At 39.7% G+C, this 288,358-nt stretch overlaps 5 protein-coding genes and 1 non-coding gene across 15 annotated transcripts; 4 read left to right on the plus strand and 2 right to left on the minus strand.

Annotated features, from left to right (window-relative positions):
* The first annotated feature begins 11,615 nt into the window (after positions 1–11,615).
* On the plus strand, positions 11,616–15,836 carry PSMG3 (proteasome assembly chaperone 3). Of its 2 annotated transcripts, none has more exons than XM_031941262.1 (3): positions 11,616–11,693; positions 13,091–13,328; positions 13,970–15,836. In XM_031941262.1, the coding sequence occupies exons 1-3, from the start codon at positions 11,686–11,688 to the stop codon at positions 14,120–14,122; spliced, it is 399 nt and encodes a 132-aa protein (XP_031797122.1). In that variant the 5' UTR covers positions 11,616–11,685; the 3' UTR covers positions 14,123–15,836. The 2 variants fall into 2 exon arrangements, with proteins under 2 accessions (XP_031797122.1, XP_031797123.1); XM_031941263.1 differs by lacking the exon at positions 11,616–11,693 and adding an exon at positions 11,948–12,086.
* A 2,472-nt stretch (positions 15,837–18,308) lies between these two features.
* TMEM184A (transmembrane protein 184A) lies at positions 18,309–79,117 on the plus strand. Of its 2 annotated transcripts, none has more exons than XM_031941271.1 (9): positions 18,309–18,541; positions 49,226–49,489; positions 62,002–62,167; positions 68,027–68,117; positions 69,041–69,116; positions 69,213–69,304; positions 71,136–71,305; positions 73,040–73,237; positions 75,295–79,117. In XM_031941271.1, the coding sequence occupies exons 2-9, from the start codon at positions 49,226–49,228 to the stop codon at positions 75,534–75,536; spliced, it is 1,299 nt and encodes a 432-aa protein (XP_031797131.1). In that variant the 5' UTR covers positions 18,309–18,541; the 3' UTR covers positions 75,537–79,117. The 2 variants fall into 2 exon arrangements, with proteins under 2 accessions (XP_031797131.1, XP_031797125.1); XM_031941265.1 differs by lacking the exon at positions 18,309–18,541 and adding an exon at positions 45,745–45,818.
* A 5,165-nt stretch (positions 79,118–84,282) lies between these two features.
* Positions 84,283–100,810, minus strand: MAFK (MAF bZIP transcription factor K). Of its 5 annotated transcripts, none has more exons than XM_031941319.1 (4): positions 100,585–100,808; positions 89,393–89,509; positions 88,464–88,543; positions 84,283–87,248 (listed from the first exon to the last, which is right to left on the minus strand). In XM_031941319.1, the coding sequence occupies exons 3-4, from the start codon at positions 88,497–88,499 to the stop codon at positions 86,814–86,816; spliced, it is 471 nt and encodes a 156-aa protein (XP_031797179.1). In that variant the 5' UTR covers positions 88,500–88,543; positions 89,393–89,509; positions 100,585–100,808; the 3' UTR covers positions 84,283–86,813. The 5 variants fall into 5 exon arrangements, with proteins under 5 accessions (XP_031797179.1, XP_031797171.1, XP_031797162.1 ...); XM_031941311.1 differs by having other exon boundaries at positions 89,393–89,552; XM_031941302.1 differs by having other exon boundaries at positions 89,393–89,580.
* LOC100933026 (lysosomal alpha-glucosidase) lies at positions 98,238–166,808 on the plus strand. The gene is made up of 21 exons (XM_012542814.3): positions 98,238–98,318; positions 114,014–114,067; positions 116,048–116,602; positions 117,523–117,668; positions 120,340–120,505; positions 121,752–121,848; positions 126,455–126,574; positions 129,835–129,953; positions 144,928–145,059; positions 150,575–150,685; positions 151,359–151,472; positions 152,282–152,366; positions 152,530–152,647; positions 155,378–155,511; positions 156,027–156,178; positions 159,960–160,108; positions 160,385–160,526; positions 163,063–163,161; positions 163,958–164,122; positions 164,989–165,135; positions 165,918–166,808. The coding sequence occupies exons 3-21, from the start codon at positions 116,072–116,074 to the stop codon at positions 165,978–165,980; spliced, it is 2,790 nt and encodes a 929-aa protein (XP_012398268.2). The 5' UTR covers positions 98,238–98,318; positions 114,014–114,067; positions 116,048–116,071; the 3' UTR covers positions 165,981–166,808.
* LOC111719334 lies at positions 127,295–127,401 on the minus strand. The gene has a single exon (XR_002769514.1). It is a non-coding gene; the product is annotated as a U6 spliceosomal RNA (small nuclear RNA).
* A 5,624-nt stretch (positions 166,809–172,432) lies between the features above and the next one.
* Positions 172,433–217,837, plus strand: INTS1 (integrator complex subunit 1). Of its 4 annotated transcripts, none has more exons than XM_031941330.1 (48): positions 172,434–172,710; positions 173,069–173,164; positions 174,225–174,515; positions 176,525–176,721; positions 176,956–177,093; positions 179,236–179,395; positions 180,194–180,299; positions 180,463–180,649; positions 180,790–180,935; positions 181,038–181,179; positions 181,761–181,937; positions 182,351–182,459; positions 184,028–184,148; positions 185,179–185,256; positions 185,692–185,849; positions 186,198–186,294; positions 187,926–188,017; positions 188,315–188,375; positions 188,971–189,168; positions 189,605–189,734; positions 190,311–190,490; positions 190,578–190,727; positions 191,321–191,500; positions 191,669–191,773; positions 193,343–193,510; positions 193,627–193,738; positions 195,287–195,448; positions 197,625–197,771; positions 198,398–198,496; positions 199,009–199,133; positions 200,192–200,446; positions 202,950–203,109; positions 203,575–203,715; positions 207,291–207,471; positions 207,557–207,683; positions 208,292–208,422; positions 209,197–209,284; positions 209,435–209,661; positions 210,082–210,205; positions 210,995–211,128; positions 211,326–211,518; positions 211,735–211,862; positions 212,418–212,530; positions 213,549–213,662; positions 214,690–214,760; positions 215,140–215,231; positions 215,910–216,019; positions 216,522–217,837. In XM_031941330.1, exons 1-48 carry the CDS (start codon positions 172,512–172,514, stop codon positions 216,635–216,637), a joined length of 6,816 nt encoding a protein of 2,271 aa, XP_031797190.1. In that variant the 5' UTR covers positions 172,434–172,511; the 3' UTR covers positions 216,638–217,837. The 4 variants fall into 4 exon arrangements, with proteins under 4 accessions (XP_031797209.1, XP_031797190.1, XP_031797197.1 ...); XM_031941337.1 differs by having other exon boundaries at positions 172,669–172,730; XM_031941342.1 differs by lacking the exon at positions 172,434–172,710 and adding an exon at positions 172,712–172,734.
* The last annotated feature ends 70,521 nt before the right edge of the window (positions 217,838–288,358 follow it).

Below are 288,358 nucleotides of genomic sequence, written 5' to 3' on the forward strand. Positions count from 1 at the left end.
TTTCTCTTTTGTTTTAGGGAGAAAACAAGACAATTCTTAAAATTGAAATAGAACAGATTTTCAAATTGACTTATCTTTAGTTAATGAGATTCCCTAAATCCCTAAATTAAATGTTCTAAATGAGCTGAATTGTCATTTGGTTATTATCCAATTCAAACAGTTTCTCTTTCATGAGCTAGGAAAGGGTTAAAGTGCCAATTTTTAATGATAGGGCTGACTCCACCTAACTCAAAAGAAGGGTGTGTGTGTGGCCAGAGTTTTTAAAGTAATAGCAAAATGCTTTTCTGTTTCCCTAAAGTTCCCAAACTCTTAAATCTTCTGTTAACACTATTAGTGCAAATAGATTACAATTTACATATCTTTTAGTGGGCTCTAATTAGAACTCCTTTAAAACTGCTTTTATTGTTATATCTCAAATGACAAATTTTACTGAGTTGAATATATTTTCTTTCACTTCCTCTCACCCCTTCATCCATGTATCCTTGCTGCAGCCAGGGAAGGAGGGAAAAGGAAAGAAAAAGAGACTCTCTTTCCTCTGTGCATTATCCTCTTAGTCTTGGGGAAGTCTTAATTTAGTTGAATTTGCTTCCAAATTACTTTATATGAACATAGAAATCATTTATCTGAACATTGATTTTGTATATTGGTCACATCTAAAAACCCATATAAAATTATCAAATATGAAGCAATTATAAACAATAAAGCAATGAACATTCATATAGCATTTATTTACACTAAGCACTTTTGCAATCGTGATCTTCACAACAACAATCATTATTTCTCTTTACAAATCAGAAAACTGGGTAGAGATAAAATAATTTGCCACCAATTACCTAGCTAATCATATGTGCAACTGAAACAGAATGGTGGGCTTAGCAAATGCAAAGGCTGACTGGCTTTCTCACCTCACACTGCCATGCTGGGAGGTGCCAGGGGCACCTAGATTCTTCCCAGGCAGTTGCCGGACAGAACTTGTTAAAGGCTGGGGTGATTGGTGCCAGGATTTCTCTTTGATGGTATTTTCAGGTGCCAGGACTCAGGGAATGTTGACCATGGGGGTCTGACCCATCCCCACTCCCATAAGCTGGATTGGGGAGGTGTTTGGGCAAGGTTTTGGGGGGTGCCCACAGCTGTTGCTGCTTCCCCCGTTTCTACAGATGAGGCAGAATTGAGGTTTTTGTTTAGTTCTTTAGCATTCTCTTAATCTGATCTGAGATGAGAGGGGCTAGTTAACAGAGAGACTTGGGCTATATTGATCTTGTAAGCAATCCCCACAACTGAGAGACACTCAGGACTCAGGGGAATAGAATGGAGAGGTTTCCTTAAAACCTTCTGGGGTGCTTTCCCAAAAGAAAAGAAGGGGACTCCAGACAAGATAGGAGTCATGGAAGAGTTAGCAAAACATTGCTATTTACCTAGTTTAATTTTTTCTTTTTCTTTTTTTTCAGAATGGGGTACATTTCTGGAATTATCCCCAATGTTTCAGGAATTTTTCTTGCAATTTTAAAATGACTAATTGCCAAACTTCCTAAACATTGCTTTCAAAACTTTAAGAATCTGCTAAGATGCTAGTTTAATTTTAATTAGCTAACTTTATTTCTGTAGCCCCCAGCTTGGCCAGAGCTGAGGTCCACAGGAAAAATTTAGCCTTTTTCCCTTTTGAAGGTGGGAGTCAAGGATGTTAAGAAACTTTCCCAGCTGGGAAAAGAAATGCTTCTACAGCATTGAAGGCTTTTTTTGTTGTTGTTGCTGGTTGCATTTTAAATCTTTCCAGGTAACAGAATCTAGCTCACACAACAAACATAACACAAGACATTCTGCACAGAGACACAGATACTGATAAAAATGGCATGAAAGAGAACTGTCCCATCTTTGGCAAAAGCCATTCTATAGCACCTCTTTCCTCTGGTATCTCAGAGAAGGTAGAAAGGTGGCAAAGGTTTCCTAGGAACTTTGTCGAAAATTGCAAGAATTTACAAGTCTGGGCATCCATAGTCAAGGAAAATTTGGTGAATGTGGAACTCAGACCGACCCAGACAAGCTTTCTCCCAGTTTCTTGGAGTGTCCCAGCTATAGGATTGAGGGAGAAAAAAATTGGGGGACTTACCTTGACAAGGAGGGGATTAAGCCGGAGAGGTCAAATTCTCCTTGTATGAGCCACCAAATGTTGAGGCTCAGAAGGGATCCCAAAAGGTTGGGGGTCACAGAGCAGTGTTGTAGTATCTCAAAAGAATTTGAAAGCTTGAACTCATCTCCAAGTCAAGGGGCAAAGTTTATTGTAATTGTAACATCAATTGAAGTGGGCTAAATTCCAAAAGAATTTAGCAAAGAACCAAGAGAAAGGAGATAAATTTATCCAGTTCTTCATGTCATTGATATGCTAATTTATGACCTAGAGGTACAACTGAGGACTGGTCTCAGGAATTTGGTTATTTATGCATCTGACAGTCATCAATGTTTGCAAGATATTCTAAGGCCAGAAGACTTTAGAATCATTGATAGACAGATTGTCAGAACAATAGCACTCTAAAGTCAGAGGGTTTCAGGATCCCTAATATGTCTTCCCTAAAGTCTAAGGGAAGAAATATTATTATACTCTTAGGCCAGAAGACTTTTACAATCATTGACAGACAGATTATTAAAACAATAGCATTCTAAGGTGGAGGGGGGAGGATCTTGGAATCAGGGGATTTTAAAATTATTGCTATATTTCCCCTTGAAGCTGTACTCTATCAATCTGCTATAAGTTAAACATGTTAACATAAAATTTTTAACCAACCTTGATTAACTGCGATACTGTTACTTTTGATAACCTTGCTTCTAATTTACCTAAGCAATTAATTCTGTTATAAAAGGCTTTGAAAATTCTACTTGAGCCTTTCCAAAAGACATTCCTAATTCCTGAGGACCTTTCCACCTCTACTCCCAACCCTCACTTTTTGATTACTTTTCAGCATTCTTTCTAGTTGTCCACTTTTTCCCCTTCGAAATCTTCCAAGATACTATAGTATTCACAAACAACACTAACAAACTAAGCAAAGATTTTTCTGAGCATTTTACAGATGTAAAAATACAGACTATGTGATAACACAGAAAAGGTAATGGTGCACAATATTCTAAAACTTGTAGTAAGTGACAGTCCCTTTTTCAAACCAGATTTTAGTTTAAAGTGCCAGACTGAAGCCAAAATAGGTTTTAAATGGACTATCTTGCAGTTTTAAACTAAATTTCACATAATTCAATGGCTTTCCCTGCCAGCTTGTCAATCACAGACCAATATGGTCATTTGTGATACAAAATACACTCTTCTCCAACCTAAGTGGAAGTTAACCTCTTCCCCCAAAGGGACTTCCTAGGAAACACCTGTTCCAACAATGTTGGGATTTACCTTGGAAGGATTTGAAATTGAGGCAAAGTCTAACCTCATCAAACTGATTTAACTTGTCAATAATTACAGCAGGTGAAATCTAAAATATCTGAGGAGAAAAAAGGGTTTGAACTTCTGAGCATATTATTAATCATTATTAATCAAATGCATGTCAGTTGTATAACAAATCAGAACCAGGACTCCTCACTTGATATTGGATCCCATATACAGGGGAGGCAGATTTTTATGCATTTAAAAGAAAATAATTAATAGGATATAAACCAGGATACAAATTTAGTTTATCTAATTTCTAATTAGAGAAAAGATTAGGTATTTTAGCAGTTGGGAAGAGGTTGACTGAACAGTTGAGAGTGGGATGAGCAAGCAGGTATACTTGCCCAGATGTGAAACAGGATGTCACTCAATTCCCAGGATTAGCAAACTGGTAGAAGTTACAGGAATATGAAACTTAAAGTCTCAAAATGGAGTTAGTTTTATAGGATGGAAATCAATTTGGTTCACACAGTTCTTTCAGTTCTCTCACAACCAAAAATAATTTGCCCTAAAAGGCTGAGTATAATCCTAAAGGAATAGAGGGTGGGGAATAGATTTTTAATGGAAAAAAAGGATTTCCAAGCATTTCTGATGAAAATATTAGACCTAAGTAGGAGCATTGAATTCAGAGAAACCTAGAAAGATAATTTTATTTAAGCAAGTGGAAGGAGCTCATATATTGCTGAAATTCTATAGTAATAACTAAGAGAGTCACTGAAACTTTTTTTTTAATTCACAAAAGGAATAAGAGAAGAAAGCACAGATAATGTGATAGTTTTGAGAATAATGTATGGGATTATATCGTTTAAAAAAAGTTTCATGAAATGGAGAATCATAATTTTTCATTGTTGTTTTTTAATCTTTTTTGTGTCTTGATGTATGTATTGAAATGCTCTTTCTTTTTGATATTCAAGTTCAAAATAAAAACAAAACAAAATTTAAAAGAAGCTTTTGAGTGCTAATCCTTGCAAACTGATTTCATCTTTGTAGGTCTTGCATAATCTCACCATGTGTTGCTATGCTCTTAGCTCGAACACCACCCTTGCCCCTTCCAAATTCTGGAATTATGATGAAATTAGCTACCATTGTTCCTGGAAGGGGAGTGTCAATCTGTTCCTTATGCCTCCACCTACTAACCCTGTAACTACCTAGATCAACTTGCTTTTTCCTTCCTAAGTCTCCTAAATACCTTGGATATGTTTTTGTACAAGCACCTTGAAGGCAGACTGGTTTTGCTTTTTGTATTCATATCCATGGAGCTTAGCATAAGACTTGGCACATAATTAGCATTTGTGGGTTAATTTAATTATCAATCAACTAAACAAACCAATAAGATTTGATAATTAATTAGTAATTTATTTATTAGCATTTAATAAACACTTTTTTACTCATATTTAATTATTAATATTTGCAATCTACAGTGACAAATTGCGTTTTCCACCCTTTTCTTGCAAAATCTACACCTATCTATAAGTTTAGTTTCAATAAAGATTTTTCTTCAATTTCTAATACCAACAAACTGATTTTGTATCAGTATCCTAAATTATTACATTTCTTTAAACAAAACCACATGACTCAGCTTTGTATTTAACACTTCTTTGCCCATGTATCATTAGCTGGATTCATGTGGATGATGCCGATGGAGATCTTTAACTTCTACACTTGGAACTATTCAATAAGCTCCATTTTAGAATTACCGACAACACTTTTGGAGACATTTGAGAAATCCAGTGACATCTATCTTTGGTGAATCTTTTTTGTAAAATTATATTTCTCTGAAAAATAATATTTGTTCCAAAAATGTTTCTTTAAGTTTTTTATCTATTTATCATGTGCTTTAAGAGCAATGTATTAATGCTTTTCCTCCTCCTTTTTGGCAGAAAAGGATTCATCTTTATTACTATTTCTATATGGTACATAGCTTCCTCTTTCCATGGTTACCTTCTCAACTTGGAACTCAAAGTTTGAAAATTAGGTCCCCAGAGATTCATAATACTGTGAATCTGTACTAACATCCATGAGCCCCTACTAGTGTGTTTACTTTTTAATAATAGACACTATTAGCACAAAGCAAAGGCATATACTAAGAAGGCATACTAACACAGGAGTCATAAACAATTCCCCCATGAACCTAGAACACATTCTTTTATATATTTATATAGCATCATTGGAAAGAGTGGGTACATACATACAGTATACTGGTAGTGAGGCACACATGTAGGGAGCAGATGTGGTCATGTTATACCTCTTGTATAAGATAAATCCTCCTATATTGCAGACTTCTAGGATCCTTTCCTTTTGCTTTGACTATATATATATATATATATATATATATATATATATATATATATATATATATGATTTTAATTTCAATTACATATAAAAATAATTTTTACATTCCTTTTTTAAAAATTCTGAATTCCAAATTTCCTCTCCCTCCCTATAGTTTTCCCTAAAGAGATAAGTATTTTGATATAGGCTATACATGTGCAATCATATAAAATACATTTCCAGATTCATTATGTTGTGAAAGAAAACAAGAAAAATAAGGTGTTTTTTTTTTTCTTTTAAGTATATTTTGATCTGCATTCAGACTCTCTCCTTTTTTCCCCCTGGAGATAGATAGCATTTTTCATTATAAGTCCTTTGAAAAAGTCTAGGATCAAGCAAGATGATTTCAGAAAGGTCTGGAGAGACTCACATGAACTGATGGTAAGTGAAGTGAATAGAACCAAAAGAACATTGTACACAGAGGAAGATTATGTGATAATCAATTCTGATGGATGTGGCTCTTTTCCACAATGAGATGATTCAGGCCAATTCCAAAATTCTTGTGATGGAGAGAGCCATATGCATCCAGAGAGAGGATTAGGGGGTGGATCACAACACAGTATTTTCACCTTTTTTGTTGTTGTTTGCTTGCTTTTTATTTTCTTTCTCATTTTTTTTTTCTTTTTGTTCTGATTTTTGTTGTGCAGCATAATTGTGGAAATATGTAAAGAAGAATTGCACATGATTACCACATATTGGATTACTTGCTGTCTAAGGGAGGGGGTAGAGGGAAAGGAAGGAGGAAACAAGGTTTTGCAAGGATGAATGTTGAAAATTATGCATATATTTTGAAAATAAAAAGCTAAAAAAAAAAACCTCTTAGATCATTGTATTACTAAAACATAGTTAAATCATCTACAATTGATCATTGTACAATATTATTAGTGTGTATAATGTTTTCTTGGTTATGCTCACCTCATTTTGCATCAGTTCATGTAAGTTTTCCCAGGTTTTTCTGAAACCTGGTAATTTTTATAGCTGGTCATTTCCTATAGCACATTTTCCATTACAATCATTTACCACGTGTTTTTTAGTCATTCCTCATTTGATGGGCATTCCCTTAATTTCCCATTCTTTGCCACCACAAAAGAGCTCCCCTCCCTCCCTTTTTTAATCTCCTTGGGATTCAGACCTACTAGTAATATTGCTGCACCAAACGATTGTCGTTCATCTTTCAAATTCGAGAGGATCAAAATGATATCACCATATCACTGGATCTATATATAATGCATCAAAACTGTGGTTAATGGGACCAACATAAGTTCAGAAGGTTCTCCCACAGGTTGGGCATAAGTAGTCCATTTTAATATTTGGGATAGAGCTGTCTCTAGATGTACATCTCATGTTTCCTTTGGACTACTGCAATTCTGCTTTGCTCATGCAGAAAAACACCTTCTTTTGGTTTGGGTACACCATGGCGAAGGCTCCTATGCAGCATCCCTCATGTCTCACAACTGATACTAAAGTTCTCCAGAGAGTCCTTGTAATGTTTTTCTAGCCTCATGTGAATGTTTACCTTGAGGAAGTTCTCTTTACAATATTCTTTTAGGTAAAAGAACATTTGGCATTTCAACACGGACAGCCCATTGGAGTTCTACCCTCTGCAGTAGAGTTTGAATACTTGGCAGTTCAGCTTAAGAAACAACCTCGGTGTCTGGGACCTTAATCTTTAGAATCTTTCTAGGATAATATAAACGAAAATGGTTCAATTTTACAGCATGGTGCCGGTAGACTATCCACGTTTCACAAGCATGCCAAAATGAAGTCAGTGCAATGGCTCTGTAGACCTCTTCAGTTCGGTAGGCAGCTTAATAAACCTCTTCCCTCCCATACTTTTTTTTTTTTTTTTTTTGGAATATCCCAGACAATGAGCAATGCAGGTGTCCATCTGATTAACTATGTGAACATTCCTGCAAAGGATACTGCCAGTGTCAATCAAAAAAGTGTGCACGGTTTTGAAGCCTTTGGGGCATAGTTCCACCACACCCCCCATTTGACAGTGCAAAGCGCTTTCATACCTGCCTGTAATATTAAAATCTAGATGAAGAAGTGTTTATGTGTGTATGTATATATATATATATATATATATATATATATATATATACACAAACACATGTATACATAAATATAATCTATATACAAATAAGTTGTATTGTATATATACATATATACACATATATACATATATATACACACACTGCATATATAAATATAATCTATATGCAAATAAGTTGTATATATATACACATATATACACACATGTATACATAAATATAATCTATATGCAAATAAGTTGTATGTGTATATATATACACATATATACACACATATATATACACATGTATACATAAATATAATCTATATACAAATAAGTTGTATGTATATATACATATATATACGCACACATATATACACATGCATACATAAATATAATCTATATGGAAATAAGTTGTATGATATAACAATATTAACAAATATACACATTATACAAAAAAAATCTATATGAAATAAGTTGTTTTATATAAATAAATTAATAAAAAAAAAAAACATATATATATTTACATGTATATAAATATAATCTATATCAAATAAGTTGTTGTATATATATATATATAAAACACATATATACAAACATATATATAACAGATACAAAAATAATCTATATCAAATAAGTTGTTATATTAATATATATCCACATATATACATGTATACATAAATATAATCTATATGGGAAATGTTGTTTATATAAATATACATAAATGCACACAACAAAACACAACCACATTATAAATATAATGTATAATAAATATAACAATCAAATGGTTTTGTATATATACATATTCTCAACATATATACATGCATAATAAATATAAAATTTATATGGAAATAAGTTGTATCTATACACACCAAATAAACCCGTATACAAAACATAATCTTATCAAATAAGTTGGTTTAATTATACATATATCCAATATACATGTTCTAAAATAATCTAATAAATGTTGGTTTTATATATACACACATATACACCCTTATACAAACTAATCTAATCAAATAAGTTGTTTATATAAAACATATATCAAATATACATGTAAAAAATTAATCTATATGGAAATAAGTTGACAATATACAATATTTAAACACAAAATAATTATAAAACATAATCTAATCAAAAAGTTGCATTATATATACATATTACCAAACACATGTATACAAAACATAATCTATATGCAAATAAGTTGCATCTATATATACATATATACGCACATATACACACATGTATACAAAACATAATCTATATGCAAATAAGTTGCATCTATATATACATATATACGCACATATACACACATGTATACAAAACATAATCTATATGCAAATAAGTTGCATCTATATATACATATATACGCACATATACACACATGTATACAAAACATAATCTATATACAAATAAGTTGTATCTATATATACATATATACGCACATATACACACATGTATACAAAACATAATCTATATGCAAATAAGTTGCATCTATATATACATATATACGCACATATACACACATGTATACAAAACATAATCTATATGCAAATAAGTTGCATCTATATATACATATATACGCACATATACACACATGTATACAAAACATAATCTATATGCAAATAAGTTGCATCTATATATACATATATACGCACATATACACACATGTATACAAAACATAATCTATATGCAAATAAGTTGCATCTATATATACATATATACGCACATATACACACATGTATACAAAACATAATCTATATGCAAATAAGTTGCATCTATATATACATATATACGCACATATACACACATGTATACAAAACATAATCTATATGCAAATAAGTTGCATCTATATATACATATATACGCACATATACACACATGTATACAAAACATAATCTATATGCAAATAAGTTGCATCTATATATACATATATACGCACATATACACACATGTATACAAAACATAATCTATATACAAATAAGTTGTATCTATATATACATATATACGCACATATACACACATGTATACAAAACATAATCTATATACAAATAAGTTGTATCTATATATACATATATACGCACATATACACACATGTATACAAAACATAATCTATATGCAAATAAGTTGCATCTATATATACATATATATCCACATATACACATGTATACAAAACATAATCTATATGCAAATAAGTTGTATGTATATATATATATACGCACATATACACACATGTATACAAAACATAATCTATATGCAAATAAGTTGTATCTATATATACATATATACGCACATATACACACATGTATACAAAACATAATCTATATGCAAATAAGTTGTATGTATATATACATATATACGCACATATATACACATGTATACATAAATATAATCTATATGCAAATAAGTTGTATGTATATATACACATATATATATATACACATGTATACAAAACATAATCTATATGCAAATAAGTTGTATCTATATATACATATATATGCACATATACACACATGTATACAAAACATAATCTATATGCAAATAAGTTGTGTGTATATACATATATACATATATATCCACATATACACATGTATACAAAACATAATCTATATGCAAATAAGTTGCATCTATATATACATATATACGCACATATACACACATGTATACAAAACATAATCTATATGCAAATAAGTTGTATCTATATATACATATATACGCACATATACACACATGTATACAAAACATAATCTATATGCAAATAAGTTGCATCTATATATACATATATACGCACATATACACACATGTATACAAAACATAATCTATATGCAAATAAGTTGCATCTATATATACATATATACGCACATATACACACATGTATACAAAACATAATCTATATGCAAATAAGTTGCATCTATATATACATATATACGCACATATACACACATGTATACAAAACATAATCTATATGCAAATAAGTTGTATCTATATATACATATATACGCACATATACACACATGTATACAAAACATAATCTATATGCAAATAAGTTGCATCTATATATACATATATACGCACATATACACACATGTATACAAAACATAATCTATATGCAAATAAGTTGCATCTATATATACATATATACGCACATATACACACATGTATACAAAACATAATCTATATACAAATAAGTTGTATCTATATATACATATATACACACATATATACACATGCATACATAAATATAATCTATATGCAAATAAGTTGTATGTATATATATGTATGGACCTCAATCCAAATCTACGTTCAGATTCGGCCTCAGACACTCAATAGTGCGCATTGTGTGAGTGGGCAAATGGCTTCATCCTGCCTGCCTCAGTTTCCTCCCTTGAAAAACGAGCTGGAGACGGAAATGGAAAAACCGCTCCAGCATCTCTGCCAAGAAAATCCCGGAAGGGAGCATGGGCATGATTGAGACACCACTGAACAACAATACTCACTAGCGTTAAGGAACGAAGTTAACTCTGACCACCATATCAAAGGGACCGTTTTCCTTGAAATCTCTGCCCAGAGCGCACATCCGCGCGGGGAGGGAGCCGCTATCAGGATGTCCATTTCGCGGACGGGGGAAGGAAGAACGTGCCTAGGGATAACGACGCTAGCAAAGGTCTGGGGCGGGATTTGAGCCCGGCCCTTTCGGACTTGCAGCCCGGAGTTCTCCTGGATGTCCTAGAGATGCTCCCCGGCGCACCCCTCCCCGCCCCGCGGGATGCAGGCCCTGGGCCCCCGCGCCCGGCCCCCGCGCCCTTCCGCCCCCCGCTGGCCGCAGGCGGCCCCGCCCCCAGCGCCCGGCGCGCGCCCAGGAACGCGGCCGGCGCTCTGCTCCGCACGCGGGCGCGCTATGGAGAGGTAAGGCCCGGGCTCGGGGAGGGAAGCGCGCCTGCCCCCCCCCCCCCCCCCGCGGCCCTCCCGCCGGCCGCGGGGCAGAGGCCGGGCCGGGCTCGGCTGTCCGATTGCCGGGAGGGGAGAAGCCGGGGCCGCAGGCCCGAAGCCCCGGCCTCGCGTAGCGCGGCCGCCCGCCGCGGTTTCGGGATGAGCGGCCGCTAAGGCGTCTCTGTTTCCCCCCCGGCGGGCGGTGCCTCTCCCGGGCTTCCCCTTTTGGCCCGCGCGCTCCTTTCCTTACGTGTCCCCACCTCCTTGCCCCGGCCCTTTTCCTCGGTGCCCGCGCCCCCCCTCCGTGCTCCCTGTGCCCCGGTGCGCCCTTCCCTCCGTGTGCCGGGAGCCCTCCGTCTCTGGCCGCAGGTCTGACCCTCGCGCCCCCACTTCCTCAGCGCCCCGTCCCTCCCTCTTCCCCTAGGCACACAGGCTTCCCCCCTTTCTGTGCGCGCGACCCGTCTGTCCCCCTCCGCCCCGATCTCCCCCCACAGCCCCTTTCTGCCCCTCCCCCTCCGCTGCGCCCCCACCCCGCCAGCACCCACGCCCCGGGCGAGCCCCCTCCCTCCCCGCTGCCCTCGCGCTCTCTCCTCCTGCGCCCTTGCACTCCCCAGGCAGCCGCGTGTTTTTCACACCCTTTCATCCCTTTGGGCTTGGGTGCAGCGCTTCTGTGCCGGCTCCTCCGTGCGGCGATCCCTCGATGCCCCCCGCCTACCCCCCCAAAAACCCAAAGCACACTTTGAGGGCAGGCTCTGGCACACAGTAGGCACTTACATTGGGTAGTTCAGTAGGTATTAGGCATTCTAAAACATTAGTCCCGCTGCTTTGGGAAAAAATTTGAAAACTTTAATCGGTAAACTGTAATTTCTGTCCTAGGGTAAAAAACAGGTTTTATTTACGTCCTGGCTGTTAAGCGGAAGTATCAGGGGTGTTTTCACTCAAAACAAATAGCCCTTAAATGACTAAAGACCTCCCAAGATTTAAATGAGGATAATTAAGATCTGTAGGAAACGGCAAATTTCATCAGCTGAATTTTCAGAGCGGTGGGAACACGGCGGGCCCTTGCCACTCTTGTTGCTGACATCCTCTAATGATGCAAATCATCTTTCTACGTTTTGCTTTCTTTGCATTGTATGCTCTGTCTATATAATATGTGCCCAATTAAGTTGGTCCCTTTGAAAAGTTTACAGGGTGAAAAGTTCTTTTTCTAGTGTCGGCTTTTAAATGGACCTATTTGTGTCTCTTCCCTTATTGTGTATTTCATGGTAATCACCAAATAATGTTCATTTTTCAGTTCTTTTGGGTATGCAGCGACATTATATTAGACCTCAGTGCTTATGCGTTGATGTGTTCTTCTCCTTTATTTATTTTAGCTGCGACTTAAATGATCCTGTCATGGAAGACAGACCAATTGTGACCTCAAAGCAGAAGATTGAAGTGGTTTGTGGTGTCCCGACCCAGGTGGTCTGCACAGCTTTCAGCAGTCACATCTTTGTGGTGGTGACCCAGTATGGAAAAATGGGTACCCTGGTCTCCCTGGAGCCCAGTACTGTAGCCAATGATATCTGCAAGCCTGCAATCACTACTAGAGTGCTCCTCGGGCAAGATGAGGTAAAGTAGTCAAGGGGGATCTCAGAGATGGAGGAAAAATCACTTAGTAGGTTTTTAGATGTCTTTAGGGCTGCTGGATGTCTGAAATATTTATGCATCACTACTGTGATAACATGAGTGTTTTTATTGCCAATGTGTCCTTTGTTCTAAGTAAATTTTGCTTTTGTCACTCATTGGGCCTCCTGTTTGACAGAAGAATAAATCTATTGACTTTGTGACTTGTGTCTTTTCTTTCCCTTAGTCTGACCTTTTCTAGTAGTGTGACTTAAGGAATATAATTAATTGGGCTTGTTCCAGTCTGGAAAGATCTAATGAAGGTCCCTTTGCAAGCCTGCCTTTACCTTAACCTTCCCAGACTAAAGATAAGCAAGAAAGACCTGGGACTTGGACATCATGAAGAAAATATACTTTATGATGCTGCTTTATCAGTTTGTTTGTAACTGGTTGGTCTGAGTATATGGTTGTTGATGCTGAATCATGGCTACATCAGATTTAATATATGGTAATTTAATGGTGTTGCAGGAAACCTGTCTTTCTTTCTAAATAAGGGATACTTAATAAAGGTATTTTTAAAAAAAGGCACAACTTCTCACCACTAAAGTGACTCTCACGTGATTTTTTTCCTTTATTTGCCTCTCCAGCCCCTTATCCACGTCTTTGCAAAGAACCTAGTGACATTCGTGTCTCAAGAAGCAGGGAACAAGCCTATTCTCCTGGCTTTGGCCTTGAAGGACAAAAGTGTAGAAGGGGTGAGAGCCCTGAAGGAGGTGATCCGGAGCTGCCAGGTGTGGTGAAACAAGGCCCTGCCTGCCAGCTGGATATTCCAGGGGAAAGCTCTTGAATCAAGAAACCATACCCTGTCCTCCAAAGGAACTTTTCATTTTCTTATGGCTTCTAGCCCACGAGGCTAAGAAAGAACTGTTTTCACATCTCAGGACAAACTCAGTTTGGTTTTGATACTATTATTGGGGGAAGGGGGGGGGTCTGTTTCTTTGGAAATTTGTAGATGATTTTGCATTGACTTCCACAGAGTTGCATGCATTTGAGAATTGTTATAATGAGTCATCCTGCTGGATGGGATTCCCTATGTTCTGTGTATAGCACCATTGGAAGGAGGAATTTGCAAAGAGAAAACAAAGCCAACTAGTAGTCAATGCTCATTTTACTTATTTTATCACTTTTTTTTTTCTGATATAGTAAAAATCTCAATTGCATAAGCCTCTTTTGGCTCTTATATTCCATAATTATGAATGTAATTAAAAGTACCCTAGTGTATGAAAACTTGTTTGATAAGGAATAATAGTTATGTGACTTACATGGTTCAAATAAATATTAGGAATTAATCCTAGAATTACACAAAAATGATTATTTTTAGGTTCCTTTTTTTTTTTTTTTCTTTTCTCTCCATTTATCTAAGGCTTTTCTTTTTGAAGCCTCTGAAGTACTGTTAAAAAGAATATCCACAATTAAGTATTGTGACTAAGAATGGCAATTCTGTGCGTCAAACTTCAAACAGGATCCTATGATCAGAGATCCAGAAGGAATTTCAGAGACCATTGGTGCAGACTCCCTTATTTTTGTGATAAAGTGACCCTCCCATGTTTTCACAGGTAATAAATATCAGAGGTAGGATCTGAAGCCAAGTCTTATCAAATCCAGAGCCAGCACCCTTTCTACTGGACTTAACTACCTCTGGTCTTCCATTGTCCTTTAATCCATTACCTCACTGAACTTTACAGCAACCTAAAACTCCCAGATTCTTTCTTTATTGGTAGAGAAAGTAGTGAAACAGAATGGTTGGGCCCAAGAGCAAGAAATTGAAAATTGGTAAATTGCGTCTTCATGCAAACTGAAAGGCCTTTTATAAGAAAATAGGTAATGTAGGATGTGAGTGACAGCTTGCTTTTCAGTCAAAACCCAGGCTTGATGCAAACAGGAAATAAATGTGCTTAGATGGACTTCAAACCACTGTCTTCTCTTCATAGGAAATAAAACTTAAGATTATGTTCCTTGAAATGTACTGATAAGAGGCTTGACTTCAGAGAACTGGGAATATGTACCTCTCACCTTTCATTGCAGAGATAGGGAGCTAGAGGTGGAGGATGTTGCATATAGTGTCAGCTGCAATGGATGTTTTGGTCTTGCTGAACTGTTTTCTTCTCTTGAAATGGTTGCTACAAGAGCAGGGTTCACAGAGGAGGTAGGAAGGAATATATAAATGAATGTGATAAATAGAAGGTATCAATCTTTTTTTTTTTTTTTTTTTTTTAAACAATACTGGTTAGAAGAATTTGACCCCAACTCCTTCATAAGGTCATAAAGCAATTCTTGAAAAATAATTTTCTCTCATGCTAAAGATTTCTAAAATTCTCCTAGGATTGTCTTTGTTTTATGAACTGTTCTATGATGTAATAGGGATGAGCACATTAAACCATTTGTCCAGGGGAGAAATAATGGCAAATTTGCAGCAGATGAGAACCAAATAAAACTATCTTTCTTGTTAACATTGAAGTTATGAAATTTGGTTTGTTGTTTTGCTTCTTTTACCTTCACCATAGAACCTTGATTTCTTTGTAACAAATAAAAGAGACTGAAATGTCACATGGAATGCGTATAAGAGAGAAATATTAGACAAGGTTTGCCATCTTTGATTTTCTAGGTTCTTGATTGGTACCTGCAATGAAAGTTCCTAAGCCTTTGTCCTTTTTAGATTTTAAAGCTGTGACAGTGAATCAAGGAAACTGCTTTTAAATAAGAACTATTGATAGAGAATTGTACTTCCATAATTTTGACCCTTATCATGAATGTGGATCTAAAACTGGGGGGCCTTTACCTCCTGTTAGCCACATTAATTTACAGCCTCTCAGAGTTAGATGGTCCCTACTAAAAATGAAAACAAAACCTGATACTAAATATTTGCCTCAGTCTGTTAAGCCAATGCAATTTTGCTTGACTGTGCATTATAAATCAACACATGTGACTGATGTGCAAAAAGTACTTGGCCCCTGACTTCCATCCGTGCTCAGCTCACAACTGCCATAATTCAGAAGGTGAGATACATGCACCAATAAAGAGCTCTATAAACCTGGCAGGTTCCACAGGAAGGAGTTGTCTGCTTTTTAGAAATCATTATTCCTTTAGCAGGAAAGGCTGCATATGGTGCTTATCCAGTGATCAAATTGTAATTACAATTTTTAACAGGTTTATGGCCAAGAGTAAATAATGAGAATTTGGCTAATTTTCTGTCCATATAGCACTGCTGGTAGATTCAGGTTGACTTTTTTCTAGGTAATGCCCTTGGACAAACAGGATGTGATTTGTCAATTGCTATTTTATGCTGAACTGCTAACCAGAACTCCTATTAGGCAGACCCAGCTGCTCAAATTTACCTTTTTTTTTTTTTTAATAACTTTGGGGATAGGGATTCAGGAATTAACTCTTGGTGGTCTAGGGGCTCACAAAGGAAAAAAATAAAAAAACATTTTCACTTGTAGCCTGTGATTTGCTTTCAAGCATATTTCTCAGAGTGTTTAGAAAAATCTTAGGAAGACCTGAACAAATTATAACAAATAACCCATGGTATAAAATAGAATACATAGGGAGGTAGGCTGAGAGTAGGTTAGCTTTTGTTATTTGTTTGGAATATCACAGTGAAATTGGAAATCAGAAGAACAGTGACCAGATAAGTGACGAGAATGATGAACTGGATCGATGGGAATGAAATGAAAAAAAAAAAAAAACTGATGTGGAAGATGACTACAGAAAGGGTTTCTGTCATCTTGGTTTTATAGTTTGGCATCACAGTAAGAAAAATAGAGGACAAAACCCGTCTGTGTGTGGATGAAGGATAGTTTCGGTCTAAAATGAGGATTCATAAATTCTAGAGAGACTGAAAAGGTAGAGGGCATTCAGTGAATTGGAGAAATATGAGGATTTTTCAGAAAGCAATATAATCTTTTAATTTTTTTATGAGGATTTTGCTATTTTGTGTTATCAGGACTGGGATGGAAATGAGTGAAACTGAACTATGGCCCCCTTTGAATTATTACAATGAATAGCAAGAAAAAGGTATATGTGGGGGGAGGGGAGTGACTGAGGCAGAATGAAATATTAGCTCAGTGAGTCAGGAAGACCTGCATCTTATCCTGTCTCAGACACTTCCTAGTTGGGTGACCTTGGATGAGCCATTTACCCCCTGATCGCCTCAGTCTCCTGAGCTGAAAAAATAGAGTAATAGCATCTACCTCCTAGTGTTGCTGTGAGGATCAAGGAGATGACAATTGGTTTAGCAGAGTGCTTGGCACTTTGATCTTAGCTTCAAAAGGCAAAGGTGTCTCACTGCATCCTCACACCTGGCTGTAGACCATGAGGCAGGTGACCTTGTCCGGCATCCCTCGCTTAAATCCAGTTCCCTCATATATGGCATCACCTCCCTGATGTCATGGTCCTTTTGGAGAATGAAACAACAAACAAAACAAAAGTTGTGTTGTGCAAGGAGAGAAGTGCAATGTTTTGGAAAGAGGGAAATTGGATTGGGGGGAGAGTGGAGGAGCATATAGAAAGAAAAAAGGGCTCCAAGAGAAAAGATTTGGACTAACAAAGGCCCCTGGTAGAAAACAGGGAGTCATGCCCATGTGGGAGGGCACAGGACATGTTTGTAGCATTGGCAAAGAAATAAAACACCTCCCTTGCCCTCCACGAATCAGACACGGGCTCCATCTTTTGTTGTTTTTTAAAAGGCAACCTGTTAAAGATAAGCGATCTCCAAATAGCTTGAGCAAGGAGGGAAAATTTATATAGGAGAGAGTGAAGTGGGCTCTGACAAGAGGGCATAGGGACAGGGGCTGGGAAGTGAGGGAAGGAAGAAGGCTCAGAGGAGCATGGAAGAGGGAGGAGGGACTCGGGGCAGGGTGGAGCTGGATGTACCTGTAAGCTCCACAGGTCCCAGAATGGGAGGAGTTTGGTGCTCAGGAAAAAGCCGATGCACTGTTGGGAGTCCTGTAGGGAGCAGAAGCTTTGGAGAGGGACTTGGGCTGTCCTGTGGGAGAAATCCAAGACCGAAGATAACTTGAATGGGAATCTGCCACTCCAGGCGGAGGCTGGGTGAATCTGATTAGGATTTCCTCCCCTGAACCCCTTCAGCACTACTGTGGGGTTTGACATTAACTCTCCAGGAGCTGGGAGAGCAATCTAGCTGGAGACTAACCAGTAAGGTGAGTTACCACCGGGGAAGGAAGGGTCTGCTTGCCGCCTCACTACTACTACTCCCTGAATCTTGGACCCTAGCACTTGATAGGTGTTTATATAACATTAGATTGGGTGGTAGGGAGGAAGATAGGGAGTTCCTGGGAGAATCTCTCTCCAACTGGGAGCCGAGACAAATCACAGCTCCATGATTCATGGGCCAGCTGGGTCTACATGCCAGTTCTTCCTCACCGTGCCCCAAGCCAGCCTTCATTCCCTCCCTGTTTACAAAGAAATTTCCCCAAACTGTTGTCCCAGCTGTCCCAGCTTTCTTGGACAGGTCAGAAAGGCACTTCTTCCCACTCCCTGTCTTCTACACCCAGAGCAAAATTTGTATATGACATACAAGTAAGAACAAGTCCTGGGGCAGCCACCTTCTTGAAAACTGGCTACAGGTTCCTGGAGCAAAGCTGTCCCACAGGCTTTTAGGAACAAAGGTGTGACTTGGAGAATGCCTTTTATGAATGACAGCTGAGGACTGAGAGGGAAAGAGTGCACTCCGGAGAGAGAAATAGAAAGGAAGACTATAAAATAAATAGAGACAAAAAGGAAGAGGGTAGAAAAAGAGCAAAAGAAAAGATGTATGCTAACAAAGGGGAGCGAGATGTCCCTGCAACAGGGAGGCACATTGGTCACTATTCCTTTGTTCCCCAGTCTAAGTGGGTGCTGAGAGAACAGCACATTGAGGTCTAGTTATACGGAAACTGAGCACAGCTGGAAGGCCAGAGGTTTGCTTGTAATATGTAGGAATGGAAATAACTGGAGTTTTTCCTTGGAAAGCCCCAAAAGCTGTTTGCTCCAAGCCCAGGAAGATCTGGAGACTTGATTCTCCAGCCCTGGGGCTATCCTAGTTCTATGTGCTAGTAATGAGTCCTTTTCCTGTTGCCTCAGATGAGACCTCAGATGTCCACAAACATATTCAAATGGTTTTTCAATTCAGTTCGATGATTTAGCTATATTGGGGACATCTATGGAAGTAGGAGTTCTGAGACAAGTAATACATGACAAAATCAGAATTTGAATCGAAGTCCTCTAACTCCAAGCTTAGCGCTGTTTCCATCAGCCAAAGCTTAGAACTAAATAGTTTGGCCCGTAGCCTTGAGCAAGAGAACGCTGGTCCCCAAATCAGGTAAATAATCTAACTTAAATTATTGCCTAGGTAACCTCAGACAGGCCAGTGTCTTTGGGACTCAGTTTCCTTATTGGTAAAATTAGGAGATCAGGCTAAATGACTTATAAAGTTCCTGCCAGTTCTAACTTGATAATCCTTGGAAATACTATGGGAATCCATCAACTTATGCTAAGGGGATAAAAATAGATCCCAGTCATAATCAGGTTGATCAATCAACAGGTAGTTATTGATTGTCTAATATTAACCTAAATATTTCCTAGGACAGGGCTGAGTGCTAAGGAAGTGGAAGACAAGATCTCTTTAGACAAGCTCCTTGAAAGAAGGGATTGATTTTGATCTTTCTTCACTTAGCTCAGGACCTGGCAGTCATTCAATCAATATTAATTTACTTAATATCTATTATTTGCCTGGTCACTGTGCTAAGAAATAGGAATAACCAGGGAGACTTAAAAAAAAAAGTCTCTTCTCTCCAGAGCTCCCGTTGTAAAGGGATGTAGAAGGAATTAACTTGATTTGAGACCCCATTTGACTCAGCTTTGGTGTTCTGAAGATCCTGATAGCTAGGGAAAGATGGGATAGTGTGAGTTCATCTTCATTCCTTTTATATTTCTAGTCTCTTGTCCCAAGCTTCACACCCTGACCTGAGCTCCACAGATGTCTCACTCTGGGATTGAAAAGTTAATGGCTCAGTGACAAAGTCCCAGAACAGGAAACAATCTTTGGGGCTGCCCAGGAAAGCATCTCTGGAGTGCTTGGGCCTACTCCAAGAGTGGCAGGAAGCTGGAGGGTGTTTGTGTTTGCTTTGTTTTTTTTCAAGAGAGAAAATAACAGTATCTTATCAGTGGAGTCCTTTCATCTGGGCAATTAACCATAGTTAGAGCAGTCAAAATGGCAACAAGGACTGAGAAAACTGGAGGCCAGAAGCCAATTTTCAAAAGTAGCCAAAAGGACATTTTGCTGAATTCTTGTTGGACAAGTACAGAGGTTTAAAGTGCATTTGGACAAGGTGATAAAAATACAATTGGAATAGTTAAAAGTCAGTGTTGCTGGGTCAGCCAGTGAAATGTGCAATTAGGAGAGGTCAAGGTAGATACTGCTGGGCCCTTTGGAAAGGGGCTGGACAATGTCATGAACACCGCAGGGCCCGGTGAGCCAAAAAGCTCTCCTGGGCATTGGTTGATCAGGGGTCAGGAAAAAACATGGAATGATTGTCAAAGTGTCCACACTGGCCACAATCTCCTGGGAGACTGGTTGGAAGGACCTTAAGGTAGACTGGCGGCGTTTCTGAATAGAGGGGGCTGATCCTTTGTCCCTCTGATGGAGGAGGGGCTTTGTTAGATCACAGGGTCCAATTTAGATGCAATCTGACCAAAGGCGCCCTTGCCCATAAAGGGGTGTGGGACCCATCTCAAGCCTTCATCTGTACCCGCTCTCTGTGACTTTCAGAAAGTTTCCAGACAGTCCTTTTGCAAGGAAGTGTCTAGGGTTTCATTCTTTCTGTGGTGCTCTCTGAATGCTTAGGCCCTCACCGGCTCTCTCCCCAGGGGCACTATTTTCCAGTCCCCTCACTCTCCCAAATCTAGTTTGCTTTGTTCATTGTCAGTGATTCCTGGCACAGCCTCCACCCTTTTCCACTCTCCTTGTGGCTGCAATCTCCAAACTGGGAAGTTGGACCGGAGGCAGAGAAAGGAGAAGTGTCCTGTCGCATGGGGCCTCTCTGCTCGACACGCCAGGCCCAGCTCTGATAGCTGGATAATTATTCCAAATTGGGGGTCAGATCCCTTGGGGGAGAGCGTGACAGGGAATGATTCACTTCTCAGGGAGAGAGCATTTTACCTGACTTAGGCTCCAAAGAAGAATTTAATTTATCTGTGGTTAGAGCTGGTCCAGGGATAAAGTAGGCTGGTCAGTCTGCCCTTGATCCCCATATCTGGAGAAACCCTCCATTGCTGTCAGACCCAGGCCACTGAATTGGCAAAGTGTCTCAGACAAGTGACAGATAATAACAATGATATTTTAAATTATTATTATTAAATAAAAATAAAATAATAACATTTGTGTCCTAGGTCCTTAACCCTGTTTGTGTCATGGACATTGCTGACTATCTGGTAAAGTTTATGGATCTCTTCTTAGAATGAAATATTTAACATCCATACATAGGATTACAAAGAAAACCAATCATATTGAAATACAATTATTCATTTTTTTTAAATCTCATAGACTTCAAGTAAAAAATCTCCGATTTAGAGGTGATTCAGAACAATCCCAATAAATTTGTGATGGAGAGAGAGCCATCCATATCCATAAAGAGCATCGTGGGGATTGAATGTGGATCATAACATCAGTTTCACCTTTTTGTTGTTTTTCTCATTTTTTCCTTTTTGATCTGATTTTTCTTATACAGCATGTTAATGTGGAAATATGTATAGAAGAATTGCACATATTTATCATGTATTGGATTACTTAATATCTAAGGGAGGGGATGGGAGAAGGGAGGGAGAAAAATTTGGAACACAAGGTTTCGCCAGGGTGAAACTATCTTTGCATATATATATATATATATATATATATATATATATTTTTTTTTTTTACTTTATCTCTCTATTTTCAACTTAATCTTTTTTTGTTAAAGCTTTTTATTTTCAAAACATATGCATGGATAATTTTTCAACATTGAGCCCTGCAAAACCTTGTGTTCCAATCCCCTCCCCCCCTTTTCTCTACCTCCTCTCCTAGATGGCAAGTAATCCAATACATATTAAACATGATAAAAAAAAATGTTAAATCCAAAATATGCATACATATTTATACAATTATCTTGCTGCACAAGAAAAGTCAGATCAAAAAGGAAAAAATTTTTGCATATATTTTGAAAATAAAAAGCTATTACTAAAAAAGAATCCCTGATTTACATAATATTTTAAGGTTTATATTATCTTATAATTAACATTATAAGGTATATATATTACATGGCATTATTACATTTGAACCTCACAACAACCTGTAAAGATGAGTATGATTCCCATTTTATAGATGAGGAAACTGAGACCCGAAGAAGTTAATAAAAAGATAAGTCTTTCCAGGTAATTAATCCCAAACAGGTTTAGAGTGGTAATGGTTATATATGAGTCTTAGTTAATTGTCTTGTTTAAAGCACTACCATCTCACCTAACTAGAAAAAAAAGTGGTAGTGCTTTAAACAAGACAATTAATTAAGGTTCACATATAACCATTACTACTTTAGTCATGTTTGGGATTGATTACCTGAAAAGAATATCATCTTCTTGTTACATATATCTCAACTCTGTCACTTAAAAAAAAAAAACAAAAACAAACCTACGTGATCTTGAACAAGTGACTGCTTCTTCATCTTTAAAATGACATTGGGCTGGGTAACCTCTAAGGTCCCTGCTATCTTTAAATCAATGATCCTGTGTTTTTCTCCTTGACTGCTGCTTTTCTCTGATATTCTCTTAGTTCTGACTCATGACTATTTTTCTGATTACTCTCTGACTTCCGTGATCAAAGCTGCCTGTGATTTTCATTTGTAACCACATTTCACCCACCAAAAAATGTCAACAGTGGCTAGGGAATTTCTCCATTTAATTCCATTGGCTCCAAGCTCTGGGACCCAAGTGGGTCCCACTCCACAGCTCCTCATCAGACCAGTAAATGGACTGAACTTCCAATCAGGAAGGACCTGGATTTGAATTCAGTCTCAAAACTAGCTGTGTGAATCTGGGAAATTGAATCTCCTTCCCTATAAAACGAGACCATTGTGCTTGACCTCAAAGGTCCCTTTTAGTTCTAAATCTCTGATCTTGGGGAAGCCGTCCCTGCTACTGTTTTAGGCTAACTCAGTAAAGAAGGGGACATCAACTGCGTTTTTGGCAATGAACTGGAGGTGGAGGGAGGACAGAGATTTGAGAGCGTGCTTTTAAACCTTTCTCCAGCTCTCTCATTTGTATCTGTGGCTTGAGACCTGGACTCCTGGATGTGTGGACTAGGTAATTGTGATAACTGGAAGGATAAAAGAAATCCCCTCTGTCCAAATAGTTCTTGAGCTGTCTTAAGCGCATCCACAATTCATTTCTTTTGGGCTAAGAATCTCCCCCTCTCCACAGTCATCTTTTAAAAATACAAATACTGCCAGGAAAGAGGTGATGATATTGAGTTCCTAATATGGATGTGTAAATACATTTATCAGATGACTTTGTTCTTTAGCAGGAAAAAGCAACATAGTTTTGAAACCTGGATTGGGATAGGCAAAGGGATAGGTGAAGAGAAGGAGAAAAGAATTCTACTAGGAGTCTAAAGGGCACCATATGCCACTTTGCCCAGAACTAGCCTTGGGCATAATTAATTTCACTTGAATGGGCACTAGGTGCTAGAGTGGATAGATTATAGAATTTAGTGTTCTTTAAACAGGTGTTGGAGAAGACCTGAGTTCAAATTCTGCCACAGATATTTACTATGTGATCCAAGGAAAGTAATTTAATCTTGGGTTTTCTCATCTGCAGGATGAGGGCACCGTACTAGATGGCTATCGATGTCCCTTTCAGCTTAGGGTGTTAAAATTCTAAGACGATATTCCCTCCTGAGGTGCTAAATTTGAGCAGAATATGTGAACTCTCCCAGGACATAGATTTTCATTTTATTGTTGTAGCCCTACTGTGTGGTGTATAGTTTCAATTGGCATATATTATTTCAACTGAGACTCCTAAAAACCCAGAGAAATGAGAGCTATTATTATCATTTTCATTTTACAGTTAAGAAAACTGAGGTAAACAAAGGTTAAGTGTCCAGAATCATCTAACTAGTAAGTGTCAGTCAAAATTTAAAAGTAAGTCTTCCTGATTACCATGTCACCAAGCTAGGGAAAAAGATGGTAGGGAGTAAAATCAGTAGTAAGAACTTAAAGTGTCTCTAGCCAAGCAATCTAAATTTTCTATCCCTAAATAAAGCTACAAATCTATTGAAATACTCAAACTCTGTTAGACTGAAAAAAAAAAACCTCATATATAAAAATAATAGCATTTCTGTAATGGTTTAAGGGTTGCAAGCCTATTTACATGTTATTTCATACCTGTTGAAGACTTTAGCTTAAAAATTTGACCAAGGTCTCCCACTGCATCCAGGGCCATCTCCAGCCATCCTGATCTATGTCTGGCCATTGGACCCAGATGGCTCTGGAGGAGAAATGGGACAGGTGACCTTGTCCAGCCCTCCCTCACTTCAATTCAACTCATTTGCATGTCATGGCATCCACTCCCTGACATCATGGCCCTCACAGAGAACAAAGCACAAAAACAACAATCTCTGATCCTCACAACCCTATGACGTGTTATCCTCATTTTATAAGCGAAGAAACTGATTCTGAAAGTATTTAAGGGATTTCTCCAAAGTCACACAGATAATAAGTATCCTAGACAGATTTTGAACCCAGGTCCTCTGACCCTCGATCCAATGTTTTTTTCAGTGTTCCATGAAGAATAAATTCCAAAGGTAACTTAGAATCTTTTTTCAGGACAGCTCCCAACATTTGGTCCATATTACGGCAGCTGACCAGAGCTATGCTGTGGGATGAGTCTGCCTGCTGCCCAGCCCAGTATTGCCTGCGCTGTGGGCTACAGCCCCTCTGACTGCCCCAATGCTTCCCTGATGTCATGGTCATGTTCTAGATTGCAAGCAAATGGGTCATTAGCTGCCCTAAACAGATCAGCCTTCTGACACAGCTGGCTTCTGATTATGTGGCAAAGGCAGGGATTCTGGCTCCGCCAGGCCCAGAGGTTTTGTTTTTTAATTAGAGTTGTTATAAACTGCTAATTAAGTTTTACAGCAGCTGTTGTTCTCTTTTGGAATGGAAGTCCTCAGTGGCTGGAGTTGTTCAGCTGTGTGCTGCCCTCACCAGCTTCATTCTGGGATGACACATCGTTGAGAGGCTTTTCTCTCTATTTAAAAAGTCCCTTACAGAACTGACCATCTATTCTGTCTGCAGCCACTCAGATCTAAAGAATATGTAAGAAAGCTGGGAACTTGTGCCCACGATCTGGGGTTTTGTTGGACCCAACCAGAAGATAATGAATAAAAGAAACATGGCCTTTCTGCTGGCTGGGATTGCTTCCATTCATGCTGGTTAATAAAATTATAGAATGTAGAAAACAACCGTGGATATCCTGGGTGAATGATGAATCCCTTCACCCAGTGATCTCTGCTTGAAGATCAGATAAGGGATACATTGGGAGTCAGAGAACCTAGCTCCTATCTGTTTACTATTTGGTCTCACCTTGAGCAAATCTGGGCTTTAGTTTCCGTGTTTGCAAAATGGATAGGTTGATGTTAGATGACCTCTAAGAGTCTCTTCTGGCTCTCTATGTAAGATCATATGGCCTAAGTGAGCAAATGTATATTTTTAAACAGCAGCTTGCCCTCAACAGTATACAGCTTATGAAGCTTGTCAAAGGGACTTGAATGAAACAATTAGATAAAAATATAAGGAAGCATATGGTTAGTATAATAGTTCAGAAAAGAGAGAGTATTGGGGTGGAGGGGAAAAATGAGGGCAGATGGACAAAAATAATAAAGGGCCCTGTCAAGGGCCTAGAATCTCAAAAACAGAACAAATGACACAATAGAAAGTGTGATCTTAGAGTTAAGAAAACCCTGAGTTCAAATCTTTCCTCATATACTTACTTCTTGGAGTGATCCTGGGAAAGGCTTTTAGAGGAACAACTACTTTCATGATAGACATTGTGACTCTCTTAAGGAAGATTATAATCTGTCTGCCTCAGTTTTCTCATTATTATCTGCATTACAATGCAGATAATAAATAATAGTGCCTACCTTCTAGCTTCCTGGATTGTTTTGTGAATCAAATTGAAAAAGTACCAGGTTATGGGAGAGCAGGTTCGGAATGTGGAGAATTCACAACAGGCACTATAATATTCACTCACAAAGGATGCCCTTTATTGACATGAAAAGGGGGCAAAATAAAAAATTATTTTAGCAATGGGCTGAGAATAAAGTGGGCTTTTTAAGGTTGAAGGGAAGAGGGGAAGAGAATTAAGGATGGAATGAGGGAGTCAGGAAAGAGTTAGGAAGGGTCTTAGTTGAGAAAAAACTTGCATGTGCCTTATGTCTACATGAGTAACTGCATGATGAAACTAGAGGAATTGAATATATCTTTATAGATAAGCTAACAAGACAGTCTCAGGAATTCAGCCTTGGGCTGAAAAATTCTTTATTAAAGTTCCTGCTCCACATCAAAATGAGATCACATTTGTAAGGTGCTATGTAAATGCTAACTATTATTTTTATTATTATTAATTACATAAAGAAAAAACATATGAAAAAAGACGCACATAAAAATGTCCACTTATAGCTGTCCAGAGTTAGATTTCTTAGATATCCTCATTCTAGGTCCTATTCTTACCTAGGACCTCAGAGTTGAAAGTGATCTCAAAGAGTAGTATATGATCTACTGGTCATCCTGCCATCTGGGGGAGGGAGTGGGGGTTAAGAGGTGAAAAATTGGAACAAGAGGTTTGGCAATTGTTAATGCTGTAAAGTTACCCATGTATATAACCTGTAAATAAAAGGCTATTAAATTAAAAAAAAAAGAATATTATAATTGATGACCAAAAAGAAAATATCTGAGGGCCATCAGGACTGTGTCAGTTAAAACCACTGTCTGTTTTAGCTTATCTTCAGTGGATTAGGATTAAGACAATATGTAAAAAGAGAAAAGAAAAACAACCAAGTGCTAGATTTCCTGATTCAGCCACTTATTGGTTGAGTAACTTTGCCTAATCTAGAAAATGAGTGGTTTGGATTAATTGCCCTAAGGATGCTTCCAGTTCTAAATTTATGATCTTGCTTCTATTAAATAAATCCCCCAAAAATTGGGGATGGGGAGAAGAAAAAAAAAAAAAAGAGTAGTATATGGTTCAAATCATACTTAACACTTATTCCCCTTGTAGCATCCTGGACAAATAAGCTTGAAGCCTCTGCTTGAAATACCTGAATAGGAAAGAAGCCCATCTATCTATCACCATTCTACTCTGAGATTGTTCTCATTGTGAGAGAATTTTTCTTGATATGGAGCAGAAACCTGCTTCTCTGTCTTTTCTATCCACTATTCCTCTTCATACCCTCTTGGGCCAGTTAAAACAAGTCTAATCTCTTTCATAAGATAGTCCTTCAAATATTAGAAAGCAGCCTTTATGTTCCCTCTAAGACTTTTCTTCTGGATAAATATGTATAATTTCTTCCACAAAGTTTCCTGTGCTCTGGGTGGGGATAAGGGTAGGGTAGAGGAAAGATAATAAGCATTTATATAATATCCACTGTGTTCTAGACCTTGTGCTAAGCACTTTACAAATATTACCTCATTTGATCCCCACAATAATCCTCAGAGGTAGCGTTATTACTGTTGAGAAAACTGGGATACATACAGGTTAAATGACTTACTCAGGGTCACCTAGCTAGTGTCTATGGCTGATTTTCAACTTTAACACTTTATCCACTGTGCCATAAAGCTCTAAGCTCCTAACTATACTGATTGACCTTTTCAAACATTGTCTAGTTTAAAAGGAATTATTTTATTGGTTCAATCCTCCAAAGCAAGACTTCTCAAAACTTTTTCTCTCCTTGACACTTTTTCATCCCAGAGACTTTTACATGGTCCTAGGTAAACAAATAAAAGTAAAGGTAAACAAATCAAATATTTATGGGTAATAAATCATAATTTCACAACCTCCATATTCAATTATGAGATTCCCCCCCACAGTTTAAGAAGCTGGTCTCTAAAGAAGGAAGAAGGAAAACTTGAATGCAACTTGTGTCATTACTACTTGCTATCTGAGATCCTGGGTAAGCCAGTCACAACTTCACAAGGTCTCTCAGTCATTCCTCCTCATGATATAGGTTATTGATCAGTCTATAGATTATTGATATGTATCATGAGAGGGCATTTCCCTGTAATGATGAAATCACTGACCTGGATAACTCCTAACTCCCTCAAAAGTCTACCAGTGTCCTTCCTAAAAATGCATCTAGAACTGGGGACAGTATTTCAGGTGTGATTTGAATGGGACAAAGTTTAAATTTTAAACTTTAGATGGAAAACAACCTCCTTCCTGTTATAGACAGACACTGGGCCTCTCTGATGGAGTTTAAACTCCTATTAACTTCCATCTACTACACTACTTTGTCTCTAATTTGAAAGGGAGTCATTAATGACTTACTTCTTGAATTTAGTGATTCAAACCATTCTGAGTCATTCTAGCTGTAATCATCTACCCCATATCGATCCATCTTGTCCACAAAGAGAGCATGAGAGCTCTTGTGAAATGCTTTGCCTGAAGTCTTAGGAAACCCAATCAGCCACATTTCCCTGATCTACCAGTCTAGTGACCCCATTTTTAAAAGGTAATGAGGTTAGTCTGGTGTGACCTGTTTTTGATGAAGTCATCTTAGTGATCCCCACTTCCCTTTCTGGATCTTCACAAGCCATTCATTCACTACGATCTTTTATTCCTAAAAACAAAATAAAATAACAAGTGTCATCTGCATCCAGTCAGAGAACTATGGAGATTGAATATGGATCAAAGCATAGTATTTTCACCTTTTTGTTGTGATTGTTTGCTTGGTTTTTTCCCTTTCTTGATTTTTTTCCCTTTTGATCTGATTTCCCTTATGCAATATGACAATTATGGACATTTTAAAAGAATTGAACCCATTTAACACATATCTGATTGCTTGCTGTCTAGGGGTGGGAGATGATGGGGAGAGAGGGAGAAAAATTTAGAACACAAGGTTTTACAAAGGTGATTGTTGAAAACTGTATGTATTTGGAAAAATAAAATAATACTATTAAAAAATAAATAAAGTAATATCTCAAATTCCTAGAACTTATCTATTGAAAATTTCCCACACAGATGACATTTTAGATCTTTGAGGATGAATTGGAGCCAGGACTCAGGTAGTGTGGCCGAAGGACATTATGCTGTTTAACATTTTTTAAAAAACTATCAATGGAGATATTTTTGGCACGCTAATCAAGTTTGAAGATAATAGTTGAATTCTGAAATGTAGCTAGACAGAAATGACAAGCCAAATCTAGGAAAATGAAGTTTAATCATGACAGGAATATTGTTAGTATCAAATTAATATTCTCTTCTCTGTCAAGAAGTATCTCAATAGATATAAAAGTCCCACAGCACATTGCCCTGGGAAATCTTGTGTTCAGTTCAGTGAAGGAGTGGAGAGGGAGGGAGTAAGATTGGGACATTTTAGGAGAAACATTGATAGATATATTGGAGTGTCCAGCGGAGGGCGACCAAGATATGATATTGGAGACCATTTCACATGAGACAGGTTAAAAGAAATGGAGATCTTTAGCTTTAGAGATTTAGGGAGGAAGGATATGACAGCTATCTTAAAAATATCTGAAGAACTGTTGGACATGCTGGAAAGAAAGTGAATTTGTTCTCCTTGTCCTCAGAGGGCAGAAGTAGAAATTCTGTGGATGAGTTGCAAAGAGGCATCTTTGTGCCTGAAGTAAGAAAAAAGCTTGCCAACAATTAGAGATTTCAAAAAAGTGTACTGAGACGTCTACCTTAAGAAATTATATAAAATCTTCAGGCAAAGGCTGGATACCCACTTGTTGGGAATGTTTGTAGACAGAGAAAAATTCATTTCAGATGTGAGTCTCCGAGGACCCATTTAGTGCTAAGATCTTTGGAAAATTGCAAAATTAATTCATCATTCTTGTGTTTGAGATGGGATTTTTTTTCCTGGAGGTCTAATCATCCAACCAGACAGCCAAGCATTACAGTGGATAGTATTGAACATAAGTCAGGAAGACCTGAATTCAAATTCTGCCTTAGATAGAAGCTGTGTGACCTGGATAAATCGTTTATCCTCTCTCAATCCCAGTTTCTTCAATAAAAAGGGGATAGGAGTAACACCTACCTCACTAGGCCATTGTGGGAAATCAGTCAGATGAACTTTGTAAGCTTTAAAGCACTATAAACATGCTTGTTCTTAGCTCCACCTAATTGTGCTTATCATATACCCATTCAGCAGGAGGGACTTTTTCTAATGCTTTATTGAGATCCAGGTATTGCCATAGGTATGGCATTATCTGATTTTTTAAAAAAGCTGACATTTACACTGGCGGGTTTCCAGAGTACTTTGCCTCTTTTATTACTCACCGCAAGCCCATAAGGCATGTGCTTCAGGCAGGGGTGTTCTGAGGTTCAAATGAAATAATGGATATAATAATAATTAATAATAATAACTAAGATTTATATGACACTAACTGTGGGTCTGACACCATGCTAATAAGCACTTTACAAATACCTCATTTGATCCTCACAACAACCCTGGTTAGTGGGTACTACCATTATTTCCTTTTTACACAGTGGAAATCGAGGTAAACTAAGATTGGAATAACAAAGCTTGGGCCATGTCTGAATAAAACTGCTGCAGAAATGTTAGTTATTCTTATTTGTATTAAACGAATTCCTAGACTTCCTTCCCGAGGCTGCTACTGCTCCCCACTTCCAGCAAAGTTTATAGAACAATTGAGGGGTAGTGGGGGGTGGTTAAGAACCAGTCCAAGGGATGGGGGAGAAAAGGGACTGGAGACAATGTAGTCAAACAAGCTTTTAAGTTTAATCTGCATTATTAATACTGTCTGGGCCTTTGCCACAAAACGATCAAACCAGTCTCCCTTTATCTATGGCGAGTGCCGATTTCTAAGTGTGTGTAAATGCTGGCTCTCTAAACAAGTCACAGGCCCCTGGACACTCTTTGCCACAAGTAGTCTCTCTATTTTAAAGGGAAGGTTAAGGAGCTGGCTCATGATGGCGTGGATGTAGATGTCAGAGCCTGGGATCTCCTGGTTCTGGACCCAGTGTTTGCCATTTATGATTTGGCCTCTCTCATCTGATCTCTCAGTAATGTGGTCTACCAAAAAAGGGGCTGAAGTTGCACATGTTTAACATATATTGGATCCCTCTTCACTGGGGAAAGGGAGGGAGAGGAGGGAAAAAATTAGAACATAGGGTTTTGTAGGGGTGAATGTCGAAAGTTATCCATGCGTATATTTTGAGAATAAAAAGCTATAATTAAAAAAAAAAGGGGGGGGGCTGAAGATAGTCTGGCATGCCCAGTTTTTGATGATACCATGTTGGTTGTTAGTGATTACTACTTCCATTTCTAAATGTTAAAAAAAAAATCCCTTTAATAATAATGATAATATGGTCTCAAATTTTGCCAGGACTTGAAATCAAGTTCAACAACTTGAAAATCCAGGCATTTTTCTTTTTTTTTCTTTTCTTTCCCTTTTTCTTCTCTCTCTTTTTTTTTTTTTTTTTTTTTTTTTTTTTACCCGAGGCAGCTGGCAGCTCAGTGGGCTATAAAATCAGTAAACCCTGAGTTCAAATCCAATTATCAGCTGTTTGACTAGGGTCAGCCACTTAACTTCTATCTCATTTTTCTCAACTATAAATTAGGGATAAAAATAGCAATTCCCTCCCAGGATTGTGGATTAACCAGTACATTCATATAGCACTTGGTAGTGTAGTGCCTGGTATCTCCTTAATAAAGGCACTACACTGGTATCTCCTTGGTGCTTAATAATAAATGCTTGTTCCCTTCCCCCACTTTTCTGTTCTTTTTTTCTGTTTTGTTTTGTTTTACTATAAATTTACCATGAACATTTCAATAAACAAAAAACAGAAATTTCCCCTATAACTCTGTCCCTGGCTCACACCATCTTTGCTCAATTGCTCTTGGAGATATAGCTCACTACAGCACTCTTCCTTGTGTTGTCTTCCCCTTTACTTCCCCCCCATACCACCAAATGTCTCTCCTTTTATCCCCCCACCATGCCTCATGAAGTCTTTCTCTTATAACTAACTCTATGCTCTCCCAACTCCATTTCATATTTACCATTGTCTATTGTGTCTCCATTTTTTCTATAACCTCTTCTCCTAAATGAGCCTATCTTTCACCAAAGAGAATGGCCATTGTGCATTCTTCACATGAACCCCAACATTTGGTGCTCTCCTAAACCACATCCTTTGGCACTTACTACTACATTTTAAAACAATAGTAACAAAACTTTCCTGGTTATTTGCGTTCCTTTCTGAATTTCCTTCTGTTCACCTGTGCTTTTTTTAATGCTTCATGATATAATCTTTTCTTCTTTTTTTTTTTTTTTTTTTTTTGCACTATTCCCCTTACCCATAGCTCCAAACCCCCATGAGACATGGGGTACACTCCCATAAACCCAGCTACCAAGAAGATGAAGGCTGGGAGATCACTTGAGCTCAAGAGTTAGGAGATGTAGTGGGTTCTACCAATCTTTCTTCTGCACTAAATTTAGCATTTATATGTATATCACTGAGTTTCCAAAAGGAGGAGTAAACCAGCCAAGTTAGGAAGCAACAGGTCAAAGCTTCTCTGCTCATCAGTAGTGGGACAGGGCCCCTGCATTTATAGCCTAGACAAGAGAGGGAGAGCCAGTATTTAAAGGAAAAAAAAGAAAGAGAAATTCTTCCTACAAAGTAAAAATTTCCCTTGAACCAACTATTGATTATAACTAATAATATTAAAATGTTTAAAATAATGCATATTAACTATTAATTGTAACCACTTATTATAATAAACCAAAGCTGTGATGACCGCGTATTTTAAAATCATCCAGAGTCAGGAATTCAGGTTAGGGGAAAGTCGTCAATCTTTATTCTCAGTGAAGAAAGATCAGAGGTGGAAGAGAATCGGCCGATAGCAATGTGTGCAGCTGAGTCAAGAAACTAGCTAGACCAGAAGCCACTCGACCAGCAGCTACCAGAGTAGAACCCAGGCAGCAATCTCTATCAGCCTCTCTTCCTGTCTCTCTGCCTCCACCCACCAAAATCGTCATTTCCTATACAACACATCAGGACTTGCACAGAGAGTGGGTGGGGGCCATTCTTTCTCCAAGCATATATATTAATAGAGTATAGTCCAATTACTATTTAGCCTCACGTGCTTGGGACCTCAGTGCATCAACTCAAGCCTCAGCCCATTACACAAAGCAAAGAAACACATTGGCTATGTGTGTAAATGGAAACATGCTTCATCATTTGTGTTTTGAAACCATTGAATGGATCATATCTCTTAAATCTTTCAAATGAAAACAATAGCTGTCATTTGTGTAGCACTGCAAGGTTTGCAAAACTCTTACATGTTATCTCATTTGATCCTCACAACTTTATGACATAGGTGCCTTTATTAACCCCTTTCTATAGACATGTAAACTGAGGCTGGGACAGCTAGGTTCTGTCTTACTAATTTCTTATTTCTCCTGGGTACAGCAACAATGAAGGAGCAGGGTCCAGGATTGAACAGAGAAAGAGAATGATTGAATTGCCTATGGGAAACTTTGATTATTTTAATGATAGCCAAACTCCAGAAGTCTGTCTTTTTAGTCCCAATATTTTTCCAAGAATGTTTTATGACCTGAATCACTGAATTAATAGTCTCTCTAAAAGACCCAAAGTTAAGGAGGCAACAGAGAAGAGAATTGTTCAGGGGGACAATATGAAGAATGTATGAGAAGAGATGTTTTAGACTCAGTGGTTCTCAAAATATGGCCTAAAGAATCCTGGGCATCTCTGAAACCCTTTTAGAGGGTCTACAAATTCAAAAATAGTTTTTATTTCCAATATGGTAAATGTCTATAAATATAACCCAGATAAACAAAAACGCTTTGGAGAGATCCTCAATAATTTTTAATTAGGATAAAGATACTGAAAACAAAAGTTTGAGAACCACTGTTTTAGATTGTGTACAAGAGTGAAAGGTAACAGATGGACAACCACATACTCTACTGGTATCAGTGTCAAGATACATGCAGTAGCTCTCCATACCTGAAATATTGGGTAGGTCTCCTGTGGCAGATTTAGGGGAGAATGGAGACAAGAATGTCAGACAAGGAGGAGTAAGCATGAACAAGCACGGATAATTTGTAGTGTGCAATTTGGAGGAAATACCCATGTGGATCAAATCGCAGGTCTATCAGGTATAAAAGAAGTTTAAAATTCCTATTTGACATTTTTTCCTTTCCAAAACTCATCATCCCCTCTACCCTGAGCTAGGAAGGTAGTGGGGCAGTGGATAGAGTGCAAGTCTGGAATCAGGAAGATCCAAGTTCTAGTTGTGTGACAGAGGGAAAATCATCTGCTTCGGTTTCTTCAACCACAATAAAGAGATAATACCTCACAGAATCCTTGTGAGGAAGAAGTGAAATATCATTTATAAAGCTTTTAGCACAGTGTCTGGCAGATAGCAGACACCTGATTAATGTTTATCCAATTCACTTGCATGTCATGGCACTACCTCCCTGATATCATAGTCCTCTTCCAGAATGAAGGACAAACAAAACAATAATTCCCTTTGCTCTCAGAGCATAGGTCCCATTCCATCTTTTTTCCTCTTAGCTTCCCTCAGTAATCTCAGCTCATTTTGAGCATTAGTGCTTTGTTTTTCTTTTTTTTAATTTTCTTTTTTTGTTGTTATATATATACATTAATTTTTTTTAATATACATGAATCATGTCAGGACAGAAGCAAAACAAAAGAGAAAAATTACAAGAGGAAAAAATTAATATAACGTGTGTTGATTTACAATCAATCTCCATAGTTTTCTTTCGGGATGCAGATGGCATTCTCTATCCAAAGTTTATTGCCTTGAATCACCAATGAGAAGAACCGTCTTTCACAACTGATCATCACAGCATTAGTGCTTTGGACACTGTTTTTACATGACTATAACACACTTTGGTATTCATCATCTGTTACCTGCCCTTGTCACCATCTTCTCTACATATCTTTCTCTAACTCTAAGGTTGTTGATGAGTCAATTATGCATCCACATTGATCATTTAGACATTTCTCCTTTTTCCACCCCTTCATTTACCTTGAATTTCAGTTCCCTGTCAATTGTTTTTGTTCTGTCCTGCTCAATTCAAGGACCATTTCACCTGGTAAAGAAAATATCCTCTGTCATCATTATTCAAGCTACCTTGAGCATCAGACCCATTTCTTCCTTCAGGGATGTTCCTTTTGACCTCAGCAGAGCTTTATTAAAAGCTCTTTTTGTTGACTCTAGCTTCCTTCACCAGCTTCAGCTCAGTCTCATCTTTAGGACTTCTGACACTATTCTGAAAGGACCACGCCACAGTTCAGCATTCATCTTCCATTACCTACCCATCTTCTCCACGTGCTGGTCCTATTAAAATTTAAGTCAGTCAGTGAGTTTCTTGTGTATCCACATTGGTCACTTTAGACAGCTCATTTTAAAAAAATTTTCCCATTGAAATCATTTGTATTTATATTGTTAACTTAATATAAATACAAATGATTTTAATCAGAATTCAATTAGAAATTTGGGTCAACTTGGGCTGATCTGATAACTTTCCTCTGGGATCTTTGAAATTTGGTATGTACTGGACAATGAACACCTGGGTTTCTTCTCCCTCTCTATCACAGATTCTAAGATGGAATGACCACTTCTTCCCATTTCTTTGGCAACTCCCACTCCTGATATTTGCAAACAGCAAAATACTCCAAATCAGTCAATTGACACTGAATGATACAGAGAACCTGAGGTCAAAACCTGACTCTACACTCCTTGGGTAAACTTGGGCAAGTCGTTTCATGTTTCTAGGCTGCAGTGACTTTTTGGGTAAGATTAGGGATTTGAACTAGATGACCTCTGAGGTTCCTTCCACATCTATGATCTTAAATGATGCATGGAGTTGCCATTCAATGATAAACCAAGCAAGTATTTATTAAGTACCTATTATGTGCTAGGTCCTGTAACTAACAGGTGGAGGAACAAAGAGAGTGAATGAAATAAGCCTTACTCACAAAGAGCCTGAATTATAATGAAGGCAAAATGACAAGTTCATAATAAATATAGAGAGAATAAAGTTGTCCAATACAAAGTAGGTTGAGAGGTAGAGTTGTAGTCAATGAAAAGACCAGGAAAAGCTTCTTTAAAGGTAATCCCTGCACTGGGTCTTTAAGGAAGAGAGGCAATCTCTGAGGAGAGAGCATGTTCCAGGCATGGGGAATGGCTGGTGCAAAGGCAGGGAGGAGTGTTATTATGAGGATCAGGGAGAAGACCAGTTTGGCTGGATGATAGAGAAGAAGAAAGGAAGAGTTTCCAGTGAGGCTGGAAAGACAGGCTGGACTTTAAAAACCAAATAGGAAAGCTAGCCACCAGAGGTGTTGGATAGGTAAGTGCCATGGTTTCATCTGAGCTCAAGGGAAATTACTGAGGTCGCAGTGTGTAGGATGGACAGGAGTAGGGGAGACAGCGCAAGAAGTGGTGGAGGCGAGAACTACGGCAGCAGCTGTGAGGGAAGAGTAAGGGTTGTGACCAGTGTCGAGAAGGTCCACATGGCAAGCTCCAGCAACTGATTTGTAGATGAGGGGCAGGGAGGGTGAAGAGTGGGATAGAATGCCAAGGTTACATGCTGGAAGATGAGAAGGATGGGGGAAAGTGAAGAAAGAGGGGGGAGGAAGGGAGAAAGGAGGAGGAATGGAAAAGGAGGGGGAGATGACCAAAAACTGAACTTTGGTGAATGAATACCTACAGTTGTTGTTTGTTCTTCATCATCAAAGGGGACCATGAAGTCAGGGAGGGGACACCAAGACTTGAAAGTGATTTGAATTTAAGTGAGGGAGGCTGTGCAAAGTCACCTGCCTCACTTTCTCCTCCAGACCCTTCTAGGACCAGTGGTCAGATATGGATTGGATCAGAATACAGATCCTGAGGACCCTGGTTGCAGGGGGAGACTTTGGCCCTTTTAGAATGCCAGAAAAGCAGAAATGATTAGAGAGGCTTAAAAAAAGAGTCAAATTAATTTTACTCATTTCAATTTTTTAAAAAAAGGGATCCTCCCTCTCTCTCTCTCCCTCTCTCTGTATCTGTCTCTATCTGTCTCTCTCTTTCTGCCTCCCTCCCTTCCTCCCCTTCTCTTTCTCCCCCCTCTCTCCTTCTCTCTGTCTCCCCCTTTCTCTTTGTCTCCCTCTCTCTCTCTACTTCTCTCTCTCTGTCTCCCCCCTTTCCCTCTCTGTCTCTCCGTCTCTCTCTGTCTCTTTCTCTGTCTCTCTCCCCTTCTCTCTCTCTCTCTCCTTTCCTCTCTCTCTCTTTCCTTCTCTCTCTGTCTCCCCCCTCTTCCTCTCTTTCTCCCCACCTCTTTCTCTCTGTCTCCCTCCGTGTGTGTGTGTGTGTGTGTGTGTGTGTGTGTGTGTGTGTGTGTGTGTCTGTCTCTGTCTCTCTCAGGAATGTTATGAAATCAAGGAAATTATTATAAAGTAAAAGACCAGCTCACTGACTAAAGTGTGCTGGAGATGCTGGCATAAATAGTGACTGGAATCTTCTGGGGCTAGTAAGGGAAGATTTCATGGAGAAGGGACCCAGAATAGAACAGAGTTCTTGGACATTAGTAATGACAGATGACCCAAAGAAGGAAAAGCCCGAAGTCTAGGCTCCTCCTCCCAACCCTCAAACTTGATCTCTTCCCTACAGAGGAAGAAAGGAGGAAAGAAGTGTCATTGAACCTGAATAGGATGGAAGTGATGGACTCAGTATATAGAATAAAACACATTTTTGAACATGATTTCCTGTGGGAATTTGTTTTTACTTTGATATATATATATATATGTCACAGAGTTTTGCCTTGTTCTTTTTTCTTTCTCAATGGGGAGGTAGTAAAAAGGGAGAGGAGATAAATGTTTACTAATTGAAAAAATAATTAAAACATTACAGAAGGGGATTCATTTAAAACCTTGGATGACCCAGGTCATCCTACTATTCTCCTTAGGTGTTCAGGATTAATGATCCCTTGGCTTCACCTGGTAACATAACCCAGTGCCTGACATCTCTTATTGTTGGGAAGTTCTAACTAATTTCTAATCCAAATACTTTCTACCATAGCTCCAGTCATCAGTGAATAGGAACTGAACAATATAATTCACTGGGTGGAATAAAAAGTGAGTAAGACTCAAAGACTCCACCCTTTAAGTACTGCCTACTAGTTAAAGAAGTAATAACAGTAATATTATTAACAACAACAATAAAATGCCATCTTCTATGTAAAGATGACACAGTCTACATCTGTACAGCACATACTTGGAGTAGTTTTTCCTGTAATGGGGATGAATTTGGACTGAGTCATCTACACTCCTTGGATTTCCCTTGTGGGAACAAAACATCAAGCCTTTGTGAGACAGCTGTTTGGGATCTGGGGTACAAACTGAGACTATAGAACAAACAAAGCTAATTGGTCTATGTGGAAATCAAACATCTTACCTTGGCTTAATTGACAGTGTACTCTAATCCACCAGACTACCAGACCAATACACTTAAGACCACAAGGAGCCATATATGTAAAGATGTCCCTGAGGTACCTGAATACAGAAGGGGCAGAAAGGGAGTACTGGAAGATTAGTTAGATAGCTCACATTTGTAAATTAGGCGGTTATCCACAAAGATTGCTAACTGGAACTTTGAGACTGGATGAATTTTTGAGGAAAAATGCATAGAGAAAAAAGCTCATGGTAGAAGACTGAGATGAGAAATGTTCACAAACAAGGCAGAAGATCTGATAGAGTAAACAAAAAACAGAAATCAGTGAAGTAAGAAGAGAACCAGAACAAGCTTATTATTGTTATTATCACCATCATCATGGGTTCTAAGGAAGGAAAGAATTTCAAGAAAGAGGAGGAAGTATCCCTGATTCTACTTTCTCTCTTCTCCAGCCAGTTTTCTACTCAAAAAACCCTAAGATGCTATAGACTGAAGTAGCATTTAAAGTTAAAATTTCAAATCCTCAGGAACACTAAGGTCCTCAATAACCTGGAAAGATCATTAAAAATCAGAGAGGAAAGAATACTCAGAACTAGCAGGTGACCAACTATGTCAAAAGGTACTTAGAAGGATGAAGACTGAGAAATAACCATTATATTTAGCAAGACATAGCTGGAGGTGTGGAGTCTGATCAGTAGTCAAGGCTGCCTTCTTATCCTGGAGAAAGTTGGGAGATGGAGGAGTCAGTAGAAAAGCTGGAGGGATTATTGTCTTCAGAGGGCAGCCCAAATCTGGAGGTGTTCCTGGGATGGGGTCACACTAAATCAGCCTGGGTAGTGACTCCCAGTAAGTGATGGTAGGGATGGCCTAGGATCCTGGCAAGTGCCCTAACAGGTAGGAGCTTTGACAACTCTAGAAATCCTGGTACCATAGGAATTCCTGTGGCCTGCTTTCTGGAGATGACCCCTGGGGCTGAATATTTTGTGGGGTTCCCCCTCCAATTCATTTGACCTAGACTGGGTTCTTAGATCACAAAATATATAGTGTTATCCCAGACTGAGAAATGCTGCCTTTTCAGCTTAGCGGGTTAAATTCTGTTGGATGACCCATAGTCCTCCCCAGGGATCTAGCACTGGTTGCTCTGCCCCAGTACTGTCATTTCAAAGCTCAGAACTTTTCCCTCCCTTAGTCACACAGATTGGAAGACTTTTTTTCCCCCATCTAAGTAAAAAGTGTTTCTGGATTTCCCACAGCTGTTACACCCTAATGAGTTGGGAGGAGGAGTGGTAAAATAGGAAACCTCCAATATTTGCCTGGCTGGCTCTGTGGATTAAGAAAAACAGTGGATTTTCTGAATATCCATTTACATCACTGGGTTATAGGATGGGGACATAAATCAAACGGTACCATTTTATTCCTATTTCCCTTCTACTACCACCACCATCACTCTTTTTCTTCCTCACAATATGTGAACCCAACCACAAAATAACAATTCCCAAATGAGAACTTACATTTTACATTTCAAAAAACACTTTTTTGCATAAGAATCCTGGGATGCAGGTGATGTACAATTTCCATTTAACAGATTGAGAAACTGAGCCCCACAAAGATGAACATGATTTGTTGACTCACAGATAAGCCAGCAAAGAAACAATAGGACAGAAACGGGATTCAAACCAAGTTTTCTGACTAAACATAGCATATTTTGTAATATATGTAATAGTTCAGGAGCCAAATCTATGTTAGAAAAGGTAAGAGTGTCACTAAATTCATTTGAGGAGAGGGAAATGTAGCAATATGGGCTGCTGGTATATATCAGGGGTTTGGTACTTTGACCAGTGATTTCCCTATTAAGGATATATTATCCATAGGATATATCCTATAAGAGAGGATATATATTATAGAACTAAAAATATAGGATTTTGATGGTGATCACCTAGTCCAGAGCTTCTTAAACTGAGTCACAACCCCATATGGGATTGCAACCCAAATGTGGGGAGGTCACAAAATTATCATTTATTATCAGTAAATGCTTGATTCGTACACCTTTTTTATATACATACATAGATACATATATATATGTGTGTGTTATGTATATATATGTATATATATATATATATATATATATATATATAAAATACATATCTATGTTTATGTGTGTGTGTGTGTGTATATATATATATACTCCTGGAGTTTTGTAAAAATTTCTTTGGTGAAAAGAGGTCACAAGTAGAAAAAGTTTAAGAAGTTATGAGAAGTTTATAAAAGTTTAATATATATATTATATATATATGTATATATATATAAGAAATCTAATATATATATAGTACAAAAGGCAAAATAAGAGTCACTAATCTTAAGGAATTTATAAATTGCAAATTTTTGCTGGGTTAAATAAGCACATGAGATCTAGGTGATCTGTCTCCCATTCATGCAGCCATCTTGGCTAACTTTTAAGGAAAGTTTAGCGATGTTTTTAAAAGAAGTTTTATTCCCCTGAATTTGAATTTCTTTTAATCATGATTTATATATATATATATATATATATATATATATATATATAATTTCTTATATATTTATATATAAGGTATCAATTATATATAATACATACAACATATATAATTTAAAACACATATATATGAAGAAAATGAGACATGGATATTAAGTGTTTTCTAGGGCTATACATTATAGCTTTAATAGTTTATTTATACAAACTATCAGAGGTAAAGAGAAACCTCAGCTTCCTTAAGCAACATTAAGATTAAGCAATGCTAGTGGAAGGGGAGAAAAGAGTAGGAAAAATGTATAGGAAAAGTAAGAAACAAGAAAAGCAGAAAAAGAAAGTGGGGTATAGTTACCAAATTTGCCCTAGTTACTATTCAGTACCAATTGTGTCCTTGGTTTTTTGTTTTTTGGACTAGACAGATTGGGTATGAAAGCTAAAGCTTCTTCATAATTTCATAACATATGGAATCTGTAACTACCAATAGATTTCTTATGATAAAGTAATTATATTTTTGATGTATATATGTGTGTTTTGAACTTTATTGAAATGCCAAATATTTCAGTGCTTAGGGGAAGAATTAATAACTATTAGTAAAGGCTGTTAGAAGTAACTGCATAAAATGGATAATTTCCAATTCATAAAACTAAAAGTGAGCAGTTGAATAGGGAAAAGAATCTTAGCAGCAAATACTTGTAAATAAAAGTGTGGTAAAGGTCTGATATCAAAGGAGAATGATGCAGATTTATTAATACAAGGAATTTTTTTTTATTCTGAATTTAACCAACACAAAATACATGAAGCTACAAATCTGTATTATGAACACCTCACTTTTCTCTTTAAACAGATAATAAATTCAGCATGTCATCTCTAAAATTGTTCTATTGTTTCCTATTTTGTCTGTTTCCTATTGGCTTTTATTCTGTTGCTACTATACCTTTCTTAAAATGTTCTGACTAGAATTTTATCTTACTTTTCTTTGTTTCTTTTTCATTTTGATGACCTTATCAATAGTTCTTCCCTCTCCCTAAATGAAAGAAAAATAAGACCCTTGTATCAGGTATGAGTAGCGAAATAATACATCCCCACTTCAAATGTGTTCAAAAATAGATATTGCTTTCTGCATCTTGAATTCATTACCTTTCTGTTTCATTGGGTAGTATATGTCATAACTAGCCAGACCTTTGAAATTGTTATTGATTATTGTATTATTCAAAGCCAAAAAGGCCAGTCTCCCACTGCATCCAGGGCCATTTCCATTTAGTCTTGATCTATACCTGACCCTGGGCCCTGAGGCTGTGATTTGCACAGCCTTCCCTCACTTAAGTTCAATTCATTTACAAGTCACCTTCTTAATCCTTTGGTCCACTTCAAGAATAAAGAAGGGACTATAACAGTGGGAGAATTTGAATCCAGGGCCACTATCTCCAAATCTAGCACTCTACACTATACCAAAAAAGCTTTCAACGTATTTATTTGAATGCTGTTTCCCCTGTTAGATCATAAGCTCTTTGAGGGTAGAGAATGTTTTTTGCCTGCTTTTGTATCCCAGCAATCAGCACAGTTCCTTACACATAGTAGTTGCTTAATAAATGTATATTAAAATGAGTTGAGTTGGTGTTGGTGGGGAACCTGGTAAAGGGGGAGGAGGGCTAGGGAAGTTGCAAGAGAAAGCAAATAAACAGAGCCACAGCAAACTGGAGATCCTGAGAGCCCTTCCGGGGCCTCTTGGGAGTTTGTTTGAGGCTGGTTTAGATGGCTAAACAGCATCCGCCGGGGATGACTTTGGGCACACTGCCCCATTAGTAAACACTGGGTCCTTGCTTCGTGTCCTAGCATGCCGAAGAACTGGGTTGTGCTTTGCTAAGGGGTGGGGTCCCTTCAATGGGGCAAAGGGAACAGATCTCTCTCCTTTGATTAATATTTAGTCTTATCTCTAAAAATGGTATCAACACATCTCTGGGCTATTTTCCTCCATCAGCAACCTAGACAGACCAGTTTAACTTAAGCAGGGGGGCCTCCACGCTGAGAACACACAGATTTCTAAAAGGAGGGCACAGTTGGGAGGAAGCGCTGGATTCTTTTTTCTCTTTGTCTACTCCATCAGAGGGTGGCCCTCCATCAGAAGCCAAAAGACCTGTTGTGCAAGCCCCACAGGGCTTCTGTGCCTGGGGTTCCCCACTTGGAAAATGAAATAGATGTAGCGAGGTCCCTCCCAGGGGTGTTGGGGGATGAGCTCATACCTGCAGAGTGCTTTAGCTTCAAGGCACTAGAGAGATGTGAAGTTTATTGTGAACAGGATGAATTAGATTTGCAAAAGTAAAAATCAGTTCCCCCAGCAAACCTTCTCTAGTCCCCACATTTCCCCGTTTTTCAAATCCTGCACTATCCCAGGGGAAGCCTGGGACACAAATAGGCAGAAGCAGGACCCTTGATTTCAAGGCTAGATCTCTCCCAACCTAAGCTAGTAGGACTGGGTTAGGAATATGTCTTTTCTTGTTGCCTTCAGGTAGTTAAGAACCCTGCTCCAGGATTGGGAGCATTTAAGGTTGGCAGAGACAAAAGACTGGGAATCAGAGAACCTGAGCTTGAATAATGGTTTGCTGCTTACTACTTAGAAGCAGTGACTTATAATGAAAAAAATGGTCTGGATTTCTAATCTAGATGTGGACAGGACATTCAACCTGCATTTCTTGAGTAAAATAGAAATGCTTCTTTTTTCCTTCTCTTTCCCTCTCCCCATTGTGGAGAAAATCAGGAGATAAAAGTGTAAAACATGTCACCAAGTCAATATCCATGTGACTTTGGACAAGTGGCTTAATTTTTGTTCTCTAATCTGTAAAATGAGGGGATTGGGTGAGATGGCCTCTGAAGTCCCTTCTCTGAAAGCCCATTCTTTTAACTTAATATCAGTGATAGTAGGAAGGGAATTCAGGAAAGGACAATTGTGTCCCAGAGGGATTATGTAACTTGTCCAAGTCAGGTAGGTAGTCAGCATCAAAGGTGAGATTTGAACATTCAGGAGCCAATGGCTCTTTCCACAGCGCCATATATTGTCTTCCTTAAAAAAGATCTCTGCCCTTGTGATCGAAAATGAAAGAAATAGGGAGTCTGAATGCAGATCCCCGCTTATTATTTTCATTTTTAAAAATTTTTTTCTTTCTATCAGTTTTTCCCTTTCGTTCTTCTTTCATGACAAGACAAACGTGGAAATCTGTGTAACATGACTGTACATGTATAGCCTGTATCCGATTGCTTGTTGTCTTGGGAAAGGAGGAGGGAGAGAAAAAATTTGGGACTCTAAGTCTTACCAAAAAAAGAATGATGAAAAATCACCGAACATTTATGTTTAGATTTCCAAGACTCCACACTTCCTGTATTTTGCCATCATAATGGAAGGTTGAATGTAACTGTCATTTTTGTCATTCATAATACTTCTGGGGCGGGATCCAAAGTTACCGTATAAAGGAGATAGAAATGGGAGGACTGCAAGGATGAGGCTGTGAAATAAACCAAAAGAGAGAGTTTTTAAAAGGAATGTTGGAAACTATACGTAATTAGGAGAGAAATACTATTAAGTGCAAATTTTTTTAGACGTTGCCATCATGGTAACCTTTGGTACAGACTCTCTCCATCTTTCTCTTTTCTCTCCCTCTCCGCCTCTCTTCTCTTTGGCTGTTTCTCCCGTTTCTGCCTTGCTCTCTTTTCCGTCTTCGTCGTCGTCGTTGTTGTTCCCCTCTGACTTGCAACGTGGGTCTGTGACGCCGTCCAGTGCCCCTGCACACCCCCACCTCCTCCACGCCTTCCACCGGGGCCGGCTCCCCCGAGGAGGGGGCAGGGGCTGGGGGGATCCTCGGACATCCGCCCGGGGAGCAGCCGCCGTCTGCAGGCCGAAAGGGAGAGCCCCTCGCGGGGCAGGCTCCCGGCAGCGGCGGCGGCCGAGCAGCCTGGCCCGGGGTCCGGCGGCAAAGGGACGAAAGGGGCCGGGGGCTGGCCGGGCGGGGAGGTGGGGCCGTGACGTCCGGGTAACTCTGCCTCCGGACGGCTCTGCCCCCCCCCTCCCTCCCTCCCTCCTAGGCGCGGCCGCCCGGGAGGCGCAGGTGCGCTCTCACCCGGGCCGCCCCCGCTCCCTGCACGGGCACCGAGCTGCCCCCGCCGCGCCCCCGAGATGCGAGCGCTCCCCGAGCGGGCCGCCGCGGGGCCGAGGTGAGGCCGTCCGAGCTGCGCAGGGATCCAGGTAAGGTCTGGGTCGGGGTAGCCGCCGCAGGGCTCCCTGCGAGGGGAGGGCAGCGACTGGCTTAACTCCCAGGCAGACTCGGAGTTGGGGGAGCGGGGCCTGTCTGACGCCCGCCCCTTTCTCACACGCCCCTCCGCCCGCGCCTTGCACCCCGCACCTGCCGCGGCCGCGATCTCCTCGGGCCAGGGCGCGGGAGGGTGAGAAAGCGGCCTCGCCGCGGCGCGGGGTGCAGAGTCCCCGGGGCCCCAGCGGCTGCTCCGGGCCCGGCCCTGAGTCCCCGAGCCGCGGCTCGCGCCCGCCGCCCCCCCGGGGCTGCGGGGCTCGCCCGCCCGGCACCTGCGCCCGGGAGAGGGAGGCGGCCGCGACCGGCGCGGGGCGGGGGCTGAGCGCTCCCTTCCTGGAAGGCGCGACCGCGGCCAGCGGCTGGAGCGCGCATCTGGGGCGCCCGACGCTCGGTGACCCTCCTGAGCCGCTCGGAAGGGAGACGCCTTCTCCCGGCTGCCGGGCAGAGCCAGGTGTGCCCGCACCCTGCGCCGGTAGGGCGCGCAAACGTACGTTCCGTGTTAAGTCTTCCTCCCATGTATAGCGAACATGCACACGTGTGTACGTGTGGGGGGGAGAGGATCAAGAAGAGACAGAGAACAAGAAATACAAAGAGACGAGACAGAGAACAGGGGCAGAGACACAGAGACAGGGCGGAGAAACGAGATCAGGACAGAGAACACAAAGGAGACAGAACGAGACAAAAACGAATACAGAGACAGAAAACGAAGATACGACAGAATAAACAGAGAACAGAACAGAGAGATAGAGACAGAGAAACGAACACACACAGAGACAGAGAGAGAGACAGAAACAGAGAGAGACACACACAGAGACAGAGAGAGAGACAGAGAGAGAGAGACAGACAGAGAAACAGAGATACAGAGAGAGAGAAACAGAAATAGAGACAGACAGACAGTAACAGAGAGAGACAGAGACACAGACAGAAACAGAGATACAGACAGAGACACAGAGAGAGAAACAGAAATAGAGACAGACAGAAACAGAGAGAGACACAGACAGAGACAGACCGACAGAGAAACAGAGAGATACAGAGACAGAGACAGAGAGAAAAACAGAGATACAGACAGAGACAGAGACAGAGAGACAGACAGAGAGAGAATGTTATAAAAATTTTAAGAAATAATAACTGGACTCGTGATCTCATCAGGGAAAAAAACATCCAATGCGGAAATAAGTTGACACCGGGCCTCCCACTTACAGTTTTAAAGGTTGCCTGGGGCACTAGGAAATTAATTTATTTCCCATGGATCATATAGCCAGTGTATAGAAGTAGGATTTAAAGACTAGAATTTATAGCCATCTCTTTGCCCACTATTGTTCTTTGTAGAGTTTAAAGTACTATTAAAAAAAAAAAAAAAGTCAGCCATCATTATTATGTTATGGACAACGGTCTAAACTTGACAGCAGACCCTGAAATGACTTTTTTCAATTTGAGGAGCAATCTGTTAAGCGCCTACTGTGTGCATAGGGCCCTGGAGGTCCTGGAGAGATACCAACACCCTTTCCATTTCTGTAGAGATGGTCTTATTATTTTGTGTACTATCTCCCCACCCCCATCTCCCTCTTCTTCTCTTCAATTCTGGTGAGTCCTGTTCTTCAAGGAGTTTTTAACTAATAGAGAGTTGTGATATAGGGAGGAGGTGAAAAAAGAATGCGTGCTTGGAGGTCAGAAGATGAGAGTTTATGTTCTGTTTTTAATGCTTTTCTACCCTTGTAGCTTTTACCCCCTAAACCTCAATTTCCTCATTCATAAAGTATGGACAACTGGACAAGATCAAAGCATCTTAAACGTGGGTTGTGACCCCATATAGGATTGCATAACTGAATTTGGGGTCGAGAAAAATTTAGCAACAATAAAAGTTATCAAATATTCTCCCAATTTGTAATTATTTATGTAAAAATAAACAAGGGCATCTATTTCATTAGCATGCAAAATTGCTTTCAGCTTTAAAAAATGGTGAAATTATATGTATACCAAAGAATTATTTTAAAACAAATTTCTTTATGATTTATTATAGTAAATGTTTGATTTGTATACCTCTTTTATATATCTGTATATCCAAGATCATATAAAAATTTCTCAGGTGAAAAGGGGTGAATAGTTTAAGAAGCCCTGGACTAGATGGCCTTTGAAGTCTCTTCTAGCCATATGAGAGCCTAGAGAACCAGCTAATGCAATTCCTTCCTTTTATAGATGTCAGAAAACAGCCTAAGATCTCACATAAGTGGGATTTGAACACAGATCCTTTAACTGCAGGGCCAGTTCTCCTTCCATTACTCTGTCTTCAGCTTCTTTGTGCTAGCTGCATGAGAGAGGGGCCAGCAGAGTCTCCTTTAGGAAGCTAGCTTCTGTTTGGGGGTTTCCTGGAATTCTGAGATTAAAGGAACCCCCAGCTGGACAACCAACCTACTAAGTGTTTGTTTAAAACTGGACTTACAAATAGCATATGTAATAACTAATAATATTAGCTAGAATTTATGGATGGATTTACAATCTGCAAAACAATAATTATCCTGTTTTGGAGGAGCTATTGTTAATCCCATTTTAGAGATAAGGAAACTGAGGCAGCTACCTCCACAGTACCTGAGATAGGATTTGAATTCTGTTCTTCCTGACTCCCAGCTCCAGCACACTACCTATTAAGCCACCCTTCTTTTACCAATACATTGGGGCATTCTCTGCCGCTTTATAGTTGCTCATGTTTGACATTAAGAAGTTAAGTGACTTGCTCAGTCATACAATATATGTTAGAGAGGTATTTTGAGCCCAAGTCTTCTGGCTCCGAGATGAGCTTTCCATCTACTACATCCAACTTCCTCCTTAGGACAAGCTTTCCAGGATCTGAATTTCAGAGCCCAACTTGACATTTGGGGATTTGAACCAGGGTTTTGTATTGCAAACTCCAAGAGCCAATCAGTGGACACTGGGGAGTTTGGAGCCCTATAGTTTCTTAGAAGCATGCAAATTATAGCTCCTCTGGCAGCCCTGGCCAGCCTCTGGTTCATCCCGCTTTGGAAACTGGGAGTGGGAGAAAGTTGTTGTTTAAAAGACTTTTGCACTAAGCAGAATTCAAGTTCAAGGTCTAAACTGAAATTAAGAGAAGGGATAGTGCCGAAGGAGGCCTGAATTGGCTTAGATTTTCCCCCTCTCTTCCCTTTCCCTTCATTCTTTATTAATGGCCCTTGGCCCTCACTTTCTCTCGATCCTCCCACACTGGGCCCAAGTCCACTTCCCCCTTTGATCTCCAATCTGTGTTTAGTGCCCTTCCTTCTCCCTAACTCCTCCCTGCTTCCTGCTGCCGGACGCTTCCTTACTTTTGTCCCCTTTCCTTCCTCAATAGATGGACAACAACACTGGGCTACCTGTGGAAGAGAACTCTACCATTCCAAGTCCTATGCTAACCTCCCAAATGGCTGGGGGGTTGCTTAGGACCAGCATCCTCCCCTTTGTGAATCCAGGGCTCCCCACCGATGGGGATGGCTCTCATCTCAGCAGGGCCTGGAACAGCTCCCAGGACTCCAAACAGCTCTTCCTCACCACCCCCCTTGCCCGGGGCATCTCAGGATTCTTTGTGTGGTCCGCTCTGGTGCTGACCTGCCACCAGGTAAGGTTCTCCCCTGCCTTTCCAGATCTCCTTAGACCTGGAAAGCACTTTATTTGTCCTTCATATAAACATATCTTCCCTGTAAAATCCTTATTCTCCTGAGAATAACCAGCAGGAAAACTCAGCTCATTTTCTATAACCATATGCTCTCTACATTTCTCCCTTGAACTCCAAACTGAAACTTGGGCAGGGAAAGCAAATCCTGGATGGTGAATATCATCCTAGCACTGGTGGGGATTGTAAGGTAAATTAGTTTAGAGCTAGAAAGACTTTAGAAATTATCTAGACCAATCCCTTCATTTTACAGATGCAACTAAGAAGAAATGAAATGACTTGTCCAGACTCACATTGGTCTTTTGGTATTCTTACTCCAAATCCAGCATTTTTTCCCATTACATCACATACTGACAATAAATGTTTTTCATTCCCTTCTGTATGCAAGGCATGTTTTGTGTGTTGGGGATATACAATCCCTGCTTTCCAGGAACATATATTTTAGGAGAGGAGACAAAATATTGTTCAGTAAGTCAATCAGTGAACATTTATTTTTATAGCATTTCATTTTTCCAAATACATGCAAAAATAGTTTTCAACATTCACCTTTGTAAAACACTGTGTTCTGAATTTTTCTCCCTCTCTTTTGTTCTCCTTTCTTCCCAAGACAGCAAGCAATCCTATATAGATTAAACATGTGCATTTCTTCTAAACAGATTTATATTTTTGTCATGCTTCCCAAGAAAAATCAGATCAAAAAGGAAAAAAAAAAAAAAACATAAGACAGGGAAAAAAACAAGCAAACAAATAACAAAAAGGTGAAAATGATATGCTTTGATCCACATTCAGGTTCCCTAGTTCTCTCTCTGGATGCAGATGGCAACTTTCCATACAAATCTATTGAACTTGCCCTGCATCACAGCATTTTTGAAAAGAGCCAAATCTTGTCACAGTTGATCATCACATAATCTTGTTACTGTGTGCAATGTTCTCATGGTTTTACTTACTTCACTTAGGTTCAGTTCTTGTAAATCTTTCCAGGCTTTTTTGAAATCATCCTACTCATCATTTCTTATAGAATAATAATATGTTACATTCAGTGAATATTTATTAAGCGCTTTATTATATGCTGGGCACTATGCCAAGCTCTGGGAATACAAAAAAAGGCAGACCCTGCCCCCAAGGACCGTGCAATCTAGTGGGAGCAATGACAGCAAAAAATATATACAAAGCAAGCTATATACAGGTGAAATAGGAACTGATTAACAGAGAGAAAACCCTGGAATTAAGAGGAGTTGGAGAAGTTTTCCTATAGACAGTGGGATTTTAGTTGGGACATAAAGGAATCCAGGAATTTAAGTAGTGGAGTAGAGAAAAGAAAGTGTTTCAAGTAGAGATGGTAATTAAGTCCATGGGAGCTTGTGAGATCAGCAAGTGAAATAGTATAGAGGGAGAAGAAAAGAGGGCTTAGGATGGATCCCTAAGGGACACCTTGGTTAAAGGGCATCATCTGGATGAGGCTCCAGCAAAGGAAACTGAGAGTACGAGGATAGATAGGAGATGAACAGGAGAAAGCTTAGAGAGAAGAGAGTATAAAAGAGGAAAGAACTGAATATATTTAACCTATATCAGATTACTTGCTGTCTTTGGGAGGGTGGAGATAAAAGAAGGAAGGGAGAAAAAAATAGGAATACAAAGTCTTACAAAAAATGAGTGTTGAAAACTATCTTTACATTTATTTGGAAAAATAAAATACTATAATTTTATGGGCAAGTATTATAAAAGGCAAGTAGTACAAGCATTATTATTTAACAAATGAGGAAACTAGGGCACAGGCCTCAGTATCTTATCGGAGGTCATAAAGGAGGGGAAGTTTGAGGGATGAGTTTTTCTGACTGAACTAGAGAGAGTGATTAGCCGTGGTCAAGGCTGCAGAGGTCAAGAAGAATGAGGATTGAGAAAAGGCCACTGGATTTGGTACTGAGAGATGTTTAGTGACTTTGGAGAGAGTAGTTGTGGAATGAGAAAGTCAGAAGCCAGATTGTAGAGAATTAAGAAGAGAGTGAGAGGAGAGAAAGGATTTGCACCTAATGTAGAACCTTTTTCTAGTAGTTTAGATACAAAGAACGGAAGAGATATAGGACAATTGTGGGGATGGAAGGGTCAAGTGAGGGTTCTTTAAGGATAGGGGAGATAAGGGCATGTGTAAAGATAAGGGACTTTATAAGGTAATACATTCTAGTAACAAAGGAAGTCACTCTGGTCTAGGACAAAGAAGTGTTGTGTTTTAGTGACTAGAAAGTTGACCTTCGAGTCCAAAGATCTGGGTTCAAATGAAGCTTCAGACACTTATCAGCTATATGATTCTGGACAAGTCATTTAACTCTACCTCATTTTCCTCATCTGTAAAATGGGGATAACAATAGCATCTACTTCCCAGAGAGATGAGGATAAAATGAGATAATTGTAAGTGTCTGGCCTATAAGAAGCACTATCTAAATGTTAGTTATTATTCTTATTGGAACACTGTCCTAGGAGTCTTTGTCTTTGACATACCCTGTCTATGTGATGCTTAATTTCTCAGTGCTCTTGCTTTTTTTATTTTCCTTAAATGTTCAGTAGTATTTTATTTTTCCAAATACATGTAAAGATAGTTTTCAACATTCAATTTTGTAAGACTTTGTATTCCAGTTTTTTTCTTCCTTCCTTTCCTTACCTCCATTCTCCCCAAGACAAAAGTACTCTGATAAAAGTTAAATATGTGCACTTCTTTTAAATATATTTCCGTATTTGTCATATTGTACGAGAAAAATCAGGCCAAAAGGGAAAAAATATGAGAAAGAAAACAAACAAAAAGGTGAAAATACTGTGCTTCAATCTACATTCAGTTTCCATAGTTCTCTCTCTCTAGATGCAGATGGCACTTTCCATCACAAATCTATCAGAATTGCCTTGAACCCTCACATTGCTGAGAAGAGCCAAATTCATCACAGTTGATCGTCACACAATCTTGTTACTGTTGTCAATGTTCTCTTGGTTCTACTCAGCATCAGTTCATTTAAGTTTTTCTAAGCTTTTCTGAAATCAACTTACTCATCATTTCTTTTCTTTCTTTCTTCTAAACATATTTCCATATTGATTGTGCTGCACAAGAAAAATCAGATCAGTAAGGAAAAAATGAGAAAGAAAAAAAGCAATCAAACAAAAACAAAAAAAAAAAAGATGAAAATACTATGCTGTGATTCAGTTCCCACAGCCCTCTCTCTGGGTGCAGATGGCTCTCTCCATCACAAGTCCATTGGAACTGGCCTGAATCACCTCATTGTTGAAAAGAGCCATGTCCATCAGAACTGATCACTGAATAATCTTACTGTTGCCGTGTCCAATGATCTCCTGGTTCTGGTCACTTCACTTAGTATCAGTTCATGTAATTCTCTCCAGGCCTCTTTGAAATCATCCTGCTGGTCATTTCTTACCGAACAATAATATTCCATAACATTCATATACCATCACTTATTCAGCCATTCCCCAATTGATGGGCATCCCCTCAGTTTCCGGTTTCTGTCCATTACAAAAAGGGCTGCCAAAAACATTCGTGCACATGTGGATCTCTTTCCTTCTTTTATGATCTCTTTGCCATATAAGCCCAGTAGAAACACTGCTAGATCAAAGAGTATTAAGCAACTCTTTCGGCCTGTATCCTGCAGGGAAATTATCCTACTCTCTCAAGTAGGCAGTAGTTAAACTGAGACTTGAAGGCAGGGTATGATTCAGAAAAATGGTGAAGAGAGGGGAGATCATTCTAGGATGGAGGAATGAGAGAAGCAAAAGCACATGAGCAGAGAATAGAATGTAAGTTTCATGAGGACAAAAAATGTTTTTTTTTCCTTTGATTTTTGTATTCTTAAGAGCGCAGATCTGGCATGGTAAGCAAATAAGAAATGTTCTTATTTTATGATCTGTTCAGAGGATAATGAATTGACCAGTTTGATTCCAAAAGAAAATTGTGAGGGCTGTGTTTATTAAAAACAAAGACATTATTTTAATGCAGACAATAGAGAGAGCCAGGGAAAGTTTTTGAGTCTGGGGGCAGGGAGGAGTAGCACTGTGTATATCACAGTGAGAGAGAAAAGTATGTTTTAGGAAGTTAGATCTGGCTGTGGAGTGATGGATGTGGAGAAATTATAAACAGGAGACTACTGAAATAATCCAGGTGAGAGGTGATGAGAGCCTGGATTAATTAACAGGTAATAAAAGGAATAATAATAGCTGCTCATTTTTGTTTTATGGGCAAACATATAGGGCAGGTAGTGTAAGTAGTATTTTTTAACAAATAAGGAAAGACCCCAGTTACTTGCCTGGAATCACAAAGGAGGGCCCGTTGGAAGCACGAATTTTTCTGACTGAAGCACAAGAGGCAGAGACCCTGTGTTGTGTCAGGCCTTCAGTGCAGGTGGTGGTCAGCACCCGTGAAAGAGAGACAGCCAGCTTCTCTGTTCCTCTGCTTCCCACCTGCTTGGGAACTCTGAAACCCTGGGGTGGGAGCATGAGGGAAATGGGGCCAGCCCAACCCTGAGCACCTGCTGCTGGAGCTGAGCCCTGTTGGGGGAGGGAAGGTAGAAGGGATGGGGAAAGTTCCAACTGCCACTGCGTGATAGCACCAAGTAAAAAGGACTTTGCCCGAGCTCTGGGGAGGATGCCATCTGCCCCTCCTCCTTCACTTCCCCTCTCCCAGGCATAGGTGGATCAATCAGTTGTGCTGGGATGGAGAGTAGGAGATCAAGCTTTATGGAAAGTTTTTGTGATGATTTTAGTTCCTGGTTGGGATCCCCCCCAACCCTTCCCTCCCTATTATTTTTTAAAAGTTAATTTATTTAAAACTTAAATACAAAGCAGAAAAAGAAACATTGGCATGTACACTGAACATTAAAGAGAATTCACAATATGAATTTCCAACAAATTTCCAATTCAAAAAAGCCTAAATAATAAATACTACACATTGTGTTCAGAGCTATTTATCTTTTCTTTGTTTCCTTGCAGGTTTTCTTTTGTTCTCTGCTAAGAACACTTTACTTTATTCTTTTTTTCCCTTTTCTGACCCTCTACATCCCCTGAACAGACTACAGTTAAGCAGAGATATATTTATACATATATATATATATATATATATATATATATATACACATGTATCCATATATATCTTTTCTTTGTTTCCTTGCAGGTTTTTCTTTCTTTTATTCTCTGCTGGGCACATTTTACTTTATTCTTTTCCTTCCTTTTTTGATCCTTCACATCCTCTAAGCAAGTTACAGTTAAGCAGAGATATATTTATACATACATATGTATATACGCATGTATTTATATATACAGATATATATATATACACACATACACATACCTATGCATTCATATACATCTATATAGGGCCATACTATGCTTCTTTGTCCCCCATTTCCCTGAAGGGGATAATATCATCCTTCCTAAATCCATGCATTTCTATATTTTTCTAAATCTACCAACTCATCATTTCCTACACCACAATAGGATTCCAGCCTTTTACTATCCAGTTATTTTAAATAGTTTAAAATAATATTATTAATATAATTAGCATTTGGTATAGTTTTCTTATTTTTCTATTTTAATTAAAGCTTTTTAGCTTTAATTTTACCTGAGATCAATGATTACTAGCCCTGCTTTTTTTTTCTAATAATTTTACTCCTGATTATTATTATATTTCTCCCTATCCTTTCATGGGGCAAAAAGATGAATCTGACCATGCAGCATTCAGTAGCCTAGATTCTGAAAATAATAATAAGCCTTTGTATTTCTACAGTCTTCAGAAGCTCTGCAAAGTACTTTCACAATATCTCTACAAAATTAACAAGGCAGGAATTATTATGCCTACTTAACAGATATGACAGCTGAAGCCAGACCTGCTTAACATTTAAGTTCACCTAGGAAGTTAATGATAGAGCTGGGGTCATAACAGAATTCTAGATGTAGAGAATATTTTGAAACAATTTGACTTATATCCTCTCATAGGAGAAGTTGCAGAAATATTATTACCTTGGGGCAGCTAGATGGCTAGCTGGGTAAAGCATGGGAATCAAGAGGACCTGAATTGAAATCTAGCCTAAGACATTTACTAGTGATCCTGGGCAAGTCACTTAACCCTAATTGAGAAAGAAGAAGGAGGGAAAAGAAGAATAAAGAGGAGGAGGAAGAGGAGGAGGAGAAAGAAGGAAGGAAGAAAAAAGAAAAAGAAGGAAGGAAGGAAGGAAGGAAGGAAGGAAGGAAGGAAGGAAGGAAGGAAGGAAGGAAGGAAGGAAGGAAGGAAAGAAGGAAAGGAAGGAAGGAAAGAAGGAAAAGAAGGAAGGAAAGAAGGAAAGGAAGGAAGAAAGGAAGGAAAGAAGGAAAGGAAGGAAGAAAGGAAGGAAGGAAGGGAAGGAAGGAAGGGAAGGAAGAAAGGGAAGGAAGGAAGAGAGAAACTATTTTCCCCATTTTATAGATGAGGAATATTATCCCCATAGGGACCACAGCTACTTCAAACAGGAGCCAGATTAAGAACTCAGGTCTCCTTAATTCCAAGTTCTGTGTTAGTTTCCTTGTTTTGTTGGGATAAGCTTGAGAGTTTCATTTGCAGTTTTGGATCCCTAGCACCTAGGATAGTGCCTGGCTTGTGTAGGTCCTAGATAAGTTACTCTCTGGTGACTGATTGATTTAGCACCTGATCTTTTTTTTTTTTTTTTTAACTCATGCATCTATGAGGTTCCATGCATATAATGGGAAGCTAAATGTTGCAGTGAAGAAAGCACTCAGCCTGGAGTCAGGAAGATCTGACAGCCTCAGATATTAGCTGTGTGACTCTGGGCAAATCATTTAATGTCTGCTTGCCTCAGGTTACTCATTTATAAAATGGAGGTTGAGGATAAATAAGAAAATGATTTTGGAAAGCAGTTAGCACAATGCCTGGCTCACAGTAAGTGCCATATAAAGGTAGTTATTTTTATTAGAGATTATTATTAATAGTCAGTATTTGTTGATTAATTCATTTTTATTTTTTATGTACCTGTTTATACATTGTACATCCCCTGGTGATTAGGCTGAAGTCTTCTTATTGGCCCAATCTTGACTTAGGGAAAAATCAATAATTAGAATTGTAATGCATTTTTTTGATTATGTGTCAGTTACAGAATTTCAGAATTGGAAGGGACAGCGGTGTTCATTTAATCCATCTTATACCACCATCATCCCCACCATCCCCCAAAATCGTAGTAAAACGCACTCAAGTGGTCATCCATTCTTTGCTTGAAGACTTCTAGAAAGGGGGAACCCACTTATTTCCCAAGTTGCCCCATTCTACTTTTGGATAACATAATCATTATGAATTTTTTCCTTATAATAAATCAAACTTTCCCTCTTTGCAACTTCTGCCCCTGAGCTCTGATTCTACCCTCTTGGACCAAACAGAACAACTCTAATCTCTTTTCTACATGAGCTTTCATATTTTTGAGTCTTCTCCAGGTTGTAGTTCAGTAATGTCCCATTCAATTTGGGATTTTCATGGCAGAGATACTAGAGTGTTTTGCCATGTCCTTCTCCAGCCCATTTTACAGATGAGGAAACTGAGGCAAACAGGGCTAAGTGACTTGCCCAGGGTCGCACAGCTAGTAAGTGTCTGAGGCCAAATTTGACCTCAGAGAGATGAATTCTCCTGACTCCAGGCCCAGCTCTCTGTGCACTAAATGCCCCCTTCTCTCTCTCTCTCTCTTTCTCTCTCTCTCTCATAATAGCTTTTTATTTTTCAAAATACATGCAAAGATAGTTTTCAACATCCCTCCTTGCAAAACTTAGTGTTCCAAATTTTTCTCACTCCCCTAGACAGTGAGTAATCCAATATAAGTTAAACATGTGCAATTCTTCTACACATATTTCCACATTTATCATGCTGTGCAAGAAAAATCAGATCAAAAGGGGAAAAATATAGCTGTCTTCTTCTCCAGGCTAAACAACCCCAGATCTATCAACTACTCCTTCTATGGCACAGACTTTAGGCGATTCACTCTTCTGATTGTCTTTCTCTAGACATTTTTCTGCTTATCAGTATCTGGCCCAGAAAGTAGTGTCTCCATTTGAATACAATAAAATCATGTTATACTTCCATTTAATTTATTCAACATCTACCTTATAAGATTGTTGTAAGGATAAAATGAGAAAATAATTGTAAAAACTTAGCACATAGTAAGTGTTCATTATTATTATTAGCTAATTATTAATATTTAATATTGTTATGGGCCAGAACTCTGAATTTGCAACAAGGATTCTTACAAGGTGGTGCTAAGTTAGTGGAATTGATGAGACAATGGTTATCTACTTTAGCATGGTGATTAATAGTTCTCTAAGTTCAGTATGATTGATTGAATCTTACAACAAATAATGGTTTCCTAGTGATATAATGATTGGTTTACACTCAGTATAGAGCATATATAAGCTGGGAGGCAGAAACAGATTCATTCCATCGTCCACCTTTGTGGTGGCTGGAGGCTAAAGCACAAACCATTGGACTCAGATTCACTTTATCTCACACCACCATGGTGGCCTGTCCTCCTGCATTTTCTCCACTGAAACCAGGTCCCCTTTGAAGACCATGAGAAAGCTAACTGAGCACCAGGCGAAGGAGACAATGAAGAATTTAGACTTTAACACTTGGCTATTCTTGTGGTGATTAATCTGCTGAAAAGAAGGCTGCCCCAAGACCTCCAGAAAACCACCAAGAAAATTACATTAATATTAATAGGTTATTATTAATAGTCAATATTTGTGGATTAATTTTTATTTTCCATTCCTCTTTTCTTTTGTTACCTGTTAACATATTACATATCCTTTGGTGGTTAGGCTGAAGGCTTCTCTGGCCAATTAGGGAAGAGGGATAATTGCATTCACTAGAATGATGCTCCTTGGGCCAGTAGCTGTCAGTGCTGGGACAACTCTCTCCAGTGGGTTTGACTGGGTGGATGAAGTACACAAGTTCCAACCCCAGAATTCAGCCCTAGGTCTGGGGGCTTTCAACATTTCTCATCCCTTATCTTTTCTTTTTCAAAACCTTCTCCCCTAGGTCTGATCTCTGGGCATGTGCATACCCTTGACCACACTGAGGCTCTGCCATTTAACTCTGAGAAAGACAAGGCAGGAATCTTTATGATGGGGAAAAATGGCCCATCCTAATACTGGAGAACTGACTTATTACAGGGAGAGAGTCAGCCTCCTTCTTTCCATCCATCAGGCATGAAGGCCAGGGGACCTTTATGAAAGAATGTTCTCCTTATTTTGGCCCTTTGTTCTCCTCTTCCTCCTCCCTGGTGTGGTCCTTAGCTTTTGAGGTATAAAATTCTCCCTGTAAATTAAGTTCCATCATTGAATAAAAAATTTATCTCATTTTAAGCTAATTAAAAGTGACAAGACATAAAACTACTATTGCAAGACATGAACCATAACCATCAGGTTTATGTTTCAATAAAGGCTCTCAGCTTTTGTGCATTACTTAAATCTCCTAATGAATATGGACAATATTTTGATGATAAAGAGTGAAAACTGGCTTAATTTAAGAAACTTTTGAGGATAATTCCATATACAGCTTTTGCCACACTTTAGTCTTTAGAATCTAAGTTCATTATAACATACCGCCCCATTATGCTCTGGATATAATCTTACCAGCACAGAGTAGACTAAGACTCTAATCTTCTTTTTCTATTGGGCTACTAACATGACCCAAAATTTCATTAGCTTGTTTTTGGATGGCCACATCACAACATTGATATATTTCTAAGGTCACATCCACTTGAAACTTCAAATAGCTTTTGGACAAACTTGCTGTCCCTTGTCCTCAAGTCACCCCAATTTTGTACTTGTAAAGTCTATTTCTTGAGCCCAACTATGAGACTTTTCTTCTCTCACTATTCCATCTTATCAGTTCTAACTCCATATTGTAGCCTGTCGAGATCTTTTTTGTATGACCACTTTCTCATTCGGTGTATTAGTCATCCCCACGCTCAGTTCATAAGGATGCTGTCTGTGCTTTAATTCAAAACTGATTTTAAAAATGTTAAATAGCATAGATCCTTGAAGTGTGCCCCTGGAGATCTCCTCACAAATGGTCAGCAGTTAATGGCGTCTCTTTAAGTCTGGTCTTTCAAAACAGTCCTCAATCCAGTTAATTGGGCTATTATCTAATTGTGGATTTGTTCAGCCTCAGATCTCTTTTGTAGGAATAATTGGAAGCTTATTAGAGAAGTTGACATGTTCTGAGGGTCAGTGTCCTCTTGTTCTCTCCAGCCTTTCCCTTTTAAAAGTCAGCTCCCTGAAAGGAATAGATAAGTGAAAGGTGCAAAGTGACTGATAAGTCTTTGTGTATTTGCTCTTCCCAGAGATATTTACATCTTAAGGGTAGAAGGCAATTTTCATCTCATTCACTTATCAGACATTTATTAATAAGTTATTCAATCAGTAAATATTTATTAGATGCCTACTGTGTGTCAGGCACTCTGCCAGGTACTAGGAATACAAAAACCAAAATGAAACCTAGCAACTGTACTTTAGGAATTTTACATTCTAGCAGGAAAACACATAAGCTTGAAGTATATGCAAGGTCTGTTCAAGAAAAATACAAGGTGCTATTCTCAGCAATACAATGATCCAAGACTGCTCTGAAGGACTTAGGATGAAAAAATGCTATCCATACCCAGAGAAAGAACTGATTGTGTCTGAATATAAATTGAAGCATACCTTTTTGTTTTTGAATTTTATTTTTCTTGAGTTTTTTTGGGGGGTGGAAATCTATGTTTTTTTCCTCAACATGACTTTTATAGAAATGCTTTGCATAGCTTCACATGTGATTTCTCAATGGGGAGGAAAAAAGGGAGGGAATCTAGAACTCAATACTTTAAAAACAAATATGAAAAATAGTTTTACATATAACTAGAATAAATAAAATGTTAAAAAAACTGAAGAACACAAGGTAATTTTGGTGAGGAGGTACTATTAACTAGAGGCAACAAGAAAGCCCATATGTAGGATTTTGGTATAAAACAAAGATATTTTGTCCTTTATTATTTTTTTAATCCATAATATTTTATTTTCCAAATGCATGTAAAGATAGCTTTCAGCATTCCTTTTTGAAAGATTTTGTGTTCCACATTTTTCTCCCTCCTTCCATTACCTCCCTCCTTCCCCAAGATAGCAAGTCATCTGATATAAGTTAAATATGTGCAATTCTTTTAAATATATTTCCATATTTGTCATGTTGTACAAGAAAAATCAGTAGGTCCATTACTCTTAAGGAGTTTGTATTCAACTGGCTTCTGAGACAATATGGCCTGTCCCCAGATAAGCATGATACAAGGTAGGGTGTGATTACATTCAATTCATCTAGCACTTATTCAGCATCTATTATCTGCTGAGAAATGTGCTACTACTGGGGATATAAGGACAAAAAAAACCCTTTCCTTCTCCTCATGAAGAGAGAAAAGGACCCACATGTGCAAAAATGTTTGTAGTAGCTCTTTTTAGGGTGGCAAAGAATTAGAAAATGAGTAGATGCCCATCAATTGGGAAATGACTAAGTTATGGTATATGAAAGTAATGGAATATAATTGTCCTATAAAAAAATGAAGAATAAGCTGATTTTAGAAAGGCCTAGAGAGAGTCACATGAACTGATGCTAAGCAAAACAAGAAGAACCAGGAATACTGTGTACGTGATAACAGCGGGATTATGGGATGATCAATTATGACAAACTTAATTCTTCTCAGTGGTTTAGTGATCCAAGGCAATTCCAATAAACTTTGGATGGAAAATGCCATCCACATCAGAGAGAGAACTATAGAGACTGTCCTATCATTCACTTTTTTTCCTTTTTCTTCTGCTTTTTCTTTTCTTTTGTGGTTTTTCCCTTTTGTTCCGATTTTTTTCTCTCAACATGATTCATAAGGAGATATGTAAAAACAATATGAATGTAAATATATAAACAAAAATATTGTTTTTTACATGTAGTTGGGGAAAATAAAAATTAAAAAAGTAAAAAGAATATTCCTTAAAAAATTAGAAGTGAGCATTTGTTGTGGAGGCAAAGGAAAGATCAGAGCTCTAGAGGTCACTTGGTCTAATTTTCCCTCTCCCCTTCATTTATAATTGAAGAAACTGAGGCCCTGAGATGTTAAGTGATTTTCCCAGTGTCATATAGGTAGTAAGAATCCGAATGGAAATTTGCATCCAAGTCCTCTGTCCAGGGTTCTTTCCACTACAACAAGCTGCCTTTCAAATTCTCTTAAGATAATTTGAGGAAGGAGATAATACTTTCAGCTAAAGTGGAGTTGGAGGGGACTTACCTATACCCCTCACATTGTAGGTGGGGCCCCTTTACTGGGCACAAAACTGTTTCTAATATTAGGTATGCAGTAGGTACTCAAAGGGGGGAGGGGGCACATCTAGCCCTACCTGCCTTCCTCTTGCCCTCCCATCAGATCTACCTGCACCTGAGATTCTACACCGTGCCCAAAGAACAGCGCTACATTATCCGCCTCCTCTTCATTGTCCCCATCTATGCCTTTGACTCCTGGCTCAGCCTCCTCCTGCTCGGAAGCCATCAGTACTATGTCTATTTCAACTCAGTGCGGGACTGCTACGAAGGTGAGCCTCTGCCGGGATGCCGGGATGCTGGGAGAGATTTCCAGATGGGTCCTGGGGTGAATTAGGGAAACTGAGCCTTCAGAACTGAGAGGGATCTGAGAGATCCTATAGAACTGAGGGATCTGAGAGACTGCATAGAATGGTGAGGGATCTGAGAGATCACATAGAACTGAGAGGGATCTGAGAGATTACATAGAACCGTGAGGGATGTTAGAGATCGCATAGAACTGTGGGGGATCTGAGAGATTGCATATAACAACCTAGGGAGTACATACCCTCAAGAGTACAAGATGTTTGTTAAGTAGATTTCAGGGAATATTTGGTAAATAAATCTATATTGTCCTACTGAAATTAATTAACTGATTGCTTTATTTTATTTCTTATTTTATTACACACAGTAAATATCTTATACATCGTAAAACTCTATTTTTGTATGCAATGGTATAAGATAAATACCAGAATTTATTTCCTCTTACATCTGTCTCTTAATTTTCATATGTTCCTATATATAATTTATTTACTTTAATATTGAATAGGAAATAAGAAAAAGTTTAACAAAAACCAGGATATATCCTGATAAAAAAATCACATGACTCGGGAGTTCAGAGGTTAACTTTTATTGTTGTTGTTGTTTAGTTGTTTGTAGTTGTGTCTGACTTATGACCCCTTTTGAGGTTTTCTTGGCAGAGATACTGGAGTGGTTTGCCATTTCCTTCTCCAACTCATTTAATAGATGAAGAAACTGAGGCAAACAGGGTGAAGTGACTTGTCCAGCTCATACAGCTAATATATGAACTCAGGTTTTCCTGACTCTAGGTGTAGCATTCTACTTTGCACCTAGGCTACCATGTGAAAAAAGAGTATCCTTATAATTAATTTATTAATTAATCCTTACAATCCCCAAAAGGAAGCAATCAAACTTTCCCTTAAAGAAGGAAATAAGCACTTATTAAACACTTACTATGTACAAGGCACTGTGATATTTTTTAATAGATCATTATCTCCCTTTTGATCCTCAGAACAACCCTGAGTGGTAGGTGATGCTATTATACCCATTTTAGAGTTGAGAAAACTGAGGCAGGCAGCTGTTAAGTAACTTCCTCAGGGTCACAAAAGCAGTAACTGTCAAGAATCCAAATTTGAATTCAGGCCTTCCTGACCCAGCATTCTTTCCACTGAGCCATAGAGCTGCCTCTAGAAAAGATGCCCTCTAATGAAGAATACTATTGAAAGAGAACCTTCACTCCACTTTTGGATAAGTATTAAGAAAGGTCTTCTTCATGTCAAGCTCTCTTTGCATCTCTTCAATTTCTGATTATTGCTCCTATTCTACCCACTGGAAGGAAGTGCAACGAGTCCAGTCCCTCCTCCATAGAACAGCCCTTTTTTCAAGACAGAAGCAAAATCCCAACTAAATTTTCTATTCCTCAGGTTTAAACATTTCCAGTTCCTTTAGTCAATTTTCCTATGACATGATCTATGGGAGGAGGAGGGACTTTTATAATCATGGTCTTCTATACAATCTCCAGCTTTCATTCACATATGCATTCATCCATTCATGCATCTATTTATGACATTTGAAAATAATTTGGGGTTCCAAATTCTCTCTCTCGTTAGTGCCCCTCCCCACCTAATAAAGTATCAATCATATATGTGAAGTCATGCAAAACATTGATCAACAGCTTTTCATCCATTCATTTATACATTGGTTCATCCATTTATTTATTTATATTGAATTCCAAATTTTCCCTGTCTTCCCTGACTTTACCAACCCAGTATATCCATTATACATGTGAAGTCATACAAAACATTAATTTCTGGCTATAATTCACTTATTTATGACCTTCATTTTGTAAAAATTTTGACACATTCTCTCTTTCCTCCTTCTAAAATATCATTTTACATGTGAAATCATGAAAAGCACTGATCTCCAGCTTATCAGTGGCTCTTAGGAAATGTGCCAACAAGAGGTGATCATAGGACTTCAAATGTGGTTTTACCAAGGTAGAACTCAGTAGCATTATCACCTCCCTCAATCCTTTACAATGGGCATCTTGTACTACAACCTAAGATAGACTTTTTGGATGCTAGGTTGTTACGACATTACAGCAATTTGCAGTAAAACTGTCAAATTTATTTTTCTTTGTTCTCTAGCTAATCTCCCCCTTCTCCTGCCTTTACAAATCAGATTTATTTATTTCTTATTTTTTATTTTCTTTAAAAAAATTTTTTTCCTGAGGCAATTAGGGTTAAGTGACTTGGACAGAGCCATACGAAGTATTAAGTGCCAGAGGCTAGATTTGAACTTTCTCCTGACTCCAAGGCTTGTGCATTATCCATTGTGCTGTCTAGCTGTCCCTACCTTTTAAAAAATTATCCTTTTAGTAGATTTATTTTTAAAGTTTAAAGAGTAAGACTTTACATTTATCCCTATTGTATTTCATCTTGGATGCAGCACGAGCTCCTAGCCTAATAGTAAGATCATTTTAGATCCTAACTGCCTTATAGAACACTTTAACTATCCTTCCTCTGTTTATGTTATCTATAGGTTTGACAAGCATGTAACCCAAACCTTTGTCCAAATCACTGACAAAATGTTACATTAGGCCAGATCCCGAGAATGTACCACTGTAGACCACTTTCTAAAACTGACATCTAACTGCCAAAAAAAGATGATATTATGAGCCTTTTATTTTATTTTTAATAGAATTTTATTTTTCCAAATATATGTATAGTTTTCAATATTCATTTTTGTAAAACTCTTTGTTCCAAATTTTTCTCCCTCCTTCCCCTCTCCCTCCTCCCTTAATTAAGCATGTGCCATTTTAAAAAACATTTCCATATCTGTTGGGTTGTATAAGAAAACTCAGATCAAAAGGGTTTGAAAAAACCACAAGAAAGGAAAAAAAAAACAAGCAAACAAACTACAACAACAAAAAGATAAAAATACTATACTTTGGTTCACATTAGTCTCCATAGTTCTCTCTTTGTATGTGGATGGCATTTTCCATCTCAAGTTTATTGGAATTGCCTTGAATCACCTCATTGTTAAAAAGAACCAAGTCCATCACAGTTGATCATCACTAATCTTCTTGTTGCTGTGGACAATGTTCTCTTGAACCCTTCAATTTACAAAGAAAGATCTAAGAGGTCTGGAGAGCGGAAGTTATTTGGCCCGTGTCACATAGCTGAATGTCAAACCCATGTCCTCTGACTCTAAATTGACATTTTTCCACTGTAGAATACTGATTCCCTGCTATATGCAAGAGATATGGAATTGGGCCAGCTTGGACTTCCAGCAGCATCTCAGCAAATTGGTTTTGTTTCCATGGCCAGGATGCCTCTGGGACTTTGGTTTTGTTTTCGGTTGGATCTGTCAAGGGAGCCATCCTCCCCTCTCCTCCCTCTCCTTTTCCCTCTCCCTCTCCCTTTCCTTCTCCCTCTCTCTCTTTTTCTCCCTCTCCCTCTCTCTCACTCTCTCTCTCCCTTTTCTCTCTCTTTCTTCTCTTCTTCCTTCCCTTTTCCCCTCTTTCTGCCTTTTTCCTTCTTTCCCTTTTGGATGACTATACATACTTACTGTCTCTCTGTCTCTCTTTCTTCTCTTCTTCCTTCCCTTTTCCCCTCTTTCTGCCTCTTTCCTTCTTTCCCTTTTGGATGCCTTTACATACTTGCTCACTTTCTCTCTGTCTCTGTGTCCCTCTGTCTTTCTCTCTTTCTTTCTCTCTCTCTTTGTCCATCTGTCTGTCTCTCTCTCATACACAATTCTTAAACCAACATTGATAACATGTTTTTATTACAAAGGATCCAATTCAATTCAATAAACACTTTTTAAGAATTTATCCAGCCCTGGAACTAGGAGAACCTGAGTTCAAATTCAGTCTCAGAAACTTATTAGCTGTGTGATCCTGTGCAACTGATTTAACCATGATTGCTTTCCAAAAAAATGGGGCGGGATGGAAGAAGATGGGAATAGTAATATAGAGTCTCTACTTCCAAAAGGTTCTAATCTTATAATAGTAATGATATTTACATTAGAAAATATAATAGAAAACAGAGTGAGAAGTTATGAGTGGTAGAACAAAGCATTTTGAAAATTCATAAGAACTGAGCTTTATAATAACTTATAATGAACAAAAACGGTTTCCTCACAACTGTGAGAAGTAGGTAGTTTTAGTATTGTTCCCATTAGATAGATAGGGAAACTGAGGCTTAGAGAACTTAAATTACCTATTCTGAATCACATATACGTAGTAAATGGAAGAAGTTGGATCCAAACCCAGGACCCTTGATTTCCAAGTCTTGCACTCTTTCTTCTATATCATGCCATTTAAACAGGAAGAAAACAAGCATTTGTTAAGCACTCACTATGTACCAGGCACTGTCCAAACTATCTGGTTCTGACAGCAATCCTATGAGTTGGGTTAGGAGCTACCATTGTGCCCATTTTACAGATGGGGAAACTGAAGCAGACAATGGTAATATGACTTGTCCAGGATAACACAGCTAAAAAATATTTGAGGTTCCATTTGAAGTCAGATTTTCCTTACTTGAGGCCCAGAACTCTCTATCACCTGGACTACCTAGGGCTGAGATTGAGTTTGGAGGTACAAAGACACCTACTTCCCTACACTGATGAAACCATAGCTTCAAATTCCCCCAAAAGATACTTATCTCACAGATTTGTAAGGACTAAAAAGAGATAATATATTTAAAGTACTTTGCAAATTTAAAAATGCTGCAATAAATGTCATTTTTAAGGCATGGAGGAATGGAAGACATGAAGGGCCTGAAAATTAAATTTATTTTTTTTAAATCTTTGATAGTATTTTATTTTCCCAAATACATGCAAAGGTAGTTCTCAACATTCACCCTTGCAAAATCTTGTGTTCCAAATTTTTTTCCCTCCCCAAGATAGCAAGTAATTTAATATAGGTTAAACATGTGCAATTCTTCTAAATATATTTCCATATTTATAATGCTGCTCAAGAAAAATAAGATCAAAAGGGATAAAAATACTAGGAAAAAAAACAACAACAACAAAATGTGAAAATACTATACTTTGCTCCACATTCAGTCTCCACAGTTCTCCCTCTGGATGCGGATGGCATTTTCCATCCCAAGATTATTAGAATTACCTTGAATCACCTCATTGTTGAAAAGAGCCAAGTCTATCACAGTTGGTCGGGATAAAATTGTTTAAAACTATGTGCCCCTTTGAAGAAAAGGAGAGTTCAGAAAGCACGGGAGATTTAAGGGAAGAGATTTGGTGCTGGTTTTGGCGATCTGTCCTCGTGTAACTCCATATAGTTTATATTCTGAGAGTGATTTGTTCAGTCATGTCTGACTCTTTGTGACCTTGCGGGCCTTCCTATTGATGGGATTTTCTTGGCAAAGATACTGGAGTGGTTTGCTGTTTCCTTCTCCAGTGGATTAAGACAAACCTGGTTAAGTGTCCTGGTTATACAGCGAGTAGTGTCTGATTTGAGTTCAGGGCTCTCTGACTCCAGCACTCTATCCACTGAGCTTCCTTGCTGCCATCTGATAAAATAGTTTTCTATTTCAAATAGTCTGCTGAAATCTATTTGGTTAAAGAGAACCCATTGCAGAGAGGCATGGAAAAAAAGGAACAAAGGGGAGGGGTAGATGACCCTCAGAGTGTCATCCAAAATGGATAATTCTCATCCCATGTATTAAGAGGATCTAAAGAATCTCTTGTTTGGGGGTACATTGTGCCAGCTTCTCAAAGCTGAGCCTCCCCATGTATCTATGAAGTAGGTGGAATGTAAATACAGGATTTTGTCATTTCTCCTCCAACTGCTTCTCCGTTTGTCTTTCTTTCCATCTGTCTGTCCTTGCCAGCATTTGTCATTTACAGTTTCCTGAGCCTCTGCTTTGAGTACCTAGGAGGTGAGAGTGCCATCATGGCTGAGATCCGTGGGAAGCCTATCAGGTAAGTCATTAATCCAGGGATCCTCAAACTTTTTAAATAGGGGGCCAGTTCACTGTCCCTCAGACTGTTGGAGGCACAAAACTTTGTTTTGTGGGCCTTTAAATAAAGAAACTTAATAGCTTTGGATGAGGGGGATAATCGTCCTCAGCTGCTGCATCTGGCCCGCAGGCCATAGTGTGAAGACCTCTGCATTAATCAATCAGCAGCAACAAGTAAGAAGTATCACTGTGTTCTAAGCACTGGGTTACAAAGTTAAAAATGAAGCAGTCCCTATTCACAGACTGCTTTAGCATATACTCAAGTATCCTGGATCCTGAGAAAAGCAAGCAGACCATGAGCTGAATCCAAACTAAGAAACCTGAAATATGTCAAAAAATGTTGTTTCCAGGAAATTATTTTACTGTATCTTTTGTTTTTTAAATTACCTTCAGTGATGAATATTTCACTCTCTTTCCCTGCCCAATGAGCTGTGTCTGGTAGCAAAGAATGGGGAAAAAAAGGGCAAAATTTTAAGCAAAACCAATCAACATGTCAGTTATAGCTGATGGTGTATATAATATTCCATATGACCCCCTACTTCTGCAAAGGGAGCGATATCAGGCAAGAGATCTAAAAGAACTATCTTTCCCTTTTTTTGTAGTTGTATTTCTCTTAAGATTTCAAAGAATGAGAAGCTTGCAGAGGCCTCAGTTTCATTCATTCCAACAGTGGCCTGGGTATCAGATCTGAGACTAGGACCCAGTTCTTTTGATTCCCAATTCATTTATCTGAGGGAGCACAGAACCAGAATCTGGCCCCTTTGAATCTCCCAATCCCCCCTGCCTGCACACACCCTGCCTGATTTTTCCTTTTCCCGCTGTGGTCTCCTATGCAGCCCCTGTGCCCACTCCCATGGGTTGTATTTCTTTCTCTCTGGTTCCTAGGTCCAGCTGTTTTTATGGCACCTGCTGCCTGCAGGGGATGTCCTATTCCATCGGTTTTCTTCGGTTCTGTAAACAGGTGAGTGATGGGGACAGCCAGGCTTGGTCTGGGATAGGGGCCGGCCCTCCGGAGCACGGGCCTACCTTTAGCTATGTTCCTCTTCTCTTTTCACAGGCCACGCTGCAGTTTTGTATTGTGAAGCCCGTCATGGCCCTCATCACCATTATCCTGCAGGGGTTTGGCAAATACAACGATGGAGATTTTAAGTAAGAACATGATCAGTAGAAGCAAGGGGGTGGGAGAGGGCCATGAGTGACGAACTGAGGCTCCGTGGCTTGAGTTTGGGAGCCAGGAGTGGAGGCAGCCATCCATTTTAAACTGAGAACTCTTGGGGGCTGCCTAGGCTAGTAATGACATTTCATTCAATTAATGGTTGTTGCTGTTGAGTTATTTCAGTCCTGTGTGACTTTGGGGTTTTTTTTGGCAAAGATATAGGGAGTGGTTTGCCATATCCTTCTCCAGCCCAGTTTACAGAGGAGGAAACTGAGGCAATTTGAGTGAGTTGCCAGACTCACACAGCCACTTTTGATTTCGGTTCTTCCAGGCTGCAGGTCCAGTCTTCTATCCATTGTAGCACTCAGCTCTCATTCAGTTCATAGGGTTGTAGATTTAGAGCCATAAGAGGCCGTTGATCCAGGTCCCTCATTTTACACGGGAGGAAACAGAGGCATGGAGTGATTAAGTGACTTAGCAAGGCCTCCCAGGTAGTGTTGGAGGCAGGATTTGAACTGATATTAGCTCCTTAGGGTTTCAATCACCCCTTGCTTCCCCAGTCTAATTCAGTTCGCTTCAGTCCAACCCGCAGTACATGTCTAACCCTGGGCGCTAGATTTGGGGGAATACAAATCCAAAGTATAGGAGGGTACGGTTGCCCAGAGAAGACCCCAGGCGCAGGTATTGGGATCAACAAAGTACCGGCAGGGCACGTCACGGGAAGTTCAGCCAAGGCTTCCTGCAGAAGGCGGGACTCTAAGGGGCAGAGGCAAGGATCAGCACCTGTCCTGGCCACAGAGATAGCGAGTGAAAGTGGGGCGGTAGGAATGTGGGGTCCGAAGGCCGGCATCTTGGGACCTTCATGTGTGTGAGAGGGAGGAACGGGGAGTAAAACCAATAGGGGCAAGCAGGGAAGGCTCTGAATGCAGCAGTGAAGGTAAAACAATATAGGAGGGAAGCCCAAATAATCGGAAAAAGGGATCAGGAAAGACCCACTAAAGTGGGGGAGAAGGGCCGCTGAGCTGTGCTTTGAAAGAACAAAGGAGTTCTATAAGTCAGAATTAAGGAAGAAGAGTATAGCAGCAATGGGAGACTTTCTGCTCAAACTAATGGGGGCTGAGAAAATGGCAAAGGGGAAGCTAAATAGATAAAGCACTAGTGCTGGAGTCAGAAGGCCCTGGGTACCAATCCAGCTTCAGATACTTATTAGCTGTATGACCCTGGGCAAGTCACATAACCCTAAGTGCCTCAAAAAAGAGAGAGATAAATAGCATATAGGCCATTTTGATTTGAATATAGAATTTCTGAGGGGATAGAACCAAGCAGAAGAGATTAGTTGGAGCTAAATTTTGCTTTAAATGCCAGAGGGAATGATATTTTATTGTGGAGGCAATAGAGAGCCACTGAAACTTCTTGAGAAGAAGGTAACACAATCGCACCTAGGTTTTCCAAAAACTATTCTAAAAACTCTGGGAAAATATAAAAGGAAAAGATTTGGTCCCAACACTTAACCAATCAAGTATTAGCCAATGGATACCCACTGACTATTATACTGTAAACTAAATACCTTGTGGAGAGGAGATAGAAATTACACAGCTAGTAAGTGTTAAGTGTCTGAAGTCAGATTTGAACTCCGGTCCGCCAGGGCCTGTGTCCTATTCACTGAGCTATCTAGTTGCCCCAGAGAAGGGAAGAACCCTGAACTAGACATGAGCAGTAAATCCACGTTGGGAAATAAATAGGAGCTGGGGTTTGGGAAGATGGGGATCCCTGGGGACTTGCATGGCAGGAGGAGCTGTGATTGTTCTCTCTCTTGCCCCCTAGTCCCCGCACTGGTTATCTCTACGTCACCATTGTCTACAACTTCTCGGTGAGCCTGGCTCTCTATGCCCTCTTCCTTTTCTACTTTGCCACCAGTGACCTCCTCCAACCCTTCGAGCCCGTCCTCAAGTTTCTCACCATCAAGGCCGTCATCTTTCTCTCCTTCTGGCAAGGTGGGTAAGGACGGAGAAAGTGAGGGTGCTCACCTTTCTCTTCTGACTTCTACTATATAGGAAGGAAAAGAGAAACAGCAGAAAAAATGCCCTCTAGAGCTATTTCAGCCCAGCACTTAACTGTGCAATTAGGATGGGGGTAGTAGGAGAAGTTGGAAGGGGATTCCTTTTAGAAGGCAATGGAAACTCCAAAGGAAAACGAATGAAGTCTGAGTATAGACTTTATTTTTTCTGGATTTTGGTTTGTTGTTGTTGCTTTTTTTTTTTTTTTTTTTTTTTTTTTGCAACATAGCTAGCACAGAAATGTTTTACATGATTTTACATGTATAAATGATGAGTAGGGGACAGGTCAGAGTGAGGAAGCAAATTCAGAACTCAATTTAAAAAGTTATAAATAAATGATTTTTTAAAAATAAGGCAATGGACTATAGTGGAAAGAGCCCTAGTTTTATAGTTAGAGTCCTCAACTCTACTACTTTCAAGTTTTGTGATTTAGAGCAAGTGACTTCATTTTTCTGAGCCTTGGTTTCTCCATCTATAAAATGGACCATTAATAATGCTTACACTATCTGCTTCACAGGGAAAAAATGCATTACAAAGCACCATATAAAGATTTATTATGACATCTTCACCAATCTTCTCTATTTATGGGTAGAGAAACAAGTCCAGAGAAAAGAGCAGTGATTTAAATGCATAAAGCAACACAGCTTGAACCCATGTGACCCTATAAACAAAGACATTTTTTTGTTCTTTCCAAAATATTCTTAATTTTCTGCTTTTATCTTAATAGTGGGACTCACATCTCTCCAAAAAGAACCCATTTGTGCACGGCTCATTACTCTATGTGTCATCTGAGTTTCAGATATATTTACAGTATTGTGGGGGGGGGGCAATGGGGTAGGGCTCATGGTAAGGACAGGAGGTTGTTAGTGATGTAATGGATAGAGCCTGGGTTGTGGAGTCAGGAGAACCTGAATTCAGATTTGCCCTCAGGTACTTATTAGCTAGGTGAGCCTGGGCAAATCACTTAACCCCATTTGCTTCCCCACTAAAAAATATATATGAGTGATGTAAGTGATATAAGATATATGTTATAGAAAATGAAATACATATATATGATAGAGTGATAGAAGTGATATATATATATATATATATATATATATATATATATGTGATATAAAATATATGTTATAGAAAAGGAAATACATATATACATATATATGATAGAGTGATAGAAATGATATATATATATATGTGATAGAAGGTATATGAATGATGTGAAGAAGAGGTCATTTCTGACTGGACTAATTAAAGAAGGAATAAGAGAAGGTACGAGCACACCTGGACGGGGTGGTCCATGGGCAGATCTACAACTAGAGTGGTGAGAACAAAGATTGGTTCAGGGTGCTAAACTTTTGAGGGTGCCAGTTGACTCAGGAAACATTTCTTCTACCTAGCTACCTACCCTGCATCCCCAGCTGTGGGTAAGAAGTCCTCCATATCCTGGTGTTCCAAAATTAACTTTCTTCTACATCCCAGGAGAACTCGCCATACCCCCCACCCCCCCTTATCCCAGGTATAAAATTCCCAGTTAGAACTCTGTACTTTTTGCCGTGCCATAGGAAATGAATAGAGTTTGTTTTCTGTTTTGGGACACCTTACTTTTGTGCTGGTGGGGCCTGGGTAGCCGAGTCTCTCCCTCTCTCTCCACCTGGCTCGATGTTGCTCCCACAGGGATGCTGCTGGCCATCCTGGAGAAGTGTGGCGTGATCCCAGAGGTGCAGATCATCGACGGGAATGAGGTGGGGGCTGGGACAGTGGCTGCTGGCTACCAGAACTTCATCATCTGCATCGAGATGCTCTTTGCCTCTATTGCCTTACGCTACGCCTTCACGTGCCAGGTGTACTCCGAGAAGAAGGAAAACTCACCAGGTACCTGGCAGAAGGGGTGGCTGGTACAGGGACCTGGCAGCTCGTGGAGTGCCTGACTGCTGCCAGAGGATCCCGTAAAGCTCAGGAACTGGCAGGTCAAGCTCGGCCTTAGGAGGGACCAGACAAATTGGTGTTTTCTGAGGTTTTGCTTCCTTATCAGGAAAGCCTTGGCCAAATATCTAGGGCTGGACAGAGGTTGAACACCAGTGAATTCTACAGTTGGCTGGGTGACTAAAAATGGGGATCAGAGTAAGAAACTCATTTTTGCATAGATCTCGTCCTGGAAAGGACCTCTTGTTTAATCCCATTTTGCCGTTAAGCAATTACCAAAGCTCATGTAGAAGCAGAATTTGAGCTCAGTTCCCCTGATTCTTTGAGATCCTATGCCATAGGCAGTAGGAATGGGCTATGAGCCTGGAAGACCTGGGTTCAAGTGCCATTTCTGACACATCTTAGTACAGGAATCTGGACAAATCACTTAACTTTTCAGTGCTCTCATTCTCCGAGACTGGAAGTTGTGGAGAGGGTGCCCATTTGCCCTGATAATGGGAGTTTCCTCATCCAGGAATCCTGTATTGATTAAAATTAGAAGTTTATTTCCTATCCCTATCTTTTGGCACCAAATTCAATGGATTTTTATTTCTGCCACACCAAACTCTGATAGAGATTCAGACAAGGAACTTGGCTCAAAGGCTAAGCAGTCCCTGATGACCAGAATAAAGTAGAAACGGAGAGAAGATTGGTCCCAACTAGAATGGCCTCAAACAGGGATTTTGAATAGTAATTCTTGTGGCCCTTCTGTTAGTGGGTCATTTCTGTGGGCAGCAGCATGCTCCCAAATGGGCAGGAAAACAGTTATTGGAAAGGATAGGGTTGCTTGATTACACCCCAGCGAAGGGCTATTCTCTGTTTTTTTGAGGTTTTTTTTCCTATTAAAAATCCCAAGCAAATGATTGCTTTGGTTCAGCACCACAGGTATAGAAGCAGTCGTACTTTGAGCAGAGATATAAGTAAGAAACCAACTCACCAAATACCAGGGTAAGGGGTCCTCCTGGGTCACACTTCGAGAAATGCCTCTTCAGAAACAGTTCACTTAAGAAGTGATTAGATCCAAAGGACTGAGACTAGCTATTCTGGTCTCCCATAGGTACAGAACAAGAGGTAATGAACTCAAATTGCAGTCAGAGAGTTTTCAAGAAGTTATAAGCCACTTTTTGAATTATAAGGGTTGTTATTAAGCTACTGGACTCAGGGGGAAAAGTCATATTACTGTAGTTCTCCCAACAACTCTGTGAAATAGGTATGACAAATATTACTGTTTTCATTTGACAGATAATAATAGCTAGTTGTCTCTGATACTCACTATCTGTGGGATCATGGGAAAATCCCTCTGAGACTCAGTTTGCTTTTCTGTTAAAACCAGGATAATATCTGTAATATCTACCCCATTAGGTTGATTTGAGGCTCAAAGGAGATTATGTATGGCACTTGAGAAACTCTAGAGTTCTATACAAAAGCCACTTACATCTTTAAGAGTAAAATAGGCATCCAACCGTTTTGAGATGGCCTTAAGTGCAGGTTGGTTCAGAGACAGGGAGCTAGACCAGGAGACACAATTGGGTCTGTCCCCTTCCTCCTTTTCAGAACTAGAGACAGAAATAGAGAATGTATACAATGAGAGGAGATCTCAGCAGCCCCCATCCAACTTAACCCTGAAAAGAAATCACAGCGTAACATATTTGACCCTCCAATCTCTAATGGGATGGAACAACACAGAACCAGTACTGCCGTGGGAGTCAGAGGACTGGCCTGAAATGAATGCTTAATGTGTTATCTTCTTTTAACCCTGATGGGACTCAGGTTTCCTTATTTGAGAAACCAGAGGGATTAGACTGCCTCTGAGGTCAGCTTCAGCTCTGTGATCCTATTATCCCATCACCTCCCAAGGCAGCCTCTTCCACTTGGGGATAGTTCTAGTTTTCAGGAAGTTTTTTCAGCTCATAGGAAGGTACTTCAGCTCTCCCCTGAACCTCGGACTCATTCTTTTTTGCCCTCAGTGACGGTGGCTCCCATGCAGAGTATTTCCAGCGGGCTCAAGGAGACCATAAGTCCTCAGGACATTGTCCAGGATGCCATCCACAACTTCTCGCCTACTTACCAGCAGTACACTCAGCAATCTATGCAGGAGGTCAAAATACAGGGGAAAAATGGGAACACAACCCCTACTTCCCATCTTCCTGGGGGCAAGAAGAGCAAAAACATAGAGAAGAGGATGTTAATCCTTTCTGATGAGCTATAGGGGAGTCTCTAAGGGAGCAAGAACTTCAGACCAGGGAGAGCCTTCCAAGGAGTTAGCTTTTGCCTGAAGAGCTGTCCTTGAACAGTAGTCAACATACCCCACCAAGTACAAGCGGACTGTGGGGGAGGAGGTATTGCATTCTCCCTTCACCTTCCCTCTTAACATTCTACCAATCTACCCCCTATGTTCCAAGAACTGGTCCTGAGGAAAAACTGCTTCGGAGAGATCTTTTCCCAAGACCTTTCCTGCTGTGACCATGGAGTCTACAGTCCTGCTCTGTTTTCTTATCTGAAAGACCATCTCCATCCCCTCCACGCCCCAAACCCACAGCTCAAATTTTTTCAGTGACCAGTAATGTACTTCCTTTTTGACTGGAGTCAATGCCTTCATCAGAGCTCACCAGGAGAGAGCTCTCCTTTCCATAGCGAGTCAATCAAGAAACAATCCTTAGGTATCAAGTGTGTTCCGGGAACTGTGCTAGATGCTGGTCATATAAAGACAAGTTCCTACTGTCAGGGCCTGGTGAGGAGAGCTGTCCCAGGTACAGGGGCAGGGACGACCTCTGCAGACAGGTGGAGGAAGCATATGGGAGATGATGTGCAAAGTGAGGTCCAGGAAATCACAAAGATGCTCAGAAAGTTGAGGAGACTAATTCTTAAAACTGTTTCTGCTGAAGACCCAGAAAGATAAAGGATTATCTCCTGTACATCAAGATTCATTCAGGGAGGGTTAAAAACAAACAAACCTGAACCATGTTCTATTTTTCTTACTCTCCCCAAAGATAAAGAGACTATTCATTTTGAGAACTGGGGATACCTCCAAGCCGACCTGACTTCTATCTATATAGGAACAAGACTCCACTTCTGAGCCAGAGAATCTGATGGTCTCTTTGCTTAGCCACTTTCTTGGGAGTATTACAGGTGGCAGCAAAGGCTGTGGAGAATGTGTGGGGTACCACTGCTGGCATCTGATCAGCTTCCCCCTTGCCAGACAGTGTTGTTCCTCAGTTACCCAGAAGCCAGTAGACGTCTGACTGGATGACACTCTTCAAAGTTCTACCCGATTACAGCCAAGAACCAGGACGTCCCAAAGGGCTGCATTGGTCAAGCAGAGAGCTTTGCCCTGGAATCTGTCATAGGTGCCATCAAAGACCCTCCCTGTCTCCCTCCTCTTGACGCTGCATGCTCCATCTCCCCATCCTGAAGCAGACTGAAGCAGGGAGATGAGACAGCAGTGGAAGAGCTGTCCCACTAATCTGTAAGGTTTGTGTGGGTGAAAGGGATTCCCTCCCTCCGACGGGGGTCTGGCTGAAAACAGCTGCTGCTGAGTTAGGAACCTATTCCTTCCCTACAGGGCAGGCTGCAGGGAGCAAGGGGGAGAAAACTGGTGTGGGTCGGTCCAGTCCAGTGTCACCACAAGTATTTAGCTAAGTGCCTTTTATGTACCGAGCACTTAGGATTCAGAAACGGAAATGAAAAATAGTACCTGCCTTCAAAGAACTTATATTTTACTGAGGAATAAAAACAAATCAGCAGGTAAATAAATACAATTTGAGAAGGCAGGTTAGGGAAGAATAAGCAGCAACAACCGGGGGTGTGATGGCACATGAGCTGAGCCTTGAGAGAATCTAGGGATTCCAAGAAGGGGTGAGGAGAGGTGTCCCAGGTATGGGGGGAGAGAAGTAGAAGAAGTATGGGAGGTGGTGTGCAAAGTGAGATCCAGGAAGCCACAAATAGGTGGTCAGAAACTTGAACAGACTGGTTTTTAATTGTTTCTGCTGGAGATTATCCCCTGCACATAAAAGTAAATTCAGGGAGGATTAAAAACAAACACACACAGGAACCATGGTCAACTTCTCTCCCTCTCCCCAAAGACTGACAGTAGAATTCTCTTCAGTGTTAGTACTGGAGTGGACGGGGATTGGCAGGTGATGGGCTAAGTGGGAGTGGACAGACTTTGAAAGTTATGGCCAAAAGGCTGAGTAACCTTTAAACAAAGTAGCCCTCCTGAGTCTCACTTGTCAGGGACCAACTTGGGAATCCTGGAAGGAGGAGGGGGAGAGGGCTGTAACCCCCCTCCCCCAGTGCCCTCCCTTCCCAGCTGTGCCAAGGGTCAGAGGATCGTGAGACATACCACAATGTATCACAGACTTCCAAGCGGATGGCTTTTATTTATATATAAATGTTCTTTGGGGTTTTTTCCCTGTAATGATGTCTGGCTTCTATTTTTGTGTAGTCGATCCCTTGGCTTAGCTAAAAACTTCATGTGGGGACAGGCTGAAACCAGGCTGAAGGGTGTGGGGAGCAGCCCAGGAATTACCTCTGCTACTCCTGAGCTTCCCCCGCCATCCCGGGCCTTTGTGTTACCCGATTGTGTCTTCCAGCGGTGATCTTCATCCTTACAAGGCCATTCAGGGGGCAGAGGCTGTTATCCCTTTTTAATTGAAAAAAGAAATTTGAAAATGGAATTGAGAAAATTGAATACTCAGTACTTGCTAAATAACTGTGTGCAAGGTCACCCCGAGTGAGCTGTTATGGCTGGAAGAGGAGAGGAAATGATAGTGGGCAGAATGGGACTAGGCCTGAACCCCTGGGAGTCACCTTGAGACAAGCGAGTTGTTGGGGTTGCTTCTCAGGTTCCCCATGCCGGTGTCTGTTTCTAGGTCAGGAGTTAGAAGAAGGGAGAATGACAAAGTCTCAGGTGCTGAGAGCTCTGATTCCTGGGGTACCTTGGCTAGTTCCCAATCCCTGCCCCCACGTTTGGCCGTCCCTCGCATGCACCAAAGCCGGACTCTGAGATAAGATACCGCAGCGACTTTTGCAGTCCAGCCTCTGCCGAGCTGCCTGGGAAAGTCTTTCTCTTATCACCCCGTCTGCACTGCTGCTGGCAAACCTGGGGCTGCCTCCCCCCCAACTTGGTGGGACCACACCCATGTTTCTGCAAGTTTTTTTAGTAGAAGGGAGGCTCCCAGCCCGGGTCCAGCCCCAGATGGACTTAAGCCGGGACCCTACCACAAGCATGTCGTTTTAAGGGGCCGGAAGACAGCCGCAAAGTAAAAGTCTGAGATGTGCTGATCTGAATGGTGAAGAGGAAGGCCACAAACAAACCCCCTCGAAGTTATCCACCCCAGCTCCCTGGGGGCCTCAAGTTGAGGAGGTGGGACCTTGGGCCAGCAGCCTGGCTGAGCTGGATTGGAGGCTATGAATTCTGCTCTTCCTGTGGACGCGTCTTTGACTCACTCCATCCAACAGCCGATGGATCCACTTTCTGAAGGAGTAGGGAAGCCAGTCCCGGCTGCATTAGGCAAATGAAGCTTTGGCGAAGGCAACACTCCCATAAGGTGCTGTAGTACTCCTGTGAGATCCTCATGGTCAGGTGGGGGCACTGAATCAATGGAGAGAGCGCTGGACTTAAAGCCAGGAAGGCCCAGGTTTCAACCAGAAGCTTGCAGGCTTTTGACACCGGGCAAGTCCCTTACCCTATCAGCCACAGTTTCCTCACTTGTAAAATGAGGGTGATAGCACTTCCCCTACAGGGCTGTTGTGAGGGTCAAAAAAAATGTGCATAAATAAAACTTCAGAGCCATATATAAACATCCATTAGTATTATTTAGGGTAGTCAAAAATAGATCCAGACTAGTTCTGGGTCAGCACATCTGCAATAAACACATGCGTGTGTTGAATATCACAAGATCATCTCAAAAAGGAGTTAGCTTAGGATGGTCTCATTTCCTCAAATTAGCCTTATCTTGTTTTTGAAAGGGAAAGTAAGGTCCTTTTAAAAGTTTCATGTCCTCAAATTTATAACGGTTAAATAAATGTGCAGGTGATCTGAACCTTGTTACTGTGGAATAGTGGACTAAGTCAGGAGGCTTAAGTTTGTACATCTCTAAAAGGAGGGAGTTGGTCTTGTACCTTTAATATGATTCTATCCTGATATCCAGTCTTGCCACTAAAAGACATGGGATCTTGGATAAGTCATTAGCTGGATCCGTTTTTCTCTCCTTAAAGCTTGTTTTGGGTTATTAAACTGAACCAGAGGTGTCAAACACAGGGTCTGACCCATCTAGAGCCCACAATATTCCCAGATGTGGCCCAAACCAGATTCAGTGTAACTGCGGCATATTTTTTTTTGATTTTTAAAATTATTATAGCTTTTTATTTACAAGATAAATAAATGCATAGGTAATTTTTCAGCATTGACAGTTGCAAATCTTTTTCTTCCAACTTTTCCCCTCCTTTCCCCCATCCCCTCCCCCAGATGGCAGGTTGACCAATACATGTTAAATATGTCAAGTATAAATTAAATACAATATATGTATACATGTCCATAGTTATTTGCTGTATAAAAAGAGTTGGACTTTCAAACAGTGTACAGTTAATCTGTGAAGGAAATCAAAAATGCAGGTGGACAAAAATATAGGGATTGGGAATTCTATGTAGTGGTTCTTAGTCATCTCCCAGAGTTCTTTCTCTGGGTGTAGCTGGTTCAGTTCATTACTGCTCTATTGGAACTGATTTGATTCATCTCATTGTTGAAGAGGGCCACGAACTGGGACATATTTTAGAAAATAAATAAAATATGATAGAAACAGATAGGTGGTTTTCTGTCAATATGTGGCCCACAGGCACCCTCATGCACCATTTTGTGGCCCCTATTTCTGCTCGAGTTTGAGACTAGCATTAGATAACTTCCATGGTCCATTAGAGCTTGAATACCCTATCCTATGATTCTCTATCTGTAGCTTTCCCAGGCTGCTAAAGCCCTGTCTGTTTTCTGGTCTTGCCTTGTCACTCCTTAATGAAGCAACTCTCAAATTCACACTCTAAAGGTAAGGCAGAGAAGATAAGAATTTTAACTTAGAAACTCCCAACACTCTGTGGCCATGTCCACATGAAGGTTTGTTAAGGTTTGTCCTGTTTCTCAGCTAATAATTGTCTCTCTCTTCTAGTTTTGCTTTTCATCAAGGAGGACTTAGAGGAGCTAAAACTATTAAGTGGGGACATTTCCCAGGTATATACTAGCTCTCCTATATTATCTCAGTTCCCTAGATGTGATAATTCCTGTAACAATCATTTGCCAGGAGATAGTTGGGCTTCTGGCCAGAAGCTCAAGAAGAGACAGGCCCAGTTTTCTTCCAAAGCCACTAGAGAATCCTGGATAACAAAGTATTTTTTGCAGGCCTAACATCCTGACCCTAAAAGACTTAATATTCAAGATTTTGGAAGTAGGAAAGAAAACCCTATGTGGCTTTCACAAACCTACTTGGTTAATTCAATTCCCAGATAAATTAAACCATAACCTATCACTGAGGAGCTTGTTAGTCGCAACATTCATCATCTCTAACATTTATATATGGCTTACAATGTGCCAGCTACAAATACACAAATGGAAAACATTTCTGACCCTAAAAGATTTCTCATATTCAAATGGGGGAGGCCAATGAATCTGAATCATTACATTTTATCTTCAATAGAACAGGACTGGATTTCCCCTATATCCTCCCAATGTCAAAAGAACTTGGAAGACTTTTGGCATGTTGGGATAGATCCTTATGGCAAATTAATGGGAGAATATGAAACCCCTACATCAATGAGGTGATAGGTTCAATGGATTATTAGTCTTAAATCATAGAACCCAAAACTTGTCTAGTCGATCTCTCACTTTTAGATTAAGAAATATATATCTCTAATTAAGCCTTCGTCAAGTTAGGGCATCAATAAAAATCTGGACTAAGGACATGGTTAGAATTTGGTTCTAGGCTATGAGAAACTTCCATTGTAAAAAGGAATAGAATAACAGATTTCACCTGAGATACATGACTCGAGAGAGATAATAGGTATATCAGTCAAAATACTGGACTTGTGGTCAGTACAACAGGGTTGACATCCCACATCAGACACATAAAAAGATGTATCAATATGGACCATTCTTAACCACTTCTATCACCCCTCAATTCCAAATCTGTAAACATGGTAGAGAGGATTCTAGCCTAGGTTAGATGGCTTCTAAGGCCCTTTTCAGCTCTGAATCAGTGATTTTTTGATATAGATTGCTATATTTGTCTCCCCTTTTACAGACGGGCTGCAATTCCACTTCTTGCTAAGACAGGTCAATGCAATGCTGATTTTACAAATACAGACTTAGCTGTGCAGTCTGGAGAATGATTTTCGTAGACTAGATTGGCAAATTTTCAAATGTGGTATGCAAGTTTTGTCCTTGTTCTGATGGTGTTATGGGGCATTAGAATGAGTGAGTCACTTAAATCTCCAAGACTGTGTTTGCTCACCATGTAGGTAGCTGGGTGTTCCTGTAGATAGTGTTGGACTTGGGAGTCATAAAAACCAAAGCTTAAAGCCTGTCTCGGACACTTAGTAGCTGTGCCCTGGGCAAATCATTTAACCATTCTTGGCCTGCCTCCTCATCTGTGAAATGGAGATATTAAGAGCATCTATCATAAGGTTGTTATTAAGTACCAAATGCAACAACATGAAAAGTGCTTTACAAACCTGAAAACTGTAATGGTGGCTAATCTTGTCTACGAAAGGAGGGTCATTAACTAGATGTTTCCCTAAGGTCTGTTTTAGTGTTAAATCCATGCTATGCCCTATTTTCAATGTGTGTGTGGCTGGGGATGACAGTTTCTTACTGTCATAAGATGAGGGTGATGTGGCAGTGAAGCTGGCAGGTGTGCTAGAGGGTTGGGACATCTTTAACAGGATGACATGAAGCAGATGCAGCTCACAAGCTAGTTATCAATCCAAAGCACAAAAACAATGACTGCACACCAAAACAGGTCCAAAACCAGAAAAATGCTTTATTGGAAAGGTACAAAACCAGTCACAGCAGCTAAATGTACAGCAATAAATTACGTTGTGGCTGTCAGAAGAGAAAAGTGATGGACACAAACACTGGGCTATATGCCATACAAACAGGAATCCACATTACTTGGTATATTCTCAATAATTTATATTATAATAAAAAAGCAGCACAAAAATAAATATTGAAATGAAATTACTGAATAACCACATTGGACAGAATGAGCTGGTGCTAAAAAACTTAAAACAGACTGTCCCTATCATTGGGGGAGGAAGAGGGCCAGGGCGAAGGAAATAAGCAAAGGAATCACCTTCTATGGAAAGGTCCCAGAAGATTAAAGCACAAAAGAAAAAGGAAAACAAATCCACATTACACAAAGGTCATGGACTTTTTTTCTTAAATTAAAAAAGAAAACCAACCAAAATATTAAAATCGTGACAATGAAGTTTCAATGATTTGAAAGGGAGGGCAAGAGAGAGAGAAAAAAATGTTACCTCTGTTGCAGGCCAGCCTATGCCCATCACCACCTCCAGGGAATACCAAAGTCTCTTAGCATTATCCCGTGGCTCTCTACCCCTTCCCCCCAGGTGCCTTGTTTTCTCTTCTTCTACCAATAAATGCATTGCTCCTTACTTCGTCTACAGCTTTAGATTTCAGGCATTTGTCGGCTGTTGGTTTGCCCATACCTCCAAAGTTCCTTTAGGTGACCAGGCAAGCTCAGCTATTGATCTGTTATTCTTGGATATCCCTGCAGTCTGGGAAGGGGTTTACAAGTCAAGAATTCAATATGAAAGTTTACTTGCCCATGCGCAACACTGTCCCTCTCCCATTCTGAGGGCACATCAACTATGTGTCAAACAGGTGACAACAATGATACTAAAAACCCATTTTCTCTGTCTTTGCTGGGTATTACAAACAAGAAGAGCAGAAACACTCTAGCCTTGGACACCAGAACTTCAAAATGAAACCTACCCTGGAAAGTGGGGGTTGACAGGAAATCCTGTGGCTTGGGAAGGGGATCTGGGGGCAGATTGCAGGGTGGGGAAGAGGATTTGGCTGGAGCACCTGGGAGATGAAATGCCAAGGCATGACATCTGGGGGGAGGGGGAGGAAAATTATAGGGCTTCGTTGGGGTCATCCTCCAAGCCTAGGGCAGTGGTTCAGAGGAATGTCGTGCAGAATAGAGTTTAGAATGCATGGGCCTTAGAGCCAGAGCTCCTCTCAGAATGGAAGAGGGAAAACTGGGTGTGGGGAGCAGCCAACAGATCCCTCCTTCCACAGAGCCTGTGGTTATGACTCATTTGCAGAAGTTAGGGGTGAAGAAGGGAAGGCACTCCCATTCTCCACCTCCAGGTCAAATTGCCAGGTCAGAGATCCCTGACCTGACAATCATTTTTAATAAAGATTTACAGTATCAAACTTGGAAAAAAATTAATTTTGCTTACGAAAAATCTGTACGATAAAATGTGTATATAATTTTATATATTTATATATATATATATATATTTACTTTTTCTCTCTCTCTTTAAATATTTCCACGTGGTCCTTATTGATATCCAATATGGATTACCTACCATGGCTATGGTATCAACAGCTTTATTAACACTCAGGCCTCTTGTTTTGGAAGAATCCAAGTGCCTATTGGTAGAGACCTGGCTCTCAGCTTGGCCAAACCCTTTGGCACTCTTCCAGGAAATGGAAAACTATTCAGCCACATGGCAGTGCCACTGGAGAAGTTCAGATACTTCTTGTTTTATTCCAACAGCAGAGACACAGAACAAAGATTCAGCCCTTGGGGCCTGTGTCATTCCTATGATAGCCTCCCTATGTGGTTAAGGACCCTTAAAGTCCTCTGCAGCTTGTTTTGTTTAGGGTTGGGGCAGAGAGGAAGAGTATAGTAAGAGGGAAATAGGAGCAGGGAGCTGGAGAAAAGGGGTGGGGGAGAAAGAAAGGTTTCTTTCTGATGAACCCAGCAAAGCCAAGTGCAGGATTGATCTTGGGCTATGGTACATTTAAGCTTCCCCAAAGCCCATTGATAAGAGTCACATCCCACTCTTCCTCTTCCCCACCTCCCACTCCTACAGACAAACATACAGGTATCTACACGAATAGTAAAGAATCTAGACTGAACCTGGTAGACCAGAGCACTTAGCTGATGCAGAGAACTTTAAAGGATATGCTTCCTGACCAGCAAATGTGACCCTAACTCAGTTTCATTCCCCAACCTTAACAGTCAACACCAATCTATTAGCAGGGTAGGTGGGAGATATGGAAGTAGTAATGCTAAATAAACACCTTCCCAAATGTTTAATAAAAGTCATACAGAAAGTGTTCTGAGGTTACTTTTACTACTCTCCATGGAAAGGAGCCACAGGAAAATATTACTGTGAGATCTTTGATGGCTCAGTTGCTCAGGAAAGAAAAAGCAAGTTAAAGGCTTCAGACAATGTTTGAGCACCAAGGTTGCACAGATTCCCCTCATCTTTTATGCAGTGGTAGAAGAGCACAATTAGATTTTCAAGGATTCACCTGGTAAACCTCCTCAAGCTTTCAGTAATCAACTTCAAAACATACTTCCTCTCAAATCACAAATCACATTCTAGTCTCTTCTGTAACACTCATTTTTGATTTCTTCCAAGGACACAAGATAACCTTTCTCTTTGACCCCTTTCTCTCTCTAGACCCTATCCACTCTCCACCCCACTCTCTTGGCCCACACAAGGTTACTTTTTGTCTCATCTCAAACAGGAACCATACATCAAGTGTACATACTGGGCAGCATCTCTACTGGCACAAAACAGTGCCTTCCAGCTATCAAATACCAGTTCACATCATCAATGATCTGGCACCTCTGTTCCTATCTCTTTCCTCTCCTCCACAACACCCTTAATCCCTCTCACCTTCTTGCTGTAGAACCAAAGGTTTTGCTTATCTTCTTTAGGTTCTCACCTCAACAAAAACTCTTATTTTTGGTATTTCTTCTCTGGGTCCCTTAAAATCCCCGTGTTTCAAAGACTCAATGTTCTCACTGACATGGAGAAGAGCTGACCACATGCAGATCCTTAGAACACAAGACACTATTCACGTAGGCTAAAGGAAGGAGGCTGACATCAGTTCTGAAATGCCTACCTGAGGATCAGTTCTAAATCAACGAACAAGTACACTGGCTCCTCCTCTCTGCCAGTGTCCAATAACCTGTCTGCTGTTTTAGCAGCCGGTCCCATGGGGGAAGGCTTCCCCATGGAACAAGAGGAGGTTGTTTTTGCATCCTTGTGCTCTAACAATCACCCTGTTTGCATATGGGGGGGGGGGTATCTGGATGTCCTGTTTTCCCCAGCACACATGCTACTTCCTCCCTGCTGAAGTTCTCAAGCTGGCTATACTCTCGAGACCATCCTGAACATTTTGTTACTCCTTAAATAACACCTTTGTACTCAATCAGTCCTCTGTGGAACAGACATCCCCTTGCCACTGCTCAGTTTCTGCCCGTAATACTGCTATGATATCTCCCTTGGGGAATGCTGTGCACACGTGTGCATGAGCACACACACGAAACCCTACCTAATACTTTCCACACCTCCTTTACTGGAGCACCAGGGAATCCTAAGCTAACTGCTAAAACAGGGCTGTGAGTGCATTCTAAATGTGGAACACCTGGAAGAATTAAGCTGCACTACATGCCTTCTGTTCAGGTCTTGCTCAGGGAGGGTAGCCAGGCGTTTAGTCATGTCAGGAACCTGAAAATTTATTCCTCATGACTGGGGGACATAGCAGAAAAGGGAGAAGAGGGGAGAGGAGAAATTTAAAGGAGAGGAAGAAAGTTGAAAATATGAGCTAAAAAACTGAGAGCCTTCTATAACTGGTACATCTCAAATCATTCATGTTTACAGAGTCACCACTTCAGTTTCATTTTAAGCACAAAACAGATGTGATGCTGCCTCTTCAGGTGGGCAAGGAGATAGTGCAGAGGTCCCCTTGAACAATAGTTGCCATAGGCTGACACAGGAATCTTCTGGAGTAATTCTCCCTTTTATGGAGAATCTTGGGATTCCATATACATTTCCTGGCTGCCAAATGTCCAAGAGGCATCTCAAGAAATAAACTTTTCCTTGATAACAAGATTTGTTATAGTGACAAAGAGGTGGAAAGAAAAATCTGGGAGTAGGGAAGAAGGGTGAAATAGGAAAGGGGAGTTCAATGGGATTGTTCACCAAAAGGTTTTCCCCTTATCCTACACCCAAACTCAAATTCCTGTCATAAACCATCAAGGGCCACTATGAAAGAGCCATTGAGGGTACCTTTGCGGTGGTCTGCACCGTTTTTGAGGAGACACACCGACTCGACAGGACTGAGGAGACTGACCAAGGACAAGAGACATTTCCCATCCCCTTCTCAAAGGGCTGCCAGTCCCACCCACCCTCACCCTGCCCTCCCTCTAACTTGCAGCTGCCTGGAGCACTAGGATGCAGCTGAGAAGGGCACCGAGGTGGATGATATCTCAGCTGATTTGACGATGGTGATGACGCTGGTGGTGGCAACCTTGGTGGGAGCAATGGGTCCACGGGCCACGGTGCGGGCGAACGTCTGCAAAGCTTCGTATTTGGAGCGCAAGGCATCCAGCTCCAGCTTCATGCTGCTGTTCTCTCGGGCCAGCTTCTCCACCTCCTGCTGCAGCTCCACCCGCTGCCGCTCCAGCTCCTCCTTCTGGGTCACCCGCTTGATGCGGCAGCTGGCGGCATAACCTCGGTTTTTGAGTGTGCGCCGGCGCTGCTTCAGGCGAATCACCTCCTCCTTGGTGAGGCCCCGGAGGTGCTGGTTGAGCTCCCGAACAGACATGGACACCAGCTCATCATCGCTGAGCACCGGGGCGTTCTCTCCTGACTCCTTCTTTACCTGGTAAGAGACCAGAAGCCCAGGTTAACAGTTAGAAAATGGGTGACTTCATCCTGCTGGCTACTAGTGCAAAGAGGCGGCTGGCTGGGATTCCCAAAGTGGGCTGTACAGAGGAATCCAGAGCAATGCCTAGGGGACTCCACAAAGTTATACAAGGCAATGTGTAGACCTGTCCCCTATATTTCCTCAAAAGTAAAAACATGGCTGTACTTGTCAAAAGGTGTTTTGGAGGGATGGCACTGAGGAGCATTGTTCTCATGAACATATCAAAGAAACTACTAAATAAGAATGTGTATATAAGCTAGGCAAGCTAGGAACCTAGCCTGGCCAGTCAATTCCAAACATGTATATGACAGGCTGTTTTAGAATCCTCCACTAACACAAGAAGGCAATAAATTTTATTAGTCACACATCCCACATCAAAATAAAATACCTATTTCAACTTCTAGAAAAGAAGTCTATTATTAAATCCACACACTTTATTAGAAGGCCATACACTGAAAAAAGAAAAAAAAAAAGATACAAACAAATAAAAACCCCTCAAAGCCCAACCTAAACAAACCGACCAACCAATTAGATTACAGACATGGCAGACAAAAATCTTGTCTATACATCACTATCTACTCTCCTGCTTCTCTCTCCAGGTTTCTAATCATTACTGCTCCAGAGGAAAAGCTTCAGATGTTCCTTCCTAGTGCATCTGAGAGAATATCTATGCTCAAAGAACAGGATCAATGAAATATCTGCTAAGTATTATACAAAGACAGAATATGAAACAGTTCCTGCCTGCCCTTAAAGAGCAAAGTTCTCAGACTACTGATTTTTGGTTCAAAAAAGTAATCCTCAACCTTTCATTCTAAAGCATCCAGAAATCAGAACCTAAGAAACCTCAATATTCTACCACCAAGTGGAACTGAGCTGGCAAAGGATTAGGGTCTTCTCACATCTTGTAAACTGGGTGCCCCTAGATACTCTCATCATCTCTCCTTCACTTGATTTTCTGGGATGTCAATTCTAATCCAACGAAACCTGAACACAGGCCCTTATTAGGAAAGTAGGGTCAGCTACTAGTGCTCTGAACTCTGGAATAAAAGATACACACCACACAAGGTATTATTCCATACAAGTGACCTTTGGTAGAACCTGATTCTGTCCCAAATTTCTGGAAGTTTCTTGGGATCTACCTGAAACTACCTAAATGAAATTCCTTCTTACCTTTAATGCCTTGTTCGGTTTAGGATTAGTCGTCATAACCTGGGCACAGTCACCTGGACAGAACTGATTGGAAAATGCAACTGGAAAAAAAATAAACAAACAAGCAACACAGGTTAAGAAATGCCTAGGCTCAGAACACCAGAAAGATCTTCTGATATGCTACTCTCAGAGGGCTGATGTTTTCCCTTCCAGAGAGGCGCTAACTATAAACATTGCCCTAACCATGATGAACGAAGAGCCACGGTCCTAAGGCCAAAAGTTCTTATCTTCTTTAAAAGAAGGTCCAGAAAGGACACCACCCCAAAAGTGATGGTACAGTGTAACTTTCACAGCCACAGATACTTTGCTCTAGGTATTCAGGGGTCCTATGTGCAGTGGTTAACATATTGTTTTAAAACAAGTATTTAGCATTAGTAACCCCTCCCCCCCTTGCTGCAATATCCATTGGTTAGATTTTTAATATTCCTTAGTTCTGTACTACAGGAAAAGTGTCCTTCTTAGATGAAATACTACCCATGGACATTCCTCACTTCATGTTATTCCACCCCATGGAACAAGGAGCTACATTTTCAGCTGTAATGGAGATTGACAGCATGTTCTGAAAACCGAAGCAACAATTTACAGAATGGTAATGGGTGAAAACCTGAACCTCTTGCCTGAGTGGCAGCACTGCTCAATACTTTACAACACACCCACACTCCAAGAAACAGCATTTCCCACCTTCCTATAGGTCTATAGCCCAGAGACCTGACTGCAACCACAAAGGTAGTCCCTTCAGTGAGATGACATCCTTTGCTGTCACCTTGCTTTCTCATAATGAACTCTGGTTGTAACACTTGCAACCCAAACCTAGCCCCAGGTCCCTCCTCCTGGTACCCTGCCTCCAGAGCATCGATGCTGCCAGGTGAGCCCGCCCATCAAGTACCTACCGCGGAAAAGGGCACTGCAGTTGTGACATCACCACCTCCTCCTATGCTGCCCACAACATCCTGACCCCACGATTTGAAGAGCGTGGAAGGACTCCGGCTGAGACTACCCCGTGGTCCCTGATGAGGAGGGAGTCAATGAGCTGGATTTCGAAGCCTGTAGCTGGAGAGTGAGATGGGCAGCAGCAGCACTGGGTGTATGGAGGGAGCACACAGACTGTGTCTGGCGGGAGTTCTCCCCTCAGTCACCCACCAACCAGTCCCCTCCACCCTCCCTTCTCATTTTCACGTCTGCATTGTGTCACACATTCTAATCATTCATGAAAAACCCAGCCAAAGCATCCCAAGCATGATTCCCCTCTGATAGTTGCCATGGTGACCTTGGGAAAGTAGCCAACCCTGAGATGGTAGTCATGGAAACCGAGAAGCCCAAAAGGAATAATGACTTTGGGTCATGTCTGTGCAAAGACATCACGAGGTCGACAGACAGTAAACAAACTCATTCATATCCCCAAACAACTGGGGAAGGGGCTGAAAGGCCAAGGGGTCAAGAGGAACTAGGCTTGACAGCAAGCTGCTTTGCCTGAGCATGAACAACTAATATACAAGCTGCTACCTCCCTCCCTTAACCTTCCCAAATGCTAAGCAAGATGTGACAGAAGGAAGAGAATCAGAGAGACAGATCTAGAAAGGCAGAGTGTACATGGAGAAGATCCTTTGACTCCAAAGGATGAGGCCACATGAAAATCTCTATTTTTTGATATGGACTAGACAGGGTGGATAATTTTCCATTTCCCTCGCCTGCTTTGATCTCCCTTAGTCTGTCTCACTTTCATTCCTGCAGCATAGACTGCCAGGAGACAAGCTGTGATAAATGAGCTCTGGCACAGAATCCCTTGGCTGCAGCAGCACCTGGGACCCTCTGCCCTCTGAGCTTGCTTTCTACTCTTTCTCCATCTGTCCTTTCTGCACCTTGTCTTCAGAGGACCCTCTTTTCTGGAGTTATAAAGAAACAGGGAAAATGATGTAGTACAAGCAGATCTTCAAAAGAGAACCTACGAAAATAACCCCATTAGAATAGCCCTTAAGTAAAAACACGACCGAACTCTCAATGAGCATGCTAGTGACATATACCCACCAAAATAATGAATAGAATCATATTGGAATAAAGGTTCAGATAGGCATCTTAGGACAACTTTCAGATGGTCCAAAAAGAATGAACGCTTAAGTATAGTTGTATGCCTGTGTATGGATGGAATGGGAAAGGTTGTAGTGGAATGATCATCAACAAATGGAAAATACTTGTTCTGGGATTTCCAATCTTTTCTTATCAGTTTGGCATGACATAATTGTTTTTCTGAGACATTTTCCCTTCTAACTCGGTACCAGAAATCAAAATAACTTCACAGAAAATAGTTAGGAATCAGCACTACTCAAACTGTCCCAGTGACCGACCTGCTGGAGCCCGGCAGCTGGGAAAGTGATGAAAAACTTTTCCATGTCCAAAAGGAACAGGCGTCAGTATCTATTCCAACGTGTGTGCGGGTGCACGCACATGTACGCAGGCGCGCACACACATACAGAGCATCAGAGCACAAGGCCTTGCAGTCAGTCTGTGACATAGCTATGCCATGAGTCACCAGCTGTTTACAGAGTTTGAGAGCTCACATTCCCACAGAACCAGAAACTCCTCCCATCCCTACAAGGATACACATGCTGAGTCCCCACTGCTTGCATTTGGCAGAGGTAAACTGCAAAAGCAAAGTCAAAGTGGAGAAGGGGGAGAACCCAACTCAAATCCACTGACTGCACAAAAACGCATTTCACTCTTCATTGACTGGACTTTCGAGAAAAATGAAAAAGTAAAAACTTGAATAGCTACTTAGAAGCCTGAGAGAAACAGTCAATCTGCTAATATCTCCATGAATGATGAGTGTGTGGTCCAATAATACATTTAATTATAAGAATGGTTGCTACAAAGAGGAGAAATAATAAAGTAATATGGGGATAGGTTAGTCCACACTGAATTCTCTATCTACAAGTTGACTTGCTTTCCACAGGACTCTGTGGAGGCTATATATACAATATGAAAAAGATATCTTCCTTTTACCCTCATAACTAAGAACTCAAGTAAATCATTTAACCTCTCTGGACCTCAGTTTCCTGATCTGTAAAATGAGTAGGATGGAGTAGCTGGCTTCTGAGGTCACTCATAGTTATCTATGATCTTATGACAGGGCTACGGCCCTCCCCTTAGCCAAGCATTGGCCATTTTATGAGGGGCTTGCATTTATATTAACACTGAAGACACTGGAACTTTATCCTATCTTGCTCAGCCCAGACTGATTTCATTTAGTTAGAACAGTAATGGACAGAGAGATGAGCATATTCCAATATATATAACTGCTACTGTCATCCAGAATTGCAAAAATTGTGTTTGTTCCCCAACGTGTTGGTCATATCACAGAATGGTATTCTACTAAAATGTTTACTGCTTTTGCACATGGGGTAGTCAATTAGCTATTTAACATCAAAAGCTCTGAGGCTCAATTTGATAGGTTCTTACATATATAAATGGAATGAATAGACCTGTATTTACATACTACTTAGTATCCAAATCTTTTTTATAATGAGGCTGTCTGAACACAAAATAGAACAAAAAAAAAAAATTAGAATCCCAAAGTCCATAGACAAAATGAAGCTACAGCCTCAAAGTCATTCACTAGAGGCCCAGATAAAGCAAGCTGAGAATAGAGAAGGGCCATGGTAAATGAGTTAAGGAATCAAGAGTCTAAAACAGGGTCTCTTGGTTTGGTTTTGTTTTCTCCCTTTGGCCAATGGCACCTGAGGCAATAGGTGACTCTAGTGGACAGAACACTGGGCTTGAAGGTGCAAAGACCTGAATCTCTATCCAGCCTCAGACATCTCTTTAACTGTATCAATCTAGTCAAGTTGCTTAACCTCTGACTGCCTGACAAAAAGATGCACTAAAGATTAAAATGGCAAACCACACTCCAGTATCTTTGCCAATAAAATGCCAAGGACATTGGATCCATGGGGTCAAAAAGAGTCAGAGACAATTAATCAACTGAACAATAGCCGTGGACTCCCAAGGAGTCTGTGGATAGGTTTCAGGAGAGTCTGTAAATCTGAATGGAATTTTTTTTTTTTTTTTTTTTTTTTTTTTTTACATTTTTATGTTTGCTAGGTTCTAACTGAAATTGAGCGTTTCCTTCAATTATTTTAAAAAAAAATTGTTCCAGGAAGGGTTCCATAGATATCTCCAGACTGCTAAAGGGGTCCATGACACAAAAAATGGTTAAGGAATTCCTGAACTAAAGGAAAAACAACCGTCTCCTCAGCAAGCTTCTCTCTTCCTTTTGTTAAATTTTACTTTTAGAAACTAAGATAGGACACTGCCTCCTTGGACAGGGAAGGCCAACAATCACCAAACTGGAGTGCAGACTCTTCCTGCAAGGTTTTTAATGCTGCAATAGAATATATTTATTAGCTTTTCTAGCAATTAGACTCTTATTCACCCAGCTCAACAACCTGGCTTTTAAAGGAGAGATCTTGGTTAATGACTTAGGCTATCTTGATTAATAAATTGAGAATTTGAAAAGAAGCTGAATTATCACCTTTTATCTAGAATCATACTGTATCAGGTCAGAATAGCAAGTAGAAAAGGTGGTTTGCTTGACTTGTGAAAGTCAGGAGGGTTTGCCAATCTCAGATTCTCTCCAGGTGTTTTCTTCTACCTTATTTCAGTATCCAAACATACCATTTTTCAAATTCAACACAAAACTATTTTAAAAGTGTGATATAGTAAGATTCATACTGGGAAACAGACAGGATGGTATCATTTATTTTTAAGTATTAAATGTATACCATGGTAGCCTTTTTGCCCCCTACTTTATAGAATCAAATAATGATTCCCCATACTTGCCTTCCAGCTCTTCACTAAAGGATTTAAAGCATACTCTTTCTAATTATACTGCCTTAAATAAGTCCTGTATTGTTACTTCCTGTCACTTCCTGGATTGGGAGACCTTCCAAGTAGTTTCTAATCTTATTCTTCACCCCAGTTCACTAACATTTTGAAAAAATAGGTCTAAGCAGTTAGGAAGAGACTTCAATGGGAGGGGGAGGGAGGGGGAAGGGTTGTCTGACAAAAAAGCTCTGAGTCAGTTAAGGACCATCTTCTCTAAGGGCAGAGAGAGGAACATTATTACTAGGAGGCACACCACCAAGGGATGAAATTTTTCTGGTCACAGAAATTCACAGAGACTATGTGCAGTACAGAGGGTTGTCACTCCATCAGTAGGGAGAGCACTGCCAAAATGGCCAATCACTAAAGTATAACAATGGTACCCTGTTATTTGGTCTTATGGTACATATATCTAAAGATACACAAAATGGTCAAATTCTTATTGCTTAAAATACTAACAATAGAATATATTATCTATTTACAGAGGGAAGGCAAACAAAGAGATGTGTTTCACATATGTCATAGATAGTCATAAAAGTGCTGTTTGTGGAATTAATGAATGTAATTAAAAGAAAAAATATCCTTAAAATGGTACTTGGAAACCATTGACATTTGAGAAGTACCATAGCAATGGTCGCATGTCAGGAAAATACATACCAAGAGCATTAATCAGGACTCAAACCACAAGGGTTTTAGAAACTAGAATCAACATTTTCAAGAATTTAAACCAAGAATTGCAGGGTACTAAAATTTGCCAACACGCTTAAAACAAGTGTTTTCCTTTTTACCAATGGCTTAAAATAAGGGAGTACTGCATTAGCAACTGTTCACAGATACTGAAGCTCTCATTGGCAGTATCAATTTCCTATTATTGTGTCTGACTTAAAATGTACTAACAAAATTTTTAGCATGAATAGGCATAGTTATGTGTGGAAACATTTTTATATTTTAGTGATGTTGCCAGAGAATTTTAGTGAACTAATCACCATGTTGGGATTTGATATTAAGAATTCTAATTTGTGTTGCATTTAGCAAGTCATTTTCTCTCTTCTCTGCAGCTAATAACTATGAGTGTTTATTTACCCTCTGGTTCTGTAGAAGCATCCTTGTGAAGGTTTATACATTTACCACATGTCTGCTAGTCACTGGACAAGGATAATCTTTCAATATTGGTCTCAAAGGAGTGGTGACTTTTAACCTCAAATCAGAGACTGTACCTAAATGCCACTGTACATTCAATAAGTATTAACAGGACAATTAATTTGCTTTGAAAACAAAGGATCTCATAAATGTCTTTGATCTCCTAAATAATCTTGATGAAATCAATAAGCTGTAGTTATTATGTGATAAAAATTCAAATAAATGGAAGATCCAGGAGAAGGTCTCATGGTCTTTTTGGTCTTTTAGTAGAGTCTGAAGGAATTGGGAATCAGGACAGAAATAATAGAGGACAAAGCTGAAGATGAGAGTTATGTACAAAAAAAAAGGAAAATCATAGTAAAAATGGAATTTCTTTCCCTCAGAGATAAGATTTGAACAGACAACTCCTCTAGAGTAGTTTAGGTGCCCAATTTTGCCAGCCTAGAGATGACTACTATAGATGCTTTTCTGTGACTTTTTAGTCTTAGTTTTAGGGACATTCACAATGAAAAACTCTGTAGGCTATAAGCATCCCAATATAGTTCTATTCCTCTCTGTGATAACTGCCCTCACAGATAAGATTCTACTTTCGATGTTCAAAGAGAATTAGGATTTTTTCTTATAAAGAAAATCAAGGAACTGACCATATATTAATAGTACTTCAAGTTATGTAGTGTGACATGTTGAAGTCTCTTGAGAAAGAGTAAATTTCTATATATTTTTAAGACTTACAACTTATTTTTGATGACACAATATATGAAGAATATTAAGCTGTGCACTTTTAGTTTCAATTTCACTACGCCCCCCCCCCCATCTTGTCATTGGATGAAGCTATTCTTATCATTACAGGTATTAGATGTGATGATTTCAAATACAGGGAAGCACAAAGCATCGAAATAAAAAAATTAAAGCGTTGATCCAAGAGTGATACGTATACAATGTTAATAAAAAAAACAAAAGCAGCAGATGAAGTGCAAAACAATCACTTGCAACAAATAACTAAGACCTGGAATCTGTAAAAATGAGTTATATCTTCTCTGGCAAAATTTATTTTAACAAGTAATAAAAGTTGAGATTTAGACACTTTAATAGGTATATAAGGGCACAGCATTAGATAGATAGTAGTTATTCAGAAAATAGCAGTTTGATTATGAATAATCCAAGTTTGTTCCACAAACTAGATAAGGTACGACTAAGTAAGGTTACATAGTAAGGGATTACTGTAACTCTTTGGAGCAGAAGATTAAAAATTCTTGAACAGTGAAAAAGTCAATTATTTCTACTCTGCCTCTGCCTTACAAACACATTTGCTAGGTAGGTATGTGCCCTACCTTGTCTATCCCCAGCATCATTATTGTTGAACACTTCCACCAGTTCATCTGTAGCCTGGAGGTTATACCTTGGTTGCCTTGCCCTCTTGTAAGAAATGTATTTGTACTTAAATTAAAAACCATAGTGCTTCTGGTCACCTTACATTTGGAAGTAGGTATCTATGGCACTCCACTGGAACTCAAGGCAAGCCTAGCTGCTACTGCTGTCAGAAGGCTGAAGCTATTATAGGACAAAGCCTATCACCTACAATTTGATTTGACCTGACTCGGATCTCCAGATAGTCTCATCTCCTAGCACATAATGTGAAAATGAATGTAGTACAAGTATGTATCAACCATGCACAGAGACATAATCTTGCCCTGATAAACGGTCTGGTAAGAGTTGACACTTTAGTGTTAATATTCTTCTGTTCCCAAGGAGTACCATATTAATTTCTGGCTACTATAAAGGAAAGTTCTTCATCATAAAGCCCTCCTTGTCCAGGCCTCAGCTTCCTCATTTGCAAAATGAGGGAGTGAGATTACATGACCTCTAAGGTCCCTTCCACCTTTAAATCTATGATCCTATGAACCTCCATCTTATCCCTTTATAGAAGTGTCCTCTCTTCCCCAAGGTAAATGACAATTGTTAATTTCCTAAAACAGTAATAAGGGGGAAACATGACGACACTGTGAATTATGGAAAGCAAAAGTATCAAGCATAACTCCCATTAACAGAGACCGGGGAGGGTGGGGAGTAGAGAGAGAAGGGTGAGTCACTGTTTACTGCTCCAAGGAGAAGCTACGCAGAAAATTCTCCCAGCTGGCCAGCTTTCCATTTCCTTTATGGACCAGAACCTGAATCCAGTAAGATAGTTTCAGGAACTCTCAGACTCAAGGACTTTATCAATATGATTTTTAAATAAGTAGCTGGAAAATAATCACCAAGTCATGCTTGAGCTTGGGTATAAATGTACTTGGGAAGTTATGGTTAAGGTAAGAATTAGAGTAGACAAAATTTTATGGTTTGAAAAAGGCTCGTGACAAAGATCCAAATAGTGTCAGAGAAAGAAAAATGGATTCAGCCAATTCAGACACATAGTAAATGTTGCCTTCCCCAAATAATCTCTGCTCGACTCCCATTTTTAGCAACCACCTTGAAAGTCAAGCAATGCTATACTTGGAATGGTTCCCTTAAAGCTTGTACTGTGTTTAAGCATAGAAGGCAAATTTCATTCTTGGGAGGATTTCTGGTTCTATTTTATAAAACTCCCCCAAAAATTTTGGTAAAAAGTTTTATTTAATTTTAGGAGGGAAGAGACACGGAACATGTCAGGTGAACAGAGAAGCATGGATCCTGTAAATGACAGTGGCTAAATTTCTTCCTTTTGGGACAATGTATTGCAGAGTACCTCAGCTATTTGCATGCATTCATATTGCTCCACAAAATGCCATTTACCCCCAGCCCCCATCCAACAGGTCAAGAGTTTCAAATTATTTTGTTTTGTTTTTTAAACTGATCTGATCATCTCTCTTACTATGTCTATCAAAAACCAAACCAAACCAAAAAATAAAAAATCCAAACACACACAAAAACATTAGGTTTTAAATAAGCTAAACATGATGTGACATTAAGCTACATTACACTTATCAGGATGTCCTTTAAAGATGATCAAAATAAAACAGAGCCCTCTACAAAGCCAATAGGACATAAGAAAATCGGACAAAGGTAGAGGGAAGGACAGTGTATAAGGCAAATTACATGCACTCATAAAAATCTACTGCTTACAGGAATGGAACTAACATCTCAACCTAATAAGGAGTAGATGTCCTAGTTTCTCTCTTGACTGCCAAAATCAGTATGAAAAAACAAACAAACCAATATCATAAAATTAAAAATACAAGATAGACACAATACATTCCTTCCAAAACCAAAGTACTCACCCCTCCCCGCCCCTGGAGTTAGGGCAAATAAAAAGTTAGTTTATTTGCGTGCAAAATGAGTACTGTATGTAATACCACAGGGAAAGTACCGTGATTGTTTCTACTTTTTTAGACATACCCCATTCAAGAAGAAACTCAACTAAGAAGGATGAGAGTCTTCACTGCAAAGATTTGGCAGATGGGAAAGAAAAAGCTCACAGTTGTTTTCCTAAGAACTTATAATGTAGACACTCTAGAAATAACAATCGAAGACACCAAAGCCCGAGGCTCAAAGCCCACACATCAGGTCACTAATGACGAGACATTTATGTATAAACAACTATGGAAGCGCTTCCCAACTGTCTTCATTCTTCACACAGCCAGACTTTGGGTAAGAGCAGGGTTAAATTCCCTTTCCCTGCTGCTGATGTTGTATAATGAATGCTATTGGATAGGAGCAACGCCAGTCATCTGTAGGAAGTGACTGTGGTAGGAAGGCTTTTCAGCATTACCAAGGGAAGAGAGAGTGTACAAGTTGAACCGGCTATCTCAGGGCGGAAGCAGCAAGGTAAATAAATTAAATTCTAAACCAGGCTGGAGGCTGCCCGTGCTGTGCGGGCGTGGGGCGCACGCAACCTCACACACACGATCTCCTGAGGCTTCTGGGGGTCAAAGAGAAAGAGAGGAACTCAGCCATGCTAAAATTTCCATTCAGCCTCCCTAGGAGCAAATCTGGCCTCTGCGTTAACCTGGGATGGGTGGGTTTGTCTGAACGTTAAAAAGGTAATGGAGGCTATTTCCGGTTTTCACTAGGTTGGCCAGGCTCCGGGCTCTAGCATACCATAGGAACCCCCTTTCTCACTGACTGGGCTACTTGGAGGAATATTCCAGTATCGAACCTTAAAATGGGAGGCTTGGGGCTTTGTTTCTTAACCCTGGCTTACGTGAACATATGTAATTTTGAAGATGTTTCTCTAATCTCCCATTTTAAAAAAATGCACTTCTTTTAGAGAAAAAAGGACTGGAATTGGACATCTCTTTTTCTTACCTCTGCCACTGATCCCTTAGGAGTAGAAGGCAGTCACTTTTTTTTTTTTTTTGCCTCAATATCCTCATTTGTAAATGGAAAAATTTTCAAAAATCTTGAATCAATTTTTAACCATTATATATAACACTCAAGTACAAAATGGGTACTAATGTGAATATTCCATTTCAATTCACCCTTTCCTGTTTGAGTAAATATTCCAGACTAAAATTCCGAAAGAGTAAATAAACATTAACTAAAATTAGTTTTAATCGATTGTCAGCAAAAGTAACTACCTAGGACTGGTTTTCCAGCCATTTTCTTAACGGATCACTCAGGTTTCACGAAGGTATTTAGAAAGGTCAACAACTTCTATAGTCTAAACTGGCTAATTAAAAATGCTACCTAAGTTTCTAAGCACCTTTTAAAATCTAAAAAATAGCAGCGGCTTCCTAGCCTTTCTAAACTGGAAAATAAAACTAAATGAAACATCCCAGAACCTAGGGAGCTTTCTAATTGGCACATAGAGCCATCGTGCCTTATCTCGGGACATCTCTTAGTACAAGGCAGAAAGAAACCCTTTAAGTTCAGAAGCCCGTCACTCAACCTACCAATTTAGTTTCCTAAACAGATTGGAATTATCTAGAGTGGTCTGTAATGGAGACCATATACCAGTGGCATAAGATTTTGGTGCTACTTTGGGGTCAATTGCGTATAGCACAGCTCCAAATGACAATAGACATTATTCAAATGAACTGTGATTAAGCTGACCCTGACATGCAGCAGCAGGTACTTACAGTGAGATAACAGGATGAGACCTCTCATACTTCAGTTAAGAAGCGCCATCAGATCCCTAAATCTACAAGTTTGTGTAGCAGAGAGGCAACTGCTGGACTGAAAGAAAAAGTCCAAAGGCCAGGTAACCGACAGAGAGGATACTATGAAGTTACAACTCTGGCGCTCCCGGCCTCCCACACCATCCGCACTAGCCCCCGCGGGAAGCGCAGCCCGTGGTTTGATAGCTGGCTCACCTACTCGGAGCCTGGCAGGGTCCGGGGAGAGGCGCCGGGCCGCCCAGAGGCGCAGCGCGGTTAGCCTCCAACCGGCCCGTTCCCATGCATGCTCCCCACCTCGTGATGCCCCCTCACCCCTAGCTCTCTGGCAGGGCCCAGCGCCTCTTCCTTTCCTCCCGGACGGGGGGCCCCAAAGTTTCCCCCGTCTCCTCTCTAACCCCACCCTGCGGGGTTCCTTTTTTCCTGGGGCGCGAAGCGGGAGCCTCGGCGGGTCTGAGGTTTTCTCAGGGGGGCTGGGGGCGCCACGTGCCGGTCCCGGGTCTCCCCGCGGGGCGGTCAGCACGTGTCTCCCCCTCCGCCCCCTGGTTCGGGCACGTGTCTCCCCAGAAGGATGACTCAGCGATTTGGGGGTAACAGAGGGAGGGGGGAAGGAGCCGGTCCGGGGGAAGGAGGGAGAGGCGGGAGGGGCGATCCCCAGGCTCGCGGGGCGCCAGCCCTGCCCGGGCGGGACAGTACGGGACGGAGCGGGGGCAGCACGTGCGGGCAGCGCGAGCAAAGCGGAAGGGGGCGAAGGACCGGGCAGGGGGGGAGGAGGGCCGACGCCGCCCCCCGCCCCGGGACCCTGGAAAGTGGGGAGGGGGCACCACGCCCCCGCCGCCGCCGCCGCCGCCGCCGCCGGCCTCAGATTGGGGCGGGTCCCATCCTCAAGCGCCCCGCCCCCCCTCTGCCCAACCGTCCAGCGGTGGGTCCGTTACCCCCGGCTCTCCCGACCCAACCGCCAGCAGCCGCCTTCTTACCTGGGGCGCGGGCACGCGGCGGGGCCTGGCGGGGGGCGGCGGCGGCGGCGGCGGGGACGCGCGGTGGCTGCTCCGACTTCGGCGACTCCTCGCGGGGACGCGCTTCCCCACTTTGCCTCCTCCTCCTCCTCCGACTTCGGGAATAACAACAACCCCCCCAGTCCTCAGCATCTGACACTCCGCTTCCGGGATCGCGCGTCAGCGCGCGTCATCTGGCCACGCCCACTCTCCTCCTCCTCCCCGCCCCCCCCCTTCCCCATCACCCCAGCCTGTTCTCCCCGGCGACGGGCCGAGGGGGGGGCACCGCCCTTCTCGCGCCCTCCTCGCGCCTCCCGCCCCATTCATTCACATCCCGCCCCCGCCCGGGCCCGTCCTGCCCCGACCTGCGAGATGGGGGGGGGGGGGAGAGGGAAGAGAGGGAGGGACAGGAGGGGAGGAGACAAGTGTAAGCCTCTGGAAGGGTGGGACCATGCCCCCCCCATCACTGGGCTGGACACATGATGATTATTACAATAATAAAGTTATAATAACAAAAACAAAACCATTCCTGTAGGGACTCATCGTTCGCCAAGTTCTCCCACAGCTGCGGCTTCTTGTGATGCCCATTTTACAGATGAGGAAACTGAGCAGCAGGTGGGGATGGAGGCTGAGCCAGTTACGGACCTCGGGCCTTTCGAAAGCCTTTGGCACTCCAGGGTCCGCTTTGCCTGGGGATGGGCACTGAACTTGTCCCTTCTTTGGCGCAGGGAATCCCTGACTGAGAAAACTCCCCCTCTCATCGCCGATGGCAGCGAATTCTCGGGGCCCGGCCACAGCATGAATCCGAGACGGGGGGTGGGAGCGCTCGGGATACCGTGCTGACCCTCAGTACCGCGATCCGGGACTCTTTCTTAGGGAAAAGGCTCTCCACTCGCGGAGAGAGAACCCCGTGAACTCTGCGCTCAGATTTTCCCCCCACCTTGTTTCTTGCAGTTTGTGGCTGGGCTTGGATTTTTTCTTTTTTTTGGAAACATGGCCAATATGGAACTAAGTTTTGCATGACTTTATATGTATAACCGATATCATGTTGCTTGCCTTCTCAAGGGAGAGAGTTTAGAACTCAAAATTGTAAGAAATGCTATAAATAAAAACATGGAAAGAATACAATACTTAACACTTTAGATCTCCATCCTGAAGGGACTTTTTACAGATGAGAAAACTGAAGAAAGCTCAGTGAATTACACGACTTGCCCAAAAATACATAAAGGCCAGAGGCAGAATCTGAACCCGCATCCTTCCTCATTAGAGTGATTGCTCCAGGAGAGAAGGAGGGGAGGTATACGGACCTAGGGAGACAAATGACAGCAGCGTGAGCCCTGTGTTCGGAGTCAGGGAAGCTGAGATGGAACACTTACAAATGCTTCCTCTTGGGTGACTCAGGAATGATTTCTTTGTATCTCAGTTGCCTCATCTGTAAAATGAAGCAATTGGACTCAGCCACCTTATGTTGTTCTTCTAAAGATATGAAAGGTTTATTAAGTATCTGGCCTCAGATACTTACTAGCTGTGTGACTCTGGGCAAATCACTTCACCTTATCTGCTTCAATTTCCTCATTTGTGAAATGAACAGGAGAAGGAAATAGCAAACTAGTATCTCTGTCAAGAAAACTCCAAAGTGGGGTGATGAAATGAACTGAAACCACAAGGCCTTATGAAGTTTACAGTCTAGTAGTCGAGTGTAATAGGTGCCCAGGTAATTGTAATAGGCCATCAATAGATCAGTATTTATTAATCTCCTAGTATGTTTTGGGGCACAGTATTAAGTGCTGGGGTGACAAAAACAGACAAAAGACAATTCATGCCCTCTAGAAGTTAATGATGTTTAAGATCAAAGGTGAAAGGTGAAAGTTACTAAAGACTGGGTAGATTAGAAAGTCAAAGGTAAAAGGTGAAAGTCACTAAAGACTGAGGGAATTACAAAATCCTTCCTGCCTACTAAGATGTACAAGATTTGAGACTTCTATAAAAAATACTTATTGAAATAAAGAATAGCCTAAGTAATTGGAGAAAGTCATCGTTTATAATCTGACCACACCATCCAAATTACAAGTTTTAATGTTATGCGAATCACCTTAACCATATTTTACATAATTATAATTTGGAATATTTTGAATTTGAATACATGAGGTTATTGAATACACGAGGCAATTATCCATACCAATCGGGTTCCATCTGTACCAAATAGATCAATAGCTTCCTTCAAATTTCAGCTCAGATGCTGCCTCCTACTTAAGGCTTTTTCTAATCCCCCCAACTGCTAATGGAATTAATTGCCTTGGTTTTATTTTGTATGTTTATATGTATGAACATGTATGTATGTACATGCTTTCTTTCCTAGAGTGTAAGATTACCCCAGGGAGGGATCCTTTCTGACACAGTTCTTGGCACATAATCCAAAAGTTTGTTCATTAGTTGACTGATATTTCATATATTGAGACAAAATAATTTATATGAAGGAAAAAAAAATAGTACATAAATTTTGAGGGAAATAACAAAGGGAAAGCCAAGAAAGGTTAATACCAGACCTCAAATGATTTTATAAGGCAATATTTTTAAAATGTAGAAAGTTAGGATACAAATAAAAGAGTTGATTAGCAAAAATATCAATCTGTCTGGTCTGAAAATTTTATAAGGAGGTGGTGTTTCATTTGGGTTGTGAAGAATGGTAAGACTTAACAGAGAGGAAGATACAGAAAAACTGAGTGATGTCTTAGACCTAAAGAAATAGCATGAGCTAAGAAAAGGAGGCCAGAACATAGGGGCAGTAGCAGGAACTATTGTCCAGGTCAATTGGAATATAACGTTCATGGAAGAGGAGTAGAGAGAGCAGCATGAGATATAAAGGGAGAAAAGATTTGGGCAACACCAGACTACAAAGGACCTCAGAGAATACTAAACTAGAAAGTTTGAACTTGACTCGCTGGGAGATATTGAAAGATTTGGGACAAAGGAAGGTTATTACCAGATCTTTGCATAACGAAATTTTGGTACTGGATGATAGAAAATCGAGAAGAAAACTAGGGGAAAACCCCCCAGCTAATTCAGTTTTTAATTGTGAAGTTTTTGTTTAAAAATAATGAGTATCATTAGGGCAGAACGTTGCATATATTGCCAGAAGTGGGTCATTGTATTCAATGTTTTTGTTTAATTTTTTTCTGTTACAAAGGAGGCTTGATTTGTGTAGGGGGGAGGGGACTATTTCCAGAAATGATTGTGACATAAAACAAAAGGCATTAATTAAACTTATTTTGAAAAACTGATGAACCCCAAGAGGAAAAGTGAAAGAAGAGGAGGGGGGAAATTAGAAGGAGGGAGAAGTGGAGAAGTTTGAAAAGAAAGGAGAATAAGTCAGGAGAAATAGATATAGAGGGAGCCGTAATTAGATCTTAGTAGAAATTGACCAAACATATGAGACTCTTCTTGCCAACGCAAACTCCTCTATATACACGTATGCACCAGAGATCCCATTCCATCCAGTCTTTTCCAGCAAATTGTTTCTTCCATGATCCCCCCACTCTCTCACTAATTTTTATCTTTATCTACAGGCTGCTTCTTTACTACCTATAAACATGTCCTTGTTTCCTTCATCCTCAAAAAAGAAAACAAAAAAAAACATACCCCCAAGTCCCACAAACATCTCTTAACCATCTTTCCCCACTGGATATTGTCCCATATCTCTCTTTCCTTTTATGACTAAACTCCTTAAAGGGACCATCTACAGTATAAGTTTCCACTTCCTTTTCTCTAACTCTCTTCTTAATATGTATGTATTATACATATTAAGTATATGTATGTATATAAGTATGCATGTAAAAAAGTATATATGTATGTAACCATATAGTATGGCTTTATTCAAAGGAAACTATACTTCTCCAAACTTACTAAATACCTTTTAATTGACAAATCTGTTGGTCTTTTCTCAATTCTCATTCTTCTTGACCTCTCTTCAGCCTTTAACAATATCAATCACCCTTTCCTACTTGATACCTACTTTTGGTGACACTACTTTTTCCTGATCCTCCTATTTCGATACTCCTCAGCCTCCTTTCTGGAGCTATGTCCATGTCATGCCAATTATCCCTGGGCAAAATTCTAGTCTCTTTTCTCCTTCTATACTAGTCCCCTTAGTGATCTCATCTGCTCTTAAAAACTTAATTTTTGTGTCCATGTGGATAATTCTCAAATTTCCTTATCCAATCCAAAATTCTCTTCTTGCCTCCAGTCTTACATCTTTAAGTGCCCACTGAACATCTCTAAATTAGATGTTCTATGGACATTTTAAACTCAACATATTTAAAACTGAATTCATTATCTCCCCCCCCCCAAAAAAAATCCCAAATCCTTCCCTTTTCTTAACTTCCCTTTTATTGTTGAGGATACCATCATTCCCCCAGTCACCCAGGCTTGCAACCTAAGTATTCTTCCCATCTGCTCTTCTCTCACATCCTCTTTTCCTCCATCTAGTCTCTTGCCAGGACCATTTTGCTTTTATAAAATCTCTCCTCTAGGAGAGGATTCTCCTGTTCAAGGTTCTGATCACCTCATCCTTGGACTGTTATAAAGTCTGTTGGTTGATCTACTTGCTGTAATTCTCTCCCTACTCCAGTGCATCTTCTACTCAGTCTTCAAAGTGATCTTCTAAAGCACAGTTCATTTTCAGGATCACACATAAAATTATCTGTTTATTGTTCAAATCCCTTCATAACCTGTCCACACTTTCAAAGACCTTTGAGTCTTCTTATACTTTATATCCTCCATTCCGCCGTGTACTCTCAGATCCAAAGGACACTGGCTTCTTTGTTCTTCCTCAAACAAAACACTCCCATTTCCCATCTGTCTTCTGTACTCTCCTTCCCCTAAAACCTGGAATTCTCTCCTTCTCTACCTCCTGGCTTCCTTAACTTTCTTCATATCACAGCTAAAATACCCCATTTTACAGAAAGCCTTTCCTGTTCCCCTTTAATTCTAGTACCTTCCCTCTGGTGATTATCCATAATTTATCCTATATAGATCTTGTTTGTCAATAGTTGTCTACATATTTTCGCTCCCATTAAACTGGGAACTTCTTGAGAGCAGAGGCTGGCTTTTACTTTCTTTGTATTCTCAGGGCTTAGCACAGTTTCTGGCAAGTAAGAGGCTCTTAATAAATGTTTATTGATGGGCTGACCATTCATTCATTTACAGAACAGTAGGATCATAAATCCCTGCAAGAGATTCCTATTTTGATTGTCTTATCACGGCATGAAGATGACTTGGGTCCTCAGTAGCTCAGATGGTGATGATGATAATAATGCTGCTGCTGCTATATTTAATTTATAGCGTTATTCCTGTTGGCTAGTAGTAGATACTGTTTTCATCCTTTTAACAGATGGAGATTTAGGTGTCAAGAAGATTTTTCCTACCTCCACAATGTCCCTTTCTCCTCCTACACCCCATGCCTACTTTCCATACTATGGCAAGGCTAATCTCCTTTATGCATAGATGTGATCATGTTGCTTCTTTCACTCAGAAATCTTTAGTGGATCAGTCCCTGTTACCTACTAGATAAAGTTCAGTTTCTTAGCCAGGTGTTCAAAGCTCTCCATCACGGGCTGCTGCCCTATCTTTCCAGCCTTATCTCATTCTTCTGATCATCATGCTCTAACTCCATCAGCCTCCTCCTCCTTTGCTCCTGCTCTCTGCCTGAGAAGTCTTCCCTTCTTTCCTTTGCCTGCTAGTTTCTATTCATTTAGAGACCAGCTCAGTTGTAATCTCTTCCTTGATTCTCATCCATCTCTACCTCTCCTTGCCCAACCAGACAACAATCACCATTTCCTCAGAGATAGTAGTAGGAATACCGGACTTGGACTTGTGAAGATCAAAGTTGATACCCACCACTGATATTTAACCACCTACCTAATCTCTCAACCTCAGTTTCTTCATCCGTGAAATAGAAATAATAATACCTGAAGGATGTACCTTCATAAAAAAGTTGTGGGGTCAAATGAGATAATGTATCTAAAACATTTTTCAATCCTTAAAGTACCAGCTATGATAATTTGTATCTTCCTAAGGAATATGGCATGTAGTATATATTTTATACATCTACACGTGCATCATACCCCCTATGAGTCTATACATTGGATGAAAACAGGAACTCTGTCTTATATGAGCTTGTTGTCATGCCCAACACCTGACAGTGTTCTGTAAACTATAGGTACTTAATAAATGCATGTGTGAATTAAATTATCCCTCTGTTTGAAGCTTGAAAAACTTATTTTTTCCTAAACCTTCCTACCTATTCCTCATCCTTTCATAATACTTCCCTTGCCCATCTCTTATTCACTTAGTTATTGCTGTACCTATCATCTACCTATAAAGTAGCACTAGGGTGGGGACTATGCCTTAGTAAAACTTTTTATTGCCCCAGGACATGTCAGAGCAGCTCTGCACATAATATATGTGAAATTGAACACAGTAATAATTATTATATAACTTGGAGGGAAATAAAGAGTTTGAAAATCACCTGGATATGGACAGGAGAGGGAAGGGCAATGGTTAATGTCAACAAGTATCTTCTCCCCTCATCCTATTCCCCCCCAAAAGCTAAGTCAATGCTAGGCTGTAGAACATTAAAGATGACCCAGCACCACCTGCCCTCACTGAGTGGCACCGTGGATGGATTTCTTTCTTCCCAACCCATCCTTCTTTTCCCCATTGCTCAGTTCCCACAAGGCACGCACTGTTAGCTAAATGCTGACCCCCCCCCAAATCCTTCTCTCTGCTGTTTCTTCATCAGAATCTGTCAGAATTGTGGCTATCTATCCCAAATTGAATATAAACATGGCATCTCTCTCAATTAGAATATGCGATCCATAAAGGCAGGATTGTCTCATTTTCTCTTGTATCCCCATTTCTTAGAACTGTACTTAACATACAATTTTCCGATCTACTCTGTTCTACTAAGCAAGATGATAATCCCATTGTTCTTTGCCCAATATCCACAATGGATATCCCACCCATTGTGTTAATTTCAGTTGTATGTTAGGGGAGAATTAACAAAACGGAAAGCATCGAGAAAAGGGTGACCAGTATGGTGAAGAGATCAAAAAGCACGACGGGCAATACATACATATGTTTGTAAATATAGATACATATGTGTATATATATATATATATATATATATATATATATATATATAAATAATTTATATGTATAATATATGATATATATTGTGTGTATCTTTTTATTTATATAATATATCTTTGAATGTTTTCAAAATATCTACACTTACACATATGTATATATGAAACCAGAATATGTCTAAATACATATATGCATGTGTATATGTATATATGTACACAAAATGCATGTATACAGGTCATACCTAGTATGTATATGTGTAAATATACATGTACATATGCATACATAAAATGTAATCTGTACTTACACATATATTACATATAACAACATATATCCAGGTGTTTCCAAGGGAATTGCAGGTGCTGATTCAAGAGCCCACTGGGCAAACACATACATATAATATATATACATATATATGTATATATATACACACACACACACAAATACACATATAACATACATATATACACACACAAATACACACATATATGTATGCACACATAGTCAGAGATGCATATACATGCATGCAACTACATCGATGCAAATATATATATGTGATATATAATCTTATATGTGTATATAGATATATATATACATATTCAAAGTTGCATAAATATTTCTACATCTATCTGACTATATGCAAATATATAAACTATATATCTTATATACATACATATACCTAGATGTAAAGATATGTATAAACTCAGGGGTGTTTATATTTTGTCAATCCATCTGTAACCAACAACAACAGTTATATCAGCGAATGCTTATAGAAAGCATAAACTGTATTGTTGTAGTTCGGGACATGCAAAACCCATATTCCTGACCCCTAAGAGGTTGGAATCTAAAGGATAAGAGATTTTCTAGCTATAATCACTGTCCTAAAGTATTCCTCGGTAAGCCCTTTTTAGAGCAGTTTTGTTATTGGCTAATATTGTTGGATCAAGCTAGATTGCAGGAAGGCCACAAGGGGATATATTTTTTCTTCTAACAGATTTCTGTAATCATGCTACTCCTCTAGATGGCACAGTGGATAGAGTGTTGGACTTGGAATCAGGAAGACCTGAGTTCAAATTGTACCTCAGCCACAGAGAGAGAGACAGAGAGAGACAGAGAGCCACTCGCTGTGTGATACTGTGCTCTCAACTTCTCCCTGCCTAAAATGAGGATAATAGCACCAACCTCGCAAGGTAGTTGTGAGGATAAAATGAAGTAATATTTGTAAAAGCGCTTTGCAAACCTTGTATTATTAAAATGCTAATTGTTATTATTTTTAAATCTTCCATAGCTTCACCCTTCAAAGTTGTCCACCCTAAAAGTAAAGACTTCTGATCATGGCATTCCAGGGCCCAGTGCCAATCTATCCCTATCACCAGATTTTATGGTCTTCCCTTTCATGGGAAGCAGTTTTGCAGAGAGAGTGCTGGATTTGCCATGATAGGATTCAAAAGCAGAATTTGTTACTTACCATCTGTGTGGCTCTTGGGAAAATCACTTTACTTTTCTAGGATGAAATTTACTTATCTGTAAAGCGACCAAGTTACACTAAATGCTTTTAAAGGACCCTTCTAGCTCAAATTCCTATTATTAGTCAAAAAGCAAAGTGAATGGGAAGATCAAGGAAAACAAGAAATAGATCATAGAGCCCCAGGAAATATAAACTTTAAGCTGTTTCCTACAGGGGCTCTTTTCCCAGAATTCTTCCACTGCAGGCTACCACCACAACCCCGTGTGTGTGTGTGTGTGTGTGTGTGTGTGTGTGAGAGAGAGAGACAGAGAGAGAGACAGAGAGGCAGAGACAGAGATGGAGACAGAGAGGCAGAGACAGAAAAAGAGACAGAGAGGCAGAGAGAGACAGAGACAGAGAAACAGAGAGAGAGTGTGTCAAAGAGAGAGGAGAGGGACAGAGAAAGACAGACAGAGACAGAGACACAGAGAGACAGAGACAGAGAGAGACAAAGACAGAGAGAGAGACAGAGAGACAGAGAGAGACACAGAGAGAGAGAGAGACAGAGAGAGAGACAGAGAGAGAGAGAGAGAGAGAGAGAGAGAGAGAGAGAGAGAGAGAGAGAGAGAGAGAGAGAGAGAGAGAGAGAGAGAGAGAGAGAGAGAGAGAGAGAGAGAGAGAGAGAGAGAATTGTTTGCAAGTCATTTTCTGGTTTAAACCAGTCAAGGTTTTCTAGGCAATACTGAATGACTCCTTCCTTTCCTTCCACATCCCCACCCCATTTTTTTTTTGTCAGATGTAAAACTTAACACCTCTTTCTGAGAAATAAAGGAGTTGGAAAGGGTTAGAAAGGGGAAAAAATTGAGGACATTTTTTTGTTTTGTTTTGTTTTGTGTTTAGGTGCTTTGGGGGGACTTTTTATTGCCCAGCTCAGCCTCTTTCCATTAGTTAGGAACAGTTTCCCCTCTGAAAAAAACTTGCATCTCCTCAGTACTTCAAGGATCACGAAGCACTGTATCCACAGCAACCCTGGAAGGAAAGTCCTATGAGCGTCATTATACCCATTGTAAAGATGAGGAAGCTTAGAAATTCAGCTCAGTGACTAATCTTACAAAGTGAGGAGGTGCTAGTCAGAGTGTGACATGGAGGCTGGAAGACCTGGAGTCAGATCTGGCCTCTCTTCCTATGAAGGGTATGATCATGGGCAAATCCCTTCGCCCAACTGGATCACAGTCTTCACAGCAGTAAAATAGGATACAATAACATTGCACAGCGTCACAAGTGCTTTGGAAACCATAAAAATGCTTTGTAGCTGTTAGTTATTATTTAACTAACAGGGGTTCTTAAACTTTTTGTGTGTTCTTGACCCCTTTGGCAGTCTGCTGAGGCCCGTGGGCCCCTTCTCGGAATAATGTTTTTGAATATTATAGATCAGTCGAGTTTGGCTTTTGGTGACCCCATTTTAGAGTTTTTTGGCAAAGATACTGGAGGGACTTGTTTTCTTTTCCAGCTCATTTTACAGATGAGGAAACTGAGGCAAGTTAGGTGACTAGTCCAGGATCCCACAGCAGTTAAGTGTCCAAGGCCAGAACTGAGCTCAGGGAGATGAATCTTTGGGCAGATAGCGGAGAGAACACCTTGTCCAGAGTCAGAAGACTCATCTTCCTGAGTTCAAATCTGGCCTCAGACACTTACTAGCTGTGAGACCCTGGGTAAATCACTTAACCTTATTTACCTCAGTTTCCGTATCTATAAAAATCCAGAGAAGGAAATGACAACCCACTGCAATATCTTTTCTAAGAAAACCTCAAATGGGGTCATGAAAAGTAGGAAATGCCTCCAGATCAGGTACTTTATACATTATGTCATCCAACTGCCCCAAGTTTTTAAATATATAAAATGCCAAGAATTATGAAAGGATCCAATTATATTGAAATATGGTAATAAAAATATTTTTTTAAAGTTCAAGGAGACTATAAATCAACACATGCTATAGTCACTTCTTTTGTTCTGGTTTTTTTATCTCATGATTTTTCCCTTTTGTTCTGATTTTTCTCTCCCAACATGATTCATAAAGTGATGTGTGCCTTAAAAAAAGAAACAAATAAGCAAATAAAATTTAAAAATAAGAAGATTTAAAAAAGTTATAGACTCCATGCTAAGTGCTCCTCTTCTTTTAAAAATCCTGTTATAGATCAATAGTCACTTGACTTTCTTTGCCCCTCATGTCTATTAAACTGAGTTTTACAGTATAATTCATTCTGACTCTAGCCACACATTTAATGATTGAATTGGCCTTGGAAAGTTTTTAAAGCTTGTTCCTAATGGAGCCTGCAGAATTTCCAAACATGGAGCACCACTTAATTTTTGCCAAAGCTGGCAAACACATGAGGACAGAATAAACTTTCAAATAAAACAATGAAAACTTATTATGGTTTTGTGACTTTGTACACCAAAGTCTAGAAGCAATAGGCTTAATTTTCAGAAAAGGAGCTTAGACAAATAAAAGGGAAAGGAGTAAGGAGGAGATAGAGTTTTGTCTTTCCCTTGATTGAATCAAAATTCAAAGTCAAGAATCAACAAAAAAGAATGAGAAGAGATAATCAGGATATGGAAGACTGTGTACTAGCTCTGGAGTCAGAGGCTGAATTGTTGAGTCATTTTTCAGTCATGTTGGACTCTTGGTGACCAGGTTTCAACTTGAAATTTTCTAATTACTATTGTGGTGGCCTTGAGGACAGCCAGGTGGCACAGTGAATAGAGCACTAGGCCTGGAGGCAGGAAGACCTAAGTTCAAATGTGACCTCAAACACTAGCTGGGCAAGTCACTTGTCCCTGTTTGCCTCTGTTTCTTTATCTGTAAAAACGAGTTAGAGAAAGATATAGCAAACTACTCCATTATTTTTCCAAGAAAACCCCAAATGGAATCATAAAGAATTGGATATAACTGAACTGCAACTGAGCTCCATAGGGTCTCAGTTTCTTTGTGGACAGATTTTAGACTAGAGGACTTCTTTTAAGGTTCTTTCCTGGTCTATTAATTGATTCATCCTCTGGATCAACAAAGATGTTTGAAAGGAGCATCAGGATTCAAAATCCCAGATTCTCCCGTGACTCTTTGATTGCTGATTAGTTCTGTGACTTTGAATAGAGCCGTTTCCTTCCATGGTGCTTCCAGTTCCCCCTTTCTAAAATGAGAGAACTGAACTAGAGTTGGGGGAGGGAGCAAACTACCTACAGCTGCCTATTTTTATACACCTATAGACTAAAAATGAAACGTTTTTTGCATCTTAAAAATAAAATTATGGTATTTTAAAATATATTAGAAAAAAACCAACAATAACCCTACATTATTAGCTCACTGGCCATTAAAAAAAAAAAAAAAAAAAAAAAAAAAGGACTAGATTTTGTCCTCTGGCTATATTTTGCCAAATACCAGATTAGATGGTTTCTAGAATCTCTTGCAACTCTGATATGTATCTAACTTGGTCAGATTTCTTTCTTGATTGTGATCCCTTTGGTTCTTCTTGAGGTTGTCACTTAAAAAAAAAAAGACAACAGATAAATATTTCAATAGCAACCCCCCCCCCCAAAAAAAAACTAAACAAATGGACAAAAACTTAATATGCAAATTCCAAAGTGGGTTTTTTTTTTTTAGGAATAAAAAGGCAGCTAGCTGGCTCAGTGGATAGAGTAGTAGATGTGTAATCAGGAAGACTTGAATTTGGATCTTGCCTAACTTACTAGCTTTGTGACCTCTCTTGGTCTCAGTTTCCTCATCTGCAAAATTGGGATTAATAACAGTCCCTATTTTTCAGGGTCATTGTGAGGATCAAATGAGGTAACCCAAGTAAAGTGTTTTACAAATCTTAAAGTGCTTCGTAAATACTAGGTACAATTATCTTACCCCTCTTTGACAATACTCTTTCTTTTCAATTAAGCTACTATATTTATATTAATTAATGTTCATTCTTTCTAAGGGTCTCTACTTTGAACTGTATATTCAAAGGCCAGATGGGGCTTCAGAAGAAGATATTTATCCACTCTATTCTTTTTAAAAATTTTATAATTATTTTGTTGTTTTGAGGAAATGGGGGTTAAGTGACTCAGCCAATAACCTGGTAGCTAATAAGTATCTGAAGACTGATTTGAACTCAGATCCTTCTGATTGCATGGGCAATTCTCTGCACTACCTAGCTGTTCTTGCTTTATCCTTTAGAGATTTTTCTTTGTGGCCATCTGAAAGAGGATGCTGTGTCTCTTTCTACAGTGTCCTTTCAGGGTTTGCCAGCCTATCATTTAGTCTGGAAATCACTGTTGAAACCACATTGCTCATTTTTATTATAGCTAAGTCCCAACTTGTCAGATAGGCTAAATAGTTATTCATAGGATCAAAGGAGATTGGCTGTAGTTTGGGGAAGACCATATTTTAGGGGTTTTTTTTAACATGATGTCCCATGATACATGATGTCCCTAATCCTAAAGGTTTCAAGCTAAATCTGGGAAGTGAAAATGGAGATAGGATGGAAGTTGACTTTTCTATCTATAATGAGTCATTCAATTAGCAAAGACTTATTGTTGAATAAATTTGAATGCAATTGAAAAATTAGCACCTATTATTTATCAGGCACTAAAGGGTGCTAGATATAATAGAAAGATAAAACTGAAATAATTCTGTCCTCAAGGTTTGGACATTCTGGAGGGAGCTGGGAGAAGGAGGCAGAGCATAACATACGCAGATTAATAAATGCAAAATGCATACAAAGTTGAATTATCAAAGAAAATGATTTTATTTATTCACATAACCTCTTCTCTCCACAGGATCTCTTCCCGTTACTGCTAGAGGCAAATTCTCTCTCAAAAATTTGCTCTTAGGTAAGTTTTTCTGCAGCCATGTTCAAAATAAAAGCAGGTATTTTAAACAAATCATTTGGTCTCCAGCAGGGCTGTTTCATTTGACACCCCCTTTGGTCTCCTATTGCCTCCCTCTCTGCCTTGTACTGTTCTGACCCAAACTGGTTGGATACTTTTGTAAAGGTTTTCCTGATCCTACTCTCAGTGAGAAAGCCTCTTGGCTCCTTCATACAGGGAGGATGCTGGGAGTGGCTCACAGCCTTCTAGTTTGTCAGGGGCTGGGGTTCAAAGAGCTTTCTCTAAGGCACTGGGGATGTGGCTTTGTCATTTGGGAATAAGATGAACCCTAAGTAGCCACACCCAGGTAACTAATAGCACTGTGTAACACCATGTATGACTAATATGGATGTCATATGCATATTCCTTTTTTCTGGTTGGGAAAAAGGAGGAAGCTGTAGAATCTTGGATGGACAAAGAAGCCCAGAGTGATGTTCTCAGAGTGTGTCTGGACCATAACTTATTATTGGGCATTAGAAAATAATGGAAGATATGGTTTATACAGTAGATCTTCCTTATAACCCTCACCCAGCATCCCTGGCAAGCTGGGGCCCTCCTGAGGTCTCTGAAGCCATAAAATACAAGCTCCTCATTTTACAGATAGGGAAACTGAGGCCAGGAGATTCAGTGACACAGAGGCACTATTGGAGATGAACTTTAGTCTTCTGGCTTCACAATGATACTTTTCCCACCCTATAAAGCAGCATTCCAACACTGAGAGTCTGGTGCAGATTACAACATATTCTCTTCTCACCCCCCCCCCCCAACTATCTTCCATTTTTTATTCAGGAAAAATCAGGCTTAAATTAAACTCAATGGCAGCCCTAAAAAGAAATGACAAAGGGGCTATCTTAGATGCGAGTTCCTTGAGAATAAGGATTCTCTCTCTCTCTCTCTCTCTCTCTCTCTCTCTCTCTCTCTCTCTCTCTCTCTCTCTCTCTCTCTTTCTCTCTCTCTCTCTCTCTTTTGACTTTATGTCTTGGGCACCTCGGGTAGTGCCTCGACATAGCAGTTGCTTAATGAATAAATAATAAATGGAATTGGATTTCACTGAATTGAATGCTTGGAAAGATGCAAGGATAACCCTACCTACCACTTAGAGTTGGAAAGGTATGGAAGTTGATGGCAGACAAATATAAATAAGAGCAGATCTATCTTGCCAACTAAATCTTCTCCATTAGATCCTTGTTCAGTCATATCTGACTCTTCATGACCCTATTTAGGATTTTCTTGGCAAAGATATTGGAGTGGTTTGCCACTTCCTTCTCTGGCTCATTTTACAGATGAGGAAGCTGAGGCAAACAGGGTTAAGTGACTTGTCTAAGGTCACACAGCCCTAAGAGTCAAAGGTCGAATTTGAATTCAGGAGGATGAGTCCTTCTGACTCCAGGCCTGGTGCTCTATCCATGAGCCACATAACTGCCCAAGTTACATCCCAGCCATAATCAACTTAGCCTCTCCCAACCTAAATCTGTTGATCAGGGAAAAGGCCCAAACTCTTACTAAAAGTGAATTTTCTGTGTTAGCTAGAAATCCATGAATTTCATTCTACACCTCTCCCACGTTCCTAATAATAACAAGGAGTTAGATTATCTCAATCCCAGGTGTAGCATTTTGGGTTTACAGGACATATAACAGATTTCCCTGGTTTGCTATTCCTGGCTATACATCTATACTTAGAGCCTATTGCACTTTGCAGCTCTTTATGAAGAGGAGAATTCCAGGACCAGAGACTGAGAAGAACATTGAGACTCCAGGCAAATTTGTGCTCTAATCCTGAGAGGGCTCTGGCCCTGTTTTTTAAGGGGAGCTTCCTATTGGGTCACCAACAAAAAATACACAGTATCCCCAAACAATCAGGTTTTGCTATTTCTGTTGATTGCACTTGTATGAAGTTACCATATTTTCCTTTTATGTTTTCTCCCCAATTTCCCTGCTCCCCAGGCTTCTTCATCCTCAGAACTGGCAATGAAATCGTACCACAAATTGCCCACCCATGTGACTCCTGCTCCTGGTCCTTACTGTGAGGAGGAAGAAGAAGAGGAAGATGAGGGCCATGGCCCCGGCTTCCCCGCTGTCAAGAAGACCCTGTCCCTCAGGTGGCGGTGGCTAGGAATGGCTGTGGTGGTGGGGGCTGTCCTGCTGGGGGGCACCTTCTGGGCCGTCAGCCTCCAGAGACTTCCTGGAGAGCCTCTGGGGAGGTGCAGCCCGGTTCCCGAGGCCCAGCGATTTGATTGCTACCCTGAGCGGGACGCGGTGGTGACCCCAGAACTCTGCCACCTGAGAGGCTGCTGCTTCCTGCAGAGCGGCAGCCGGGGAGGGCCGCCCTGGTGCTTCTACCCCCCTGACTTCCCCAGCTACACCCTGCAGTCACTGAACAGGACCGAACTGGGCTTCCTGGGGCTGCTGACGAGGACAGTGAAGACCTATTATCCCCGGGATGTGCTGGAGTTGCAGCTGCAGGTGGATTTGGAGACAGACACCCGGCTACACATCAAGGTGGGAGAAGGCAGGTTCCCTGGGTCACAGCATGGCAGAATCTTAGACTTAGGCCTAGAAGGCAGCTCAGGGGGCTCAGTCAGGCCAGCCCCCTCCTCTTACAGGGGCCCAGTGAGAGTAAGGGCAAACAGGATACACAGGGGCAGCTGGCTGGCACCGAGTTCAAATGCCAGCCCTGTCACCCTGGGCAAGTCACATCACCCAATCTGCCTCAGTTTCCTCCTCTGTAAAATGAAGGAAATGGCAGGCTACTCCAGAGTCTTTGCCAAGAAAATAATCAAAAACTGCTGGGTAACAACCAGGAACTCTGGAGGAGGAGACTCTCTCTAGCCGGGGAGTTGGTCAGCTTAGGCAAATTACAGCCTTCAAGCAATGGCTGGAGGCAGGGAGATACCTGGACTTGCCCAAGATGCCATAGCCAATATGTGTCACAGGCCTTCCTCGCCTTCCTGGCCATCTGCAGAGGTGGGATCCACGGTGTCATCAGGGAGGGGATCAGCCGCTGGTCCCCCAGCTGTCTGCCTCACTCACCTGTGACCCACGGCCAGTGTGTGACAAAGGTGGGGCCTGAAATGAGAACTCCGCCTGGCTCCCAGGCGGGCCCCTAGGCCTCTGCTGCTGCCGGAACATGTGCTTGGACAGTTTCCTCCTGGCTGCAGCTATCTTCCACTTCACTCAGGATGACTGGCAACTTTCAGATGAGATCAGGAAGACTGTTCCTGGGAGATAGGAGAAATGAGGTGGTGATGTGGGGAAAAGGGGAAAAGGTGGGGCTGGGGCGGCCATTAGTCCGCTTGCCTCTGCCCCCCACTCCCTGCAAGTATTCTCTCCCTGGGCCCCTTCCCACCTTCCGCATGTGAGGATGTGTGTCCCCTCTACATGCCACATGGTCACTTCTGCTGTCCTTCTCCTCGTCACAGCTGACTGATCCCCACCACTCCAGATACGAGGTACCTCTGGAAGTTCCGCCAACCATGAAAAAAGCAGAGAACCCCCTCTACAGCCTCGATTTCTCCAGGGATCCCTTTGGGATTTTGGTGAAACGTCGGGGGTCAGGAGTTGTACTGTGAGACTTCTCTGGTTTTTCTCTTTCTTCATTTGAGAGTGTTTACATATATTCTTCCATCATTTTTTCAAAAAGCTTTTTATTTTCAAAACATATGCATGAATAATTTTTCAACATTGAGCCTTGCATAGTCTTGGGTTTCAGATTTTCCCCTCCTTCCCCCAACATCCTCCCCTAGATGGGAAGAAATCCAACATATGTTATACAGGTTAAAAGATGTTAAATCCAATATGTGGAAACATATTTATACAATTCTCTTGCTGCATCCTTCCGTTATTTTTATAAAAGCTTGCAGCCCTGGTCTACCTGTTCCTGAGGGTTCCCCTGAAAGGAGTGGGTTAGTTTATCATTAGACTTTGACTGAGGTTTTTAGGCCCAGTCTTTCATCAGCTCAGTTAACCTGCTGGATTCTAGAGCAGTCTAGAGTATTCCAGGTGTCAAATTCAAATCATATTAAAATCTAAGTGAAAAATATTTCACAAAAATAAGTAAAAATACAATAAGACACAAATAGTGGTAATTTGTGGTTTTCTAAGTCATTACGCAGCTTTCAGGGATCTGTATTTATTCGAGTATAACATCAGTTCTAAATGAATTGTAAGGTTAGGGGTAGTTAGGGATATCTAAAATCATGGATTAGGGGAGATGTCTCTCACCATTCTCCCTTGACCTCTGTTTACTTGTGGAAGATATCTTTTGCTCAGTCAATGAACTGAGTTCAGTGCAGGCTTTTGATTATCTTGAGATTTAATTGTTTTTATATAATTTTGGAAAGATGTTATGCCTTGGAGAGAAGCAGCCATGTAACATAGTAGATTGAAAGTTGGACTGGTATCAGGAAAATCTGAGTTCAAATCCTACCTTAAAAAAATACTAGTTGTGTCACCCTGTCACTTAGCCTCTAAGATTTTCTCATCTATAAAATAAGGATAACGTAGCCCTGACCTCACAGGATTGTCCTGAGGATCAAATGAGATAATATAAGTAATGTACTTTGCAAACCTTAAAATACTATACAAATGTTAGCTGTTGTTTATTATTAATCTCAGCAGAAGGGGCCCTGAAAGATCAAAAACTATCATAGACTGTTCAAGCTAGAAGGGATCTTATAGGCCATGGAGTCCCAGACTATAACTTTATTTTTTATTTTTTTAAAGAAAATGTTTTTCTTTTTATTTTCTCTAGTTATATGTAAAGCAACACTTTTTTGTTATACGTGTACATTTATTTTTTACATATTTCCACTTAAATCATATTAGGAGAGAAAAACCAAAACAAAAGGGAAAAAACACAAGGAAAAAAATTAGCACAGCATGTGTTGATTTACATACAGACTCTGTAGTCCTCCCTCTGGCTGTGGATGGAGCTTATTAGAATTTATTAGGATTGCCTTGGACCACTGAACCTCTAAGAAGAGCCAAGTCCATCGCAGTTGATCGTTGCATAATGTTGCTGTTGCTGTATACAATGTTTTTCTGCTTCTGCTTGTTTCACTCAGCATCAGTTCATAGAAATCTTTTCAGGCCTTTCTAAAATTGGCCTGCTCGTCATGTTTCCAGCCTTAACTTTAAAAAGAAGGCAATTGAAGCCCAAAGGCATGAGAGGGCCTGCTCAGGTTCCCTGGGTGATTAGTGAGGAGCTTGATTTCGGAGCCAGACCCGCTGAGGTCCTTCCGGTCCAGGGATGTTTCCCCCCTGCCACATTGCCTCTAGTACTGGGTAAGGAGGGCAGCACTTCCTCCAAATGCCTTCTCCCCAGGAAGCTAACCTGGGGCCGAGCTTTGCGCTGCCTGAGAAGATGCTCTGGTTCTGGCCGGCATCTCATCAGCAGAAGACCCAGGGTCTGAGAAGCTGTGCCCCAGGTCAGCGGCGCCCACCTCAGCAGAGTCAGATGGGGCAGCCCAGGGATGGGCCCAGAGCTCCCCCCTCCAGTTTCCTTGCCTCAACTTCCCAAGGCCCTCCCCACCTGCCCTCCCTTCTCTCATCCTTCCCGCTGAGTCTCCCACCAATCTTATTAGAATGGAATTCCTGCTTCCCAATTCCAGCTAAAAACGCCTCCACAGAAAGGTTAATTAGCAGAGAAATAGTCACTCTTCCCCTTGAGATTAGGGCTGATTTCTGACATTAGGGTCAGCCTCATTTTCCCCTCTTGATATTCAACCCCTATTAAACTTAGACACACACACACACACACACACACACACACACACTTTCCCCACCTTTTACCATCAACTCAACATGGAAACCCAAACCTTACTAATACTGCTGAGTCATGGTTTGGAAACTTAGTAGTGATGGCTGCTGGTTTTTCAGCGGTCAGTGAAGTCCTTGCTAAATATAGTAAACCTTAAGCCATTGGTGAAACACTTCGGTAAAAGAAATGTGGCAGCTCTTCTTACAGAAAATATAATAGGCTTACTGAGGTACTGTGTTATGGTGTGATAGATTCACACTTTCCTCCCCCTCTTCCCCCACCCATCCCACTTTCTCTCCATGATCTCCCTTCTGTGCTTCTCACATTTTAAATTTTTTTTTCAAAACTCTTCTCCCCACATCCAACCTGTTGTTTTTCCCTTTTTATTATCTCCCTTTCTCATGGTCCCTTTTGTTCCCTGCCCTTCCATGTTCCACTTCTTCATCCTTCCTTACCCCTTTGTACCTTTTTTCTTCAGGTTGAACACAACTGTGGCTCCATTAATCTTTGCTGACCAGTTCCTTCAGATCTCTACTCTTCTTCCATCTGCATTCCTCTATGGGCTGGGGGAGCATCGCCGTGGCTTTCTTCACCACTTGGATTGGACCACCCTGAGTTTTTGGGCCCGGGATGTGCCACCCACGGTACCCATTTTCCATTGTCTATTTTCTTCCCTCTCTCCTGTTCCACTCTCCTTAACCTCCCAGACCTACCTCCCTTGGGTTATATTTTCAGTCTGTGAGTTTCTTTCCCCCCATCATCCTAGAAGGCCATAAGATGGCCAAGACCTTAATGTCTTGGTCCATGGGATTATTTCCAATAGTACTTTGGGTAGGACCAGAATTTGGATGTGGGGATCTAATCACAACTAAGATGAGGGTGACTTTTTTAAAGCTGTCTAAGGGAGTTGAGCAGAATCTGTGCTAAGTAGCTTTTCCCAAAAAAGTCTCTTGAGCCTTTCAAAGTATTGGAAGTATGATTCTAGAGTCTTCCTGGGTTCTAGAGATTTCCAGCCTGGATACTTTGCTAATGCTCCTGCTTCTGCAGACCTGTATCCTGTTCCCTAGAATTTTATATAGCTCCATTATTAGTATGGCAGGAAAAGTGTATCAGAATGTCTTTGCATATCCAATCTTCTCTGACACTCCCCTTTGAGACAGACATGGCATTTTGGAGCTGGAAGGGATCTGATCTCAGATATTACTAGCTGTGTGTCCCAGTACAAGTCACTTAACTTTGCCTCAGTTTTCTCATCTATAAAATAAGCTGGAGAAGGAAATGGAAAAATACTCCAGCATCTTTGCCAAGAAAACTCATGAAGAGTCAAATATGAGTAAAACAGATTAAGTATCAAACTTCATTTTACAAATGAGAAAACTGAAGCCCAGATAAAAGAACACCATCCAGGGAATTAGGGATATCTTGTCGAAGCCACACTCCTTCCTGGGTTCCCATATATCTAATTTCCTCCAGTGCTTTTTTTTTTTTTTTTCTCCCTCCCCTCTTCCTTCTCTATTCTTTTACCTTTTTTCTTTCCATTGCCTTGCTCTCCTTTAAATTTATTCCTATTTCTTTTGCAATCTAAGTCCTGAGAACAATTCTATATTCATGTCCCCTCCCTATGGGAGAAATTATTCACATTTTACTTAATCCTGCCTTTGGATCACTAGCTCCGGGATTGAACTGTTTTTCCTTTGCCTGCTTTTCAATGGCAGAATCAGAAATCTTAAATGGGATCTCTATCTGGGTCAGCTGGGGCTTGAATGAGCTGTGAGGGCATGCTTTTGACTGCTTTTGACCTAATACTTTCCTTTCTAAACTCTTTCATCACTTTGGGAACTGGGTAAAGAACGAGCAAGCAGATGTTCACCAAATTTATTTCATTCACAGGAGTCATTCAATCTTTATGGGGCGCACCCCTTTTACTTGAATATGGAAGAGGCAGGATCTGCTCATGGCGTTTTCCTCCTGAATAGCAATGCCATGGGTAAGTGGGGACTTCTGTCGCTCTGGAGCATCTCCTTGTGTGAAGCCCTCAGCTCCCATGCCATTCGAATGATCAGCAAATATCTCCTGTATGGCTGTGATGTACAAGGTCCTGTGCTAGATTCCAGGAGTGTTAAAAAAAATTTGACTAAGACAGATTACTTTCCCTCAAAATACTTACAGTGGGGCAATGCTATTAAGGTGTACCTGAATGAAAAGCTAACTAGCAATAAAGGATGACCTATTTGAAAGAGAGATTAGATTAGATGAAAGAGAAATTGGATCATGTAGAAGAAAATAGACTTGTTTTGCTTGGCTTTGACATTAGAAGCAGCCTTTAGAGATGTGCTTGTTGGGACCCAGGAGAATGAGAGGGGAAGATTTCACAGGAAGGTGTTGCCAACAGTTAGAACTATCTAGAAATGTAACAGAGTGCTTCCGAGGGGCGGGCAGTACATTCCCCATCAACGAAGGTCTGCAAGAAAAAGCCAGGTGGCTTACGTGTCAAAACTGTTGCCAAGGGATTCTCAGTTTGGGTAGGAGTTGAACATAATGGCCTCAAAGTATGCGATTCTATTCGATACAAATATGATTAGCTGCCAGATGAAGGAAAGCAACAATCAAAACTGATTTCAGGGGAATAAAAGATCTCTAGAGCCTGAAGTAGGTAAAGATGTCTTCATGGAGGAGGCAGGGTTTGAGCTGGCTCTTGAAAGATAAGAAAGAATAGATTGTATTGATAGAATATATTCTAGGGTTGATTTAATTTTTATCTTTGTATTTCTAGTGGTTAAAACAGTGCCTGGGACAAAGCAAGGCCTTAGTCAGTTATTCAATCAATAAACATTTATTATGCACCTACTTGTACCAGGCATCTTCCTAAGCAAAAGGCATACAAAAAAGTAAAAGACAATATCTGTTCTCAAAGAATTCAGTCTAATGGGGGACAAAACATACAAACAAATATATACCAACAAGATAACATAGGGTTTTGTTGTTCAGTTCTTTCTGAGTCTTTGTGACCCCATTTTGGATTTTCTTGGCAAAAAATATTGATGTGGTTTGCTTTTTCTTTCTCCAGCTCATTTACAGAGGACACTGAGGTAAACAGGGTTAAGTGACTGGTCTAGCTAAGCAAGTGTGTGAAGCTGGATTCGGGTCTTTCTTACTCCAGGCCCACTGTTCTATCTATTCACCTAGCTAACCATTAATAAGGGATAAACTGGAATTAATAGCAGAGGGAAAGTACTAGAATTAAGGGGGATTAGGAAAGTCTCAGAAAAAGTATGGTTTAGTTGGGACTTGAAAGAAACCAGGAGGGAAAGATAAGAAGGGACATTTTTCATGTATGGAACACAGCCAATGAAAATGCCTGAAGTCTGGAGCTGGAGTATCTTATCTGAGGAATAGCAGGGAGGCTGGTATCGCTGGTTTGAAGAGTACAGGGGAAGTATGAAGTTTGAGAAAGTTTACCAGTTTGAGGAGACTGGAAAGTCAGGGGCCAGTTTGTGAAGAGTTGTAAACACCAAAGATAGGGATTTCTGTTGGATCTGGAAGGTGCTAGGGAGCCACTGAAGGAGGGACACAGTCAGGTGAGTGCTTTAGGAAGGTTAGTCTAACAGCCGAGGAAAGGGGGCTGGAGTGGGGAGAGACTTGAGGTGTGCAGACCAACTAGCAGGCTGAGACAGTAGTCTGAGCTCCACGTGGTGAGGGCTTGTGCCGGTTTGGTGGCAATGCCAGAGGAGTGATAGGTATTGATGAGAGAAGTTAGAGGTAAAATCAATTAGAGTACTTATCAAATGAATGAATGCATGGAAGAAAGGAGGGAGAGCATCCTTTGTGGGGGGATGCAAGCTAGGCTTGGTTAGTTGGGTTAGACTTGGGTTAGAGCCCAAGCTTTCTTTTTGATTTGGTAGACAAATGTAGAGCGTCTGGGGCTTTAACTGGAGAGGCCTTCTGGCCTTGGATATAACAGAGAAGGGGCCAATTTTTCAGAACTAATTTGGGGCAAGAGAAATAGCCCACGATCAGAAGGTGGCTGCCTGGCTGCCTTGGAGAACTGAGACATCTGTTTCCTGGCTTGTGCCTGGTTCTTTAGCAATTTTCTAGCAGTTTAACCACACACACACAGTTGCTGAATCATTTGCTTAAAATTCCACTTTCCCTTGTGCCCTTCCTCTGGTTCCCTGCACCTCTGCAACCCCTCCCCCACTGCCTCAATATCCTCAGAAAAGGGTTTGCAAGCCCTGGTTTGGAGATAGAAACCCACAACGTGCTCTGCACACAGCTGGGCCCTCCTGAGGATGAGCTGTGGCTGTCACAGGCCTTCTCTGAGCCAACAGCCCAACTGCTGGCCAGTGGAGTGAATTTCCTCAGGCTGTCCCTGTTCCTCTGGGGAGAAATGTGGCCCCCATGTACCCCAGGGCAGGAGCTGCTGATCTCCAGACCTAAGACGTGACCTGCCTGTGGGAGTCATCTGGCAGTGAATATGAATCCTATTATAAAAATACAGCTTATATCACATAAAAGAGGTAGAAGGCCCAGGTTCTAGTCTTGCCTTTTTTACTTATTTACTATGTGACTTTGGGGCAAACTTCTTAACCTTCCTAGGCCCTGGTCCCATCATCTATAAAAGGTCATTTCCTTCAATTAGCTCCTTGGGGGAGAGGGACTCTTTTATTTTGGGTCCTTGCATCTCTGGGGTGCCTATTGTTTATAAGTCTCTGAATAAATGTTTGTTGAATACATAAAATACATTGAGGCAGCTAGGTGGGATAGTGGACACAGTGTTAGAGTTGGAATCAGGAGGACCTGAATTCCAATTCTGCCTCAGACAATTTGTAGCTCTGCGTCCCTGGGCAAGTCAGTTAACCCTCACTCAGCCTCAGTTTCCTTCTTTGTAAAATGGGTACAGTAATGGCACTTACCTCACAAGATTAGTGAGTATCAAATATAATAATATTTGTCAAGTGCTTTGCAAAATTCAAAGTGTTACATAAATGCTAATTATCATTGTCATTATTATTATGAATGAAAACATTGCCATATCTGATGTTCCTTTCAACTCTGACATTCTCTGGTTCTCTGATACCCAGTAAAAAAGTATGTTCAGTAAAGAGATGGTGTGTTAACAGTTGACATTTATTTAAGATGTGCAAAGTGCTTTGCATACCTTAGCTTATCCGATTCTCATCAGGGCCCTTTGAGGTAGAAATGCAAATGTTAATAAACCCATTTTACAGACAAGGAAACAGGTTTAGTGGAATCATGATCCATGGCTGGGCCAGAATTTGAACTCCCAAACCAGTGCCCTATGGGATCCTAAGTAGCCTAAGAATTGCCCTTTTGAGTGAGGTCAATATTTAGTAGTCCCATTTCACAGATGGCTTCTTAATGATTTATAAAGTCATTTATAAAGAGAAGTGGCAAAGTTGACGCTAGGACGCACGACTACTGGCTGAATGACCCAATTTTTGACTCCGAAGCCAGTTCTTTTCCCACTGATCGTCTCTCTCTGTGTCATATAACTGTGACAGATAAGGCAGGGGCTAATCTTGTTCCTTGACAGGATATTCTGATATCAGGCCTAAGCTTCCTTCTTTGAAACTTCCACATCAGCTCCTGTCTGTCCTGAGGGGCCAAACCAGAAACATCCCTTTCCCGACGGGTGCTTCAAGTGCTTGAAGGCCGCTCTCCTTAAGCAAAACCTCCCTGGCTCCTTCAGCTGATCTTCACAAAAGCCCAAGGCCCTTTATCCCCTTGCCCTCCTCCCTTCCCCCATGACTGTAGTTAGCAGGCAGGGCTGATAGGACTTTTCCCCAGTCAACGGCATCAGCAGCTTTAAGCTTCCTTCCCCAAAGTCATTGGTTGAGTACGTCTCTCCTTGAGGAGATGGTCAGCATGGCCTAGTGGAGAGAAAACTGGCTCCTAGTCAGGAAAACCTGGGGCCACGTCTCACCGCTTTCACATACCTGTTAAGGAAAATGCAAGTTTTAGAAGACAAAAATCTATTTTTTCTCCCTCCCACCTCTCCTTTAAGAAAACGGCAGTTCTAATGATTATGCATACTCTGCTGGTCACATGTGCCCCCCAGGCCTACCTGGTGGACAGCTGGGTGCCCAGACCGCTGGGCTTGAGTCAGGGCTGGCCTCAGACACGTCCTAGCCGTGAGACTGAGGCGTGTGGCCCTGGCCAACTCGGGTAACCTCTCGGTGCGCTAGGGAGTCCATTTGGTCTGTATGCTGCAGAAAATGAGCCAGCGTGCACGGCGAGAGCGTGTCCTAGCCAGGGAGGTCCTAGTACCAGTGAGATCAAGCCCCTTTCCTTGAGGGAGAAGAGAACACCACACTTTCAAGGAATCTGCGGCTGTTACTGGTTCTTTGGGACCCTACTTGGGGTTTTCTTGACAAAAACACTAGTTTGCCATTTCCTTCTCTGACTCGTTTTACAGATGAGGAAACTGAGGCAAACAGGGTGAAGGGGCTTGCCCAGGGTCACCCAGAGGCTAGTTTCACTCAGATCTCTTGGAGCCCGGCGCTCTCCCCAATGAGTCACCTCCTGGACCCCGGGGGAGAATGTTCACTTGTGTTCTCTGTGTCTTTCCCCAGAGGTGGTTCTGCAGCCTGCCCCGGCGCTGACGTGGAGGACGGTGGGGGGCGTTCTGGACTTGTATGTCTTCCTGGGGCCAGACCCGAGCTCCGTGGTCCAGCAGTACCAGCAGGTCATCGGTACGTGGCCCCCGCTCCCTCTCCCTTCGCTCTGGTCTCGGGCACCACTCCCCAGTGTGCTGCTGGGGCGGCCCTGATGCCTGCCTGGCCTCCTCCATCATGAGGCAGCCGGCCCCTCAGGTGCCCTCCGAGTCCTGGCGGCCGCCTCGCCTTTCTCCCTCAGCGGGACAGTTGGGATCCCTCGCTCTCTGCTTGTCCTGTCAAGGTGCTTGTGGTGTAGGAGTGCCAAGCTGGCTGGCATCCGGAGGGAAGCGGGAGGGATGGGGAGGCCAGGCAATCCGTCATCTTTCAGCAGAGCAGGGGTGGCGGATGAGCTTACAAATTGTGTAGGATAAGAAACTGGTGGGGGTCTCCGAGGAGCCCTTAAGAACCGATCCCACTGATTTGGGCTTGAAAAGTACCCCGGGGGCTTGTAAGCTGTTGTGTACAGTTAAGGTCAGAGCATCCTAAGAGGAAGTCTGACATCTGCTCAGCGGCCAAGTAGCAGTGGCCCTGGAAATGTTCCCAATGGCTTAGCCTATTGAATATTTATTCACCAGTCTTTGCCACCCTCTTCTTCAAGGACTATCCATCCTCACTATGAACTCATTGAAGGTCAGCCATATTGAAAAAGAGAACTGAAGATGGAGGAGAGGTTTAGGTAAATAACAATCTCTTTTTCCAGTATGGCTGACCTTCAGTGTGGATAGCCTCCCTCCTTTTGTCTTTCCTTTTTTTTTTTTAAAGATGGAACATTTCACGAATTTGCATGTCATCAATCGTGCAGGGCCATGCTAATCTTCTCTGTTTCATTCCAATTTTAGAACAGGCATTGCCAGAGAGAGAACCTCCCTCCCTACTTCTTGAGGGCAGCTAGAGGATGAGCTGGCTGCCCCATCAAGTAGTGCTTCAGCAGTGCATGGCAGCTGGCAGACTGGCATCTTTGGCTCGTGTTTTCTATGTGGGAGACAATCCCCAGGCATGGGCATACGGAGTCTGGAAAACATGTCCTTGGACGATCCTATGAGAAAATGTTCTCCCAGCCTCCCTTTGCCCAGCTTGGGCTTTTGCTCTATTATGGGGGGGTATAAGAAGCCGAGGAGCCACTCAATCATTCATGCACTCAGCAAATGTTTATGAGAACATTCTACTAGAGGTTAAGGGAAATGCAAATTTTAGATAATAAAAATCTATTTTTTCTCCTTCTAGGAAAACAACAACTCTAATGAATATGCATACTCAAGCAAAAAAAAAAAACTTGCACTGTTCAGAGACAGACAGACACATGCACACACACATGTACATACATACAGTGTTTTGGACAGGTAGGTGGTGCAAGTGGATAGTGCACTGGACTTGGAATTAGAAAGACCCATCTTCGTGCATTCAAGTCTGGTCTCACACACTTACTAGTTCTATGACTCTGGGCAAGTCACTTAATTCTGTTTGCCTCAGTTTCTCATCTGTAAAATGAGCTAGAGAAACGGAAAACCACTCCAGTGTCTCTGTCAAGGAAACTCCAAATGGGGTCATGAAGAACTGGCCGCAACTGAAATGATTGTGGGGTAACACTCTATAAAGCAGATAAACTGAATAGGAGGGGCCTAGAAAGCATTAGGACAGTGGTAAGTAGAAGAGGAAGAAAGGCTGAAAAAGAGTTAGTATGGGCTTGCTTTCTGGAAGTGGTGAGACTAATTGATGAGGTCAAGGAGCCAGTGTAATGCAAAACTAGTGTGTTTTATCATAGATTTAAAGTTCAAAGTTCATCTAGCTCAGCTCCCTAATTTTCTAATCGAGACCCAGAGAAATCAGAAACACTTCTTCAAGACTACATAGTCAGGATCTGAACGTAGGTCTTATTACTACCAATCTAGCACTCTTTTGTCTGAACTGTGCTGTCTTTTTTAGGGAGCTCCATTGACAGATTTAACTTGTAGCACACTTGCATAGTTAATGCGCCCCAAGTTTTGAAAGAGAATCTAGAATTTTGGAGTGTTATCCTGAGAAGTCTTGCTCTTGGGTATGCTTTTAGCATTCTCCTCTTATTGTGGAAAAGAATCTTCCAGCCTCTAGGAGGAAGGTAGGAACATTGAAATAGGGAGTCTATTACATGGGGAGGACCCATTTGAAGGCTTAGCCCTAGTCTTATCCTTGCTGCTCTTTCCCTGGGTCATTTTCTTCCCTTCTAATTTTTTTTCCAGAAAAAAAATCCCACTATTTGTTTATATTGTCTCATTCTTTCTAACTCCCAAAGACAGGGAAGTTCGAACTGCCATCCTTTTGAACCTCTTTGATTGGTCCACCTCTTCACTGGGAAACCTCATCATCCTTAAAGATTCAATTAACCTTGGTTCTCATATCTCTTCAGTACCTTTCTAATTCTCTGATTGGAGGACAGAATTATAACCTCCTAAATCTCTCTTTAAGGGAGAGACCCAGAACATTATCTCTTCATTTTCCATGAAGCACCGTTCCTTTGAGTTTTCTTTGACTTCTCCATCATTCTTTTGTGCATTTTCTTCCCTTATTAAATTGTAAACTACCTGAGGACCATGTTTCTCTTTTTTGTATTTGTATCTCTAGTGCATAGCATAATGCCTGGTATATGTAGGCATTACTATAGTATATGGTACCACGATGTACTATGTACATAGTAGGTATTACTGTATAATATATATTGTTTTGCCAAACTATTTTTCCTTTTATATATAGAATCATAAATGTATATATAGTCACATATATATATATTTATACAAAGAATTTGCCATTATATTTGATATTTCTGATCCATAGTTTCCCCCTCTGCAAAAAGTCCAGCTGGGGTGAGAGGAAACTGTATACTAGTACAGTGATCCAAATGGAAAGAACAGCAACAACAAACTGAATATTCTCAGAAAATATTGACCAGACTTGTGTCCTAAGAAGACATATCAAATACATTGTTTTTCTGGCTCTGCTCACTATACTTCATATCAGCTCATAGAAGTCTTCCCGTGCTCCTCCATCTCGCTCCATATCCATCGTAGTCATTTTGTACAGTGCAGCAAATTCCCATTACCTGTTCCATAACTCGTTGAGCCAGTCTCCAGTTGATGACTTCCAGTTCTCTACTACCACAAAAAGGACGGATATAACTATATTGGTGAGGGAGGTGATGGGGCTGATCTGCCTGTTTTACTTGGGAACGATTCGAAAAGCTGAGCCACATTTTTTATTCCCCTTCCATTAGCAGCCCCTCTGGTGGCCAGGTCCACCCTACTGACCAAGTGCCTTCATTTCAGGCTTCCCTACTATGCCGCCTCTCTGGGGACTTGGCTTCCATCTTTGCCGCTGGGGTTATGGCAGCAGCAACCAGACCTGGGAGACGGTGAAAAACATGAGGAATTATCTCATCCCCCAGGTAAGGTCAGCCATGGTTCTGTTTCTGGGACCCACCCATCTGGGCTCCCTTGGCTCCTCTCCTCACATCTCAGAGCCAGGAGGAGTGGAAATGGGGCAGCCAAATGGGAAACAAAAAGACCAAACCAGTCTCCTAAAATAATAGGGTTCAATAGAGTGCAAAAACTGACATGAGAGTAAGACTTCATCTTTAAGATGAAGGAGTTATACTAGTGGAACTCAAGAGTTTCCTTTTAGTTCCTTGTTATGTTGTTTAGTCGTGTCCAACTCTTCATGACTCCATTTGGGGTTTTCTTGGAGTGGTTTGCCATTTCCTCTTCCAGTTCATTTTACAGATGAGGACACTGAGGCAGACAGGCTTAAAGTGACTTGACCAGGGTCACACAGCTTGAGAAGTGTCCAAGGCCGGATTTGAACTCAGGGAGACATGTTTTCCTGACTCCGGGCCCTCCCCTTAGTTCTAGTATACTATGACTGTAAGTGTTCTCTAACTTCTGACCTCCAACCTGCGTTTGGAATCCGAAGATCCGGGTTTGTATTTTAGCCCTGTTACCTGTGATTCACTTACCTTTTTGTAGTCCTCAGTTTTCTTGCCTGTAAAATGACAGGGCTAGTCTAGTTGGCGTCTGAGATCCCTGCCAGCTCTAAAGCTTTACTCCCCAATGACTCCAAAAAGATTTCTGGATTCTTTGCAATTCCCCTACTCTCTTTCTAGCTCTGGATGTCTGCCTCACTTCTCTGCAGTAAATTTTCTATAGAAAGTACCTGCATTAGTGATGGTGAATGGAAGCCAGAAATTTTTCCTTGACCTGAATGAAGACAAAGTTAATTTTTTCTCAGGAGATCAGTCAGCAATCTCCACCAAGAAAGCTGGATGCCTTATAAGTATAGACTGCCAGAGTGCAACCTGGATTAAAACCCACATTGCAAAGGCAAGGAAATGGTCTCAAGAAATAAGGAAGGGATGAAATGAATATTAAATACAACTTCATAACATAGCCAGAGCAGGACAAGTAGGCGTCCAAATTAGAATCAGGCAAGTTTCTATGCAGATTACTTTTGTGGGTAAGAAAGATCAGGGAAGAAAAAAATGAAGAAATAATCATCCTGAGATCAACTGGAATAATATTTCAACTTGACAACTGCCTGAGAATTAAGTGGATGCTCCCCCAGGCATGTGACCTTATCCAAGGCTAGTAGCATCTCTAGCTCTCCTTTCTCCATCTATCAAATGGAGGTAGCTATAAATTTCCTTTAAAGAATATTTTATTGGGAACTTGCTATGTGTAAGTCACTGTTAATGGTATTAAGTGAAATGCAAAGGTAAATGAGAAATGATCTGTAACTCCAAGAAGCTTGCCATCTCGAGTAAAACTCAGATGAAATGTAGATAAATAAATAGAAAACAGTGTTTTCTATTTATTTCTATTTGATCAGGGTTTGAGAGGTACAGACAAAATGCAGTAAGAGTACAAAAGAGAGGGAATATTTCTGGGCAGGATAATTAGGGGAGCTTCAGTGAAGAGGTGATATGTTTACTATTCATTCTTAAAGGATGGATGGTATTACAAGGGACAGAGTTTATGGCAAGGTCCAATCAAGATGTAGGGACTAGTGTGAGCAAAATTATGGAGACATGAAAGTACAGAATGCATTTTGGGGATTATCCTGTTTGGATATGGACATACTTTGGAATAGGTGCTGTGTGCCAGGAACGGGCTAGACAGTCAACAAAAGATGAAGAAGGCTAAAAGTAAAAAGGAGTAATGTGGACCAGGCAACACTGTTCTGTACCCTTCTCTGGAATATTACCAAAAAAAACAAAACTGGGAGGAGGGTGATGTCGGTGATGAGCGTGAACCGCATCTGAACCAGGATTGGCTAGACTTTCCGGGTGTGGTGAGAGCATCACTGAGAGGATTAACCATGGGAGATAGAGTGGGGAGGAAGTAAAAAATGGAGTCAGAAAGGAATAGTAGGGAGGGGATGCCCGGGCAATGTTAGGTTAGAAACAGCTCCGGGGTAAAATGCAAGCTTGTGGAAGGCCGGCTCTCTTTGATCATTGTTCTTGCTGCTGAAGCACCTCACACAGTGCCTGGCACACTGCAAACATTTAATAAATGCCTATTGAGTAACTGAGAGGTTGATGGGCCAGAGGCATGGGAAGTCTGGAATGACAAGGAAATTGGGCGCAAAGAAGGGAAAAACACAGAGATATCGGAGGTGAAGTTCCCAGTGACTGTGAGTACTAAAAGGTGGCCAAAGTGGAGTGGGCATGGAGGTCTCGAGATATAAAGGAACAAGAAGCTGAGGGCAAGGTGTTAGAGGTGGTACCCTGCTTTTATTGCTGCATCCCACAAACTTAATTGTCTGGCCTGGGAACATGGATGGGTTGTACGAATAGGAAAGAAATGCTAGAAATCTGAGTTCAAATCTAGGCCGGGACATTTACTAACTGTGTGATTCAGAGTGAATCACTTTACCTCTTTCTCCATTTCTTCATCAGTAAAATAGAAGTTACTTCCCAGGACTGTTCTGTGTATGAAATGAGATGATAGTTGTAAAATCTTATGGCACCATGTAAAAGTTAATTATAGTTTTTTTTTTTTTTTACTGTTGGCTCTATACACACCTATAGAGCCTTTGACAAGCCAGGCTCACCTCTACACCATGATGAAGATTTCTTTCTTTCTTTCTTTCTTTCTTTCTTTTTTTTTTTAATAGTATTTTGCTTTTCCAAATACATGCAAAAATAGTTTTCAAAATTCACCTTTGCAAAATCTTGTGTTCCAAATATTTATCCTTCTTCCCCTCTCCTCCAACAGCAAGGAATCTGATATAGGCTAAACCTGTGCAATTATAAACATATTTCCATATTTGTCATGCTGTACAAGAAAAATCAGATCAAAAAGGGGAAAAACACAGAAAAAAAAAAACAAGCAAATCAACAACAACCTCAAAATGTGAAAATACTGTACTTTGATTTACATTTGGTCTCCATAGTGCTCTCTCTAGGTGCAAAGCACTTTTCACATGATGAAGATTTCATGGATGAATGGGACATTAGTAGAGGAATATACATGTGAAAAGTGTATAAAATAAAAAGTGTATACAATCTAAGGGAGGTCACTAGGCAGTTTATAGTTATGTGCCAAATGTACAAAAGGCAAAGCTATCAGTTCAGAGAAGGGTCCAAGGTTCAGAGGAGGCTTGGAGTTGGCTCAGCATCTTACCACATTTCCTTATCTTATTCTTTCTTCTAATTTTGTGTTGGCTTTGGGCCATTATCTGACATATCAATATCTTAGCATTGTTTTAACTTGGATTTCTCTAATTATTAGTTATTTAGAACATTATTTTCATAGCTATTGATAGATTGGCTTTCTTCCCTTGAAAAATGACCACTTATGCTGATATCATTTTGAGATCCTTATTATGCTCTTTGTAGAATTTTTCATTGATAGATTACAGCCTCAAGCAAATACCTTACTTCCCTGGGCCTTTTAGTTTTCTGTTATAAGATGAAGTGACTGGATTAAATGATTAGTGATCCAATATAGTATATGGGTTCAAAAACTGTAGTCATCTGCAAGATATGGCATTTTTTCCTTTTGGTAAATGTTTATCATGAGCAAAAAAGCACAAAATGACCAAGTTTTCCATGAAGTGCTGTTTTTTGTTGATTTTGGATTATGATGAAAGCAATTCTCCCAAATCCTATATTTGGTTCTACAAAGAGAATCTAAGAACCATTCTTGTATTGAACTGCAATTGCCTTTTGTCTTCTAGTTTTAACTATAATGAGAATACCAGAATTAATATGACTCAATTCCTTTAGTAGCATGTATATTTATTGGCTGCAGGGCAAAGACCATATATTTAGAGGGTCAGCAGTTAAAAACCAATATTTATAGGTAGTTTATTGAAGAGATATGAGAAGACACAATGCTTTAACATAGTGGAAGGTCCATAAATATTGTACATTATAATTTTATACTTTTAAAAAAATTTTCAGCAATTTGCCATTTTATTTATTTTTTCATAATAGCTTTTTATTTTCAAAATACATGCAAAGATAGTTTCCAATATTCAACCTTACAAAATCTTGTGTTCCAAATCTTTCTCCCTCCCTTCACCCCCACCTTTTTTCCCTAGACAATAAGTAATCAGATATAGGTTAAATATGCACATTTCCTCTAAACATATATTCACATATAGAAAAATCAGATCAAAAAGGAAAAAGAATGAGAAAGAAAAAAAAAAAGCAAATGACCAAAAAGGTGAAAATACTATGTTATGATCCACATTCCTCTCTCTGGATATAGATGGGTCTGTCCATCACAAATCTATTGGAATTGGCCTGAATCATCTCATTGCTGCAAAGAGCATAGAATTTTTTTGGATGTATTAATAAGTAATGATGATTTTTTCTTTCCTTCTTTCTCTTTCTCATGTTTAAAAATAATATTACATGAGTTGTCTCTCTAAGAGAGGAGGAAAAGATGCTAGGCAAAATTTTTGTAATGTAAAAACAAAAGATTAATAAAAACTTACTTTTAAAATTTGGACAGTCTAAAACCAATGTGAATCTTGGCATTCTCTGCACCCTTTTACAAACCTCTTCCATTGTTTATGAAAAAGTGAAAGGAGACTACAAAGAACTAAGATCTTAAATTTTTTTTTTTTGGTTTTATGGGTTGCTATGGTCAAAGAATTCATCACAAAGTAGCCATATTGGTGATGAACCTTTCTGTACTAGGCTGGTCCTTGGCAAGCAGACCCAATATGTAGCTTTTTGAATTCTTAATAACTGGCTTTGGTTTTGTCATTAGAGGTAACCTTGGCTCTCTAACATACTTGTCAAAACAACTAGAAATATAAACAATTTGTAAACTTCTTCGTTTCTGTCTGCATTGTGTGCTGTTTTATAATTAATATACTGTCTTCAGGAAAGAACAAAAGACCTAAAGTTATTGAACTAAAGTGACATGTTATTGCTTTGTTGAATTTATTTTTAATCATATTTGCAATAACAACTACTTAAAATAACCTCCTTTCCATATTTTGTAAATGGGTCCCACATCTTAGCAATTATTAATTGAACTAAAAGGTTCAGAAAATTTGTGATCCCTCTATACGTGTTTGTTTGGGTTAAAAAAAATACAGCTTTAAAGCTTCTCCTTCATATAAGTACCTTCTGTTCAATTATAATCATATAAGATTTACTTAAAAGATGTAGCAACAAAAATAACTTGATATGATGCTTTCCCAAGATCAAATGGAGAAGAAAAAAAGGAAAACATGTGCTTGTGAAAGGATAGGTCGTTATCATGAAGGATATCTATCTTATCAAGAGGCCAATAGAAAAGCAATTCCTTACAACTCAGGGGGTTCTTAATCATATTTATGTTATTAAGTCCTCTGGCAGCCTAGTGAAACCTATGTAGATGCCCTCTCAGAAAGTATTTTGTTTTGTTTTTAACTCACAGTTGAAAGAAATGCCAAATTTCAGCTAGAGGTTTGGGAAAATAAAGTTATATTTTTCTATTCCAATTTCATAGACCCCTGGAAATTTATTTCTTGAGAGTCCATGACCTCAGGTTAAGAACTTTTGTGTATAAATCATAAGGTCCTCTATCTACATTTATTTGTGGATAATGTGAATATTTTTTTTTTGTTTCAAGAAGATCTTTGCAGTCTCCTAAATGAGATCTGTAATCCCTCAAAAGAGTTTAGCCCCACTCTCCACATAGGAAAAACAAAGTGGATAAAGAGGCTTGCTGTCTAGATTCTGATCATCATGCACTGTCTATAGTGCTAGCTAAGTACATATATCTTGGAAAGACATTGTGTATGCACAGTGGACTGAGTTCATAATTAAAAAGAAGGAAGAGAATTAGTTCTTACTATAGGTAAGATTGATGTTACACATGTCCTGCCCTCAAGCTGATTAGTGGAGAAAAAAAAGTATACGAATAATCATACCACATTATACCAGAATAAATTAAGTAAGGGAGATCCAGGAGCTGTACTGGAAGCAAAGCTCACATTGAAAGAGATATGGAATATAGAAGGCTTTATGAAAGACATGGCATCTGAGCTGATTAGGGAAGGATAGAAAGGACATTGGTAGGTGGAGATGACAAAGAGATGGAGGGGGAGGAATGAGGTAGAGTGGAAATATGGAATCATATTTCTAGGTGTGCAGAGTAAAGAAAGATCAAGGCTATTGTCTGTTCACTTGAAAGTCATTAAGAAAAAAGAGGGAACATTTATATATAAAGCCTAAAACTCAAATTTTATCCTTAGCATTTCCTAGAAAGGTAAAGTTGTAGAAAAGGAAAGTGACTGAATTGATATTTATGGCAAAAGGAATTTTTTGATGAATCTCATTTAAAATTAAAGATGAAAGGGTGAAAGAAGATAGGTAAAATTCTGAACTTTAGTCATCTGGGAAAAGGGAAGATAAATGAAAGGAGGCAGGGAAAGAATAACAATTTGTAAAGTCAAAGAATTTGGTATTGGATTGGGAAGGATAAGATAGGAAGAGAACAGATTGTTGTACGCAAAACAAACTGTAGGGGCCTACTGTTGCCTTAAAATGTAAAAAAAAAAAAATTATTGATTTAATATCATTTTTATTTACCAAAGCATCCTCTCCCCATTCCCTATATAATCATCCTTTGTAAAAAGGAGGTGGGGCAAGGAAAAGAAAGAGAAAGGAAAGGAGGGAGAGAAATGGAGACAAGAACAAGAAAGATAGAGAAAGAGAGAAAAATAGAGAGAATGTGTGAGAAGGAGAGAAAAGAGGGAGAGAAGAACAAGAAAAAGAGAGGGGGAAATAAGAAAGAGAAAAGAGAGTGAAAAAGGAACAAGAAAAACAAAAGAAGAGACAAGAATAAGAAAGAAAATGAGTGCAAAAAATAACAAGAAAAATAGGGGAACAAGGCAGAGAAAAGAATGAGAAGAGAGAAAATAGTGAAATAGAAGAACAAAAGAATGAGTGAGGAACAAGGGGGAGAAAAAAGGGAGAGAGTAATAAAAAGAAAAAAGGGAGAGAAGAGCAAGAGAGCAAATGAGAGAAGAATAAGAAAGAAAAAAAGGGAGCAAAAGAATGAGAGAGAGAAACAGGACATACAAGAGAGCAAGAAGAACAAGAAAGAGAAAAAGAGGGAAATAGAAGAATAAGAAAGTGAGTAAGAGAGGAACAAGAGAGAGAAAAGGAGAGATGCATAAGAAAGATATATTTTCTCTTTAAGTTCTCCCTCCCAACTCCCAGTCCCCAAAATCTATTGGTGGAGCACAGATTAATAACCTATTTTTGGATTAAACTTCTACAGTAGAAGTCGGTATAGGCAAAATTCTCATTTTGGTAAATTTTTGAGAATAAAATTCTGAATACACAAAATAATATAATCTCAATGAGGAGGAAAAATAGGGAACTGGGTAACCAATTTAGATTTTTTTTAGGGTATATACAGAAGTTAGAAGCAAGGACAGGAAACAGAAGATGAATGTGAACATGCCATGATACTATAGAAAAATATTGGGGGGGGGAGGCAAAGCCTAGAATGATTTGAGGCTGGCAAGGGAAGCTAGAGGCAATAAAAAATCTTAGTTATATTAGGAGATGAAGAGAATCGAAATATGGATAGGACTGCTATTTGGTGTAAATGGGGAGCCGCTTAATTTATATCTTACTTCTGACTTCCTATGCTAACTAGGACATCCTTTGTAATGGAAATGACACATAAAAAGAGCTAAATAATTTAAGATCTAAGATAGGTAAGGAGATGGTGAGATAGATAGCCAGTTGCCCTTGATGAACTCAAGCTCCTTCACCCTTATGAACTAAATTTTTAGGTAATGAAATAACTGGTAAGTGACTACCAGATCCGGTGAGTGATAGTTGAAAGATGCTGGGAAATGGAGAGGTGCCACAGGACCGGAGAAGATCATATGCTATGCCAGTTTTCAAAAAAGGGATTAGAACAGAATCTACAAGCAGAGGCCAGGAAGCCGGTGAGAGTGCCAATGGTATTTTGAGAATGGGTCATAAAGAGACAGTTAGTGAACATCTGAAAAAGGAAACAAGGCTGCCAGAAAGCCAGGATGGCTCGGGTAAGGGTGCAGCATGCCAGAATAGACACCGTGCCCTTCTGGTAAAGTCACTGAACCAGGGACAGGCAGCATGGCACAGGGGAACAGGCAGGAGCCAGGAAGAATTGGGTTTTATTAGATGAACTGAGGCTGAGTGAAGTGAGCAGAACCAAGAGAACATTATACCTGTTAACAACCAGAGGATGTGATGATCAACGGTGATGGACTTGGCTCTTCTTAGCAACGCGGTGAGACTTGGTGTGGAAAATACCCATCACATCCCAAGAGAGAACTATGGAGGCTGAATGTGGATCATAGCATAGCGTTTTCACCTTTTTTTGGTGGTTTTCTTCTTCATGATTTTTTCTTTTTTGGTCTTATTTTTCTTGCACAACATGACAAATATGGAAATTTGTTTAAAAGAATTGCACATATTTAACCTATATCAGATTGCCTGCTGTTTGGGGGAGGAGAGTGATGGGGGAAGGAGAGAGAAAAATTTGGAACACAAAATCTTAGAAAAATGAATGTTGAAAACCATTTGTATTGGAAAAAAAATATCGTAGAAAATTTTAAAAAAGAAATGGATAGCAAAAAAATCCAAACAAACTGAATTTTAGTGCTGCCTTTGAGACCTACTGCCTGAATGATCCTGGGTCAAATCAGTTAACCTTCCAATGTCTTAGGTAGCAGTTCTCTAAGCCTAGAAATTTCAATATACTGGCAGAGTAAGTTGTAAGTATTGTACAGATAGAGTCAGTTTTAAGTATTGTAAATACTGTGCTGGTAGAATAAATTGTGAGCATTTTAGATATTGTACTGGTAGAATAAGTTGCAAGTATCTTCAGAATTGTACAGTAGAGTAAATTGTGAGTTTTATGCTGGTAGAGTAAGTTATGAGTATTGTTAAGTATTTTGCTTGCAGAGTAAGTTGTATTATACTAGCAAAGTAAGTTATAAGTACTGTAAGTATCATACAGAGTAAGTTTTTATATGTGGGAGTTTTCTATTCCAGCAAAATCACAAGTCTAGTCCCTAACCCTACTAAAAAAAGTAAATCATGAGAAACTCTAGATCTAGTTAGTAGATATTTTAGTAAAGAATTTGAAAGAGAAACTCATGCTCTTATTATGGAAAATATGGAGGGATGTGGACTGGACAATGGTGCAACTTTGGAACCGATTGAATGGCAAGATTCAAAGAGTAGTTTTTAGTGATTCAGTGTCAATTTATCAGGAGGTGTTTAGTAGGATGTCCCAGGAATCTATGTTTAGCTCTGTTATATTTAACATTGTTATCAATAACTTGGATAACAGAATAAATGGTACTCTTAACAAATGTTGAGAGAGATAAGTAACATGTTGGATAACAGAGTCTGAATCCAAAAGATCTAGACAGGTTGCAGCACTTGGCTAAATGGAGTAAGAAATTCAGTAAGGATTTAGTAAGAATAAAAGTAAAGGTTTACATTTAAAAGTAAAAAAAATAACTTTACAAATACAAAATTGAGGAGGCATATTTATTTTTTTTATTTATTTTTAATACACATTGTTATATGAATCATGTTGGGAGAGAAAAATCAGAGTAAAAGGAAAAACCATGGAAGAGATTGAAAAAAAAAAAAAGTGAACATAGCATGTGTTGATTTACATTCAGTCTTCATAGTTCTTTTTCTGGGTGCACATGGCATTTTCTGTCTAAATTGTATTGTGATTGCGTTGGATCGTTGAACCACTGAAAAGAATCAAGTCTTTCATAGTTGAGCATCTCACATTCTTGCTGTTATTGTGTACAATGTTTTCCTGATTCTGCTTGTTTCATTCAGCATCAGTTCGTGTAAATCTTTCCAGATCTTTATATAATCAGCTTGTTCATAATTTTTTATAGAACAATAATATTCCATTACATTCATGTACCATAACTAATTCAGCCATTGCCCAATTGATAAACATCTACTCATTTTCCAATTCTTTGTTACCACAAAAAGAGCTGCTACACACATTTTTGCACATATGTGTCCTTTCTCCTTTTTTATGATTTCCTTGGGATACAGATCCAGTAATGGCACTGCTGGGTCAAAAGATATGCACAGTTTTAAAGCCCTTTGGGCAGTAGCTCCAGATTGCTCTCCAGAATGGATGAATCATTTCACAATTCCACCAACAATGCATTGTGTCCTAGTTTTCCCACATCCCCTCCAACATTTATCATTATCTTTTTCCTGTCATTTTAGCCAATTTGAGAGATATGAGATAGTACCTCAGAATTGTTTTGATTTGCATTTCTCCAATCAATTATGATTTAGAGAATTTTCTCATAACTATAGATGGCTTTAATTTTTTCATTTGAAAATTGTCTATTCATATGCTTTGACTATTTATTAATTGGGGAATGACTTGTATTCTTATAAATTTGACACCATTCTTTATATATTTCAGAAATGAGACCTTTATCAGAAACATTGGCTGTAAAGATTTTTTTTCCAGTTTTGTAATCCCCTTTTAATCTTGTTTCTGTTGGTTTTGTTTGTGTAGAAACTTTTTAATTTGATGTAATCAAAGTTGTCCATTTTGCCTTTCATAATGTTTTCTAGTTTTTCTCTGATCATAAATTCAAGGAAGCATATTTAGACAGCATTTGCTTGAAAAATAGATAAATGTTTTAGCAGACTGCAAAATCACAATGAGTGAGCCTTGTGATATAGTCATCCCAAGCTAATACAACCTTTCACTACATTAAGGAAGGCATAATATTTAGGTATAAGGAGATACTCTATACTCTGTCCTGGCAAGACTACATCAAGAATATTTTGTTCATTTCTGGGTACCTCAGTATTTAAATACACACACACATACATACATGTATGTATGTGTGTATACATGTGTGTATTATTCCCCCAATTATGTTAAAACAGTTTTTAAACTTTGTTTTTTCAGTTTGAGTTCCAAATTCTATCCATTCTTCCCTTTCTTTTCTCCTCACTCTCTAAGACAGTAAGCAATCAGATATAGATTTAGCATATGCAGTTAAAACAAGGACTTTGTTGTTAAGAACAGTATCCAGAAAAAGGCAAGAGGATGGTTCCTTAACCATCCTTAACCAAAAACCTTGGGTTTTTGTCACAAAAGGATTAACTGAAGAGACAAGGTTTATTTAGTTTGGAGAAGACTCAGGGGCTACAGTAGCTTTGTTCAAGCTTTTGAAGGGCCTCCATTTACAAGGATTATGTATGTTCTTTTTTTCTCAGAGGACAGAACCAGAGCAGAAAGATAAATATAGGCTTAATGTCGAGGAAAACATCCTAATAGTGAGTGGTCCAAAAGTAAAATGGACTCCTCAGATGATGGTGGGATCTTCTTTATAGATCTTGAAGATGATAATTATTTGTCAAGTATATTATAGTGGGAAATCCCTTTTGAGTATGGGTTAGATATTTTGGCAACTGTTATACTGTATGATTCTAAAATTCTAGGATTCTATGATGTTAGAAAGAAAGGACAGAATTGTGGCAAAGATGGCAAGTTCACTTTAAGTTTAAGATGCTAGGTAGATATCCAAATGGAGATACCCAATAGGCAGCTAAAATATAGCACTAACATGGAAAGATATGTATGAATGATAAAAAGTGAAATTAGCACAACCAGGCAAACAACTAGAAAACAATTCAACAAAGCTAATTAACACATTAGGGGGAAAACTTTGAATGTTGCAAAATTGTAAGACCAAGTTTGGTCCCAAAGAAAAGGTATGAGAAGACATTACCTCAACTACTTTGTAGAAGTGGGTGTCCATAGGCGTGGAAATAGCATATAATATCAGAGTGGTTTGTTTTCTTTCCTAATGTGATGATTAGCTTTGTTGAATTTATTTTCTTCTTTTTAAAAAATTCATTGTTATAAAAGATAACTCTGTGAAAAGTCATAGTGAAAAGGAAAGGGATGAAATAGAGGCAGAAATATAGGTATTGCAAACTATTTTTAGAAAGAAATATAAGTTTGGATCTCTGGAGAAAAGTTGAGAGTAGAACTCTAAATTTTGAGATCATTTTAATTAAAATAGGGGAGATCGATGAAATCACCAAGAAAGAGACTAGAGAAAGGGGGAGGCTTACCCTTGAGAGGTATGAGTAATAGCTCCTGATCCTCCTTCCCTAAACTTAGAGTTAACTTGGATTTATTTATTTTATCAAGCCCACATAGTTCCAGCTAAAAGGTATAAGTAATTAACCCATTATTTATGAATGCTGCATGTTTTCCTATCTGAACTCAGAGCATTGTGTTCATTGTCAAATATGATTCTTCTTCCATTCCCATGATGCTGAAAAAAGTTATTCTTCTTTTTTTTCTCCCCAAATGTTATTGTCATTTCTCTCCAAAGTCTTGTCTTGATTTCTACTTGCCTTCATTGAACAGTGATTATTTCACTAAGACCTTTGCCCCTGTTCATAAATAAATAGTTGATAGATGCTATTCATCCTTAAGTTCACATCTAGTCCTGATGTCTTTTATTTTTGGTAATAACTGAAAGTTTCAATTAAACAAACATTAATAAAGCATATATTTTAAGTAATAATCAATCAATAAATATTTTTGAGCACCTCTTCTGCACCAAGCAATTGGGATTTTAAGGATACATTTAAACAGTCCATGCCTTCAAGGAGCTTATATTTTACTAGGGGGGGGGACAATATATTTATATGAAATATAAATATATGAATATATAAACATAAATATTTGTATGTATTGTATATTTATTATACATATATATAAGGTAAATAGAAGGGTATCACTAATAGCTAAAAGAACCTTCATGTAGAAGTTAGGCCTTGAACAGAATTTTGAAGGAAACAAGAAATGCTTAGAGGCTGAGGTGATGGGGGATTTCATTAGAAATATGGAAGTCAGTAGAAAGGTTCAAAGATGGAAGATTGTGTGTCATGTGTGAGGAGGAACAAGAAGGCCAATTTGACTGGATGAAAGAGTTCAGTAATGGAATATTGTATGATAAAATTGAAAAGTTATGTTGGAGGCCTGGTTGTAAGTGCCTTTCAAAGCCAAATACTAGGACTTATATTGACCCCAACTTATATTGACTCCTAGAAGCAATAAAGGATCATTAGAGTTGATTGAATATAGAAATGACATGGTCAGATTTATACTTTAGGAGTACCTTCATGATGGGTAGTTTGGAGACGAAAAAGCCTAAAATTGGGGAGATCTTTGCACTTGTTTTGGTGAGAGAAATAAGATGCTATTTATTAGGATCATGGCCCTGGGATAGAGAGAGAGAGAAGGGAAAATTAAAGATCTTTTGGAGGTAGAATTAACATAATTTAGCAATTGATTGGATGTAGATCAATAAAGGAGAGGGAACAAATAAAGATTACTCTGAAATTACAACCAGAGTGGCTAGTATTACTCAAAAGAAGCCAGGAAATGTGAAAGGAAAGTGATGTGATACTAGAGTTCATGTAGGAAATTAGGCCTGGATATATAGTTTTGAGAGTTATCTGCTTGGAAGGGATACAGCATAAGGGAGAGAGAAGAGAAAAGGGTCCAGGTCAGAGCCTTGGGTAAGTTTAATGGGTGAGAAATGGATATTGACCCAATAAAAGAAACTCATGAAGAAGGGAAAAAAGGATTTATTAAGGGTCTGGGGCATTGTGCTAAGTGCTTTACAAATATTATCTTATTTGCTTCTCACTGGGAAGTAGACACTGTGATTAGCCCCATTTTACATTTGAGGAATCTGAGGCAGACGGAAGTAAATGACTTTTCCTCCAGTCACACTGCTAGTGAATGTCTGAAGTTGAATTTAAACCTGACTCTTTCTCACCCCATGTCCAACACTCTTATCTATTGTACCACCTTTTTCATGGAGCCTTCCCTTATCCTTCTTATTGTTTATGCTCTTTCTCATCAAATTATCCCGTATTTACCTCTCTATGTATATGTCATATCCTTTCTCATAGAATATAAATCCCTTGAAGATAGGTAATAAGAGATCCAAGAAAGGGCAGGGTCATCTAGTCTAGTCAGTTAGTCTCCTTCATTGTACAGATGGGGAAACTGAGGCACGGAAAAGTGAAAGTTGCCCAGGTTGTTAAGAGCCACACCAGGATTCCAACTAAGGTTGCTGACTCCAGACCCAGGATATTGCTCTGTCTCTCTATTGTACTACATTGGCTCAAAACATCAGAGTGGCAAAGAGGTCAAGGAGCATATAGACTTATAAAAGATGCCTGGGGTTCAAATGCATACCAAGAGGATGATGAACAGAGGACGGGTATGGAGGTAGTGGACTCAAAAGTGTAAATGAAGGAATAAATTTAGCTAAGCAGGAGAAGGAAGAAAAGATGGCTAAGGACATTGGAAGGTTGAGAATAGTGAAAGAAAATTCATGTCATCCTAAAGAGTTAGAAGAAAACGCAAGGCCATCTATAGTCTAAACTCATCATTTTACAGATGAAGAAACTGAGGCAGGGGAAGGGCAAGTGAAGTGATTTAGCAGACAAGGTCAGACCCATTGTAAGCATCAGAGGTGGTGTTTGAATCCTGATCCTCTGACTCCAGAGAAGTTTTTGGTGTTTTTGTTTGATTGTGTCTAAAATCTCATGCATTGAAACACCAGTGGCCATTAACGGGCTGAAACCCAATTCTGACTGAAATGGAGACTCCTCTTTTCCCTTTGTCTGCCCTGGACTGGTTCATATCTCCGCCTAGGACCGCCCCCCCCCGTTCCTGGGAGGGGGACATGTCACTGTACTGCACCAGACTTAGTGCTGGTCGTTTTTCAGTTTGTCCAGTCCAAAGAGGGACCAAGAGGGGCAGGAATGGGTTTGTTTGCAGTCTACTAATGTGCCTTTTGTCTGGTAGGATGCTCAGTGGAATGACATTGACTACATGGAAGGATCTCGGGATTTCACCGTTGACCCAGAGCATTTTGGCACACTCCCCCAGCTGGTGATGGACCTTCACAAGCATGGACAATATTATGTCCCAATTGTGGTAAGCTGAGTTCCTGCCTGTGGAAGATTAGGGCTGTTCCCCTTTCAGGGAGTTCAGGGGACCGCTTTCAGAAGAAAAGATCAGGCTGCTCTCCCTTTGTAAGAAAAATAACCTGATGCTATTGGCACTTAGGGAAAAGCACATTCGTATCTACTCCTGGATAAAGCCCAAATCAGTTCCCTAACTGTGAGCTGGAGGAAATCATAGATCTTGGCACAGAATTGGCGATTAATAAATGGTTCCCAACTTTTTTTGTTCCATAAACTCTTCATTAAAAAAAAAATGTTAGAACTCTGAGGGTAATTTATTATATTACTCATAATGTTTTAGATTTATTCAGTAAGTGCTTAGAATAACTACAATGATAACTTTTAATTTCAAAAGCTCCAAATTAAAATTTATATTATGTAATTATAGAAAATAAAATTTAATTCTATCTTTAATTATGATAATTTATAGAAATATAAAACTCAAATTATAAAATAATATAAATATTTTATGTAGAACATTGTGCAGGGATCGAAAGAAGTCAAGTAAGACCTTATAACACTTACTGTTAACTGCAAGAATTTATTAAATGTCCTTATTTTATAACTTTTGTTGAATATAAATAACATTTTAATGAAAAATGTTGCAACTTATAAACTCAATTTTGATGTTGGACTTTTTTATTTGAACAAGAGTTTGCAGTGCTTGGCTCAAAAACAGGCAAACATAGTCTTAAATCTAGGTCCATATTGAATTTATTTATTTTGATTTAAAACTAAAATAAAGTGAAGATACTTGCAGGCACAAATATGTGATAGATAGCAAGAGAATTGTATAAATACTTACTGAGAGATGGAAGTTCATTTTTTAATATTAGCCACCAAAAAAACTGATAAAAACTCTTCTTTTATATAATATAATATGATCATTCTCTCTGGGAGCAGGTTTCTTGGGGAGGTTTCTGGAGGCAGCCTTAGTTTCAGTTCCGAGTAATAATCACCCCAAATACAGCTAGGAGTTAAATCCAGTCCTTTACTGTGTCCTTCAAAGTCTTGAGCTTCAGCTCCTAGCTCCCTCCGAATGTCTCCAGCCAGCAGAAAGGTGGAATATGGAATGAATCTGACTCCACCTCCAAGCTTATGGGCTTCCTCTCAGAATGCTCTGTGTCTGGCCCTGAGAGCTTCTTGCTTATATGCTCTACACTGAGTACACACCAATCATTATATCACTGGGAAACCATTATTTGTTGGATTAAATCCGTGCTAAACTAGATTTAACCATTGTCTCCTCAATTCCACTTAGTACCTTGTTTCAAGTTCTGGCCCATAACATCTCATAGGATCAGATCAATCATACTGAACCATGCTAAATTAGATAATTATTGTCTCTATCAATTCTAATGAGTTAACACTTTGTAAGGATTCCAACAAAAAATAAAGTGATGAGATCCTGAGTTACTAGGTAGAATTGGTAGACAGTCTGAAGTACTGGTAAAATTGCTCCCTAAGGCAGGCAGAGAAGGACACTGGTAGGGATCAGTTCAACCTTATGGTCACACCTTGCTTTGCAGATTTCTTCTACAAATCTGTCCATGGCTCATGCCATCTTTGCTAAGCCCTTTTAGAGTCAGTTCACCATGGTATGGTATCTTTCTCCTCCCCTATGCCTCATGGTGTCTTTCTCCTTCTTATAGCTAACTAGCTCCTCTATGGATCCTCTGTGGATTCAGCCTGCCACTTAATGGAATACTTGCATCTCAGGGAGCATTTCCTTTTTCCTGGTTAATTGTGAGTTCCACTGGGAAATTTGAGTTTTCCATCATTAATTATTAAAACCTCTTTCCTTGATAATTATATGCTCTCCCAACTTTATTTCATGTTTACATTTCCAATGTCTATTGTAGCTCTTCATTTTGCTGTCACCTTTTTTCCTAAATAAACCTATCTTTTGCCAAAGAGAATAGCCATTGTGAATTCTTCATATGACCGAAACCCAACATTTGGTGCCACACCTCAATATTTGGTGCAAATCGCTTGCCTCAATCTCATCATCAGGTGCTTGAAACTCAGTCTCATTATTATGTATTGAACCTCAAACACATCAAATAACTAGTTACAAAGTGAAATATTTATTTTTCTTCTGGCTAAGTGCTATGTTAGTGCTATGTTAAATGAACTAAAGTTCAATTGCATAAATTGTTTTATTTTTAAACAATGTTGGTAGATAAATTAGCCTTTGTAAGTTATAGATCTGACCTGACCTTCATCTTTTTAAAAAAAAAAACCACTGCCAAAAGAGCTATACTCTTTTTTTTTTTTTTAAATAGCCTTTTATTTACAGGATATATACATGGGTAACTCCACAGCATTAACAATTGCCAAACCTCTTGTTCCAATTTTTCACCTCTTACCCCCCCCCCTCCCCTAAATGGCAGGATGACCAGTAGATGTTAAATATATTAAAATATAACTTAGATACACAATAAGTATACATGACCAAAACATTATTTTGAAGAGCTATACTCTTATGGAAAATCTACTACCAGATTTTTGGCCAGTGTTGATCAGTTCATTTGAAAGTTCACCAGAAAGACTAGCAAAATAATGGAGAATAATTTTAAATTGGAAAGCAATCTTAATATTACAATGAAAGGCTATATAAGGTTGTTTCTGCAGAATATTTGTGATGGTCCATGATGTTTTCGAAATGACTTGTAATATATATGCAAGTAATTATTTCTTTGCTGAGAATTTTTCTTCAAGAATACAAATGGTCACAAGGTATTGGTTGAAAAGGGTCAGGAGAGCAATTCCTAGTTTGGGAGGTCCAAGAAACATGTGAGAAAATCACAATGGCATTCTCTTTGTCAAAAGAGACTAAAAGTCACAAGAAAAAGGGACATGCTTTTGGAAGAGGCTGATTTTTATAGCTTAGAGGGAGATAAAGGTGAGATCTAGGAAGTAATAAGGATGTGTACTGAGATGTTGAGACTGTCCCAAAGATAGTCTGGGAAACCTGAGTTTCCCATCAAGGTTGAACATTGAAAAAGCTAGATGAGCTCCATCTTTTCATCATTCTATGCTCAATGAGACAGTCTGGGAAGTTCCCACAAGGTTGTTTTAGCTGTCTTTAAAAATGCTAACTAGACAGTCTGGGAGGTTGACCTGACCACAATTTTCCAAGAATAAGTTAGTTCATGATTAAGAAGTATGATTTATACAACTGATGAGGTTTTACAAACATCTGATCCTTTGTTAGGAATCAGTTTGCACTCAAATGTTAAATCTTTGTGATAGTTTGAAAACAGTTTGATGACAAATTGAGAAAAAAGCAAAAACTTGTTGCCCTTAGTCCCAAGTGCTCAAAATATAACCATTGTATGAACACCAAAATAATTGTGCACGTGATGAGGATGATTTCAAATTATTGAAGAATCAAACTTATGATGTTTCAAACATGTACATGTTTGTTGGCTCAGAGAAAAAATATATTCATAACAGAATTGGGCAATTATTTACTGCTTAAGGCACAACTAAAGAATTTTTAACACAAACATCATTAACATTGTCTGAATGCATTGGGAACTACTAAATGGAAACCACCAGGCTACTTGACTAAAGAGATCTGAGAGACCATTTTGTCCAACAACCTCATTTTACAGAAGAGGAAAACTGAGGCTCAGGGAGGATAAGGCCACAAGGGTAGTATCATAGAAATGATTAGTAATCAGATCTCTTGACTCCAGAATCAGTTCACTTTCTGTAGTAGTATGATACCTTCCCAAAGCAACAATGACTGTCTAAATGCCATAAGGAAATTTCTCTTATGATAGGAAGCTTTAGCTGACCTTCAGAGAACTCAGTCACCCACAAGCAGAATTAATCATCCTCCCTCCCACTTTCCCAAAAGGAATCTAAGTAGCTTTGTCTTTGCTTTCTGGGGAGCATAGCAAGTCTATGGCTTTGTCACTAATTAGATCTTTCACTTCTTGGTAAGAGGAAACACAGACTTGTCAAAGGTCTTTTCTACCTCTTGAATGTATGGTTCTTTTCAAGCCTTTGCTTGTCTAATTCGAAATCCTTCAATTATAAATAAATAAAATTCCCTTAAGATAGGGTCACTCCTAGGATTTGAATTTTTAGGATGTAACCAGCTTCTTTTTATGAGTTTGCCCAAGGGAAACACAACACATTCCTTGCTTTTCCATTTCCCCTGTGATCACCAATTTCAAAGCTCCACCCTTCCGGCTCCTTTGGGTGGTTTAGGGATTTCCCCAGCATGCTACTTTTCAAAAGGAAAACACTCAATATTCTTCTTGCACAACTGGAGTTCCAGCCAAGCCTTAAATGACTTGTCTAACCAGAAGCAAACACCAAAGGGGGAGCCAGGAACCGGTCAAGCAGTTTGCTCTCATGACCCCAGTGTTCACTGGATTCATGGGCTGAAAACTCATATGTGATTTATTTAAAGTAGGTCATTTCTAGATTAGAATTCTCTTTTGTTTCAATCTCTTTGGGCAACCAGGCAACTTTTCTATTTCTATTACAGGCTCCACCATAAGCCTCAAACATAGAGATATTTTCACAGATACTTAAGTAATTGCATTCTTTTGTAAAAATAAGTTTGTATTGATATCTTTTCCCCTTCCCCCAGATTCTATACCTCTTCTCAGAAGGCCATACCTTTAAAAAAAAAAAAAAAAAAAAGGAAGAATAGTAACAAGAAAACAAAAAAATTTCAGTAAGACATCAGTCTTTGTGTTTGGGGTTCAATCATGTGAATGGACTTTGTCTATGGTAAATGGTAGGTTTATATAGGAAAAGAAGTTACAGGCAAGATGAAGAGATGCAATACACATCAGAAATGGTAAAAATGAAATAAATTTGGGAGAACAATAGGTTACCAAGGAAAGGGGTTTTAACAATTAACAATGGAAAATACAAGTTTCCTAGTGGAACTCACAATTAACCAGGAGAAAGGAAATACTTCATGAGGTGGGAGTAGATTCATGGAGGAATTTAGCATCTTAAAAAACTTAGTTAGCTATAAGAAGGAGAAAGACACCGTGAGACATAAATGATACCATGAGACAGAACCCATAACGGCTTATCCAAAAGGGATTTAGCAAAGATGGTGTGAGCCATGGACTGATTTATAGGGGAAATTTGACCTTGGGGTTTGACATAACTGGACATAGCAAGGGGCGGCTACCCACTACCTCTACAGAGGATGGGACTATAACGTTAAACCGATTCCCAAGAGTACCCTTTCCTACTTGCCTCAGGGAGGCTCTTTCTGTCAACTTCACTTAATAACCCAGGACCTCTACAAGACTAAACAATACATTGAAACAATACAGACATCATATACAAGGGTCTCCACTTAATTCATTCTTCTAAATCAGGGAAGCTGTGTTCTTCTCACAATAAGGAGAGTTAGCCAATGGATTTCCAGGTTGATTATAAGAGCCAAGATTTCTGCCAGATTGCCCCAAATTGTAACTGTTACTTCCCAAATGTCTTTCCAGGATCCTGCCATCAGCAGCAGTCAGCCTACTGGCACTTACGCACCTTATGATGAAGGTTTGAAAAGAGGGATCTTCATTAACAACACCAATGGACAGCCATTGATTGGACAGGTGAGAGAAAAGCTTCATTTGATAGGTATAGAACATTAATAACACTCAGGAGATGGGCTAGCCCCAGACTGATGGGAAACATCTGGGGTATTCTGGGCATGATTAGGGAAATTCGTGATTCCAGAGGGATTACTCTGTAATCTTTAGACTCATTGATCTCTCTCTCTCTCATATATATAATTGGCTAAAGTGTTGGAGATAAAACCTAGCTGCCTTAGATATCAGAATTTCACTATAAATCTTGACTGGTTTGATGTTATTTTCCCCAAAAATAATAGCAGCTAATTTAACTTCCATCCTTCTTCCCCTTTCTGCTTCTGGCACACACAATTTGATGGAATAAGATTTTCTAAAGGTGCCCAAAGCTCTGCAGGACCAAAAGAATATGCCCTAGCACAAGGGTCTTTTCAATCTTGTGTCTTGGACATTATGATAACGTCTACAGAACGCTTCTCAGAACAATGTTTTTGAATGCGTAACATAAAATAAAAAGGAGTGTAAAGGGAACCAATATAATAAAATACAGTTCTCAAAATGTTTTTAAAAAACAAGTTGCTAGGCTCCATTTTGAGTACCTCTGCCCTGGGGAGAGAAGGGAAGTGGGTTAAAGGGTAGAGGACTGTGGGTATTTGGGAGAAGATATTTACTCTTGGTTTCATGGGCTGTATGGTAGGTGTGGCCCGGCCTCACTGCATTCCCTGACTTCTCCAACCCAGAGACACATCAGTGGTGGCTAGAGAACCTGAATGTATTCCACGCCCAAGTTCCCTTTGATGGACTCTGGATTGTAAGTTTCTTCTCCTTGCATAGGGCAGGGATTCCAGCCTCTTCCTCACACCATCCAGGCCCTGGTAGGCTATGAATGCTTCAGCACTGGTAAATAATAGCTCTTCTGCCAGTGGAAGGGCATATTTCAAATAATTTGGAACATTTATATCATTTCTATTGGCCTTTACTTGTCTAATTTGAAATCCTTCATCCAAAAATAAATGAATGAAATTTCCTCATGACAGCCACTCTGTGGCTACTGGTCTCTAGAATGTAACCCATTTTTATAGCTTTCGACCTTATACCTCTATGTCCCTTACTGAGTTTTATTACCCCAAAGGAACAAAGGAACCCCAAAGGTCAAAGTCAGGGGCAGCTAGATGGTAAGTAGATAGGGCACTGACCCTAAAATCAGGAGGACCTGAGTTCAAATCTGGCCTCAGACACTTAACACTTCCTAACTCCATGATCCTGGGCAAGTCATTTAATCCCAATTGCCTCATGCCCCTCCCAAAAGATATAATAGAGGATCACTTGGAGAGAGAAACTAACCATGGAACTAAAACTGGGTTGCAAGAATGCACCTGGGGGCTAAGCTCTGAGCATACAGCATAAGGTACCATGCTATATAGACTCTGCTATCAGAATTTTCTGGCTAACACCATTGGAACACAAAGTCTTACAAAAACGAATGTTGAAAACTATTTTTATAGATATTTTAAAAAATAAAATACTATTGAATTTTTTTTAAGTGAATGTTTAAGTCCTGTCTAGGTAGGCTTGAGGTATCCTTTCCCATGAGTCCACAGTGTCTATCTCTGTATCTAGGACATGAATGAACCATCTAACTTCCAGGATGGTTCAGTGGATGGTTGCACTTCTGAAGAATTGGATAACCCACCCTACAAACCCGGTAAGGATGAGATGGGACGAAGGAATGTCTCTGACTCATGAATTTACACTTAGCAGCTGGGTTCCTCTGTTTTCTCTCTCAGACCCTTTCCAATGCAGTGCCCTTGATTAGGTGAGAAGTCTCTTGCTTGTAAACAATTTTTATTTTTCTGTTTCTCTGGCAGCGGTGCTGGGAGGATCTTTATTTGCCAAGACAATCTGTGCCTCTGCAAAGCAAAGGCTCTCCTCCCACTATAACCTTCATAACTTGTATGGGCTGATGGAAGCTAAAGCTACTGCCAGGTGAGATTATGCAATGGTGTTTGGATGATGAGATATGATGGTACAACTGGTTGAAATCTGTCCTTTCACATCGCTGATAGTAAGTAATATAAACTGGAAACAAGTATTGTGGAGAGAGAGGGGGTGTGTGGGAACTTTGGAGTCTTGGTACTTTTTTTTTTTGTTTGTCTGTTTTTGGTTTTTTGTGATGATGGTGGTAGTGAGTGGTAGTGGTGGCAGAGGGGTGTTATGACTGGCAATGGAGACTAGAAAAACATTATTATGAACACTACTGATAAGGTCTTGGGAATAGCTTAATCTTATAGTCCCACGCTCTGTGCAGGTCATGGGTAGCCCCACCTTGCTGTGTCCGGCCAGAAATGTCAAATATGTCAAACTCTGAAGGGCACATTTCCCCTGTAAATCTGTCCCTGGATCATGCCATCTTTGCTGAATCCCTTTTGGGGCAATCCGCCTCAGCACTCTGCTTCATGGTGCCTCTCTCCTTGCCCCTTCCCCATGCCTCCTGGTCTCTTTCCTCTCATTCCCCCATTCTGCCTCCTGGTGCCTTTCTCCTTCTTTTAGCTAACTCTTTTAGGTTGCTGAATTCCTCTATGGATTTAGCCTGACAGTTACAGGTATATTCTCGCTTCTTGAAGTATACCCTTTCTCCTGATTAATTGTGAGTTGCACCAGAGAGCTTGTCTAAATGCCCTTTCTTTGCTAATTATATGTTTCCCAAGTCTATTTCATATTTACTATTCCTGGTGTCCATTGAATCTCTTCACTTTGTCTGTAACTTCCTCTAAATAAACTATCTTTTGCCAAAGAGAATGACTATTGTAAATTCTTCACATGATTGAACCCCAACATTTGGTGCCTACATCAATCTCAGTATCAAACACCTCATTTGGGACTAGGAATTGCTACCCTGAATATATCACTATTACTTCCCCCTTTTTATTCCCCCTTACATTTGGGATTAGCATCATCACTATTTCCTTATCATTTTCATCATCGTCAATATTAAATGATATTGTCTAACTCTTTTTTTGATAATGAGGGGAGGACTCCAAAGAGGAAACTATAGTGGTCTCTGCCCTCCATAAAAATGTACAAGTGGAAAGATCTTGAGAGGCCATCTAGTTCTTAAATCTTTTACTGTTTTGTGTAACCCCTTTAAAATGGATGAATAAAAAATCATTTATTAAGCATTTGCTATTTGCCCAAGCTTTAGGGATACAAATACAAAAGTGAAACAAGCCTTTCTTTTTTTTCTCAGAGAGCTTAAAATCTAATGAAAGAGGCAAGACATAGGAGAGTAGTAGCTCCCAAAATGAAGTAGTATTTGTAAAGTGCTTGGCTAACCTTAAAGCACTATGTAAATGCTAACTATTATTATCATGATTATTAGGGAAAGGTATTTTGGTTTGGAAGTCTTAGAGATTCGAGGTGAAATAATAAGAATGCCATTGAAATCCCCTTTACAGCAATAATGGTGTTGATTCTGTTCTAGTTCTTTGAGAAGAGGTAGCAAGAGCAGGGGAAGTTAGAAGGTGGCTGGAATGAACAAGTTTGGTCCCATGGAGTTCAAAGCTGCATGGATTAGCTGTCCCAAGGCATGGTCTCTGGAGATCTGGTTTGTAAGGTAGAGAAAACCTTAGTAGGAAAGTATCTTAAGTGCCACTGGCCCCTGGGACCTTAGACACCATCGAATACAATCCCTTCATTTAACAGATGAGGAAACTGAGAGGTTAAGTGACTTGCCAGGCTCACCCAGCTTGCAAGTATTTAAGGTAGGATTTGAATCCAGGGCTACCTGATTGCAAGTCCAGTGCCCTCTCTACTACAGTTTTTTTCATCTCTTTATTTTAAACCCTGAACTGGAAATCTGGGAGATTTCTCCTATTGGCCAGACAGTATTTTTCCACATGTAGGTTACCATAGCTAAAGTCCCCAAAGGACTTTTAATAACAGTGATCCTATAACATTATCCTTGTTCTCTTAGGCAATAGTCTACTTGTTCTCACCTTCTCTTGAGCAATCCTAGGGTCACTTACAGAGATTATAATTATACTATAGACAGATTCTATCATGGTGTTTCTCCTAACAATTGGCTCAGAGTCTCCATCCCTATCTTCTACATAGTCTTCCCCACATATCTAAAAGAGTTCTTTTCTGATCTAACCAATGTAGGCTACTTTTACTGATAAATCTAAAATCTTGCAAAATTACTAATACATGTGCCATTTCCACATTAATCATCTCATTTCTTGTATTTATCCAAATACTTGTTTTAAGAAACACGACCTATGTGCCTTGGAAGGAGAGGGATGTTCACAGGGAATAAAACTACAGTGTCTTCCTAAAAGACTACATCATTCTCTAGAATTCTTTTCATTTTTTGCAAGCTTTTCCCAATCCCCACCATCAATCTTAATGTAATGTCTCCTTTACGAGATTATGTCTAATTTATCTCTCTCTATTTTGCTCACATAATTGTTTTTACATATCTCCCCCATTAGATTATAAGTTTTGGAGGGCATAGACTGATTTTGCCTTTCTTTCTACTTCTTCAGTGCCTGGCAGAGAAAGTGCTTGTTGACTTGGCTCATCTTTATGACTGAGGGACTGAATAGTGTGGCAGGGTTTGGGTTTAGTAACAGGTTGATACCTCCTGTTATTCTCCTGTCCTTGAAATTTCTGAGTCCATTGGCTTGTGGTCTCTGGCCTTTTTTTTTTGTCTTTCAGTGCCCTGATTGCTATCCGTGGGAAGCGCCCATTTGTCATTTCCCGATCCACCTTTCCCAGTCAGGGCCGCTACTCTGGGCACTGGCTGGGAGACAACAGGAGTGAATGGAAGGATATGTACTGGTCAATACCAGGTAAAACTCGATCGAGAGTCTATCCAGCCAATCTCAGAGCTCTTGAACTTCAGGCCTCTTCCAGCCCTGACATTCTATGTTCTACAAAACATTCCTCAGAATGACCAAGTTTCTAAGGCTGTGAGCTGCTCTTGGAAATCACCTTGATTTTCTCCTTTTTCTATAATCCAAGCAGCTGTTTCTTTGTGACTCATACATGCCAAGGGCTTCTCATCCATATTTACCTGCTGCTCTTGAGAAGAAGGGAAGGTAGCTTTGTATTCTGTTTTACTGAACAAAAAAAAATGAGACCCAGAAAAAAAGTGATAATGAGCTCTAAATCATACAGATACCATAAACCATGACAGTATGGTATCATACAGTCATACCAAGACAGAGGTGGGATTCAAACCTTGCATTTTCTGAAGCCCAAACAGTTAAGTCCTTCTTTTTTTTCCCTCTTGCCACTCAAGCCTTACACAAATACTAGTTTTGTTTTCATTAGTCTTGATTGTGAGTTCTCTCTCCATTTCCAGGTTTGCTAAACTTCAATCTCTTTGGGATTCCTTTGGTTGGAGCTGATATCTGTGGATTTTCAGGATCTACTACTGAAGAATTATGTACTCGATGGATGCAGCTTGGAGCCTTTTATCCTTTTGCCCGAAACCACAATGCCAAAGATGTACAGGTGACTCCTGTCAGGCTTGACAAATAGCATTTCAAGAGGAATGTTTAACTGACTCTAATACTTCACATGCTCTCAATCAATCAACAATCAAAAAGTATTTATTGGACCACTACTAATCAATCAGTCAGCATTTATTAAGTGCCTACTGTGTGCTAAGTACTGGGTATACAGAGATAAAAAAACAAAAATTGTCCCTCCCCTCAAGGAATTTGTAGTTCATCCAAAGAAGATAATGGGCACATATTTAGGTACAGACAAGATATAAACAAAAAGGTATAGTGTTATTTTTGAGGGGAGAAAGATATATGTAAGATATAATTAAAGTAAATACAAGATGATTTGAAAGGCAATCAAGAATATTAGAAGGAGGCTCTTGAAAAGACTTTTGAGGAAAATTGAAGGAAACAATGTATTTTAAAAAGAAGGAGGAGGAGAAAGTGTAAGAGTATATTCCTGGCATGGAGGACATCCGTGAAACAGAGATATGAGATGTAATGCCATATTTGGGGAAGAGCAAGGAACCCATTTTCACAGATGTGGGAAGGGGAGTAAAATGACAAAGTTTGGAAGGCATATTAAAACCAGGTTATGAAAGACTTAAAAAGATAAATAGTGGAGATAATATTTGTTACTAGATGCAATAGGGAGCCATGGGAATTTATTGAATTTATATGTATGAATTTATGGCAGCTGTGAGGAGGGTAGACTATAAGTGATTAGAAGGATAATGGCATCTTTGATGAAAACAAAAGAATTTGAAAGAAGAGATGGATTTGGTGGGGAAAGATAATAGATTCAAATTTGGATATGTTGAGTTTGAAATGTCTATGGGACATCTCATTTGAAATGTCCAGTGAGTATTGGTACAGACCTGGAGTTAAGGAGAGAGAATAAGTTTGGAAATATAGATCTGAAGTCATTAGCATAAAGATGGTGCTTAAACCCATGTGAGCATCAAGAAAGTTTGTAGTGGAAGAAGAGGGCCCAAGAGGGTAAATCTCTAGTTAGGGTGTTTATGGTGGATGATAAACCAACAAAGGAGGCTTAGAAAGAGCACTTAGACAGATAGGAGGGCAGTCAAGAGATGAAGAAAGGAAAGAGTATACAGGAGAAGCATGTGGCCATCAGGGTCAAATCTTGCAGATGTCAAGAAAGATAAGCATTGGAAAAAAATGAACATATTTGGCAATTAAAAACTCTTGGTGAAGGTGGAAATGCATTTAATTGATGAGGTAATAAGTCAGATTGTCAGGGGTTTAAGAGAGAAAGGACAGGAAATGAGGTCAATGAACACAGATAGTTTTATCAAAGGGTTTGGCTGAGAAGGTAAAAAAGAATGAAAGATGATTTAGCTTGAGAGATTGATAGACTTATTAAGGGATTTGTTTTTAAGGGAGAAGGAAGACAGGTATATTTTTAGGCAGTAGGGAATGAAGGAACAGAAAGGAAGATTGAAAATTAGGAAGAAAGGGAAGATGATAATAGGGTACTATGCTGGAGAAGACAGGAGGGGAAAGAATCAAAGCTACATATTGAGCTTTAAGAAAGGGTCATTTCATTAGTGACTAGAGACTGGTAGGTTTGCTGGGGGAATACAAAGAAATTTAAATTGTAGTCATTGGAAGTTTCAGATTATTTGAGACAGTGCATAGAAGAAATAGAAAAAAAAATCAAAATTTTTTTGTTGTATTGTCATTTTTCAGTCTTGTCCAATTCTTTGTGACCTCAGTTGGAGTTTTCTTGACAGAGATATTGGAGTGGTTTGCCATTTCTTTCTCCAGCTCATTTTACAGATGAGGAACTATAGCAACGAAGGTAATAACAGGATTAGGATTTGAATTCAGCTCCTCTGACTCCAGATCTAGGACTTTTGTCAGGTGATCGAGGTAGGAGGAGGGATGGTTTTCTTTTTATTCTTTTTCTTTTTTGGCGAGGCAGTTGGGGTTAAGTGATTTGCTCAGGATCACACAGCTAGTAAGTATTAAGTATCTAAGGCTGAATTTAAACTCAGGTTCTCTCGACTCTAGGACCAGTGCTCTTTCCACTGCGCCACCTAGCTGCTGCTAAGGATGGTATTTTTCAAGACTGATTGATGGGGAAACTGAAGCAAGAAGGGCCTTGCTGGTATAACCTAAACCAGAGAAAAGAAATTAAATAAACATTTATTAGGCACCTACTATATTTACTAAGCACCAAAAAAAGAAATGAAACAAACATTAAGCACCTACTACACTTTGGGCTTTATACATATTACTTCATATGATCTCACAACAACACAGGAAGATTGGTGCTATTATTATCCGTATTTTACAGTTGAGAAAACTAAGACAGACAGAGGTTAAATAAGTTATTCAGCTAATAAATATCTATCTTCCGGGCTTCAGGCCCAGCTCGCTATTCATCACCTCGCTCCCTCTAAGCAGAACGACAACAAAAAAGCCAGTGAGACTGAATTAGAACTAGACCTCAGACTTTTCTCCTTTGAATTTTTGAGCCCCTTGACCTTCTTAATTGAGGCCAGAATTGCTCCTGTGTTTTCTGGTTTCTGTGCTCATGAGAGACCTGATGGGGATGTGTGTGCCATTCCCCGAGTGGCCGTTGGGTGCCCAGTCCTATAGGAGGCACCTTAGAGTAGAAATAGAAGAACTGGAAGGCCCTGGAGCCCTGGATGGAAATATATGGGAGAACCCAGGAACCAAGAGGTTCTCGATACCGAGAGGTGTTCAAGCGAATACCAGGACTAGTATAATCCCAGTAGGCGGAAGAGGTACAATTTAGGGACGCCAAGAAGGTTTCCCAACAGTTCTTACCCATACCGCCTGGTGGGTGCCTGAAAACTTGTCTGTTACCGATTCATTCCTTTAAATGGAAGCTCCTGGAAAAGGGATACATTCAGTCTTATTAGTCATTCCTTAGCAAGTTTTTAAATCTTTTCCTTATATCATTTCTGATTTATTGAAGGGCAAAGATGGGGGGGGGGGGAGACATAATACCTGAAAGGTAAAGGGAGTAGTTTGGGAGGCGCTAACTTTTGCTTTCACATTGTGGCTAGTTTGGATCTTGTGCAATGGATAGGTGCATGGGGGAAGTGATGTCAAGGAAGGTTCAGAGTGGACCTCAGGGGGGACTTAATGAGGAAGTAAGTCTTGAACTGAACTTTGAATAGACAGCAGAGAGTGGGAAATGGAGCATGAAGGCAGGAAGACCCGGTTTCAAAGCCTTCCTCAGTCACTTACTAAATTTTGCTGGGCTTTAGTTTCCTTTTTTGCAAGGTGAAAATTTGGCTCGAAGGTTCTTTCCAAATTGAATTTACTCCCATGGTTTTATGGCATGCCTATTCCCTACTCCTACTCGGGGACACTGAAAGTCAAGGGCAAGTCTCTTGGCTGCGGGCCATAGCTCCTGCCCCATCCGGTGCCTCCTTGTGTTACCATATGGCCCGATGGAGAGGAGTGGGGCTAAGAGAAGGGCAGGGATAAGGGGAGAGAAATGTCGGAGCCCTTTGCATTCTCTCTAGTGAGACCAGAGCTGCCCCCGGAGCTCCTGGTGTCTTTGCCTTTTTCAGCATCATCCAGGACATGGATGACCTTCCCTGAGTGTCTGCCGTGGGCCCAGGGAGATAGAGACATGGGGGTGCCCATCTGTCCTGGCAAGTCGGCCGGCTAGAGCAGAGCAAAGAGTTCATGGCGCGGACCGGGAAGCAATGGTTGGGCTGAGACCCCAGGTGTCACTGTCTGTTTCTGGGGGGGCCGGTCCTGCTGACTTGCTTCTGCCTCCACAGGCCCAGGATCCCACGGTATTCAGCCCTCCGGCACGGACAGTCATGAAGGGAGCCCTCATGACCCGATACGCCCTTCTGCCCTACCTCTACACCCTCTTCCACCATGCCCACCGCCGGGGCGACACCGTGGCCCGGCCCCTGCTCTTCGAGTGAGCACAACAGTGGGCCCCGGGGTCTCGGGGACCTAAGGGACAGGGTCGGGAGGGGAAGGACCCTGCTTTTGTGCGCCTGGAGGTAGTGTGGGGGAGGACAGCGGGGCAGCTGAAGTGTGGAGATTCTCCCTCTGAGGCTGTACATCCTGAGAGTGCATGTCGGGCATAAGACATCGAGGTGGGTGAGCACATATGTACATATATGCCAATCTAAGTAGGACGTATTCCTATAAGGGGATAATATGGCCTCTGGGGGCCCAACTTCTCCTTCAGATTCCCCCGAGACACAAACACCTATGCCCTGGACCGGCAGTTCTTATGGGGACGGAGTCTCCTGGTGACCCCTGTCTTGGAGTCAGGTGTAGATGCAGTGACTGGCTACTTCCCCAGCGGGCTCTGGTATGACTACTATTCGGTAGGTAGCAGGGTTGGATGGTCCTGGCTGAAATGGAAAGACTTGGCCGGGGATAGGGATTGAAATCTGGCCGGCCAGACTGATGTGGAAATAGAATTTCTTCCATACGCCTTTGGCAGGACTCCTGTGCTAAGGGCCCAGAGTACTCAAAGACCTCTTTCTCCTCAGACACCCATCAGGAAGAATCGTGGACTTAGGAATAAGAGGATAAAACACAAGTTTAGTATCTCTTTCCATAATAATCTCACTTGCTCTCTGCCGTAATGTTTAAGAGCCTCAAAAATAAATGTTTCATAATTATTACAGGATGGCAGATGGACTCACATACAGTGCTCTTTTCTGTCACTTTATAATCTGAGTTTATTAAGCCATCCCTGTAGAGACTGATTATTTCCTCCTAAGATACTGTGCCTTAAATTTGTTATCCATTCATTCATTTGCCTCAATTTGAGTAACTTTTTTCAGACAAGGAAAACTGAGAGCATAGAGTTAAAGGAATGTTATTTATTCATTTGTGGGTTGTTGTTTTTTTTATAAAGTATACTTCCTATTAAACTAATAGTAAATACTCAGCTTTTCACATCATTTAAAAAATAATAATAGCTTTTTATTTTTTCAAAATACATGCAATACTCTTGCAAAACCTTGTGTTCCAAATTTTTCTCCCTCCCTCTCCACCTACCTCCTCCCTTAGACAGCAAATAATCCAGTATAGGTTAAGCATGTTTTCATGTAATTTTTAATGGATATTGACTATCACAAGACATAATAAGTACATGTAAACAATTTGCAATGGTGTGGTACTTTTCTAAACTTTGTTTTTAGCTAGTATTCCTTGTTTTGCTTTTATTAATATTAGTAATAACTAACATTTATATGGAAAATTAAAATTCACAGTGCTTTATATAGATTATTTCACTTGATCTTATAACAATAATATGTTAGGTGTTATTATGTCTCCATTTTATAGACTTGGAAATTGAGGGTAAAAGATTAAGTTATTTGGTCAAGGCCATGCAACTAGGAAATATCTGAGGTAGGATTCAAATTCAAGTCTTGCAAGGTCCAAGTATAATGTTCTATCCCCTCTCTTGCCCAGCTCTCTTTTTAAGAAAAGGACTTTCCTCACTTATATGTTGGTTACTGAACAACTTCAACAAAGATGAATTAAGGGCCTATCATGTAGATCACTGTGCTAAGCCATGGGGGGGGGGGGGATGAGAAAGGTTAAATAAAACACAGTCCTTGCTTACAGTATGGTAGGGAAATACAATGTATAGGTAAATAACTGTGTTGCAAAATAATACAACTTATGAAAAGGTGCTCTAAATTACTATTGATCAGAGAAATGCAAATTAAGACAACTCTGAGATACCACTACACACCTGTCAGCTTGGTTAGAATGACAGGGAAAGATAATGATGAATGTTGGAGGGGATGTGGGAAAACTGGGACACTGATGCATTGTTGGTGGAGTTGTGAACTGATCCAGAACAATTTGGAACTAGGCCCAAAGGGCTATCAAACTGTGCATACCCTTTGATCCAGCAGTGTTTCTACTGGGGCTTATACCCCAAAGAGATACTAAAGAAAGGAAAGGGACCGACATGTGCAAGAATGTTTGTGGCAGCCCTTTTAGTAATGGCCAGAAACTGGAAAATGAATAGATGCCTATCAAGTGTTCACATATATTACAGGACTACATGAGAAAGATACAAACCAAGTGCAATTCTTAGGTCCTAGGAGACAAGGAGAATTATTTCTTACTGGAAAGATTAGGGAGGAAATAGCATTTGATCTGTTATTTACAGGACAGGTAGGCCTTCAGTAAAAGAAGTGAGTTGGAAGTAAGGAGGAAAGGCATTCCAAGCATAAATAATGACATTGGCAAAAGCACAGAGATGGGGAAATTCTGGCTATGAATTGGAGACAGCTAGTAGTATCAGTAACTAGTGTAGCTCAAATGAGGGAAGTCATGAAATAAGACTGGAAAGATAGATTTGCAATGGGCCTTGCCAGGCTAAGGAATTTTTATTTTTACTTGACAGATAATAGGGAACCATTGAAGTGTATGGAGCATAGGAGTAACATGATTGTGATAATGAACTAAAAAAAGATTAATCAGGCAGCTGTTTGAAGGATGAGTTGGATGGAGGAGCATGCAGAACCAAAACAGAACGGTTTCTAAACAGTTATAAAGTGGTTTCCTCATGAAACCACATACACAGATTCTGCTTTCCAAACATATATTTGTGGTCACAAGTGAGAAACAGAAAGACCAATAGGGATAAGAGGGGAGAGAATAGAGGAAAGACAAGAAAGAAAGAGGAAAAAACTCCTCCAAGAGGTACCTTTTGAGAAAATTCAATTCTTTGCCTAGGGACATACAGCTAGTAAATGTTAAGTGTCTGTGGTGAGATTTGAACTTAAGTTCTAACTTCAGAGCCAGTGCTCTACCTACTGTGCTGTCCACCTACTGTGCTCAAACTCCCAATTCTTAGGCCTCAAAGAACTATTTCTCCCTGTATCCACTCAGGGCTCACCTCTGCAAAGCCAAGGAGAAGAAGTGAAGCTGGCAGCTCCTCTTAACCATATAAATGTACACATTCGTGAAGGTGCTGTCCTCCCCACCCAGGTAGGATTCTGGTAAATTGGAGAGACCCCAAGATTTTCTTCCCTGACTCCCTACCCTACTCATCCACAGTGGCTGGGAATCTGTGAGATAGATGTTCCCTAATCATGAATCCTAGAATTGACAGTAACTCAACAATTCATTGTATCCAGTCTCTTGCTTTGAGTGGTCCTGGTCATTTGAAAATAGCTATTCCATTAAAATAATTTGAGGGGATTCCATGACTTCCACTGGTAATTTTATAATGTCTCTTACAGCCAACAAGTTCTTCCTTATTTCTAGTTTGTATCATTTGTGATTTAAATACATTTCTTCTATTCTGTATTCTGTCAGAGTCCTTTGTGGCATATGAAAGAAATTTAGAGGTTATCAAGTCCAGAGATGTCAAACATTTGGGACATAACACTTCCAAGTGTTGCCCAAATCAGATTAAAATGTAATCAGAAAATATTGAACAAAAATAAAGATTCAATGAAACATAAATATTACATTTGAAAACTAAATTAATTATGTGGTCTGTAGAGATCCTTGTGGACAACTTAAGGGGCTCCATTTCTATTTGAATTTAACACCACTGATTTAGTCTACACCCTTCATTTTATGGATGAGGATCATGAAGGTCAGGAAGGTTAAGTTACTCACCTAACATCTAGTAAATGGCAGAGCCATGTTTATCAGCCTCCTACATTCTCAGGTCCTGTATGAGCAGTCTTTCCTTAATGCTCATCCATGTCCTGAGAACTAGGACAGTCAGCACATGTCCACTAGGTTGATTTTTATTTCTCTTTATCAATCTCAGAAACCAGACATCACCAGCTGGATGAGCAGTGGAAATCCTTTGCTTCTGGTAGCTGCTCTGTCCCAGGAGGGCATAGCCTGGGGGGACCTTTTCTGGGATGATGGGGAGAGCCTGGACACCTTTGAAAGAGGCAACTATTCCTATGTGGTATTTAACGTCTCACAGGTATAGTCAAATAAAATCACTTTTAAAGTACCTTTTAATCACTTTTAAAGTACTATGTAGCTGGCAGAAGATAGTTCTTTTGTTAAAAGTGCTTATTTTTTAGAACAAGAGACAAGTCTATTGTTATACATAACTTGGACAATAAGAATTTGGAGAAGAGAGAGGAAAAAGAAAGAGAAAGGAGGTTTTATCAAGCAAGTGTGACTTGAATCAATAATAAACATTTATTAAGTGCCTATGATATACCAGTTATTGTAAAAATAGAAAGATAAAAAGGAAATTCTTCTTCAAGGATCTCACATTCTATATGAGAAAAAATATATGTGTGTGTTTGCTTCTAAAATAAATACATATTAAGTCAAATTTTAAAATATAAGGTAATTCAGGAAGAACCAAGGCACCTGCCCTGCATAATCATCAAAGGCCTCATGAAAGCCTTTTTGAGATGGTATTTATGTTCATCATGCTAAAAGTCTGTGCAACCTTGGCAAGCCTGGGGAGCACAAAAAGAGGCATGCAGACCTGGGGGTCAGGAATTCTCACATGGTCTGAAACATACTGTAAATATACTTGTGTAACTCTTTTAGTTGCTTAGTGTAAAATATAAAAAGTATATATATATATATATATATATATATATTTTTTTTTTTTTTTTTAAAGCTTCAAACAAAGGTTCTAACCTCAGAGGCCAATATCTTGGGACACTCAGGAGTCATCATCTCTATGGGAAGCTATGTCAAACTAGGGCAGGGAAAGGGACAAAACAGAGAAGGCCGTGCCCTCTAACATGGGGGAGAGAGAACGTGGACTCTACCTTCCGCTCATAAGTATGGTTTTTTCAATGTTCAGCTATTTCTCATTCACAGAATATTTTCACATCCACGGTCCTTCACTGCAATTTGGAAGCTATTTATATCACAGTGGATGGACTGACAGTCTATGGAGTACAGAAACAACCTCAGGTGGTCACTGTTAATGGCCAAGAAATCCCCTTCTCCTACCTAGAGAACCAGGTAAAATCTATTTCTTGTCTCATCCCCAATTTCTTTCTCTTTTAAACCTGTCAGTTCTCCTCCCTAACTCCCACAACGCCTGTAACCCTTGTACCCTTCCCTGCCTTTATCCTGCTTTGATCTTAGGCATACATATTCCCAAATGACCTGGAGGAGTCCTTAGGTCTGCTTTTTGATCACCTAACAAACTTTCTGGGCCACAACAACTATTACATGATCTGGAAGCTTCTTCTCCAATGGGCTGCTTTTTTTCCCTTCAAGATCAGTTATCTTTCTGCTTAGGGAATTGGGCCATATATCTGGTCTTCAAACTTAGGGCTGTAAAGAGCGTTGATTCACTCATTCGATATGTATTTATTATCTACTCTGTGCAAAGTGCTGGGGATATAGAAACAAAAATTGTATTCTGTATAGAATAGAATTTTTATTAGATTTTAAGCTAAAGGCCTGTGAAGGCCTGTTTGTGTCTTTCTTTGTTTCCCTGTCACTCCACTGTCAGTTCTGGCACATTTTAAGTACTTAATAAATGTTTCTTAACTTGACACAAAAATGAAATAGTCACTGCCTTCAGAAACTGGCATATATTGGAAGAAATAATGTTTATACATGTGATACGAAACGTGTGCAAAGTACATCTTCCCAACATTTTTTCTGGCTGTCCTTGTGATGCTCTCCTTCCCTGAATCCTGTGTTGTATCGGTCATACCTGGACATGGGGATAGGGAATGGCCAAAAAGGGATTCTTACTAAGAATCACTAAAATGAACTCTCCTGTCCCACAGGTTCTCAGCATGAGTGGCCTTAATCTGAACCTCAGCCAGTCCTTCTCCATACAGTGGATTTGAGATCCCAGAATTTGTGCCTAGGCCTGGGGAAGACTTCCAGCCCTTGCTTACTGCATCCCAAAGTGCAAATGGACGTGTATCTGTGTGTGTTTGTATGAGTGTAACAAAAGAGCCTAAAATGGAGACGCATGGTGTCATTGACGCATCATATTGTGCAGCTGCTGGAAGGTCTCCCTGTCTGTAGCAGCTCAGGAATAATCCACCCTTTCCAAACCAGACAGCAGACACTGCCCTAATCACCATTAAAGGCTTTAAAGTCCCCAAGACCCCTCCTTTCCCCATGACCCAAAACTGTGATTGTCAGATTACACACTTGGATGGGTTCTCTAGAGGACACCAGACAGGGTTTTCCCTTTCAAACTTGTTTGCACTTTACCCATAGACATAGAATACCTCCCTCCAACAATTGGGGAGTATATGCTATTCATTTGACCTCAGAAATGCTGGCCTTTCCTGCTGCTGAGATTTGATGAAAAGACAGTATTTCATGTAAGAAAAGAATCTGATCCTAGTGATTCTTGACTTTGTTCTACAGACTATTCCCAGGTAGTGCCTGTATATATATACTCTATGGAAGAAGATACCCAGATAGCCCTTAGTGGTTAGTGGGTAGGCTTGTCATTGTTATGGGGGGCTTATCATTGTCAGATTAACTGTGAAAGTCTGTGCAACCTTGGAAAGCCTGGGGGGCACAAAGAGAAGCATGCAGATCTGGGGATCAGGAATTCTCACATGGTCTGAAATACACTGTAAATATACTTGTGTAATTCTTTTGGTTGCTTAGTGTAAAAAAAAAATTTAATAAAGCCCACGATGGAATATTCACATCTCAGGTACTTAAGGTCTTTTTTCTTTGGGTTCAGGTGCTCTTCATTGGTGATGGGGGTTGTAGTTATGCTAAGTGACTCCTGAAGATTCTTTATTTGATAAAGTCCCTTCCCCCACTTCCCTATTAGGACACCAGCCTGAGAACTTTTTTTCAAAGAAGACCAAAGGTTTTAGCATTCAGAGCTAGAAGGGGCTTTAGAAATTATCTAGCTCAGGGTTTTTTCTTTAATTTATTTTTAACACTTAAAATTTTTTATTTCTAAATTTTATCCCTCACTTCTATCCCTCTCTCATCCATTGTAAAGGTAAAATATGTGATATCAATTATGTATATAAAATCATGCAAAATATATTTCCATATTAGCGATGTTGCCAAAAAAAAGGCAGGAAAAAGTCAAAAACTGGAAAAAAATTACCCTTTAATCTGCATTCAGACAGAGGTTTCTGGTCTGTGGACCAGAGGTGGACAAAACTTTTCATCATAGAATTGTCTTAGATCGCTGTATTACTGAGAATAGCTAAGGCATTCACAGTTGTTCATTGTACATTATTGTCCTGTGTACACTGTTCTGGTTCTATTCATTTTACTATGCATCAGTTCATATGTCTTCCAAAGTTTTTCTGAAGCCATTCTGCTTGTCATTATTTATAACACAATTGCATTCCATCACAATCATAGATCACAACTTGTTCTGCCGTTCCCCAAATGATAGACATCCCCTCAATTTCCAATTCTTTGACACCACCAAAAGAACTACTATAAATATTTTTGTACATCTAGATCCTTTTCCTTTCTTTTAAAAATTTTTCTTTGGGATACAGACCCAGTAGTTAGTCTTAACCTGTAGTTGGTCTTAAGCTGGGGCCCACCGATGGGTACCATAGATATCTGTGAATAAGTTTGCAGGGATCCATGAACTTGGATGGGGGTGGGGTGGGGAATTACATCTCTATTTTCAATAACCTCTAACTGAAAATTAACATTCCTTTCAATTCATGAAAAGCTTTGTTCTGAGAAGGGTTCCCTCTAGAGGCTTCCTCAAGACTGCCAAAGGGTCCAAAACAACAAGAAAAGATTCAACCTTTATCTAGCACGATCTGAGACCCAGAGTAGTGAAATCAAAGGCTTAAGACCATATAGATAGTATAGATTGTTGTGTTTCAGTATCTAACTTTCTGTGACCCCTTTAGGGGTTTTCTTGGCAAAGATACCGAAGTGATTTACTATTTCCATCTGAAACTCATCTTACAAGTGAGGGAAGCTGAGACAGAGGTTAAGTTACATGCTAAAGTTCACACAGCTAGTGTCTGGGGTTGGATTTATACTTGGGCCTTCCTGATTTCAGACCTGGAACTCTCCCGTAGCACCCTCATTGCAAATATGCCATGCCAGCTTCTCTGATTTCAGGTCTAGTACTTTCCCCACTCTTTACATGAAACTTATCTTTCCAATCTTCTTACATTTTGCTCCCCCTCAGATACTCGGCTGTCTAATGACATTGGCTTCCTGGCTGGTTGTCCCCCATGCCTGGAACATTCTCCCTCTTCCTCTCTATTGATCTTCCTGGCCTCCTTTTAAATGCCAACTAAAAATTCTTCTTCTACAGGAGGCTTTGCCCAACTCCTCTTAATTCCAGCACTTAACACTTTTAATTATTTCCTATTTGCCCTGGGTAGTTTGCTTTAAATATATGTATTTGTTTGTAGGTTGTCTTTCCCCCCACTTCTACCTCCCCACCTCCCCTAGACTGTAAGCTTCTGAGGCCAGGGAGTGTTTCTTTTTTTGTTCCTGAATATAGTAAGATATTTCAGAAAATCCTGAATATAATTAAACGATTAATATTTAATTAAATGAATACTGACAACTACTTCTGATTCTCCTTTGCTAATATCTTCATCTACGTTATGCTTGCTAACCATGGATGTCCTACAAAGTTCTGTCTTGGGCCCTCTGCTTCTTTATGATTCTATTTGTTAATCTCATCAGCTCCCAAGATTTAATTATCATCTCTAAATTGATGATTCTTTTTTTTTTTAATTTAATAGCCTTTTATTTACAGGTTATATGCATGGGTAACTTTACAGCATTAACAATTGCCAAACCTCTTGTTCCAATTTTTCACCTCTTTCCCCCCACCCCCTCCCCCAGATGGCAGGATGACCAGTAAGATGTTAAATACATTAAAATATAAATTAGATACACAATTAGTATACATGACCAAAACATTATTTTGCTGTACAAAAAGAATCAGACTCTGAAATATTGTACAATTAGCTTGTGAAGGAAATCAAAAATGCAGGTGGGCATAAATATAGGGATTAGAATTCAATGTAATGGTTTTTAGTCATCACCCAGAGTTCTTTCTCTGGGCATAGCTGGTTCAGTTCATTATTGCTCCATTGGAAATGATTTGGTTGATCTCATTGCTGAGGATGGCCAGGTCCATCAGAACTGGTCATCATATAGTATTGTTGTTGAAGTATATAATGATCTCCTGGTCCTGCTCATTTCACTCAGCATCAGTTCGTGTAAGTCTCTCCAGGCCTTTCTGAAATCATCCTGTTGGTCATTTCTTACAGAACAGTAATATTCCATAATATTCATATACCACAATTTATTCAGCCATTCTCCATCTGATGGACATCCACTCAGTTTCCAGTTTTTAGCCACTACAAAAAGGGCTGCCACAAACATTTGTGCTCATACAGGTCCCTTTCCCTTCTTTATAATCTCTTTGGGGTATAATCCCAGTAGTAACGCTGCTGGATCAAAGGGTATGCACAGTTTGATAACTTTTTGAGCATAGTTCCAAACTACTTTCCAAAATGGTTGGATTTGTTCACAGCTCCACCAACAATGCATCAATGTCCCAGTTTTCCCACATCCCCTCCAACAATCATCATTTAAATTGATGATTCTTAACTCTACTTATTGAGCCCCAGCCTCTCTTCTGACTTCGTTTCACACGTTCAACTGTTTATAGGACATTGTTGGAATCTTTACAAAGTGTTAAGCCACTGGAGTTGATAGAGACAATAATTATCTAATTTGGCATGGTTCAATATGATTGATTTGATCTTAGAAGGAGATATTTTGGGCCAGAACTTGAAACAAGGTACTAAGTACAACTGATAGAAACGATGCTTGTGTTCACACCTTTAGAGAGCTCATAAGTATCTAAGTACTCAATGGAGTTCACACGTTTGGGAGATTGCAGGGCTTAGTATGAGATATCCGAATGCACACTTCCCTTAGGGCCAGAGAGCACTCTGGGAGATAACCCAGAATCCCTCTCTCTCCAGAAGGAGGAGTTAACCTTTGGGAGATCATCTATATACAGGAAGCTCTTAGAGCTTGGGAGGGTTACTTGGGAACATTCCCAGGGGTTGGAGAGGAGCACTCTGGGAGGAAGCCCACACACCCTCTGTCCGAGGCAAGCGAGATTCATTGCATCTTCTACCTTGGTTCTGGCTGGAGGCTGAAGGAAGCAGAGGCAGAAGCCAAGGACAAAGCTGCAAGAGCTCTTGGAACCAAGCAGAAAGATAGGCCTGAGCTAACCGGGCTATACTGAAGGTCACAATAAAAGACCTGAACTTTTACCACCTGGCTGTGTTTTGGAAAAAGAACACCAACAGGACATCTTGAACTAGATATCTTTCCCCAGACATACCCCAAACCGAACTCGGTCTCTTTCTCCCCCTTTTAAACTTCCTCATTACTGTCAAAGGCAGCACTATTCTCCCAGTCTCTCAGGCTTGAAACCCAAGCCTCATCCTTGATTCACTCTCAATGCACTGCCCCCTCTCCCTGCCCATATCCAAAGGAACCATAAGCTAAAAGGGAATATAAAAAAACACACAAGTAGCTTCAACACCAATCAGATGTAATTATTGCAAAGGAAGGATCATTTATAGATGTAGGATGAAGGCCTCAAAGAGGAGGCGGCGTTTGAAGCGGAGATTCAAGGAAGGGTTTCCTTCCACAAAGGCGGGGAGGGGGAATCCGTTCTGGGCCTGAGACATTCCCCATATAAATACGCGGATGTTGGAGAGAAGGATAGCACAGGACGAGGGTTGGTAGTCTTGTTTCTCTGGAACACTGTATTAAGGAGGAGCAGACACTTAATGACAGATGAAGGCATTCACACTTCATTGGAAGCAAAAGGGTGCCCCTGCAAGCAGCAGAGTAACAGAAGAACGAACCGGAGAGAATTAGAACAGTTCTGAGCAACCATTTAAGTTGGGATGAGGAATCTCCCCTCCTCCCCCCAACCCGCGGCGTTTTCACCAGCCCGGGCATCTCCGGCGCTGGCCGCCTGCTTGGGAGGCGCTGATCTGCGCTGAAGGGCAGGGGAGAGCTCCCAGGAAGGAGCCGCCCCGCGGCTGTCCCGTCCTCGGAGAACGCCGTGGTCTGGGCGCACCGAGAAGCCGCCGCAAGCTCGCCGCCAGAGTCAGAGGCAGCGCGCCCGATTCCCCTTTAAGCCCGCCTTCATTCACGCCGTTCTGCGGAGAGCCGCAGGGGGAACGTGGCTGCGACATTCTGCCAGAGGAAATTCACGGCGCTCCCCTTCACTTCCGAGCCTCATCGGGCCCCTCCCGCGGCGGGGGTGTCCCGGGGACGGTGACGAGAAAGAAGCACAGCGCGCTGGGCCGGGGGAGCCCGGGCGGCGCAGGGTCGGAGCAAGGCGGCCGGCGCGGACCAGCAGCAGCAGGGGGCACCGCGGCACCGCGGCGGCGCTGAGCATCCTCGGCTCGGGAGCATCCTCGGCTCGGGAGCATCCTCGGCTCGGGAGCATCCTCCGCTCGGGAGCATCCTCGGCTCGGGAGCATCCTCGGCTCAGGGCATCCTCCGGCTCGGAGCATCCTCCGCTCGGGAGCATCCTCCGCTCAGGAGCATCCTCCGCTCGGAGCATCCTCGGCTCGGGAGCATCCTCCGCTCAGGAGCATCCTCGGCTCGGGAGCATCCTCCGCTCAGGAGCATCCTCGGCTCGGGAGCATCCTCCGCTCCGGGAGCATCCTCCGCTCGGGGCATCCTCCGCTCAGGAGCATCCTCGGCTCGGGAGCATCCTCCGCTCGGGAGCATCCTCGGCTCGGGAGCATCCTCGGCTCGGGAGCATCCTCCGCTCGGGAGCATCCTCGGCTCGGGAGCATCCTCCGCTCGGGAGCATCCTCCGCTCGGGAGCATCCTCCGCTCGGGAGCATCCTCGGCTCGGGAGCATCCTCCGCTCGGGAGCATCCTCCGCTCGGGAGCATCCTCCGCTCGGGAGCATCCTCCGCTCGGGAGCATCCTCGGCTCGGGGCATCCTCCGCTCGGGAGCATCCTCCGCTCGGGAGCATCCTCCGCTCGGGCATCCTCGGCTCGGGAGCATCCTCCGCTCGGGAGCATCCTCGGCTCAGGAGCATCCTCGGCTCGGAGCATCCTCCGCTCGGGAGCATCCTCGGCTCGGGAGCATCCTCGGCTCGGGAGCATCCTCCGCTCGGGAGCATCCTCCGCTCGGGAGCATCCTCGGCTCGGGAGCATCCTCCGCTCGGGAGCATCCTCGGCTCCGGAGAAACAGCGCCCGGCCAAGGGCGGGGGAGGGGGGGGGGGAGAACCAGCGCCAAGCTGCAGTTCCGCCTCCCGGCCGCGCGATTCCGGGGAGGCGCTGTAGGCGCGGCGTAGACGCCGCCCCGCCTCCCCGTCCCCGCCTCCATCCCAATCCCATGCTCCTCCGAGCTATTTTGGTTCCGGGACGGCGCGGAACTCGAGGTGGGGGGAGAGAGAGAGAAGAGGGAGAGAAAGAAGGAAAGAAAGAGCGAGAGAGACGGAGAGAGCGAGAGAGCGAGAGGAGGCAGATGAGTTTCCGGATCCGGCGCGGCGGTGGCGGGGGCGGCGGTGGCGGCGGCGGCGGCAAAACTGAGGGTCCGTGTTGTGGGCTGTAGGTGGGTGAGTTGGGTGCATTCGCCGGGACACTCCGCCGCCTGGGCTCCGAGACGTCACCTCCCCCAGGCCCCGCCTGGCTGCCTCTTCCTGAGACGCCGTGCACCCCCACCTTCCCATAATCCTCCTCGGGGGAACCTCCCCTCCGGCTCTTCTGACCTCCCCGCCCCCACCCCTAGACCCCCCCCCTCCCCCGCCCATTCCCCTCTTGGCCCTCTGAGCCACCGTAGGGGCGTCGGGGCCCCCCCCCCCCCAAAGTGGCGGCCTGCTCGGGGCCGCGTCCTCGCTCTGGCCCGCCTGACTCCCGCCCCTCTTCCCCTCCAACCTGCTCTCTCTGCAGGCGACCCCGCAGCCCCCGGGAACGCCAAACTGGGCAAGATGAACCGAGCCAAGCCGACCACGGTCCGCAGGCCCAGCGCCGTGGCCAAACCTTCCGGTGAGCTTCCAAGGACTGGGGCGCCTCAGTTTCCCCATCTGCAAAATGGGAGTGCCGGCCCGGGAACCGCCTGGGGCAATGGAGAGAGCCCCTGTTGACGAGTCTCTTTAAGTCCTCTGTGCCTCAGTTTCCTCATTTGTAAAACGAGGGGCCTGGAACCTGGCAGACCCCCAAGAGGGGCTTTCCTTCTGTGGTAGATAACAAATTGTAGGAACTAATAGGACTGAATCTGGAGTCAGAAGGCTTAGGTTCTGCCCTGTTCCGATCCTTGGATCTCCGTTTGAGGACTTGCATTTGGATTCTTAAGAGCATTCCATGAATTCCGAAACTTCTTGCTGTGTAACTACACAGAGACTCTTTCTTACACACGGTTTCCTACAGTCTTAGCCCAGTTTTAGACCATTAAGGCTCAGGACAGCACCAAAATTTTTGCAGCACTGTGTAAGGTAGATGGAGCTTTTGTCTGGGTTTGCATCTCTGCCTGTAGGACTTAGCAGTCCTGCAACCATGGACAGACAGTTCGTGCAGTTTTTCCCCCTCAATTGCCTCCTCTGTAAAGGGGGGATAGTAACACTTACAGTCGTAAAACAGAGAACACTATCCCAGTATATAATAGGTTTCACCAGGCAGAAGTGAGGTTGTGTCACGTGTTTTGCAAACTTTGAAGCATTCCACTGCACACCAAGAAGTGATAGTGTTTGTTGGGGGCAAATTCCTGCTACTCATAGTAAACTAGGATTCACCAAAATGCCAAAGACATTTAGGAAATGAACCTCCAAAAGATACCACCCAAGACAAGAGCTGCTTTGATATCTTAAACTGCCCTTTGAAGCCTTGATTTTAAGAGAGACATGATAAAATTGAAGGGACATTGATTGTGTTAAGAAAAAATATTTCTTAACTTCTAACTTTTTAACTACTTAGTTCTATATCACTTACTACCCATGTGATATAATGGTTCAGTTACTTCATCTCTGGGCCTTAGGAAAAGATTAGATGGCCTCTAAGGGACCTGTCAGTTCTGGGATTCTATGGTTTCTTTTTTTCTCTTTTGTCATAGGGCACCCTCCTCCTGGGGATTTCATCGCCTTAGGCTCAAAAGGCCAAGCCAATGAGTCAAAAGCGACAGTAGCCTTGCTGAAGCCAGCTCCTTCAGGTTTACCCTCTGAACGGAAGCGAGATGCTGCATCTGCTTTATCGGGAGCCTCAGCCTTGACTGGCCTCACAAAACGTCCCAAGCTTTCCTCCACTCCTCCACTCAGTGCTCTGGGGCGCCTGGCTGAGGCAGCTGTGGCAGAAAAACGGGCCATTTCCCCCTCTATCAAGGAACCATCTGTGGTACCAATTGAAGGTAAAGTAATTTTCCCTAGATTGCCCCAGGCAGCCTGTCTTAGAAATAATTAGTTCAGCAAAGGACCTACCTGAGTATCTGCTGTGTTCTTAACACTGTGCAAGTCACTATAGGACTTGAGAAGTAGTTTGGTGCTTTGGAAAGAGCGTTGAACTTGGAGTCAGAAGAGATCTGGATTATGAAATAAGGAGGATAATACTTTTTACAAGAGTTGTGAAACTCAAATCAGTGAATGTATGTAAAGTACTTTGTAAACCAATGTGAATGTCATGTAAGTCAAAAACTTAACATGACATGTGCAAAGCACCATACTAAGGATACTGAGACAAAAAAAGAATAGCTCTGAGCCTTGTTATACTAGGGATATGTCACGTAAACAGGTAAATAAATATGAGGTAATTTGAGGAAAATAGTCAGAACGCCAACAACTGAGAAGATCAGGAAACACTTTGATTAGGTAGGAAATGACATCTGAGTTGAACTTTGAGAGGAAGCCAAGAAATCTTAGAAGTGATAGTGAGCAGGGTGTTTCTAGGTTTTGGGGGGCAGCAGTAAAGGCATAAATGCAGGAGATGGCATGATGAGTTCTGAAGTATGAAATAATTCTGGAAAGATAAGCTAGAAACAGATTGTGACAACCTTGGGAAAATTATTTAATTTTCCTCAGGCCTAGTTTTCTCATCTGTAAAATGAGGGGATTGGAGGCTTGGGAGAAGTCAGTACCGAGGGGGAAATGAAATATGAGAGAAATCATTGGCACAAGCAACACTCTTGGAGGATATGAGATGGGATTAAGAACCTAGGTGGAAGGATTGACCTTGGCAGATAGGAAGGCCACTTCATCCTCTGAGCCTGGAATGAAGGAGAAATGAATGAGTGAGGACTTAAGGGAGCCTCACCTCTTGCTTAACTGAGAAAATAACAGTCTCCTATGAAGAGTTCCTCAATTTCACCTCTTTTACACTTTAAAACTTGAGAGAAGAAGTGGTAAAAAGGATTGAAAGTTTGAAGAAATTGTTAGGAACAGTCAGTACAGGGTATTTCCTAGGGTGTTAAAGGGGAAGAAAGGATTAAATGCATTGATAAGGATCCATTTAAGAATTATATTTCTTCATCTTACAGGGTTTTTATGAAGGAACAAGTGATATCATATGTTTATGAAAAGGCTTTGTAAACTTTACAGGGCTTTACAAATATGTGGCTTTGATCCAATTTAACATTTTAACAAGCACTGTGAACAAGTCACTGGGGCTACAGGGACAGAATTGAAACAGTCCCTGTCCTCAAAGAGGTCACCCTTTACATGTATACAAATAAGTCAAGTATTCATTCTTGTATCTATATAAGTATATATACAGTGAATATAGTAGAAATATAGTGAATTGAGAGGGGAAAGAATGCTAACAACTGCAGGGGATCAGGGAAGGCTCCATGGAAGAGGTGACATATCTGACTTGAGAGTTTTGAATCCCTTTAAGACTAGGATTCTGAGAAAAGAGAAATAGTTCATTTGGGATTCGAGGAATGTTTATAATCCTATTTGGCTAGGACAGAGAATGTATGAGTAAGTGTACTACAAAATAAAGAGAAACTGGTTCATGAAGAGCTTTTAATCCATGATAAGCAAATAATATATAACAACAAATAAGGCAATTGATGGGAGAGTTAAAAATATTACATAGGTATGATATATTGTTATTGGTTAGCAGTCTCCCCTCCCCCTCCCCACCGTGTCTGTCTTCCCTGCTTTAAATTACACTAAGAAATACCAGAGTAATGAGGACCCAAATGAGACAATGGATAAGAATGTGAAAGTGCTTTTAAAAGCATAAAATGCTAAATAGCATCTTGGTTCTTGATGACAAAGTCATGTGGATTTTCACTGAGATGCTAAAAATAGTTAATTTTGAGTTAGAATCACTCAAGAAATAGTAATAGCCAAAGAAATAGTCAGCTTTGTTCTGGTTTTGCTTTCTCACTTTGATTTAGTACTCGGTTGCTTTTGACAGTTCTGCCCACAGTCCTGCTGGATGAGATTGAAGCTTCAGAGTCTGAGGGAAATGATGACAGAATTGAGGGCGTACTGTGTGGAGCTGTGAAACAACTTAAAATGACCCGAGCCAAACCAGACACTACACTGTACTTGAGCCTGATGTACTTGGCAAAAATCAAACCCAATATATTTGCCACAGAGGGAGTTATTGAGGTAAGAGACATATGGCAAACTGTTTAATGGAGCTTAATGAGACCTCTAGTTTTCACTTTTGTCCTCATAGAATCCCTGTCATATATATTCTTTGTTTAAAGTCACATTCATTATGGTATATATTAATGGCTATATAAAAGCACAAGATAAATGAGAATTTACCACATTGGCTCTTAACAATTATTCCCCTTTGTTGTGATGTATAAGGTTTGATTTCTGGGTGATCTCTTATAGGCATTGTGCAGTCTTCTTCGCCGTGATGCTTCCATTAACTTCAAAGCCAAAGGAAACAGCCTGGTTTCTGTGCTAGCTTGTAACCTACTCATGGCTGCATATGAAGAGGATGAGAACTGGCCTGAGATCTTTGTCAAGGTAATTTGAAATTATTGTATAGAATGATGAAGGGATTATCTAAGGTGAAGGAAGAGTGACATATTAGGACTCCAGGACAGATAATAGGCTGAATCAGCATGTTTCTAAAGAACTACCTTTCTACTTCACTTCATTGAGTTATACTGTCTTTGTTTCTTTGATTTCACTAAGTATTTGTTGAATATCTACAAATAAGATAAAACATACATACTCCTCAGAGAGCTTATATTCTATTTATCCACCCTTAGTGTTTCAACTGTCATTTCTGTACACATAATTCCTAAATCTCTGCCTCCAGCCCTGAATTCTCTTTGTGTTTGGAGACTTAGATTTCAGTGACCTACAGTACATCTATACTTTAATCATAGAATCACAGATTTAGAAATTGGAAGGCATCTTAGAAGGCATCTAGTTCACTCTCCTCATTTTATAATTTATTTGAAACTCAAATTAAATGACCTGCCTGTTACTATATAGCTAGGATCAGAAGTAGTATCTGAACCCAGGTCTTCTTAACTCTTAAGTGTTAACCACTATTAAGATGCTGTTGATGTTGAGTAGTATCTCAAACTCATTGGGACTAAAACCGAATTTACCATCTTTCCTCCAAAATTAAGTTTTCCTCTTTACTTCCCTATCTCTGTCATTGGACCCAGTATTCACCCATTTTCATATGTTTGAATCTTTGGCTTTAACTTTGATTCAAATGCTTGCTAACTGTGTGACCCTAGACAAATCACTTAACCTGTGATTGTTTCGGTTTCCTCAACTGTAAGAATAGGATAATAACAGTACCTTCTGGGTGTTTGTGAGGATCAAATGAGATACTATTTGTATATGGCTTAGTATAGAATCTTGGCAGATTGTAGGCATTGTATAAATGTTTTATTCCCTGCTCCTTTCCCCTTTTTTATCTTCCCTCATCTTTCAGATTCAATCAGTTACCAAGTTCTGTTTGATCTATCCTACAGATATCTTTCACGTTCCTTCCTTTTTATTTTGAACATACTGCATTAGACTTGGACCTCATTACTATCTGCTTCAACTACTACAGTAATCTCCTAACTGGTTTTTCTACTTCCTAGTCCCTCCTCATTTCACTTTGTCATTCACATTATTTCCATATTAAATGTTCCTTATGCACAGATCTAATCCTTTCTAAACAGTCCTTCGTGATTCCCTGTTGCCAGTTGAATAAAGTTTGGCTTTCTTAATCTGCCATTCAAGGCCTTTTACATCCTCATATAGTCAGAATTAGAAAGGAGTTTAGAGATTGTCAAGTCCAACCAGTATCTGAAAATAAATTCCTCTTTTAACCCACCTGATAAATGGCCTTCACTTGAAGATCTGCAGTAAAAGGGACCCCTTCCCCACTTTTCCCCAAGATGACCTGGTCTATTTTTAGAAAGCTTTGAAACCTAGGCACTCTCTACCCTCTCAGCCTTCTTTTACACTGGCCCCTTACACATCCATTGTGCTCTGGACAAACTGAATTTCTACCTGCTTCTTATATATATTCAGAACTTTTTCATTTTTTTGCATTTATTGATATTATTCTCTATGCCTAGAATGCTATCTTTTATGCTTATTGAGGTCCATCTTAAATGCCACTTCATTTTAGGAAACCACACTTCAGTTTCCTAATTAGTAATGAGTGAATCTCACACAGCACTTGTACTTTCCATAGCATTGGAACTGAAAGGGAGTTCATAGATCCTTTAAAGCAGCTTCCTCATTTTCCATCTTATAGATGAGGAAACTGGTTGAAGAGTTTTAAGTGTCTTACTTCTGGTCACACAAATGTTAAGTTGTAGAGGTGGAACTCGAACTTGGGTCCTCTGACTTCACACTTCCATTGTACCATACTGCTGCACTGTTTTTAGACTGTTCTCAGTTGTTCTTGTACAGTGACATTTGAATCGGATCCTCTTGTCAGATTGTGAGCTCCATGAATGAGGATAGGAACTGCTTCCTCTATCCCTCTCTCCCCTGTTTCCCCAGCATCTAGCAGAAATCTTGGTTGGAGATCAGAGGCCTTTACTCCTAAAACAAGAGAGAAATTCAGGAGAATACTTAATGATATGGAGCAAACTTCTCTCTTTTTCTATCTGATTATTTTTCTGGTCTTGCCATCCTGTCCAGGTTTACATTGAAGATTCCCTAGGGGAGCGGATCTGGGTGGATAGCCCTCACTGCAAGACTTTTGTTGATAATATCCAGACAGCATTTAATACCAAGATGCCTCCCAAAAGCATGTTGTTACAAGGAGAGATGGGGCGCAGTGGAGGAGACCTCAGTGCTGGTAAGGTGCCAGAAGAGACTGAAGATACTAAGAGAGTGAAAGTTAGTGATTGTATAGAAGCACTTCATTGCCTCTAATTTGGTTTGATAATTCTCAATTCTTTAAGGTTCAGTTTAGTTATCCACCTCCATAAATTATTCCTTCACTGACGAACTCCTCTCCTACATCTCAGAACCCTCTTCTCTCCTCCCCTTGATCATAAAGTACTTTCTTTCTGCTTAGTTGTTTTGTATAGAACTTTGTCTGAAGCTCTCCTTTGTCCCTGTCAAGGTGGTATACTTTTTTTTTTTTTTTAAGAAATATTTTTTCTAATTATATGTAAAAGGTTTTAATATTTTTTTTTAATTTTTGAGTTCCAGATTCTCTTGCTCCCTTGAGAAGGCAAGCAATTTGATATAGAATATATACATGCAGTCATGCAAAACATATTTCTGTATTTATGTTGTCAAAGAAAGTGGAGATCAAAAAAAAAAAAAACACCAAGAAAAATAAAGTAAAAAAAGTGGGATAGCATCCTTTTTTGCCTACATGTAGCCTCCCTTCATATAGAAGGTATATTTCTCTAAAAGAAGGTATATTCTTTGTCAAGGCCTATCTATAGCTTTAGTTTTGAATTCCTAGTACTTCATGTACCCAGCTATATCTCTATCTCTATCTATATATCTGACACACAGTAGGGGCCAAAGAAAGAGGCCACAAACTTCTTTTTATAGAAAGTGCCATGTGATGTAGGTGCTGAGGGTGCCTCAGAATTAAAGGTGAAGAAAGTTTGTATCACAAGGATCCCTGTCTGTCTAGGTAACAGTCCTCATCCATCCCTTACTGAGGAAGAAGATAGTCAGACTGAACTGCTGATTGCAGAGGAGAAGTTGAGCCCAGAGCAAGAGGGACAACTCATGCCCAGGTATGTGGAGGCTGATCATGATTGCTACCAGTGAATGTTTGGTTAAGTTACTCTTAATTGAGCATAAAGAGGCTGTGAATCAGAGACCTTTCCTTACTTGACTGGAAGACGAGAAGAGTTAGACTTGAGTTGACTTAGGATTGACTTCTCTCTTCTTCCTCAGGTATGAGGATCTTGCCGAGAGTGTGGAAGAATATGTCCTTGACATGCTTCGAGACCAATTGAACCGTCGACAGCCTATGGACAATGTCTCTCGGAATCTCCTGCGGCTCCTAACTGCAACGTGTGGCTACAAAGAAGTGCGACTGATGGCTGTGCAAAGGCTGGAGATGTGGCTGCAGAACCCTAAGGTGAGCGATTTTCTTGGAGCAAGGACAAGGAATTTCCTTTGGACTCTAGCATGATCTCCACGTATATGAGGATCTGTATGTCTGGACCCAGAAAGGTCATTGTGTCCTTCACTATTATCATTCATCTCTCATCTCTGTAGTTGACCAGGCCAGCCCAGGACCTGTTGATGTCTGTTTGCATGAACTGTGGCACTCATGGTTCAGAGGATATGGAAGTCATTTCCAGCCTTATCAAAATCCGACTCAAACCCAAAGTCCTTCTCAACCATTACATGCTCTGTGTCAGGTAAGAACCTTGAGAAGAGGATGTAAATATGGAGAAGTAAAGTTTTGTCCTAGTAACATGTTCCTGATAATCATTTACTTTGGTCTTTGATTTTGTTTTCAGGGAACTACTAAATGCCCACAGGGATAATCTGGGCACTACAGTCAAGTTTGTGATTTTCAATGAACTCTCAAATGCAAGAAACCCAAACAACATGCAGATCTTGTACACTGTGCTGCAGCATAGTTCAGAGCTGGCCCCAAAGGTGCTCTTGGATAGCTTTCCTTGATGGTTGATTGTAGGTCATTTTCATTTCAGACGTAGCAAGTAGCAGCCTACAGGAGATCCAGCTTGTAATTAAGAGTAGGATCTTTAAACTGATTAATAGACTGTCAATAATTAAATATGGCAAGGTGCCAGTAATTAGTTATATCATCTTCTCAGGCTAGATTAATTTCCAGAGCCCTGACATTTGATTTTTGGTGTTATGACCTATTTGGCTGATGGTAACATTTATAGTAATGACTTGAATCTGTGGGTTTTTTCCTCTTGAGAATTACTTATAAAGGCTCTAGAAAAAGACCTGTTGATGATTAATGTTATGTTGAAACAGCACTAACGTAAAGCACTGATTTTGTGTAGGTTATAGTAGTAATTGTCATGTTAGTTCTTATATCTGACCTTCTTTCATCTTTGGCAGTGTAATATTTTAAGTAGAGTATAGACCATTTGGAACCTTCTACGTTTTACTGCCATAGATTTAATACTTGACTTTTAAAGACATTAGATTATGTATGATTTTAACAGGACCTTGTCTTTACTTTGTTTGTTGATAACTGACTGTAGTTCCTAGCAATGGTGTTCCAGGATCTGTTGACTAATAAAGATGATTACCTGAGAGCTTCCCGGGCCCTGCTTCGAGAGATAATCAAACAGACCAAGCATGAGATTAATTTCCAGGCATTTTGCCTTGGGCTCATGCAGGAACGCAAGGAACCACAATATCTAGAAATGGAATTCAAGGTATTTATATCTCGGAACCTTCTATATTTGATTACTACATTTCATATACATTCTGATTTTTTTTAGTCAGCTTCTTGATGAGATTTGAATGAGGAACAGGCCTCTCATTTTTCTGGTGTCACTGGAATTCTTATGCAATTTTCATTTATTTGGTTCAAGCAATATATTTCTTCCCCCTCCCCCCCCCCCCATTTTATATATATGTATGTATATTTCTCTACTATTTAAATCAATCTTCCCTTGCCTAACTCAGGAATTTTACTCTTTACTATCATGTGACTTCTCTACTTGTAGATAAATTTCTTGGTCATTTCTTGCCATATCATCTTAACAAGTTAAACATGTAGAAAAAGTATTGGGATGTAAAATATTAGGCTCTTCTGATCTGAGTGTGTGTCATATTTTGGTTTTAGGAGCGCTTTGTGATCCACATAACTGACCTACTGGCTGTATCCATGATGTTGGGCATAACTGCCCAAGTGAAAGAGGCTGGGATTGCATGGGATAAAGGAGAAAAGAAAAGTAAGTCCTGGAGAACTGACTTATTTTGGAAACAAGGCAGATGACAAGATTGGGTGATAGGGAAGTTCAGGAGTGGCAGTGGCAAGAGGCTGGGGTGCAGAAAGCCTCCAAAACCTCTCCGCACCTTTAACTAGTCAGCTGAGGGAATATGATAGGGCCTTGTAGAGAAGAGTACTTAAAACAGCAAGAAAGGAGATTTTTCTTTTTCTATTTCTGTCAATATAATTAAGAGTGTTAACATAAGCATTTCAGCTTTGGATTCGGGGACTGGCAGGCTAATTGGGAAATTATTTTCTTGGCTTCTTTTACTGCTTCTGTTTTGGTCATTGCATTCTTTGTGAGTACTTTAGTGGAGTTTAGGAGACAAATGGAAAGGGTGTGGATGACATCTCAATCAGTTTGGCTATTGATTCTAATAGTAGCTTTAAGGAGAAATGTGTTATTTGATTATTTGTAGATTTTAGTTGTTTAAAATTTAATGCTGTTATTTTAATCTTTGGATCATGGGAAGTTTGAATTTGAAGGGCCTCAAAGGTCCTCTAGTCCAGAGGTGTCCAGACTATTCGTTTGGCTTTAGGCTGCCAGGAAGGCTGAACTAGATGTGCAAATGTTAGTGAGAAATGTTTGGAAAAATAAAAACACAGCAAGACATAGATAAGGTTAATTTGTGCTTTTCTAAATTATCATGCTGCCCATAGAAATCTGTTGCTATTAGAGTTGATGATATTGATCTTAGTCTGGCTCTTTCATTTTCATGAATGAGCAAATGGAGGCCCAGCAATAGTGGTCTTCTGTAATTTTAATATAGGGATGCAGAGAGGTGTTGAAGGCCTAGAAAGATCAGTCTACTTTATTTTTAACAGAGAGAGAGAGAGAGAGAGAGTATTAATTGGTTTAAAGATTTCTCTTAAAGAAATTTCTTCTACCAATGGAGGTCAGTACCTCCTCAGTGTATAGTTTTAGAGATAAGTTGCCTAGTGCACTCACTGTAACGAGGTTAAATGACTTACACCTAGTATGTGTCAAGACAGAACTTGAACTTAGGTCTTCTTGGCTCTAAGTCTTATTCTCTATTCACTGTGCTTAGTCTTAATACAAGGGATGTTAATAGAGCAAAGGGCTTAGCTTGCATTTTTGTTGCATTCAGGGTTTACTTGGAGAAGTATCTACATTAGTTCATGTTCAGTAATTGGGGTGTTCTTCCAAACCAGCATCTTGGTTTGATGTATAACTGCTAGCTTCATGGAGCCTCATTCCTTAATGATTTTTGGACTTTCCTGATTTCATGACCAGAGTTGGTCATGATTTTCCCAGTCACACCTCATATAACATATGAAGTCACATCTTATATTAGTCTAGATTCATTTATGTACATTATATGCCCCACTAATCTCCATGAAGACATGAGTTGTTTTATTCAGAGTTACTTCTCCCCCAGGCCCTAGAACAATGCCCTGTTCACTGTAGTTACTTAATGTTTGCAAAGTTAAAGTAAATAACCATATATTGCTCTCTCCCCCTTTAAGCTAATGTGGAGTTGCATTTGAATATTTATTTGTCTTTTTCAGATCTAGAAGTGTTACGATCATTCCAGAACCAGATAGCTGCAATTCAGCGTGATGCTGTTTGGTGGCTCCACACCGTTGTCCCTTCTATCAGCAAACTGGCTCCCAAAGACTATGTACATTGGTATGAGTCTCTGATGATTTTCTTTTAAAAACTGTCTTTGGAAAACAAAAACAAACACCTGCTTCAGGCCTTCTTTTTGTAAATAGTGTCATCTTATCAGCAATTTGTAGCCTATGATGGGATTCAAATTAGAGCAGCAGGAGCAAGTGTGTGTGGGGGGATTGACCATTGAGAGAACACTCTTCATTGATTGCTTCCATTTAGTAACTACTAGTGAAAATAAAGTAAATGGTCCTTTCAAACTAAATGACAATACTATCACTGTCAGTGGGAGGCTCATGTAGCTCTTTTTTCAGTTTCAAGGGGAATATTCTGTGTCTTGTTTGGAATTATGTTTTATGACACTAATATCAAGTGAAGCTTAGATATCACTTACTTGTCAGTAGTCCTCATTTTGGGGTGGCATTACGGATTGACTATGAGAACCTCCAGAGCATTTTTCCTACCCTTGAGGAGATTTTTGTTAAAGGCTTCTTGGTAAACTGAAAAGTCTTCTGAAATCTTTAGGATAGAGTTCTTCATTCCATTTGGGGATCTGTAATGAAATTAGCCCTGGGGCAGCTGGTGGCTCAATGGATAGAGCGCTGGACCTGGAGTCTGGAAGAGTTGTCTTCAAATCTTGCTATAGACACTAACTATGGGACCCTGGGCAATTCATGTTACCGCTTTCAGTCTCAGTTTACTCATCTGTAAAATAGAGATGATAATTTCATCTGCCTCCTAAGGTTTTTGTAAAGATCAAAAGAGATAGTATTTTCCATCTTAAAGTGCTATATAAATGTTAGCTTCTTAGTACCACCAGTGCAGGCCAGCATTTGCTCTCAATTTACAGTCCTTAAGAACTGCATAAGACAGAGGTTAAATGATTCTTCATATCTAGAAGTGTCAGAAGCTCTAGAACCTGGGTCTTCCTGACTCCTTAGCCAGCTATCTATTTGTGCCAGTGTCGACAGAGCTCTAAAACTTAGGAAATAGCCTGTGATAATAGTTTCTTATATGTTGAATTTCTTTTATTTCTTTCTCTGTGCAGCCTCCACAAAGTGCTGTTTACAGAACAGCCAGAAACCTACTACAAATGGGACAATTGGCCCCCAGAAAGTGACCGCAAGTAAGTTTTACTTTGTTTTCTCTAGCTTAGGATAATCTGTGGGACAGCTGTGGAATGTAGATTTCACTTGAACAGTTTTTAGAACTCTTTGATTCTAACTAGAATTCTTGGTTCAACTTAAGTTCTTTTTAAAAAAAAAATTATGCTCTTAAAAAATTTTTTTTTCACTTAAGCATTTTTTTCTTCTTTTACACCACCCCATACCTACCCTAAGAAAAAAGAAAAAAAAATCCCTTATGACAGCTATGCTTAGTTAAACAAATTTACATGTGATTCTGTTCAAAAATGCATGCCTTATGAAGATGACGTTCTAGGGTTTGGGGGAATTCCCCAAATGGGGATAATTAGCATTGTCTCTCTGGCTTTGGGCAGTGGTTTCCACTGGTTTGAAAATTAAATTGAAACAGTAGTGACCTCTTCCTTCTCCAATTTCAGTTTTTTCCTCCGCCTCTGTTCAGAGGTTCCTATATTGGAAGACACATTGATGCGTATCCTGGTGATTGGGCTGTCCAGGGAGCTCCCTCTAGGCCCTGCTGATGCCATGGAGCTTGCTGACCACTTGGTGAAGCGAGCTGCAGCAGTGCAGGCAGACGGTAAGGTTCTCTTAGGACTCTCACAAGGCTGCTTCTTTGACTTATTAACAAAGTTGACCCCCTGCTTGGACACTTGTCTTTTTCACCCCACAGTTTTAGTCATCATTCCAGACATTGGTTTCCCCCACAATAGTTCTGTATACCATTTTCCTTGCCTCATTTGGAAAGAGTTAGGTAAATGCCCAAGCCTTTTATCTAGCCCTTTATTTGCTGGGAAGTTTTACTCTGGGGGTGTTATTTATTGTCAGATTCCAACAAAGTCTTATCTCAGACTGTAAGGTGTAGGATTTCAAAGCAACTAATAATGCTTATTACATATATTGGAATAGGATATTCTTTTCTCCTCAGATGTGGAAGTCCTAAGGGTAGAGAGGATTCAGCTGATTGATGCTGTTTTGAACTTGTGCACATACCATCATCCAGAGAATATCCAGCTCCCTCCTGGGTAAGGTCAGAGGTCAGCCTCCAAGCTGAACATTTTTTCCTTTTTTTTTATTATAATAATAAAAGTATTTATTTTTCTTGAAATTGTTATATAAAAACATAAGATGATATTACTAAAAAAGTAACATAATATTTACCTAAAACCAGTCCTTTTCACCTTCTCCCTGCTTATAGAACTAAAAAAGGAAAAGAAAAAACCTACATCTCAATGTCTGACAATGCTTTATTGAATTATCTATTTATAAATTCACTTAAGATTTCATGACCAATGTTAATTCAGCAACATTGTTTGGTTGAAATATTGAAATTAGATATGGCATTATGCCCCAAGAGAGCAATGTGTTTTGAATATCAACTTACATCTGACTTTCAAAAAATATAAAAAGTGAAAGGTTACATAGATGCCTTAGATGTCAGGACCTTGAACAAGAAGTGCCAAGCTGAACATTTTCTAAATAGAATATGTTTCTTTATATCTGGCAAGTGCAACCTTTTCTCCCAGGAGTATTTGCTTCTTAGAAAATGGAATATAAGAGGAATTAGGTGGTCAGTGACATCTTTTGCAAAAGTCGTAGGACCTTTGTATTACTTTGCATTTGTATTGTGTGTATGTAGGATGGAAGGTTAATTCCTTTGAGTCCAGGAGCTATTTCATTTTTGTCTGTGTATCTACTTAGCACTTAACAGTAGCATGTAGTGGGTGCTTTATAAGTGTTGCTTGTTGTTCAACTAATGGATTGAGTTCTAGACTTCAGTTTTCGTGTGTATTATGTAACATAAGGTACTTCAGTCTTCATATATTTTAAATGAGAACAATCCTTTTAGCAATATTGTTCTTCAAAAGAAGATATCTGTGGAAGTAGTCTGACTTCGTTCAGTAATTCAAATGGACAATTTTTTATGTTTGTGTTCCACTAAAAAACTTTAAAGAATAATTTTGCCCAAATATGATATTCTACAAAAAACTATTAAAATATGAATAAAATTCTATTTAATAATTCAAATATTTATTGATCTTCTAAAATTTGTAGTGAATTTTGATCCAATTCGATAAACAGATAAAGGGTAAAAATTAGATTGAGTGAAGCCAGCAATTCTTAGCACTGGTCTGTGAACCCATTTTGAAAGTAATGAATTCGAAATATAAAATTAGGGTATTCTTTGTAGCATTTCTTGAATGTTGTTTGTTGTTCAGTTGTTTTCAATTGTATCTGACTTTTCATGACCCAGTTTGGGGTTTTCTTGGCAAAGATACAGGAATGGTTTGCCATTTCTTTCTCCAGTTCATTTTACAGATGAAGAAATTGAGGCAAACTGGGTGAAGTGACTTGCCCAGGTCTCATAGTTTGTAGGTGTCTGAAACTAGATTTGAACTTAGGAAGATGAGTCTTTCTGACGCTAGACTTAGTACCCTATCCACTATGCCACCTAGCTGCCCATTCCAGAATGACATCATTCTAAAATCACTGTTTCAGAGTTCAGCTTCAGACTGTGGGGACATTGGTAGTTTCTCTTCAAGGTCTCATTTTGCCTCTTCTTACTATGGCCTATCTGACTATGTGCTAACTTACTTTGGTATTTATTTTCCGAGTAGCTATATATTCTGATTGCTACTTTCCACTGTTGTTTTAGATACAAGCCCCCAAATCTTGCTATTTCAACCCTTTACTGGAAGGCATGGCCTCTCCTGCTCGTGGTAGCTGCATTTAATCCTGAAAATATTGGTAAGCATACTTACTACTTTTTATGGTACAAAAAGCACTTCTTGGAATGTGGTGATTTTAAGTGCCAGTCGTGTAGAATATGGATTACAGTCTGACTTCTGGGGGATTATCTCTGAGGGGTGAGGACTAGGTGAAAAGCTGAAACCAAATTATTGAATGCATGGAGGCTTGACCTTCCCACTATTTGAGCATTGACAGATGCCTGTTAGCTGATTTTATGGGTAAACACCGTTAAAAAAACAACCTGGTCTAGTGCTTCACCTGCCTGCTCCTTATTGCTGTGTATTTATCCTTTAGGTTTGGCAGCTTGGGAAGAATACCCTACTTTGAAGATGCTGATGGAAATGGTGATGACAAAGTAAGTTTTTCCCCTCTGTGTAGTTTATACTAGATCAGGATTAACCTCTTTTTTTTTTTTTTTTTTTTTTTTTTTTTAATCATGAACCCATTGACAGTCTGGTAAAACCCATGGACCCCTTTTCAGAATAATGTTTTGAAGTGTATAAAATACAGAGATTTACAAAGGGAACTGATCATATTGAAGTTTTGAAAAGTTAATAGGCTCCATTTTAAGAAAAATCCATGGTGTAAATCGTGAGTTTTCAAATTCAGAAGTCCTGTTTGTACTCCATTTTTTTCTCTCCCTTTTAATTTGGTATTAATTATGGGGAAAGACACACAGAAGTTTAATGAAATATTCTTGAATGACATTTATTGGACCAGTAGTGGTGATAATAGTAAGTATTTTGAAGTTGAAAAATCTTAGAAAAGACTTAGCTTTTATTAGTGTTTTCATAGATCCATAGGGGCTTCCATGATGATAGCTCAAGCTGTGGTTCCAAGTAAGTGGTACCATTATGAGTTTTGACCCTTTTTGACTTTCAGTGCTGTCTAGTGGGACTTATCATTTGACACAGAGTATGATAACAAGTTTCTTCTCATTTGGTCCCTAGTAATTACTCGTATCCTCCTTGCACCCTGACGGATGAGGAGACCCGCACTGAGATGATTAATCGAGAACTCCAGATTTCCCAGCGGGAAAAGCAGGAAATCCTGGCATTTGAGGGACATCTAGCAGCTGCATCCACCAAGCAAACAATCACTGAGAGCAGCAGCCTTCTTTTGTCTCAGCTTACCAGCTTGGATCCCCAGTAAGGCATTCTATCTAGGGTAGTTTTCCTGAGTCTTCGTAAGAAATCCTTTGCTTCCTACCTTTCCCCACTTCTAGGGTTCTCACTATCTTCTCTCCTACCATTAAATGCATGTCTGAAATTTTAGGTCTGATTACATGAATGAGCTCTACCATCTCTACCCAAATACCCTTTCCTTTACTCTAGGTGGATTGTTTAACCCCCCCTTTAACGGAACTTTATTGGTATATTTTACTTTGATCATTTCCTGTATATCTTTTCTTTTTGTAGAGAATCATTCCTTATAACAAATAATTTTTTTAGGAAAAAAAAAAGTACAAAGGAAGAAGAGAAGAACATTCAGCATATGGGTGGCTTGTTTTATCCCATGTTGTGAGATATGGCATAGTGGTTTGTAATTGTGCAAAAGTTTGTTAGTTCACCTTTTCTCTTGTAGGGGCTCCCCACGAAGACCCCCTCCTCACATCTTAGAGCAAGTGAAAGGACTTAATCAGTCCCTCCGCCTTGGTCATCTCCTATGTAGGAGCAGAAACCCAGACTTTCTCCTTGACATCATTCAAAGACAGGTGAGTAAATAGAGGTTTGAGAGTGTTAGGGTAAAAAGCTACAAGGATATTCAAGAATCACTTTAACTTCATGGAGCTAGAAGGAAATGGAGGATTTGGACCAAAGGCATTTTGAAGGGAAATGCAGTTTGCTTTCAGCCCAAGGACATGAAAGCGCTGTAGTGCTAGCAGTAAAAGTGAGCCATTTTGGTGTTCTTAAATATAGTGTTGCTGCACATATGATTACATAGATACATAAGTAATATCTATACTTGAGGGGGAAGTATACAAATGGACTATATTTGTATTAATGAAATAGTAAATTTGTGAAGTGTGTGGGGAATTATCTGTCACAGAAAGCCTTTGTGGGAAGATTTGAGGCTTAAATAACTAAAAGGGACCATGCTTTGATACTGTTTTCACTATTTAGCTGCAATCACTCAGTCTTATACTTGAAAAAAAAGCTCATTTCTTTTTAATAGATTGTTTCACTTCGTAAGCCACCTCATATCCTTTCTGACACAGGTATATGTGTGTGTTCTGCAGAGAGAAGACAATAAATCTTTTAGTTAATGTTTTTCTGTTTTCCATCCATAGGCCTCTTCCCAATCCATGCCCTGGTTAGCAGATCTGGTTCAATCCAGTGAAGGCTCCTTGGATGTGTTGCCGGTACAGTGTCTGTGTGAGTTCCTGCTTCATGATGCTGCCGATGATGTCACCTCAGGGGAGGAAGAGGAGGAGGGAGAGAGCAAAGAGCAGAGGGCCAAGAAACGCCAGGTCAGTGCTCCTTCAGGCAGGACCTCAGCTCTGAACCGAGTATCTCCACTCCAATCTCATCAGAAGCAACCTCTCCTGTCTCTGCAGAGACAGCAGAAGCAGCGACAGCTGCTTGGCCGCCTGCAGGACTTGCTGCTAGGCCCTAAGGCTGATGAACAGACTACCTGTGAGGTGCTGGACTACTTCCTGCGGCGCCTTAGTTCCTCTCAAGTGGCCTCCAGGGTTTTAGCCATGAAGGTAAAACTCACATTGGAACACTAATTGGGAAAGGAATTTGTGGTTTTCAAAACATGTTATCCTGTCCTTTAGCAATATTAAAACCTTTATTCAATATCTTGCTAGGCAGATAACCAAATTTTAGCCATAATTGATAGTCTAGTAGGATTCTTTATAATGATGTCTTATAAATAGATACTAAAAAAATTAACAACATTATTAAAATGAGAAAGGAAAAAGCAAAATATAAAACTTTAAATTCACTTTTCTGGCATAACTACACTAGATAAGAACTAGAAAATTTCACTTAAGATTGTCAAAATAGAGCAGACTGTCTTTATTTACTGGGAGTTTGATGGGAGGTTGGTAGTCCTTAAGGAAATATATCCCACACTAATAGTTTGATAGAAAATAGTTCTTTGTCTTTTTAAAAAAATCCCCCTATGGGGATATAAAAAATAAACTGTGTAAAATTATGACAAATTTCTGTTTCTCCAGAATCCTATTTGGAAATCATTATGTTACCCAAACTGTTGTAAATACATTGTTTCTGGCAAAAGACATCAGTCTTTCATGGAATCTCAGGCATGACTTGCTTATGTGTACACTTGCAGGGATTGTCCTTGGTGTTGTCAGAAGGCGGGCTTCGTGATGGAGAGGAGAAAGACCATCCTATGGAAGAAGACTCAGGTGACTCAGAAATGCTTCAGGGATACCAGTGGCTATTGAGAGATCTGCCACGATTACCACTGTTTGATAGTGTCAGAAACACAACAGCTCTGGCCCTGCAGCAGGTGAGAGTATGCAGAGGCATGTCAAGGGAGGAAAGAGATGCCAGCTCCCTTTGAAGGTTGTATTGAACTAGGGTGGGATGGTAGTGGGGACCAGGGAAAACAGCAGTAGCTATAGAATCAAGTTCCTATTTTTGCTGATGGTTTCAAGGAAATCTGCTCTCACTCTAGGCTATCCACATGGAAACAGATCCACAGACTATTAGTGCCTACCTCGTGTACCTCTCCCAGCATGCCCCAGTGGAGGAACAGGGACAGCACAATGATCTTGCTTTGGTAAGCAGGGATTGAAAACATTTTTGGTGTTTTCTTTAAAGATGTGCATTGCAGTTCCTAGCACAGTAAATTTTAGTTGTTTTGTCATTTATAGCCATTTGGTATATTCTGTCTGAAGCTTGGCTTTAAACCAGCTTATGCTTGAATAATGCTTTGAGTACCCTAGGATTGGGGGGGGGGGGGGGGGGGGGGTTGGAATTGATGAAGTTTTTTTATCATCAGTGAAATTCACTTTTGTTCCAGAATAGGAGTGAATGTCTGTGAAGTTTTCTATTGTCATGTCATGTTTGGAAATACAGTGTTCAAAAAAAGTTATTTAGTTCTTGTACACACTTTGCCTGCAGTTAGGATAAACTGCCATTGGGTGAGCAGTGGTATCTTCAGTTTGTCCTTGAAAGTGTGAATGACAAGGCAAGCATGGTCACACAGGTTTTCCCTACATTGTTACTATCTCCTGTACTTAAAGGATATGTGATTTTATTGATGTGTATACTCCATCTCCTTGTGGCTGGCCCACTTTGATCATGGGCCTTTCTAGATCTAGCTAAGTTGGTGCTGGACATCAGGCATGAAGTTCATAACCCACTCACTACTCAAAATCTGTCAGGCTTGTGTTGTAGAGACTTGCCAGAATTTGCATCTGGCTGACTTGCTTTCATGGACACCTTACATGCCAGAGGAGGGGAGTGAGTGTGGGGAGGTAACTTATACAAAAACAGATCCTTCACAACATATGGTAATGAATGGATAAACCTTGTGTGGAGCATTCTAAACATGAGATCCTATCCCAAAAGATTATTTTGTGTCAATGCCAATTATTGTAGGGTCGTAGATCTGTAATTAGAAGGGACTTCAGAAGTCTTTATGTTAAATCATTTGAGATCAGTTCAAACCTTTGGGTACACCTAACTATTTCTTTATGTGACATAGAGCCATACTACTTTTCTCTCATTAATTCTGCCATAACTAGTTGTGTAATTTTGAGCAAGTCACGTAACTTGGTTATTTCATTTCAAGTCCTTGGTGCAGCATTTAACTTTCATAGTTCTGGCAGTCGCATTTATAGCCTTAAAACTTAATCTCATTCTTCTTGTTTTCTCTTTTCCATGATGATATTTGTAGTTGCCATGTGTTAGTATAAACTAGAGATTCTTGTAGATCCCTTTGGCAATTTGGTAAAAACTCTGAAGGTTTCAGAATAATATTTTTAAATGTATAAAACAAAATACACAATATTATAAAGAAAACCAATTGTGGTTAGGTACAATTATTAAGGGATTTTTTTTTTAACCAAACACCATGGGTATCAGATTAAAAAACTCTGCATTAAACTCTTTTTATACCTCTATGATATACCTACTCTGTCCTGTTGGCCAATCAGACTTTTATTTCAGTATGTATAAGTACCCATGAGGGATACAAGAGAGAAGGCAAAGCTTTCTTTGGTAATAGAAATCTAGCTGGGAGGGAGAAATTGTGCTATCAGACAGAAAGGATGATCAGCATGCATGGGGTAGATCAGATGGTTGCTGTCAATAAGAATTTGCAAAGTTGTCTCTCTCCCCCCAGGATGTGGCCCGACTAATTGTTGAACGCTCCACCATCATGTCCCACCTCTTTTCAAAACTTTCCTACAGCGCAGAGTCTGATGCAGTACTAGTGGCTCTGCTCTCTATCTTCTCACGCTATGTGAGGCGAATGCGCAAGAGCAAAGAGGGGGAGGAGGTATATAGCTGGGTAAGTAATTGCCTCCTTGTGGGCTTGCTCTTTCATCTTAGTACTCAAGTCATAAAATGGAGGTGAACTGGCTTCTTCTCCTTTGGAAACTTGTCCCAACCTTTTTATCCCTTTAGTCAGAGTCCCAGGACCAGGTCTTTCTTCGATGGACGAGTGGAGAAACAGCCACTATGCATATACTTGTAGTCCATGCCATGGTCATTCTCTTGACACTGGGACCTCCACAAGGTGAGTTGGGATCTCTTGAGCTTTGCTTCCTACTTGAACCTTGAAAAGAAGTAGAATAGGATCCTTGAGTCCTTGACATCCTTTTCTGAACAGTTACAGGCAATGTTGAGTCCCACATAGAAGACATAAGTAACTTGATGATGTCCACTTACCAATTTTTTTCTTTTGAAGTTTGATTGATTTTAGTCTATACCATTGTCTTCTATTATTTTTACTTACAAATTTTAATTCCCTTGAAGACCATCTCCTGAGCATTGGATTTTTTTCTTAATTGACCAAAGAGGTGGATCTAGCACCTCCTCTCTGATCTTGCTTTTATTTTGTGAGTAAACTTGTGGATACAAAATGGGATCATGTGCCTAGAGTCTAAAAGAAATCATGCCACATAAATTACTATTGATTAGAGAAATGTAAACTAAAATAACTGATGTACCACTTCACACCTCTGATTGGCTAAGATAACAGTAATAAATAATGATAAATTTTGGAGGGGACATAGGAAAACTGAGACACTGATGCATTGTTGATGGAGTTGTGAAATAATCAACCATTCTGAAGCGCAATCTGGAACTATGTCCAAAGAGCTGTCAACCTATGCATACCCTTTAACCCAGCACTACTATTTCTGGGTCTGTATCCTAAGGAAATCATAAAAAAGGAGAAAGGACCCATATGTGCAAAAATGTTTGTGGCAGCTCTTTTTGTGGTGGCAAAGAATTGGAAAAGGAGTAGATGCCTATCAATTGGGGAATAACTGAACAAGTTGAGGTACATGAAGATAATGGAATATTATTGTTCTATTAAAAATGTTGAACAGACTGATTATGGAAAGGTCTGGAAAGATTTCCATGAACTGATGCTGAGCAAAACAAGCAGAACTAGGAATAATTGAACACAATAACAGCAAGGATGTGGAATGATCAACTATGAAAGACTTGGTTCTTAGTAGTTTGGTGATCCAAAGCAATCCCAATAGACTTTGGACAGAAAATGCTATCTGCAACCAGAGAAAGAACTAAAGAGACTGAATGTAAATCAACATGCTAATGTTCACTTCTTTGTTCTATTTTTTTCTCTCCAATGGTTTTTCCCGTTTGCTCTGATTTTTCTCCCCCAGCATAATTCATAGAACAATGTGTATTAAAAATAAATAAACTAAAAAAAAATCCAAAAAAGTAAAGTGATAAAAAGTAAAATAAAAACAGAATGGCAATTTTAGATGGTAAATTTGTTGAAGATAGGGGCATGTCTTTGAAATCAGTATAAGCAAGTAAAATACTTATATGGTATCATTCATATACTGACCTTGTCATAAATATGGCTTCATTTTGAACTAGAAAAAAATGTAGAAGATGATGGTTTCAATTAACATTTGTTTTTAAATTCCATCATGAAGAAAGTTGTTAAAAAAAAAAAAACAAAGCATTCATATCATGAAAAAAAAATCATGCAACAAGTATAAAAGAAAAGTACTTCTGGTACAAAATGTTGGACTGTTTGTAATTGAATTAACCCATGATGCTTATTTTGTCGTGGCTTCTTTTGAAGCTGGGGATGCTGAATTCCATGCTTTACTGGACATCTGGTTCCCAGAGAAGAAGCCCTTGCCAACTGCTTTCCTTGTGGATACATCTGAGGAAGCCCTGCTACTTCCTGATTGGCTGAAGCTTCGTATGATACGCTCAGAGGTACCTCGCCTAGTGGATGCTGGTAAGCCAGATTCAGTTGCCAGTCTTTGTCTCAGGAGTATTTCATTGGAAAGAGAGTAAATAATGGAGAGTTTCTGGGTATTAAACCTTGGACTCATATGTGCTCCTTGATCCCTCTCAGATATTATGTTTAAGAGGAAAAGGGTCTGAGAGACTTTAGGAATTGCCAGAATCTTGTCTTCCAGAAAATACACAGGTTTAGTTTATGAATACAATTCATCACTTGATGGGCCATTCCTAGAGCTTCTTTCCCACCTTGGGAATAGTGAATAAAGTTAAGTTTAACTTTTTCTCTGTTGGACCACTGTTCCTAAGTTTTCTAAGAATTGTGAAAATCAGCATATGCCTAAAAAAAATCAAGCTGCAGGCATAAAATCAATATAAACTTTTCCTTTTTCTTAACTCGTGATTAAATTGATTTTGGGGGGATTTATTTCTTTTAGAGGAATTTTGAGTACATATGTTACAGATATAGTTTGTTTTCTTGGATTGGTGATTTAAACAATTTCATAGAATCAGAGAGTTGGGAAGGAATGTCAGTCATCTAGAACAAACCATTCCAAAACAGGATGACAAGTGGTCACCTAGCTACCACGTCCTCTAGTGTCAGAGAACTCACTATCTTCTGAGAAAGCCCATTTCATATTTATCTAGCTCTAATTATTAGGAAAGTATTCCTTCTATTAGGCCAGCATCTTCCTTTTTGTAATTTGGTCTTTGTTCTGCCTTTTGGGGCTAAAGAAAAACTGTTCTTTCCTTTTTTTTTTACATGCCATATTTGAACATAGCATGCTCTACCTAAATCTTTTCTTCACACTTGGCATATCCTGTTCTTTCAGCCAAAACGTAGCATGATGTCTGTACCCTTTTTGTCACCCTTCAGCTTTGGAAAGGAATGAACATGGTGAGCAGTTGTAGGAATTTTAGAAGTGCATATGGGTAATGACAGTGAAGGCCTTACAGACAAATGACAATTTTGGTGGATTCATTAATTATTTTTTGATCCTAGAGGAGCCACATTTGAAATTCTCATAAATTCTGTACAGAAAAACAAAATAACCTAAGCAAGATCCTATCCCAAAAGGAAGTTTTTGTTTTTCCAAAAACTAATAACTTTATTTAAAATGCTACTCTCAGAGCATTAGCACCAAAAGCAAGCCTGTAACTTAGACTACAGTGGTTCTCAAACTTTAATTCTCATTTTTTTTCTATTAAAAATTATTGAGGATCTGTCCAAAGAATTTTTATTTATGTGGGTTATATTTATAGATATTTGCCATATTAGAATTAAAAACTAATTTTGAATTTGTAGACCCCATGAAAGGGTTTCAGAGACTCCCCAAGATTCTCTGGACCACACTTTGTGGTCCACTAACCTAGAGGAACACTACATATGTCACAATAATGGGGAAGGGGAAAAGGAAATAAGTATTTATATAGCACCTTTTGTATGCCAGATACTGTACTAAGTGTTTTACAAATGTCTTATTTGAGAATGTGGGAACCAGATGAAAGTAAATGGAAATTGAATATCCATTAACATTGTAGGGAAGCAAGAGTCACAAAAAAGCATCATGTAACCGACAGGGTTATGAAGGTGGATATTTGGCTTGACTTTGATAAGGGGAATTAGGGGCTGGGTTTATAACCTACTTCTGGCATGGAAGTGATCCTGGGTTCTTTGTAGCTATGCCAGTGAAGTATAAGTTTAGAAAGAGTTTCCTTTGCTCTGGAAATGCTTCAAGTATGGCTCTCAGCCCCTGAGTGTCTTCTGAGGAACCAGCCTAGATAAGTTTGGAGAGGCTCATCACTTGAAGATTGGTTATCAGGTGATGAATTATTTTGGTCACAGAACTCATGAAACGATCAAAGGTTGCAAGCTAGATCAGTAGAGAATACCCTGATGAAATTATGAACCTTTTAAAGTTTTGAAGTCTGAATTTAACCCTTGCCTCTCAAGCTACCTTTTTCTTCTCTTTACCTGTCTTCCTGAGTCACTGGCTAGCTGCCACTAGTCACCAGAGGCAAGAGAGGCCTAAGCTGTACAGATCTGGAAAAAAACAATGCTTCCCCAACCTCTTTTTCTCCCTCTTATTTATACCCTACCCAGTCTCCCTTTCGTTCTGCTTCCAAATGTTCACCTTCCTCTGTTTGCTGAAGAAACCTGTTGATTCTAGCATTGCAGGATCTGGAGCCTCAGCAGCTGCTTCTCTTTGTTCAATCTTTTGGAATTCCTGTCTCCAGCATGAGTAAACTCCTGCAGTACTTGGACCAGGCTGTGTCCCATGATCCTCAGACCCTGGAGCAAAACATCATGGACAAGAGTAAGAGCTGCTTCACCTATATCCCATAGCCCAACCAAGGATCAATCAGTCAGTCAGTCAACTGCCTTTTGTTTTCTGAACAACGAACAGTACACTGGGCACGGTAGGGGAACTAAAGAGATCCAGAGGGTGAAGGTGCTACCCTTAAAGAGCTTGTGGTCTAACTGGGGAGATAAAACTTACAAGAAGCAATTAGTGAATAATTAAGTGCTAATCTGTGTGGCACTGATTATAAGTACAAAAGGAGTTCAAAAAAAGGAAGCAGGGTGAGTTGGAGTAGTTAGGCAAGGTTTGCAGAAGGAGAACCTGGTCTCTGGAGCCTGAATCGCTATTATGATACCAGATTGCCAGCTTCATTGGCCCAGCTGTTGAGTAAGCCAGACAGGTTAATGAGTGACATATTTGGGGCATAAGCTGTCGTGTCAATGTTACGTTTGGTGCTCTGTCCCATTAGCTGGGGTTTTGCCAACAAAGATCTTGTAGCTCAGATGCTGGAGTCTTTGCAAACTTTTGGTGAACATTGCTGGAAACCAGTCTTAGAGTGACTGTCTTTCAGCTTTGGTTTCTGTGGGAAAGAGTTGTACTTTATGCTTGTATGTTTATGTTGTTGATATACTGCTTTGCAGATTACATGGCTCATTTAGTGGAAGTTCAACATGAAAGAGGAGCCACAGGTGGCCAGACTTTCCATTCTCTGCTCACTGCCTCTTTGCCCTCTCGACGAGGTATGTTTCTGTATGCACAAGACAAAATCCAGTTTTCTAAGCCTGATGTGAATATCCTGAATGTGTGTGTATGTTTTTAATAGCTTTTCCTTTTGTTATCTTGAATTCTTGAACTAGTGTCCCTGCTCCCTGATTAATATCTGTCCTTTGAGTGGATATCTGTACTGATCCAGACCAGGATACTAAAGGGTTTTACTGAGCACCCTGGAGTGGAGTCTGCTTGTGACTCGCCATCCTTTGTCTAATTCATATTTATACAGGATTTTATGGTTACAAAATATATTCACATTTGTTGTCTCATTTCAACCTTGTAAAAATTTTGCGAGATAGGTAGTGTAAATGTTTATCCCTATTTTATAGGTGAGATTTTTTGTAATTTGTAATTTGCCTGAGGTCACACAGCTGACTTTAAAACTTGATATTCTTTTCATTATGGTTTTGGTTTCAAAATATCTCCTCTATCCTTAGAAACTGGTTGTCATTTTAACACCTTTGTTGTTGTTTTCCTCCAGATAGCACAGATGCACCTAAACCAAAAACTAGTCCAGAACATTCACAGAGCCAAGGAAGGATTCGAGCCATCACTCAGATTCGGGTTCTGGGACCAGAGGATGACTTGGCCAGCATGTTCCTTCAGGTATTGAGATTAGATCAGTGAAAAGAGCAAAAGTCCCTCTCTCCAGAAGGACAAGACTAATGCATATTTTATCCTCTGACTCATTCCAATCATTTATTTTTCTATATTACCAAATAAGTCAGAGTCCTAATTTACTTAAAGCTCAGAAAGCATATTCTTAATGTAGAGTTTGATTCAAAGCCTGCCAAGTAATTGTTACTCCTCAACACGTCCAAAACAGAACTCATTATTTTCCCCTAAACCCTTTCCCACTCCTACCTTCCCTATTATTATAGAGGGCAACACCATCCTCCCAATCCCTTAGGCTTACAACCTAGGAGTCATCCAAGATTCTTCACTGTCTTTCACTACCCATGTAAAAGGGTTAAGGGGAGTAAAATAGATCCAGAATAAAAATTTCTCTTATTAACCTTTAAAGGATTATTAATAGAACTCAGGAAATTAACTGTTATGTTTGGGGGTTGAAGGAATACCTCTAATTCTTTGGTTGATTATCTTTTTTATATCTATATAGTCATATTTTGTTCCAATGACAATATTGTATCAATTTTGCAAACTGTTCAGTGTTTTCTGACATGTTTCCCTGCTTTGACTCCTGGATTTGTTTCCAAGAATTGATCATAAAATACTATTTTATTCCCCTTGTCCCTTTTACTTACTCTCTTGTTTTTATGTAAGATATATCCTTGTAGAACCGTATTTTAGCTATGAGTCTCATTTTACTGAGCCTTAGTGATGCCTGTGAGATTAGTTTTGCTTCTTTGTTTTAGAAGCCCTGGTTCACCTTGCTCATTTTGTGCATTTATTTGCAAGTGTATTTTTTTGAAGATATAACAGGTTCATAGAGTTTGATAAATTTAGGCTCATGAATGAATTTGCATGGGCAGCCAAAATTGGTTTGGATGGGTTGAACCAAAGGCTTAAAGTGAATGCGGGAATTCAGCTCTGAGACTAGAACATCTCCAACCTCCTTAATATGCTGAAGGAAAGGAAGTATTTCCTAGCTTCATTCTATTATTCTTGCTCAAAAACTTTTCCTTCCCTCTTTTCTGTCCTAGCTCTTTACACTAAGTCCTGATCCTCGATGGCAGAATTCAAACCCTCGCCCTATTTCCCTGGCCCTCCAGCAAGCTTTGGGGCAGGAATTGGCAAAGGTCCGTCAGGGAAACCCTCAAGTGACAGGTATAGCCGTACGCCTTTTGCAGGCTGTGTCAGCCTTATTGAATTCCCCACACAGCGGGTCCTTGGTGATATCAATGCATCGGAACCACTTCATCTCCTGCCCCTTGATACGGCAACTGTACCAGTACCAGGTAAGCCTTTATGATTTCAGCAAGTTTTTTTAAAGCATTCGTAACAATGCTTGGTCTTGTCACATACCCTCTCGCTAAACTGAAGTAGCATGCACAGATAATATATTATAATTTAGGAAATGATTAAGTACATTTTGCTGTTCAGTTATTTCAATTGTGTCCAACTTTTCATTACCCTGTTTGAGGTTTTCTTGGCAAAGACACTGGACTGGTTTGCTATTTCCTTCTCCAGCTTATTTTACAGGTGAGGAAACTGAGGCAAACAGAGTCACACAGCTAGTGAGTGTTTTGAGGTCAGATTTTAATTCAGGAAGATGAGTCTTTCAGACTCCAGGCTCAGCACTGTAGTCACTGCACCACCTAGCTGCTCTGATTAAGTACATTGGGAAGGAAAAACAGTGACTTAAGATTCAGAAAGGGAAGAATTATGTGTCATTAGTATCAATAAAAGCTTTTTGGAAGGAGACAAGCCTTTAAGGGAAAGGGAAAGGAAAAGTCAGGTGAAGGTGGAAGTACAATATGGAATGGCATGTGGAAAGACATGGAGTAGGGAAAATATAGGATGGAAATAAAGAGAATAACCAGTAGTAGTGTGGTTGAAACATACAGTACATGGAAAGGAATATTCTGAAATAAAGTTACATATGTAAAGAGGGAAAGTTGATCCAGTTATTTAAATATTGGAGGATTGGGCTACAATATCTTCCAGGCTTCATTCCAGCTTTATCCTACTGTGATTTTATGAAGCAACAGATGTTAACTCTTTTAGGGTAAGTAACTTGAATAGTTATTAGTAAAATCAGCAGAATCAGATCATGAACATATGAAAAATGTTAGCCCACAAGTTTTTGGAACAAAGAGATATTTAATCAATATAGAAAAATGAATTATTAAATGGAAATTTTGGTTCTTAATCATTTCTTATTATCTTTCCCTTCCCCTTCTCTTTGGTAACTTTCTCAGGCAGTAAAATCAGTTGATTCTGCATCTGAAACATCTTTTACATTCATTACCTCTTGTCTTCTTCTATTCTTACTTTAATTTCAGGCTTTCATTATCTCTCACTTGAAACATTTTGATAAGCTGATCTGTTTCTCTACCTTTAGTTTCTTTATTTACCAATTCATTCTACCCTCTATTGCTAGTTTAATCATCCTAATGCACTGGTCATGTCAATTTTCTGTTCCAAGTCTTCAGTGACTCTCCATTGCCTATTGAATAAAGTGTGTGTTGGGTGCTAGTCGGGTGTTCAAAGGCATTGATTTTTCTCACATCATCCCAGATTCTTACCTTTTAAATAATCTACACTCCTGACAAACTGTTACTGACCATTTTGTTGACATGTCCTGCCTTTTCTTGTCTCCATGCTTTTGCTCAAACTGTCCCTAACTCCCAAATTCCCTCTGATATTCTTGCCATTTTTCAGTGACATATCCATGAAGCTTTCACCAACTCTGCCTGCCACTAAATTAATCTTTACTCATAGGATTGTAACTGTTGAGCTTTAAAGCACTTGAAAAGTCATCTCGTCCAGTCCCCTTTTTTTATAGTTGACAGAACTGAGACCCAGAGAAGTTAAGTCACAATCGTAAAGCTGACTTTGTGACTGAATTGGATTCAAACCCAGATCCTGATTTCAAATACTAAGTGCTTGTCGTATTTGAATTTGTATTGTATTTGTGCATGTGTCTTACCTTCTCTCTTAGGTAAGAGGCTTCTTGAGGACAAGAAGCATTTTTGTTGAACGCCTTCATTAACCAGTACAGGATTCTGTCCTGAAGTATCCAATTACAGTAGGTCCTAAAAGCACTCAAAAAATACTTGCATAGTCAGTGTTGGAGGTTGTTTATTGCTGTCTTGATCATTGTCACTGTTTATACTTAGCCACACTCAATGCCTTTGAATATCATTTTTTTAATCTCTAAGATTAGCAAATCTTGCTCCTATTTGTTCTCAAGTGCCGCTATAATGATTTTTGAGAGTTTTCTCTAAAAGAACTTAGGTGATGGTGATCCTTAATTTTCATTAAAAAAAAAATAGTAAGATGTTCTTACAGTTTTTCCCTTCCATATCACAGGGGTTAGAGGCATGGCACTCCCACAATCTAAAGAAATCTGTGTAAAAATTTTTGGCCTTCTGTTCATACCAGAGAAGTCTGAAATATATCTGAAAGATAAACTTTGTTGATGTTACACAGTATTATATGTGTAATTTTTTTTCTGTTATCTGTTGGCCTTTGCAGCTTCCACAAAACTCCCCCCAAATTTCCATTTAATTTCTTATTGTGATACTGTCAGAATCCCCTGGGATGTGAAAATTGCCATGTGGAAGGGATAACCATGTAGGTAATGAGTAGACACAATGACCATATCATTTTATACACTAATCAGAAGGCATTACCTAATCTCTTATGGTTGGGATAATTGCTCTCTTGACCATTGTATCTTATGAATTGTATGCTGTGAGTCATGCTTGTAACTCTTGGTCCTTTACTCTCTTGCAGCGTTGTGTTCCACAGGACACAGCCTTCTCTTCGCTGTTCTTCAAAGTCCTCATGCAAATGCTGCAGTGGCTGGAAAACCCTGCGGTGGAAGATGGCCCTCTCCAGGCCCAGCTCAAATTGTTTGCAGCCCAGTACTCTTCACGACACAGGATCAGTGATGGTATGAAGAGTCAGGAGGAGCAAAGTGTGGCACTGAAAATAGAAAAAGTTCCCTGATGAGAATTTTTTTTTTTCATGGTTTCTTTCTAACTTATATGGAGAAAATAATTTTCTCATTAACTGAGGGGAATTTGTTGGAACTTCTGTGTCTATAGGCATTTGAAATGGTGTTAATAAGGATGTGGCTGAATGATTTCATAATTTAAGAGTTTAGAGTGACAAAATTTCCTTTAGGGTTGGTCTCTCTGACCAAGGGAGAAAGAGCTTGTGCAGTACAGAGGGGACATTGCTTGAGTTGCAGACTGCACTCACAGGGGGATAATTCCCCCTTTGTAAAATTTCCCTGGAGGGAACAGATTGTCAGGAGCGAATGGTGGTAGCCACAACCATAAGGAAATGTGGAGTTAAAGAGGGTGGAGTCTCCTTTCTGTGGCTAGAGTAATGATGCTGAAATGTTTTTCTGCAGTACGAGGTGGATTCTTACACCTGGCTGAAACATTGGCTTTCCGCCGAGACTCTGAGGCAGTCAGCTCCACAGTGCGTGCCATCATTGCTACCTTGAAGTCGGGGGAAAAATGCAGTGTGGAGCCTGAACTTATTGGCAAAGGTACAGTCTTATACTAGAGGAAGTCTCCTTTAGAGAATTCCAGGGAGTGCCAGAGGCCTCAAACTCCCTGCAGAAGGAACCTTCATGTTACTGGGGACAGGAACATGTTCCTGACTAATCCTGAAAAGGGAGGGAGAAGATCATTATCCTTCATGATGCCTTTTGATTCCTGATCATCTATCCCACTCCAGAGAGGATGTACTGACCCAATAATAAGTAGATGACTTTTATGTAGCAGTTTGAGAGGCACTCTGATGTATTGAATTGGCTTAAAGTCAGGAAGACCTGAGTTCAAGTCCTTCATCTAATATGACTAGTTTTGTGTGTCAAGTCACTTAAGCCAAGCAGTATTCTGAGGCTATAATTTGCAGAGCAGATCCCAAACTGTATTGGTAGAAGCATTCTCTCTACTAAGGAAATCACAGAGCTGGCCCACATACATATACTGATATGTATATACATATATAATGATATACACACATATGTATAGATACATGTATATGTGTGCATGTTTACATATAGATTACTTGAGGTACTTATATACATGATCAGATTTGATCCTCTGATTCTGTATCACATAGGCATTATTATCTGTTTTATACATGAAGACACTGTGACTCAGAGAGGTTCAACTTGCTTTTAATTCAGCAGACATTTAATAAGTCCTACTTAAGTAAGGAGTTAACAGGTTTTGTAAGGAGACCCAGGTAGAACTGTTAATGAAAAAACTGGCTGATATAATTATAAAATGTTAATTATGATAATGAAAATGTATGAAAGATTTTGGAAAACAAGAGAGATACCATAAAACTGGAACAGGACAAATGTTTCTATTTTAAAAAGTACACTTTAAACTATAAGTTAGTGAGCTTCCATCCTGGGAAATTTCTAGAAAAGATTGTTAAAGAGATGAACTAACAAATAGATAAGAGATGGTAATTACGAAGAGTCAACAAGAATGGCAATTTAGGACTGAATTTCAGGAGATAGCATAGAACTGAATAGAGATAAATTTGGTAGTTATCTGTTTGGACTTGCTCTTTGAACTGTGGAATGGAAGAACACCAAGATATTGCATAGAGAGCAGTGGAGTAGAGAATGCAGGACAGAGCAATCTCATACTTGATTATATATATAATATATGAAAGGGAAGAGAGAGTATTTGAGAGGAGGGGCTAGGCAAAGTGTCAGAGACTGAAGAAAGGTCAGTGTTATAAAAAAAAAAACACTAAAAATTAAGTGGTAAAAAAAACTTGGAGAGGCAACAGGGTCAAGTGGAAGGTGAATGATGGCAATAGGATATTCTGGTATTGACACTGAGAAATTGGTCCTCCTGACCCAGTGTATTAGGGGATGAGAGAAGAACAGCCAGGAAAGAAGAGGATTGCCAGATATGCATTGGCTTCAGGAAGGAGTGAGGTTTTCTTAAGTATAAGAATATGGACGGTAAGAAAGTTCTGGGATGAAGGAAAGTTACCAGCTGACCTAGAATTCCAGAGGGCACAATAAGGGGAATAGCGGTGACAGAAGATATTAGGATTGAGGTAGGTAGGGAGAGGAGAGTAGGCAATACTAGGTGGGGGAAGGAAATCCCACTTCAGCAAACATACCTTTGAAATAATTCAGGTGAATGAGAGTTTGCTAGCATTAGATGGGAAAAGTGTCAGTTGTCTGGGGTTCAGATCTGATTCAGACATCTGAGTGAGTAAATAAGTTATGTTTGGGTCCTCAAAAATCTGAATTCAGACTATGTGCCTTTTGTTTCTATCATCCTAAAATGATGTGAGACTATATAGGCCTAGAATACCTTACTCATAGAGTGTGCAGTTGGCTCCTGATTGGGCCTGGTATCTGAAGTCTTGTCATTGGGAATCCTGGAGTCTAGGTTGTTCAGTGAATACAAAGGACTGAGACGTTGTTGATTATCTCAGATAATTTTAGTGTAATAGGATAGGGAGTAAATAGTACTTGTACATATGGTTTGGAGAAGTCTTTCAATTCAATCTGTATATGCTTTTTAGTAATAGAGAGCTATAGCATTATTTTTTTTCAGACTGTTTACCCAGGACAAAGCACATATTTCCTCCAGAAGTGTCTGCAATTTCCAGGTTAAGGGCGATCATTAGAGATTATTGGGCTGAAATCCCTCTCCTGTGACCATTGATGGAGAAAAGAGAAGTATGTTCTAGGACCTTGAACCCATCTGTGAGATACTTCTACTTAGAGTGGTCATAGAAAGCTATAGAACTCATAGGACCTTGGATAGAGCAGATGTATCCTTTGTATATGGAACCAGGATTGTAGCAGCAGGATTCTGGGGAGAGAAGATCAAGTAAGACTTCACCCTGTCTGGAACTAGAGGTTTTGTTTTTTTAATAATAGTATTTTATTTTTCCAAATACATGCAAAGATACTTTTCAACAGATACCTTTGCAAAACTTTGCGTTCCAAATTTTTCTCCCTCCCTTCTCTCCTCCTCTCTTCCCCAAAACAGCATGCAATATATGTTTAACATGTGCAATTCTTCTAAATATTTTCAAACTCTATATTGGAATTACCTTGAATCACCTCATTGTTGAAAAGAGCCATGTCCATACTGTTGATTATCACATAATCTTCTTGTTACTTTGTACAATGTTCTCTTGGTTCTGCTCATTTCATTTAGCATAAGTTCATGTAAGTCTTTCTAGGCTTTTCTGAAATCATCCTGCTCATCATTTCTTATAGAATAATAATATTACATTACATTCATCTATCTTAACTTATTTAATCATTCCCAAACTAAAGGGCATCTACTCAGTTTCCAGTTTCTTGCCACTCTAAAAAGGGCTGCTACAAACATTTTTTGCATGCGTAGCTCCTTTTCCTTCTTTATGATATCTTTGGGATATAGCCAGGTGTATGTGCCGAATTAAAGGATAGGCACAGTTTCATAGTCCTTTGGACATAGGAATTAAAGTATTCTTGGTTACCATTTGAAAAAAGTTACTTCCATTTCTGTCTCAGCAAGGACAGAGACTCAGTGTTACTTGGAGTTTATCTTCAGTTACTAGGAGAATATTCTAAAATTAGGAAGTGCTTCACAAATAATTATAGAATTGTCTGTTACACAGATGTCTGTCTCACAGACAGCTAGTAAATGGTAAAGCCAGAATTTCAATCCAGGTCTTTATAGTTTTATACTCAAAATGTCCTTGTTACCATGCCATCCTGCTTCTTTCCCCCAAGGAGCCAGAGGTCCCAAGGCTTCAGGAAAAGCAGACAAATCCTTTGAAATAAGTAAATGTTTATCAGCATATTTATGTTTGAATAGAAATTCTCTTTGCTCCACATGTTAAAAATAAAAGGGGTGGGAAGTAATATCAGAAAGTAAAAATAAAAATTCCTAACTACTTTTCCAATCAAAATGTTAGATAATTCACAATTTGGAATGGTCTGTTAAACATTAGAAATAGACCACAAGGAATACTCTTAAGCCTTCTCAGGAGCTAATAGGTTTTCTCCATAGCCGTGTTGTCATACAGTGCTATTGGTTGTTAGCATTTCCAACTGTGTTTTTTCTTTAATATTCCTAGTCCTTCAAGGTCTGATAGAGGTGAGATCTCCTTATCTTGAGGAGCTCCTGGCCATCCTCTTCTCATCTACTCCAGAAACTGCCTCCAAGTTTCCTTCCACTAAGCCAATTGCTGTTGTAAGCTCCTTGCTGCTTCAGGAAAGAGAGGAGGCCTCAGGGAAAAAGGAATTGGATAACTGTAGGTGAGTTATGGAAAAGGGAAAGCAGCAGCACACTCTGATTTTAATAATACTTTCTGTGACACTAGAATTGTCTTTTTCTCTTCAGTGGCAGTGAAACTGCCTGGCTTGGTCCTTCTTCAGGACTTCTGATTGACTGGCTTGAAATGCTGGATCCTGAAGTGATCAACAGCTGCCCTGATCTCCAGCAGAGGCTTCTTTTCTCTTGGAATAAGGTTTGAGTCCTTCTCTTGGCCTGAGCTTAATCTAGGAAGATGTTTCTTTCTGGAAGCTGTTAGCAGAAGCATGAGAAAAGATTTCATTATCATGTACACAAAATTATATATATATATATATATATATATATATATATATATATATATATATAAACACACACACACACACACACACACACACACACAAAGCAGGAATATGATGGATTTTTCAAAGGAAGAAGAGTTTTGCACTTTAATTAGTAATTTAATATCTGACCCTGTTTTTTCCATTTTTAGCATTTGTTTATGTGTTTTCTGCTGTCTAATGTGAATCTAATGTCAATCTATTTTTGAATGGGTAGCAAGTTGAGAGGAATTGATTTTCCTCAATAAAGCCTTATTAAACATTCCTATAGCACCTACTAGTTTATTTTTTGGGAAAATTCCATCGATCCTACTCATATTTTTTTTCCAGTTCATATTTATTTATCCTCTTTTTGACAAGTTATCAAGAGAACATTTTGTTTCTTGCTCCATGTTTGGTATAGCCAGAAAGTACTTATAAACTGACTTTATTTTCCAATTTTAGACTGACTAGTGAACACTTTTTTGGTTTTCTTTCTTCACAGTCCAAAAGTCATTCTGGCTCTCAGGTGCTGTCTTTCCGCCCATACCTCTTGGCTCTCCTTACACACCAGTCTAATTGGAGTACTCTTCATCAATGCATCCACATTCTGCTTTGTAAAAACCGAGAGCAAAGGTGAGTACTCCTCATATATATGAGAAAACCTGGTTTTATAGCTTTATTTCATCAGTACAGATGCTTTTAATTTTAAATGACTTTTGTTCCTTCCTGATTGTAGCATGAGACACACTGCTAACCAGATGACTTCGGTCATTATGATGGCTGTGGTTTACCTTCACACAGGCTTTTGGTAGACAAAACCTTACAAGTTCTTTGGGGTTGAATGTTGGTCAATAAATAGAAGACATAAACTTATTGTGAGTGAGAATAATGATGCATGATTTTGTTTAAGTGCAGTATATCATGTATGCCATTTATAGACTATGGCTGGCAGACCTAATAGACACATAGTCATGGTCCTTGACACTGGTGTTCCTGGATCTTAAAAATCCCAAGATTCTTCTCTCTTCAGAGAGAGCAGTATCTCTTTTTGGCAGATTCATTTTTCACTGACTTCTTGTTTGTGTTTTTTATCTAGCCTTCACTGAAGAACTGAAAAGCATTAGTAAACAAAAAAATACATAAATACCTCACGGTACTCATGTTATGCTGTTTGGCTTCTGAAGTAAAGAGTCCCTAGAGAAGAACACTAATTTCCTCCAAGGAGCAATTTTTTTTTTGTACTAGTCAAAATCTTTTATTCCTTTCTTTTTGTGAAGAGGTGAGACTCTTTCATCTGTCTCCCTCTTCACACATATACACTTTCATAATTCAGTTTCCTAAAGATTTATTTCCTGTTTCTAAGCTGAAATGATATTTCTGTTCTGTATTCTTTTCTTTTTTTCTCAGGTTTGACCCATCTGCTGCTTTGGATTTCCTGTGGGCTTGTATTCATGTTCCTCGCATCTGGCAGGGAAGGGACCAGCGGACTCCTCAGGTACCAAATAATATTTTTCAAGATGAATGAGTGGAAATGTAACTATTTTCATGTTTGGGATCTAGTATCTTAGCCATTATCCTTCAGCAAATTGGATTTCTGTCCTTTGGGATAGAGAATTTCCTGACTGTCATCTGGTTTATGTTACAGAAACGACGAGAAGAGTTTGTGCTTCAGGTCCAAGCTCCAGAACTGATAAGTTTGGTGGAACTGATCTTAGCTGAGTCAGAAACCAGAAGCCAAACCACTGAAGATGCTTCATGTAATCTTATCCAGTCACGCCTGCCCCTTTTGCTTAGCTGTTGCCATGGAGATGTTGAGAGCATCAAAAAAGTAACAGAGTACCTGACAGGCAGCATCCAGCAATGGGGAGACAAGTGAGTACTCCTAAATATTCTTTGGATATCTTTATGCTTGCTTGAATAAAGTAATTAGTTAGCAAATGTAATTGGCAAGGATTCTGGCCCTGACTGCTTTTCTTAAACTATGATCACTAATCAAAAGGTACATCTTCTTTTTATAGAGTTTCAATGTGGATATGATTGGCATTGGTGTTTGAAGCATTGTCGCTGTCCCATTATAGTTGATTGTTTCTTAGGGATTGGTTGTGATAGCTGTTGAAAACCAGCATATGTTGGGCTGTTGAATGTTGGTGGGCACTGATTTTATGTTGGTTTGATACCCAGTTAAGCCTAATATATTGCATGAAGCTCTTCAGAGATCCTTAAGAATTTCAAGGCTTCTGTTTAGCACCTTAGAATGAATAATATAACCTTAAATGATGCTACTTCTTTCAGCTTGTTAGGAAAACGCTGCCAAGACCTTCTCCTTCAGCTCTATCTGCAGCTGCCAGAACTCCTGGTGCCCATGCCTGAGACACTGTTGAACAGTGAGGGGGCAACGAGTAGTAGCACCTGCAAGGTGAGTGGATCCAAGGCAGAGCCGTTCCTTTTCTGCAGCTGAGGCAAGGCAGGTGTATTGTACCTGTAGTGACAGGTTTAAAAAGGAGGAGAAGGCAATTATTCCACTAATGCTTCATTAGCACTTGAATTTAGTGCTTTAAAGTTATCTGGATAATTTATACAGAAGTGACTTTTTTTTCCAGTTCTTTTCTTCTAAAGTTGGAGACCTCTATTTCAAAATGTAAAATGTATTTGCCTAGATTGGAGAAAAAATAGATTAGAAGATTAGTGACCTTGATGGAGATCCTTATATCCCTATTCTCACCTGCATCTGATGCAGACAGCATTTTGACCTTGTGTTACTCTCTCTTGTACTAAGCTCCCATCCTAGCAAGGTACCTCAGGAAACTTTGAAGCATCTTTTTTTGTCACAATTTTCAGGTTTTGTAAGGTTGATAAGGATAAATATCCATGCAAATTAGTTTTGTACTGAGTGTTGTTTGAATCTGTTACCCTTAAGAAATTTACTTCTATGTAGCCTTATTGCTAGGGAACTTGATCTGTTGGGAACTGAAAAATTAGTTTAACCACTGAACTCCAACAAAAATAAATTCAGTAGCACCAAGGAAACTTTTCTTTAAGTTAAAGAGAAAAGGGAAGTAAATTTCATTTAAAATTATGAGCTCCATGCAGTTTTATACTTTATACCCTCTCACTACTACTATCATTGACAAGTAAAAAATCAGTGAAGAGTTGCTTCTCTAGTGCTGTACTCCTCATAGCTTAAAATTCTCAAACTTCCTTTTAGCTTGATGCTCTGGTTCACCGATTCATCCTCCTCCTCGCAGACACCAGTGACTCCAGATCTTCTGAGGGCCGTGTGGCAGATGCCAACATGGCATGTAGAAAATTGGCTGTGGCACACCCTATCCTGCTGCTCAGGTCCTATCATTTTTTCCTTTGCCGCTTGAGTGATGGGTGGGAGAATTTCTTCTTTGTCTCTAAGGAGGGGGAGACCACATTCCCTCGTCCCATTGTGGAGTTCAGACTGTGACCTTACGGAGATAAGAATTCCTGCTTGAATCAGTGACAGGCTGTGGTAAGGATAAACATAAAATTTTTTGTCTCTCTGTTTCTAGGCATCTGGCCATGATTGCTGCCTTGCTTCATGGGCGAACCCACCTCAACTTCCAGGAGTTTCGTCAACAGAATCACCTGACATTCTTCATTCATGTCCTGGGGATCATAGAGCTGCTGCAGCCACAGGTGTTCCAAGATGAACACCAGAGGGCGCTCTGGGACTGTCTTCTCTCCTTCATCCGATTGCTTCTAGTAGGTGACCATTGTCCTTTACTTTATCATCTCTTGAAGGTCTTTGATTAAGTTGGAGGCATGGTATACCAATGCATGCTATTTCTGTTTTTCTTTAAGGAAGATTTTTGTCTTTATAAATGCAGGAATATATAGCTAGGCAAGCAGCATCTGCAGAATTTGATACTACCATTTCTGTTTAACATGAGATGTGTTCATGTGGGTTCTTCCCTTCAGAATTATAGGAAATCCTCCCGTCACCTTGCTGCCTTCATCAGCAAGTTCGTCCAACTTATTCACAAGTATATCACATGCAATGCACCAGCTGCAATCTCCTTCCTGCAGAAGCATTCTGACTCACTCCAGTAAGTGTCACCTCTATAAAATTTTTATTTTCCTAAGGCCTACTCTCTAGGATCTAAGTCTTTACATCCTGCACAAGTAAAGACCCACAGTAGAAAGCTGGGAGCTCTCAGATATTTACTCTCCCTGGTCTTTGGGCTTAGTAGATTCATTGGTCCCAGTGAGGATGGATGGGCTAGGAAAGGTGGACTCTTAAAATCAGTAACTGACAAGTCTGAAACTAAAGGGTAAGTTTAAAAATAATGTTAACTATGTGGTCTCATTCTATATATAGAAAAATAAAGTCTTTGCCAAGATTCTTGGGTCTCAGTTGTAGAGCATGAATAGCAGATACTTATTTTGCCCATTACATCCATTCTAGAGATGTTCTTTTTCTGTGTTTTACTGGTATTCTATTTAGACTTCATTTTCTTCTATATCCATTGGTTTGCCAAGTACCCCTAGTACAAAACTTTCTTCTTCCCTTTTTTTCTAGCCCTTGTAATTATAACTTTCTTTATCAAGTCTGCCTGTTGGAATTTTATTGAACTGATGGCTAGTATTTTCTCTCTCCACAGTGACTTATCTTCAGACAATGGTGACCTGGTGATGCTGAAGTCTCTCTTAGCAGGGCTAAGTCTTCCTAGCAAGAATAGTGTTTCTGACCATGGCTCAGATGAAGAGAGAGATGGTGAGTTTAGAAAAATCTACTCTCTAAGCATTACCACAGGACACTATCTGTAAGGTCAAGTAGATTTCTATGAAGAAGATTTTAGATTGTATTGGACAAAAAAATATCCAGGACTCAGTTGTTATTGATAAGATAGAGGAACCATAAATTTGTTAGGATATTTTATTCCCACTTTATGTGGGAATATTTCTCAAAATTCAGTTAGCTGTGAACTTGGCTTTCTGTTCAGGCAAATATAGTACCTGCATAATGGAAACCAACCACTTTTCCAAATGAAAATTCTTGATTGTATCTTTGTTCTAAGCTGAGGAGAACGGGTTCAAAAAAGATCATAAAATGACAGGAGGAAACCTTGTCCAAGAAGTTGCTGTCTAGCAAAACATACCTCTTTCAGTGCCAATATATTCGAGGATGAATTCCAGTTTTTGCCATTCAAAAGAGGTAAATGTTGCAGGCATCTTCTTTTGTTCTTGATGTCACCATCCTGACCCTTAGAAACTGGATTCTCTATAAGCCACTTATTTCAAAAAATACTGCCAACTCGAGTTCAGAAATGTTTTGAACAGTAGCATAAGTGTATAAGTTCAGGTGACCCTTTTGAATGGAAAAACATTCAGGTGAATATTTATGCTTAAAAAACAACTTTCATGTTATACTTCCTACAATCTGATTATTGATTGGCATCAGGACAGGCTGGGTTAAATCACTTTAAGTATTAGATCAGAAACTTTCTGGACTTTTTTAACCATACTGAATGCAATGTAGTATATAAAGTCCTAAATCTGGAGTCAAGAAGACCTGGGTTCAGATCCTTTTCTGCCATTTAGTAGCTGTGTAACCATAGGCAAGTCAACCTTTCTGAGCCTTATTTTCCCCATTTGTAAGATGGGAGCACTATTTTCTGTAGTTCCTACTTTGCATGGTTGTTATAATGATCTAAGGAAGTAATATACATAAAGTGTTTTGCAAAACTAAAAGTACCTATAAGTCTTAGTTATCATTATTGGTTTCCTTCCAGATGACACTTCTGCTGGCTCCCTGCCTTTAGTCAGTGTCTCTCTCTTCACTCCTCTGACAGCAGCTGAAATGACCCCCTATATGAAGAGATTGTCCAGGGGCCAAACCGTAGAGGGTAAGCAAAGAGTCCAGTTGAAGCACAGGCTGGGCAGTATTCAGTTACATCTGTATCTCTAGAACAGTGTATGTTGTAGAAAAGCTCTGAGGCCTTCCCTTGTGGGCATGAATAGCAGCCACAGTAATGTGCAGAAATATGTGTGCAGACAACTAAAGGAGATTTTTTATTCAATGTCAGACCTGTGGTAGAAAGACAATGTAAGCAGCTGGAGAGAGAGCCTCTCTGAACAAGATGAAGTGACTGCTGCCCTTTGGCAGCAGCCTAAATCTGATATAGATGCTCAGAAAGGATGGAGAAAGCAGCAATTCAGATGAAACATTTATGAAGCATCTCCTTTGTGAAAAGTACCATGCCAGCTGCTGAGGATACAGAGGCAAAAAGTAGCCCTGCTCCTGTCTTCAAGGAGCCTGTATCCTAGTAGATTAGCTTATCATTTAAAAAACAGGAGTGTTTATAAGAGTTTATTGTGAAAGGGAGGAGACCATTTTATTTCCTGGGATTTTAGATGTGGTGGATGATGTTAAGCTATTTCCAATAACAAACTAGGTTTTGTTCTAAAATGTGATGGGTCATGTTTTTGATGGGCCAAACCCTAGAATAAATCAAGTGCGGAGTGATCTGTCATTGGGGAATTTTGCAATTGAATTAGACAGTGGATTGATTTAGATTTTTGAAGAGCTCGTGTTGCAGCAGACACTTAAACAAAATGACTTGAAAGTCTTCCCCCAACCTCTGAACCCCTAATTTCCTACATCTCTTTGGTCTTATACAAAATGGAGAGAAATTAAGTCCAGGAAATGTTACTGATCATTAAGATAGTTGTGGGGGGAATGCACAGTGTATCTTTGGAATGTGCCTTTTTGAAGAAACATTACACAGTACAGAACAACTCCATCTATCTTTGTGGGTTCTCTCTTAATTAATGGATATTTAGACGTGCTTAACTGTATTCCCTTTTAGTTTGGTGCTATTCTATTTCTTTTTTAATCTATCACACCTTCAGCTTGTTTTTCTCTCTATTTAGATATCTTGGAAGTTCTGAGTGACATAGATGAGATGTCCCGGCGGAGGCCAGAAATCTTGTCCTTTTTTTCTGTAAGTGCTGTAGAAATTAACTCTTTGAGTAGTTATATCCAGCTAGTTCACTTCTTTTGTGTCTTAATCCCTTCAGAAAACAAAAACAAAAACAAAAACAAAAACCTATGGTTCCCATTGCCACAGCGAAGAGCCCCTTTTCTGCTCTATTCCTTGAATAGCAGAAATGGTGACTGGGAGTCCTTGGAGCCTCAACTAAAACAGATCATGTTGTCCCTGATCTATGAATCTCAGGCACTTCATCATTAATCTCCATCCTGGCCCATTCCCCAAGATGAATCAGAATTCTCTTTTCTTCATACATTTCCTAGTGAGCATAGGGATATACCTCCCGATTGGAAATAGGAATTCAGGTAATAATTTCACATTTCCTTCTCAGACCAACTTGCAGAGGCTGATGAGTTCTTCTGAAGAATCTTGTCGGAACCTGGCCTTCAACCTTGCTCTTCGCTCAATACAGAACAACCCTAGGTGAGAAATAAGAAGGGCAGTTAAGTCACTTCACACACCTAATATATCTCATCTTTTATTGATGAATTTGCTGACAGATTGTTTCCTTTGCTAAAGGTTTGGAGCCTGGTCAATGTGAAAACACTTGTAATAGAGCATAGTTAACAGCTCAGCCAAATAGTGAAGATGAAAGTTAACACAGAAAAATAACACAGCTCACAAAGTCATCCCATTTGCATAAAACAGTTTTAAAAGAAACATATCCCCTAAAAAAGTGAAATCAGCTTGGGCTCTTATTTCTGGGATACTGTGGTATGGAGTTGTGGGGGTCCAAAGGATAGAAATGAGAAGTTTACCAGGCCCAGTGTATTCTGAAGTAAATTTAGATAATAGAATTTTAAAGCTGGAGATCATCCAACTCTCTCATTACATGTGAGATGAAACAGATTTGAAAAAGTCCTATCTTATAGCAAACTTAGTTTGTATCCTTAATTTGTGGGGAACCTCATCACAGATAGACCAGCTAGGATAGAACCCAAACCTTCTAGGATTGTGCCCTCATTCATTCTCTGTATTATGAGTGGTGAAGGCCCTCTCCCTTCCTCCTCACTCTGTGGCCCTTTAGGGGCTTGTCATGAGGACAGTGAGGCAGGGCCAGGGGCACAGAGGTGCTGATGGGAGCCTGCCTGTGTGTTGTAGCATTGCTGCTGACTTTCTGCCCACGTTCATGTACTGCCTTGGAAGTCGGGACTTTGAGGTGATGCAGACAGCACTGAAGAACCTGCCGGAATACACCCTCCTATGCCAAGGTGGGCCGTTTCTCTTTCCAGCATTCACCCAGGCTAGTCCTAACAGGCCAGTCCCCAGTGTCCGAGAAGCAGAGTCCCATTGTTTCATTGGATTCCCTTCATTTTTTTGTCCCCGAGGGCCCCCCACTATGACTGGGAAACCTCGGGTGGGTCATTCTACTAGTCAGAGGAGAGTATTGTGCACCTGACTTGCCCATCCTGGATCCTCTGCTGTAGTTGGTCCTAGGAAATTCCTTGTTTCTTTAAAGAAATGTTTAAGGCCTGGAGAGCTGAATTCTTGTTTTGAGAAATAATTCCCTGACAAACTGGTTAGCATCGCTCTCCTCTGGTCTTGTACTGGTTAAGCACCTACTGTGTTCCCTGGGAATGGTACTGCAGAGCCTGAGCGCTGTGCTCATGTTTCTGGCCAGGATGAGTCCCAGAGATGCCCTGGAGAGCCAGCTGGGGTGCCCCAGAAACAGAGCAAGGCAACTCACCTCTTCTTCTTTGCTTCCTTTTTCAGAGCATGCAGCTGTGCTGCTGCACCGGGCCTTTTTGGTTGGGATGTATGGACAGATTGACACCAGTCCCCAGATTTCTGAAGCCTTGAAGATTTTGCACATGGAGGCTGTAATGTGACTAGTCAGGGGCTGGACCTTTGGTTGGTTTAAAGACATTGAACTGTGTCTCAAGGGGTCAAACCCTAAGAGGTTCAGGGTCCATTTGTGGTCTCACTGGGGGGGGCGGGAAGTGCACATAGTGCCATGTAAGTGTGGGAAAAGGAAAGGGAAGGATTCCCAATCCAAGTGCTTCCCACTGGGGACCATCAAGGTTTTTAAGTAGTCAAGAGTGGCCCCCTGGGGTTCTTTCCCCAGTCCCATGGGTTGGATAACCAGGGCATCGACTTCTTTGCCAATTGCTCAATGTGGAGAGCATGTTTGCCATCCCATGGTCCTGTCCGATTGGAATGCTGCACAGACACTGTCGATGTCACAGCCACAGAAGCCAGGTTCTGAGTCAGCACCAAAAGGGACATAGGGTTGGAGTGGGTTGTTTTTAATCACAATTTTCTAAATTAAATCTAATGCCTAATGTACTGCCTGCTTAGACTTCCTCTTTGACCTCTCCTTCTTCTGTGTTTGCCTAATGTCTGAAGTCTAACTTGAGGGAACCACTTCCCTTCAGACTGCTGAGAGTGTACTTGAGGAAGAGCTTGGCACAGTGGCACAGCTTGGATAATGGGCTGGAGCCACAAAAACCTTGTGTGAGCCTCAATCTCTTCATCACTAAAATGGGGATAATTACTGTATAACCTACCTCACAGGGTTGTTGTGAGGCCCAAATAAGCTAATACATGAAAAGCACTTTGCACATTTTGAGGAGCTATAAAATGTCAGTTATTATTTATATTCAATAAGCTATTCACAGATAAAGATTAGTTTGGGAACTTTAGGAAGGAGTTCTAATGTCTGTGCCCAGTGACTGAGTGACTACACAAAGTACTAAACCTCTTTGGATATCTTAAAAAAATTAGGACAGTGATAATCCCTGAGAATTGCTGGAGCCAAAAAATTCATCCCTCTAAGTTAACTAGGCTGGTCCTTCAAGTGGTGTCAAGTCCAGCACTAGCTTTGTGTACCTGAAATTATTGTGTGCTTCCCTCGCATCAAAGCTTTGAGAATCCAGGGTCACCTCAATGCCATAATGAGAAAGTGTTTCCATATATGGGGGTTGGGGGAATAGTGCACTTGCTTATAATACTAATTATAAGACTATGTATGACTTACCTTTGCTTGGCCACATTTCAGAAAATAAAAGGCTCATAGATGTTGAACTGGAGGGGACTTTAGGGACATCTGTTCCAACCCCTCGTTTTACAGATGAAAGAGGTAAAGTATTTTGTCCCATGATTACATAGGTATTAAGCATCAGGGCCCTACAGGATTCATACCTAGGCCTCCTGACTCCAGACTTTCCACTGTAACCAATCTACTTTAGGAGCAAGTGAAGCCTGTGAGAAAGTCTTTATTGGGGTGACAGAAGAGAGAAATGTGAAATGGTAAAGAGTGGAGCCTCCCTGTACTGTTCCATTTGCAGAACTGAGAAACAGTCCACAGCAGTATGAATTCATGACCACTAGTAGACAGCCACTTAAAATCCCTCTGATAAAATGTCCCCAAGGAGGAACCCTTCCTCATGTGGAAGAGCTGAGCAGAACTTGCCTTGTCCTTGGGTGGATATGTTAAGCACCTACAGTCAGTTTCTTCCAGTTTTTAGAGCACAGACCACAAAAGGAGAGAGGAGGGGGCCTTGTTGGCAGGAGGAAGGTGAGAGATCTGTAGGCTTAACTAGATCAAGTGCTGATTTGCAATGTGATCTTTTAAATAGAACAATTAGAGCAATTGCTAATGATGCAACATACACCCACCTTCCAGAGTATCTGCTTTGTAACAGATGAAGACACTTGAACAATTACTGTTAATTATAAGTTAAGGAAAGCTAAAGCTGAAAAGAGCTTCGGCTTGAGTAAGTAGTTTCCTGAGGGAGAGAGCTCTCTTGTAGTGAGAAGGTTGCAAAAGCTGTGATATTTGGTACTTTGGCAAAAGTACTCCCTAATGGATGTTAAGTCAAGAACTTGTAATCAATTTACAGAGTGGGTCACCTTAGGCCAAATCTAAAAAGAGATGAGAGGAAAGAACTAAGTCTCTGGGGGGATTGATAAGGATAGATGAGAATGGAGGCACATCTCTGGAGTGTGGGGAATAAACAGTTTTACTAAAGCTCTAGATTGGAGTTGAAGAGAATCCTAATAATAGCTGACCCTTCTAAGTTAATTTTATATGCCATTATGTCATTTGATCTTCATAACAACTTTTTGAAATAGGTGTTTTGTTTTTTTTTCTTCCCATTTTTCAGATGAGGGAACTGGAACTTCGAGGAGTTTTCTTTCTCATGCAAGTGTGCAAAGCAGAAATTGAACTCTTTTGACTCCGAGTCTTTCAGGTTCCAAGGACTTTTCCTGTCCTTTCTGTTATGTCACACTGCTTCTTGATATACAGAGATTTTAGGCTGTAGAGGGTGTAATGTCCAAAGTGTTAGAAGTAATAGACTCACTGTCTTCTGCCTAAATAAGGTCATATCTAGAATTATATTTCGTTCTGGGCATTGTATTTTATGGGCTTCACTGACAACCTGAGAAGTTAGGTGACCGTAATGGATGTCTTAGAATCATTGTCATAGGACATGATAGTTTACCAAGAGTTTTTCACATACTTATCTCACTTGATTTTCTGTAATAGCTGGGTAAGGTAGGTAAGATGGATGCAAGGTTTACATCATATTCTGCAGGTAAATAAGTGAGTTCCATTTGGAGGAGCCACCTTTCCTATTCCAGAGTGCTTCTAGAAGTAACAAAACCATGCTGATTGAGTCGCCTACTAATACAACTGGACATTAACTGCAAATTGCCATTTTGAATGGCAATCCTATCCATCCTTGATTGACTTTACCGCATGTCCATAGTAATTGCTCAAAATCTCTCCACACACAGCATGCTCTTATTAGCAAAGGATCTGACTGCCCACATTATGTTTTTTTTTGTTTTTTGTTTTTTTTGTTTTTTGTTTTATTTTTTTATTTTTTTTATTTAATAGCCTTTTATTTACAGGATATATGCATGGGTAACTTTACAGGATTAACAATTGCCAAACCTCTTGTTCCAATTTTTCACCTCTTACCCCCCCCCACCCCCTCCCCTAGATGGCAGGATGACCAGTAGATGTTAAATATATTAAAATATAACTTAGATACACAATAAGTATACATGACCAAAACATTATTTTGCTGTACAAAAAGAATCAGACTCTGAATTATTGTACAATTAGCTTGTGAAGGAAATCAAAAATGCATGTGTGCATAAATATAGGGATTGGGAATTCAATGTAATGGTTTTTAGTTATCTCCCAGAGTTCTTTTTCTGGGCATAGCTAGTTCAGTTCATTACTGCTCCATTAGAAATGATTTGGTTGATCTCGTTGCTGAGGATGGCCTGATCCATCAGAACTGGTCATCATCTAGTATTGTTGTTGAAGTATATAATGATCTCCTGGTCCTGCTCATTTCACTCAGCATCAGTTCGTGTAAGTCTCTCCAGGCCTTTCTGAAATCATCCTGTTGGTCATTTCTTACAGAACAGTAATATTCCATAATTTTCATATACCACAATTTATTCAGCCATTCTCCAACTGATGGACATCCATTCAGTTTCCAGTTTCTAGCCACTACAAAAAGGGCTGCCACAAACATTCGTGCACATACAGGTCCCTTTCCCTTCTTTATAATCTCTTTGGGATATAATCCCAGTAGTAACACTGCTGGATCAAAGGGTATGCACAGTTTGATAACTTTTTGAGCATAGTTCCAAACTACTCTCCAAAATGGTTGGATTTGTTCACAACTCCACCAACAATGCATCAATGTCCCAGTTTTCCCGCATCCCCTCCAACAATCATCATTATTTTTTCCTGTCATCTTAGCCAATCTGACAGGTGTGTAGTGGTATCTTAGAGTTGTCTTAATTTGCATTTCTCTGATTAATAATGACTTGGAGCATCTTTTCATATGACTAGAAATAGTTTCAATTTCTTCATCTGAGAATTGTCTGTTCATATCCTTTGACCATGCCCACATTTTGGAGAAGATAAAAGCCCCTCTCTAGTCCTCTTATCTTCACATCTCAAAACCTCTCTTCCCTATTCTATCCTTTCCTTCTGGTCTGGGTAGGTGATGTTGCCCAGGCATTCACTTGTATCTTTGATTTCATTGCCTTCTCTGTTCTTTGGAATAGACTTCAATCTGTTGGTCTTTCTGTCTCAGTCTTTTTTTAGTGATTGCTTCTCTACATGCATGCTCACATCATGTTATTTTTTTTTTAAATCGTTCTTTGGCCCTGATAATGCCTGAAGTATTGTCTCTGCCTCTATTTTCTTATTGCCCACTAATTATTCTGTCCCCTCTGTCTTCTATCCTGACTGCTTTACTAAAACCATACTCTCCCAAGGTCACTAGTGACTTCTTAAGTGGCAAATAACAGTGGGTTTTTTTTTTTTTTCTTTAGTTCTTATCCTCCCTGACCTTTCTTTGGCAGCTTGGACACCCCTCCTGAATATTCTGGCTTCTTTGACAGTACTCTCTCTTTTCACTGGATCTGTTTTCTCCCAACTCCCTAAGTATGGGTAGCTACTAAGGTGGTGCCCTACACTGCTTTTCGTATATATTTTCTCCATTGGCAAGCTTGTCTGTTATGTCTTCATTTGTCCCTTTTTGATTTTAAAATCTACATATCCAGTTCTGATCTTTTGAAATATAGACCCCATGTCTTCAATCCCCAATGGATATTTTTACTCTATATATAGAAAAAAAAATTGCTACCTCAAAATTTAATATATGATCTTCCTCTGCAAACTTGCCTCTGTTTCCAACTTTTTTATTTCTGTTGATGGCAAGGGAAAGAGATGGGGACAAAGAACCCAGGGCATTTCCCTCAAGGATTAGACCCCATCATGAAAAAACATGTCCTGGAAAATACAGATAGCTATGAAGGATGACAAGGTGACATTAACTTCAGGATTTTATGAGACAGATTCATGTAAACATCTAAAACATACTCTCAGTGTCCCCAAGCGAACCTCTAAGCAGATGTCAGACTGAAAAAGATTTAGAGATGCTTTTTTTTGTGTGTGCCATGCACCCAATCCTTCTAATGGCCTTGTCATTAAAAATGTAGGCAGTAGGTGGCTATAGTCACAGGCTCTTAGAATTTGAAGGAACCTTGAATTTTCTGTTCCAACCCTGACCTGAAGTATGAAACTCCTCCAACATGATAAACCCATGACGTCCACCATGATATGTACAAATCCAGATCCTGAGCATGCCTTATTTATATAAAATGTCAGGGAGTAGATGAGAGAATTTTTAAATTCCCTTCCAGCATTAAACCCTATGATATTCATCAGTTGGAAGCAGTGTTACTAAATTTATACACCTATCTTCTGTGAACCTATCTGTGTCATTTAGTGATGTGAAATTATTTTTCTTCTGTGAAGACAGTAGAGCTTGAGGATCTGAGCCTAAGTTCTCACAACTGCTACTAATTTCCAATTTTGAGAATTTATTGGAAACTGCTATTGAAGGGAGGTAGGCAGTTGTAATACCCCGAACTCCTCAGGGCCATCTCCAGTTGTCCTGATCCATCTCTGGCCCCTGGACCCAGATGGGCGAGTGAAGCAGGTGGCCCTGCGCAGCCCTCCCTCACTCAAATCCAATCCACTGAGGTGTTGTGGCATTGGCTCCCTGATGTCACAGCCCACTTTGAGAACAAAGGACAAACAACCACCACCAAACTCCAGTTCTCCCATACTATTCATAGGGAAGGAATAAATATTAAACACCTACAATTACCAGGCACTGTGATCTAATGATTTTACAAATATCTGATCCTCACAACAATCCTGAGAAGTCTTCAGGGCGAGCCCTATTTTACCACTGAGGAAACCGAAGCAAGTTTAGTGACTTGCGCAGGGTCATACATTCCATTCTGGGCATTATGTCTTAGGAAGTAGACTAACAGCCTGAAAGGTGGTGACCATGATGGAAGTCTCAAAAATCGTCTGTATAATAGTTGATATATAGAGTGTTACTGTTTACAAAGAGCTCTGCATTTGATTCTCAGCAATAGTAGGTTGGCTTAATGGATCCTTTAAAGGTAAAGGATTTAGTTCAGAGAAATGGTGACAAGTTCAGAATTCAAGTCTTCCTACTTAAATGCTTGATCCATTGTGCCATCAGCTGCTCTTCTGTCATTGTAGACTACCATCACAGACAGTACAATGAATACTGGGAGCCTTGTTGACTAGGGAGACAAGGGGCTGCTTGCCCCTTCTACTCCCTGCTCCACTTAGCCTCACATGGTCTAGAAAGGTTCCTTGTTCTATGCCCATTTCCTGGGCAATCCTTTCCTTTTCAGTTTCCTCATCTGAAAAAATGAGAGGGTTGGACTGGATGGTTTCTAAAATCCCTTAAAGCTCTAAGACACTGGGATTCCTTTCCTTTCCATCCAGGGGTCTTCAACAGCCCTGAGGAATGTACGCAGGCACAGTGAGCTGCTGTTTTTAAAACCAGGGGCCTCATCTCTATGCACTGCCAAGAAGCTGTGTTGGAATGCTAGCTGGGGATCTCTGCACCATGAGACAGAGGCCAAGAATCCCATTCTTCTCCAGCATTACTCCCCAAGGACGGGAGTGGATAGTGAAGTAGAAATACAGGTCTTCCAGTTTGCCACTTCCAATTTTCCCAGTGGTTCCAATCTGCACAATCCATGCTGAAGATAAGAATCATGTCTTTCTGGGGTATTCAAAAGTTGCTTTTAAAATAAAAAAAGCCAACAAGTCAATTCTCAGTCAAATCTTGCTTGATTTTGGGAAGGGACAGATAGCAGGATCAGGTAGCACAGTTTGGTTGAAAATACAAATTTGGAAAATTGGAAGATCTCAATTTGAACCTTAGGTTTTTTAAATGCTGAACTTGGATTTTCTGTTCCTGTCTTTCCTCCTACATAAAAATGAGGGCGCCTGAGACCAGATGACCTCTAAGGTCCCTTTCAAATCCTAGATCTAATATTAAGCTTCAGAATCATAAAATAGAGTTTGAAGGGGCCTTGGAGACCAACTAATCCAATCCTTACATTTTACATGTTGTGGAAATGGTGAAATTGTGATTTGCCTTGGCCACTAACTGTGTTACATTGGGCAAGTTCTCCCACTCTTTCCTCTCCTCCCCCCACCTATTTCTGGGCTTTTCTTCCTTCTCTAAAATGAGGGAGCTGACAAGATGATCTTCAAGGAGCAAGAAGGGCCAGTCATCCTGATCTGTTTCTTTCCACTGGACCCAGATGGGTCTGGAGGGGAAAGTGAGGCAGGTGACCTTGCATAGCCCTCCCGCACTTAATCCCTTTCACTTGCATGTCCTGGCCATCACCTTCTGACGTCATGGTGCTCATGGAGAATGAAGGGCAAACAACAACAGAAAGGAATTAGAAATGGAGAGAGCATATATTTATTAAGCACTTATGGGCCAAGCACAGAGCTAAGCATTGGAAATGCAAACTACAATCAAAGGAAGAAAAAGATAGTCCATGCCCTCAAGAAGCTTAATTTCTAATGGAGAAGGCACGAATGGGACCTGAAAAGTAGAGTGGGAAGGAAAAGGGAAGGAAGAATGTTAAGTGGAAAAGTCCACGGAGTTGAGCGGTAAGAACATGTCTGTCCTGGGTACTTCCTCAAAATGGAGCTCCTGGGAGGAGTTTACCAACTGAAGATCAGAGTTGTAGAGGCATCTTCCAGGGTGAGAAAGCTATTGGACATGGAAAAGTCTGGAGAGTCAGGAACAGAGCCGAAAGGAGAGAGAATAAGAAAGGAAAAAATAGTGAGAGACCATAGAACCACAGGATTTAGAACTGGAAGGGCACCTTCAAGACCACATGGTCCACACATGTGCAAAAATGTTTGTGGCAGCCTTTTTTGTAGTGATAAGACGCTGAAAATTGAATGGATGCCCATTGGTTGGAGAATGGCTGAATAAATTATGATATATGAATGTGATGGAATATTATTGATAAGCAGGATGATTTCAGAGAGGCCTGGAGAGACTTACATGAACTGATGCTACGTGAAGCAAGCAGAATCAGGAGATCATTATACACGGCAACAACAAGATTATACGATGATCAATTTTGATCCTGCAATGGGATGATTCAGACCAATTCCAATGATCTTATGATGAAAAGAGCCATCTGCACTCAGAAGACTGGGGACTGAGTGTGGATCACAACATAGCATTTTTACTCTTTGCTATTTGCTTGAATTTATTTTCTTTCTTATTTTTCTTCCGTTTTGATCAGATTTTTCTTGTGCAACAAGATAATTTTATAAATATGTATGACTATATTCAATTTACATATATTTTTACCATGTTTAACATATATAGAATTACTTGCCATCTAGGGGAGAAGATGCAGGGAAAGGAAGAAATTGAAACACAAGGTTTTGCCAGAGTCAATGTTGAAAAATTATTCTTGCACATGTTTTGAAAATAAAAAGAAAGCTTCATTAAAAAAAAAAAAAAACATCACATGGTCCACATTCACAAAGGAGGGAAGCTTATAAAAGTAAAGTGACTAGGTAAAAGTTTCTGTGTCAAAAGTAAAATTTAGGCCTTGTGACATAAAATGTAGTATTCTATTACTTTCAAAAGAATGACAAAAGTCAGGGGATATGAGCTATAACAAGAATTCCTTGCTGATAAGGGTTGGGGTGAAAGAGAATCCAACCCATACATGAAAAGAATCCCTACTATAACTAGCAGTCTTAAAGCTCCTGCTTGAAGACCTCTAAGGAAGGAGGAGGCTACCATCCCTTTAGGCAGCTTATCCAATCCATGGACAGTCCTAATCGATAGAAAATGTTTCCTGGTCTAGTCTAAATTTCTCTCTTCAATCCATTTCTCCTCGTTTTACCCCTTAAAATCAGAGCAATTTGAAAGCTTCCCAAGACAGCTATTCCAGAATTGAAGGTAGTTACCACATCTCCTCAGACTTACTTAAATTCAAAATCCTCATTTCCTTTAACTGATCCCCCGTAACATGGACTTGAGACTCTCCTATCATGGTTACTCTCCTGTGAACACCTTCCAGCTTATCAATGTCCTTTTTAAATTGTGGGGCCCAGAACTGAACAGTCATTCCATATGAGGTCTGAGGATGGCATATGTTTACTATGGGAGTTAGGCTCTTCAATGCAGGGAAGGAATTTGGAGGATGAAACCAAGATTCAGAAAGGTTAGGAGATCTGCCCAATGTCACATAGCAACTCAGTGGCCAAACTCAGACTAGGAACCTAGTTTTTTAATTCCCAGCTGGAGAATTAAGGATTGGGGATATTGTCCTTAACCTCCCATGCTTCCCTTTCCTTACTTCCTTCCCCAGCCACAGGAGGGAATATTATTCTTTGCCTCTCCCTCAACTCCTTCCACCACTCCTGTAGTCCTTAGGTCTTTTTTTCAAAGGCATCAAGGTACTGAGACCCTCAGATTCCAAACAACCCTGCCCTGTGGAAAGCGATGGCTGGAGGGAGAAGAGAGTTGACAGGTCAGGCCTAAGAATGCATTAGCAGAAATATTTACTAAGAAATTCAATCTGTATGGGGATCATTCTTTGCTAATTACTGGAAGAATTTCTTTGAAATGAAGAAATAGCTTGACTGGGAGGGGAATTGGGAGGAATATAGAAAGGTGGGGGGAGAACAACTGATCTGATTCAGAAGAAAAAGGGGTGGTGTGGGAGGGAAGAATGCCAGGTAAGGGGCTGGTTGCATTTCACACTTGCTTGTGAGGGGGAAGACCGCCCCCCCCTTGTTCTTTTTGCCTTGTGCAGGCTACTCTGAGCACGCTTACACCCATGAGGGTCCCCCTCATCCCCACCTTATTCCAGCCAGGCCCAGCCTGGCTCACACTCCTTGCTTGAGCACAGGTAAGAAGACCTGAACAGAAGGTCAGGCCTGATAACATTCTGAAGTGAACGGCAGGATTTCTCCCGAAGATGGATTTTCTCTCACCTCACCAGCTTCAAGCTTCAGAGGCCAATGTCCTAGTTGCCAGATGCATCCCGAGGGTCCTCTCTCATACCCATTCCCACCTGAGAGCATCCTGAGTTTTCCTGACAAAAGGAATTGGGGATGCTTAATCTAGAGGAAAGGAGATGGATGGGGAGAGGGGGTGACTGGGGCGAGTCTATGATGGTCTGTCCTATGAGAGAAGGCTCAGACTTGGGTCACTCGGTACCCTGAGGGCAGAACCAAGAGCAATGAGAGGAAGGTGGAAAGAGGCAAAATTATCTTGGTGTTTAGAAAATATCCTAATAACTGGTAAATTTACCTTAAAGTAGAATAGACTGCTCTCAGTTGTTTCCTCCTCACTTGAGGTCTTTAGAAAAGAATAGATATGCTACCATTGTGGGTTCTATTGTGAAAATGCTTCTTATTTATATGTGGCCTGAACTAAATGACTCTTGAGATCATTTCTAACTGAGATTCTCTGACAATGTGATCATTGTGGACCAGGTCCCATGGCAGATAAAGAAACAATTGGGAAGATCTGGGTTCAAATTTTACATCTAACAAATTCTGACTGGGGAAACCTGGGCAAATTACCGCCTCTTGGTGTCCTATGCAATTGTCTATGGCTTTAAGCAGCAAAGTGCTTACCCATATACGTAGAAGGAGAGTCCTTATTCTATTCTTTATGCCAATACAATTACAAGCCCGATCCCCAGACTGTTCACACACCATAAGGAATTGATTTCTTTAGAACTGAACATGCTGGGGCTGGGAGAAATCCTGCATTTGAGAATTTAGGGGCTCATCAGGGATAGGACCAGAAAGGAGATAGGAGGGAGGAAGCATCAGGAAGACCAAAAAAAAAAAAAAAAAAAAAAAAAGGGGGGGGGGGGGGGGAAATTGATGAAGCAGAAGTCACTTCCACTAATTCAGGCCTTCTTAAACTTTATCCACTTGGGGTCCCTTTTCAGCTGAGAAGTTTTTATGTAACCCTAAGGACAGGCATATAAAAAAATATAGAAACATTTACTGATTGATAGGAAACCATAAAGAAATTTATTTTAAAACTATTCTTTGGTATATATATACCTATACCTATAATTGTATATACCATATATAATATAACAATTTTACTATTAATTGCAAATGAAAACAAATTTGTATATTAATGAGATAGATATGCTTGCTTGTTTTTACATGAAAAATTAAATTTTGGCAATTTTTTCACGATTCTCACATTGTTATGTAATCCCACATAGGATTATGACCTGCAATTTAAGAAGCTTTGAGCTAACTAACCTTTCTTTTCCAACCAACCAGCTAGTATTTGTTGATCAGCCCAAGCCCTGGGCTAAGTGAAGTGGTGGAAGGGGAGGTAGGGAGTGGGGAGAGATACGGGAGAAGGATAAGATAAACTCACTTTCTTGGACTTCCTAAACATGAAAATTTTCCACAGGGCTTGTACCAGCTCACTCATTCTGTCTTGAGGTTAGGTTTTTGTTTTGTTTTGTTTGTTTTTTTTCCTGAGCTGAGTCTGCTTTATCCCCCTGATCACCTCTTCTAGTCTCCCTGGTTCTTATTTTCACCTTGGCCCGGTCTGATTCGTCTCCAACTAACTCCTGATCTAAGAAGAAGGAATGTTCAGTCCAAAGGATGTGCTATAGCATAGGCCATTGTTCTCCACTTAGCACCAATCAATCCTCTCTCTCTCTAACCCCAGGCTATTCCTCCTGACTCCTTTCTTTGGCTACCAATTCTCCCATGGGGGAACTCTACAAACAAGTACTGACATTGGCCAGCCCCATGTCAGGTATGCAAATTCATGAGACTTTCTTAGGTAAATGGATTTTCCAACCTTCCAACCTTCTCTTCTCTTTCTGGGGAGAATAGTGGGAAATCTTAGTCTTGGGTGAAGGAGCAACTCTGGCAAATTGGAATTGTGCTCAGTTCAAGACACAATTCTTAAGCAACTATCCCCTGCAGACCTCTGAGAGAGAGGCAAAGATTAGATACCACTCAGGCCCTGGATTCATGGTCTATGTGTAGAAACTCACATTTCTGGAGGCTTTAAGGTTTATAACAATTCTGTAAACATGATTACTGTCATTTTACAAATAAACTCTCATGACTCAGCCCTTACTTTACTCAAACTCATGTCTCCTGATACTAATTCTTTCTTTTTCCTTATTTTATCACTTTCATTTCTTAATATATGTCTATCCCTCCAGGCAGTCTTCTCTTTTTTTTTTTTTCTTTTTTTTCTTTTTTTTGTTGAGATAGTTGGGGTTAAGTGACTTGCCCAGGGTTACACAGTTAGGAAGTGTTAAGTGTTTGGGATCAGATTTGAACTCAGGTCCTCCTGACTTCAGGACTGGTACTCTATCCACTGAGCCCCCTAGCTACCCCCAGTCTTTTCTTATAAAGGAAAGCTTTTTTTCTTTTAAGAAGAAAATGTTTAGCAAAATCAACTAGTATATTCATATTGACATTGCTTGTAGGACAATATATTCCTCAGCTTTAGTTTTCCAACTCTTCAAAAAGAGTTAATTTTTTCAACTCTTCTAGTCTAAGCTTGGTCTTTATAATTGTACAGGATGCAGTGATATGTAGTATCTAAATGAAAAGTTATGATGAAGTTCAACATTCTTTTTAAATAATAAAATTTTATCGATGTATATTTGGGGGGAATCACCTACATTTTCCTATGTATGGCCCTTCTTCTTCCCAGAGGATGATCCTTTATATAGAATTAAAAAAAGGGAAAAGCAATTCCACCAACATACTATGTCTATGGTATGCTCCAAATCTTCCATTTTTGCATAGAAGTAGGGGAAAGTATCTTCATTGACTTTGGTCATAATAATTTCATAGCATTCAGTTTCTACAGGGTTTGTTTTGTTGTTGTTGCTCTTTCTATTTACATTGGGATAGCCATTTTGGCTATTTTCTTAATTGTGTTTATTTCACTCGGCATAGAGTTATACAATTCTTCCCATATTTCTATGTATTCATTATATTTGGTTGTTTCTGTTTTATAGCACTTTATATTAACATACCACAACTTGCTTAGCCATTCCCCAACTATTATAACAAAATGTACTGCTTTAAATATTTTAGTGTATGCGTATGGAGTCTTTCTTTTTGTCACTCTCATTTTTGGAATACATATCTAGAAGTGGAATTTTTGGGTTAAAAAAATGGGCATTTTATTTAACTTTTTCTGTATAATTCCAAATTGTATTCCAGAATGGAACTGATTGTGAATTGAACCAATTCACAGCTCCAACCAATAGTGCATTCGGGTCCCTGTCTTTTCATAATCCCTCTAATATTGACTATTTTCTGCTTTTTATATCTTGGCAATTTGCTGTCTATGAAGTGAAACATCAAGGTGGTTTTGATTTACTTTTTTCTTAAAACTCATGATTTGGAGCTTTCTTTCATAGGCTTGATTCTAGTTTTATTTCTTCTTTTGAGAATTATTTGTTCATATTCTTTGGTCACTTACCTATTGGGTAATGCCTTTTGGTTTTATATACTGCTTCTAGTTGCCTATGTTTCTTGGCTATCACACAACTTTGAGAAATATTTGGTGCAAAGATTTTTTTCCCCATTCGTGTCTGGGTTGTATTAATTTTGTTCCTGCAAAAAATATTTCTTCCATTCACTACATCCATTTATGTTTGAGTTGCATTGATTTTGTTCATGCGGGGGCAGCTAGATGGTATAGTAGATAGAGCACCAGCCCTGAAATTAGAAGGACCTGAGTTCAAATTTGGCCTCAGACACTTAACACCTCCTAGCTGTGTAACCTTGGGCAAGTCACCCCAATTGCCTCAGGAAAAAAATTTGTTCATGCAAAAGTTTTTCATATGTAAGGGTAGAGTTAAGATAACCTTACTGAAATTAGTCTTGATAAATATATCATCTTTGTGTATCTCTCTCTCTCTCTATATATATATATATATATATATATATATATATATATATATATTATTTAGTTTTTCTCTGTTCAGCACACCATTTAGAACTTCATCAATATATACATGTCAGGCAGGATTTAAATTCCAGTCTTCTTAGTTCCAGACCCACCTAATTCCATAGAGTGCAAAAAGGGGAATGATGTGATATAAACTTGGAAAGGCCAGATAGTGAATTTTATTTTTATTTTTTTTCCTTCCCTTCCTTCCTCCTAAGCAATCTATATAGGTTATAAATATACAACCATATTAAATGTTTCCACATTTTAATAACATAAAAGAAGAATCAGAACAAAAAGGAAAACCACAAGGAAAAAAAATAAAACAGGAAAATAGTATGCTTTGATCTTAATGTAGTCTTCATAGTTCTTTCTCATGATGTGGATAGCATTTTCCATCATGAATCTCTTGGAAGTGTTGTAGATTACTGTATTGCCGAGAAGAGCTAAGCCTATCAAAGTTGATCATTACACAATATTGGTGTTACTGTATACAGTGTTCTGGTTCTGCTGGCTAGTGAAAAGTTTTAAATGCCAAGCTGATGCATTTGCATTTTATCCTAAAGGAGATAGGGAGCCATGGAAGTTTCATGATCAGTAGAGTAATGTGGTCAAAAATGTTCTTTAGGAAGATAATTTTGATTACTGATGGAAAATTGATTAGAGAAGGGAGAGATAGGAATGTGAAAGTCCAATTAAAAGGCTATTGCGATAGTAAGAAGAGAAATTATAAAGTCCTGAACTAGGCTGATGGCCCTGTTAGTGAGTAGAAGGTAGAATTTATTAATATTTAATTAATGATTGGCTATGAGGGATGGAAGGAAGGGAAAGAAGAGAAGGAAGATATTGAGGTTATATCTGGGAACTACATTGTGCCCAGTGTTCCTGTGCCTAGAAGGACAAGAGATTGACTTAGCATAATAAATTTAGAGTTGGCAATAGCCTCTGAGGCTGCCTAGTCCAACATCTTCATTTATAGATGAGGAAACTGAGACCTAGAGAGGCCTCTAGAGCAGGGCTTCTTAAACTTTTTCTACTCATGACCCTTTTTTGCTCAAGAAATTTTTATATGACCTGAATATATAAAAGGTTTACCAATCAAACATTTACTCATAATAAATCATAATTTTGCCATCCCTACAGTCAGTTACAAGATTCCATATGGTGTCACAAACCACAATTTAAGAAGCTAGGATCTAGAAACTTATTTGAGGTTATGCATCTAATAAGGTCCTCTGACTACAAAACAGCAAATGTATACATGGATACACACATTTACATGTATATGTTTGTATATTCCCCATATCCGCCCCCCCCCAAAAAAAAAAAAAACCTATTCTAGTATCTTTGGCTTTTGTTTTCAGGTTCACCCAGTCTGGTTCTCTTCCAATTAACTCCTAGTCTCAGAGCCCAAGACCAATATACATCCATACATGTATCTATGTATATGTATATGTATATTTATAAATATGTTGCTTTCTTTCTTTTCATTCTTTCCTTTTTTTCTTTCTTCCCTCTTTTCCTTCTCCCTCCTTCTCTCCCTCTCTCTCTCTTTCTTCCTTCCTCCCTTCTTCCTTCCTCCCTTCTTTCTTCCTTCCTTCCTTCCTTCCTCCTTCCTTTCCTCCTTCCTTTCCTCCTTCCTTCTCTCCTTCCTTCCTTCCTTCCTTCCTTCCTTCCTTCCTTCCTTCCTTCCTTCCTTCCTTCCCTCTTCTTTCTTCTTTCTGTATTTCTATATGTGTGTATCTATGTATCTATGTATATGTATATATATATATACATATATATATATATATATATATATATATATATATATATATATATTTGCGTTTGTACAAATTTGCTTGGGCTCTTCATCTGGGGCCAACCTGAAAAAAAAGAACCAGACACTAGAAGAGGTGATCAAAGGAATGTGGTACACACACACATCTGCATGTATCTATATACACACATACATATATATATGCATGTGTACATGAATGGTGGTTTTGGAGTCAGAGAACCTTGTTTATGTTAAGGAAGGACCATGTCCTTGAGCTGCTCTCTTATCCTAGTAGCAGTTCAGAAACTGCACCTACAGAGAGCCCAAGACAAATACACACATAATGCACACACACACATATACTTACACATACATACATGAATGTACATGTGTATGTATTGGACTTTTTTTAGATGTGGTTCCAGAATTGCCATGCCAAGATGAGGCAGCTACTCAAGGTGTGTGGACATCCCTTAACATGAGGCATTACTAATACTATTCTGCTTTAAGAAATGACAAGGGACATGGTTTTAGAAAGAGCTGTGAAGACCTGTATGAACTGATGCAGAGTGAAGTGGGCAGAACCAGGAGAACATTATATACCATAACAGCAGGATCGTAATGGTGATCAACTGTGAAAGATGTAGCTACCATCATCAGCACAAGAAACCAAAACTGTTCCAAAGGAAGCATGATGAAAAGTACTGTCCATGTCCAGAGAGAAATGATGAGCTCTAGTGCAAATTGAAGTATAATTTTTTTAAATTTTCTTTATTTTTCTTGCTTTTTTTGCACCATGGATAATATGGGAATTTTTTTTTCATGGTTCCACATGTAAAATGGACAGATTACTTACTGTAATGGGAGAGGGAGGAGGTGGAGGGAGAGAATTTGGAACTCAAATAAAAAAAAAAAGAATATTTTAAATAAATAATAAAATTTTGGGGAAAATCCAGGCCATTACCCAGGGCCCTCGAGAAGGAGGGACAAACAACAACCTCCAGGAAGGAATACTGTGTAAACTACTTCAAACCTAGTCTAGGGTCCTTTTCTTTCTCCTCCATTATAATTCTCTTTTCCTAATTCTTTCTCTCATTTTCTCTTTTCTTTGCTTCATTTCCCCCCTCTATTTTCTTTTCCCTTTCTTTTTTATCTTATCTCTATATATCTCTTTTCTCTCCTCATTCTCTATCTAATCTTATTCTTTTTTTTACCTTACCTCTTCTATATCTTTTCTTCCTTTCATTACTTTTTCTCAATTTCTCTCATTTCATCTTATTTTTTTCTCCTTTTTCCTTTCCCTCTTAGATCAGATGCCAAAGGGGAAGAGTTGAAATGGGGGGAGTAGTTGGCTTCATTGGCACAAACATGAGAATGTTGGTCCTGCCTTTAAGCTCCTAATATTCTCTGCTTGGGTGAGTGACCCATATGGGGAACTTCCCCAGTGAACCATTCACCCCAGGCCTTGAGTTTGACTGATTAAAGAGAATCTGTTTTCGGGGAAGGAAGAGTGGGGATGTATGTTGAAGTGGTGTAAAAAGTAGTGGAAAAAGAGAGAATTATTGACTGAAAGAGGAGGAAAGAGTGAGAGGAAATATAGAAGAGAGAAAGAAAATGGGAGAGGGAGAGGGAAAAGAAAGGAGAGAAAGAATAAAGGAGAGGGAGAGAATGAGATGAAAGAGAGAGGGAGGGAAAATAAGAGGGAAAGGAAAAAGGAGAAAAAAATAAGATGAAATAAGAGAAATTGAAAAAAAAAGTAATGAAAGGAAGAAAAGATAGAGGAGAGGTAAGGTAAAAAAAAAAGAATAAGATTAGATAGAGAATGAGGACAGAAAGGAGATATATAGAGATAAGATTTTTAAAAAGGGAAAAGAAAATAGAGGGGGAAAATGAAGCAAGGAAAAGAGAAAATGAGAGAAAGAATTAGGAAAAGAGAATTATAATGGAGGAGAAAGAAAAGGACCCTGGACTAGGTTTGAAGTGGTTTACACAGTATTCCTTCCTGGAGGTTGTTGTTTGTCCCTCCTTCTCGAAGAAGATCATGACATGAGGAGGGGATTCCATGACAGGCAAGTGAATTGGATTTAAGTGGGGAAGGGCTATGCAAGGTCACCTGCCTCCCTTTCCCCTCCAGAGCCATCTGGGTCCAATGGCTAGATAGAGATCAGGATACTGGAGATGTCCCTGGATGTAAGGGGCCTTCATCTTCCTTTGTGTTTTTCTACCTCCTTTTTATTTTAGAAGTACTAAAGATACATCTTTCCTTCTGGCCCTTATGCTCCTGGATCTGCTACTTAGTCCCTCATTATTCCCTTCTTTCCATCATGCTCTTCAAGAGTTAGCACTATAAACAGTACTGGTCCTATGTGTAGATGGACTGCCCACATGGTACAAAATTATTGTCCTTCAAGGCTCCACCCCTCCAAAATGTCTCTCCTTGTCCATCTTTCCAAGGCCCCAGAAAGTGAGGCTCAAAGACACATTGGTTCCTCTCTCCAGAAAGGTTTAGAAAGACAAGTGTCATAGTGAGAAAAGAAGAGCTTTGAATTTAGACATAGTAAGGACTGAGTCCTCCTGACTTCTCCCTTCCGGATGTGACCTCAAGTATACTTTTCTACCTTTCCTTTCCCTATGTGTCAAATGGGGCTAATAATCTCTTCCTGGATTCCTCACAAGGCCAGTATGAAGGTCACATAGCATAATGGATGGGAAATCAGTTTAAAAGCATTATGTAAATGTGTACAGGGTCCCAGGAGATTAGAGCAGGAAAGGAAAATCTTTTAGCCAAACCCTTCCTAACTTTCCCTTCACTACCATTCCATTGTATGGATGAAAAGATCGAGTTCCACAGAGAGGAAGGGGCTCATACAAGGTCATAGTGATGAGCCAGGACTGGAAGCCAGTTATTTAACTCTTAATTTGGACTAATTAGGGCCAGTCAGGATGGCATAACCGAGGGAGTGCTGGGTTTGGAGCCAGGGAGACTTGAGATGCTTAGCTGTGACTCTGGGCAAATCATTTAACCACTGTCTGCTTCAGTTTCCTTATCTGTAAAAATGGCCACCTCCTTCCCCCTCAGGATTGTTATGAAAGTGAAAGGAGATATTTGCAAATTTTAAAGCTCTATGTAAAATCTCATTAATCATTATCGTTAGTCTGGAATTCTTTCCACCGTTGTTGTCTGGCCTTTGTTTCTAAAGAGAAACAATGATATCACAGGTGAGGTCTTAACTTCTGTGTTAATTGTTGTAAGTGAGACAGAGCTGCACAAAGTCCTCAGTCTCACTCTCCACCAGAGTCATTGAGCTTTAGTGGCAGGACAAAAGTCAGGATGACTGGCCATATCTAAGCAATTCACAGGACCTGCATTAATCCTTCCTGGCTGCTGGAACAGGTTGTTCTCATTCACTCATTCCATGGGGAAAGTCTTCATGTGCTTGACATCCCCCTACTAATGAGTTTAAGGGCTGTCAGTTACCCTCAACCTGGTTCTGCCTCCTTACAGAGGTAGTTTTTTTGTTTTGTTTTGTTTTGTTTTCACCAGAATATGGCTACTACTCAGGCTATAACTTTTGTTTTAGTTCTGATAAGCCTCACACTAGTTTATTTACTTTTTTCAATTGTATTTTATTTTTCCAAATACATGAAAACATAGTTTTCAACATTCACCTTTGCAAAACTTTGCGTTCCAATTTGTGTCCCTCTCTCCCTCCTATTCCCCCCAAGACAGAAAGCAATTCAGCATAGATGTGCAATTCTTCTAAACATATTTCCACATTAGTCATAGTGCAAGAAAAATCAGATCAAAAGGGAAAAAACATGAAAAAGAAAAAAAAAAAGCAAAAAACCAACCACAACCAAAAAAAGCTGAAAATACTATGTTTCAAGCCACATTCAGTCTTCATAGTTTTCTCTTTTGACGCTGATGGTATTTTCTATCCCAAGACTATTAGAAGAGCCTGGGATCACTGCATTGCTGAGAGAGCCAAGCCCATAACAATTGATTATCACACAATCTTGCTGTTGCCGTGTATAATGATCCTGCTCATTTCACTCAGCATCAGTTCATGTAAGTCTCTCCAGGCCTTTCTGAAATCCTCCTGCTGGTCATTTCTAACAGAACAATAATATTCCATAACATTCATATACCACAATTTATTCAGCCATTCTCCAACTGATGGAAATCCACTCAGCTTCTGGTTCCTTGCCACCACAAAGAGGGCTCATGCTATAACTTCTTAGAGCCACAGATGAGAGCTGGGTGACTGGCTGGACCCTGAAGGTGGATGAGCAGCCCCGAAAAGGGCTAGTCTTCCCTCTACATCCCATATACCTTTCTTTCTACGGCACCACATTGGCTGACATGACTGCAGATGGCCCCCAAGGAAGGTTCTGATGGTGGAATTGTAGGTATCATAGCAGGCTAGTAGGGGCATCCCAAACCTCTGTTGGGGGCTTCCTCTCCTGGGCCTGGGATCAGTCCTTGTGTGTTTGGCAGCAGCATCTAGCTGCTTTCTGGGGTCATACCCATACTTTCCACGCATGTCCACTAGAGGGGGTCACAGCTTTTTAAAAAAAATCATACTATTTTCTAAGAGTTTTTGGTTGGTCGTTACAGATTTTACATGACTGTCCTCATTTGGGGTTTTCTTGGCAAAAATATTGAAGTGGTCTGCTATTTCCTTCTCCAGCTCATTTTAGAGTTGAAGAAACTAAGGCAAATAAGGTGAAGTAACTTGCCCAGGGTCACACAACTAGTAACTGAGATTAAATTTGAACTCAGGTCTTATTAACTACAGAATTGGCCTTCTCTCTGCTGTACCACCTTGCTACTGTTATCTAAAACTAGGACCGACCTTTAGTTTTACCAGGCTGTGAAGAGTCGGATGCAACTGAAATGACTGAACAACAATAGAAGCATTGGATGAGAATGACTATGCGAATGGTGGGGGGAAGGCAGGTTCAGACCTGTGATTTTAGTGGTATAAGGAGGGTTAGCTAAGGACACTCCTATGCCTCCTCAGTAAGTGTTGTCTTAGATGAATTGGCCAAAACATGATTGAATGATTTCCCCAGAGTTTCACTGCCAGTCAGCAACAGGACAAGAACATAGGCTATTCTTTCTATCATCATATGCCGTGCCAATCAAACTGTCAAAAAATTATTTTGTAAAACTAGAAAAAATAATAACAAGGTTCATCTGGAAGAATAAAAGGTCAAGAATATCAAGGGAATTAATGAAAAAAAATTACGAAGGATGGTGGCTAAGCAGTATCAAATCTAAAACTATATTATAAAGCAGCAGTCATCAAAACCATTTGCTACTAGCTAAGAAATAGAGCGGTAAATAAATGGAATAGATTAGATACACATGACACAATAATTAAGGCTTATAGTGATCTAGTATTTGATAAACCTCCAAACTCCATTTTCTGGAATAAGAATTCACTATTTGACAAAAATTGGAAAATAATATGTCAGAAATTCAGCATAGACCTATATCTCACACCTCCTACCAAAATAAGGTCAAAATGTATACATAATTTAGGCATAAAGAATTTTACCATAAAAATTGGGAGAGTAAGGGATAATTTACCTATCAGATCTTTGGAGAAGGGAGGAATTTATGACCAAAGAAGAACTAGAGGACATTATGAAAGGTAAAATGGATAACTTTGATTACCTTAAATAAAATTTTTTTGCATAAACAAAACCAACAGAAACAAGATTAAAAGGCTCAATCAAAGCTGGGAAAAATTCTTTATAGCCAGTGTTTCTGAAAAAGATCTCATTTCTGAAATAAAGAACAGTGCCAAATTTATAAGAATACAAATCATTCCCCATTTGATAAATGGTCAAAGGATATTAAACAGACAATTTTCAGATGATAAAATTAAAGCCATCTATAGTCATATGAAAAAATTAAATTACTATTGATTAGAGAAATGCAAATTAAAATAATGCTGAGGTACCACCTCACACTTCTCAGATTGGCTAGGATGATAGGGAAAAATAATGATAAATGTTGGGGGGGGATATGGGAAGACTGGGACACTAATGCATTGTTAGTGGAATTGTGAAATGATCCAACCATTCTAGAGAACAATATGAAACTGTGCCCAAAAGCTATAAAACTTTACGCTTTGATCTAACAGTGCTACTACTGGGTCTGTACCCCAAGGTAATTATAAAGGGAGGGAAAAGACCCAAATGTGTTGGAAAAAAAAAAAAGCAGCTCTTTTTGTGGTAACAAAGAATTGGAAAATGAATAGATGCCCATCAATTGGGGAATGGTTGAATAAGCTGTGGTATATGAAGGTAATGAAATATTATTGTTCTATAAAAAATGATGAACAAGCTGATTTAAGGCCTAGAAAGATGTACACAAACTGATGCTGAGTGAAATAAGCAGAATCAGGAATACATTGTACACGATAACAGCAAGAATGTTCAATGACCAACTATGAAAGACTTGGTTCTTCTTAATAGTTCAGTGATCCAAAGCAATCCCAACAGACTTTGGAAGAAAATGCTATCTGCATCCAGAAAAAGAACTATGAAGATTAAATGTAAATCAATACATGCTATCTTCACTTCTTTTTTCTGTTCTTTTTTTCTTTCTTAAGGTTTTTCTGTTTTGTTTTGATTTTTCTCTCAATATGTTTCATAAAGCAATGTGTATTAAAATAAATAAATTTAAAATACTTTTTAAATATCAATTTTTAAAAAAGGAATATAGACCACTAGTTGTCATTCACTTTCCTCCTCTTCATTATATGACCTCTGAAAAATTATAACTTAGCTCCAGAGGCCTCAGTTTCCTTATGTGCAAAATGGGAATAATAATACCTGATTTTCCTACCTCATAGGGTTGCAGTGGGGGAGAGATTATACACACATGAGCAGTTGAATGAAAAGAGAAGGATAAAATAAAAATCCAGGATGATGAAAAAAGCCATCATGAACAATAATTATCATGCCCTGAAGCGGGTAGGGACCAGTTAAAATAGCTCTGGTCAGTGGTAAACTACACCAGTTACTCCTGCGTATGCACCCCTATCAACTGGAATGAGCCATGGCCTGTTCTTAGTGGGAGGACTGGAGGATTGGGGTGGGGTATGATATGTTAGCTTTTCATCTGTAATAAAGCAAAGCTCTCAGTGAACATATATTAACAAGATTCATTCTAAATAAGGTGGAAAGTGGTGTTCTGTGTGTCTTCCAACAATCTTTGGGTTCAGATCCTTAGAGTTCAGTAGCAACCAGGCTGTCCTGATTTTCCAAATCCTGGGAGAAAAGGCCCAGATGTTCTTTCTCTCTTCCCAGTCCTTCACCTTATGGCTTCTGGTAATTCAAAAAGATGGGAGGAAAGAAGGAGGGAAGGAGATTCCGGAATAACTTGAGAGCTTAGTTTTAGTTTTACAGTAAGAAGTACCATTTGTTTTTTTGAGGAAGAGCCAAGAATCTCAAAGCCAGATGGCTGAAACACCAATTAGTGGCTTCTGAGCATCTGCCCAGCAGCCAATCTGAGCTAGAGAGGTCTTATCCTCCCCTGCTTATGTCTTAATCAGCCTCCATCCCCAAATCAGCAAATTGATCACTCTTTTTACAATCAGTCCCATATGGATGTGTGATGGTGGTGGTAGGGTCCAGGGGGAGGGAAGGGCCTATCTTGACTTGTCTCCAAAAATTATCTCTTGTTTCTTGGAGTGATCAAGAATCCACAAAGACTATTTATTATCTACCACATCAAACCCAAACTTTAGTTCAGCATTCAAAGCCTTCCAAAGTCTAGTCACTATACAACAAATGCATTTTTCCCACCAATAGGCATACTGTAATTTTTATTTTGTCACTCTCTGATACCCTTAAAAAATATTGCATACTGTAGTTGTCTATGCCTCTGTCTTAATTCTTCTATTAGATTGGAAACTCCTTTGAGACTCCATCTCCCCAGTGCTTAACATAGTGCTTGATATATAGTAAATAATAAATTTTTATTTATTTTAAAGATCAAAGAAGAAACAATATCAGCTACCAAACTCACATACTTCTTCACTGACCTCACAGAATTTTTGTGAGGATCAAATGAGATCATGGGGGTGAAAGGGAAGGGGTGTTTGAATCCAAAGTCTTTTTATGGAAAACTAGAGGGTTTCCATGGGGTTATCCCACCTCCAATGTGTCTTATGTCTTAGCAGAAATATGGAAAAATTTCAGCATGAGTCAGCTCAAATGATCTGTCCCAACCCCATTTCTTCATCCACAAACTATCAGCTAGAGGGAGATGAACAGAGGGAAGCAGATTAAATTTCAGTGCCTTTCTTCTTTATTTTGCTGAAATGTGGAATATCACTTATACAGGTATCTATATGTGATTAGTTTTACTAAACTGCTTTTTAGTGGGTCAGAACACTGGGTTTAGGAGTTAGGAAGACCTGAGTTCAAATGTCACCTTAAATATTTACTATTCCCATATATAAAATAGGGATAAGGATAGCACCTATCTTACAAAATTGTTGTGAGGGTCAAATAAAATAAAATGTTCAGCACATTGCAAATCTTAAAGATATCTCTCTATCTAAATAGTTAGATCTATTATCTCTGTCTCTCTGTGTCTCTCTCCTCTTTCTCCCTCCCCCTCTCTTCTTTTCCCTCCTTCCCTCTCTCTCTGAGTTCTTCCCTTCCTTCCTCTCTCTCTCTCTCTCTCTCACTCTCTCTCTTTTTGTCTGCTGTCTGTCTATCTGTCTGTCTCTCTCTGTCTGTTTCTCTCTCTCTGTCTCTCCTTTCTCTCTCTCTGTCTCTTTGTCTCTCTGTCTCTCTGTCTCTCTCTCTCTGTCTCTCCTTTCTCTCTCTGTCTCTCTGTCTGTCTCTCTCTGTCTCTCTGTCTGTCTCTGTCTCTCTGTCTGTCTCTCTCTGTTTCTGTCTCTCTCTCTCTTTTTCTCTCTCTTCCCCCCTCCCTCTCTGTCTCTGTCTCTCTCTATCTCCTCTCGCTCTCTCAAGAATTATTCAAGAATGGATGGGGCCATCTCATGAAGGGGTGAGTTCCATACCAAAAGAACAACAGTAAACATTTATTTGGACAATTGTTTTAGGAATTAAAAAATTTCAACAAAACAATCTTTGTCTATGGAGTTTATAGTACAGTTTGAGATAAGACACAAACATGGAGAAATTTTGTGATTTCATTATTATATACAATGAGGAACCCAGTGAGGAACTTCCTTTACCAGTGACTTCTCACTGCCATATTCTTGCCTGGGATAGAGAGGGGTCAAGTGACTTGTCAAGGGTGTCAGAGGTAGAGACTCAAACTCAGGATTTCCTTACTCCCAGATCACCTCCCTGTTGGAATCGCTATATATTCACTTTCTGCCTCTTCTCCTTCCTAGAGGTGGGGTTGATGTTTGTTCATGCTATATCACATCACATCACAGCAATACTGTGGGACTGTAGAACCAACTGCCACAAGGAAACCAAGAAGATGAGATTCAAGGTAAATTGACTTGTCCAAGATCATGTATCAGAAGCAAGATTTAAACCCAGTTTTCTGGGTCTAGAACCAGTGTTTCTTCAACTGCTCTCCTTTATGACTCAACTCTTAAAATGACCTCACTTGTATTTCATTCTTTCCAGGCCATGCAGACTAATCCGATAAACTGATTCCCTTGAGGTATTAATTTATTGGGAACCTTAAAGTGCTATGTTAATACTAGTTATTATTACTAATGTTGTTGTTTGTCCTTTATTCTCAGAGAGAAACTTGATATCAGGGAGGGGATGTCATGACTTGCAAGTGAATTGGTTTTAACCTGGGCAAGGTCATCTGCCTCAATTTCTCCTCCAGAGCCCTCTGGGTCCAGTGGCAAGATGTAGATCAAGATAACAGGAGAATCTGATCCTGGATGCAGCGGGAGACCTTGACCTTTTTAAGCCAAGGTCTTCTATAAGTCTTAGTTTGACTTGAGGCCATATCCATTAAGTGATTAAAGCTAGGTAAGAAATGAGACAGAGAAAGGTTTCTTTTACCTAGTTAAAAAAAAATCCTTTTTTTTTTTTAACCTAGTTTAAAAAAATCCAAATCTTGGAGGGGAAAACCCTCAGAATTTCTGGCCGAAACAGAAATGCTATTTACATTCACTCTGAGTCAATCAAGGATCAAACAACAACAATAAAACAAAAATAAAAATGACAAAAATACTGATAACAAAAGAGTACAGGCAAGCTTTTTTTTAGTCTTTAACATTCACTTTTATAATTCTGAATTATAATTTTTTTTCTTCTTCCCTTCTCTCTCCCCTTCTCAATTTGGCAAACAATCTGATATAGGTTATACATGTAAAATCATATTAAACAGATTTACACATTAGTCGTGGACAAATTTTAATCGATATTTGCAGATTAATTTGTACAAGTGTATTTAGAAAGATGTTAAAGAAGGTGCTGAATGTGTTCCAGGAGAAAGGATATTTTTACTAACTGAGAGAATAGGTGAAGGTTTGCCTGAAGAGGTAACATTTGAGATGGTCTATAAAGGATGAATGGAACTTGACAGGGAAGATGGGGAGAGAGGACATTCAGAAAATGGGAGTCCAGGAAATAGAAAAGCACAAGGTAGGTATATGTAGAAGAAGAAATTTCTTCTGTCTTGATAAGTCTTGATTTTTAAGCAGAGTCATAAGTAGGAATTATTATGATTAGGGCAAGTACCACAGACCTCCCAAGGGGAAATGGGCATAAAAGGCCCTCTCAATTTTTATTGGAGGTGGGAGGGCAGGTGATCTAGAGACCTCCAGACACAATGCTGGAAAGGCTGTCTTCCCAGGAAAGTGGAATGGGGAGGGGCAAGATAGCTCACCCTGTAAATGCTATTAGAGCTCTTTAAATTTTGGTTCATTCTGAGTTCACCTTTCTGGGATAAAGTCCAGTCACAATGCATTAGTTAAAACTCTAAGCTTCCATGTTTCTAGCACAGAGTTGAGGAAAGAAGGACATTCTGAGTCCTCTCACTGGCTTGTTGAGTTGCATCATTGAGAACCTCAAATAATAATAATTGTAATAAGAATTTATATAGCACTCTGGGTCTTGCAAAGCAGTTTAAAATATTATTTAATTTTAATTAATATTATTTAATTTTATCCTAGCAAGAACCCCACTCTATCCAATCCAATAAACATTTATTATTGTGCCTACTCTACACCAGGCACTGTGCTAAGCACCAGGGATATAATTAACTGTCTCTGCTCCCAAGAAGTTTGCTGTCTAATGGAGGCTTAACCATGTGGTGTGGATGCTTTTATTATTCTTCCCTCTTTACAGATGAAGAAACTGATCAGAAAGGGATTAAGGGACTTGCAGAGGGTTACCCAGTAGATATCTGAGGCTGAATTGAAACTCAGGTTTTCTGTTTCCAAGTCTGGTACTCTATGCATTATGTCATCTGGCTGCCTCAGTTTCTCTAGCTGTGTTATGGGAAGAATAAGAATAAGTGAAGAGGAGATTTTCCATGTCAGCTGCCCTTGGAACACCAAGCTGTCTGTCCCTTCCCTTACTCAGTCCTCTGTGACCATCTCCTCCACAATCTTACCAACAATCATCCTATTCACCCCACAGACCATGGCCCAGTGGAACTTTTGCTCTGGCATCCCACTGTCTTGTTTGAAGGTTGCTTTTCCCAGTTACTGTTTAAGGACAGTCCTGCCAGTCAGGTCACCCTGTATACTTACTTTTTTTTTTTAATTGACAAGTTCATTTTATTTATTTATTTATTATTTTTATATATTATAACTTTTTATTTACAAGATATATGCATGGGTAATTTTTCAGCATTGACAACTGCAAAACCTTCTGTTCTAACTTTTCCCCTCCTTGCCCCCAGTCTCTCCCCCAGATGGTGGGTTAACCAATACATGTTAAATATGTTGAAGTATAAGTTAAATACAATGTATGTTAAGTATACTTACTTTTACTAATTTTCTCTGGCCAGGTTCTCTACAGCCTTGCCAAAAGCCATGCTTTTCCATTCCTCCGGTTCTGAAACCAGGAACTACACTGGATTAACTTTTCCTGGGTGGGATGGGGTCTGCCAATATGCTCATCATCCTTGTAACTTCCAGACCAAAACGACCCTTTCTGGACCCCACTCCACCATTATATGTTGTCTCCTGCTTTAGAATGAAATCTTTCTAAAGAGGGATTGTCTATTTGTGTTTGTATCCCATGCACTCAACATTTTAACAAATTCTCTCTCTCTCTCTGTCTCTCTCTCTATCTGTTCTCTCTCTCTCTCTCTCTCTCTCTCTCTCTCTCTCTCTCTCTCTCATCAGATTAATACTAGTTATTATTATTAATGTTGTTGTTTGTCCTTTATTCTCAGAGAGAAACTTGATATCAGGGAGGGGATGTCATGACTTGCAAGTGAATTGGTTTTAACCTGGGCAAGGTCATCTGCCTCAATTTCTCCTCCAGAGCCCTCTGGGTCCAGTGGCAAGATGTAGATCAAGATAACAGGAGATGACCCTGGATGCAGCGGGAGACCTTGACCTTTTTAAGCCAAGGTCTTCTATAGGTCTTAGTTTGACTTGAGGCCATATCCATTAAGTGATTAAAGCTAGGTAAGAAATGAGACAGAGAAAGGTTTCTTTTACCTAGTTAAAAAAAAAAAAAAATCTTTTTTTTTTTTAACCTAGTTAAAAAAAATCCAAATCTTGGAGGGGAAAGCCCTCAGAGCTTCTGGCCAAAACAGAAATGCTATTTACATTCACTCTGAGTCAATCAAGGATCAAACAACAACAATAAAACAAAAATAAAAATGACAAAAATACTAATAACAAAAGAGTACAGGCAAGCTTTTTTTTAGTCTTTAACATTCACTTTTATAATTCTGAAATATAATTTTTTTTTCTTCTTCCCTTCTCTCTCCCCTTCTCATCATTGGCCTTACAGGGCCCAGGGAAGCAATTATGACTTCACAGGCTGTTTCTACTTCTAGTTCTGATGACTCACGTAGAGTGAGGAAGAAAAGGAAGAAGCTGTTGAAAAGAATTACAGACGTCTGACCTTGCTTTAAGAAAATAAAACAAACCTTTAACTTATTAAAATTAAATCAGTAAAGGAAAGAATGATTTTAGAAGGATGCTTACTCTTAGCCTGTATTCATGTACACTTAGAGATCACTGAAAGCAGGAAATCCCTTTTTGTGTAATACTCTTTCATGTAATATTTCATCACTGTGTTTTATGCAATGCAAGTTTTGTGAAATGAAAATATTTGGAAAAGAAGCATCAGATGTCACCTAGGAGCCTGTGATGTCATCTTGTCAGTCAATCACATGTTAGACAGATGCTTTTTGCCCAGAATTGGACAAATTGGGCAAAATTTGCCTAGCTTCATTGAAAAGAAATGACACTCATGAAATACAAGAAAAAAGGAGTGGGTGTCATGTTAGGAAATCTGAGGTCTAATCTCAGCTAAACTTGGTGTGTGACTAACTTGGTGTGTGACCCAAGGCAAGTTAACTCACTTCTCTGAGCCTTAGTGCCCTCATTTATAAAATGGGGAAGTCAACAAGATGGTCCCTAAAACCCCTTCCAGCTCTAACGAAGGATGACACTGTGATACCTGTTAAGCCCTGAGTTGATGATCAAGACTCTAGCAGATGAACTCAGCACCAAGATTAACCCTGACTCTACCAATACTTACCAGTCATGCAAGCTTACTTACTTCACCTGTCTTGATCTCAGTTTTCTCATGTGAATTATGGATTGGAATGGAGGGAGTAAGATTAGGGAATAATAATCTACACCTTAACCTATTTCATAGAGGTGTCATAGGGTCAAATGAAAATAGTTGTGAAAATGCTTTGTAAACTATAAATGAGTAAATCATCTCTATGTGTGACCCTTCCAAATATCCATGCCCATCTCTCAAGTCTCTTGTTAAAGAAGTAACATCTCTCATGAAGTTTAGGCAACAAACACAGGGAAGCTAGACCTGAGACTTGATTGATCCTAGGAATTAAGCTCAAGTTGTTGACAGTATCCTAGTCTTCCAGGGTATAAAAGGCTGCCCTGTTAAGAATCAGTGCCCTCGAATTCCCAATCCCTCTATTTTTGTCCGCCTGCATTTTTTATTTCCTTCACAGGTTAATTATACACTATTTCAAAGTCTGATTCTTTTTGTGCAGCAAAATAACGATTTGGACATGTATACATATATTATATTTAATTTATACTTTAACATATTTAACATGTATTGGTCAACCTGCCATCTAGGGGAGGGGGTTGGGGGAAGGAGGGGAAAAATTGGAACAAAAGGTTTGGCAATTGTCAATGCTGAAAAATTACCCATGCATATAACTTGTAAATAAAAAGCTATTTAAAAAAAAAAAAAGAATCAGTGTCCTCAGACGTGGTGGATTTCCTATTTCCCATGGTAATCACCATATCTACCAGACACATTTGGAGATGAGAGGGTCCTGAATTTTCTTAAAACAATGTTGTCTTGTTTCCAAATATCCTTTCCATGCTATGGCTAAGAAATCTCCTCTTATTAACTGTTAGATGGACTTTGAGAGTCTCACTTCATTCTACTTCCAAGCCTAAAGCATGAAGTTAGCTTGAATCAGGCCATGGATACATAAGAAATCTATCCATGTGCTATAGATCCCCAATTGGATGTCTCATAGAATTCTCAAACTCAGCAAATCTAAAACAAAGCTCATTATCCTTTCCCCTAAACTCACTCTTCCTCTTTACTTTTCTGCTTCTATCAGGGGTACCTCCATCCTTCCAGTCTCTTAGGTTTGAAACCTTGATGTTGTTCTTCAGTTTAACTTCCCTTACTCCCTTTCCCCTTAGATTCATTCTTCCTCTTTAGTTTTCTGTTTCTATCAAGAATACCCCCATCCTTCCAATCTCTCAGGTTTGAAACCTTAAAGCTGTTCCTGGTTTATTAGCTTCCCTCACTCCCTTAATCTAATTAGTTGTCAAGTCCTGTCTATTTCCCTTTGCCCTCACCAATCATCTTCCTTCCTCTTGGACATCCTCTCTGCTCGCTATTCCAGCTCTCCTTTTAGTGAAATTTAGGAAAGCTCTTATTAGCTGTTAGGGCAGTGACTAATTGGGGAGGAAGTGTACTATGCTATTGAAGGACTGGTGACTGCTTGGAGTTTGGAGACTTGGGCTTAGAAGTGAAAGCTGGAGGAAATGAGCATCCCTCTGGATCCCAATTTTTTTCTACCTTTCTTATTTGACTTTTAAAAACCTTTTTGAGCTCTTCCAAGAAGGTTTTCTGGGTTTGAGACCAAATCATTTTCCCCTTTGAGGTTTTTCGTGCAGGCATTTTGACATTGTTGTCCACTTCTGAGTCTGTGTTTTGATGTTCCCTGTTGTCAGCATAGCTTTCTAAGATCAGGGATCTTTTCTGTGTTTTGCTCATTTTAAAGCCTATTTTATCACTTTTAAAGTTGATCTCTGTTCTTGGGCATAGGGGGCACTGTCCCAAATTTCTTGTGCTGGGCCAGAGGCCTGGTCCCCAGCTTCTGTGCCAGGGCCTTGGGTGCACGTGGCTTACCCCCTGAGGTTGGAATGGCTTAGCCCAGTCATTCTTCTTGGTCTGGGGTTCCTGGACTGGCAATTTGCCTTCTGTGCCAGGACTGGAAGCCTGCTATAATACTAGCCTACTGATTTACGACCAAGAGCCCTCAGTTGCTGTTCTGTGCTGTGGCCGAGTCTCCTGCTGGCTTGCCAGACACCATCTTCCCTGGATTGTGCTACTTTTTCACCCAGTGAGACAGAGTTGTCCTTCTAAGTTATCTTAAACTGGAAAATGGTTTCATTCCTTCTTTTTGTAGATTATATTACTCCAGGATCCATTTTAGAGGCTTGATTTAACATTATTTATAAGGGAAACTGGGGAGCTCAGGAAACTTCCTGGCTTCTCTCTGCCATCCTGACTCTACCTCAACAAAATTTTTAATCATTATTAGCTTCCTTTACTCCCTTCCCCCCTAAACTCATTCTTCCTCTTTACTTTTCTGTTTCTGTCAAGGGTAGATCATAGAATTTTAGATCTGGTAGGATTTTAGAGATTGTTTAATCTTGATTCCTTGTTTGATAGATTGGGAAACTGAAACCTAAGTCATTCAGTGAGTTAGTGGAACAGCAAAGACTTGAACCCCCAGGCTTCCTTCATTCCAAGGCTATTGTCCTTTTCTTGACCCTAACCTATCCATCACGGCTGTTCTGAGTCAGAGAGATGGCCACATGCTTCCTCCTCAAGAGGATGAATCAGGCAAGAAGGAGACCTATTCTGAGGGGTGCCCTTTCTGTCCCAGGAATCAGGGAGAAATGAATCATGAAGATCCTGGAGGCCCAGCACTTGGATCTGGACTCTCTGGGGGAAGGCATGGGGCAGGGACAACAGCACTGTCCTATCACACCCCATTTGGGTGATGTGGGTGTCTTGCTCTCTGTATTTGGCTCACTTTTTATGAAAATGGAGGAGGCAGTGGATGTCTAAAACCCTACCTAGCAGCCTGGCTCAGGGCATTGCCTCACACCAGCTGAGCCCTAACTCTTGGTGCCATTTCTCACACTCCCTGCATAGACCCACCCTCATTCCATTTTCAGCTCCTTCCTATCTTCTCCTCCCTTTCACCTTTGTCTTCTCTCATCCTCCTCCTTTTTCCTCTCTCCATTTTCCTCTTTTTTTATTCAATCCCCTTCCTTTTCCTTCTCCCCTCTTCTCTTTTACCTCCCCACCTTCTTTCATTTTCTTCTTTTCTCTCACCTCCTCTTTTCTTCCCTCTTTCCCCCCAGCATTTCCAGGACAGCTGCAGAACAGAGACAAGAGCCCACCCCCATTTTCCTGTCTCTTGTTTGCTTCCTGTCCTCTCACAGGGGCTAGATATCCCCAGCTTCCTTCCATCCTCCATCCTGATCTCCTGCCAATACTGCATGTCCTAGAACTGGTTAGAGCAGAGAGTTCCTGCTGTTCTTTCTCTGGTTATACTGAGTTATAGCAAGAAGGTCATAGTAGAAAAATCATTGACTTTAGGGTGAGAAAACTTGGGTTTAAATCCCGAGGTTTTCCATGTGATCTTGGGCAAATTACTTCCTTTTCCTCAACCTGTTTTTTTTTCAGCTTTAAAATAAAGAAGTTATATATCAGATTGCTTACCATCTCAGGGAGGTGAGAGGGAGAGGAGAGGAGAATAGAATTTGGAACTCAAAACTTAAAAAAAAAAAAAAAAAAACAAAATTTAAAAATTGTTTTTACATATAGTTGGGGAAAATAATTTTTTAAAAAATGAGATTAGACTAGAAGAGCTCAAAATTCTTTATTAGCTCTAACATTCTCATATTTGGGGAACTACCTATTCTATTTTTGTCATCTCTCAGAACCTTATTCTCTGCTAACCTATCTGAAAAAGCAAAGTTGCCATGGAAGTTAATATCTTATCCTTTCCAGGTAAATGCCTAGCATTTTCACAGGGGCCTTCTGGAGACACAGTGATGTAACTGAAAGAAATAACTAGTGGACAATTCTGGAGAACTCTGACTCTGTTGTTCCTTATTTTTTTTTTTTATTATAGCTTTTTATTTACAAGTTATATGCATGGGTAATTTTACAGCATTGACAATTGACAAACCTTTTGTTCCAGTTTTTCCCCTCCTTCCCCCCACCGCCTCTCCCAGATGGCAGGTTGACCAATACATGTTAAATATGTTAAAGTATAAATTAAATACAATATAAGTATACATGCCCAAACCGTTATTTTGCTGTACAAAAAGAATCAGACTTTGAAATAGTGTACAATTAGCCTGTGAAGGAAATCAAAAATGCAGACAGACAAAAATAGAGGGATTGGGAATTTTATGTAGTGGTTCATAGTCATCTCCCAGAGTTCTTTCGCTGGGTGTAGCTGGTTCAGTTCATTACTGCTCTATTGGAACTGATTTGGTTCATCTCATTGCTGGACTTGGCCATCAGAATTGATCATCATATAGTATTGTTGTTGAAGTGTCTAATGATCTCCTGGTCCTGCTCATTTCACTCAGCATCAGTTCATGTAAGTCTCTCCAGGCTTCTCTAAAATCATCCTGTTGGTCATTTCTTACAGAACAATAATATTCCATAATATTCATATATGACAATTTACCCAACCATTCTCCAATTGATGGGCATCCACTCATTTTCCAGTTTCTGGCCCCTACAAACAGGGCTGCCACAAACATTTTGGCACATACAGGTCCCTTTCCCTTCTTTATAATCTCTTTGGGATATAAGCCCAGTAGTAACACTGCTGGATCAAAGGGTATGCACAGTTTGATAACTTTTTGAGCACAGTTCCAAATTGTTCTCCAGAATGGCTGGATGTAATCACAATTCCACCAACAATGTGTCAGTGTCCCAGTTTTCCCACATCCCCTCCAACATTCTGCATTATCTTTCCCTGTCATCCTAGCCAATCTGACAGGTGTGTAGTGGTATCTCAGAGTTATCTTAATTTGCATTTCTCTGATTAATAACGACTTGGAGCATCTTTTCATGTGGCTAGAAATAGTTTCATTTTCATCATCTGAAAATTGTCTGTTCATATCCTTTGACTATTTATCAGTTGGAGAATGGCTTGATTTCTTATAAATTAGAGTCAATTCTCTATATATTTTGGAAATGAGGCCTTTATCAGAACCTTTAACTGTAAAAATATTTTCCCAGTTTATTGCTTCCCTTCTAATCTTGTCTGCATTAATTTTGTTTGTACAAAAACTTTTCAATTTGATATAATCAAAATTTTCTATTTTGTGATCATTAATGATCTCTAGTTCTTCTTTGGTCACAAATTCCTTCCTCTTCCACAGGTCTGAGAGGTAAACTATCCTATGCTCTTCCAATTTATTTATAATCTCATTCTTTATGCCTAGGTCATGAACTCATTTTGACCTTATCTTGGTGTATGGTGTTAAGTATGGGTCAATGCCTAGTTTCTGCCATCTAGTTTCCAACTTTCCCAGCAATTTTTGTCAAACAGTGAGTTCTTATCCTAAAAGCTGGGGTCTTTGGGTTTGTCAAACACTAGATTATTAAAGTTATTAACTGTTTTGTCCTTTTCTGTTGCTCCTTATTGCTTTTTGGAGTATATTGAAGCTGACAACTGTGCAAATCATATGGAAATATGCAAATCCTTGGATTTGTTACCAAAGCACAAAAATCTCTAATCTAATAGTAAAAGCATTTAATTAGGATATAAAACAATGTGAATGATAAGGGGAAATCAAATAACCCCAATCGATACACAAATAAGTACAGCCCATTGGCAAGTGTGATCTTCTCTGTTCCAGTTACAGGCCAAAGCTTCCTACCCTATCTCTGCTCAATTCTATGGCAGATGGAAGGTCATCTTGTTTTTACTTTTCAGTCAATAAACATTTATTAAGCTCCTACTGTGTGCCAAGTACTGTGTTAATGCTAGGGATAAACAAAGAGGCAATCTGCAATCTAATGGTGGAGACAACAAGCAGACAAGTATGTATGTACAAACAAGCTCTTTATAACACTCTACTCCTTGGTATCTTTGCTTGGTAATATCATCTCTCTTTAATCAGATCTACCATATTTTGGTAAATTTTCAACAAATTGACTTCCCAAAGGACAGGCCTGAATATTTCAATTTTATTCATAGCTAGATAATGAAAGTATAGAGCAGTAGGTCTGGAGTTAGGAAAACGTGAATTCCAATATAACTCTCAGACATGGAGTGAAATGAGCAGGACCAGGAGATCATTATATACTTCAACAACAATACTAGATGATGACCAGTTCTGATGGATCAGGCCATCCTCAGCAACGAGATCAACCAAATCATTTCTAATGGAGCAGTAATGAACTGAACTAGCTATACCCAGAAAAAGAACTCTGGGAGATGACTAAAAACCATTACATTGAATTCCCAATCCCTATATTTATGCACACCTGCATCTTTGATTTCCTTCACAAGCTAATTGTACAATAATTCAGAGTCTGATTCTTTTTGTACAGCAAAATAATGTTTTGGTCATGTATACTTATTGTGTATCTAAGTTATATTTTAATATATTTAACATCTACTGGTCATCCTGCCATTTAGGGGAGGGGGTGGGGGGGTAAGAGGAAAAATTGGAACAAGAGGTTTGGCAATTGTTAATGCTGTAAAGTTACCCATGTATATATCCTGTAAATAAAAGGCTATTAAATAAAAAAAAAAAAATAACTCTCAGACATGTAATAGATGTTCAACCCTGAACAAATGATTTAACCTCTGTCTGCCTCAGTTTCCTCAACTAGAAATAATAATAGCATCTGCCTCAGGGTTGTTGTGAATATTAGATGAGATAATATTGCTAAAGTGCTTAGCATAGTGCTTGGAACAATTGAATTAATTTTTGTTCCTTCCTTTCTTTTTCTCAAGAAGCTTTATTGTCTTCCCATTGCCCAATGGTAAAATACAAACCTCTATTTAACATTAAAAATTTTTAATAATCTAGCTCTGTCCTAATTTTCTTGAATGATTTCATATTACTCCTCCCTCATACTCCCTGTATTCTAGTCAAACTCATCTACCACACTGTTCCCTATACAAATTATTTTATTTCCCACCTTAATACCTTTGCATAGACTGGGATCCATTTCTCATATGCTCTAGGTACTCACTTCTGCCTCTTGGAATATCTAGGTCTTTTCAAGGCTGGACTTGAATGTCATTTCCCAAGGGAGGTCTTTTCTGCTCCTCCCCACCCCTACTAGTACTTTCCCGGCTTTTTCTCTCCCTCTTTACTTAGAAACATGTGCCTGTGATTATGTTGTTTCCTCCAGTAGAATTTAAGTCCCTTGAGGCCAGGAACTATTTCATTTTTGCCTTTGTTTCCTAGGAGAGTCCCCCACAGTGACTGGGACATAACAGAAACTTTAAAAAAAAAAAAAAAAAAAAAAAAGCTCATTTAATTGAAATGAATTGAATGCAAACCAGGGGATTTTATTATTATTATTATTATTATTATTATCATTATAGCTTTTTATTTACAAGTTATATGTATGGGTAATTTTTCAGCATTGACAATTGCCAAACCTTTTGCTCCAATTTTCCTCCTCCTTCCCCCCCATCCCGTCCCCTCCCCCAGATGGCAGATTGACCAATAACGAGTTAAATATGTTAAAATATGTTAAATACAATATATGTATACATGTCCATACAGTTATTTTGCTGTACAAAAAGAATAGGACTTTGAAATAATGTACAATTAACCTGTGAAGGAAATCAAAAATGCAGGCGGACAAAAATAGAGGGATTGGGAATTTTATGTAATGGTTCATAGTCATCTCCCAGAGTTCTTTCGCTGGGTGTAGCTGGTTCAGTTCATTACTGCTCTATTGGAACTGATTTGGTTCATCTCATTGTTGAAGATGGCCATGTCCATCAGAATTGATCATCATATAGTATTCAAACCAGGGGATTTCCCCCAATGATCAATGCTCTGTTTGCCTCAAAACATCAATAATAACTGAAATCCTTCAGGACTTTTCTCCTTGGCCATGACTACTGCAGGAGAAATGCAAATAATAGAATTTCAGATATGATGGTAGGCCAGTCAGGGAAAAGATTTTTGAACAAAGGGACCTTTCTGGGCCCCTCATATCATACCATTTAGGTAACAACCAGATTTCCTATAAGTTGGATCTGCCATTGTTGTGACAGCAATAATAAAATAATTGTCCACATTTTATAAATGTATGTTAATACATATTCATTTATAAATGAGTATATTAAGACTTCATATCTCTATAAGGAAACTCATTTTACAACTGAATAAATTGAGTCTCAGAGAGGTTCAGCATCTTGTCCTAAATTACATTGTCAGGGCAGAAATGAATGCCATGTCACCCGTGCCTAATAGGTCCGGTAGCCCAGGTGCAGTAATAGGTAGATAGAAACCTCTCACTGGTATAGCAAGTTGAGGTTTCTAGGCCAGAAGCCAGAGGGTTGGAGCATGATGTCAAGGAAATGGATTCAGGTCAAAGGGAGGCAGAAGACCTGAATGTTTGTTTTGTTGCCTATGTGAAGGAATAAAGCAAAGCCACCCCCAACTATAGAACTTCCTGGTTATTCTAGGTTTATAAATAATAGATCTAAGATGTAAAGCCACTCAGTTTTTACCAGAGTGAATAAACGAAAGGATATGGGATTCTAGTAAAATTCAAGTAGATCTTAGATAAACTAAAAACCATAGCAGATTGGTATGACCTAAAGAATAAAAGGAGCAGAACAATGAGAACAATTTACAATAAAAACACCATAAAATTAAATTTTAACTCTTATCAACACAATGACCAGACATGAATACAAAGCACCAATGATGAAATATCCTGCCTACCTGATAGTCATGGGGTGTTGGAGGGTAGAAGATGACAGAATAAGACCTCTATTTTATTTTATTTTTTTGCAAGACATTTGGGGTTAAATGACTTATTCAGGGTAACACAGCTAGTAAATGTTAAAGTATCAGAGTCTGGATTTGAATTCAGGTCCTTCTGACTGTAGGGCTAGTGCTCTGTCTACTGTATCATCTATCTGCTCTGAAACCTCTACATTTTAAACTTGGCAATGAAAGAGTTTGTTTTACTTGACTATGAATCTCAATTCCTAGAAGTTTGTTTTTTCTCCTTACCCTCCACCATGGGGTGAGATAGAAGGAAGAGGAAATAGATGTCTGTCAATTGATAAAGCAATTTTGTTTTAAAAAAGAGCAATTCAGAACTGCCGAAGAAGAATCCAAGAATCTACCCTTTAAGACCACATAAATTAATTCTTCTATCTATCTATCTGGAGGAAATCAGGGTTAATTGACTTGCCCAGGTTCACACAGGTACTAAGAGTCTGAGGTCAGATTTGAACTCAGGTACCACTTTATTGCAGCTAATTTAGTTCTTAATGATCCTGTCAGAATAGAAACAACAGTTACCTCCCAAACCAGACTATGATCATGGCAGTTTAGATCATTTGATCTAAAAACCCTGAGTATTTCCTAATAGTGGTGCTATCTACCTCACAGAATTACAGTATCAAAGGATTTTGGATCAGAGATCTAGAGTTACCTTCAGTTACCTTCAGTAACCATGAACTAACCCTCTCAGTTTACAGATGAGGAAACTGAGGGCAAAGTTCAGTAAATTGGACAAAGGTATTGGGATAGTGAGCATCAGAAACAGCACTCCTCTGACTTTAGAATCCGTGCTCTCTCCAATTGTAATTTTGTTGTTTAGTTATTTGCAACTCTTCATGACTCTATTTGGAATTTTCTTGGCAAAGGTACTGGAGTGGTTCATCATTTCCTTCTCCAGATAACTTTACAGATGAAGAAACTGAGATAAACAGGGTGAAATGACTCACTCAGGATCAGTGTCTGAGGCCAGATTTGAACTCATGAAGATGAGTCTTCCTGACTCCAGATCCAGCACTCTATCCATTGTACCACCTAGTTATTCCTATCTTTCATTTGTAAAAGACTAATAAATGATGATGTTGAAGAAGGGACTAACGTAAAAAAAAAGTTTTGTTTTGGTAGTCTGTCATCTCCCCAACAGAAATTGTAAGATCTTTATGACTACAACTTACTTTTTTGTAAAATGCTTTGAAGTTAAAAAATACTTCTCTACAGTAGTCCTGTAAAGCAGGTATTTCAAGAACTATTAGTTCCACTTCATAGATGAAGAAACTGAGGTCTAGAGAGCTTAAATGATTTACATATGATAAAATAACTGAGTGTTAATTCAGAGATTTGTGCTCACAAAAGAATATAGCACCACAAGAAACTCAAATCTTTAAATCTACTTTCTCTCCTCCCCCATTAAAAAATAAGAAAAAAAACCCTAGCAATAAATAAAAATAAATAGTAGTAAAAAATAAATAAAATAGTAAAAAACCCTAGTAATAAAAAAGTAATAAATAAATAAAAAGTTTTTGTCAAACTAAAAGAAATGTCCACATTGGCTATGTCTACAAAATATGTCTCAAAGTGTGTGCTGAATCCATCTTCTCTATCTGGAGTTGGGCAGTATATTTCACCATTGGTCCTCCAGAATCATTTGTACTAATCATTTCTTAAATCTTTCAAAATTATTTGTCTTTACAATCTTGTTTTTATTGTATAAATTGTCCTGGTTTTGTTCTCTTCACTGTGTTATCAGTTCATACAAGTCTTCCTAGGTTTCTTTGAAATGGTTACTTTTATTATTTCTTATAGCACAGTAGTATTCTGCCATATTTATATGCCACAATTTGTTTAGTTACTTCCCAATTAATGGGCACCCCTTAATTTTTAGTTCTTTGCCACTACCCAAAGAATTTCTATAAATACTTTTGTACAAATGTACTTTTCCTCTTTATTCTCTTGGGTTATCAGCCTGGGAGTGGCGTGACTAGGTCAAGGAATATGCACAGATTATTAACATTTTGAGCATAGTTCCAAATTACTTTTCAGAATGGCTAGACCAGTCCACTAAAATTAAAATTAATCAACAAGCTTTTAATAACAGTGTACTAAGTACCAGACACCATGCTACTCTGGGAAATCGATGACAAGAAAGAAACAATCTTTGCCTTCTAGGACTGTATGTTCTCTTGAGGGAAGTAATATGAATATATAAGTGTACACAAAATAGGCAGCTAGCCTCAAGCCTTGCTTAAATGACTGTGATATACACAAGAAAATGCAAAGTGACTTCAGAGATGGGATCGTACTAGTAGCTAGAGTATTTAAGAGGACCTTATGGAGAAGATGACATTTGATTTGAGCTTTGAAGGAAGCTAGGCAATCTACAAGAGGAAGTGAAGGAAGCGTATTTCAAGCACAGAGGAGAATCATATGTAATAATACAAGATTTGATTTTAAATGTCAATCAGAAGAGTTTTCATTTGATCCTAAAAGTCACATACAGAAATAGTGGATACATGTAAGAATGTGTTAGTAAATGTTTAACAATCAGCTCTCCAGAAAAAAAAGTTAGTCACATGTTTAAATGTAATCTTCACTTTCCCCATCTCTTTCTTAAATACATACAATTTAAGTATAAGTGCTTACATGGAAAATTTTAACCTTTTGGCTCCAAGAGCCAGTATGTGCTAGCACCAACATACTCTGGGTAAATATAAAGTATTTTACTTGAGTTAAAAAAAAATCAGCTTCACAAATACAAAGTCAGGGAAGGCATTGTTTGAACAAGAATTTTGAAAAAGAGCTGGGATTGTTAATGGATTACAAACTCAATATGAGTCAACAGTGCCACATGGCAGCCCAAGAAACTTCACTGAGAATTGCATAATCCAGATAAGGGAGGTGATGGTTTCCATGAACATTGTCTTGGTCAGCCCACATCTGGAATATTATGTTCAGTCCTTGGTACCACATGTTAGGAAGACTATCAACAAGCTGGAAAAATCTGGAGGTAGGGGCAGCTGATTACAGTGGTAAAAGGTCTCATTGTCATGTCACGGCAGAATCTGTTTATGGAACAAGAAATGTTCGTGCTAAAGGGGGAAAAAAGACTAGTATTGGTCTGCTTGGTCCCAAAAAGCAGAATTAGGACTGGGAGGGATTTAGGTAGATTCTGTCTTGATTTAAGGAAAAAATTAATAACATCTTCCTTCCCCCAATTTTCCAAAAGTAGAAACAATTGCCTTAAGAGAAGAAAGGCTTTTGCTCTTATTAGAAACCTTCAAGAAAAGACTGAGTGACCTCTTATTGGTGATGTTGAAGAGGGAATTCCTATATAAGCATGAAGTGTATTAGATGGCTTCTGATTTCCTGTCTAATTCTGTTTTTCTCCGATTCCAGGATAGATTGCTAAAGGAAAGACAACAGAGGAGTAGTTCAATTTTCTGTAAGTTCCTCCTTGAAGGTAGGAAATATTTCTTTTCTTGTCTTTGTGGTTTAAAGATTTTTTTTTTAATTTGGAACTTTATATTATTTGTACTGCAAGAGATGAGCAGGAAAATTCAAAAACACTTGGAAAGATTTACATAGATAGAAGCAAAGTGAGGTGAGCAGAACCAGGACAACATTGTACACAGTAATAGCAATATTGTACAATAATCAATTGTAAATGACGTAGCTTTTCTCAGCAATCCAATGTTCCAAAACAGTTCCAAAATTCTCATAATAGAAAATGCTATCCATCTCCAGAACTGATGGAGTTTGAATGCAGATTAACATATGCTATCTATCATATGTATAGGTTTTTTTTTTTACCTGTGATTTCTTTTATTTCATTTCTTTTATAACATGAGTAGTATGGAAGTATATTTTGCATGATTGGATATGTATAATTTATATCAAATTGCTTGCCATCTCAGTGAAAGAGAAAATTTGGAACTCAAAAAATTTTAAAACAATATTAAAAATTAGTTTTACATATAATTGGGAAAAATATTATTTAAAAGATAAAAAATTCTGAACCTGAAAATCATTTCAATATTTTCATATAAATAGCAGAACACAAAAAAAGATTGTATATGAATTTGTCACTTCCTGTTTCATACCACTTGCTTAAGAAAGTATATAATAAATTCCATATTACTTTCAAAACTATCCAACTTGTCTATCTTCCTTCTGAACTTCCTTCTAGTTTCTTCTATACATTAAAAAAAAGTTTCAATGGGTTTTTTAGCATTATTATTATTGATTCTTATTCCTCCAACCTCACCCCCTCATTGAGAGCTAAGACAAAAAGAAAATCTTGTAACAAAGAAACTCACTCAAGCAAAATAAATTTGTAAAGTATCCACATTTAAAAAATGTCTCTTTCTGTACCCTAAGTTCTTCCAATTATTTCTTTGTCAGGATGGCTTGCACACTTCATCAAAATTCCTGTAGAAACATGCTTGGGCATTACAGTGATCAGAATTTTTTAATCTTTCTCAATTGCTTTTCTTTATAAGGTTGCCATAGTTTGCATTGCTTTTCAGGTTTTGTTCATTATTTCATTAAGTATTAATTCATATTACCCAGGAAACTGAAGTAACTTCTCTTTGGCCATTTCTGATGGAACAATAATATTCCATAGCATCTATGTTCTATCATTTGTTTAGCAATTCTCAGTTAATGCCACCCCCTTAGTTTCCAACTCTTTATTTCCCTTTTATCCTCTTTTTTCCTTTTTTATTTCCACTTTAAGATTAGACAAATTGTGTTCTTTTTTACTATTCTCTTCCTTGTATTATTTTCTTTTAGCATCCTCTCTCTAGTCCTCTAGTTTTTGTGCTATTTTTGTTTTTATTTCCAAGATCTATCAAAATACTATGTACATTTGTTGTTCAACACTGTCTGATTCTTTGTGATACCATGCCCATGGGTTTTCTTGGCAAAGATACTAGAGTAGTCTGCCATTTCCTTCTCCAATAGATTAAGGTAAACCATGGTTAAGTGACTTGCCCAAGGTCATACAGCTACTAATTATCTGAGACCACATTTGAATTCAGGTCTTTCTGACTCCAGGTTTAGCATTCTATTACATATTAAGTGTACATGGGGTTTAATAAATTATTGAATTTAAATGAAAAGGGAAGTTCAAGAAGTTTCAATGGCTCATTATTGCATCTATGATAAAATACAGGATGTTCCAAAAATCTTAGTTTTAAATTAATAGCTTAAAAATGTTTACCTTAAAATGTTAGCTTAAAACTACACTAAAACTTTTGGGACACCTTGTATAAACTCAGGTTGGCACTGAAAGTTTTCCACAATGCAACTTCTTCCCCCCTCTAGACTAGATACACACACTCACACATACAAACACACACACATACATGCCTGCCTATCTACTTATATATATACATATTTATTTATCCATCTTTATATCTATCTGCCAATCTATCTATCTATCTACCTATCTATCTGATCCACCATGCTGGATACATGATAGAGAGTGGAATTAGATGGCTTCTAAGGACTTTCTATTTTCAAATCTATTATTTTATATATCTGTGCCAATAATGTTTTTACTCCTTGAATCCAGGGACCGTTTCATTTTTGTCTCCTCCATGCTTAACATAACTCCTGGCATATAATCAACCCTCAACAAATGCTTGAGAATTGAAGTTTAAAAAACAAACAACCCCTAGAAGCTTCATGTACATGGGTAAAATCACACTTAGATGGAACAACTAGATAGCACAGGTATTAGAGCAGCAGCCCCAAAGTCATGAGGACCTGAGTTCAAATCCAGCCTCAGAAAACCTGATACCTATTAGCTGTGTGAACCTGGTCAAGTCACTTAATACTAATTGACTTGCCAAAACAAATAACCATAGAGGACCTCTTGAAATTAGCATATATTTTCAATATGTTTGTGTCCAGTGTTATAGATCACAAGATATATGCTAATATAAGTGATTGCACAAATATTGGATATCTAAATGCACAAAATTTCCCTGTGAAGTAAATCAAGGCAGGAATAATTCCCATATTTTGGATAAAGGAGTCTGTGGAAAGTTACCTGGAATAAGAATTGGGCCTTGGGTTTTGTTTCCAGTTCTGAGAGCTGTGTGTGAACTTGCCACTATAGGTCTCAGTTCCTCTTCTATAAAATGCTAATAGCTGAAATTTAGAGAATTGAATGACTTTCCATGAGTCAGTTGGCTAGCAAGTGTTAAACCGGGATTAGAAGCTGGGTGCCTGGACTATTTTTTTAAGACATGGCCAATTTGTAAGAATTTGTGTAGCTTGATTATGTATATTTGGTCCAGAAGGTTTTTTTTTTTTTTTTCCCTTTATTAAATTGTACTAGGGAAAGTGGGAGGAAGAGAAGGTGGATTTAAGGACTTTTTTTTTTTTTTAACCAAAGCTGACATTCAGAAAACAGACTCAACTCCAAAGGGACCTCTTGAACATTTCTGAACTCTAAAGCAGAACTCATTTCATGCATGTTTTTGTCTTTCCATTTACAATGTGGACTCTTTCTCCACCCTTCCCCCATATACATACCCAGAGTCTCAACATAGGGCTTTCTATGCTGTCTACTCATTGAATGCTGACCCACTTAACCTCCGGGTTCCAGAAAAGAGGGTGGGGAGAGGAACAAGGAAGGGAGATAGGGGAATGGAATAGATATGATTAGAAATAGTGGGAGAAAGGAAGAGGGAAAGGGACCTGAGTGATAAAAGGAGGCAGTGGAGAGTTCAGTTAAAAAAACAATTATTAAGCATTTATTATGTGCCTGGCACTGTGCTGTGGAGAGAAAGAAAGGCAAAATCCAAAAATTTAAAAAAAAAAAATAGAAGTCAGTCTCTTCTCTCAAGGAACTCACAATCTAATAGGGAAGACAATATGCCAACAAACATGTACAAACAAGACATGCATAGGATGAAAGGGACACAATCTCAGTAGAAAGGCACTAAGGTTAAGGATGGTGGGAAAGGACTTCTTGCAAATGAGACTTGAAGGAAGCCAGGATGATGAGATAGGGAGGGAGAACATTCCAGCCAGAGGAAATGCCTGGTGTTGGGAGATGTGAAGAACAGCATCAAGGCCAGTCACTGGATCACAAAGTATGGGGAGAAGAGGAAGATCCAGAAGGCAGAAAAGGTAGGAGTAACAACAGCAAGCACTGAGGGAGTTAAGTAGTCACAGTGGTTACAGTGCTGGGCCTGGAGTCAGGAAATCCTGAATTCAAATCTGGTCTTAGATTAGCTGTATGATCCTGGACAACTCATTTAACCCTATTTGCCTCAGTTTCCTCAAATGTAAAATGAATTGGAGAAGGAAATGGAAAACCACTCCATATCTTTGCCAAGAAAGTTCATAAAGGGATCTTAGAAGAATTGGATGCAACCGAATAACAACATATTATACATTGAAGTTAACACAAATGCCTTATTTTATTTATACCACCATTCTGGGATGTAGATGATGTTCTTATCATCATGCCAATTTTGCAGTTGAGGAAACTGAAGGAAACAGAGGGGACATAACTTCTCTGGGGTCATAGAGGTGGTAAGTATCCAAGATCAGATTTGAACTCAGGGATTCCTAACTTCAGATGCAGTGACCTATCCACTGAGTCACCGAGCTGCCATAGATTATGAATTAGTGGGGAAATCAAAAAAGAGGGAGAGATTGGACTTGGTAAGGAGAAAAGGAGAGAGAGAGAGAGAGAGAGAGAGAGAGAGAGAGAGAGAGAGAGAGAGAGGCAGCTAGGTGTTGAAGTGCATAGAGCACCAGCCCTGAAGTCAGGAAGACCTGAGTTCAAATGTGACCTCAGAGACTGCTTGACCCTGGGCAAGTCACTTAACCCCAATTGCTTCAGGAAAAAAAAAAAGAAAGAAAAAGGGAAGGGAGGTTAGAATTAGTGAGGAAGAGATAGAGATATGTATATATATATATATATATATATGTATGTGTGTGTGTATGTATGTGTGTTTGTGTATATATAAATACATGATCATCTCATATATATACATATATATATGTATATATATATATGTTAAGAAACAATTGTTAAGCATGTACTATATGCCTGGCACTGTATTAAATGCTATGGATAGAGCAAAATTCAAAAATTAAAAAAAAAAAGAAGAAGCCAGTTTCCTCTCAAGGAACTCACAATCTAATGGGGAAGATAAGGCAGTGGAGAATTAAGTTAAGAAACAATTATTAAGCACCTATTATGTGCCTGGTGCTGTGTTAAGTGTTATGGATAGAAAGAAAGACAAAATCCAAAAATTAAAAAAAAAAAAAAGCCAGTCTCTTCTCTCAAGGAACTCACATTCTAATGGGTAAGACATGGCAGTGGAGAGTTAAGTTAAGAAATAATGTATATGCATGTTGCGTGTGGGTATATGCTTGTATGTATAAGTTGAAAGAGCAGTAAAGAGGAGGAACAGAGGCAGGATCAAAGATAAGTGTGAGAAAAACCCAGAAGAGTGACATGAGAAGAGATGAAGCAAGAGGAACATTATACATGCATGCCTAAACCCCCACCTCACCCCCTCCAAGCAGTGAAATCCTGGCCCTGGGTCAATGACTAACTTGGCAGCTATTAGGGAGTTTGTGACTCATCCCACAGCTGCCCTTGAGACCCAATTCATTGGGACAGGCTAGTCCCCGAGAGCAGCTCTGTTACCCACTAATCCTGAGGGGTCCTTCCTATTCCCCCCTCCCCATACCCTCCTGTGCAGCTCAATAAGGATTACAAAGCTATAGCAATCTTATTGGATTGATTCTCCTTCAGTCCTTGGCTGCTTGGAGTACATTGAAGAAGCAAGATGGAGGTGAGAAAAACCAGGATTTTTCCTCTACAGCCCCTAAGGACCAATACTCCTTGGATTTGCTCAAGTTATTGGGCAGGGTTTCAAGAAGATAAATAAAGAACAGATAATAAGATAAGAGAAAAAAATATCTTGACCAGATGATGAAGATAAATATCTGGACTTTCATGTATTTTGATGTTCAATTATTTTTCAGTTTTGCTCTTCATGACTCCATATAGGGTTTTCTTGGCAAAGATGTTGGAGAAGTTTGCTCTTTCCTTCTGCTCATCTTACAGAAGAAGAAATTGAGGAAATAAGGATAAATGACTTGCTTAGGGTCACATATATGAGGCTGGATTTGAACTCAGGAAGGTGAGTCTTTTTGACTTTGATTCTTATACTGTCCACTGCCTCACCTACCTCTTTATACATCTAGAAACAACTATAAATCATCCTTCTCTTTTTATAGCTACCAACAATAACAGGGAGAACTGACTGTCTCTCCTTATAACTTCAGGTTTCGTGTGTGTGGGGTGTGTGTGTGTGTGTGTGTGTGTGTGTGTGTGTGTGAATATCAAGACTATCTTTGATTTACCTATGTAAAAAAAAATTGGTGCAGTAACTGGGGACTGGTCCCTAGTTCTATAGCTACAGAGTTCTGAAGGATCATGGGGAAGATGAGAAAGAAAATCAGAACATCTGTTCCTGATGTTCACAAAACAGTTTTAATTTCCAACCTTTCTTTTTCCTCCCTCTTCTAGTAAATTTATTTACTTTTAATACAAATTGTTTTATGAATCATATTGGGAGAGAAAAATCATAGCAAAAGGGAAAAACCATGGGAAAAATAAAAAAACAAAAACAAAAAAGAAGTGAACATAGCATGTGTTGATTTACATTTAATCTCCTTAGTTCCTTTTCTGGATGCAGATGGCATTTTCTGTCCAAAATCTATTGGTATTGTCTTGGATCACTTGGATCACTGAGAAGAACTAAGTCTTTGATTATTGCACATTCTTGCTGTTATTGTGTACAACGTATTCCTGGTTCTGCTTGTTTTGCTTGATATCAGTTCGTGTAAATCTTTCCAGGCTTTTCTAAAATCAGCTTGTTCATGATTTTTTATAGAACAATAATATTCCATTACCTTCATATAACAAACTCTCAAGCTTTCAAAAAAATTTTTTGAGTATGTATTTTCCTCTGCTTAGCCTACTAGACCACTAATCAAAGCAGGGATTCAGATGATGATTGATTTATCAGATTGATTTGTTGATTAGATTGAAATTGATTCAGGTGAGAGTAATCAATAAACCTCACATTCTTTGGTGAGTTAGAGGGATGTCTACTCTGAGCATGTGAAGACTTCCCCTGGCAGAATGGACAGATGAGAACAATTTATTCCAATGACCCATGAAGGTAGTGGAAGCAGGCAATGTGAAATGCTTAGATTTTGATCAGACACTGAAGACATCAAGATCATCCTGTATCCTGAGCCATCGCCAGTCACCTTGACTTGGGCGGTACAACTGGACTTGGATGATTTAGGAAGACAGAAGTGAGCTGAAGACTTTGTGCAGCTCTGCTTCACTTGAATACAGTTTATGTGAAAATCGAGACATCACCTTGCTCCTCTTCAAAAACGAAGGATGAACAACAACAGATGGAAGCTAGGAAGATTCAGGAATGATTCTTGGGAAAGATCATGCTGTGTCAGCATGATCAAGAGAGAACTTGGGTCCCCTGACTCCCAGTGCCACCAATTACTCCAGTTTCTGTCTTTCATCTTGCCTGAGGGTTAAGAGTCTAATTGGAGTGATTAAGTACTGAGGAGGAATCAATCAAACAAGCTTTCTTCAAATTCTTACTAGATACCTAAGATTGTATTATATGATAGATTTGTGGTGGTTGTTTTATTCAAGAACTATGATAGAAAGCATAAAGAAGTGGATAAACTTCTGGACTTGGAGTTGTGAAAACCTTGATTGAAATTCTACCTCAGGAACTAACTAGGTCACCTGGGGCAAGTTACTTAAATGATCTCTGCCTCAGTTTTCCAATCAGTAAAATGAAGAGTTTGGACTTAGCTTCTAAAGTCCCTATCATCATATTATCCCAGGATTTCATTGGCATAAGGGAACTTCCAGTAAGGAAACTTCTCTTATCAAAACAAAACCTAAACTAAAACAAATAAACAGCAACTTTGCTACAATGTATAGTCTGAGTGATTAAAATTAGTTACCTACTTAGGAATTAGATTGCTTCGGTTTAGGGACCTTCCCTATGTAGCACTCCAACACAGGTTTTTCTGTCTGGGACCAGTGTTTTTCTATTATGCTAGATTGTTTCTAGTGAGGGATACAAAAAAATCACATAAGGGGATACCTGCTTACATATGGTCTAGATTAGGGCCATAACAAGTTTTCAATCTGGTGGCAAAAAAAAAAAAAAAATTTAACCTGGTGGTGTGGGAGCAGTTGTGATGTAGAGGACAATCTGGGGGGACAGGGAGAAGAGGGACATGGTAAGGCTGAAAACTCTTGGGATGAGGGAAGCACAGTACTTCAAGAAGGGGAACCCCCTTGCATGTTCTCCAGTGTCCTGCAATTTTGTTCTCCTGCCTTTTCCTGAAATCACCTTCCCCACATCTATCATAAAGTTATAGGTCAGCTGACAGTCAGGTGGAAAGTGTGGGAACCACAGGCTCCAAAAACAACAGCTGACAGTTATGTAGTGCTCATTATGTGCCAGGCTCTACTAAGTTCTTTACAATTATTTTCTCATTCAATCCTCACAACAGCCCTGGGAGGCGAGACTAGTGTTATCTCCATTTTACAGATAAGGAAACCGAGGCAAACAGAGGTTAACTTTAAGCAGTCCCGGTTTCCACAGCTGGTAAATGTCTCCAAGCCCAGTGCACAAACTGCCCCATGGAGAAGGAATGTTCCCATGCCAGTTCCTGCAACAAAGAAAATCCCTACTTCCCTGTCTGTTATTTCTGTGGAACAAAGGAATTCTGAGATCCCTTCCAGCTTTAACATTCTATAATAATTAAGACATATTCCATTTTCTACCTTCGTTTGTCTCAGGCAGGGCTTTTGGTGGTGTGTATGGGGAGCACAGTCTGATTTTTCATGGAGGCACAAGAGCTCAGGATCTGACTTACATTCCCAGTGGAACTCCTCTTTCCTCCAGCCTCTTTTTATGTAAGAGAAATAAGGGCTCAGCCACTCCATGTAAAAAAGAAGGAGCCTCCCTATGTCACAATCTCCTCATATGGTATTCTGACAGTGAGAGCCCTGTGAAACACCAGAATGGATGACTAAAGTAGGCTGAAAATTTCCCTTCTCCCTAGGCCCTCAAAATTAGCAGAGATAATTCAGTTCAAGTATTCATTGAGCTTTGTGCGCTGCACTGTGGTCCCAATGGGAGGTCTGGGAATAAAAGTAAAAGTTGGTACTTATATAGCAGTTTAAAGGTTGAGAACACTTTACATTTATTATCATTTATTTGCTGTGTGACCACAGGCAAGTCATTTAACCTCTAAGTACCCCAGACCACTTCCTAATAGTAAAAATCACTGATAATGGTGATAATGACAGCTAACATTTAAACAGAACCTACTATGTGTCAGGCACTATGCTAAGTTCTTTTCTAGTATTTGTATGATTTAATCCTCATCAAATTTAATATAAGCACAGCTAACATTTATACAGCACCTACTATGTGCCAGGCACTCTGCTAAGCACTTTACAATTATTTGTATGATTTGATCCTCATCATTTGATACTTTTAACAAATTCTGGATGGTAGAAGATATTATAACTCCCATTTTACAGTTGAGGAAACTGAGACAAATAGAAGTTTTACGGTCTTGCAGGCATGTAAAGGAGATTCTAGGGTCATACAGGATTTGAACTCAGATCTTCCTGACTCTAGATCCAAGATTCTATCCACTGTCCTACCTAGTTTCCTCAATAAGTGGCTGATCTGAATGGCGAAGGTAAATTCCACACCAGGAGTTCCTCACACAGATGAAATTATGGATCTAGCTGCTCCCTTGCTTGCATTTAAAAAAACCAAACACAAAATACAACAAACCTATCCTGAAACAAATAATTTGATTGTGACAACCATCCTATGAGTTAGGTGGTATAAATAACTTTACAAATGGGAAAACTGAGTTACAGAGAAGTGAAGTGACAATAAAATGATCTATCCAACATCACACAACCAATAAGTGATAGACACAGGTCTTTTGACTTCAGTCCTAGTCATTCTCCTTTGTCTTTTATATTATGTGTATGTGTGTATGTATCCACAGACATATGTATATGCAAATATGTAACATATAATGATGCTTAGCAAAGTGTCTGGAACATAGTAGGTGCTGTATAAGTGTTAGCTGTGCTTATATTAAATTTGATGAGGATTAAATTACACAAATAATTATAAAATGCTTAGCATAGTGCCTGGCACATAGTAGGGGCTCTATTATATGGCTGTGACTATATTAAACAATGAGGATCAAATTACACATATAATTGTAATTACACAAATAATGTCTGTGTATAGCCACATGCATACACATATAATGTATATCTACACACATCTGAATATATGTGCTTTTATACACATTTATATCATATATATATCTCATATATATTACATATATTATATAACATATATTACTTACTATATATGTTATATTATATATATATATATATATATATATACACACACACACACACACATGTGCACAAGTACATAAAATCCCTACCCTCAGGAAGTTTACTCTCTGAGGATATAAACACAGACACATTTTACATTGCAAGAACTATATAATGTGACATCACTGTGTGACAGAGACATTCAGAGGAGAGATTGCAATGTGGCCTGGGACAGTCAGGAGGGGCTTCATGGAAAAAGTGGGATTTGAGAGCATGGACACAAGTAGAGAAAGAAGAGCTAACCCCTCCCAAGCTGAGGGGAGGCACAGCCTGAGCGGAGGCAGAGGATGGCATGTCCTGGAGATAGTGAAGAAATGAGTCTGGATCTGGGAGGATTTATCCAATTCCCTCTGGACTCAGGGGGATAATTATTTGACTTTTCAAAGTCCCTTTGGCATTTAGATTCTTGGCTCTCCTCTCATCTCCTCTTCATACTTCTCCCTTTAGTCTGTGAACACAGCTTAGTTCCTCTTCCCACGGCAACTATCAGATGAAAAGACCAGGGACCCCCAGTAGCAATTAAGCCTTCCACTCAGGTATGGGAGGCCAACAACAGGAGCCTTGGCTTTCCAATGGCAATTAGTGTCAAGTGTCTCATTAGCAATAACCTTTTTAGAGATAAGAAAAAGCAGGGAAGCAATGGGAAGAGAGAATAGTCCCTTTTCCCCACTCCCAAAAAAGAAGGGGTCTAATTACCTAATGGTCTATGGGGGCACCTACTTTACCTACTTTACCCTTTTCCAGATTTTCTCAAGGAAAGGAAAGCAAGTTTCCTGACCATTCGCCAGAGGCATCCTAGCATCCTAGAGTTGAGCTTAGTTTGCCATGGGGAGGGTACTTGACAATGGGAATCTTCTCTCAGAGGTACAGAAGCTGACAACTTTAATTGAGGCTCCCTTATCACCTTGAAAGGAGGTCTCTAGTGTGGTGTTCCAAAGATCTGTGCTACTTAATAGTTTATCAGTGACCTAGATACTTATCAGACTGACTGATGGACCCCTAAGCTAGGCTGGATAGCTTTTGGGTAATTGAGTTATCATCCAGTAAGACACATACAGGCTTGAATATTGGGTTGAACCTTAGAAGATCAGTTATAATAGAGATAAATGTAAATTTTTATTATTTGGGTTCAGAAAATCAACCTCACGGGTTCAAGATAGAGAAGACATTCTGGAGAGAAGTTCATATGAAAATATTCTATGAATTCTAGAGGCAGTTAGGTGGCTCAGTGGATAGAACAATGGACCTGGAATCAATTCAGATCTAGTCTTAGATAATTATTAGCTGTAGTAAGTCATCAAACTTCTGTTTGCCTCAATTTCTTCAGCTATAAAATGGGAATAATAACAGCACCTCTCCCAGGGTATTTGTGAGCATCAAATGAGATAGTATTTGTGAAACACTTAGCATGGCAGCCATGTGCAATCTTGAGCATATGGACTAGAAGAGGAGAAGTGATAATCTCACTGTATTTTACCCTGTAGTCACACCACAACTAGAATTTTGGGTTTAGTCCCTTTAGGAAGGACATGGACAATAGGTAGCATTTATAACAGCTTAGCTTTGTAAAATATTTTACAAATATTATTTTACAGTGCTGGAAAAGAGAATGTAGGTACATACTATCTTATCTCCATATTTACAGATGAGGAAATTAGGTAGAGATCACATGATTTATCCAAGGTCACACACCTAGCATGTGTTCAAGAATAGATTTGAACTCAGGTCTTGTGACCCTAACACCAGTACTCTATTGACTGTGTCATTTGTCACTCTTCAGAATCCATAGGTCTATGACTATGATGAGGGCTAGGAGGACTAGTTGAAGGAATTGGAAAGAACTGGAGAATATTAGGTTTATTTTGCTTAGTTCCTCAAGAGTGGAATTAAAAGTAAAAAGACAGAGATTGCAGAGAGGCAGATTTAGGCTTGATGGGAAGACTAGCTTCCTAACAAAGCCATTCAAAAGTAAGATGGATCTCTTGGGGAGGTATTGGAGTGAAAGCTGGAGATTTTCAAGGCAAGACTGAATGGTTGCTTTCTGGGGTGTTGCAGAAGGGATTTTTTTTTGTTTATCTAGAGATAGGAATGGCTGATTTTGGGGGTCCCTTTTAACTGAGATTCTGGGATTTTGTGAGTGCTTGAGGTGGAGAAAACCGTGACTCACAGTATGGAAAAATCTAAGGTTGGAATCAGGAGAACAGGGCAGCTTAAATCCCATGACTAAATAATCTCTAAATTTCCTTCTCATTCTTTATCCTCTAAGTCAAGCTGGGAGTCTGATGTGTAGCATTGTCTCTGGACTGGGAGGTTCACAGTTGGCCAGATGCCTGCTGGCTCCATTCCAAAGACCCCAATAGGAAAAGAAAAAGGAAGTTCCCGTTGTTACTTAAAGACCACCATTTGTTTCTTTGGGTTAAACTGTTCACTTTCTACTTTTAATATACAAATGCCCCCTGAGAAGAGAGGAAAAGGCCTTAAATCCCTAACACCTTGGTATGAAAGAACTAAATTCAAGCTCTAAACTGGAAGCACAGGGACTGAAGGAGAGCACCAAATCTACCAGAAGGGAAGGAACTGATGCCTTGGAGAGTTCTGAAAAAGGTAAAGGAGGGAATACTGAGGCAAACTTCACCATTTTCCCAAGGCTCAGGCCTGATGGAAAGGTCAAGCCCAAGTCTTTTCCTACTCAACCCTCTTCTTTTTTCCCCTTTCTTTTTCTCCCCTTTCCTTCTTCTTCTTTCACCTCTCCTTCCCTATTTGCCCTCCCTCCCTCTCTTCTTTCCCTCTTCCTTCTTTCCTTCTTCCTCTTCCCTCTCCCTCCTTCCCTTCTCTCCTCTTTTTCTCCTTCCTGTTTCTCTTCTCTCCCTTCTCCTCTCCTTTCTTTCCTCATTCTCTTCCCTTTTCTTTTGTCCCTCCTTTTTCTTCTTCTCCTCATCCTTTTCTCTTTTTTGCTTTCTTTTCTTCTCTCTTGCTCTCCCTCCCCCCTCTCTCTCTCTTTCCTCCCTTCCTTCTTCCTTTCCCACTCCTTCCTTCCCTCCCCCTCCATCCCTCTCCTCTTTTTCCCTCTCTAATCCTCTTTCTCCTTCTCAGAATCACAGAATCTTTAGAGTTGGAAAAAAGGGATCTCAGAGATCACCTAGTCCAGTTTGTAAATAAGCAGGAATCCCCTTCCTCTTATTGCTGACCATTCCAACCTCTACTTCAAGACCTCCAATGAAGTTTTTATCTCACCTTCCTTCTCTCCTTCCTCACAGGATTTTATTGTTTCCTTGGCCTGGGTCCCAGTCCCTCTGCTAGTGGCAACTGATTTCTCACTTCAGATACCCACAATGGTTCAATGGGAGAAAATGGGCCAAGATGAACACTTGAGCACTCCCAGGAGCCAATCACTTTTGGCCTCTCTTCCCTTGCTCTTCGTTGTAGTCCAGTTTCCTTTTCAGCAATGAAATCAGAAAGAGAAGGGGTTCCCTGGGGTCTGTCTGAGGAGCAAGATTTGATCCTTCTGATTCCCCCAAGGTACTTTTATAGCACAAACTGATATTGCCAAGTTGCCCCATGTGATGATAATGTTTCTTACAGTTTTTTAAGGACAGAATTTGTTTTTGCCTTCCTTTCCATCTTCAGGTTTAGCGTAATGGCAGGCACACAGTAAGCACTTAATAAATATTTATTGATTATCGACTTATTAATAATCACAGGCAGATAGGGAAAATGTAATAATAACTGCAATTGTGATTGAGATGGAATTTCTAACTCTTAAGGGGGAATTTCTAGGACTGGGAAGGTCCCAGTTTCTGAAAGGAGACCTAAGCCCTGGGTACCTGGTCTGTCAGCCTTGAACTTTAAGCAAAGCATTAAGAAATGGGGGCCAAGGGTTGCTATGGAGCCTAGAGCTTTCATTCAAATTGGTGCAATCAGCACGACCTGCTTACTCAGAACAAAAGCTGTCCAGGTTTCATTTTCAGTTTCCAGTGACAGGCAATCAGTAGTGACCTTTGAACAATGTCCTACTAGAATTCTGGCCGCTTTGTTGCTGGGGTGAGATGCCCTTGTGGTCAAAGGACAGCTCCCTATAGACCTCCTTCTCTTGGCAAGTAGTATAGTCCCATTTTTTGATGGCCTTGAATGCTCTTCTCATTCTTTTCTACTGATCCACATCCTACTCGGAGGTATTAGGAAATAAAGTAGGAAGGGTCTGATTTTTAATCAGTATCAAATAGCTTTGATTATTACTTGCAAAGCACTTTGAATATATTATCTCATTCATTTCTCAACAGCCCTGTGAGGTTGGTGCTATTATTATGACTGTTTGTCACGGGAACTAAAGCTCAGAGAGATTAAGGCATTTATTCCTCGACACTCACCTAGTGGATGCTGGTGATGGCAAACAAGCCCAGGTGTTCTTGACTTTAAGTCCAGCTTTCCATCCGGTATACCACTTCCCAATCAGCAACAAAACTCGGGCCAATATAGCAGACAATATTGGTAATAACTTGTTTAAAATATATGCCTTTCCTCCTTAAAACAAACCCTAAACTGCTAAAGTGGAAAGTTGCAGTTATTCATAAGTATCTGATGCAGAAGCTAAAATGCTGAACATGGAACCAAACACCTGAATTCAAATCTTTTTTATAATAGCTTTTTATTTTTGAAATACATTCAAGGATAGTTTTCAATTTAATTACCTTTGTAAAACCTTGTGTTCCAAATGTTTCTCCCTCTCTTTCCCCCATCCCCTTCCCTAGACAGCAAATAATCAAATAGATGTTAAACGTGCAATTCTTCTATGTATATTTCCACATTTATCATGCTGCACAAGAAAAATCAGATCAAAAAGGAAAAAAAATAAGAAAACAAAAAGCAAACAATAATAACAAAGGTGAACATACTATGTTGTGATCCACATTCAGTCCCCATAATCCTCTCTCTGGATGCAGATGGCTCTCTCCCCATCAAGTCTATTGGAATTGGCCTGAATTACCTCATTATTGAAAAGAGCCACATCCATCAAAGTTGATCATCACATAATCTTATTGCTGTGTACAATGTTCTTCAGAAGACCAACCATTAGGATTCAAACAAACAAGATATCTTATAAATGAAATTATATCAGTGTGACAGAGAAATAATTCTTTAATATATTGAAAACTTATTCATTCCTCTTATTTAGGCTATAAAAGATAGATCCATAATAGGCTATTTCCTTCAATGTCATAAACGTTGAACAAACTTAGTTAAAAAGAGTCATAATTGTATCCATCTCCAAAGGAACTAACTTCCTCAAATTCTATAGATAAACTAAGTCAGATTACAGATTAAACTACTGTTAGAAGGTTCACAAATATGTTAAAAGAGGGAGAAGGGATTTCCATGTACCCAAGGATTTGGAGACAATTGAGAATCTTTCTTTGTTTTTTATCTAAGGAATGCTTAAGACTTTAAGTACACCCCCTGGGACAGGTTTTGTTCAACTGAGGTTAATATTAACAGAAAACAGGCTTTCTGTTAACCAAAAATTGCAGGAGGAATGAAAGGAAATAAAAAACAAAAAACTCCCATTTTGTACCATCAGTCTATCACCCTTCTGTCAGAAGGGGTAGGTAGCATTCCTCATCTTCTGTTCTCTGGAAACATGTTGACTATTTCATTGAGTTCTTACATCTCCCTAAAGTTGTTTGTCTTTATAACATAATTGTGAATTGTTCTACTTGTTTTGCTCATTTCACTCCGTATCAGGTTATACAAATATTCTCAAATTTCTCTGAAAGTGTCCCTTTCATCTTTTCCTATAGTACAATAGAATTTGTAAATTACAAATGAAAAAGCCAACTGTTCTATGGCATAGTCAGATGATAGAGCTTATAGCTTGCTAGAAGAAAAGTCTTTAAAAGAACACTGATGAGTGTAGTTTAGCCATCAAAAATTAAACAAGAAATTATGTAGACTTTCTGACTGTCAGAAATTCCTGAGATCAGGGATTCTTAAAGTGGAAATGTGAATTAAAAAACAAAACAAAACAAAACTTTTTGGATAAGTCTATTTTAATAGAATTGGTTTCCTTTGTAATCCTAATTTTTCTATGCCTCTGAAAGGGCTCTGTAGGTTTTACCAGGCTGTCAAAGGGGTCTATAACATCATAGACATTCTAAGAATTCCTGCCTCAGAGAGAATGCTGCTGGTGAACAGGAAATTCTTGTGAAAAGATACTTTTAGACCTGAAGATACAAATGGTTCAAGAAGATTCAGAAATCCTTTCTAGAGAGGAAACTCCCATTTCAATAAAGGGTTAAAAAAACAAATAAACTCTTAAGATTGGAAGAAAATCCACTAAAATTTTCATAGGCTGATAACTTTGAAAAAGCAGTAGTAAAAAAAACAAAAACAAAAACAAAAAACCTCTATGCATCTTTCTAGAAGGCAAAAATAGCTTCCTGGCTAAGGATACTAGCTTACAAAGATTCTAGAAGTAACAAGTTCTTTAACTTTATCCCCAAAGAAGCCATTTTTGGAGGCAATCATGCACAACCAGAGAACTATTGCAGCGTCATTTCATTGCAATGACTTAAGATCAACAAAGAACAATGATTATCAGAGACCAAACACAGATGGCATCTTGGGCAAGACCATCAGAGCCTGATGGGGACTATCCAGTGATGACAACAGAAGAAATCAGTGGTTCTGAATCTTTGGAGGTATCAATTGCTTCTCCATGAATATGTCCTGGTGACATGTTCCCTTTGTGAAAAATCTCATTCCTTACATATTGCTCATCTACCAATAGATGGAATCCTACGAGCCAAGACTTAGGTCTAGAAGGGATGGCAGAGGTCACCTTGTTTAATTCTCTCCCTTCTCAGATGAAGGAAGTGAGCCTTTATTAAGTGACTTGCCCAAGGAATAGGTAGCAGAGGTGGAAACTTTGAGTGTATAAGGTTTGGGACAAGAGTGAAGACAGTAGGTTGACAAAGGATTTAGAACCAGAAGGAAACAGATAAGATCTGTTTGTTCCAACTTTCTTTCTCCCCTTCCAGTTCCTTTCTCTGCTGATGAGGAAATAATCTCAGAGATTCTGACTCCAAATCCCTCGTTCTATTAATGAAGCTTGGCAGCAAGAAGTGTGTGTTTGTGTGTGTGTGTGTGTGTGTGTGTGTGTATGTATGTGTGTGTGCATGGGGGGAAGGTACATATTGTTAAATGTGGTCAGTGACTAAGGATAGGTAGTAGGGAACTCTAGGAAGGGCCCAGTGCAGTGAAAATGGGAATAGGTTTTATTGCAGGGAGGAAAGAATATTTTAGGCCTTGAATTCAACTCTCCTCCAATCTACTGATTCAACGTTCCTAGCACAGAATATGTTTGTCCCTTTGTATATTGCAAAAATTAATCTCCAAGTACACCTACAAGCTTATAATTTAAGCTATTTAAGTTAATTTAAGTTATTTTAGTTATAATTTAAGCTATTTACGTTCATTTAAATAAGTTATTTTAATTATAATTTATTGTTTATTTAAGTTCATTTAACTTAACAAGTCATTTGTAAAATGGGGCAGTGAGGTAGTTCAATGGATAGAGTGGCTGGCTTCAAGTCAGGAAGACTCATCTTCCTGAGTTCAGATCTGGCCTCAGATACTTCTTGTGCTTAGTCTTTCATTCTGCAAGAGGACCAATGACCTCAGAAGGTTGATGTCTTGACTTGTAAGTGAACTGGATTTAAGTGAGTCAGGACCAGGCAAAGTCATCATCTCTCCTGTAGAGTCATCCCAGTCCAGTGGCAAGATATAAGTTGGGACACTTGGAGATGGCCCCCTCTTGTATCACCTAGGGCAAGTTACTTCATATAATAATGCCTCAGTTTCCTGATCTCTAAAATTTTGGGGGGATGATTTGGACTTCATGGCCTTTAAAATCCATTCTAGTTCTAAATCTATAGTTCTATGTCACCCTGGGATACTTGATGATGGAATAAGGCAGGCAGGCTACCTCAGCAGGGTGCAGAGTTATTACAATGGCCTATGAATACATATATACACCAACCACTGCCATTTTGATCTTTATTTAGCTTTAGCAAAACACGCAGTATGAATAATGGGTGTACTACTTTTCAAAATGTATGTTAATGCAGCTGTGATTAATAAAATGCAAAGTCATCTAAAAGTATTACCAAATTCACAGTAGTCTTTTGTCATTATGTTTTTTTTTTTTTTTAAACCATTTGAAGGCTAAAACAAATATAATCTCTTACCAGAAGGTATGGTCTTCATACTAGAAAAGGTAATAGATTTGAAGCAGAGATCAGATATTGGAAGCTACCTAATCTAATCTCATTTTACAAATGAAGAAATTGAGACCAGAGAGAACAAGTTATTTGCCTGTGTTGTTCACTAGTTAGTAAGTATCCGAGGTGAGATTTAAACCCAGGTTTTCCTGATTCTAAGCTCAACACTCGACTGCCACACTCCAGGTTGGGAGCCATCACCTTACACCGTGGCCAAGTCACTGGATTTATGATCATAAGATTGAAGGGACTCATACCATTCCTTCAGAAACCAACCCTACCACCAAATTAGCCTGTCTACTTTTCTGCCAGAAACAAAGAGCTTCATCCTGTTCCACCAGAATGAAAGGTAATAATGAGTTAGCTCTGGGTCTGCCAGAGCTAAGCTGGTCATAGACTCTAGCAACATTCCTCCCTCAATGTCAGCTCTAAAGGTTTGGGGGCTCCTTAATGTCTTTGCCTTAAATTCCTAGTCCAGTGTGTTTTCTCCAATATCATTCACTGTCTGAAGTTAGCATCTCCCTTAGTGAACAATATCCTCCAGTAATGATTGCATCCTTATGATCTAACCCAATAACATGGATTGACTTTGACCAAGGCATGTTTATTGAGAAGAAATGGCAAGGACAGAAGTTGAACACAACTTTTCCCAAACAGGAACACAGTTTCTGCCATACCAGCTTGGTCCCTTTGAAGAACTGGCTAAGACTTAATTAAAGTGGTTGTTATGAAGTATATAGGGCAGCTGAATGGTGCAGTGGGTAGAGCACTAGGCTGGAATCCAGAAGACCTGAATTCAAATTTTTGTGCGACTCTGGGCAAATCACTTAACCCCGTTTGCTTCAGTTTCCTCCCCTGTACCCCAAATGAAGTCATGAAAAGTTGGAAATGACAGAACAACAACAAAGTGATTTTCCTACCAAATTCACTTGGAATGTAGCATAGACATAGATGAACTTGACCACTTTTGATTTGCCACACTGGACCCTCACCCAGGGCTTTGCCCTTCAGGCTGAGTTTATGCTCATCTTCTTACCTTTTGAAGCTCACTGGGTCCCAACTTACAGCCTTCCATCTTCAATATTCCTTTACCTAAGGCAGGAAAGAATGGATGTAATAACAGGCATGTGCTCATGGCTTTATCAGGTTAGGGAAAACAGGCCCCTAGCATTAGCACTAGCTCTGTCTGTCTCTCTCCCCACCTGAAAACTTATTGTAGCTCTTGTCTCTTCATTCAAATACAGCCAGGCAGAAAAAGAGAAGGAGAGATTCAATTTGACTCCCTAGTGCCTTACAAATGCTTCCCCAATTCCTGCTCCATAGCCCAACATCTGTTTTTTCACTAAATGGTTAGCAGACTGGAAATGAACAGCGTAATGTTCCAAGGCTACATGGCTCACTGTCCCTGGTCAATCGCTGGGTTTTTGCTGACCAATACCCCACTATACTTTAAAAAAATAGTTTCTCAATTCTGATGGATGTGGCTCTTTTCATCAATGAGACGATTCAAGCCAATTCCAATGGTCTCATGAAGAGAGCCATCTACACCAAGAGAGGGGTCTGTGGGAACTGAGTCTGGATCACAACATAACATTTTCACTCTTTTTGTTGTTGTTTGCCTGCATTTTATTTTCTTTCTCCTTTTTTTCCTTTTTGATTTGATTTTTCTTGTGCAGCAAGATAATTGTATAAATATGCATGCATATATCGTATTTACATATATTTTTATCATATTTAACATATTTTGGATTACTTGCTATCTAGGAGAGGTGGTGGAGAGAAGGGGGGAAATTGGAACATAAGGTTTTTCAAGGGTTAATGTTGAAAAATTATCCATGCACATGCTTTGAAAATAAAAAGCTTCAATAAAAAAGAAAACTCAAAAAAATTTAGTATCATGAGTCTAAGATGACACTTGCATGTCTAGAAAACATGTTTCATGTGGAAAAATCCTAGAGGTTTGGGTGGACTGAAAGGTCGATATGAGTCAATAATTTGATGTGGAAGATTAAAGAGTTAATGCAATTTGGGTCGCACTGATTGGAACATGTCTTCCAGGAATAGGGAGGTGAGAGTCCCATCATCTGGATTGAGTTCCATATACTATATTTTAGAAAGGATCTTGATATTCTATTGAGATCAAGAAGAAAGAAACTAAGGTAGGAAAGGATCTTGAGTCCATGCTATCTGAAGGAACTGAGAATGGTTAAACTGAAAAAGAGCATTTGAGTCCCTGAAATGTTGTTTAAAATGTCAAATGTCAATGGAGTAAAGAGGATAGGAGAGAAAAATAGATTTTGGTTTGAAAAAGTCATTAAAATTTTTTTAAACAATTTATTAAAAAAAGGAGAGAAATGCTGTCTCATAGTGGGGGCACTGGATTTGTTCTGTTTGACCATGGAAGGCAGAATTCAGCGCCTTTAGATGAACTTGTAAAGAGGCAAATTTAGGGTTGCCAAGGCTAATGATAAGCTCCCCTAAAGTAAGATAGGTTACCTTGTGGGTTTTGGGTCCCCTCTCACTGGAAATTTTCAAGCAAAGAATGAATGACCACTAGTCAGGCATATTGTAATAGAAATCCTTTTGGGTATATAGATTGAACTAGAGGGTTTCGCAGGGGTCCTCAAACTTTTTAAATAGGGGGCCAGTTCACTGTCCCTCAGACTGTTGGAGGGCTGGACTATAGTAAAAACAAAAACTTTTGTTTTGTGGGCCTTTAAATAAAGAAACGTCATAGCCCTAGATGAGGGGGATAATCGTCCTCAGCTGCTGCATCTGGCCTGCGGCTGTAGTGTGAGGACCCTTGGTAAGGAGTCCTTTCTACTTCTAAAATTGGGATATAGGATGAACTAGAGGGTCTAAGAGGTCCCTTCTTTCTTCAGAATTTTGTGATTCTATGAAGTTCTTCCTTATTTTGAGTAGAAATAGGTTTCCTTCTAATTTTCAGTCATTGACCTGAATTTTTCCCTCCTTGAAACACAGATAATAAATCCACCATCTTCAGATATCTGATGGCAGCTGTCACTTTCTATCTTCTAAACTTTTTCATCTCTTGGCTAAAATGTGTAACATGATTGCAAGAGATCTAAAAACCTTGCATCTCCTCTCCAACCCCAACTCTATTCATAGTATTAGAACACTGACCTTGGAGGCGAAGGATTTGGGTTTTAAATTCCAACTCTTCATCTTTATGATCTTAAAAAAAGTCACTTTGCCTCATCTTGCCTCAGTTTCCTCATTTGTAAAGTGAAGTGATTGAACTAGAATCAGAGGACTTTAACCTGAGAGGTCCATGAACCTCAAATAAAAAGTGATAAGTGTATTTTGATATCACTGATTTCCTTTTCAATCCTATGCATTTACAAATTTTTAAAAAACATTTTTCAGAGAAGGGGCCTCTAGAGTTTTACCAGATTGTCAAAGGTGTCTATGATATGAAAAATATTGAGAGTCTCTTATTTAGAAGAACTCTAAGTTTCCTCCAACTCTATTTTCTATTACTCTCCAATGCCAGTCCTTAGCACCTAAAATCTCCTCTCTCATTGTGACTCCTTTGGGAGTTTTACAAGAACTATGGATTTTAACTGGGTTAAGACATCACACCTCCTTCACATTTCTGTTATGGATTGGCTCTCTATGATGCTGAGATCTGGGGCTCCATCTGAATGAATTCCTAGGATCATAGACTCAGAATTGGGAAGAATCTTAGCTCTCACCAATTCCCAATCCCCCATTTTACACTGAAGAAACTGAGGCTCACAGTCACAAAGAGCTGAACCTGTGTTCCTTGACATGAGATCCCAGGTTCTTTTCAAGTCTGCAAGCTGTGGCCAGAGTACAGAACAGCTCTCCTGCAGTGAACCTTGTGTGTGCTTCCCCTACTGCCAACCCCCCAGTGATCTCTGAGAGAGAGTTGGGGCCATTCATCATAGCATGTGTCTAAAGAGGGTGACTACTTTCTGGCCAGGCTTGATTAGAGCTATTTCTCTCTCTGCTTTTTGGTGCAATTCCTTCCCCTGGAAAGCAAGTCCCCCATCAGTGCCCTGGCTCTGTTTGCTGGCAAGTAGCTAGGGGATGAGCCACATTACAAGGGGTGCCTATAAATGGCGTACTGAGGATTAATAATGTATTTATAACACATCGTGGTGGTAGCCGAAAATGATCTATAAATGCGTAGTAAATGTTTTATAATGTTTTTGTAACCCGTTATAAATGATAAATGGGCGACTATAGATGCCATATCAAATATTTATAACGCATTGTGTGCTTCGTTACGCTGTTACTGTTCAGGAAGCCATTAATAATAAAGTGAATGGAAGCGTAAAAGTTACAGACATGCCCAGCAAAGCCATTTATAATGAAATGTAAAATTTGGGTTGTTAAAATAAAAAGAGAGAGAGAGAAGGAAAAAAAAAAAAAAAAGCAAATGCATTGGCCGGTTATTGTTGACGCACTGGAAATGAAAATGCATTGTAAATTATTTGTGAGGTGTTCAGACATTAATGTATACTATCCATATCATGTCATATAAATATGCTATTAATATATTATATATTGTATGTATTATTAATTTTTTCTAATTAATTTATAGGCAGCCTTTTAAAACAAAGCATCAGAAAAACAACATTCTTCCTTAGCCTGTCAGCTCAACAAATATTTTTTTCTTCAGAGGGAGTTAGTTTTCCTGACCTGTTTGTTTTCATTGGGTCATGATAATTTATGCTGTTTGCTCTTCAGCAAGGAAGGCTTGTGGGAGGGCTGTGCACCTCACCGAGAGAGCCCTTTGCTGCAGCAAAGCCAACATGCCTAACCCTGAGCAAAGCCAACCTCCCCTCCTTTTGCTCCCTAGACCTGATCTGTAGGTTCCAGAATCCTTCATAGCCCTAGGGAGGGAGTCTTCATTATATGAAATGACACAGTGTGAAGACATGGAAAGAATACAGAGAGAAGAAGACAGAAGAAGTGGATTCTAAACTCAGGGTTACTATTAACTTGCTGCGTGGTGTTGGACAAGGACTTCTTTGGGCTGGACCCAAAATAAATAAGGAAAGCTGCCCCAGATGATGATCTCTGAAGTCTTTCCCAATTCTGATATTTTGGGAGTCCTGTTTTGGATTAATTCACACCAATCTGATTGGATCTAAGTCAAACTTTAAGAAATCCTGTGCAATGGATTTTCTGGTTCATTAAATTTTTTTTGCCTTACCCTCCCTTTTTTGTGTTTTTAAAATTCAGATAGCTTTGTATTTTTACAGTATTTTGACCTGTAGATTAGGTCAAAATATAGAATGTAAACCCTCTATTTATGTCTGTATTCCCAGCTGGCATACTGGTTTTTGTTTTTTTTCTGAGGCAATTGGGGGGTTAAACGACTTGCCCAGGGTCACACACCTAGGAGGTGTTAAGTGTCTGAAGGCATATTTGAACTCAGGTCCTCCTGAGTTCAGGAGGTGCTCTATCCATTGCTCCACCTAGCTGTCTCCTGGAATACTGGTTTTTACAACAACCAGGTCCTAGATAGTTGGTACATTATAGGCATTTAATAGACAGTTCTCTCCATTTCTCCCTTTGTCTTTTTGTGTCTCCCACTCTCTTTCTTTGTCTTTCTGTTTCTCTTTCTTGGTCTATCACTGTCTTTCTCTTTCCCCTTTCCTTCTCTTTGACTGTCCCTATACTTCTCCTTATCTCTCCACCTGAGTTCCAGTCTGTGATTGAGTCAGAACTAAAATTTTCTTTTCTTTTCTTTCCTTCTTCCTTCCTTCCTTCCCTTCTTCCTTCCTTCCTTCCCTTCTTCCCTCCTTCCTTCCTTCCTTCCTTCCTTCCTTCCTTTCTTTCTTTCTTTCTTTCTTTCTTTCTTTCTTTCTTTCTTTCTTTCTTTCTTTCTTTCTTTCTTTCTCTTTCTTTTCTTCTTTCCTTCCTTCCTCCCTTTTTTCCTCTTTTCTCAGCCAATTTTTAAAAAAGCAGTTATTATATACTTATTATATATCAAGTACTATACTAATGACTGCAAGTGTAATCAATGACCTCTCCATCCCTGTCCCCCTGACAAAGTCCTCCCTGTTCCACCCTGATCACCACCATCATTTTCATCTGTCTTATAACTCTATCCTTGTTTCTGCTCCACCCAAGCTTTTGGCTCTGTCTTCTTTCTCACCAAGGGAGAGAGAGAGATGCACTCTGAAGTAACGAGAGCCATTTTTCTTTTTCTTTTTGCTTGGAAAAGATTATCCAGGATTAGGTAGGGTGGAACAAGCCCAAGCTCAATTGACCATGTTTAGAGATGACCGGCTGATGATGGAATGAAGGGCAGCAGTCAGCAATTGCCACCAGCTTCTTCTTTCCCAGGGATAGCAGGAGGCTTTGAGAGCAGGTCCAGGCACATGTGAGAGAATTCTAACTTACACCCACTCTGGCATTTTGCCACTCCAAGCTCATGGAGCCTGACACTTTGCTGCTTAGTGTTCTCTTAGATCTGGACAATGGGACTGCTGTTCAGTTGTACTGCTGGCCCTCTTGGGACTTCCAAATAACTGAATGCCACAAGGGTTATTAAATCCAGAATGGCATTCAGTTATTTCCATTTCCCCTCAGGACAGAGCAAGAGCTGCAGGCGTCCAACTCCATGATAAGTTTTCTGGAGCTACCAGTATCTGACTGATTTGACTGTGGGAGAACTGGGGCTGGCCAGCTACAGGCTTCCCTGGGGAACAATTGCCTGCAGTCTTGGTCTGCTCATGCAAGCTGGAATGGGGATTTAGTCAATAATCAGATACTCATTGGTTATTTGTTATCTATCCTGTGCCAGGCACTCTGGGTTGCACAGTTCCTTCCTTAAATAGCCATTGTCATTCTGACCTGTATCTTGCTACCGGACTCTGGAGGAGAGAACCAGGTGAGCCTAATGATTTGCACAGCGTAGCCTTACTCAAATTCAATTTATGCACAAACCAAGACAGCCCACTTGTGATATCATTGGTCCTCTTTGTGAATAAGAACAGACAATCAGCAACAACAATCTGTTTGGGGGATGCACACTGATATATCCACAGTAATAAATGGAGGGTGGTGGAAAGAATAGAACACAGGCTTTCAAGATTGGAAGAACTTGTGGTCATCCAGCCTTTGCAAGATAATATCTAGTGTGGAGGAACCCATTACCTCCTAGGAAAGTCCATCCCACTTTGGTAGTTAATTCTTAGAAGGTTTTTGTAATAGGTAAGGTGATTGATTATTGGATCATAGACTTAGAGTGAGAAGGGACTTATTTATTCCATCCACTTCCCTATCCATTTTACAGAGGAGAAAATTGAAAGCCTATGAGATTAGATCCCTTAGGAACTTTTCTGTCATTACATAGGATTCAAAGTCTTCTGACTCCGATTTCAGAAAAGATTTTATCTCTCAGGACCAGGTACTAGGCTATTGTTTATCTCCCTTTCATGTAATAATTCTTCAAGCATTTGAAAGACAGTGATCCACCTCTTAGATTGTCTAAAATGACAGGAAAAGATAATGATGAATGTTGGAGGGGATGTGGGAAAACTGGGACACCGATGCATTGTTGGTGGAGTTGTGAATGGATCTAACCATTCTGGAGAGCAATTTGGAACTATGCCCCAAAAGTTATCAAACTGTGCATCCCCTTTGATCCAACAGTGTTACTATTAAGCTTATATCCCAAAGAGATACTAAAGAAGGGAAAGGGACCTGTATGTGCAAGAATGTTTGTGGCAGCCCTCTTTGTAGTGGCCAGAAATTGGAACCCAAGTGGATGCCTATCAGTTGGAGAATGGCTAAATAAATTATGGTATATGAATGTTATGGAATATTATTGTTCGGTAAGAAATGACCAGCAGGATGATTTCAGAAAGGTCTGAAGAGACTTACAGGAACTGATGCTGAGTGAAATGAGCAGGACCAGGAGATCATTATACATGACAACAGCAAGACTATATAATGATCAATCCTGATGGACGGGGTTCTTTCCAACAATGAGATAATTGGAGCCAGTTCCAATTGTTCAGTGATGAAGAGAGCCATCTACACCCAGAGAGAGGACTGTGGGAACTGAGTATGGACCACAACCTAACATTCTCACTCGTTCTGTTATTGTTTGCTTGCATTTTATTTTCTTTCCTTTTTGATCTGATTTTTCTTGTGCAACATGAGAATTGTACAAATGTTTACATTGGATTTAACATATATTTTAACATGTATAACATATATTGGATTACTTGCCATCTAGGGGAGGTGGTGGGGGAAGGAGGGGAAAATCTGAAACACAAGGCTATGCAAGGATCAATGTTGAAAAATTATCTGTGCATGTATTTTAAAAATAAAAAGCTTTTAAAAAAAAGACAGCGATCATGTCTTCCCCAAATTGTCTCCTTTTCATGCTGAATATCTATAGTTCTTGCCACTAAATTTTTAATAACATGGAATAAACCTTAAATAAACTTCCTCATTCTGGTCACCCCTTTATGGACATTCTCTATCATGTCAATGCTTTTCCTGAAATATAGTGGCCAGAATTGGATGCAGTACTATAGATATATAGTTACTGGGACCATCACCTCTCTTTCCAATCTAAATCCAAGGCTAGCTTACAAATCTTCCCTTTGTTAGCATCAGGGACAGGTATAAAGAAGGATAATGGAATTTAGGGATGGAAGGAACCTCAGGGATTCCCTAACCCTACTCCCTCTATTCCCACACACTTTGCAGATGAATAAACTAAAGTATAGGGATATCAAGTTCAATCAGCCTCTGTCTGAATAGTCAGAAGTCACAACATCTTAGACTTAGGTAGAATTGAGTTCAAATCCTGTCTCAGACAAATACTAATTCTGTGATACTGGATAAGTCCCCTAAACTCTCTGTGTCTCAGTTTATTTATTTGTAAAAATGAAGAAATTGGATTTGATGGTCTCTAACATCCCTTCCAATATCTAATGATCCTGTGGAAGAAACATTTTATCCAAGATACTGAAAACCCCCCCATCAAATTCTATAGGGTACAGTTAATTCAACTCAACAAGCATTTTTATACACACACACACACACACACACACACACACACACACACACATATCCATGAAAAGGACCTTGATATGTATAGTTGTATGACAAGTACTTGGAGATAAAGACAAACCAAAAAAAAATCTCAGAAAGAGGCATAACTCTACATTAAAATTGCTTTGGCAAAATATACCCATCTCCATGACAAATCTGACCAGGATGACAGAAAATTAGATGCTAGATACAGAATAATTATAGCTGAATCTGATTGAGAAAGATTCCTTTCTTTGTGATTCCCAACCCCCCCTAGTTAATGTAATTACCCTTTGACTCACAAATCCTGATCCCTTTGTATTCCAATAGAAGATCAGGACCTGTCCCAGCCCCCAGATCTGAGACAATTTGGGGCTACACCCAAAAGCCCCTCTAGCTAAATCTCTCATTATAAAAGGGCCACGCTGGTACCCCCTCTTTGCAGAGGTCCCAAACATGTCATGGACTTTCTGTCCACTGGACTCTCTGTCCCGTGCCTTCCTTATTTCTACCTTCACCTATCTCCTTGCTTCCAAACCCAATAATAAATTTCTTTGAACAATCTAGCTCTTGGGACAATAAATGCCTTTATTGGGGACTGCTGCTACTAGAGCATCCTTGCGCCGAATCCAATAGGGTTGCAGGGGAGCTCCATTTGACTCCCTGCACCCCCAAACCTGCCACTAGACCTCAATTGAACCCTAATTTCATTTAGGCACCCCAAATCTAGACCTCATCCAATCCACTAGTTAAAAAGACAAAAACACCTCATAAGATTAAAAAAAAAATCATGGAATTACAATGGAGAATTTAAATACCTAGTACTCCCATTCAGCATTTCCCTTTCCTTCTCACCCCAAATCCCACCCTATGGGTAGAGTGAACATAAGCAGATTCTCAAACTTGTGACTCCAGAGTTTAGCTGTGAGCCTCCCTATTCACTCCCTTTCCATCCTCCATGAAGGCAATCACTTGGTCTGAACCTCCTCTGAGACCACCAGAAGTGACAGACATTGATTCTGCCCACCCTAATGGAAGAAATTAAAAGAGTCTGGAGGAAGGAGGCTGGGTGTAAGATGGGGCAGTGTAGAGACCCTTGCAGTGCCCTAGGGGGAGGAAAGGACTCTTTAGATGGAGGGAAAGGGGGACTAGAAACCCAGCCGGTTACCTCAGGCATTAGTTCAGCAGTGGAAGATGATGGGACCAAGAGTGAAGGAAAAAATCCGAGGTATTGTTAAGTAACTACAGTAAAAGAAAAAAGTTGAAAGCTCAAAAGTTCAAGAGAGAAAGGTGAAATAAAAACCAAGCTCACAAGCAGATAAGGCAACAGAGAGTATCATAAAGGCAAAGAAGAATGAGTTCAATCTCAAAGAGAAGCCAGAGTCCCCTGAGCAAGTATTGTGGTATGAAAAAAAAATGAACTAAAATTAATCAATAAAAAGAGAATCTTGTAGACTTTCTAAAGATGATAGAAGAGCAACAAAGAATTCCAAGATCATACAAAAAGAAATGTTTTTTAATAGCAAGTCCACATTCAATCTTGTATTTACTACTTATTTCTTCGATTTCTGCCTTATCTGAAAAATCTAATTTCTCTTTCTCAGGATAGCCCTTTAAACATCTATGAATCCTTATATTATCTACTACCCACTATTACTATCCCCTAAACTTTTTCTTTAAGCATTGGACTTGAAGCTAGAAGATGTGGGGTTGAGTCCCAGGTCTTTTATTTATTAGCTATGTAACTTGAGGCAAATCCATTTCTGGAACTAGTTTCTGCAAATGCAAAATTAAGTCAGAGGACACAGAGGTGTCAAACTCAGCTAGCATCTACTTACTCTGCAGCAAGGCCCAAACTAGATTAAATTGTAATTGGAAAATATTTAGCACAACTAATAAAAATATAAGATAGATAATGTGAATTTGTGGTTTTCTAAGCCAATCTGCAGCCTACAGAGAATTCTATTGTTTCTATTTGAATTTGATCTTCATTAGAATAAATAACTAGATTCTCAGATCTATTTTTAAGCAATCATTTCCTCCAATTGTGTCAAAGCTGTGTGACTTTGAGCAATTTGGGGATCTGTTTCCCAGTTGCAAAATGCAAAAGATGACCTGGGATGACTCAATTAGTAAGTGTCTATAGCCCGATTTGAACTCAGTTGAATTTTGTTCAGTGGATTAGATGACCACTAGTCTCTTTTAACTTTAAGGTTTCATGATCCTGAGAATCTGAAATTTCATTGTTAGAACTTCAGAGGAAAATAGCTCCATTGCAACTTTACCCATCACAGTTTTCAATATATCAAGAGTCAGCACAAGAAATTAGATGTCTACGGAAAGAATTCCTCTCCCCTTCCCATCTTTCCTGAGTAGTTGAAGAGAAATTTTTTTATATCTTTGTTCTTGCTGTATCCCAAAACAAGTCTTTCTCTGTTAAAAATTAAAAAAAAAAAATTGGAATTTTGGGGGAGTTTTGTGGAAGGTTAACAGATGACACATAAGTTTAGAAACTCAGAAATGCATAAAATATATGTATAGTATTATAAAACATCAACATATTTTATCTTTTAACACCATTTCAGACTTTTTCTCTAGTATGAAGGGAGGGTCAAA

Source organism: Sarcophilus harrisii, chromosome 1, assembly GCF_902635505.1.
Source record: "Sarcophilus harrisii chromosome 1, mSarHar1.11, whole genome shotgun sequence".
Taxonomy (NCBI): domain Eukaryota; kingdom Metazoa; phylum Chordata; class Mammalia; order Dasyuromorphia; family Dasyuridae; genus Sarcophilus; species Sarcophilus harrisii.

Coding starts and splice junctions, on each gene's coding strand:
- PSMG3 (XM_031941262.1), top strand. Junction 13,329..13,969: donor TGCTCCTCGGGCAAGATGAG/GTAAAGTAGTCA, acceptor TTGCCTCTCCAG/CCCCTTATCCACGTCTTTGC.
- TMEM184A (XM_031941271.1), top strand. CDS start 49,226: ATGGACAACAACACTGGGCTACCTGTGGAAGAGAACTCTACCATTCCA. Junction 49,490..62,001: donor TGGTGCTGACCTGCCACCAG/GTAAGGTTCTCC, acceptor CCCTCCCATCAG/ATCTACCTGCACCTGAGATT. Junction 73,238..75,294: donor GAAGAAGGAAAACTCACCAG/GTACCTGGCAGA, acceptor TTTTGCCCTCAG/TGACGGTGGCTCCCATGCAG.
- MAFK (XM_031941324.1), bottom strand. CDS start 88,499: ATGACGACTAATCCTAAACCGAACAAGGCATTAAAG. Junction 87,249..88,463: donor AACCGAACAAGGCATTAAAG/GTAAGAAGGAAT, acceptor GTCTCTTACCAG/GTAAAGAAGGAGTCAGGAGA.
- LOC100933026 (XM_012542814.3), top strand. CDS start 116,072: ATGAAATCGTACCACAAATTGCCCACCCATGTGACTCCTGCTCCTGGT. Junction 117,669..120,339: donor CGGGGGTCAGGAGTTGTACT/GTGAGACTTCTC, acceptor TTTTTTCTTCAG/GTTGAACACAACTGTGGCTC. Junction 152,648..155,377: donor GAAGCTAAAGCTACTGCCAG/GTGAGATTATGC, acceptor TTTGTCTTTCAG/TGCCCTGATTGCTATCCGTG.
- INTS1 (XM_031941330.1), top strand. CDS start 172,512: ATGCTCCTCCGAGCTATTTTGGTTCCGGGACGGCGCGGAACTCGAGGT. Junction 179,396..180,193: donor TGGAGGAGACCTCAGTGCTG/GTAAGGTGCCAG, acceptor CTGTCTGTCTAG/GTAACAGTCCTCATCCATCC. Junction 207,684..208,291: donor TTCTTTTCTCTTGGAATAAG/GTTTGAGTCCTT, acceptor CTTTCTTCACAG/TCCAAAAGTCATTCTGGCTC.